General features: G+C 42.4%; 3 protein-coding genes across 3 annotated transcripts in view; 1 reads left to right on the top strand and 2 right to left on the bottom strand.

The window, feature by feature from the left end:
• Positions 1–52964: 52964 nt before the first annotated feature.
• On the bottom strand, positions 52965–216176 carry LOC145413442 (WD repeat-containing protein 17-like). The gene is made up of 25 exons (XM_080283132.1): positions 215971–216176; positions 195394–195513; positions 195029–195152; positions 188777–188883; positions 185108–185218; positions 180595–180785; positions 176372–176629; positions 175514–175806; positions 175149–175262; positions 167395–167608; positions 166544–166729; positions 157155–157433; positions 149568–149717; positions 138327–138460; positions 135335–135463; positions 134671–134891; positions 126305–126405; positions 114180–114406; positions 113838–113915; positions 113634–113774; positions 99548–99761; positions 86477–86696; positions 80953–81024; positions 68143–68290; positions 52965–53084 (listed from the first exon to the last, which is right to left on the bottom strand). The coding sequence occupies exons 1-25, from the start codon at positions 216174–216176 to the stop codon at positions 52965–52967; spliced, it is 4158 nt and encodes a 1385-aa protein (XP_080139258.1).
• A 36666-nt stretch (positions 216177–252842) lies between these two features.
• On the bottom strand, positions 252843–272366 carry LOC145413408 (beta-1,4-glucuronyltransferase 1-like). Its single transcript, XM_080283095.1, has 7 exons — positions 272289–272366; positions 268207–268344; positions 267291–267509; positions 259173–259316; positions 258711–259112; positions 255601–255774; positions 252843–253037 (listed from the first exon to the last, which is right to left on the bottom strand). Exons 1-7 carry the CDS (start codon positions 272364–272366, stop codon positions 252843–252845), a joined length of 1350 nt encoding a protein of 449 aa, XP_080139221.1.
• A 7101-nt stretch (positions 272367–279467) lies between these two features.
• Positions 279468–286116, top strand: part of LOC145413519 (uncharacterized) — an 18622-nt gene continuing 11973 nt past the window's right edge. The window contains exons 1-5 of the mRNA XM_080283214.1: positions 279468–279593; positions 280269–280434; positions 282740–282893; positions 284257–284328; positions 285949–286020. Coding sequence (XP_080139340.1) covers positions 279468–279593; positions 280269–280434; positions 282740–282893; positions 284257–284328; positions 285949–286020 — 590 coding nt within the window. The remainder of the gene's footprint in view (positions 279594–280268; positions 280435–282739; positions 282894–284256; positions 284329–285948; positions 286021–286116) is intronic.

The following is a 286116-nucleotide window of genomic DNA, read 5'->3' as shown; positions in this document are numbered from 1 at the left end:
ATAGCACTTATCCGAGACGCGTAAATGTTAATCTCATCATTCATTGATACTGATGTTAGAGTACGTTAACAGAATAATACAGCAGACGACGCAAGAAATGTAAGAGAAAGGTTGTGAATGAAACAGACCTAACTGTTTTTTCCAATGTGGGTGAGAGCAGAGATAAAAATTATGTAGGTGAAGTAATATAAATGTAGTGTTGTCCATTTCACTAGGCACGTGAGGAGTCTGCAGGATAACAGTGAAGGGTGAGAGGTATGAACGTTGAAGGTAGAGTTAGAGGAAAGGGAAGAAAAGATGGTTTGAGAATGTGGAAAGTATGGAGGATGGCAACTGCTGGCTAAGTGTGAGAGGGGTGAGTGTTGAGGGTAGAGCTGAAAAGAAGGGGTAGATTGAGATGGCTTAGAAAAGTGGAGAGGATGGAGGATGAAAAAGTGGATGCAGAGGGTGAGATGTGTGAACGCTGAGTTGAGAGTGAGTTGAGAGACTGAAAAAGACCTGGGATGGTCATAATGTGACCTCAAGTAGAAAGGATAGAACAGAAAAGCTGCTGGAGATCAAGCAGCATGGAGAGTTGCCATTAGATGATCTTGTCCTATGTATGCAAGCATCTTGGAGCCTTTTTAAATGAACGAATGAAGGAAATGCTAGTTTTCCCTCTTCTTCTGAATCATGCTTCATCCCAATTCCCATCCATTGGTGGGTAAAGAGGCTGAGAAGATCTAGACAGAACTACTCATCTTACTGTTATCTCTATTCTTGCTTCCTGCACCTTGCCTCACCCCATCATTAGGTGGAAAAGATTGGGATGAAGGAAAATTAAGATTCATGAGATAGTTCACTTAAGCATTAGCTTGAATAGGGAAGTAGCATTATACCAATTAAGAATAGGCTACATGCGTTGGTTATTATGCAGGTTTTGGTGTCTGAGAAAAACATGTTTATTAGAGCCCCTAACTCAGCTGTGGGTTAATGCTTATCGGCACGTGGATCTGGGAGACTTTAAGCTGATATTACCTACTACAGTCCACCATCCTCCTTTTGCGGGACAGATACATACCTGTGTGGCAATAATATTGACTGCTACTCCTTGAGATGGATGATGGGTTAGATATACCTTTGTTATGCACACATCAGCATAAAATTTCACTAGTGTTGAGGTAGCACTGTAGGTATGGTTTGAGTTGTAAGGCATAATTGTACTTCAGGGGAGTTGGAGGGGAGAGGCAGCTTGACAGCAAAGGAGGCCACCCCTGCTGGGATGATGCCTGGTGGTAGACTTTCACAAGTGTCACCAGGACCACCAGCACCACTGATATGGGAAAGCAACTCAGCTGGATACTGAAATGGTGAGTACTTTTAAATGTGTAGTAGCTACTTGATCATTTAGATACCAGTCTGTTGAAATAACCATTGAGGGGCCCAGTGGAGTGTACTATACATCAAACTGTATAGATTTCTTCCTATCTTGCCACGGTACTGTACTAGCTTTTGCTAATTTCCGGTTGTTTGCAAAACTTTTTTCAATAGGTGCTGGAATGTTAGAATGCATTGAAACCTATACAGTAGTTAAATAGCTTAGAAAGCTAATTTGCGAGAGTATTGCTGAAATTTATATACTCAGACATGCTAAATGGAAACACCAACACCTACAGGAGTTAAATGAGAAGGCTAACAACGATATATCTGGAAAATCTCATTTTCACCCTTCCCTACTTGTATGTTGCATTCTTGATTTTCCTTTATACATTTAATAAGCTTTTGGAGACTTGGAACAGGTTAGATATAGCCATTATTATCCTTCCACTAAAGAAAATAGCTGGTTAAAACCATTGGATATTGGCAGGAGTGACTCAGAACAAGTGACAGGATTCCAGGGTTAAACCAAAGTCAGCTTGAAACTCCTGTATTTTAAAGGAACAGCAGTGTCGTGACTGTAAAGCCTTGTTTTCCACTTGACCGTTATTTTCTGAGCTGCATTTGTAATGTTTTATTGACTCAGATTTTGATTTTATTAATGCTAATTTCAGCTTATTCTCTTTACTATACACCTTTAAAATGGAAGACATACAATTCATTAAACCTGTCAGAGCCATAGGTCCTATGTTGTAAAATGCATGGAGGTAGGAAGAATGAAACCAAAAATAAATCAGAGGCACTAGGGGAACTCCCTTAAGAATACGAACCCATCAGAGTCATAGGTCCTCCCTAAGTTGTAAAAATGTCTGGAGGTAGCCAAAATGAAATAAAAGCAAATAACTAAGAAAGAGGTGCTAAAGGAGCAAAAAAATTAGAAGAATGTTCGAATTCATCGCTCTGCCCATCTGATTTTTGAACTATTGTAGGTGGTTTGCAGGCTTAAATTAACCTTCTGCAGTCCTCCATCCTCCTTTCAGGGAATTGGGAAGGAGTTATAGTTTCTATAATCTGGCAGTGAAGCAGCTCTGTTAGCCTATATCAGGTCCAACACATGGTCTCTGCAGCTCCTCCCTTTTAAGTAGGTTCATAGAAAAATAATTTCCTTCTACCTGTGACTTTTTCCTTCTACCTGTGACTTTTTCCTTCTACCTGTGACTTTTTCCTTCTACCTGTGACTTATTCCTTTTACCTGTGACAATTTTTCCTTCTGCCAGTGACTGTTTTTCCTGCTGTCTGTGACTTATTCCTTTTTCCCTGACTGTTTTTCTTTCTGCCTGTGACTGTTTTTCTTTCTGCCTGTGACTGTTTTTCTTTCTGCCTGTGACTGTTTTTCTTTCTGCCTGTGACTGTTTTTCCTTCTGCCTGTGACTGTTTTTCCTTCTGCCTGTGACTGTTTTTCCTTCTGCCTGTGACTGTTTTTCCTTCTGCCTGTGACTGTTTTTCCTTCTGCCTGTGACTGTTTTTCCTTCTGCCTGCGACTGTTTTTCCCTCTGCCTGCGACTGTTTTTCCCTCTGCCTGCGGTTCTTTTTCCCTCTGCCTGCGGTTCTTTTTCCCTCTGCCTGCGGTTCTTTTTCCCTCTGCCTGCGGTTCTTTTTCCCTCTGCCTGCGGTTCTTTTTCCCTCTGCCTGCGGTTCTTTTTCCCTCTGCCTCTGGCTGTTTTTCTCTCTGCCTGTGACTGCTTCTCCATCTGCCGGTTACTGTTTCTCCAGCTGCTGTGACTGTTTCCTGCCAGTGACAGTAAACAGTTATATTTGCAGTCCAGGCATATATCTGAGAATGAATCTCACCTTTGATCATTTTTTGTTTGGGAAGGTTTTTACTGTTCTAATTTTTACTGTAATCCAGACTTTAAAATACCTGTCTTTAGGATTACTTCAATATAGATAAATACAGTAGATAGTTTAAGCCCACAGAGAATATAGTGGATTAGCTGATTATTTTTAGGTGTATGAGCACTGTTCACAGATTTGCCCTCCTAAAAAAAAAAAAAAAAAAAAAAATGTATTATGTCATCGTAGTTTTCTAGTGGGTTAAGGTGCTCCCATTGGCTGATGTTTGACATTGTTAGGTGGGTGTGTTTGCTGCTGTATTTAGTGTAGATGCCTGGTGATCTAGTGGGTTGTGGTGGTCCAGCTAGATGTGCTTTGGAATATTAGGTCTTTTCAGCTGCCATGAAGCTCAGGTGTAGAAGTGGTACAGCAGTTTCATTTTTTTCCTCTAAGAAAAATTTAAATATCTGGTCTTGGAGAGCTCTGAGCGATTTTCTTATAAGATACAAAGTTTCTCGGCATAACATTTTGTTGACATAATATGTCAGATGTTGGCTCAACTGACACAACAGCTGACTATTCGGTGATTTTCAATTTTGGCCATAAGGAGGCATTTAGGCGACTTAAGTACAGAGTTGCTCAGCCTGAAAAATCTGAGTTGATTTGACGTCAGCTGTTGTCAGCCATTATTTAGCAGCTTTCAATTCTGGCCATAAGGAGACATTTTAATGAAACAATTTCACACTTTATGAGTTTCGAAGAGAAACTGTAACAAATTGGCTGCAGTACTTTTGATGCAGGCCCATGAAGATAGTCTCCTCCTGTTTTGTTTTGGAATTAAAACTTATGATTGTTTAGATGATCCAGTTGGCAGGTGTTTGAATGTTGTGTGTTAGTGTGTGTTTAGACTGAGTGTGTTTAGGTGCCTGGTGGATTTAGTGGGTTTGACTGGTGCTTGGCGGTTCTGTGGGTTTGGATGTCTCAAGCCTCAGTAACCACAGCTTAGTATTTTAGTTTTGGGGATGGTTTAGTTTCATCAAATGAAAACGAACCAGCTAATGCCTTTCTATATTTACAGGAGGCAAGTTGACTGCTAACAGGATGGTTGAAGATGGTATCAAGACAGCAAGATCAACCCAGCTATGTAAAGGAAAATGCCTGACATTACAAGAAGTTTGGTAATGTTAAAACTGCATCTCTCCTTTTGCTTTAACTTGGCCTAAAATTACCATGCTCGTCAAGAAGTGATGTGGGAAGGGTTTAACTTTGACCCAAAATTACCATCTTTGAATCTTAAGCATTTAGCTATGGCAGTAGACTAAAAATAGTGATGCTAGTCACAAGAAAGTGCTGTGGAAAAGATGTAAAGCCATTGCTGTCTTTATTTTCTGTATTCAACTAAGTGAAATGAGCTGTTAAAGGATAAATATTCGCCAAGTTAAAGTGAAAAAACTAGTGTATACAGAAAGGCCTCGTTTATGTACTAGTCGCAAAGAAGTGCTATGGAAACTTAGTGAAAAAACTATAGTTGTATATACAAAAAGTACCCATTTACCTTCTGCCTTTCCCCCCCCCCCCCGAAGTAGTTCACTTTTGTCCCCAGGCTCGTTTATATGCTAGTCATGAGGTGCCGAATTTTGTCCCCAGGCTTACCCTGGCATGAACATGATGATCTGCAGGTTGAATTATTATTTTTTTGTGTCCGACTCTGGGCAGAGGCTTCACAGCCTGCTTCACAGGCCCAGTAGTCCCACATACCATATACCTCTATATGTCACCACTTCGGCGCTAACACATACCGTCCATATTGAATACATGCTAGGGCTGTCTCACACAGGACTGGAGTATTGTTATTAGAGGGGGTATGTTTACGACATATCGGCGGGTCTTCTCGTTCTGGTAGATCAGTAAAGTATGATTTTATGATATTCAAATCCTTAAACTGTTCCCTGCCCCAGCGGGGTGTTGAATCTGAGTCCGGTAGGACTGCAGGCCACCTCTCTACCGATTGAGCCACTGCCTCCTCCAATTTGCCCCTCACCTGTGGTCCACTATTATCTTTTGGGAGAATAGGGAGGTATATGACTAGTAACCAGAGAGACTCATGAAAGCAACCCTCTCCAGTGCCTATGAAGCGGGATAATATGATTAGTAACGAAGGAGTCTCTGTAGTCCACCATAATCCTTAGGGAGGATGAGGGAACCAAGGGGTGTTTTGTTTAATGAGATTGTGAATTAAAGGACTAGTTGTTGTTGATCAACCCCAGTCTCTGTCCAAGCAGACAACAGGCAACAGACCCTTGAAGGGCCACCCCAAGCAGTGAACCATGTTTCCCATGCGGCTGACAGCACCCTGCAACAGCGAGGTGCAGGGAAAAGTGTGGAGGTTTGGTTCATGGATGGATGCTGCATTTGCGTCTCCCCATCCAGTTAACAGGGGCACCATAGCAGGCTCCACATCACCCCCTTGTCTGGTTATATGGTTACCACCCAGCACTGTAAATGGTTTCCTGGGCTGCAGGATATCATTAGGTTTGTTGCTGTGTAGAACTACCTGAAGTGGAAAGAAGAGAAATAAGTGACAGGAAGGAAAAGGAGAAGCAGGAAGAAAGGGGGGGTGGGGAAGACAGACAGAATGATAGGTATGAAGGAAGAAGTAGGCAGCATTACAAATGAATGCCTGATGGTTGCCACCACCTACCACCTGAGGTACTAGTAAGCAAGGAGACATGAAAGCAACGGTTTCCTGTGCTAGTCACATTGATATAACTAGTAACGAAGGAGACTGTGCCACCTCATGAAGGCAACCGTCTCCATTGGTTATGTTGCATCATTATAGCATGTTTTCAAATCTGACAGATCCCTATTATATTCCTTTTTTCTCAGATGGTGGCAGTGTGTAGTCAAATTGGAGGATAAATGTGACTAGTAAATAGAAGTGATAGCTAGGGGTGATGGCGGTACTGTCAAAGTGGAGGGAGAGTGTCCGTGTGTGGTTTGCTGTATTTGTGATAAGTGGGTGCATGAGAGATGCAGTGGTACTAGAGGTAGACTGAAAAACGCTGATTTGGTGTGTGTGGTGTCAGGGAGAGCATGCAGAGATTGTCATGCATAAAAGGATTGATCTTGCTAGTGAGTTTTTGAGTGTGTGGAGTTTTGGTATCTGAGGGACAGTTTATGTGCTGGAGATGGGGCTGAGGTTAACCCTGTGACTAGGGTAAGGAGTGGCTGGAGTTAACTCTGTGACTAGGGTAAGGAGTGGCTGGGGTTAACTCTGTGACTAGGGTAAGGAGTGGCTGGGGTTAACTCTCTGACTATGGTAAGGAATGGCTGGGTTTAACTCTGTGACTAGGGTAAAGAGTGGCTGGAGGAAGTTCAAAGAACTGTTTCCTCTCTTGACATTGAGAGGGTTTTCCCTCAGTGCTAATTGCTAAGGGATCTTTGTATGTGGCATGCCTTAGGGGTGTAATGCCGTATGGTGGTGAGATGTGGGTAATGAAGGAAGAGGATATTCGTATGCTCAAACACACGAAATGATGTGTGTGTGTGGTGCTTCCTTCAGTGACAGGCCTTTGGGGGGGAGGCTAACGACTGCGATTGAAGAGCTTAAAGGAAGGATGGGACTGCAATCTATTTGGTGTTGTGATGAGGAGGGGTACATAAGGATGGTTTGGGCATGTGGAGAACATTGAGAATGGCAGTTGAGTGTGGAGGGTGTGGGTGCGAATGTTGAGGGTAGAGTTGTGAGAGGCAGACTAAAAAAGACATGGGATGAAGTCATAGAATGAGACCTCAGGGATACGGGACTGAACAGGGAAACTGCCAGAGATCGAGTAGCATGGAGAGTTGCCATTAGGTGATCAAGGCTGACGCATGGATGCATGTTGGGGTCTTGGTAAGCGATACAAAACTAAGTAACCAAGGAGAGTAATTCTTACCTCATAACTAAGGATCATCAAACAATGCAACCCCTCCTCTCCCCCAATTATTTTTGGCCCATTTGTCAGTTGAAGTGTTCCTATAAAGCTTAATCAGGGTAAAAAAAGAAATCATTACCAGTTGTATGGAGGAAATAATGTTAGTTTAGACGATATCTGTGGCTAAACGAGGACATCTGTATATGCAATGTCTGTGTTTGTGGATGTGGGAACATCTCTTGGGCATTCAGTCAGGCAGACTCTGATTTTTCAGCAGTTATTCACTAGTAGATTTTGGATATTCCGGCCCTAATGATCCCACATCCATTACTTGTATATTTGTATGTGCTGAGCATAAAATATTCTTTATTCCAATAAATCATTGTTGTATATAAATGTATCAATATTTCATCTAGTGCAGTACACCATTTTTCGGCTTTAAGTATAAAAAACAGCTTGACTTTGACAAGGAAGTCGTAGAATTTCTGATATTTTGGAGGTAGTAATATTTATTGTACTTTACAAAATCTTAAATCAGTCGTTCTGCCAGCGAGTGAAGTATTTTTGCAACTCTTAATCCAAATACGAAACATATAACCCGAGATCTGCGGCTTTAAAAATAATAATAATAATCCCGATGCAGAAAGAAAATTACTTGAAACTTATCGAAATTTAGCTTAGTGGCATATAGTGGTGCAGCGTGCCAGTTTTTATTCCCTCGTGACTACAACTGTTTCATGTTTCTCATATCTATCGCCGGGGGATTGCGAGTTCGAGCCTCGCCCGGGCTGCCGTTCCGGGAGGGGTAGCTCCCTCCTGTAACCCTAGCGGGGCTATATAGTCCAATACAGGGCTTAGCTCGGGGGAACTCCATTTCTCTCATTTCATTTCTATCGCTACGTCGTTGGTCACTGCTCCTCTGAACTGTGCTTGCATCCCTCCACCATACAGTGGGTGCGTAGCACCCGTCTAGCAGCAAACTCTCGAACCTTTTCTGTCCAACTGTCTAATGAGAGTTAAGCATTACTCCTGGTCCTTCATGCATGCAACAGGTAAATTCTGGAACTGCCTTTCTCTTTATTTCCTAGTGCCTATGACCCTCCAGTATTTTTAACGCTTTGTGCGCAGGCATCTCTAAATTAATGGATCTTTAATTTGGCTCTTAACTTTTTTTTGTTGGAGGGAAAAATCTCAGGCTTTCTAACATTTGGATCCTTCTTGCTTGCATTAAAAAATATTTTCTTTAATGTAAATTGTTCTTGGAACAACTTTGCCTAAAAATTAGCTGCTGTAGTCTTCATGTATCCAGTTGCATGGATATGAAATGGCTGGGTAGGCTTGGAACAGCATAATGATTTTATATATACTTTATTAGTTGCCTACTTGCACCGAACCATGAGCAATAAATTTAATCTTCAGCCCATCTCGGTTAAGATGTGTGTTTATTATATGATCAAGAAATTAATCAGTGGTGTAAAGTGTAGGAGGCTGTTTATAGGGTGTAAAGGTGACCGTTTTTTTTTTTTTTTTTTTTTTTTTTTAATGGGAATAAGTCTTAAAGGCGAGAAATGTTACTTAACTTGTAATAACTTTTGGCCATATACATTATCACTGGAGTGAAGGTGTTTTTTTAAGGAAAATCTGTTATTAGTAGATATGTTATGCCTGCATTCCACACCTTTAGTCTATCCAGATATAGGTAATTCTGTTGTCTTTCGCACCCAAAATTAGAACTGGGAGACTGAGGATGATATGGAGGGATGGAATGTCGATGGAAAGTCAGAATTAAGTAGGAGAGTATGAGCGAGGTGGAGGGGGAGACCGAGGATGAGATGGGGGGGATGTTGTTGAGGCATAGGAGAGAGTATGGTGTTTGTTGGTGGAGATGGAGAGTGAGAGTAACTAGGAGTGTATGCAAGGACTGAGGTGATGAGGGATGAGAGGGGGAGAAACTGAGGGATGGAGTGGAGAGCAGGAGATTAACTAGGAGAGTGTATGTGAGTAAGATAAAGGGATGGAGTGGAGAGGTATATGAGAGACGAAGGTGTAAGTCGGGGTAATGGAGAGTGACAAACTAATTAGGAGAGTGTATGTGAGGGAGGTTGGGGGAGGCTGGAGATGGCTGAGGATGAGCTGAAAGGATGGAATGAAGAGTTGTATGAGAGGGGGGAGTGTAAGTTGAAGCAATGGACAGTGAGACTGAAAGTGTATGTGATTGAGGTGAAGGGGAGAGGGGGAGACCGAGGATGAAATGGAGGGGCGTAGTGGGGGGGATTATCAGAATGGGGTGTATGTTCGAGGGAGGGCAGCAAAACTGCAGGGGACACGAAGGCAATTCGTACCTCTACAGGATTAATGGATCTGGGAATAGGTAGATATCTATAACTTGTACCCACCTTCACATTTTTGGTTATGTTAATATGGCCTTGAGTTACATATCTTCAAAGACTTATTTGTTTGCTGAGATTCCGCTCAGAACACTAACTTGGCCTAAAATTTTAACATTTCCAGCCTCGATTACGAGTTGTAATAGTCTTAAAACATGATGCTAGTCACAAACACTGTGGAAAAGATTTTGAGCCATTGCATTGTCATTGTATGGCTCGTTATGTGACAAATCGGAAACAATGAAAAATTGGGCCAAGTTACGGTGAAGAGTACAAAATTGTTAGGTTCCATGCAATGTGATTTTGTTGATGGATATTCAACATGCATCACAACGAGTGCATGTTTAGTATCTTTGAACCCCTTCAGTACTGTGATGTATTTTATAAGTTTAATAATACTACATTCCCGATAATTTTATTAAGGTTTATTCTTGCTGCTCCCAGACTATTTTATTCAGCTTAGAAAGGATTTATCGTACCATCCCTACCCTCCTCTCGTGGCTCTGGCCTACCCTGCATGCTTGATATACCCATCTGTGCCCTCCCATATGCAATGTCCTGCCCTACTTAGTAAGCAGTCACCCCCTTGCTATACCCACACATGCCCTCCCATATCTGTCATGTCCTACCTTATGCCCCTCCAGTATGTCATCCCTTTGTTATACCCATTCAAGCCCTCCCCAACCCCTCCAGTATGAGATGTCACCCCTTTCAGCTGAGTAAAATCGTGTGGTTTCAGCAGGCATAAAATGTCCTTGTACTGAAGAGGTTACTGTCCCTACTTAGTCCTCTGATGTGCCATTTTGACTATTGTAACTTGTGTACGAAACTATTTTGTATTGATCCTTAACATGCATTAATGCAAACACAGGCTGCATGGTTGCACAGAGTGTTTAGCAATGCATATTAACAAAGCCCTTCTCATCCTTTGTTGATTGCCATGTTTACTTGTATAGCTCTGCTCGGCTTATAGCTGGGTAGAGCAATACAAGACATGGCATATACAAAGTGATGAGCAGGGCACGGTCTTGGAAGCATCTTGGGGAAGGGTGCAGAACCTATCTCGATAAATGGGCCACGAAAATACGGACTGGCAACCCTCACACCGGGTTACCAGTCCGTATTTCTCTGGCCCATTTATCGAGATAGTTTTTTTTTTTTGACCTCCACCTCCACCACTCTTGCGTACATCTTGTGGAAATAAAACCAATGGATTATTACAATGTCTTTAATATATGCCTTTTCTTTACATTTTTTTTTATATATATATTAAAATGTGGACTTTGAAAAATATCAAAGAGAATAATACCAAGACATATATGAATAGTACGAAGGAGACATCACTTCATACTAGCCATATATGTCTTGGTATTATTCTCTTTGATATTTTTTCGAAGTCCACATTTTGTACACATTATGAAAGAGATCACACAGAGAAGCCAATTGATGATAAAAATTATAGTGAAAATTTTTTAGACTTAGAAAAATTTTCGACTTTGTGGAGATACCTCGGAACATAGAAAATCTTTCTTGGAACTTTATCAACTTATAAAAATACTGAGATGAACATGACATTAGTAAGATATCAGCTTCAGAACACATGATACAGGACTTATGAATAGGCAAGAGCTGAACATAAACATAAATTCACAGGAAATATAGTATAGAGATACAATAAATGAAATATATAATAAAGGCTAAACAAATTAAATAGCAAAGGAGGGAAGAAGAGAGCAGACGAAGAGAGCAGACGAAAAGAGCAGCAGACGAGAGCTGGGCAGGAGGAGGACAGCACTGCAGATAGAGGTATGTCAGAGGAAGGGCAGGGCAAGAATAACAGAACATAGCTGAGATGGCAGGGCAGGACAGAGTATTGCAAGAGCAGCAGAACATTGCAAAGATAGCAGGGCATGACATAGCAAGGCACGAACAGCAGAACATAGCAAAGATGGCAGGGCAGGGCAGGGCAGGGCAGGACAGGACAGAGTATGGCAAGAATAGCAGAACATAAGAGAGATGAGAACATAGCAGAGATGAGAGGGCAGGACAGGGTATGGCGAGAACAGCAGAACATAGCAGAGATGACAGGACAGGAAAGGACAGGACAGAACAAGGCAAGAATGGCAGGGCAAAGTAAGTGTGCAAGGGAGGGTATGACTAGGTAGAGCAAGGGTGCAGGGAAAATATGAGATGGCATGACAGGGACGGCAGGAATAGCACGGCATAGTATGGGTGCAGGGGAGGCCATGGCTGCGTATTGCAAGGGTGCTGGGGAAGTTATGGCTATGTATCACAAGGGTTCAGGGAAGGTTATGGTAGGGCACAGTAAATGTGCAGGGGAAGGAGAGGGGAGGGGAGGACAGTGCAAGGGTGCAGGGGAAGGAGAGGGGAGGGGAGGACAGTGCAAGGGTGCAGGGCAGGTAAGAAAAGAAAGGACACGGTTGGCAGAGCAGCGATGGGAGGACAGGACAGGGATGTCAGGAATAGCAGGGCAGGGGGGACGTGGCAAAGCATAGCAAGGATGCAAGGCAGGGTATGACTGTATTGCAATGGTGCAAGGGAGGGCATGGCTGTGTATTGCAAGGGTGTAGGGGAGAATATGACTGTACTGCAAGGTTGCAGAGAAGGGCATGGCTGTGTATTGCAAGGGTGGAGGGCAGGAAGGGGTTCACAGGATAGGACAGGGCAGGGATGACGGGACAGGAACAGGAATGGTAGGACAGGACAGGGATGACTGGAGAGGGATGGAATGACGGGAGAGGGATGAAATGACAGGACAGGGATGACAGGACAGGGATGGCAGGACAGGGATGGCAGGACAGGGATGGCAGGACAGGAATGGTGGGACAGGAATGGCAGGGCAGGAATAGCGGGACAGGGATGACAGGACAAGGATGGCAGGACAGGAATAGCGGGACAGGGATGACAGGACAGGACAGGACAGGTTAGGGATGGCAGGAATAGCAGGGCAGGGGAGACATGCCAGGGCATAGGAAGGGTGCAAGGGAGGGCATAGCTCTATATTGCAAAGGTGCAGGGGAGGGCATGGTTGTGTATTGCAAGGGTACAGGAGAGGGCATGGCTGTGTATTGCAAGGGTATAGGAGAGGGCATGGCTGTGTATTGCAAGGGTGCAGGGGAGGGCATGGTTGTGTATTGCAAGGGTGCAGGGGAGGGCATGGTTGTGTATTGCAAGGGTGCAGGGGAGGGCATGGTTGTGTATTGCAAGGGTGCAGGGGAGGGCATGGCTGTGTATTGCAAGGGTGCAGGGGAGGGCATGGCTGTGTATTGCAAGGGTGCAGGGGAGGAGTAGACAGTGCAAGGGTGCAAGGCAGGTAAGTGATGGCAGGACAGGGATGGCAGGAATAGCAGGAGACACCCGGCAGGGCATAGCAAGGGTGGGTTGCAGGGTGGTGGTGGTGGTGGTGGTGGTAGGATGGGTTGCTGGGTGGTAGTGGTGGTGGTGGTAGGGTGGGTTGCTGGGTGGTAGTGGTGGTGGTGGCAGGGTGGGTTGCTGGGTGGTAGTGGTGGAGGTGGTAGGGTGGGTTGCTGGGTGGTAGTGGTGGTGGTGGTGGTAAGCTGGGTTGCTGGGTGGTAGTGGTAGTGGTGGTGGTAGGGTGGGTTGCTGGGTGGTGGTGGTGGGGGTAGGGTAGGTTGCTGGGTGGTAGTGGTGGTGGTGGTGGTGGTGGTGGTGGCAGGGTGGGTTGCTGGGTGGTAGTGGTGGTGGTAGGGTGGGTTGTTGGGTGTTAGTGGTGGTGGTGGTAGGGTGGGTTGCTGGGTGGTAGTGGTGGTGGTGGTAGGGTGGGTTGCTCGGTGGTAGTGGTGGTGGTAGTGGTGGTGGTGGTGGTAGGTGGTAGTGGTGGTAGTGGTAGGGTGGGTTGCTGGGTGGTAGTGGTGGTAGTGGTAGGGTGGGTTGTTGGGTGGTAGTGGTAGGGTGGGTTGCTGGGTGGTAGTGGTGGTGGTAGGGTGGGTTGTTGGGTGGTAGTGGTAGGGTGGGTTGCTGGGTGGTAGTGGTGGTGGTGGCAGGTTGGGTTGCTGGGTGGTAGTGGTGGTGGTGGTGGAGGTTGGGTGGGTTGCTGGGTGGTGGTAGTGGTGGTGGAGGTAGGGTGGGTTGCTGGGTGGTAGTGGTGGAGGTGGTAGGATGGGTTGCTGGGTGGTGGTGGTGGTGTTAAGGTGGGTTGCTGGGTGGTAGTGGTGGTGGTGGAGGTAGGGTGGGTTGCTGGGTGGTAGTGGTGGAGGTGGTGGTACGGTGGGTTGCTGGGTGGTATTGGTGGTGGTGGCAGGGTGGGTTGCTGGGTGGTAGTGGTGGTGGTGGTAGGGTGGGCTGCTGGGTGGTAGTGGTGGTGGTGGTGGTAGGGTGGGTTGCTGGGTGGTGGTAGTGGTGGTGGTGGTGGTGGTGGTGGTAGGGTGGGTTGCTGGGTGGTAGTGGTGGTGGTGGTGGTAGGGGGGTTGCTGGGTGGTAGTGGTGGTGGTGGTAGGGTGGGTTGCAGAGTGGTGGTATGGTGGGTTGCAAAGTGATGGTAGTAGGGGGGGTTGCAAAGTGATGGTAGTAGGGTGGGTTGCAAAGTGATGGTAGTAGTGTGGGTTGCAGAGTGGTGGTAGGGTGGGTTGCAAAGTGATGGTAGTAGGGTGGGTTGCAAGGTGGTGGTGGTGGTTGAGAGGTTGGATGGGTGGTGAGGTGAGGAGGTGGAGGAGGAAGGAAGAGACTAGGAAGTGGAAGGAAGAGAAGAGGAAGTGGAAGGAAGACAAGAGGAAGAGGAAGGAAGAGGAAGAGGAAGGAAGAGAAAAGGAAGGAAGAGAAGACAAAGGAGGAGGAGGAGAAGAGGAGGAGGCAGATGGAGGGATGAAGCCTAATACAATACTTAGTCAAATAATAATAATAATAATAATAATAATAATAATAATAATTTATTTGCAAACCCCTATCAGTAATTCCTCATTTAAGGTACTTTCACTAAGCACAGTTTCTCTATTAATTTGTCAGTCAAAAATAAACTTTTCACATAATATACTTCTTAATCTCAAAAGTGTGCCGTGAAAGATCAAGGTTAATTAATCTAAAAATATTAATTTAAATTTAACACTAATACGTATCTTGATACATACTGTAGTTTGTCTTCCACATGATCCTTAAATGCACAAGAAAAAGTCCCTCTTGCTGGGACCTAAACCTAACTTCACGCAATGTTCACCTATCAGCAATTTACGGGAATATATATCAATTATTAAATGAGGAATTACTTTTTGCTGGCATTATACACAATTTATACATATTCAGTTTGTAATAATGTGGAAAATGTGCCATTAGATCTCAGATGATGTGTTTAAATATATTTCATTCCTATGAATATATATACTGAGCTGCTGAAATAAACTTGAAATTAAGAGTGTAGGGTGGGTCTGTAGAAGTGCTTCAGTATTTTCGTATTGCTCATTAATCATTTGTAAAGGATCCAAACTGCTTTTTTTTTTTTTTTTTTTTTTTTTTTTTACGTGTCCGACTCTGGCCATAGGCTTCACAGCCTGATTTCAAGGCCCAGTAGTCCTCCTACGTACCACACACCTCTACATGTCACCACTTCGGCGCTAACACCCACCGTCCATATTGAATACATGCTAGGGCTGTCTCATACAGGACTGGTGTATTGGTATTAGCTGGGGTATTTTTACGACATGTCGGCGGGCCTTCTGGTAGATCAGTAAAGTATGATTTTATGAAATTCAAATCCTTAAACTGTTCCCTGCCCCAGCGGGATTTGAACCCGGGTCCGTCAGGACTGCAGGCCAACTCTCTACCGATTGAGCCACCGCCTGCATGGCCTTGGTCACCTAATGGCTGCTTGATCTCTGGCAGCCTCCCTATTCAGTTTCTTATCCCTGAGGTCACACATTATGACCTCATCCCAGGTCTTTGTCAGTCTGCCTCTTGCAGCCCTGTCCCTGATTCTCACCTTCCGCACCCAACTGTTATAAACATATGGTGCTAGGCAGAACCCTTCATGTGGTGGCACTGATATAACCAGGCCATGTCCAGTGATCAAGTGAAAAGGGCCAGATGCTCACTCACTGACCATTTAAACTCCTGGAATCCTGACTACCTCACATTTTTCTCTATATAAGTGATTCGTACTTATCAACTTCATGACTTTCCCATTTGAGACCAACACCAATGCAATACCAGCTGGTGTTCTCAATGCCAAAGATCCCTCATGCCTAACACACGGACACAAGACAACCAAGGGACTCTCTAGCCAGAAAAACACAAACACGTAACCATCATAAGCAACATCACACCCACCAAGACCTACACACACGCTTATGAGGCTGCCTTCTTCCCCCAGCCTCAATATATACCTCTTCATAATAAGTCAGTTTGTTTCTCTCAGACAGAACTGGACAAATCCCATGAAACATACTGAAACTTAGCTTCGAGACAGGAATGAGTCTCCTTGGTTACTAGTTAAACTGACCCTGCAGTCTGGCTCCACTTTGTCGGAGGAAAATAAATGCATTATGGCCATACAAACCGCCAAGGAAGTTGTATTAGAGCTCACACTTGACCTCTGACCCAAATTAATTAAAAAGTGCCTTAATCCAAATTCAGTGTGTGACTATTTTTGTGTGTGTTTTATTTTGCCCCCCACCCCTTTTTATTACATTTTTCTTCTATAAATTTTTAATCCTGTACATACTCACTACCCAGCCACTACGGCCATTCAAAGCCTACAACACTACATGCACTACTTCAACAACATCCTTCTTCCTCCTCTATCCAACACTACTCTTCCCTCTTCCTCCTCTACCCTACACTACACTTCCCTCTTCCACCTCTACCCAACACTACACGTCCCTCTTCCTCCCTTACCCAACAATACAATACATTTCCCTCTTCCTCCTCTACCCAACACTGCACCTAACACAATTTTTTCCCTTATCTAAACGACCTCCATCCTAAAGGGACTGTTGTAAAAAGCATATTTTTTTCCTACTGTAGACCAGCTAAAACAAGTATCTGTTCATACAACATGAGATTTTTTTTTTCTATGCAAGGCAGAAGGAAATGAAGGCCAGAGGCCCACATGCTTGTTCCCTCCAAGAAAAAAGTAAAAAAACAGACAGCCAAATTCAAGATCAGTTCATTTTGAGATGCCTGGACACACTGCCTTAAAAATGGATATTTTGGGTGGCAATTTCTGGGGCATCAAGCTTTTAATATTGCAAACAGCTTAATGATATTATTCACAATAATATTATTTACAATGACAAACTTGTGAAAACATGATGACCATTTCAGTTGTGGCTTATATCTTCCAATAAATAGTAACCACTGTCTCTAAACAGTATAAATTTGTGTGTGTGTGTGTGTGTGTGTGTGTGTGTGTGTGTGTGTGTGTGTGTGTGTGTGTGTGTGTGTGTGTGTGTGTGTGTGTGTGTGTGTGTGTGTGTGTGTGTGTGTGTGTGTGTGTGTGTGTGTGCGTGCGTGCGTGCGTGCGTGCGTGCGTGCGTGCGTGCGTGCGTGCGTGCGTGCGTGCGTGTGTGTGTGTGCGTGTGTGTGTGTGCGTGTGTGTGTGTGTGTGTGTGTGTGTGTGTGTGTGTGTGTGTGTGTGTGTGTGTGTACAATTACTTCTTGTATTGATATGACATCCTAAATAAGTGTAAATACCATGAAATGTGATATTGCCACAAGCTAGCCCTGGCAGAGCTCATAACCTTTATTGGGACGTTTTGTGAATCAGATTCCTGAATAACAAATCTGCTCTTATGATTCAATTATTACGTGGTATGCAGTGTCAAGGCATTTTGTATGCACTAAATCTTGGGCATTCAGTGTCAAGGTAATTTCTATGCATTAACTCCAGGACTATATAAATCCATTCTGTCACTTTTTATTACTCTTCCTTCCTTGCTTTAGGTGGCTTTACACTGAGTGACAAGCCTAATGGTTTCTTGTACGCCAGGAAACCATTTACAATGTTGGATAGTAACCACATAACCAACCCATACGTGTTCCCTGCATGTCAGCAAGTTCTTGGCGGAGGGTTAGTGCCCCTCCCAGTAAAGTAACCGACTCAAAGACAAACGACCACCCCTTATGGGATTATGCCATCTGGCTATGGATAGATTATATAAGCCAAATATTAGCTGTGGTAACTGTCTGCCTATTCTGAGAGACAGTAATAGAATGTAACACTGTTCTTATATGATAACACTAAAGAGAGGTGGGTGAGAGCATGTAAATCAACCCTCCTGACATATCACTCATTACACTAAGAATGTTGGGAACACTGACACCCTCCTGCACAGATACTTTTTTTAGCTACTGTGTATAGTCACTACCCAGCAACTACACCCATTCAAAATGTACCCTAGTGCTTCAAAAACATCTGTTCTCATCCTACACCCAACGCTAATTTTCTCAAAGATATGTTTGATACATCTTTCCATCCACCCGTCCATCCATCATCTAATCTTGTGTTGCCCCATGAGGAGCGTAGAAGCCCGGGGCTAGGCAACTTGGCCCTGACATTTAAGATGAGAGTGACCAGCCTCACTCATGCCTGAGTGGCATTATGTGAGCAATAAACCCCAACTACCCCTTGGATATAACCCTGCACTGGGTCAATCCGATTGGAGTGCCTTATTTGCCTACTAAACCACCAGGCGCCATAATATGGTTATATGGTTACCACCCAGCGTAGTAAATGGTTTCCTGGTGTACAGGAAACCATCTGCCTTGTCCCACAGTGTAGTCATCTGTAGACAGAAGGAAGAGGAAAAAAAGACAGAAGAGGAAGGATGGAAAGACGGAAGGAAGAGAGGAAAGGGATGTCACCCCAGAGCAGCACTACATCATGTGAGTGGATGGTGAGTGCCCCCACCTACCACCATACAGTTATAAAATTTTTAACACCTGAAGATGACATTACTAAAGCACATTTCCCAACGTTATTACAGATAAGAATATAAATGTAAAAAAAAACATTACAATTCAACACATACGTAACTATAGTCAGTTTGTTTTCATCTGACAAAACCAGGCAACGTTTATAATTTCAGTACTCATGGGTGTATACAAATCAATAAGTCTTTGTGATGAGGTAGTGATGAGTCTCCTCGGTTACTAGTCAAATTAAATCTCCAGTCTGACGGCACTTGGCCATAATCCACGCTAAGAGGTTATGAATCTCTGTCTGATGAAACCAAACTGACTATATATAGAGTAAATCAACAGAAATAAAAAGGACACCAAAAACGTACCCACATCAATATATAAATAAAAGTACAGTCGGCCACATGAAAGAAAAAAAACGTATTTACACCGTATTAACAACAAATATTCGTATATTTGAAGGGAAAAATCTCAATTCATTAATTTCTGATATAAATGAAGGAGATTAAATGAGGATGTTTAATGAAGGGAATCAACTCAAAATAATTATCTTGGATATAAATGAAGGGGCACAGCTCAAGATGCTAATTAATCTTTGACATAAATGAACATTAACTAAGGATGCTTGTAGTTTTTAATTTCTCGGTGCTATTAGGGTCAGTACTTTTTTTTTTTATGCAGTGGAGGAGAAACTGAGAGCTGCAAGAAAAAGTTAACAAGAGACAAATTCAAGCTTTGTTACTTCTGAAATTCCTGCACAGATTGCATTCGAAAGATGGGAGGTCATAGGCATGGGGAAATACAGAGGGAGGAAGACAATTTCATGGCTGACCTGTTGCCAATGGAAATCTTCCAAATAAAGGCTACAGGTACATATTATTTCAGCATATCTTTTCCTGTAGCAGACTGTGTAGTAAATCACTATGACAGGACAATAATTAAAATGCAAGAATAACACACATGAAAATAGGTGTAAAACTAACACAAACAATATCAATACTTCTGGAAGGATAGTATGTGCAAAACACCCATTTTTATTGTTGGGTAAAAAAGCACTATGGCTATTTGCGAAGTCCTTTTATATGCCACATTTATCAATGATCTTTTGGGCTGATAATGCATGCTGTTGTGGTGGTCCCAGGCTCATATTAACTACTCCTAAGAATCACAGTCAGTGCTAGAGAAACTAAATATTGGAATTTAATGAAAGAAGGAGGCAATATGAGCTTTCAGATAAGAGTTAAGCTCCAAAATTATCCTAACAACACAGATTATCCTCTGATAATCTTTTTCAGACATGTTTGTGCATCTTTCGGCAGTCTACTTTGGAAAATGACATGCATATATTCTTAGCAAAATTTCTCAGCTCTTTTAGCAACATCTCATTCAAGAAGCTAGATGATCAGCACACACAGATAAGCTACAAACAACTGACACTGTTTTACTTAGTCAGGGAGCAAGTAATGTATCGGCAAAAATGCTGAAATTGACCTTATATTGGTTCGGAGAAGTGGTTTGGTTACAGCACTACTACAGAGGAATACAGGACCACAGCAACAGCAGCCCACAATTTACTAAACCATAATACAGGGCTGCCCATATGTATCTGGTGGCGCTGGCTCAGTCTGCGGGTATGGGAAATGCAGGTATTTTGACGACTTTTAGAAACTCCTATTCAACTGGGGATTAAATTACCATCTTTCCTTTGTAAATGTTAGTTGACACAATAATGAAGTATGATTCTAGTCACGAAGAAGTGACATGGAAAGGATGTTGGACCACAGTTCTATCTTATTCTGGTAGTGAGGTATGGGAAATGAATCTCCATAAAGACAAATCTATCAAGTCTCCGTGTGTCATGTCTGTGTGTGTCATGCCTGTGTCATATCTTATGTTTTTGTGTGTCATGTCTCGTTGTGTCATGTTTCTGTGTGTCATGTTTCAGTGTGTCGTGTCTCTGTGGTTGTTCAATTTGTATATGGATGGAGTTATAAGAGAGATAATAGGTAGGGGAATGAATATATTGTCTAATGAGAGAGGGTAAGGTGTAGAAACTTCCTGAACTGTTGCTTGCCGATGATACTATATTGTAAGGATGAATGTGAATTACAAGGCTTGGTGAATGAGTTTGGGGATGTACGTAGGAAACGGAATCTAAAAGAGAATGTATATATGAGTAAAGTTATGATCTTTGAGGGAAATGAAGTTACAGCATACACTGTGAGATTGCATGGTGAGGAAACAGAGAATGAGAATCCATATAATTATGTAGTGTGATGAGTAAGGATGCAAGGAAGTGCTTGAAAGGGTACAGCAAGGTAGAAAAGTTGCTGGATCATTGAAAGCTGTGATAAGGAGTAAGGATGTGATAATGGAAGTGATGTGAGAGCTGTGGAGACAGACAGACAAATGAGGAAGAAAATTGTTTTTAAGAAAAATACTTTGTGATGGTTTGGCCATGTAGAGAGGATGGAGAATGAGAGACTGGCTAGAAATGTATGTGAGCGAGATGGAGGAGGAAACCAACGATGAGATGGAAGGAAGAAGTGGAGAAATATATGAGGGAGGGGGTGGAAGTGAGCATGGAAAATAAGCTTGAATCCTGTTGGAAGGACACAAGGCAAGAGGAAGAGCAGTGGAAATAAAATGAGGAGTGTGTGGAGTATTATGGACAGACAGACAGACAAATGAGGAAGTAAAGATGCATTGTGGTGCTACCTATATTATATGATATACTTTGAGATAGTTTGGCCATGTAGAGAGGATGGTGAATGAGAGACTGACTAGAAGAATGTACGTGAGTGAAGTGGAGGTGAAGGGGAGGAGGAGAAACCATGGCTGAGATGGAAGAATGGAGTGGGGAGATAAGAGGGAAGGGGGTGAGTTGGAGAGAGGGCAGTCAAATGGCAGATGACAGTGCGACGTGGTGTTAATATGTTTGTGGTCCCCCCTTATCGGATTGAGATGTCTGGCATTACATAGATAAGTCAGAGGAGGGTAAAAATTTCTGCTTACTAAAAGGAGTGAACTTTAAGTAATTACTGGAGGCAAATGTAAGAGGAGATACTTTATTACTTGATGAAAAATAATGCAAACAACGGATGCAAACAAGTAATCACTATAAGGTATGAATGGGTTATGGGAAAAAGAAAACGATGCAGGGTAGAGATGGTACTGCTGACTGAACCATTCACCACATCAATCATCATTATCAAAATCAATATAATAATTATCATTCATCATGATTAAAATCAACATTGCAATCATCATCATCATCATCATCATCACCCTAACCTCTTCTTCCCATCTATGGATGGGGTAAGGTATGGCTCCAAAAGCAAGGACACGAACACATGGAATCAGACATGTTATACATGAACAACCCTGTATTTTTTAGCATCTGTGGCATATAACCAGGAATTACTGTATCTGTCTGTGATGTACAGGCATGTGCAAAACTATGCCAAGAATACTCTGCCAGCACTAACTTGTTTTTCATATTCGTTCTTCCCCAAATGACAAGTGAGTGACATTCCTTCTTTTTACTTGGAACAGGCACCTTCATACGGTAATGATCAGATTCTGAAGCTGTCAGGTTATACTAACAGCCTTCAGTTCCTTTACAATCCCCCTAAATGAGAATGGTATGGCAGACTAAGAAAGAATGGTAACTTTGGTCTGCAGTCCTTGCCACAAAATATTTCAAACAACACTTTCCATTCCTACAGCTGGCAGAGAAGTGTCTACATACTTTTGCCCATGCTCAAGACATGGGTCTTGCTTAACATTTCATAGCCTATGGCAGCGCACGGCTGGCCAGTTGTCTATAACCTTACTCGCTTTACTCGAATCTGGCGCAGATGTCTTTTTTCAAAGCTGACAGCAGGATGTAATGAAACTGGCTATTTGATAAGACTACTGATTAAAGTGGACATCTCGTGACTACACTGAGTGACAAGCCAGGTGGCTTCTTGCTACCCAGGATATAAGTTACTACACTTGCTGGTGACATACAACTAGACAGTCACATTGTGGTGTAAGAAGTTACGGCACTCTAGCTGGATGTGGCCCCATAAGGTATTACATCAGTCAGCAGCTAGTCTCAGGTCTCTTGCAAAAAGGGGAAACAAGAAATTGATGAATGAATGGGTGGCTGTGAATGTGTGGTCCAGCATCTCATAGATGTGAACAAAGTGTGCAGCTTCCAGCTTGCAATAACTACTTAAGGGCGAATGCCCAATCACTGGAGCATTGCGTGGGTTGTAAAAAATAAAGGAACAAAAGAACCGTGATAGCAACCCCCTCAGAAAGCATATGCCACCCCCTTACTGTACGGGCACAACGTGGTTATTAGAAGCAAGGGCTGCATGAATGTTTGGTCATATAATAATCCACCTGTGTGCCACTTATCCTTCCAACATTTGCAGTGAGGACTCCTCTTGTCAAAGATTAGAACTCCACAGCCCCACACCTACCGATGTTGGAACCGATATATATCATGGTACACAATGGTGGGTTGTGTGTGCTGTGAAAGTGATTTACCTACCCACCCCCATTCATTCCCCAATCCCCGGAAACCCCACTAGTAGCAAAGGGACCTAGGACCACGCTACATGACAGTAAAATAGAAACTAATTCAGCAATAAATTTTTAAGGTTAATTTTTATGGTGCAGACCTTTTGCTCATTTAATGTCAGTGTAAAACTTTAATCTTCTCAGTCTGTTTTGGCGCTTATTTATTACATGCGTACGGTACCAGTACTTAGCGTTCTAACTTCCACATGGTGGAATCAATAGGGCAGAGGTTTGTAAACAAAACATCGACACTGCAGGGTCAATTGGTGTGGGTGACTGAAACGGAAAATATAGCAACAATATACACGAGTACAGTATGCTAATCCAGTACAATAATCTAAAGTGTTTGAATTGTAACAACTGGCTAAACCACAGGCTATCTGTTCACTGTGCATCAATTACAATACAAACACCATCTTAATAATCAGTCAGTAATCATATGCATAATTCACTGGGGTGTCTTTTGGGTGGCTTAGAAGGCTTGCTAAGAAATCATGTTAGGAAATCACCACAGCCACAAAGAAGACAAGCCACTTTCACTGAACCAACACCAGACATTGTTCAACTGAGAGAAATGCTGTACTAGCAGTCAAAGGCATCAAAAATAATATGAGGAACCTTTCTATCACAATATTTTTGCAGTATATCCTTCTAGCTAAGACTCATTGCAACCTGTCTACTATCTATGTGTATCTGTGTAATGTTTAGCTATCTGTGTGCTTGTCCGTCTATCTATCAACTTGAAGTAATGCTGAGCTGAGGCAATAGCTTAGCAAGGAGACATGCTAATCATGAAGTAGTGCAATGGAAAGGTTTCAAAATGATCAGCTACTGGTATATTTGGGGAATTTACTTACTGTACTCTTGTTACTCTAACCTGGTATAAAATAAGCATCTCAGCAATAGTTTAACAAGTAGAATATCGATGCTAGTCATGAAAAAGTACAATGGGATGGGTGCAGACCTGTAGTATTGTGTTATTCTACCAATGAGCTACATGAAAAAAGCTGGTGAATGGACAAATCCTGGTCCATGTTTAGTTGCAAGACCTACAATAACTGAGCATAGACTAACATAAATAAGTTAAAAATAAAGATCATTATTATCCTTAGACCCCCAAGAATTACTCTCAGTTGCATAAAACCATCTGGTGTTAGTTGGAATAAAGACAGTTGCTCTCCCACTTACGAACATCTGAGCTATGAATTATTGTTGTTGACAAAATTAAAGACTTACCAGTCTGAGATTTCATTAGGCTTTGTGATTGCCAGCCTGATGGTGCCAGGGACTGACTCCTGGCACTGCATCATCCTATCATATCACCATCATCATCGTCGTCATTATCATCGTCGTTGATAACTAAGTAAAATCAATATCTAGATTAAGTTACCTGGCTTTGTATACCCTAATGGTGGAATAATCTTGTTGTGGAGCTGAGCACTGCCACCAATTGTAATTATTATCATTATTAGACATAAACATAATCTTCATCAGTCCTAACTCCTTTTCCCACCCAAGGATGGGGTGAGGAATTCTCTTTAAAATTTTGTAAGTAGGGGAGCAACTCTTATACTCTGTCCACCTCAACTTGACTTAAAAGTGCTTTGGAAAGGATGTAGAGCCACGGTATTGATATCCTTGTTTTACTCTGTTTTCGGGATCAGGCTGCCAAAGGACAGAACTCTCCGTCAAGTCAAGGTGGACGAACCAAAATTTTCTAACTCACATTTTAGATGGGTGGTTGTAGCTGTAGTTGTTGTAGTTGTAGTAGTGGTAGTTGAGGTGTAGAGAGTAAAAGATGATGGATAGCCTAAGGGAACCTCTTCAGGGCTGTCAGAATTATTTCCCCAAAGGTAAGAGGCCACTGTGTAGTGAGAGTCAAAACTGGACCAGCTGCAGCATCACCAGCACGGCAGCAGCGGCGGCACCCTCAACACAGCAGCAGCAGAGGCACCCCCAGCACGGCAGCAGCAGAGGCATCCCCAGCACGGCAGCACCCCCAACACAGCAGCAGCGGCAGCACGCCAAGCATGGCAACAGCAATGGCACCCCGACACACCAGCAGCATCTCTAGCACAGCAGCAGCAGCAACCATAGCACCATCAGCGGCAGGAACAGCTTTACAGCAGGACAGCAGCACAAATAACACAGGTGGACCCTGAAAATACGGCAAGATTTTAGGAGACATTCTCAGGTCTGTTGATAATTTAACCCTCTGTCTGTGGAGGGGTTCAATACACATCTTTATAATCAACCCCAATAGGAACGGTGCTGGAGTGGCATTAATAGTATGGGGAGGGGGGGGGGAAGTCAGCCTGATTATATTAATATTTCTCAATCCCATCCCTATCCCCCAGCAGAAGAATGGTGGACTACAGAAGGGTAACTCAGTCTGCAGTCCACTGGGATAATGTTTCTGATAAGCCTGGGGTTTCAACTACTAAAACTACTATACTCCATTTCATCAAGTCAGGCACCATCAGTGATCTCCTCAACACCTGTAACATTGATAAAGGTCCTCAGAACTGGATATACCTTTTTGTATTGCCTTTATATATTGGTTCTCAAGGTAAAACGTAGAAGTTTACCAAGTGCAGAGGATTTACATCAACTTTACAGGCATTGAGGACATCACTGGTGGTGCCAAACTTGATGAAATGGAGTATAGTACACAAGACCTGAGATGAACTGATCCATCCTATATCATTTTTCTGGTTCAACTCCTTTGTTATAGTTCCTCAAGTACAGTACTTCCCTATTCCCACAAAGGAAGATGGTGCACTACAAAAGATGGGTAACTTTGTCTGCTGTCTGCCGAGTTTCCATTTCAGGGGCCACAAGAAGCATTATAGCTTGGGGAAAAGTGGCAAATCTACTTCATACGGAGAAAAGGAACTTTAATAGTCTTCTATCTATCTATCAATCTATCTACCCACCTATCAGTAGTAGTAGTAGTAGTAGTAGTAGTAGTAATAATAATAATAATAATAATAATAATAATAATAATAAATTAATAATTATAATAATAATAATAATAATCATAATAATAATAATCATACTCATAATCATAATAATAATAATAATAATAATAATAATAATAATAATAATAATAATAATCTATCTATCTATCTATTGCCGGACGCCATAATCCCGTAAGGGGTGGCCATTTGACTCTGAGTTAGTTGTTTTACGGGGAGGGGCACTAACCCTCCACCAGCCCACTTGTTGACACGTAGGGAGCACGTATGGTTTGGTTATATGGTTACCACCCAGCGTTGTAAATGGTTTCCTGGCTTACAGGAAACCATTTGGCTTTTCACTCAATGTAAAACCACCTGTAAAGGAAAGAAAAGCAATAAGAAGTGACAGGAAAGATGAGAGAAATAGGAAGAGAGGAGGGCAGGTACAGAAAAAGAATGATAAAGGCTAAGGAAGGAGTAGGCAGCACTACATCAAGTGAGTGGATGATGGTCGCCACCACCTAATACAAATGATTATAATAATAATAATAATAATAATAATAATAATAATAATAATAATCCTCATCTTCATCTTCATCATCCAATCCTACGTTGCCCCATGAGGAGCGTAGGAGCCCGGGGCTAGGCAAGTTGGTCCTGACATTTAAGCTGAAAGTGACCAGCCTCACTCATCCCTGAGTGGCATTACGTGAGCAACAAACCCCAACCATCCCTTAGATATAAACCTTCACTGGCTCAATGCGATTCGAGCGCCGTAATGATCCACTAAACCACCAGGCGCCAAAATTTGGTTATATGGTTACCACCCAGCGTAGTAAATGGTTTCCTGGTGTACAGGAAACCATTTGGCTTGTCACTCAGTGTAGAGCAGCGTTTCTTAACCTTTTCCGACCTCAGCACCCCCCTTGTAATAAGGCCTCAGTCCAGCACCCCTCTACATCTGGTTACTGGGACTGCAGTTGCTACACTACTGCAGGGTTAAAGTGAAGTACTGCCTGACAGTTTATTTTATACTCTCAAAAAAAAAAAAAAAAAAAAAAAAAAAAAAAACAAGGATGCCAATACTAAGCAAATCCAGTAAGAAAAAATATAATGCAGCACTTTCCAGCACCCCCTAAAATTGATTTCAGCACCCCCTGGGGGTGCTAGCACCCCAGGTTAAGAAACGCTGGTGTAGAGTCATCCACAAGCAGAAGGAAGAGGAAAGAATGAAGGAAAGACGGAAGAGGGAATGTAAAGTCACCCTTAGGCAGAAGGACGAGGAAAGAATGAAGGAAATAAAAGACAGAAGAGGATGGAAGAAAAGACGGATGGAGGAGAGGAAAGGGCAGACACCCGAGAACAGCACTACATCAAGTGAGTGGATGGTGAGCACCCCCACCTACCACAGTAATAATAATAATAATAATAATAATAATAATAATAATAATAATAACAATAATAATGTATTTTGTCTAAACCCTGACAGTCTTAATCCCACAGGGGAAGGGTGATGTCATGAACGAAATAATGGTCTCAAAGTTGTCCTGTCCTCTGCCATCATGTTGCCCTCCTCCCAGATCACATTATGTATTTATCTATCTGTCTATAGCCTCATGCAACAATATACAAAAAGGATAAAAATCAGCACAGAGACAACCATCCGCGATATCATTTTTTGGCTTACGAGGTGTTTCAGCACCACTTCCCAGGCAACTTAATTGTGTATTACTTCACAGTGTGTCTTGCACAATATTTACATCATTTTTAAGGTACAGGGGAGGCGGAGACTTTATAAACGGCAAGAACAAACAATAAACGGTATGAACGAAGGACACGAAGGCGAAGGCACGTCTTCATATGGTAACTATGATATAACTATGCATCTCCACTATTCATTTACAGACACATTCCTCATCTACCTCCCTATCCCCTAATGGAGGAAGGTGAATGGCATGAAGGAAGCACTTTCAGCCGGTAGAATGACAATATTACAACAATGCAATATTTAAGTAACTCTTCATGGCTAACATTGTTCTTGTTTTAACCTTTTGTTACAACTGAGCACTAAATAGAAGCTAGGGTGTATTGGAAAACAGGGCTGTAGATAGATTTAATGCCTTCACAAAGATGAGTCTCTCCTAATATGAATAAAACAGTCTGGTGGTAACAAATATAAACTATATGACCATCAGAAGGTCCCATACTACAGATCACTTATGCAGAATAGAAGCTGTTATACCCCTCCCCAAAAAAGGAAAAAAAAATCCTGCACCTTTTCTCCACCCTTTTATAATGAGGTAAGGCTTAAAGCTGGGAGAGAGAGAGAGAGAGAGAGAGAGAGAGAGAGAGAGAGAGAGAGAGAGAGAGAGAGAGAGAGAGAGAGAGAGAGATACAGAGAGAGAGATACAGAGACAGAGACAGACAGACAGACAGACAGACAGACAGAGACAGACAGACAGACAGACAGACAGACAGACAGACAGAAAATCAGAGAGATTTATTTCTAATATCACGGAAGGTTTTACTCAGCTTAGGGAAATTCTCTGGTTAATAAAAGCTACATTCAACCCCTCCTATTCCAAGTCTATCATGATGGGAATAAAATCGTCTATGAACGGAAAGGCATAAGGATGAATGAATGTGTGTATGTGTGCATGTATCCATGTTTGTGTATATGTACATGTGTATTTATGTGTTCAGTTATGTGTGCATTCATCTGTATATGGAGACGTCCATAAGCGTATGACTGTGTGTAGGTATAGGCTATGTGTGCATGCTTATGTGCATTTGGGTGTGTGTATGTATGTAAGTACCGTACACACTGATGTGCATACAAAATCTATATTCATATATGTATGTGTATGCTGCGAGCAGATATGCGAGTCAGCATTAATGCGTGTCTATCTACGAGTGTTTTATGTCTGTGCATATGTATGTATGAATGCGAGCATGTGTATATGAGAATGTGGATAAGAATGTGCATGTGTGTGTAGTTATATGTGAAGGTACATTTGTCTGTATGCATGTAGCTATGCACATATGTACAGTATGCGTGTTTGCATATTGGTATATAATTGTGTATGAATGTATGTTTGTGTATCAAAATATGTATGCAGGCATATCAGTGTGGATGGATGTTTGCATGTCGGTACATGCATGTATGCATGTGCTGTTATGTATGGGCATATATATACATATGCATGTGTGCTAGCATGTGCGTCTGTTCATGCAAGCACATTTGCATGCGTGATTGTGTGTCAGTGTCTGCGTGTGTGCATGTATGTTTGTGAGTTCATATGTAAGTGTGTGTGTGTTTGAAAATACTTTAGACAGTATGTTAAGGAAAATCTATGTTTACAATGTGTGTTCTTTGCTAAAAGGTAGGTTAGTTATATGCTTAAACGGCAAAGTGTGCCATTGAAATATATTAAAAAATCAAATCCTCTCAAAATTAAGCAAAAACTAGGTCGACCCGCAGTACAAAATATCTGCATGTAGAATCAAGTAGAATAATCTTACTTCTGAGTGGTGGTGGTAGTGGGGGGGTTGCGATGGTTCGGGTGGTTATAGTGGTTGTTCCAACTTCTGTTGTCTTCTGTGCACCTGTCTTGTCTTTTGTCATCAACTCTTCAGGTTCAATTCAATCTGGAAAAATAAAATAAAATAAATACAGTCTCTTCAGACAGCTAATAGGAACAGAATATTCTCCATTATAACCGTCCCAGCAAAATTTTGGGAAGTGTAAACGTGCTGCTGCTTTAAGAATTTATCATTACTAACACTATTTCACTGAAGTGGGGAAGACCCAGAAATAACAATGATACCAATAATGATGATGACTAGGATGGTGGTGGTGATTAAGGAAGGGGTGATTATGGAGATGGTCACGGTGATCATGGGATGGTGGAGGTGGTGGTGGTGGTGGTGGTGATTAATGGTGGTGGTGATGGCCTTTAGTGGTGGTGGTGATGGCCATTAGCGGCGGTGGTGGTGGGGTGGTGAGATGGTGGTGATGGCCATTAATGGCGGTGTTGGTGGGTTGGTGAGATGGTGGTGATAGCCATTGGTGGTGGTGGTGGTGGTGGTGGTCGTAGTGGTGATTGCGGTGGTACTGCAACTGCTGTTTTCTTCTGTCCCGTCTCCTCCTGTCTTTGTCTTGTCTTCTCCTCACTTCTTCCTTACAGCTACCCTGGTCAAAGCTTATCTGAAAAAGAACGTGAAATAAGTAACGGAATAATAATAATAGCAGTACGGTAGTATAAACAGCAATAATAACAGCAATAGCAACAGTGCACTAGGAAAAGTATATGGTAGGATACTTATTGACAGTTTGGGAAATAACAGAGGGAGGATTTAGGAAGGGAAGCGGTTGTGTGGATCAGATATTCCTCCTCAGCTCTTTAGTGGGAAAGTTTCTAGAGAAGGGAAAGAAGTTGTATGGGGCCTTCATAGATTTGGAGAAAGCATGTGACAGAGTGGATGGACAAGGAATGTGGAAAATATTAAGAATATGTGGAGTAAATGGGAAGCTGTGGAATGCCGTGAAGAGTATGCCTGAGGGTGCTAAGGCTGCAGTGCGTGTGGATGGTGAACTGAGTGAATTTTCTATCTGAATGTTGGATTAAACCAGGGATGTGTCATGTCTCCAAGGCTGTTCAATCTGTATATGGTTGGGGTTATAAAAGAGATACAAGGGAGGGCAGTGGATGCTGGAGCGGCCCTAATGAAAGAGGGCAGTGGATGGTGCAGCGGCCATAACGAGAGGGCAACATTTGAAAACTTCCTGTACTGTTGTTTGTAAATGATACTGTATTGTTAACTGAAGAAGAGGGGGAACTGCAAAGCTCGGTCAATGAGCTTGGGAGAGTGTGTAAGAAACACAATCTACAGGTAAGTGTAGGGAAGAGTAAAGTTACGGTTTTCGGGAGAAATGAAGTCACTGAATGTACGTACAGTGAGGTTGGATGATGAAGAAACGGAAAATGTGAGTGCATTCAAGTACTTGGGCAGTGTGATGAGTAAGATGGAAATCTGGAGGATGATGTGCTTGAAAGGGTACAATAGGGAAGAAAGGTTGCTGGTTCTTTGAAAGAAGTGATAAGAAACAGGGAAATGAGCATATGGAAGTAAAAAAAGTCGATGCATGACAGCATTGTGATACCAACTCTGACGTATGAAGCGAAGCTTGGATCTCGGAAGGACACAGCTCGAGTGTGAGCAGTGGAAATGAGTTATCTGAGAGGAGAATGTAAGGTTAAATGGAGAGACAGACAGACAAATGAGGAAGTGAAGGAACGTTGTGGTGTGGATGTGGATGACAGAAAGCGTTAGGAGAAATACGGTAAGATGGTTGGCTATGTGGAAAGGACGGACAGTGAGGGTCTGACGAGATGAGTGTATGTGAGTGAGGTGGAGGGGGGGGAGGGGAAAAGGGAGGCCGAAGATGAAATGGAGAGATGGAGTGGAGAGGTATATGAGAAGGGTGTGTGAGCTGGGGGAAGGGCTGCGAAATGGTGGGGATAGGGTGACATGGAAACGATTTGTTTGTGGCCACCCTGAGTGATGGAGGCGTCTGGCACCAAAGAGGTAACAATAAGAAGAGTAATAATAGCAGTATTAAGCAATAATAATGAAATAGGAGTATAATTAACAGGAAAAAGGGTAACAATAGTAATTCAATTCCAATTAATTAAGTTTGTTTTCTGTATTCTTCTGACTATTGTATTTTCATGGTCGTATTGTTATCATGTTGCGTATGTCTCACCAACGTTTGTAATGGTGGATTTACTATAACTTACTCGAATCCTGGTTAAGTTAGGTTAAATTGAAAGGTTAGGTTAGGTTAGGTTAAGATGTAAGGTTGGCAAGAAGTATTAAAAGGCAACCAGGACTTACTATGGAAGTGTCCGCGAGAAACAGTTGATACAGTGGGAGAAGCATGACTATAAACAGTAGGGAAAGAAATGTAACGAGAAACGTTCCTTACAACTCCAAAAATAACCAGAAAAATATAAAAGACTCAGAAAGATCTGATTTGGTAAGGTGTTACTTCTGCTCACAGTAAAACTTACGTTTACCAGAGAATCGTAATCATTGCAATACAGTAGCAACAGCAGTAATACCGGTAGTAATTACGGTATTAGCAAAAGTAATCCACAGTAATCATAGTCATCATAGTAATAACAGCAATGAAAGCAACAATATCATATTCTCTAAGGAACACTCCGAACACCCGCACTAGCGGCCGAATATTTAATTCTGCCCAATGTCCTTGGCCTTCGACAGATTACAACATAGTGACTGTTTTCACAATAAATCGCAAAGAAAATACTGCTACGAAGCCTCCAATGCCACCTAACTTAGAATGACCACTTTGAAACTATCAAACCACCATGCCCAACCACAAGCTTGTCTGGTGGTTAATACTTGGACAGCACACTAACCCAGTAAGATAACTCTCACCGGAGTGTTCTAAGTTAAATTAATAAATCTTTATTTTCTTAACAAGTACTTTACCTATAATGATGAAAAATATCCCAGAAAAGCAATCAGCACTCCTTCCCCCACAGCACGGGTACAGTTCAAACTAACTCACATTACACCTATCCTCCTGGCTTCACATTACACCCATATTAGCTCACACGCATATTAACTTATTCTAAATTAGGATACTACGAGTTTTTATACATATTAAATACCGTTAATGAAGAAAAAATCCCAGAGAAGCCGTCCTCAACAACCACCTCGCACAGCTCGACCTATACTGAACGTCAAATCTGACGTCATCAAAAATTTGCCGTGCTTCTCGGATGCCTCTCTGTTCAAAGCGGTTCAAAGAAAGATAAATAAACATAACACCCACCTGGCAACACAACCAGCCGATGAAAGAACACAGGGAATTAAAAGAAAACGTGAGGTTATGATGGAACGTGAGCTTCAGAGAACGTAAGAGAGTTAATTTAGACAGACGAGAGCATACTAAAGAGAACGTTAGTTTAAAAGAGAACATGAGCCTGTTAGAGAACATGACTTAGGAGACAGACAAATAAGCAAGTAAATGAGCGTTGTGGTGTTAATGTGGATGTGGGTTTACTTGGAGAGACAGACAAATGAAGTAAAAGAGCGTTGTGGTGTTGATGTGGATGTGCTCGGATGTGTCAAGCGAAATACTTATACTGTACTTTAAGATGGTTTGGCCATATGGAGAGGATGGGAAATTGTAGACTGGAGAGTGTAACCTATGTGATTATGGTAGAGGGCGGACAGGGGGAGGGGCAGAGTGCATACCTCTGCCAACAACTATATATATATATATATATATATATATATATATATATATATATATATATATATATATATATATATATATGTGTGTGTGTGTGTGTGTGTGTGAAATACCCATCCCAGCGGGAGACCACGGAAGGGGTGGCGCAACACCCACTCCATGGAGGAACCACGGACAGGGTGTCGCAACACCCACCACAGGGAGGCGCATAGGGCGCGCGAAGGGCCCAGTCAAAACAAGCCCATGTCCCCCATTACCTTGTGCACCTCTTCCCCTCAACGGAACCAGACTCGAGAAAGCAGCCCCGGCAGACTACTCTCCAGCCGGGCTGGCACTCACCAGGTTCGGGGTGGGACTTGTAGCATTACAGTCCCAGGTAGCACCGCGACATCGGCCACTGTCCGTGTCGGGGAGAAGTCGGCCACCGTATGCTTCTCAGCTACTACCCCCTGCAGGACTGTGGTGACGACCACTGTCCACACCGGGGAGAGATCGGCCACCGTACGTCTCTCTCCTGTGACCCCGGAGATGGGCAGAACAGCAGCGATGGCCACCATCTGAGCTGGGGAAGGATCGGCCACCGTCCTTCCTTCATCTACCACCTCCCCAGGGAGCAGGATTGTGGTGACAGCCACTGTCTGCACCGGGGAAGGGCCGGCGACCATGTGCCCTTCACCTGCTGTCCCAGGGGTTAGTAGAACTGATGCTACAGCCACTGTCCGCACTGGGGAGGGATCAGCCACCATACATCCCAAGTCTGCTGCCCCTATGACTACCCTCATGAGGACGTTCTTTGCTTGCGTCGCCACCAATCCGGAGGCCAAGTGGGACACCTTTCTCTCTCTCCCCACAGAGGCAGTTCCCCGGTGGAGTTGGAGCTGGAGATCTGGCTAAGCCCTGTGGTGAGTCTGGGGATCCGTGCCCTGCAGCCAGAGCCCCAATGATGCCCCTAGCTGTCGGGCTCTGGGACGAAGGGATGCCGCAGGCAGCCCCTGACAGTGACTGGACCTGAGTGAGACCGCAGCCCCCAGTCACCCAGGGGCACCCCCAGGAATCCGGGGAGTGACCTCCCCAGACCCATCGGCAAGCAGTCCTCCTCCAGGAGGGGGTGCAAGCAAGAGTGCCTGCTCTCCCTGTCTGGCCCCAGTCCCCAGGGCCACCCTCCCCACTGAGGCCCTGCTAGGGAAGGGCCTCCCTCCATGCTGCCCAGCAGCCCACTCTGGACTGCCTGGTCCCTGGCAGTGGTCCCGTGCCTCCTGCGGGAAGATACACCTGATGAGACCCCTCCCACACCTGGACGACACCTGTGAGCAGCCCAAGTCTACAGCAGCCCGAACCAGAGTCCACCTGTCTTATTGTGACTTTTACCTGTACAGTGCATTGTATTGATATTGTGTTCAGTATTGTGTTGTGACTAAGGCAATATGCATGTAAGGTTGGTTGACCCGAGTTTTTATGCCCTGTTCCTCTAGTTGCATGCCATAGAACCGGTCTTGAACGGGAACCCAGCCCAGTCACTCGTGTTCAGAGGACAAGAAGTTGACCCTTGAACTCGTAGCATAACACTGGTGGTTAGCAACGAGGAACATAAGGTAAAGTTTAACAAAATGGTGGCCAAACCACACATGCAATTGCCAAAGTTTGACCCCAAACAATACAATATTAACACATACCTGTCCATGGTTAAGCCATTAGTAGACATAGGATTCGATCATGACAGGGAGAAGATAGCAGTTACCCTGCCACACATGGGCAAAGCAGTGTCAAGTATTGCCACCAAGATCGTCCCGGAGCTTACATGGGCGCAATTCACCCAAATTGTGATTCAGGTAGTCACGCCATCCTTGGGGAAAGTCATAGTTCTGTCACAGCTAGACACCCTCACCTACAACGGAAACCTTGACGACACACTCATCCAGGCCAGGTGACTCATCACCGCCGCTTACCTGGAGACCGAAGCAGCCACCTGGGAACAGCATATATTAAATACACTGTTGAGGATCCTCCCCAGCACCATAAGGGAACACTTTACGGTATATGACCCAATGGGAGACCTCGACAAAGATGTCCAGCTAGTGCAACGTCTCTTAGCCGCCCGCTCCACCCCACAGCACATCGGCACAGTCAGTAAATTTCCCACCCAGGGGGCATCACCACACCACAAACCATGGATGCCCTTCACCCACGTAAGCCCTTCAGCAACACCCACCGTACCCAGGGCACACCCTACCAAGAGGCGCCCCAACCCGAAGGAGAATACAAATGTTATCCCTATCAACCCGCGGGAATTCTCTGCCTGCAGCCACAGATGCCCCATCCGCGACATCTGTGAGCAGCTAAAGGCTGCCTGGCGCAAAACAATCACCCAAGGGCACTGCAAAGTCTCCTCACTCAGTGATGAGCACCGAGGACAATGCCTCATCCACCGACTACACCGACCCTGGGGAAGTGGAGCCCAAAGAGGAAGACACTCCACTAACAGCTGGATTTTTAGGACCACCCCCACACCTTCCCACGGTGGTGGGGGCCATCTCACAGAAATACTGCCCCCCAGTCTACAACAAGATAAGACTGAATGGGGTAAAAGCGAGGCTACTGGTCGACACGGAAGCGGCCAGATCCTGTCTCTACAGCTACTTACACCCCCGCCACATCTCGGCTTTTGGGCTGCAGCTCACCTCGTAGACATGGGGGATGGCCCCCCTGCCAATACATGGGGAAACCTGGGCCCTATGTGCTGATACCCACCAGCAAGCATCTACCAAACACGAATTCATCATCTTTGACTCGACCTGCCATGCCTATGATGACTACTTGGGACTGGACCTTTTGCGGAAGATGCACAAAAGCATCATCTGCCACAAACGTCTCCATTTTCAGAAGCCTTCAGACCCCCCGTCCCAGCTGCTCTGCACGTGCACACCCCCTCCCCCTCCCTCACCCTACCACCCTCCCACCATGTCCCCCCCGTCCCGACCCCCCCCCCCGCCCATCCCACTCCGCCGCACCCCACCTTCCCCGCAACCATTGCTTCCACCCTGACCATTCCCCCCCAGCATGAGGCCTGGCTCCACCTGAACAGACCTACTGGAACTTCCACCCTGTTCCCTCCTAGCCTACCACCTGGGGCCTTCTTCTCCTGTCTACTGTCACCCACCTTCTTCCCCCCTCCACCTCAGAGCAGTGTGCATCACCAACCTCTCCACCACCCCCTCACCCTCCACAGAGGATTAGTGGTTGGAGAAATGGAGGAGGCCGAGCCTTGTGAAAACTCCCCCCTCTTCCCCTGCCACCCTACCCCCCCCACCTGAACATCTCTCACCTCACCAAGCTGACAGGCTCCAACACCTCCTCCTGGACTTCCAAGACCTATTTTCGTCAGGACCAACAGACATCGGCCACACCACGTGCCTGAGGCATGAAATCCACACCACAGGACCACCTATTCGCCAACCATCAAGGCGGAAAATCCCCAAACAACAGGCTGAAGAAGACCGGCAGGTCCAGGAAATTCTCGATGCTGGCGTCATCTCCCTATCCACCAGCCCATGGTCCTTGCCAGTCGTCCTGGTCAAAAGAAAGACGACACCATGCACCTCTGTGTGGACTACAGATGACCAAATGATGTGACCACCAAGGACACCACCCCTCTACCCAAGATAGATGACTCCCTTGACTCCTTATGTGGGGCATCCTGGTTCTCGACCTTAGACTTACAATCGGGATATTGGCAAGTCCCCATACACCCTGAGGACCGAGGAAAGACAGCCTTTTCCACCAGTAATGGTAAACACTACAAGTTCAGTGTTCTCCCATTCGGACTTTGCAATGCCCCCACCACGTTTTCCCAACTAATGGAGTCAGTCCTCAGTGGCCTCACCTGGGAAATCTGAAAATTTCCCAGGTGAGGTTTTGTGAAGGATATAGAGTAATGAAATCTAGTGATAAATGGGCAGATATGGGTGTGATCAGATGATGTACATAGTATACAAAAGAGAATGGATAAAGAATGGATAATGAAAAGTGCATCTGTACATTGTTAATTTTGAAGAAGGTAGGTGCAATTGGCCCAAAATGTGGATTGATAAGGTAAACTAAAATATGAGAAATTAAAGTAAGGAAATTGAGAAAACTAAGGAATGGACAAGGTTCTGATTCAAATTGTATCAGATCAAGGGTTTTGGTACCCAAGAAATCTAACAATGTACAGTAGCTGATGGAATCTCTCTATCCCTTGCGTGAAATGCATGTGGATTTATAAGGAAAGAAAAATATGTGAAGACAGTGATGCTTGCAAGGTGCAGCCTCCATTTTGAAGGCTTGAGTGATGCGTGGATGTACTGTATATGCTAACTGATAGTTCTCCTGCTGTTATGTTTCACCTGTCTTTACTGCTGAACCCTACCTCATCCTGTCTTTTAGGTGAGACTTAAGAATGATGACACTGATAATGATTTCACATAAATTTTTTAGAGGAATTCTTCAGACATTTATAACACAATGTTTAAAATTTATATTTTATTTTTAAATAACAAATATTACATAGCCAATCATGTGCAGGTGACTCATCCTAACAATTAAACAAGCAGTCCAATATGATGCTGAGCAGCTTCTTGGAAGTAATAAATACAAAATTACAATGCTCTCATTCATTTTGCACGCCATTCTCGTGAAATCAGATCTCCCACTGGAGTGAGTGGTGACAATCACTCTCATTTCACAAGTAATTCCTCAATCCTCATGTAATCTAAATAAAATTAGTTAGCTACATGTAAAAATACCTTTTGATAAGATTTTTCATCATTCTGGTGCAACCACAGGTACTGTGTATAAGTGAATGTCTTTGCTAGCAGAGCTACCAAATATTTCATATTCAGTTTGGCCATGTGGAGAGGATGGAGGGTGAAAGACTGACAAAGAGAGTGTATGTGAGTGAGGTGGAGGGTGGAAGAGGTAGGGGGAGACCGAGGATGAGATGGAGGGATGGAGTGGAGAGGTATATGAGAGAGGGGGGTGTGAGTTGGAAGCAGGGCAGTGAAATGGCGGGGGACAGGGCGACTTGGAGGCGATTTGTTTGTGGCCACCCCAAACGGGATTGAGGCGTCTGGCAATAGATAGATAGATAGTTTAATTAAATATTAAACTGAAAAAATATGAAAAATAAAACAATATTTGATAAACAAGCCTTCATCTTATCAACTGAATATCCCCACTTTTGTATTTTTTTTTCCTCTTATGGTTAGAATTATGTTTGTGGGCTGATTTAAGCCAACAGTGGCCACACATAGTAGAAATAACAGGCTAATTTTAGACTACCTGGTACCCTTTCCTCCCCCTCCCAAATATACTCGGTATGTTATGTTACCTGTTAATTACACCTTACAAATCTGCCCTTGGCAAGATTTCTGGGTACTTATTACATGCAAAATGTACAAGAGCACTGTTTATACATTATAAGACAGATAAGCTGGAGGGTTTTGTCAAGGTGAACCCTACAAGGCACTGGATGGACTTTCAACCATAATTTTTTTTTTCTCTCTCTCTCTGACATTTTTCCAGCAGCGCTGCTGTTTTCTACTGAGGAAATATACAAGACATAAAGGAAAAAATTTGCCTTAGGCCCTTTTTTTAACTCATTCATTATTCAATGGCTATTAAAATTAGGGCTGCCATATCTGAGCACCAAAAAAGACAACACTCCATAGAATGGGAAAGGGGAAGGGGGAAGGGGTAGTAGTAGTAGTAGTAGTAGTAGTAGTAGTAGTAGTAGTAGTAGTAGTAGTAGTAGTAGTAGTAGTAGTAGTAGTAGCAGTAGTAGTAGTAGCAGTAGTAGTAGTAGTAGTAGTAGTAGTAGTAGTAGTAGTAGTAGTGGTGGTGGTGGTGGTGGTGGTGGTGGTGGTGGTGGTGGTGGTGGTGGTGGTGGTGGTGGTAGCAGTACTAGCAACAGCAATTGTAGCCCCAGGTTCACCTGAATGTAAACACAGCAGACTGCAGGCTGAAGTATCTTCCCTCCTGCAGTCTTCCATATTCCTTTCAGAGGACAGGGAGTGACCTGCTCACCCTTGTAGGGAGGATGTGGGGAAGTTGCACTAAAGCAACAAGACAAAATTCAGAACAAAGGTATTAGAATTATTAATAGCCCTGCTATTATACATAACCTACCTCCCCTACAAGTAAGAAGGAATGTTCCCTCCCTTGCATTATTTTAAAGATAATTTTATGGCAAATGCTCAGATGAAGTTGCATCCATTGTGCCACCTCTCCATGCCTTCCCCCTGTGTTACACAGGCATCTGGTAGCACTCATCACTGGAATGTCACACTGCCATATTGCATAACTTCTGCCTATCAGAAATCTGTTATTCCTCGAACTGCATCTCTTTGGAACTTGCTACCCCAGAGTTGTTTCCCTTTAAACTTCGATCTACAACTGTTCCATCCCAACTGTTACAGATTTTTGTATGAATGGAGGACACCAGTAACCTGGTGTATGAAATATGATCATATCTTTTAATTCAATTGTTTTTCCTTCCTCTGTTGTAAAAAAAAAAAAAAAAAAAAAAAAAAAAAAAAAAAAATCCATCATCCAATCCTATGTTGCCCCATGAGAAGCGTAGGAGCCCGGGGCTAGGCAAGTTGGTCCTGACATTTAAAATGAGGAAAACAAAAAGTATCGGAGCTTCCCCCCTTAGTCATATTGGTGTCACTAGGTAAAGGTCTCTCTCAACAGCAACAGAGAGGAAGTGAAACTAAATGCTAACTTATCTGGATTGTTGTAATGGCTGTATGCTATGCATTAAATATAATCTTCATTGTGCATCTGAAAAACTGTTGTAGCTTCAGTCACTGGCTTAATTATTTAAATTTCATTCTGGTGGAGCCAGGGGAGGTAGCTACTGGTCCAATATAAAAACTGCTCAGCAAGCTATAATATTCCTAGACTAGACAAACATGCAACTCCAAATCTTTCTCTTTCACAAAAATAATATGAATGTTTTATTCCTGTCCATTTAGCACAGAAAACTATGGGGAAATATAACAAAATGCCAAACACTTGTAAAAAGTTCCTCACAGACAGAGATGAAAGGACCAAAAAGGAGGACAGGTCCAGGAAAATATGAACATATGATGGTCCTAATTTTACTGTAATACTGATCTTTAAAAAATTATAATCTGGGTTATCCTTTGGGTGATCATAATAAAACAAAATCCTTCGCTGTGACTAGCTCTCCTAAGTCAAAAAAACCATCACAGCTGCTATACACTTGGCAGAGCAAAATCATGAGAGGAAAGTGTTAAAAAATGCTACAAAACTGTCTAGTCTCATTTTTGCAGAAAGCCAGTTTACCAAAAATTCCTTTCTATAGAATAAAAGTGACCAAAATATAAAATTCTGCACTGTTTTATCATAAGTAAAATTTGGTAATAAATCTGTAAAAAAAAAAAAAAAAAAAAAAAAAAAAAAATCTCTCAAGTAGAATACTGATGATTCTGTCCTGTCACAGTCATATACAAGTTTCATAATTCCTTGTGACCTCTACTGTATATATCAAGAATTTGTTATGATAAAATAGTAATCTCCATGAAAACAACTGTTACTTTTGATGAAGAAGAAGTTCCTGCTGATGGCATTAATGCAATCTATGATGTATCATCTATTATGTTCTTGAAATGATTCATCTTTTTCTATTTTAAAAATAATAAACAAGCACTTGTAGTAATGTTCTCCATAAAAACTCAATTTTACTGCATACTGCCTCATCAACAGCATAATGTTTCCCTCTCTGTTACATTACTTTAACTTAACATGTTTGCCTAACCTCTAATTACCAGCTGATGATATATATTTCACTTTTGCTAACACCAGCCAATTTTACTTGCTCAAGGAAAACTTCCTGGCATCCAAGTATCAAAAGCTACCTCAGTTAATCTCAAAACAGTTACTGATGACCTGATTAACACCATACAATTTTATTTACTTAAAAAAATGCCTGACACTGAAGGGTTAATTATTAATACAGTAATCTGATCACTGAACAACAGCATTCTTTGGTTGTTATATGTGAAAATTATAGCAAAATAAATAAATAAATAAATAATAAAAAATAAATAAAAAATAAATCTAAAAACAGCATTAAATAAAATATTACTAATTTCAATGACAGCTGAACACTAGAAATAAAAATCTAGTACTAAATAAAATATGACTACTTGTTCAACGAGAACTGAACGCTAGAAATAAAATCTACATGAGACACAATCATCCTGGTAAAAACATATATACCTAAAATACGAGTGTGGTATTAAATGTAAAGTAGAACAGTTATAACTAGTACCTTGTGTTTCCTTTTACGGGAATATATCAGACCAGTAATGTATAAAATTAAATACAAACATAATCTACTGTGCAAACCTACTGTATTACTGTATGGCCTTAATATAGCACTAATTCTTGGTACAATACTCATCAAGCCGTGCTAAATCTGTTGTATTTGGGAAGTAGCATACAGTACTTAAAAACTATTTAACAATTATAACTATCATGAGGTCTAAAGAACACAGCATTTCAAGGACACAAAAGTTATTACTTCAGACAACCCCTACGGTGCAGTGGCTACCTAAGGAACCCTAGGCCCTCTTATTAGCACTATAATACCACAGGAGATACTTCCTGTCTTAACACACTGCATTACTCAATGGTCCTTTTGTAAAATCTACTTCAAGTTAAGAGTGTTAGGTGCTTTCTAATATTGGCTTTATTCTACACTTGGCTGTGGCAGCTAATTAAAAGCCATTATTAAAAATACTAGTGCCTGTACACCACATACATACAGTACTGCTGTACTGTACAGTATTAGTACCAGTGTCTACATATGCATAAACTCAGGACTGGTATCTCTCCTAAAATATCTGTTCAAATGTAATGGCAAAATTCATGAGAATTTTTCTTGCAATTACCTAGTAATACTAGACATGTCACAGACAGTTTGTGAGCAGGTAGGTGTGCATATAATGGGTGAAAGTACTGTAGGCTGGCAGTGGCAAGAAGGTAAAGTCTATTCAAAGTCAGAAATACTCTCAGCCAGGATTCACTCTAGAACACCTGCCAGTACTACCTCACTGTAACTCCATCACCTTTAACTGTGGTATATAACTACAGCCCACTGCAAATTACAATTATAGTTACAGGTCATGGTGAGGGATTATAGGCAGGTGTGGAAGCGTGTGAGTCAGCAGAGTGTAATACTACTTTGAAACAGACCACAGGCAGGTGTAAGTGAGTGGGTAGGCGATGGAAGTTTTTTGCAAAGTGAGGAGTCAGTGGTGTGAATGAGTGACAGTAATAGAAAAGGCAGCTACTCTTTTACTCAGCATTTAGAATTATTAACCTACCAGTTATTAAGGCCTGCATTTCCACTGTAAGATACATATATTCCTGGAGAACTTGTTTATGTAACTGAAGTAAAACCTCACTACATAGGATTACAGTACCTGGGGGAAGACTCAGTCTGATCAAAGGTTACACAGGAATTTCTCTGATTTAAAAAAAAAAAAAAAAAAAAAAAAAAAAAAAAGTCCAAATGTCATCATCTGAGTTTGAGGTACTATAATAAACAGCAGGCAACAATATACATAATAATATGATGATGAACACAGTGTTATAGTAGAAAATGCTGTAATTAAATTTAAACTTTGATCACCGAAAAAGCAGTTAAGCACTGGTTACATCATAGTTATTTCATTTGCATTAAACTGAGTGTATTGTAAAAGGCAGGTTCAAAATGTCTACTGTGTCTGACAGAAGCACAAGTCCAATATAGTGAAGTTTTACTGTACATGGTTCTTCAGTTACAGGGAATTCTTATCTACTCTCTGTTTGCTGTTTGACAATATAGTGGTACACATTTAGCACATAACATAATGATGTGGTTACATGGTATATGTGAAGCTCTTACATAAATACAGAACCTGAGTATATGTACAAAACACTTTCAGTGGATAAACATTCATTCATTCATTCATCATCTAGTCCAGTGTTGCCCCATGAGGAGCACAGGAGCCCAGGGCTAGGCAAGCTGGTCCTGACATTTAAGATGAAAGCGACCAGCCTCACTCATCCCTAAATAGTATTACGTGAGCAATAAACCCCAACCACTCCTTGGATACAAACCTGCACCAGCTCAATCTGACTAGAGTGCTTTAATTACCCACTAAACTGCCAGGCGTGATAATCTGGTTATATGGTTACTACCTAGCATGGTAAATGGTTTCCTGGTGTACAGGAAACCATTTGGCTTGTCACTCAGTGTAAAGTCACCCATATACAGAAGGAAAAGGCAAGAATGAAAGAAAGGAAGAAAGACATAAGAAAGACATAACAGGAAGGAAAGAAGGAAGGAGGGAGGAGAGGAAAGGGCAGGTACACGAGAGCAGCATTATATCGTGTGAGTGGATGGTGAGTGTCCCCACCTACCACTACACCTTGTAACTATTTGCAGCAATATAGTTTACTTCTAATATCACTCAGAGTTGGTTCAATCCATATGTCTCTCTGTTCTATAATCAGTTCCCAATTATTCAACTGTGCAGTATTACTGGTATTTTTAAATTTCTTTTTTACACTAAACCTCCCACAATTTGACACTCCAAACTGTGTGTGTGTGTGTGTGTGTGTGTGTGTGTGTGTGTGTGTGTGTGTGTGTGTGTGTGTGTGTGTGTGTGTGTGTGTGTGTGTGTGTGTGTGTGTGTGTGTGTGTGTGTGTGTGTGTGTGTGTGTGTGTGTGTGTGTGTGTGTGTGTGTGTGTGTGTGTGTGTGTGTGTGTGTGTGTGTGTGTGTGTGTGTGTGTGTGTGTGTGTGTGTGTGTGTGTGTGTGTGTGTGTGTGTGTGTGTGTGTGTGTGTGTGTGTGTGTGTGTGTGTGTGTGTGTGTGTGTGTGTGTGTGTGTGTGTGTGTGTGTGTGTGTGTGTGTGTGTGTGTGTGTGTGTGTGTGTGTGTGTGTGTGTGTGTGTGTGTGTGTGTGTGTGTGTGTGTGTGTGTGTGTGTGTGTGTGTGTGTGTGTGTGTGTGTGTGTGTGTGTGTGTGTGTGTGTGTGTGTGTGTGTGTGTGTGTGTGTGTGTGTGTGTGTGTGTGTGTGTGTGTGTGTGTGTGTGTGTGTGTGTGTGTGTGTGTGTGTGTGTGTGTGTGTGTGTGTGTGTGTGTGTGTGTGTGTGTGTGTGTGTGTGTGTGTGTGTGTGTGTGTGTGTGTGTGTGTGTGTGTGTGTGTGTGTGTGTGTGTGTGTGTGTGTGTGTGTGTGTGTGTGTGTGTGTGTGTGTGTGTGTGTGTGTGTGTGTGTGTGTGTGTGTGTGATTTACCTATTTGTATTTACCTATTTGTAGTATACAGGAATTGAGCAATGCTCGTGTTGTCCTGTCTCCATATCCACATTTATCAAGTCTACCTTTACACACATGAATGTTTTTCTCATGCACCACCTCTTTGTCTAAGTCGTTCCAAATATTTAAGAATATACCTAATTGTGATATACACGGAATGTACTATGCTCGTGGGTTTCCGTCGCTGTTTCTCAATAAGTCGAATTTAACTTTAAACTCGTTTATGTTTTTAGACTGGACGATCTCTTTGTCCAGGCTATTCCATAAGTCTATACTTCTGTAAGGAAAGCTATATTTCTTGATATCCTTCAAACAGCTTGACTTTTTCAATTTCATTCCATGTCCTCTTGTTGCTCTCTTATCCCATACAAACAGATCTTCTTTGTCAATTTTATCTACTCCCACCATGGTCCTGAACACCGCAATCATGTCTCCCCTCTTTCTCCTTTCCTCTAACGAAGGCAAATCCAGTTTTTCCAGCCTCTCTCTGTATGACAGGTCTGTCAGACTGGGGACCATCTTGGTTGCTGTTCTTTGTATTCTCTCAATCTTGTTTATATCTTTCTTTTTGTGTGGGGACCACACTACCGCTGCATATTCTAACCTGGGGCGGATCATGGCCACTATCAATTTTTTCATCATTTCCTCATCCATATAATGAAATGCTACTCTTATGTTAGTCAAGAGCTTATAAGTCTCTCCAACTATCTTGTTAATGTGCTTTTCTGGTGACAAACTATCTTGGACCAGCACTCCCAAATCTTTCTCTTCTCTCCTTTTTGTGATTAATTCATTACCCAAAAAATAATTCAGTGATGGTCTCCTGGTACTTTTACCCATTTCCAATATTTTACATTTCTTTACATTAAATTTCATTTCCCACGTCCGGCTCCAATTGTGTATCCTATCCAAATCCTCCTGCAGTATTTTACAATCCTCCTCAACCTCTATCTTCCTCAAGATCTTTACATCATCAGCAAACAGACTCGCATAACTGCTCACTCCATCTACCATATCATTTACATAAATCAGGAACATTACTGGCGCCAACACTGAGCCTTGAGGGACTCCACTTGTTACTTCCCTCCATCCAGACATCTTTTCCTTTATTACTGTCCTCATTTGTCTGTCTCTCAAAAAGTCTCTCATCCATTCCAGAAGTTTCCCCTTTAGTCCTCCTATATACTGTATTCTAGTTTCCACATTAGTCTCTTATGAGGTACCTTGTCAAAGGCCTTCTCTAAGTCTAAGTACACACAATCCACCCAACCATCTCTCTCCTGTACCACATCAATCGCTCTTGAGTAAAAGCTCAACAAGTTTGAAACACATGACCTTCCACTTCTGAATCCAAACTGACATTCAGCCAAAATATTCATCTCTTCCAGATATTTTATCCATCTGTCTTTCAGGATTCTCTCACACAATTTTGCGACCATGCTGGTTAGAGACACTGGTCTATAATTCAGGGGTTCTTCCCTGTTTCCTCCCTTGTAAATTGGTACCACATTTGCCCTCTTCCATTCTTTTGGCACTTTACCCTCTTCCAGTGAGCATACAATTAAGCTGTGAATTTTATCCGCCAGTTGTTCTCTGCATTCCTTCAGTACCCAATTAGAAATTCCATCAGGTCCTGGGGCTTTCCTTACATCTTGAGTTTCCAGTAATTTATACACTTCCTGCACCTCCACTTTTATATCTTTCATCACCGGAACATTTCTAATCACTCCCTCCCCTTCCACAAGCTCCTTTTCTTTAGTGAAAACTGACTGGAAACGTTTGTTCATTATTTCTGCTTGCATTGCCGCATCATTAAAGACCTCTCCATCTACTTTCAGCTTGGTGATTCCTTCCTTTTGTTTCAGTTTGCCATTAACAAATCTATAAAACAGTTTGGGTTCATCCTTGCATTTGTCAATTATACCTTTTTCAAAATTCCTTTCTTCTTCCCTACGTATTCTTGTGTATTCGTTTCTTGTTCTTTTATATTCTTCCTTTGTTCTGTCGTTACCTCTCTTTCTCCAATTGTTCCACGCCTTATCTCTCTCTTTTTTGGCTATCATACACCTTCTATTAAACCACTCCTTTTTCCTGTTTTCTTTCCCTCTTACTCTTGGTACAAATTTTTCCACTCCCAAATTATAGAGGTCTAGAAAGATATCCCACTTCCTCTGTATCTCTCTTGTTTCTCTGAATTTTCTCCAATCCGCATTTTCAAAAAAGTTTCTCAATCCTGTAAAATTTGCTTTGCCAAAGTTGTATCTTCCCTGTCTATGAAGCTCGTCTCTTGGCTCGACGTTTCCTATTAACATCTGGAACTCAATGACCACGTGATCACCCAAGTGAGCATGGAAGTGAAAAAGTTACTACATGACAGTATTGTGATACCAACTCTAACGTATGGAAGTGAAGCTTGGACGTTGTTGGAAGGACACAAGTCAAGAGTGAGAGCAGTGGAAATGAGTTATTTAAGAGGAGCCTGTGGAGTCACATTGAGAGACAGGCTGACAAATGAGGATATAAAGGAGCATTGTGGTGTGGATGTGGATGTGATGGGAAGCGTTAGGATGAACACACTGAGGTGGTGTGTGTGTGTGTGTGTGTGTGTGTGTGTGTGTGTGTGTGTGTGTGTGTGTGTGTGTGTGTGTGTGTGTGTGTGTGTGTGTGTGTGTGTGTGTGTGTGTGTGTGTGTGTGTGTGTGTGTGTGTGTGTGTGTGTGTGTGTGTGTGTGTGTGTGTGTGTGTGTGTGTGTGTGTGTGTGTGTGTGTGTGTGTGTGTGTGTGTGTGTGTGTGTGTGTGTGTGTGTGTGTGTGTGTGTGTGTGTGTGTGTGTGTGTGTGTGTGTGTGTGTGTGTGTGTGTGTGTGTGTGTGTGTGTGTGTGTGTGTGTGTGTGTGTGTGTGTGTGTGTGTGTGTGTGTGTGTGTGTGTGTGTGTGTGTGTGTGTGTGTGTGTGTGTGTGTGTGTGTGTGTGTGTGTGTGTGTGTGTGTGTGTGTGTGTGTGTGTGTGTGTGTGTGTGTGTGTGTGTGTGTGTGTGTGTGTGTGTGTGTGTGTGTGTGTGTGTGTGTGTGTGTGTGTGTGTGTGTGTGTGTGTGTGTGTGTGTGTGTGTGTGTGTGTGTGTGTGTGTGTGTGTGTGTGTGTGTGTGTGTGTGTGTGTGTGTGTGTGTGTGTGTGTGTGTGTGTGTGTGTGTGTGTGTTCATTATTAATACTGTAATATTACTGTAATATAATACTCTAATCATTAGCCCAGACAGGCTGTTAAGAGGTAAAGTTAGATATTAAATGACAGCTGCATAATAGGTGTCCTGATAAAAAAAAAAAACACACACTGGAAACTTCATTAAAGAAATATAAAGGATTTTCAGATGGGTCAATGGAGTGGATTGCACAGTAATTTATGGGGGTACTTGTATAAACAGGATCATATGTGATCTGGAAAGCATCTACTGTATGTCATACTTTCAGATGCCAAAGCACCTGTAGAACCCGGGCTGTCTGTTAATCGCTCATTATGGATTTTTAGAAACAAGGTGCTCAACTCATTCAGCAGTCCTGATGCTACTGGACCTAGTACACCATACTTATTAAAATCAGGTTTACTATCTTATTTTCAATAGTACTACTTAAACAGAGATCAACAATGAGTAATATGCAGTAATTTGGCGAAACTTGTCATTTAAAATAGGCTGAATCTCAAATGTCTTAAATTACGGGAGGCTGAGTGTAGGACAAACAAATTTACTCTAAACTAACAACATAGATCTAAATTAGGAACTGGAGCAGAACCAGCTGAATTTACTCCTGCTCAGACTGAACATTTAAGGACAACAGTTGGAATGGCACTCATGTACTTCATGCAAGTTTGAATCCCCAAGAAGTAGCTGAAAGCATTTCGATCATGTAATGCTACTAGGGGCACGGGCCCATCATGCACCTTTTAATGTTCTGAATTACAATAATCCGACCATGGGTCCCTAGCCCTTTGGCTGATGTAAAATGGGAATATGGAACTTACTTCAATTTTTTTTTTTTTTCCCAATACATACCATCTACTACTATTGTACCATTGTAAGGCCTTATAATGCATAGATGATCTAGTGTCACAAGAGGGACTATGCTTCAGCCCCCTTGATACTACTGTACAGTCAAGGGTCAAACATTCACCTATATTAAGTTGTGTCTACTTCATACTCAAGACATGTCCATCAGTTTCTTCCCTGATACATCATATCGAAAAGTATCACCTATGGATGCAGACACACAGCAAGTCTCTCTCAGCTTATAAGTATTAGCTAGAGCTAGCAAAGTACTAAACAGAAGAGCTAAAATATCAGATGAATTTTTGTCCCTAACTGTACTAAGGATTGTCAAAAGTGCAAGTATGAACACACAAGCTGAAGAACAAACCCCTGCTCTATTTTCACACGTTATTAAACCACTGGGATTCCTCTAAATAAACCACTGGGATTCCTCTAAGCCGAATGAAAGTGACTAGTGCCGGCCTGAATAAAATACCTAAGTAGATCCAACAGTAAGATTAATCAAGTAAGTTTTAACATTCTGAATGGCAGGAAATCTCTCAGTTAACAAAATCCTCTGAGGTTTGCCTGGAGAAAATACTCAAGTACATCCACAGCACTGAAAAACTTTCTCTAATGAAACTTCACTTTCATATGCATATACCCTTTCTGAGTCTGATACTAACCAATTGCATGAACTACACCAATGAGAAGAAAAGATGATGGATCTAAAGATACAATGCAAGTAGTCCTTATAGTAAGTCAGGGATATCCAAATTAGCACAACTTTTTCCATATACCTAGTATTGTAACTTGGGTGAAACTGGAAAACTAATTGTACAGCAAGGGTAACAATGGAACTTTAAAGGGTAGTAATTCTTCAATTTACTCTTCATGTACTTGAAAAACAATGAGAAAATGGGCAGTTTAAGAGGAGAGTTTACAGTACTATATCTATGCTACACCTGTATCTCAAATATGCACTTGTCATATTTTACAATTCAGTAGGTGAACTGCAAACTAACCATTACAGTATATACAGTGAATAAAACAGCAACTGACAGTTTAAACATACTTAAGAATTTTTTTTTTTTCTATCACTGCCCATCTACTTCACATAAGGGTGTGGTGGGTGGCTGGAAGTTGGAGGGTCAAACTGGACATACAATGTGGTCAATATGCTATCCCATAAGAAATATACAAGTATACAAGCACCTCTCACTTAACAACAGGGATGAGTTACCCAGAGTCTTAATGTTAATCAATCTGGCATTCACACATAATTATAACATGGGCTCTTAAGTGGGATAATGTATAATGCCAGGGGTCCCAAGGCTGACCAGTGGAAAATACATATACAGTGTACCTACACCAAGTTTAAAGCCAACTTAAAGCTCACAACCAACTAAAACACAATATACTGCCATACTGCCACCATAAACCACTGCAGATGAATATCAATCATAAACCCTAATGAACCAAGACATTTCAGGAAATACATTTTTAATAGTCTGACAGTAAAGATTTACTTTGTGAAACTGCAATCACATTTCTTCCCAGGAATGCTCGTATTTTTAAGCAATTTACAGATTTAAAAACATCAGTCACTTGTATCATATTTTTGTCTGAGTTACTTTGAAAACAAAAACTGGTTACCGTACTGCTAAAAGAAACTGGTGTTGGAAAATTAGCTTCACTGACATGGAGTCAAGAAACAGTTAAGTGATGGGTTCTTGTACAGTATTTGCTTTACCATATTATTTTTCATGAGAAAAGTTACTGTCACTGTTATACTGTGTGTGTGTGTGTGTGTATATATATATATATATATATATAAAATATATACTGTTTAGTTTCATTTAACCCAGATTATATAAGGCTTAAACAAATATCTTCCAAGGCACATATACACAAATTAGTAATGCAGATTACTTTCCATCCCTAAAATGAAGTCTCTGTTATCACCTTACATTTAAGTAATGTCCTTCTTAGTTTAATACTGTAGTAGCTTCATTCCCTTTGGAAAAGGCCTATCATATTCGGGAATAAATAAGGACATATCTAACCCCTCCAGTCAAATAAAAAATCTATCTTAAGCTACTGTATGTAAAACAGTCAAAAGATTGCAAGAATAAAGTTAAAAAAAATAAAAGATCTCCCCAGGTTGATTTGGGAAGGATGGGGGTCTGGGTGGTGGATAAGAGTAGACCGGATGGTCAGGAGTGTGTGACATGGGACACGACAGTAGACACTGGTGGAGGAATACATCCTATGAAGATGGGTGTCATAGTTAGAATGTTGCTGCTGTGGTCCCAGGCTTATCTGGGGATGAATCTAGTGGACTGTTGGTCAAAACTGCCCCCCTCCTCCCTGCAATCTGCAACTAACCACCTCTCTTCACACGACAAGAAATCATTTGAGGGATGATGCATAATCAGTTAGTGGAGCTGCCAAGCAATATTAGTGCCACTACATGAATGTATCCCTCTCCAACACCAGTTAGAATGTTATGCTTTCATTTACTCTGTCTCCATTAATGCTGGTTGTCTCTCTTACCCCTTTCAGTACAGTGATGTCTTTCATATCTTATATTTGTTAGTGACAAACAAAATTATTCACTTTAGTAGAAACCCCTGTGATAAGAAGATTTTAAAAATTACTAATTTTCCCCTTAATTGATATGACATTTTTAAATCACACTATCACCAGACAGTTTAAACCTGATTATGAGACACCCCATAAAGCTGATACAATAATCTTATGTAAATAGTACTTTAACATACTAATCAACTGAACGTACCTACACTAATACAATAAGTAACAGATAAGACAAGTATTTACCTTCTACTTCATGATGCCAGATTACAGAAGAAATATTACCAACTTAATAAGGTTGACACTTAAGGTATAGGTACACTATGGACTCTATATTTGTCCTGATAATATGATCACATTGTTATGTCCGCACAATGTGATACAGTACAAAATGTGACAAAGCACAAGCAAAAAAGTACTGTCCACTGACTCCCCTCAACCTAGTTTTTACATTTTAGAAAGAGTACATTAACTGTACAGAGTTCAGTATTATATCAATTATTTAATTATTTATCTATTTTTGTGAATCAACTTTTCTTGCTATGCAGGTTATCCTTTTAACATATCATTAATATCTATGCCTCTCAACCTCCAATCCAATTTTTATTTTTTAAACGTGGTGAGAGAGATAGGCAGATTGTGCTTAAAATAATAATAATAATAATAATAATAATAATAATAATAATAATAATAATAATAATAATCAGTAAAGTGTGCTCTGTGAGCCCATGACAAGTGAGCACGTGCCATGGTATTACAATTTCCCTCTGAAATAAAATTATAAGTGAAATCTCTGATATTCAGTTGTTAGAGTTGATGCCAAAAAACAGTGTTTTGACAAAAAATCTTTTAAAATTTGATTTCGTAATTGACATGTTCACCGACTAGAGCCAAACACTCTCTTGGAAAACTCGAGATTCCAAGGGGTTCCTACGCCTTTATGTGTGAGTTTTTTGTTGATAATTTAATAAATAAATGTATCACATGCAGAAAGAATTTCAACTCTACATTACATACAGTAGGAGTAAAGTTATTAGCTTCTGCTTAGTTTGACAGTTGGATCAGGCCGGGCTGGGCTGTACATTTCCAAACTTAACTGAAAGTAAACATCGCTCACTCACAATAATAATAATAATAATAATGACTCTGGTCTGAGCAAGTACTGCTGGTTAAAGATGGACTGAGAAACAACTGGGGGACACAGTATTTCGAGGAACAGTATATTGCAAAGAAATCCCCCAGATAAGAAGGCAACCTGCATGCCTACTGTACTTGTGTGCATCAGCTTGTTCAGCTGCTGATGGGTATCAAAGCAAGATAATTTCCTAAATGTTCTATCAAGTTCCCTAACCTTGAGGTTCTTTATCAGGATTTTGTCCCACAATTTCTTTGGTTTGTTTGCAGAAGGTTTCCATTCCATAACTATATGTGCTATGATTCACCTAACTGCTTTCACATGCATTTCTAACTGCCAACATTTCACTACTAGAGTGCACTGACATTATACTCTTCACACATGATGCATGCAGCTTCCTTTGTAAGAGGAGAGTCCCTTCGTTGTCCACACACATATTACAAAAGCAAATGAAGAGATGCACAGGGACATACTAGGATGGCATAAGAAAGAAGGGACCAGGTAGTACAAGCTACAAGGAAGCTGTAAATGCAGGAGAAATAATGAGGTGTGAATGGATAAGCTGAGGGAGAAAATGAGTAATGTAAAATAAAAACACAAAGAAAGTAGGCCTGCGAGATGAAGTTCTCAGTGTAGAACTAAAATGGATTGAGGCGGTGTCCAGTGCCAAGAGGAGAGTATGGGTGAACCTTGGCCCACATGAGGGCATCATTTTGTCCCATTACAGACTCCCCATTCTCCAGGAAGTAACTTGGTCCCTGCAAAGATACACACACAGTCACTATAACACACAAAAACACAATGCATGGCAGGTAAAATGTGATACAAAATCTGAAATGTAGTAGTTTCTGGTGTCATTCCTATTTTATTTCACATTCAGCTGAACCTTGTTTTGTGCAGTTAATGTATCAGTGAAAACTGCCATGTAAACTGAACTGTGCAAATTGTTCCATAAAAAAAAACTGTTATATGAGTATAGCTGATATAAGGATGAAAATCAAAAATTTTTCTATCTATCTATCTATTGCCAGACACCTCAATCCCGTTTGGGGTGGCCACAAACAAATCGCCTTCAAGTCACCCTGTCCCCCGCCATTTCACTCCCCTGCTCCCAACTCACACCCCCCTCTCTCATATACCTCTCCACCCCATCTCTCCATCTCATCCTCGGCCTCCCCCTCCCTCTTTCCCCCTCCACCTCACTCACATACACTCTCTTCGTCAGTCTTTGACCCTCCATCCTCTCCACATGGCCAAACCACCTCAGTGTGTTCCTCATAACGCTTCCTATCACATCCACATCAACACCACAACGCTCCTTTATATCCTCATTCGTCAGCCTGTCTCTCCATGTGACTCCACAGGCTCCTCTTAAATAACTCATTTCCACGGCTCTCACTCTTGACTTGTGTCCTTCCAACAACGTCCAAGCTTCACTTCCGTACGTTAGAGTTGGTATCACAATACTGTCATGCAGTAACTTTTTCACTTCCATGCTCACTTCCCTGTTTCTTATCACTGCTTTCAAAGAACCAGCAACCTTTCTTCCCTGCTGTACCCTTTCAAGCACTTCACCCTCCAAACCTCCATCCTTACTCATCACACTACCCAAGTACTTAAACGTACTCACATTTTCCAATTCCTCACCATCCAACCTCGCTGTACATTCATTGACTTCACCTCTCTCAAAGACCATCACTTTACTCTTCCCTACATTCACCTTTAGATTCCGTTTCTTACACACTCTCTCAAACTCATCCACCAAGCCTTGCAGCTCCCCTTCGTCTTCACTCAACAACACTGTATCATATGCAAACAACAGTACAGGGAGTTTCCAAAATTTTTCCAAAATCCCAATTTTGGGCTTCCTGATAAATGTACTTCCACCAAACACATTCATAAAAACACACTGATACTGTAGATAATGAAGTGACTGTTGTTTTGGGAAGAGGGTATCTGAGGCTAAAGGGTAAGAACATAGGCGCAGGACTAGAAAAATGTGTCTTTTCAGGCAACAGCTGATTTTTCAGGGCAGAACATTGTGTTGGTGTACTGAAAACTTTAAAAGGAATTATAGTTAAAGCTATTCAAATAATTGCATTATTAAAAAGATATTCTCCTTAATGTATGAGGTGGCCTGAAAGAACTGTTTTCAAATTGTTCTGATATATATTCATTCCTTACCATCAGTTTTCATGTGAACGCAAATCTGAACACAAGATTTCAAACCATATTAATTTCTTACACATAAATTACTTGGTATTCTTATACATACTCATTTATTCATGTACTATGCACATTTAGTAGTCCTTATCTGGACATCAAGGCAACTTCGAGCATTTCCAGGGCAACCCCTTCCCCCCCTTCCCCAGTGAAATGCCTTCCCATATGCTTATGGGTTAGAGGAAGGAGAATGAGCAGTGCTTCTAACCCCTCATGGGTTGAGGCTAGGCCTCGAAGTCTTCAATGTCACTCCCCCTGGATTTGTCATGGTTAGTTTTGTTTTACTGAGTCTGGTGGTGCGGATGTGCCATGGCAGTGAGACAGAGACGGTGGGACTGGAAGTGGAATCGTAAAAGTGGTGATGCAAGAGTGGTTGCAATGTTCTTTGATTTTCTTAACCAACACTGCTTTTAATTCTGCCGCTATATGGTCAATATCTGTACAAACAGCTTGGAGTCAGTTTATGTTGAGGGTTACATCCACCAATGCTTTCCTGAAGGGTCAGCCATCTCCAACACTCTGCTCAGTTACTGCTGTGTTAGTCTCTCCAATACCGTCTCTGATGCTGATTCTGCCTCCTTGTTTAACCTTAGTGAAAGGTATTTCTCCTCTTCCACCTCCTGTATAATTTTCCAGAATGACATCTTCTGACCACTGTCGAGTAGTCAAACAATGTCATCCCTCATGACGTCAGCAAAACCTTCCCTAGGTATTCCTTGTCCCATCTCTGCTGGTACCCTGACTGCACTGATGATGGGTGTTGTCAGGACAGTGGTGTAAACATGTGGTACTAAATACCACCATCCATGATGGATCACTTCCTTAACTGCACTCCCCCAGAAAAACACTGTTTATTACCACATTCTTCATGTTGTATGTGTCTTAGCATGATGATTCACCCCTTGCTCTGATGGTAGATCAACTTCTATGCTACACCAACCTTCTTTGTCCAACCCAGCCATCTCCATCCTCATGTCAGCAGCACTGCACACTGCCTTGTAAGCTCTCGCATAGTAAAGGTCTTTGAACACTGCAATGTTCTCCTAACTGAATGGCTGCTGCTAACTGGCTGAGTTCCATGGAAAAAAAAAAAAAAATCACTTACTGCTGGGTGACAGCCTCTGAGATTGGTGGGGTGCATAGGGCAGTTGTCTAGGGTTAAAATAACTTTTAAAATATGGTTGTTATCAACACAAAACTTTTCTACACTTTTCACAAAGATGTTATTGAATGCTTAAGCACAACTTTTGCACATGCCCACCCCTTAGAGCTCGCTATCTAGTGATCACCTCCAAGGAGCTGGATGGCTTGGAGGAGCTTATCTTTATTTTTCCTTACATTTCTGATTGTGGACTTGCTCACTGGCATAGGATTAGCTATTGCCACCACTCTAAACTAACCTCACACAACACGCATCTGATAGCATCAACTCTGCAAAACCCACATAATGTACTTTTTCTTACAACAACAGGTATTAGTAAAGCCTTTGATATCATCCCCCAATGCTAATTAATCAACAAAATCTACAGGACCTGAAGCAGTGGCGTTTTCGTTGTGGGTTCAACCCCCAGGGGCTGTCGAAGCAGAAGAGGAGGACAGCATGGGAGCCAAACCACTGCAACTCCCCCCCAGCCCCTCACGGAGCCCAAGAACCTGGAAGTGGCTTTGGTCGTCCGGGCAAGTACCACATCTCTCAACACAACACATACAATAACACTTTTTTCTACACCGAGAAATGACCCCCTGGCAGTCATTTTTTGAAGACTTCTTCTAGCCAGTGACACTGAGAGCAATCCAGGATCCATAAACAAATACATATGTCCAGCATGCTCAAAAGCTATCACTTCAAGGTGACACACAAAGGGTTCAGCTCAGTGCAATTCTTGCAAGAACTGGTCCCATTACACCTGCACAACACTTCATCCAGAGAACATTACACAGATACATGGACCTGCTCCTTATGCTCCTCCCCCCCACCCACTAACCCACCCCACCAGCCCCTCCCCTACTTCCTCCACACCTCCTCAGCCTCTGATCCTTCCCACACCATCCAAACCCCCAACCACTCCCTCCCAATCTAATTCACCCCAACCCTTATCTCTATCACAACCCTCTGATCCTTCCCACACCATCCAAACCCCCAACCACTCCCTCCCAATCTGATTCACCCCAACCCTTATCTCTATCACAACCTTCTCTTACCCCTTCCCCTCCACCCACACCCCCACCTCCCCCCTGTGCTGCTGCACCCAACACATATTGTACACGCAACATTAACATTCTTCAAATAAACATAGATGGCATCCATCCATCCATCCATCATCCAATCCTACATTGCCCCATGAGGAGCGTAGGAGCCCGGGGCGTAGGCAGTTGGTCCCGACATTTAGGATGAGAATGACCAGCCTCACTCATCCCTGAGTAGCAATACATGAGCAATCAACCCCAACCATCCCTTGGATATAAACCTTCACCAGCTCAATCTGACTAGAGCGCAATAATTACCCACTAAACCACCAGGCACCAAAATTTAGTTATATGAGGAGTCTCGTGGACAAGGGGCGAATGCGCCACCCCCATCAAAAATGAGTTATGCATGTTTTCCGATAGATGGAAGCACTGAAAATCTCGTGGTGAAGAGCGTTTTCCGATTCCGACCCATGTGGGTTCAGAATTCTAGGTTCAATCTCCCTTGTTTTGCACACGTGGAGGGGAGGAGGAGGAGGGTGGGGAGGGTCTGTGATTTCAGAGCTGTAGGGGTGAATGTCGGCACGCGCCCAGCCAATGGGCGAGCGGCTCCCTCTGTCAGAGTTAAAGGGCCGCCTCTCAGCCAATCAGACGCGCGCTAGCACCCCCGCTAGTCATCCCGCCAAGCACGTGAATGAAGCCTGGCTTTGTTTACACTCCGATGACGTCCTCAACTACTAACCATTAGGCCCCCCCCCCCTCTTCATCTTGGTGTGCTGTTGGAGTTGTAAATAGTTGGTGAGTATTATAACTTCATTATGTCAATCATTAACAATATAATGGTTATCATACACACAGTAAAACAACCTGTTGCCGATAAGGAGATGAAAATATTTTATTAATAATTATAGGAAAAATATTAATTATGGGAATTTTTGGCTGAAAATTTCACAGTATCTTAGTTTCATTTACATCTAATACAGGAATGAATTTCAAGTTGATTGAACAATAATTACTATATGCTGAAAAAACACCATCGCGTGTTTTACTGTGTGTGTGTGTGTGTGTGTGTGTGTGCGTGTGTGTGTGTGTGTTTTCATTTTTTCCTGCAGTATAAATTTGCCTCTTCCAGAGGATTCTAATGATATATAATAACATGCTATTCTATAATATTCTATGTCTGCCACCTATTCCTGAACTTTAAACGCTCATAACAAAAAAGAAAAAAAAATGGCGCATTCGCCCCTTGTCCACGAGACGCCTCATATGGTTACCACCCAGCACAGTAAATGGTTTCCTGGTGTACAGGAAACCATTTGGCTTGTCACTCAGTGTAGAGTCACCCACAGGCAGAAGGAAGAGGAAAGAATGAAGGAAAGACAGAAGTGGAGTGTAAAGGCACCTGTAGGCAGAAAGATGAGGAAAGAATGAAGGAAAGAAAGACAGAAGAGGTTGGAAGGAAAGAAGGATGGAGGAGAGGAAAGGGCAGACACCCGACAGCAGCACTACATCGAGTGAGTGGATGGTGAGCGCCCCCACCTACCACTAATTAAACACCAAAAAATAAGAACTCACACAATTCATCAAACATCAAAACATACACATTACCATCTTGCAAGAAACAAAACTACACAGAACACAAAAAACACCTACATTTCATAATTTCACCATCATTTGACAATACTGGGCCGATGGTGGTGGCGGTGGACTCATCACCCTGGTACACCAATCCATCAAATTTTCATATACTAGTGCACACACAAAATCACTTCTCCCCCCACATGACACTACAACAGAAATACAACCAATTAAAATAAGCACTGGTAACAAACCACATACTGTATAACAATCGCCAACACATACATTCCTCCCCAATTAGCTCCCACACTACCACACAATTACTCTCCTCAAATACACCACATCACTAACATACCCAACATCATCCTGGGTGGTGATTTCAATGCCAAGGTGTCAGCCTGGCATGTCAACAACCCTGATACGGACAGAGAGCTGGTACTAATCCCAAACAGATAATCTTTTCATCCTCAACATTCCCCATCAACATACCCATATCCCACATCAAGCCCTCTTCCTCCCAACATCCCAAGACATCACCTTTTGCTCCCCAAATCTCGCCCCCACAACATCCTGGAGAGTGGTCAAAACCCTTGGCTCTGACCACCTCCCAATCATCATCACTACCAAAACCAGAATCACCCCACCTGGCCACAGACACACATACACTAATTATAGGAGAGCCAACCTGGAGGCTTTCACAACTGAATCAGAACAACACTTTGAAACATTAAACAGTACATCCATTACATCCACTGCTGTGCACACTTTCAATACAATTACTCAAAATGCAGACAAAAGACACATCCCTAGAGGCAATAGAAAGAGAGATGACCCCAACTTCACACCAGAAATTCAGGGCCTCATCAGTCAATGCGACACACTACAACACTCCCCAATATCCCATACACAAGACACCATACAACAAATACAAGAACACAACACTCAAATAAACAATAAAATATCGGAACAGCAAACACTAAACTGTAATAATTATCTCCAAACACTTGATCACAAAACAAACACCAGCAAACTCTACAAAACACTAAAACAGCATCACACTCTCCAACAGCAACACTACACAAGCACATGCTGCCATCACAACAACAGACACCATACCCTCAAACAAACAACAAGCAAACACTCTCATCAATCACTTTTCACACGTCAGCCATCTAAACCACCATCACGACGACCGACGTGTCATTCGATGCAAGAGACATTTCCCAACAGAGCCAGACTTCGCACCTTTCACTTATAACCAGACAAAGCACATCATTAGCAACCTTAAGCACTCATCTGCCTGTGACCAGAGAACATAAGCAACATACACCTTAAACACTTTGGACCACAAGACATACAAGCACTCACCAACATATCAAACTACAGCTACAAACACAATACCCAACATCCGGAAGCATGGTAGTATCATCATTATTCCCAAACCCAACAAAAATCCCATGTTACCTTCCTCCCGTCACCCTATCACCCTCCTCTGCACCCCCTCCAAAATCATGGAACGACTGGCATTACAATTGGTTATGTCTCACATCCCCCTAGCCTCATCACAACATGGTTTTAGGCCACTACACTCCAAAAACACTCTTCTTACAGACCTTACACAGAGAGTTTTTGATGGCTTCAATTTAGCTGGGCCACCACACAGAACTTTCTTTGTCACACTAGACATTAGCAAAGCTTTTGATGCCATCCCCTGCCACAACCTCACAAACAAAATATTCAACATAAACATGCACAATAACACAAAAAGATGTCTGGCAAACTATTTGGCAGGCAGATGTGCACGTATAACATTTGATGGTCAGTCACTGAACATCAGAAACTTCACAAATGGTATCCCCCTAGGATCTGTTTTGTTCCTTACTTTCTTTAACCTATACAGGTATGACATACCCACACCTCACACATCACAATTACACATAGCTTCCTATGTGGATGACATAACACTGACATGTACACACCAAAATGTAAACACAGCTGCACACATCCTCCAACCTTATAACAACACACTACACAAATGGTTCACCACAAACAGATTCAAAACAGCCGTAGCCAAATCTACAGTGACCCTTCTCACAAACTAGACAGCAGAACAAAGTCACATTCCACATCTCACCATAAACAACACTCCCTTATCACACACACACACACACACACACACACAAAATCCTTGGTGTAACATACAATGCATTAATGTCATTTAAACAACATATCGCAAACATTAAAAATAAATTGCTGCCAAGACCCAGCTTCTTAAGGTCACTTGCCCATACAACTTTTGGACACAACAAAGAAACCACCACCACAGTATACAAACATATATATACATTCAGTGTTGAATTATGCAAGGCCTTCTTGGGCTTCTAACTTCACTAAAACACACTACAACATTCTACAGACCATACAGAACTTGGCCCTAAAAATAATCACAGGCTGCACGGCTACTACATCCACAGACCATCTACACCAAGAAACCAAAGTCCTCAAAATCAAGGATCATCTAGATATGACAAGCACAAAAATTCTTGCCGCAGCCTCCACAAACCCACACCATCCATTACACTACATGGCTGCACATCCACACACACCAAGGAACATTAAAAAAACACCCAGGACACGATATCATACACAAATATTGTCACCTCTCCCCTCTTCCACGCCTCAAACCAGCTTCCAGAAGCATATCCATGCTCAAATCACTCGCCGCTCCATTCAGTCACTTAAAGACAACACACAGCTGCATGCATGACCTCCTGATATCCACCCTTCTGAGTTCTATCTCCCTTGTGAGGACAGGGTCCACCTGGCCAGGCTGAGATGTGGGCATCATCCAGCTCTCTTGTGTTATCGGATAAGGCTGGATGACTCCGTTGCTGAAACCTGTCCAGGATGCAACACAGCACCCCATCCAATTAAGCACATTATGGAAGACTGCATTGCGCACAATCATCTGTGCCAACAACACAACATACACTTCTTGAGAGCTCTGTGGGAAAGCCCAGTCTTGGCCGTGGCCTTCCTTAGGGACTTAGGGCTGTTCGGCCAGACTGCCTAGGGAACAACTAATACTACTACTATCACAAAATGTACAGCACAGACATGGAGAATAACACCAAATGCAGGCTTGCTGATTACTTTTTGGGTAGATAAGCAGGCGCTATGCTGCAGGGTAAATCATCACGAATATAAGATTTTCCTAATGGAGTTCCACACAACTCTTGTTCTTTCACATACATTCTTCAGTCTAAACATGCATGACATTCTCATACCTTAGCTGCCCACAAATACTGCCTCATATGCAGATCACATTACCATAACATTCTCACACCTTATCACAGATACAGCCTGCACACCTCAACAAGACTATCTCAGCTCACTTCAAGCATGGATCAAGGAGGACAAGCTGCCAACTGCTTCACCCAAATCTATCATCACACTCATCATCATCAGCATGCATGAGTATGGGTACTTCCCTAACATCACACTTAATAATATACTGTACCTGTGTTGTGCCACACAGACCCTTCACTAAGATCCTAGGAGTGATGTACGATGATATACTCACTTCAAGGACCACATACAAGACATCAAGAGGTGGTGCACCCCACTCTCAATGCACTCACAGCACTTACAGGGACAGATCTTTTTTTTTTTTTTGAGGGGGGGGGGGGGGACTCTTCCTATATGCCTCTTCAACATGGACCCCAATCCTATCTAACATCCCCTGTAACACCTTGCAAACCATACACAACAATGCCCTATGCATTATCACTGACTGCACCAAAACCATTCCCACAGCTCGTTATGCTTTGAAACTAAAGTGCTCCCTGTTAAAAGCATCTTGATATGAGAGGCACACACTTCTAAATGGCTGCCTGTGCTAATGCACAACCCCTGTCAATATTTGATGAACCTCACAACACAACTAATCACCACACAAACATTACCATCCCCCCACCAGACATTCCAAAGCTGATGATACACCTTCATACAGGTGTATTTATTTCATGCACAGGCCAATATAAACCTCAATCAGGATAACGCACTGCAAGCCGCACTCCAGACACTAACCGATCAGAGATATCCTCAAATAGAGCTGATTGTGTATACCAAACCAGGCATAGATCAAGACATCACCCAACCCTCCTGAGTTACCAGCTTAGATTCAGGACAAGTGGACCCACAAATGACAAGTGTGCCACTTGTGGAACAGGCCCACACAACATAACACACATTATTCAGCACTACACAGCACATGCCACACTAAGGTACAGAGACAACATCAGCAGTATAAGGAATCTATGGGAGGACCCAACAGCAGCAGTTGCGTACCTCCATTAAATGGATCTGTTTGTCCACATGGACTGGGGTTAAACAAGAACCATCATTCATTCATTAGCAACAAGCCTTTGTAAAATTTCATGCTTCTTTTCCAAATTTAAGAGCAATCTTATAGCTTTAATACCAAACAATGGGGATATTTGGTCTTTGGCTGCCATGATTTCACTGGTATTAAGCTGCCTCACAAACATGGAGGGTTGTTTACATGGGATTTGACTGTGAGTGCAATGGTCGGACAGTGTGGGTGAATGATGCAGAGAATACTAGGTATAAATGCACAAAGACCATGACATCAGTGCTGCGTCACCATCACATCATCGCAAGGGTATTCTGAATTTCAGCAGGCAAACTGAATGTCGGTCAGCTATTTTGCCATACAAAATATGTTGGTCGTCATGCCAATCAGGCTTGGGTAGAGGCTGATAATGTCACATAAAACATGTCTTATGCAAAAAGAGGGCACACAAAATAAGGACAACAATTACGTTAAGACTATTTGCTTTAGGTAAAACCAAGGGCAGGATATGTCATGAATGGAAGTGGAATATACAGGAGAGATGCCTCAAAATGAAGAAGCTAAAAGGGCCCTGTATCTATTAAACACAAACGAGAAAAATTTAACAAGAACTGAGGTGTAACATGTATGAAGAGACAATGACTGGGAACCAATAAAAAAGTGTATATTTTTAAGGACAAAAAAGTACATGTTCTACCTCTGACAGAGTATAATACTATACCACGGTTTGCATGTAAAGCCATAAGCAGGAGTTTGCCAACAACCTCCTGTCAACATTGTGTCCTGCCTTCCTGATTTCTTATTCTTCCTAAAGACAGAGTGTATCCTCCCTTCTTATACATTTTTGTTGTGTGCTTCATATTGCTAGTTTCATTTTATTTCATTTATAAAGGCTCCAGGATGATTGCATAATTTGACCCTGGTCACCTAATGGAGCCTTTCCACACTGCTTGATCTCTGCCAGTCTCCCTCTTCAGTTGCTTATCCCTAAGGTCACTCTCTTTGACCTCATCCCACGTCTTTTTTGGTCTACCTCTCTCAACTCTACTCTCGACATTCACACCTCCCGCCTTCCACATCCATTTGTCATCTTCTGTTCTCTCAACATGCCCAAACCACCTCAATCTAGCCCTCCTCATCTCAGTACTAATACATTCAAGTTCCATCCTTCCTCTCAACTCTTCAGTTGTAGTTCTAGCCCCCCCCCTGGGTCTCTTATTCAAGGATGCACTACATATCGATCTAATTGTCATTTCTGTATGCATGAGCTTAGAAATATCCTCTTCCTTTACTGCCTAGGTCTCATTACCATACAGCAAAACATTTCTAATACACGCTGCATACAAGGAGCCTTTGCATGGAAGGAAAGCCCTCTCAATGTCAGGAGAGGCAACAACACCCTGAACTTCCGTCAACCACACCTTACCCTAGACACACAGCTAGCTCCAACCCCACTTCAAGTACATAACATGTTCCACAAATAGCAAAACTCCTCCATACATTCAAGAGACTCTCCAGCAAGATCAGTCATCTCTCACCTATCAATCTCTACACACTCTCCCCAGTACACCATACACATGACATCAGCATTAATTTGCAGCCTACCTCTAATACCACTACATCTCTTATGTACTCGCTTATCATGAATATTACACAAGATGGAGTTACTTCCCACACCCCTATGGCAAACTACACAAGGCCATACTCCCTCTGCTTTCACAGTACTGCTACCAGTCCTATATATCATTATTTTTGTTTCAGTAGCAATTCCTCTCAAACTCTTGTACCCCACTCCATCTCCGAACCCATTGCTATCACATAAAATAGTTCAGGTAAAATTTTCCACTGCCACAAGGGAAAACTTCTCCTAATGGCTGTACATAATTCAAAATAATTTCCTGTTATATTTCCTGATGGTTAATGCAACAATAAACCTAAATATATCCTATTTAAAGCTTGACAATGCCTTGCTATTTTCATTTTCTTTTATGAACAGATAGGATCTTTATGCTTATTTATGATACCTTTACTCCACTATTATACAAAACTGAACCCAATTCACACTATTTAAATTTTAAGACGACCATCAACAATGATTGTGTGTGCGTATGCACCAACGCAAGATTGTGCAAGCAGAGTGAAAGAAGAGTTTTGGGCAAATGCAGAAGCTTGCATGGAAAACTTTGAGGGGAATGAGAAAGTGTTTTTGACTGAAGATATGAATGGAGAAATAGGGAATGTGAAGGTGGATGGAGTGGTTGGTGAGTGGGGTGTGCCTGCACAAGTGGATGAGACTGGCTGTGCTCTGGTGAACATTTGTGCTGGGAGGGAGCTGGTGATGGTCAATACCCTTTTTAGGCCCAGAATGATCCACAGGTATATATGGCGAGTGATGAGAAGGGTGGGTGGTGAAATGAATGAATGGAAAGTACCGGGTAATGAAAGAATGTGTGTGTGTGGATGACTGAATGAGAAGGCAAGTAATGGATGCAAGAGCATACAGAGGCTGGGGGAGTGGACTTTCTGACCACCACTTAGTGGGGCTGAAAGTCAAAGTTCAAGTGCAGTGGAGGAATAGGGGGGAAGGACAGGAGGAAGTAATCCACACAAGAAGGGTAGAAAGGTTGCAAGAGGATGGGAAAAAAAAAAGGCAGAATATATGACAGAAGTGGAAGAGCGATTGGTGAAATATGATTTGGAGCAGATGGGGAGGTGGAAGGTGTGTGAAAGATTTTCACAGAAGAAATCTGTGCAGCATGTGAGGTAGTGTGTGGGATGAAGAGAAGAGAGAAGGGAGTGCAAGGAACAGCATGGTGGCATGATGAGGTAAGGCAAGCTGTGGCACAAAAGAAGAGTGCATATAGTGACTGGATGGGAAGCAGAGGCATGGAGGAAGTTGAAAGATGGAAGTGAGAGTTATATGTAGACAGGAAGAGAGTGGTGAAAATATTAGTAAGAGAGAGTAAGAAGAGAGTGGATGAGGAATTTGGAAGGAATTTGAGTATAAATTGGAAGGATGACAAGAAAATGTTCTGGAAGGAGGTAAAGAGAGCTGGACAGGATGATAAACAAGTTAGTAAGGGGGGTAAAGATAAAAATGGCAAACTGATTGTGGAGAAGGGAGAAAAAGTGAGCAGATGGAGAGAACACTTTAAAGAACTTTTAAACATCCAGAATGAAAGTAATGTGAAAATAAGAGGCTGGGGAATGGCTGGGAGAAGGAAGATGGTGAGAAGGAAGGAAGTGATCAGTAGGTTGGAAGTAAACTGTGGAAGCATGAAGAAAGTCAAAATGGGGAAAGCCCCAGGAATTGATGGAGTGTGTGGTGAAATGCTGAAGTGTGGGGGAGAGATAATAGTAGAATGGATATGGAAGATGTGCAGATTGGCCTGGGAGGAAGGTAGTCCCAGAGGATTGGAAATCAGGTATAATTACTCCCCTGTACAATGGAAAAAGGGAAAAAGAAGTGTGTGGTAATCATAAGGGCATCTGTATTCTTAATGTAATTGGCAAATCATATGGTAGGATACTTAATGACAGAGTCCGGGAAATAACAGAGGAATTAGTTGGAGAAGAACAGGGAGGTTTTAGGAAGGGAAGTGGATGTGTATATCAGATATTCATCCCTAGGTCTTTAGTGAAAAGGTTTCTAGAGAAGGGAAAGTTGTATGAGGACTTCATGAATTTGTTGAAAGCATATGACAGAGAGGATAGACAAGGAATGTGGAAAACATTACGAATATATGGAGTAGATGGGAAGTTGCTGAATGCCGTGAAGAGTATGTATGAGGGCGCTAAGGCTGTAGTTTGTGCAGATAGTGAACTAAGTGAATTTTTCTATTTGAATGTTGGATTGAAACAGGGCTGTGTCATGTCTCCATGGCTGTTCAGTCTGCATATGGATGGGGTTGTAAATGAGATACAAGGTACAGCAATGGATGTTGGAGTGACCCTAATGAGAGAGGGCAGTGTTTGGAAACTTCCTGTATTTTTGTTTGCAGATGATACTGTATTGTTAAATGACGAGGTAAGGGAACTGCAAGGTTTGTTATATTAGTTTGGGAGAGTGCGTAAGAAACAGAATCTAATGGCAAATGCATGGAAGAGTGATGTTACGGTCTTCAAGAGAATGTCACTGAATGTACAGTGAGGTTGGATGATGAGGAAATGGAAAATGTGAGTGCATTCAAGTACTTGGATGGTGTGATGAGTAAGGATGGAAGTCTGGAGGATGAAGTGCTTGAAAGGGTACAACAAGGAAGAAAGGTTGTTGGTTCTTTGAAAGCAGAGATAAGAAATAGTGAAGTGAGCATGGAAGTAAAAAGAAACACTGCATGATAGTACTGTGATACCAACTCTAATATATGGTAGTGAGGCTTGGACCTTGTTGGCAGGACACAAGTCAAGAGTGAGAGCAGTGGAAATGAGTCATTTGAAAGGAGCATGTGGAGTTGCATGGGGAGAGACTGGCAAATGAGGAAGTGAAGATGCATTAAGGTGTGGATGTGGATGTGATAGAAAGCGTTAGAAGAAATACACTGAGGTGATCTGACCATGTGGAGAGGATGGAAAGTGAGAGACTAATGAGAAGAGTGTATGTGAGTGAGGTGGAGGGGGGGGGAGAGAGAGGAGGAGGCGGATGAGATGGAGGGATGGAGTGGAGAGGTATATGAGAGAGGGGTGCGTGAGCTGGGGGGATGGCAGCAATATGGCGGAAGACTGGGTGACATGGAGGTGAATTATCTGTGCCACCCCTTACAGGAGTAACCCCTTACCCGAAGGGATGGCTGGACCGTATCGTGCCCCTCCCACAGGGATAGCAGGAAATCTAGACAATACACGATAAATTAGCTACTTTCAGGTCATGGAAGTATCACTTAGCCTTTTCCCTTTTCTTTTGTATATTTTTTAGTACGAGAATAGGTCATAAGGGACATTTCAGTGCGTAATGAACAGGGAAAATTAGCAACCAAGTGCATGTGGGGTGTTGCCAGGTGATAAATTGGCTACTTCATGACCAATGGCAGTATCAATTAGCCTTTTCCCTTTTTTTTATATATTTTTTAGTATGACGGTAGGGCATAGGGCATATTTCAATGGAAAAAGTGAATGGAAAAAACTGGCCAGGAGTTGCATTGCGCGGCCAGGCTGCAGCTAGGCGGGGATGGGGGTAAGGGAGGGGAGGCAAACACAGAAAAATGGTTAAATTGGTAACACTGGATGCGAGTACTAATGGTATTAGCAACACTGCCTATAGCTACACACTGGCAGTACTGATACATGATAGTTACAAGACCGCACTTGAAAGCCCGGGTGATTAAAAAAATCCCTGGATCACAGAAGTGATGCCCCGTGGTATGGTACTTATGTAACGAGCGTCACGGTAGTGATGACCCACAGGTATGGGGTAAGGCATCTGGTAACAGACAAGTAGATCATCTTCACAAACCTACCTTGATAATCTTATTTGTGATACAGCATGTCTGTGAATCAGAATGACGAGGAAGATGTGAGCCACTGACACATGTAACCCCCCTGTCACACCATGCCCATGCTGATGCATGCGAGGTTACACCCCAGTCAGTTTCACCACGCTCCCACCTGAAAAATGGTAGAAAGGATAAAAATATGGTCGAGGAACAGCTTTGTTCTTCTAACATAAGATTTAAACTGCATACTCAAACCCTATGGAGAATATACATAAATATACTGGCCTCATCAGACTTAGTGCCTGATCTGGTGGAAACAAGAACAAAATAAAATGAACATCACAATGATTCAAAGAGCTGAGACTAGGAAGTGACAATGTCCCATGGGGCTATATACAGTATGGAGGTTGAAGGTTACTGGCAACAAAGTCACTTTGCTTTTTTCTAGCTTCCTGGAGTCAGTATCCCTCCTTGCCTATGCCTTTCAAGGTGAGAGATATGTTCCCAAGCCTCCACTTAGCCAAGATGGTTGGCTTTAAACTCTTTAAATCCAGTGATATATTTCACTGACAGTCTTGCAATCTGCAGGCCATTTCAATGCTTTTAGGAGATATCTTGTAGTAAAGGGATAAATAATTTTTTTCTAACCTCTCTAGGTTAAAACATTTCTCTAAAGCAGACTAAAGCAGTATGAAAATAACACAAATAAATTAAATATATATCATCACACTGTAGGGATTTCGTAAGATGGACTCGCTTTCTGTGGCTGCTTCCAGGGGGTGACTGGAGATAAAGATGTGGGTTCCTGACTCACTAAAAACCTGGTATGAGATACACGAATAAACTTACAATCAACTCCCATTCGTAACTTCATTTTTTTTTTTTTTTTTTGAAGAAGGACAATGAGCGTAAAAACTTAACAGTATTTAATTTCTTCTGGTAAGATAAATCCTGGTAATGAGATATACACAGTAGTCCCTCATCTATCTGGATGCTCAGTATCCGGATGTGTTCATTATCCAGATGTTGGACCTTGGCTGTATTAAACCATTGTCTGCATATACAGTACATCCCCACAGTACGCGAGTTCTGAGTACACGATCCCCCTTGTATGCAAGGACCTATCTTTTTTTTTTTTTTTAAGTGTATTTTTTATTAGTACGCGAACTGAACTCCTTGCAAGCGAGACAGGCAGCGAAGAGTGGCCCAAATCCGGGGTTACCCTGAGTATGCAACATTGCCCCCCCTAAGCAGCGATAACAGGTAAAGGTGTATCTATCTATCTATCTATTGCCAGACACCATAAGCCCGTAAGGGATGGCCATTTGACTTTGAGTTATTCGTTTTACGGGGAGAGGCACTAACCCTCCACCAACCCACCTGCTGACACGTAGGGCAAGTATGGGTTACCACCCAGCGTTGTAAATAGTTTCTTGGCTTATAGGAAACCATTTGGCTTGTCACTCAATGTAAAGCTACCTGTGAAGGAAAGAAGAGCAATAAGAAGTGACAGGAAAGACGGGAGATATAGGAAGAGAGGAGGGCAGGCACAGAAAAAGAATGATAAAGGCTAAGGAAGAAGTAGGCAGCACTACATCAAGTGAGTGGATGATGGTCGCCACCACCTACCACCAATGATTTACCTTGTAAACCCATAATCTTGTAGGTTTACTTTATCTTAGGTAAAATGTCTTAGATAGTTTCCTTGTATAGTACAATACTTAGGTCTGAAAGGCGTCTCAAGGGTTGCCCATGAAGGGGGGTGCCGCCCATTGGTAATTTTTCTCATAAGTTTACCGTATGTATTCACAGTACGCAAATTCCTAGTATGCGACGTCCACTGCCGCCCATGTAGGCGTGTACTAGGGGGATGTACTGTACTTGCTATTATCTGGACATAAAAGTCCCTGAGAACTTTGGCTGGCCAGCCGACATGTTCAAACATTTGGTATCGTGGCCGCTGGGCTCGAGCCATGAGCGGGAAGTAGTCCGAAACCCACAACCAGAGCTAAAATGTCTGTCTGCTCCTAGACTGAATGGTCAAAGCCACATGCTCGTCCGATCACTCCCAACAAACCTCCAGCACCTGAGTAATACAACTGTAACCCACAAGCAGTGCCAAAACGTCCGTATGCATCCCCACCAAATGTCCAATGTCACGCGGCCACCGGGTTAAGTCTTTCCCAACCTCAGCCACCATCGAACACAGACCACAAGCCATGTGTACATGTTTGGTGAGAGCAGCCGTCCGCCTCTCTACCGAACATCGAAAGTCCCCCGGTCACCATGAGTTGCGTTTCCACATGGCCACTCGGCGTCTAACAGACTGTAAGGTACGAGTAAATGTATGGTAAAATCACCCGTCTGCCTACTGACAGAAGGGGGAGAATCCTGCCCACAGCCTCGCTTCTCCCCCCCTCCCATCCTTTCTTCATACCCTCCCAGCTCCCCCCTCACTCTCTCAGTCCCTACCCTCCTCTGTGATGATAACACTGACTCATGAGTTTTGAAAGTTTTTTACAACTTATTTGACTACCATTGGTAGTATCAAAATTTCGCAAAATCCATAAGAACGCTCATGAAACTCTGCGTCTAGACATATGCTTATCTCTTGGAAGGTGCTGGCAAAATTTTGCACTAGGATGGGGGAAAGTTATTTGATGGTAAGTTTTACTCCTGAACACTTTATTCTCATTGCATTTCTGTATTTTTACTTATCAGTTTTATGTGTTTTTATTAGCTTATCTTACAGTATAAACACCAGGAAAGATGATGGTATACCATTTATATCAATATAACCAATTTCTGGTGGCATATTGGCTGTGGAATTTTTTTTGAGCCCCAGGAGCAATCACTCGTCACAAATAACTGATTTTCAAACCATCTTCAGTTTTTTTTGTGGATTTTTGTTGGTTATGCATTGTTTTCTTGATGTTTAGCATTAATATGGATAATCCTATATGACTTTTGATGTCTCAATATGACAGAATGACTGGAAAACAGTGCCAAAATTAGGAGGGGTAATGTACATACAGTACTGTATGGGTCGGGTGTTTTTTGGTTTTCCATGTTTTTTTCATGGCTTTCTTGGTGTTTGGCATTACTCTGGATATTCCTATGTGTGTTCTGATGTCTAAATATGGCAGACTGACCTGAAATCAGTGCCAAAATTAGAAGGGGTTCTGTACATTCAGTAGTGTATAGGTAGGGTGTTTTTTGGGTTTCAGTGTTTTTTTTTATTTTTTTCATTTGTTGTTGTTGTTGAATATTATATTTGATAATCCTATGTATGATTTGATGTCAAAATATGGGTGAATGATCAGAAAACACTGCCAAAATAAGAAGGGGTACTGTACATACAGTAGTGTACAGGTAGGGTGATTTTTGTTTTCAGTGGTTTTTCTTCTGCAAGGTTTTCTTGGTGTTCATCATTACTTTGATGTCTAAATATGCCTGAATGACCAGAACACACTGCCAAATTAGGCATTGGTACTGTACAAATAGGTTAGGTATAAGTTGCAGGTTGAGTTTAGGTAGGGTCTGGGTATGGTACGGGAATATTGTTCATTATCAGGATGTTGCCACTACCTGGACATGCCTTTGGTTCTATTATGTTCAGATAAATGAGGGATTACTGTATATCTATCAATCTATTAATCATCATCATCAGCTAATCCTGTGTTGCCCCATGAGAGGCATAGGAGCCCGGGGCTAGGCAAGTTGGTCCCTACATTTAACCTGCTGCGTCCCGGCAGATTTTTCACCAATGACCCCCCCAATCCTGGCAGATTTTTGATTTTTTTCTTTCTTTGCTAAAACCTCCACTTTTTATGAGAAACACTGAAAATTCAGAGAGAAAGTGCCCACCTGTGCTTAGAAATGCCCAGTGCAGGATCGAGCCTGGCTCCAGAGAAGACGTTTTCTATGGGAGGGGTAACTATTCCAAACTACTCACAATAGGTAGATATTTATTTATTTGGTATGAATTTACATGCAGTAAAAGAGTATATTGGTTTTCACACAATAATACAGGCGATATAAGCATTGTTTCACTCACCAAACACATCAACATACCGCACCTTCCTTGGTGACATTACCTCCTCATCACTTCTGATTGTTTCTTCCTCTGTCACCACGTAAACTTTGTCCTCCACATTGTCATCGATTGGGGAATCACTCTCGCCTTGAATTTTGTACCATGGCGCAACATGTCTCTACTGGCCAGGTCACTGGTAACAGGTGAGTTGCCGAGACAATAGCATGGGTGGGGGAAGGTCACACGGGGTAAAGCATTGTCCCCGCCTGGCCTCAGGTAGAGGAAGTTGTCCCGTGTATATATACCAAAAATCGCATATAACTTGAAAAATGCGCAAATGACGGACCTTGCAACTGCAGGGCGTTTATAAATGTCAACGGGAGTCACAGTAACAAAACATTCGGGAGCATATGTACGTCAATGGGACGGGGCGAGTTAAGATAAGAGTGACCAGCCTCACTCATCCCTGAGTGGCATAATGTGGGCAATAAACCCCAAACACCCCTTGGATATAAACCTACACAGACTCAATCCAATTGGGGTGCCTATATTGCCCACTAAACCACCAAGCACCATAATTTGGTTACATGGTTACCACCCAGCATAGTAAATGGTTTCCTGGCGTGCAGGAAACCATTTGGCTTGTCACTCAGTGTAGAGTCACCCAGAGCAGGAGGAAGAAGAAAGAATGAAGGAAAGAAAGACAGAAGAGGGAGTGTAAGGTCACCCACAGGCAGAAGGAAGAGGAAAGAATGAAGGAAAGAAAGACAGAAGAGGAAGAAAGGAAGACAGGAAAAGGCAGACACCCAAAGGAGCACTACATCAAGTGAGTGAATGGTAAGCACCCACACCTACCATAAATAAATAAATAAATAAATATATATATATATATATATATATATATATATATATATATATATGTGTGTGTGTGTGTGTGTGTGTGTGTGTGTGTGTGTGTGTCTGTGTGTGCTGGAGGTGGAGCTGGAGCTAGCTCTGTTGCTAGGGTGAGAAGTGGCTGGAAGAAGTTCAGGGAGCTGTTGCCTCTCCTGACACTGAGAGGACTCTCCGTACATGCTAAAGGGTCTTTGCATGCAGCATGTGTTAGAAGTGTAATGCTGTATGGTAGTGAAACCTGGGCAGTAAAGGAGGAGGATGTTCGCAGGCTCAGACTTACAGAAATGACAATGATTAGGTGGATGTGGAGTGCATCCCTGCGTGCAAGGCCTGGGGGGGCTGGGTTTACAATGGAAGAGTTGATAAGTGGGATGGGACTGGAGTGTATTGGTGTTGTGATGAGGAGAGGTAGATTGAGATGGTTTGGGCATGTGGAGAGGATGGGGGATGATAATTGGGTGCAGAAGGTAAGAAGTGTTAATACTGGGGGTGGGGTTGTGAGGGGTAGACCGAAAAAGACGTGGGATGAGGTTATTAAGTGTGACCTCAGGGTTAAGGGACTCAACAGGGAGGCTGCAATAGATCGTGCAGCATGGAGAGCCGATATTTGGAGACCAAGGCTGACGCATGCAAGCATGTTGGAGCCTTCAAAAACGAAAACTATATATATATATATATATATATATATATATATGTATACACTCACTTCACATAACATGCAAACATTGTTCCTGACAGGTCCAGCTTTATGAAAATTCCGCATTATACAGCCATATGTTTACATGTTAAACGATTTCATGGTACCCAAGCCAGCCCCAGCTTCACCTTTTAGGGCAGGGGTCGGCAACCTCTGGCCCGCGGGACAGATCCGGCCCGCAGAGTCCGAACTCATGGCCCGTCACCCTGCCTGATATTTATATAACAATCCGGCCCGCAACAGCCTAGCCAACTAAATGAGTAAGTCGGCACCTCCGTGACCTCGTCCTCCCTTCTGACAAATTTCTAAATTACACTGAGCATGTAAAACGCATCGTTGCTATGTTTGGCAGCACTCACTGTTGTGAGCAACTCTTTTAATAAATGAAATATACAAAGTCTCGCATTCGCTCCAAGCTAAGTTACCGCCACCTCAATAAAATTCTGCTCTTGTCTACCTCATCAATCGATCCAGACATTGAATCACTTCTCCATGGCAAAACAGCACCAACCATCCCACTAATTTGCATGTCTCTTGATAAAACTGTTTTCTGCAGTCACTGATTTGCATGTTTTTCAATAAATTTCTAGTAATCTAGTCACTGGCTTGCTTGCTTTTCTACAAAATTTTTGTATATTGTCACAAATTGTTTTCTGCAGTCACTGATTTGCATGTATTTCGATAAATTTCTTGTAATCTAGTCACTGGTTTGCCTGCTTTTCTATATATTTTTTTTGTATATTGTCACAAACTGTTTTCGGCAGTCAATGATTTGCATGTTTTTCAATAAATTTCTTGTAATCTAGTCACTGGTTTGCCTGCTTTTCTATATTTTTTTTTTTGTATATTTTCACAAACTGTTTTCGGCAGTCAATGATTTGCATGTTTTTCAATAAATTTCTTGTAATCTAGTCACTGGTTTGCCTGCTTTTCTATTAAATTTTTGTACACTGTCACTTTTGGGTTCTCTTTGGCACTCCGGCCCACAGGCTACTCCTAGAAGCTTTCTCTGGCCCTCGCACTGAAAAGGTTGCCAACCCCTGTTTTAGGGCAATTTTTTGGGATTTTCCCAGGACATTTACCTACCTATAAATGACTTCAGTACATACAAACACTGGAGGATTCCTCACCTTGAACTGAAGAGTTTGTGGGCCTCCTGGGGGGAGGGGGAGTGGGATTCCAAGGCAGGGCAGGACTACTACTGGTCCCCAGCATAGTCATCTGGCCAAGCCAGCTGCACAAAGTCCTTCGTACATTTATAGAGCCAATTGGAACTCCTTCCCTCTCACGTCGGTTGCAGTTCATGATCAGGTACTTTTCCATCATAACAAGTGCTGTGTCAGACAAAGAGTTGACTTGTTGACTTGGCACTTTTTGGCAATGGCACAATTACGTTCTCCCCTCTCCTTCCGCTTGACCACGTCAAGCTTCTGTTCCAGGGTCAAACTCTTCTGCCGTCTCGCTGACTCACAGTAGGGTGGCATGGTTAGGGTGGGTCAGGTGGCCAAAAAAAAAAAAGCAAAGTTAACACATGGCACGTGTGGAGGCAGAGCGGGAAGAGGGCTGACTGGAGTGGCACAGGATTGCTCAGCAGACCATGAAGACACCCTGTGCAGACACATGACGTGCATATGTCACGGGCAGATGCAACGCGTGTTATGACAAAATCTGCCCACATTTTGTCTGTTTTTTACCGTGTTTTGACCAGTTGTCTCGCATAATGACTAAATATTCCATAATTTTTGGCCTCAGGCTGCGTTTTCACTATCGTAGCAGCGTAGTACGTTCTTTTAAGAAATGGGCAATTTCTCCACCTGTGTAATGTTTGTCAAAATCGCGTTTTGATCATATCTTGGACTCAGAAAAAAGAAAAAGGCCTTGTTATGACTAATTTCGTGCTCTCTGATCACGCGTTATGGAAGCAGCGACTGTATATATATATATATATATATATATACAGGCATACCTCAGTTTAACGATGTACAGTAATCCCTCCACAATCTGATGTAATAGAACCAAAGACATGTCTGGAAAGTGGTCCTGTCCGCATAGTGGGCCCCAGCCTCCTGGACTTGTACTTATGGACCCTAACTCAGAAAAACACCTATACAACTCCCCCTGGACATGCATAGCACCTATTTAAGACCCAAATCACACCAATAAGGGACATAAAAGACTTAAATAAATGCAAAAGAACCATAAAATGAGGTTTTGGAGGTGAATTTATACAATATTAAACATTCTGGGTACTTACAACAAGTCCCTGGCTCCTGGACCGGAAGTTATGGGCCCTAACCTAGCCTAACTCAGAAAAACACCTCCTTACTGCACATGCATAGCACCTAAGACCCTATTCACACCAATAAGGGACATAAAAGAGTGAAATGAGGTGTTAAACATAAGTATGGAAAAGACAGTACAATATGAAACATTCTGGGTACTTACAGCAAGTCCCTGGCCATCTCGATGAATAACCCACCTCCTCTCAGACTCTGACAGTAAAAAGGAGTTCCTGAAGCACCTGTGGTACACTGTACATGAAGTCTTGCACTGAACTTAGTCATTTGCACTCAGAATTCCATTCTCTTAACACTGCGCACTCTAATCTTACTTGCGTTCCATTGTACCTTAATGAAATAAGTGTTGCACTCTGCACTTCAAGTCTTTGCACTCATAAATCCATTTTCTAAACATAACACACTCTAGAGTATTTGCGCTACGTTGAAAGTCTATAAAATCAGTGTCTTTGCACTCAGAATTCTAATTTCTTAACACTATGCATTGTTTTTTTTTCACTGCACAACACTGTAAATTCCTGTGTGGTCTGGTGGAGAAGTTCTTGCCGTTTAATCACTGTCAGAGTCTGAGAGTAGCTGATGCAGGTGACCTAGGGGTGCGTCGCTGGGTCGTGGTGATGGAGTACCCACTGCAGACGACTCTGAAGAGAGGCGCAAACTCACGTCGAGTGGTGACTCCACCGTGCCTGATGTGCTGGGCTGTGGCTCAGAGGATGAGGGTCTGTCTTGGGGAGGCAATGAAGTGGAGCTAGGGCGGGGCACAGCGGGGGTCACGGGTCTGAAAAAGCTGTCAATGGTTGATTGACGCAAGGAACGATGATTTTGATGATCAATGATGCACTGCCTGAAAGCGCGCACGTCCTTCACAAGTCCCAAGGGCCACATCTCCCTGTCACAGTCCGGGTGTTCCAGGTAGTTGAGAACGAACTATACGTGTTCCTGGAGTGCGCTCAGCTTGGGGGTGGCTGGAGTAGTGTCACGCTGAGAGGAGTCCGCATCATCGTCGCCGTCCTCGTCGGAATCTTCAAGCTGGGTACTGAGACCTGCAACTGAAGATGCGATCTCGATATCAGACATGGTCTGATACCCAGGATCGTCCTCATCGTCATCCAACCACTCACGCACTTCGTCCACATCAACATTGTCCCCATGCGCACGTAGACATGCATGGAAGTCATCCACGTCAAAACCTAGGAAATCGTGCTCCACATCCATTCCGAGAAGCAGACGAGACCAACCATTTTCTAGAGTCTTGACAGGGACTTCCTTCCATGCACTGGCCCAGCTGTAAATGGCAGACTTGATGTTGTAGCGACGAAGGTTTTCCAAAGTCTGCTGGCCTTGCGTGTCCCGTCCCTCCCTGCGTTCGTCCTCGTCCTCGAGAACAACCATCACCTCGTCCAGGAACGTCCTTCTGTACAGCCTCTTCGTTGCCATGATCATTCCTTGGTCCGTTGGTTGGATGAGAGCAGTCGTATTAGGTGGCAGAAACATGCATCTAATGCGCCCATTCTCAGCCACCAAGTCCTTGTCGCATGGGTGAGCAGGTGCATTGTCGAGGAGAAGGAGGGCCTTTACCTGGTCGCGTGGGATTCCCAGTTTCTCCATCTGGTAATGGATGACCTCCTTGACAAAATGGCGGTGGAACCAGTCTTTGAAGATCTGGGCAGTGAACTATGCCTTCAAAGAATGGTACCAAACAACAGGAAGGACATCCATCACCCCACGAAGACACCGAGGCTACTTTGCACGGCGAACAATAACGGGTTTAAGCCAGTGCATGCCGTTGGCATTGGCACAACACAAAGCAGAAATCCGTTGCTTGGAGAGCTTGCGGCCAGGTACATGCTTCTCCGTCTCCTCTGCTAGAGTGTTCGTAGGCAATGAGCGATTGAATAAACCAGTTTTGTCAGTGTTGTAGACTTGGCCGAGAGTGAGGCCCCCCCTGTCGATCAAGCGCTTCACCTTGTGTCGAAACTCCTCTACTCCAACCTCGTTGGCGTCCAAAGCTTCGCCATGAGACTTACGGTTGGTAAGGCCATGTCGTAACTTGAATGCGAAGAGCCAACCCTCGGATGCCTTGAAGTCTAGGGTGTCATGAAGCCTTGCGAACTTCTCAGCAGCAGCCTTCAGCTCCGTGCCGCGCACCAGCACACCAGCAGCATGTTTTTGTTGATACCAAATCAACGTGGAGCGGTCGACTTCAGCATACTTGGGAGTAAACGTCATCTTCCTCTCCACGTTGCATTTGCTTTTCAACGAGAAGTCAGCCGTGTACTGCATGAGTTTGTCGCGGGATCTCTTAATATCAAACAAAGTAGATCGGGTCAGGTTGAATTCACGAAGGATGCGTGAGGAAGACCATCCCGCATCCACCTTGTCCAATATCTCCCTCTTCTTCTCCAGAGTCAAAACCACTCTCTTCCTCTTCTCAGGCGGCGGGGCCATCATCACACACACTAATAAGAGGTGTGAGAGCAGCAGGAGAGCCTGCAACAGGTAAGGCACCACCACAAAAGCGAGCACGTGGGCGGCCATGATCATGAGCGTGCACTCACAACATGAGACGGGCGGTAAGTGGGGAGGATCCAGGGGCGCTCTAGCGGACGGCGGCGGAACGACGCACCAAAACACAGCTGGCCCGTGCCGTGCGCGCCAAGTTCAAATTGCGGGAGGAAAAAAGTTGGATTTTTTTCTAATTTTTTGCGGTTTTGGGCCCATTTTGGGAATATTGGATCCCGAGACCAAAATATCCGGTAAGTGGGGATGTCCGGAAAGTGGGCGTCCAGATAGTACGGGGATTACTCTAATTGGTTAGGTAAAACTCCATTGTTAGGCGGGGTATTGTAAATCAGGGTACTTCTAACATGTAACGCAATGTGGAGCATTTACCAGCCTTGGGTTTCCCCCCAAACCAAGCCCAAAACCCACCCAAATGAGCCCAGAAACAAGTTTAAAGCCAATCAAAATGGCCTAACAGCTGTCAAGGAAGCTAACTTAAGCCTAACACCTTAAATAACTCACTAAAACCAACAAATAAAATCTGAAAATCATCAAATAATTATGTCTGGAAAAAATCAAGCTTAGTAAACTGTACCCCAAAATGACAATGTTCACCTCACCTATGGCTAAAATACATTAATCTAAGTCTAAAAACAGTTTATAAATCAACCTAAACACAAAATGTTTGGCTAAAATATAATCAAAATTGGTAAAAAAATAATAAAAACCCATTGTTAAACCGGGGTTTGGCATCATTAGGCGGGGTATGGTAGTATTTCTACCCCCATCATTAAGCTGGGGTATTGGATCTAGGGGTATTGTATATCGAGATTGTGGTAGGTGGGGGTGCTCACCATCCACTCACTTGATGTAGAGCTGCTTTAGGTGTCAGTCCTTTTCTCCCTTCCTTCATCTTCTGTCTTTCTTTCCTTCATTCTTTCCTCGTCCTTCTGCCTGTTGATGACTCTTCAGTGTGTGACAAACCAAATGGATTTCTGTACACCAGAGAACCATTTACTATGCTGGGTGGTAACCATATAACCAAATTTTGGTGCTTGGTGGTTTAGTGGATAATTACAGCGCTCCAATTGGATTGAGCTGGTGAAGGATTATATCCAAGGGGTGGTTGGGGTTAGCTGCTCACGTACTGCCACTCAGGGATGAGTGAAGCTGGTCACTCTTATCTCAAATGTCGGGACCAACTTGCCTCGCCCCAGGCTCCTACACTCCTCATGGGGCAATGTAGACTTGGATGATGGATGGATGGATGTGTATATATATAGGCTCAATCCTCGTAAACCACGGCAATTTGGGTCTGGACCACTGCCGTGGTTTACAAAATCCGCGGTTTAGAAATAATAACTCTTATGTGAAAAATTAATTAGGGTCTGGACTTTGGCCAACCACCCCCCAAAGCACCCTACCTACACCTATCTAGGCACCATCAAACACAAACATACAAATTTAGGAATATTCAGTGAATGTATTTAATAGAAATAAGCAATGTTAAGGGATCTCACCTTAATCCTATGACGATATTGCTTAAATGAATTTAGTGGGGTGGTGTTGGGAAGAACTTAGAACCTCTCAGCATGAGGTGGGGGTGCTCCCTCATGCTGTTCTCCCTTCTCCAGCTCCTCAGCCTCCCTCAGGAAGCCCTCAAACTCTGCCTCAGAGATGACTGATGCTTGATGATGATGGTTGTTGGGTCATGGTTATCAAATTGAATGCTGCAGTTTACGATTCTCCTCAGAAAAAGCCCACTTCGGTGCCTAGATCCGCGATTTTCGTGACTTAACAGTGGTTTAAGGGTGCCGGCAGTCTGACAGCCACTTTGCCGCGGTTTACGAGGATTGAGTGTATATATATACTGTATATATATATATATAAATTTGCAAAACACAGACAGACGAGCTGAGAAACTTTCTTTCTCTCTTGTGTTCCTGCAAATGATAATCTGAGATGCAAATGGGAGTTAGACATATACACAGTTAATCCTTCTTTTCATTCTGTCTTCCTCATTTACTCCCACTCACGTATACACTCACAGTCCCTCATTAACCCTCAATAACTTATATTCGCTCCCAAATTGTTATACATTCTTTTACTCCTACTCGCTCCCTTTCTCAGTATCACTCACTCTCTCACACTCATCAGTAGTAGTAGTGGTGATGTACCGGTATGTTTAAGGGGGGGTCAGAAGGTGATGGTTCACTGTAAGTGCATTTTTTCTGAGTCTTAACCTTATTAAATAAAGGGGTGGGGTTATTCTCTTAGTCTCAGCTATGGTTTCCTTGTGCATATAGGTTTATTTTGAATCTCAGCCCTAAACTTCCAGTTTTCTACTTGATGGCTTAACTCTTCACAGAATAAGAAAATACGTGAAAAAATTACCGGTAATCACTTACTTTGCCCTGGCTGTAGCTACGTGGTCCACTAAAAATTCATAGCCAGCTGGTCGATGTTTCTCCAGGATGTAACTGCAAAGGCACCAAGTGGTTTGCATCAGGTATGCAGTGACAATCAGTGATCATATACATTACAGGATTAGAGCTTAAAATTTTGTTTTTTTATAATTTACACTGTAGGGGTGGCATGGTCAATCAATTACCACCATCCCATATACAATACACAGTACATATTACACAGTTGGGCCTCACTAAATGTTACACTGCTACAATGATAGAGAGGAAGCGCTACCCTGCCTCTATGAGCAATTACAAAAATCACTATAGCAATCATTTTGATCCTGCATGAAGCCTCACTGGTCAATGTATGATAGCTATTTCGAAAAGCACTATGGCAATCGTTATGATTCCATACGAAGTCTCACTGGTCAATGTATGATAGCTATTGCGAAAAGAACTATGGCAATCGTTATGATTCCGTACGAAGTCTCACTGGATGATGTACGATAGCCATTATCACTTTACATGATGACCAACATGCAAGATTACAGTCATTTGTTTGTTCCAAGATGGTCTTTGAACTAGGTCACTTTGGTGTGTTAATGTCAATGATGGAGCATAGTGTGGTGATGGAGTTCAAGCAGCAACGGAAATCAAAAACTACCAGTTCAGGGGGGTTAGAAATCTGTTTTAAGGCTATTTAGAGTGGGCGGCCATTGACCAAAAACCTATCCCTGTTAAACCCATGTTATGATCGTCTTGCTGTATGATAAATTGCTGTGATGGGTGACTTTTCACTAGATGTAACCCCATCATACAGTGAGGCAGTGAGGCCTGACTCTGTGTGTGTGTGTGTGTGTGTGTGTGTTACAAAATCTATCTATCTATCTATCTACCTATCTATCTATCTATTGCCAAATGCCTTAATCCTGTAAGGGGTGGTCACAAACAAATCGCCTCCATGTCACCCTGTCCCCCGTTATTTCATTCCCCTGCTCCGGTTCACATCCCCCTCTCTCATATACCTCTCCACTCCATCCCTCCATCTCATCCTTGGCCTCCCCCTCCCTCTCCCCCCTCCACCTCACTCACATACACTCTTCATCAGTCTCTCACTCTCCATCCTCTCCACATGGCCAAATCCCCTAAATGTGTTTCTCCTAACGTTTCCGATCACATCTACATCCACACCACAACATTCCTTCACTTCCTCATTTGTCAGTCTGTCTCTCCATGTGACTCCACATTCTCCTCTCAAATAACTCATTTCCACTGCTCTCACTCTTGACTTTTGTCCCTCCAGCAAGGTCCAAGCTTCACTTCCATACATGGAAGATGGTATCACAGTACTGTACTGTCATGTAGTAACTTTTTCACTTCCATGCTCACTTCCTTGTTTCTTATCACTGTTTTCAAGGAACCAGCAACCTTGCTTTCTTGTTGTACCCTTTAAAGCATTTTGCCCTCTAAAAGAACTTCCATCCTTACTCATCACACTACCCAAGTACTTAAATGCACTCACATTTTCCATTTCCTCCTCATCCAACCTCACTGCACATTCACTGACTTCACTTCTCTCCAAGACAATAACTTTACTCTTCTCTACATTCACTTTTAGATTCCATTTCTTACACACTCTCCCAAACTCATCCACCAAGCCTTCCAGCTCCCTTTCATCTTCACTTAACAACATAGTATCATCTGCAAACAACAGTACAGGGAGTTTCCAAACATTGCCCTCTCTCACTAGGGCTGCTCCAACATCCACTACCCTACCTTGTATCTCTTTTATAACCCCATCCATATACAGATTGAACAACCATGGAGACATGACACATCTTTGTTTCCATCCAACCTTCAAATAGAAAAATTCACTCATTTCACTATCCACATGCACTGCAACCTTAGCACCCTCATATAAACTCTTCACAGCCTTCAACAACTTCCCATCAATTTTTTTTTTTTTTTTTTAACGTGTCCGACTCGGCACAGGCTTCACAGCCTGCTCACAAGGCCCAGTAGTTCTCCATTCCATACACCTCCACATGTCACCACTTCAGCGCTAACACCCACCGTCCATACTGAATACATGCTAGGGCTGTCTCATACAGGACTGGTGAATTGGTATTAGTGAGGGTATTTTTACGACATGTTGGCCAGTCTTCTGGTAGATCAGTAAAGTCTGATTTTATGAAATTTATATCCTTAAACTGTTCCCTGCCCCAGTGGAGATTTGAACCTGGGTCCGGTAGGACTGCAAGCCACCTCTCTACCAATTGAGCCACCACTACTCCATGTATTATTAATACTTTCCACAATCCTTGTCTATGCACACCCTGTCATTTTTGCTTTCTCCGAATCCATGAAGGCTGCATACAACTTTTTTCCCTTCTCTAGAAACTTTTCCACCAAAGATCTAAGAATAAACACCTAATCTACACAACCTCTTCCATTCCTTAAACCTCCCTGTTCTTCCTAAACTAATTCATCTGTTATTTCCCTAACTCTGACAATAAGTATCCTACCACATACTTTTCCTAATACACTAAGAAGACAAATGCCCCTATGATTACCACACACTTCTTTTTCCCCTTTTCCTTTGTACAAGGGAATAATTATACCTGACTTCCAATCCTCCGGGAGTCTACCTTCCTCCCAGGCCAATCTGCACATCTTCCACATCCATTCTATTACTATCTCTCCTCCATGCTTCAGCATTTCACAACACACTCCATCAATTCCTGGGGCTTTCCCCATTTTAACTTTCTTCATTGCTTCCACAACTTCCATCCTACTGATTTCTTCCTCTCTTCTCACATCCCTCCTTCTCCCAGCCATTCCCCAGCCACTTATACTTGCATTCCTTAATTCTCTATGTTCAACAATTCCTTAAAGTGTTCTCTCCATCTGCTCACTTTTTCTCCCTTCTCCACTAGTAATCTACTATTTTCATCCTTCACTCCCCAACTAACTTCTTTGGCACCCTGTCTAACTCTCTTTACCTCTTTCCTGAACATTTTCTTATATTCCCTCCACTTTACACTCAAATCCCTTCCAAATTCCTCATCCACTCTCTTCTTACTCTCTCTTACTAATCTTTTCACCTCTCTCTTCCTCTCTACATATAACTCTCTCTTCCATCTCTCAACTTCTTCCACGTCCCTGTTTTTTATCCACTCACTATATGCTTTCTTCTTTTGTGCCACAGCCTCTCTCACCTTTTCATTCCACCATGCTGTTCCCTGCACCCCCTTTCGTCTTCTCTTCACCCCACACACCACCTCCCATGCTGCACAGATTTCTTCTGTGAATATCTTGCACACACCTTCCACGCCCTCCATCTGCTCCAGTCCATATTTCCCCAATCGCTTCTCCACTTCCCTCTCATATTCTGCCTTTTTTCCATCCTCTTGTAACCTTTCCACCCTCCTTGCATATACTACTTCCTGTTCTTCCATTCGTCTATTTCTCCATTTCATTTGGACTTTGATTCTGACCACCACTTGGTGGTGGTCAAAAAGTCCACTTTCCTAACCTCTATATACTCCTGCATCCATTACACACCTTCTCATCCTTTCATCCACACACATATTATCAATCATTGACTTCCGTTCATTCAGTTCACCACCCACCCTTCTCATCACTTGCCACATACATCTATGGATCATTTTGTCCCTGAAGAGGGTATTGGCTATCACCAACCCCCTCCTGGCACAAATGTCCACTAACGCACTGCCATTCTTATCCATCTCTCCAGGCACACCACACTCACCAACTACTCCAACCACCTTCACATTCTCTACTTTTCCATTCATATCTCCAATCAAATACACTCTCTCATTCCCTTCAAACTTTTTCACGCACGCTTCCACATTTGTCCAAAACTCTTCTCTCACTCTGCTTGCATGATCTTGCGGTGGTGCATACATGCACACAATCGCCTACATTTGTAGTCCAACTTTCAATCTTATCCATGTAATCCTTGAGCAATCTGATCCATACTCTCTTAAATTCTCCTTCCATCTGTTACTCACAATACACACTCCTTCTTTTGCCCTCCCACTCTTGCCTACTCCCATGCATATACCCCATCCATACTCCCATTCTCTCACAATCTCACCTCTCCATTTAGTTTCAGTTAATCCACATACATCCACTTTCGCACCCTCAAACACCTGGACAATCTGTCTTTCTTTCACCTCATCATTTGCACCCCTTACATTCCATGTAGCTATCCGTACCATGTCCTTTGTTCAGTCTTTAGTTGTCACCTTTTGGTAAGTCCTGGTCCGAGGCTTCTTGTTTGTATTTTTAGTCAGATGTTTTCTGGGGAGGGGTACTAACCCTCCGCTAACCCACTTGTTACCATGTAGGGAACATGTGTTGGTTGGTTATAAGGTTACCACCCAGCATTGTAAATGCTTTTCTGCTTTACAGGAAATCATTACAAAATGAAATGCATAAAATGTATTATTAAAACAAATATTTTAGTCAGTAAAAATAAAAAAAATTCAGGATAAAAAAAAAATCACAAAATACACTGTACCTATGAAAGATATTTTAGAATTTTACATAGATTATGAGATCATCATCATCATCTGACATCTTCCCACCTAAAGGTGGAGTGAGGTAGCATCCAGAAAGAAGGAAAAGAGAAATCATAACAGAGGTAAAACTATTAACATGCCAAACAAAATGGGCAAAACATTCAGTCACAATTCAAGCTCCCTGAATCCTGGCTCTATTATAAAAGCCTAACCATCTGCACATATTTTATATATACATTTTTTCTTTATAGATGTCCTTCCAATCGCCTTGTGACAATACCACACAGACCTAATCATCTGCACATTTTTTAAAAAATATTCTTCTTTACAGATGAGCTTCCCATTACCTGCTAGACAAAGTCTGTCAATTATAAAATTGAGAATGGGGTGCTAAACCACTGTCATATGCTCCTCTGCATATATCTGTAAATCGTCCATGCTACACGATCCTCTGTCATCTCCAAGCCTCATCAACTTTCACTCATTTACTGTATATGGTCACCTACTTCTTGGCTTACCCTGCCTTATCCAATCTTCAGACTTATTAACATACACCATACTCACTATCCTATTTATATCTTTTCTCTTCATATGGCCATACTATATAAGCACTCTTTCTTCATCCCTTTTGTCAGCAAACTTCCTTAATTTACATCAGTCAAAAATCACATTACGTCATAAGCTACTCACTCTATGCACTCCACACACATTCCTCAATATCCCCATTGCATCTGATCTTATTAGTGACTTTTCAATAACCCATTTCAACTGCTTTTGCACTTGTCTATATATTCTCATGCCATCACCATTTCTAATGCCTGAATGGTGATGCACCTCAAAGCCACTTGCTGGGATGCATCTGAAATTCCCTCACAAAAACAGAAAAATGTATTTTTTGGCTATGTAAAAAGTAGCTAATTCTTGGTGTTCTATAATGTTTACTTACAAATACCGTACTGTATTAAATATCTTCCTACCTGGCATGGCTGAAAAGATGGGGAACAATGGTCTTGTAGCCTAACACTGCTGCTCTCACTCCTCCAAGATAAGCAGACAAAGCAAGAAGACCACCCTGCTCATCCCCCCGTATAGTCCAGCGTCCTACTCCACCCCTCCCTGGCAACAGTGGAAGTGCTTGCACCAGCCGCAACACTAGCCACACCTCAGGTCGGTCTAGGTTCTCTCCCATGATCTGGTCTATGGGTGGGAGCATAAAGAAAATATTTCACACCAATTCTGGTGTACATTAATGCAAACAATAGACATTTTGATAATTCAACCAAATACAAATTAATTTGGAGTTTCTGTCTTACAGTTACCTAATACCGTATCCTTATGATGCAGCTGGTATCAAGAGCCAACTGATTTTCCCACCAAAAACATATTTCCATAACCCAGTATGATCGCATACTTTCTTCCATGTCAATCCTATATGGGTTATATAACCCACAGAAGGTTATTAATGTATTTCAGCAAAATAACAAAAAAGTCAGAAAGTGTAAGTGAGGCTGAATGGTCCAGAAATGAACACTGCTGCCCTCAAGTAACTAGGTAGTGTTATGAGCAGGGATGAAGTGTGAGAAGGGTACAGCTGGGAAGGAGGGTTGCAGGTGTAGTACACTGAGGGAGGTGGCAAGGCATGGGAAATTGAGCATTAGAAGTAAAGAGGTTGTTGCAAATCAGTATCATGATCCCCACACTAGTATATGGAAGTGAAGCTTGGATTCTGATGGAAGGACACAAGTTCAGAGTGAAAGGATTGGAAATGAGTTACCTGTGAGAAGCATGTGAGATGCAGACAAATAAGGAAGTTTGGGAGAGCTGGGGTGTTGATGCTAATGTGCTGGAAAGTGTTAGGAGTATCCTGAGATAGTCTGGACATATGGAGCAAATGAAGATTAAGAGATTGATTAGAAAAAAGTATGTGGATGAGGTGGAAGGAGTGAAGGGGGGGGGGAGAGGGAGACCAAGGATGAGGTGAAGGAGCTATGCAGAGATGTAAATGAATTAAAGTAGTGTGAAACTCAAGGAGGAAATGCTGATGGTAGAGGAGAGGATGATGTGGAGACAATCTGTTCATGGGGACTAAGGCATCTGGTTACTGATACAAAGATGGATTGTAATCATCACTCTGATCCTTACTACCACCTAATGGTGGCAGGTGGTTGTGACCATCATCCTCTCACTTGATGTAGTGCTGCCTACTTTCACCACCTTTTCTGTGTCTGCCCTCCTCCCCTTTCATTTCTCCTATCCTTCCAGTTACATACCATTACACTACTTACTACTTCAGGTGACTCTACACTAACTGACAAGCCTACTGGTTTTCCATAACCCAGGAAACCATTTACAACACTGGGTGGTAACCATACGGCCAAATAATGGGGGTGATGTGGAGCCTACTATGGTGCCCCTGTTAACTGGGTGGAGATGCAAATGTGGCAACCACCCAGAAAGTAAATCTCCACACTCTTCCCTGTGCCTTGGTGGCAAGGAGCTGGTTTGTTTCATGGGATTGCCCAACAGGGGCAGGTGCTTGCCTGTGGCTGACAGGTATGCTTGGCCAGATCAACCAGGGTTGATCAAGAACAATAACAGCTCCCACCTATATGAGGGATGAAGCAGAATCCAGAAACAAGGAATGAGAAAGTACAAAAGTGGGAGAATGATCAACAGCATGCCTAATGAATGGGCAATACAGTCATTCACAAATGATTCAAATCCACAGACTCCTGGCTCCACCTCACAAGCACAACAATCTGTACGTACTGTGCATTTTTTTTTTTCTGTATAGATGCACTGCACATACACCTGTCAGTCACTGCATTATTAAGGATGAAAAAAAAAAAGTGCCAAACCACTGTCATCTATACTTTATCCAACCAGGAAAATCCCTTCTTAATTCCTTAACTTGCTCAAATTCAATACCCTCCTTTCTCATGCATTCCCTTACCATATCCATGCACCTTCTTCCTGGTCTACCACACTTCATCCTACCTTCAAACTCATGAATATACATAGGCAACTTCCAGTGTCTGAACAACCAACATCTGAACTTTTACTTACCCAAATTGCCATTTTTCATGGACCAAAATCTTTTATCCACATTAACATTCCATGTTATCTGAATTCTCAAAACACACACACACACACACACACACACACACACACACACGTGTCCTTGTTGACTCACGGGTAGAAAACGCCTTATTGGCAGCGAAGAAGAGGCCAGCCTATATGCAAATATGTGAAGTGAGCGCATGAGTGGTGGTCCCATCTGATGTTAGTGAAAAAACCAGAGGATTAGGTCAAATGAATGCACACAACACAGTGGAAGTTTAAATTTTTTGTTTGGTTAAACAATGGCGGAAGGAAATTCTCCGATGTTTACATCCAGTGAATCTGAATTCACAGGTTTTTCCGATGACCAGAATACTGAAAGTATCAAACTAAATCAAACAAGAGTAGCAGGCATAGAGAAAATGGCTGAGAAGAATGGCAAGCAGTTGAAAAAGATATGGTTAGTAATTAAAGAGCTTCAAACTGAGTCTGACAAAGCTTGTGTACACAGTGATGAAAAAGAGAGAGAAATATCAAAATTCAAAGTGAGTAATGATTCAGCCTCAAATGAAACAGAACAGTTAAAAAGCGAAAATATAAAGTTGGAGGAAGAAAGGGATAGCATGAAAAGAACTCGAAGGGTATGAATAAAAAAAACAAAGATGCAAGATGACCACATTAAGAAAATCAAGGATGAGCATAATGGGTGGACGAAAATTCAGGAAGAATGGAAAATAAATCTAAAGGAGATTATAGAACAACAGAGAAAAGAAAACCAGGAAAAGGTAGAGAAGGAAGTGGTTTGGGTACTAAAAAGTAAAGAATCATTTGTCATAGATGCAACAGACAGGGAAAAATACAGTACATGATTATCTTGGGTTTGAAAAAAAAAAACAAAAAAAAAAGTCAGTGAGGTCAGAAAGAGAAAAGGAAGAACTGAGAAGGGCAAAGGAAATAGTGTCAATAGTTACTGAAGGAAATGACGAGGCCCAAGAGGAGGCGTTTAGGATGCGAAAACATGTGGAGGGAGGGGCAAGGCCACTAAAAGTAAAATTTCAATCCCAGGTCATGGTAAATGAATTAATCAACAAGACTTGGAAATCACCAGATAAGGAGGGATTCAAAAATATCTGGATAAGGAAAAATGCAAATAAGGGAGAGAGAGCTAAAATAAAGGAACTTGTTAAGGACCCCAAGGAAAAATACCCAGAGAATGGAGGAAAAGAAGACAGAGTTCTATTGGAGAGTTATGGACCAAAAATTGAGGAAGTGGTACCAAAGAGAGAAGGAGAGAGACAGACAGAATAAAAAACAACACAAAAATATTGAAAATGGCCTACACTAATGTTGATGGTCTAATCTCAGCAAGGCTAGAAACAGATGATTTCTTGTGGGTAAATGAGCAAGATATTATGTGCTTTGTAGAGACCAAGCTAAGAGAGAATACTGAAATCCAAATGGGAGATGGGAAATACAAACTATGGAGAAGAGACAGAAAAGAAAAAAAACGGAGGAGGAGTGATGATAGTGAAGAATAGCCTAAACGTGGATAGTGTGGAACTGGGAGAAGGTATGGCTGAAGTGATAAATGTGATATTAGAAACCAGAGGGAAAGGCAAGAGGGACATCACAGTAGCATATGTCCCTCCCAAGACAAGGGAGCGGAGTCATGAGGAATATCAGATATTGTCGGACATGGTTAGATCTATCTATCTATCTATAGCCCGACGCCTTAATCCCAGAGAGGGTGGCCGCAGACAAAACGCCTCCAAGTCATTCTGTCATTCACCATTTGACCACCCTCCCCCCAACTCACCCCCACCTCCCTCATATACCTCTCAAATCCATCCCTCCACCTCATCCTCGGTCTACCCCTCCCTCTCCCTCCCTCCACCTCATCCTCGGTCTACCCCTCCCTCTCCCTCCCTCCACCTCACCTACATACACCCTCTTAGTCAGTCTTTCATTCTCCATTCTCTCCACATGTTCAAACCACCTCAGTGTATTTCTCCTAATCTTCTCAACCACATCCACATCCACCCCACAACGCTCCTTCACTTCTTCATTCGTCATCCTGTCCCTCCATGTCACTCCACATGCTCCTCTCAAGTAACTCATTTCCACTGCTCTCACTCTTGACTTGTTCCCCTCTTGCAACGTCCACACCTCGCTTCCATACGTCAGGGTAGGGTTAGATACATACAGAAAATAACTGAGAAAAGCAACAACATAATCCTGATGGGTGACTTTAATTGTAAAGAGGTAAACTGGGAGGAGTGGGATTAAAGAAGTAGTGAAGATTCATGGGGCAGTATACTGTTAAATAACGGCATGGATAATGTAATGATCCAGTGGGTCAAAGAAGAGACAAGATTTAGAGGTGATGACACACCAACACGCTTAGATTTAATTCTAACCAAAGAACTTGACACAACTGAATCTCTGAAATATCTGTGTCCTATACAAAAAAGTGATCATGTAATGATAGAGTTCCAAACGACAGAAGGAAACGGGGAGACAAGAGATGAGCTATACAGGCATGGAAGATACAACTCTGGGAAAGCAAACTTTACAGGATTGAGAAAATTTTTTGAAGAAGCAGACAGGCGAGAATTCAGGGAAGTGAGAGAGATACGGAAGAAGTGGGATATCTTTCTAGCCAAAAGTTAGTGGGAAATAGAACTGAGGAAATGACTGGTTCAACAACAGGTGTATGATAGCATGGAACAAATGGAGAATGAGACACAATGATAGAACAGAGGAAGAATATACAGAACTTGAAATGAATATACAAGAATATGTAGAGAAGAAGAAAGAAACTTTGAAAAAAGTATAACTGACAAATGTAAGGAAGAACCTAAACTGTTTTACAGGTCAGTAAATGACAAACTGAAACAAAAGGAAGGAATCAATAAGCTGAAAGTGGAAAGAAATATCTATACAGATGTGGTTATGCAAGCTGAAATAAGGTGCAAATGATTCCAATCAGTCTTCACCAGAGAAAGTGATTTTGTGGAGGAGGATGGCATGACTAGAAATGTAGTGTTAAAAGATGTAAAAGTTCAAGTGCACGAAGTGTACAAATTACTGGAAACTCAAGATGTAAGGAAGGCTTTAGGACCAGATGGGATCTCTAATTAGATACTAAGGGAATGCAGAGAACAACTGGTGGATAAGATTCACGGTTTAATTGTGTGTTCTCTGGAAAAAGGGATAGTGCCTCGGGAATGGAAAAGGGCCAATGTGGTACCAATTTATAAGGGAGGGAACAAGAAAGAAACCCTGAATTATAATCCAGTGTCCCTGATCAGCATGGTGTCAAAATTGTGTGAGATAATCCTGAAAGACAGATGGATAAAATATCTGGAGGAGGTGGACATTTTGGCAGAAAGTCGGTTTGGATTCAGAAGTGGAAGGTTGTGTGTTTCCAACTTGTTGAGCTTCTACTCAAGGGCGATTGACGTGCTGCTGCAGAGGGATAGTTGGGTGGATTGTGTGTATTTAGATCTGGAGAAAGCCTTGACATGGTACCTCACAAGATGCTAATGTGGAAACTGGAACACATAAGAGGATTGAAGGGGAATCTCTTGGAGTGGATGAGAGACCTCTTGAGAGACAGGCAAATGAGGATGGTAATAAAGGACAGGATGTCTGGATGGAGGGAAGTAACAAGTGGAGTCTTACAAGGCTCATTGCTAACGCCCGTAATGGTCCTGATTAATGTAAACGACATGGTAGATCGAATGAACAGTTATGCAAATCTGTTTGCTGATGATGCAAAGATCATAAGGAGAGTACAAGTTGAAGAAGACTGTACAATGCTGCAGGAGGACCTGGATAGGATTCATGATTGGAGTCGGATATGGGAAATGAAATTCAACGCAAAAAAATGTAAAATATTGGAAGTGGGTAAAAGTTCCAAGAGACCATCAATGAATTATTTGAGGGGTAATGAACCAATCGCAAAAGTGAGAGAAGAGGAGGACTTGGGAGTGCTGGTCCAGGATAATTTGTCACCTGAAAAACACATTAACAAGATAGAAAGATGTGTAATCTCTTGACTACCATAAGAGTAGCAATTTCGTTACATGGATAAGGAGATGATGAAAAAATTGATAATGGCCATGATCCACCCCAGGCTGGAATATGCAGCAGAAGTGTGGTCTCCACATAAAAAGAGAGATATAAACAAGATCGACAGAATACAAAGAACAGCAACTAAGATGGCCCCTAGCCTGGCAGATCTGTCATACAGGGAAAGGTGTATGAAAGATATTTAAATTATACACACTGCTAGACAAACAACTGCCCAGCCAACCCCTTAAAAAGTGAGCCTGTATTGTATTTTTTGCATCAAATCCTTTATGCAACTCTGTACTCATGAGTATCTGGGAATAACCCTCCATGGGCACTTGCAATAACACAATATAACCCATGTGCTACTGTGCTATCTGAATCCTACTGCAGGTGCTGCACTTCTTTAAGTGTGCAATTATGACTGATTATTATGGACATGAAGGGAGGACTAAATTCACATGATAACCCTGTACAGTATGGCCAAAGGATATAATCGCACATAAACCTGGTGTTATTGACTGTTATCTGAATTCTGTTGCAGGTGTTGTGCTTCAGTATGTAATTATGACTGGATGTGTACCTGGGAGTGACTACTGTAAAGTCACACATGAATATCCCTCTATGGTCTTCTGACATAACCCCCCAAAATCAATGTTACTGAGCGTTATCCCAATTCAACTGCAAGTGCTGAGCTGCTTGAAGTGTGAAATGATTATACTGTAACTGGATACAGACTTGGGGGGGGAGGGGTGACTAAAGTTACACATGAGTAAACCTCTATGGTGACCTGCCATTACACCATTTAACCTAGGATATATCCTCATTGATATCCAAAAAATTGTTATCCAAACAAATTTTACTTAACCTAACCCCTTTTGATAAGTGAGTTGCCTCAGGGTTTGCCTTTGCCAGCTCCATCTTCTCACACAATATCCCAAAGAATTTACCACACACTAGCTCTTGTTTTTTTGAAGGGTTCAGCAAATGTCTGCTAAGGCCACAGGTTCCCAACATATGTCATACAACACATTTTCCCTTGCAAGGTTTTGTTTCTGTCCCCCCAGCCAACCAGCCTGCCCCTTGCTCACCTCCACTTCACTCTTTCACCATACCCACCTCATTGCTCTACCACTCTTCCCTATGGAAGCACAGGGAAGCAGCAAACTTTCCTCTGCAAGGCTTGTTTTCCACCTGTCCATCCAGCCAGCTTGCTCCATGCTCACCCCCAGCCTGTACCCTTTCCCACATCATTCTTTATGCAATCCTTTTGTGTCTCATCACCAAATGACTGTGTGTGTTGTATCTCACCTGCAAAATGTTTCCTGCACACTTCCACTTGCACCACCATTATCCATTCTCACTCTTGCTTCTGTCACTGTACAATGACTTTCTCAATCCTGTTCTGTGACAGCTACTCCTGCACAACATGGTACCTTACTGTTTAGTGTTGCAGTACACTGAATGACTGTATGCCATGGGTCCAAAGAGAGCAGCTACCTCTGATGCCTTCAGAACTCTGAAGTGCCAGAGGAAGGTGATGACCACAGAGGAGATGATGAGAAGTGTCGAATGAGCATGTTAACGGAATGTCATATGCAGCAAGTGGCAACAAACCCCATATGACTGAAAGCATGGCGTATACATTAAGGAAAAAACAAAAGAAGGCTACATGGCATGCTGTGCATACTAGTGCACCTCTCAATGATAAAAATGGTATGGTGTTGACAGATCCAGCCATGATTCTGACAGAGAATGGGCTCTGTCTATTTGAGAGAATAATAAGGCTCTTTACGAACTGCTTAGGACCCTAACCCTGATGCTCCCAGCATCAACGCATCCCCAAGCCCTCCTGTCAGTCTTGAATTCTCTGTCAGTACGGGCTAGTTTGAGAAGTTCAAGAAACAGTTCTCTCTCAGGAACATTAGGATGACAGGGCAGTTTGCTTCAGCTGACTATGAGGTAGCAGCACAGTTCCCTAATGAGCTGAAGATTATAGAAGAGAAGAGATACAGACCAGATCAGGTGTGGAACAACCTGACACAGTGAATATTCATCACACAAGAGGAATAAAGGGCATCAGGCTTTACGACCACACAGGACTGCTACACTCTGCTGCTGTGTGGAAACACGACAGGACATACAGTACAGCCTGGTTTCACTTATGAGTCAAACAACCCCCAAGCACAGAATTCCATGAACAAGAACCTCTTCCCCGTGTACTGGATGTTTAACCCAAGGATTGTGCAACTGCCGGTACCTTTTTTTAATCCCACCCGGTGATGCAAAAAAAAAAAAAAAAAAAAAAGTTTTTGTTTATAATAAACTTGAAGATAAACATCCAGGGCATCATCTGATGAAAAAATCTCTCTCTCTCTCTCTCTCTCCGTCTCTGCGTAGCGCCATGCATAAGTTTGTGTAAGGGTGTACTGAAAAATTATTATTATTATTTTTTAGTTTTTGTTTATTATAAACTTAAAGATAAACATCCAGGGCATCATCTGGTGAAAAAAAAAAAATTCTCTCTCTCCATCTTTGCATAATGCCACGCATAAGTTTGTGAAGGGGTGGAGTAGTTAGCACAGCCTGAGCTGTGGCTCGCAACGCAACGCTACCCAGCCCGAGCTGTGGCTCACAATCCACGGGTTAATAAGAAAGTGTGGATCGCTAGCACACTGCTTCTCAACTGGTTCTACCACAGCTTTCTGCCAGGGGAAGAGCAGTACCTGCAGGAGTTGAAGACTGAGTTTAAGGTCCTGCTGATCCAGGACAGTGTGCTAGGACAACAAGAGTCCCTAGCATTCACACATAAGAAGGTGGAGGTGGTGATTTTTGCCTCTGAATACCACATTACTCATCCGGCCAATGGACCAAAGAGTGGACCGAGAATTTAAGGCCTGTCACACCAAGATCGCAATGTCTTGTCTTCACACAGCCATGGATGATGATCACACCCTGTGAGTGAGAGGGTTATGGAGGTAATTCACCAATGTAGACTGCTTGACTGTGGTAATGGAAGCTCTGGAGACCATGAAACCCCAAAATGTGAATGAATGATGGCAAGCTGCTGTGGCATGAATGTGCATGCAACTTATGTGTTATTTCACTTGACAACATCATTACTGCCACAATGATGAGAATGTGGCTCTAGTATGAGATGCAAATGGCAAACACTTCATGAACATAAAGGAGGATGAAGTACTGAGACAGGCTTGTTCTGAGGGAACCGCAACTTATACAGGAAAAATAATATCAGTATCGCAATGAACAACATTTTTATTATGTCCAGACGTTTCAACATATTTATCTATGTCATCTTCAGTGGATCTAAAAAGATAAAAATGACCTGTAAGGTAATTAAATGCCTAAAAGAACTATTTGAGCTTGAGCTCATCATACTTATATAAAAATGTAAAAAAACATACTGTTAAACTACAGGGGTGACTTAGCTGCACGATATATTCAGAGGAACAGCAGACTGACAATTGTTTAGGTCCAGTTTTTGTTTATAAATATGAATGGATTCTAGTACTCTTAGATTCTTTCCGGTACATCCAAAGAATTTCTGTATAACAGACACATGTACCAGTAAGAATCTAAGAACACTAGAATCCATTCATATTTATAAATGAAAACTGGTGCTAAACAACTGTCAGCTTGCTGTCCCTCTGAATATATTGTGCAGCTAAGTTCCCCCCGTAATTTAACACTACGTTTGTTTACTTTCTTATATAAGTACGATGAGCTCAAGCTCAAATAGTTCTTTTAGGCATTTAATTACCTTACAAGTAACTTTTATCTTTTCAGATCCACTGAAGATGACACACATGAATATGTCGAAACATCTGGACACAATAAAAATGTTGTTAGTTGCAACACTGGTATTACTTTTCCTGTGGACGATGAAGTTTTGGAGCTCGCTGAAAGCTTTGAGGAGAACCTGAGAGATAGTGGAGATTGTTTGCTCAACTGCAGCTCCTGAAACTGAAGATGAAGAGGGTGCAGAAGAGGCTAAAGGCAACAAGGGCACAATCATGACCTTGGACCACTGAGGGGAATTATAGGAAACTCTCAATTATCCGCTGCTGTATTATCCAGCTTATGTCCAACAAGGACATGTCCTTGCTCTTGTCATTTTCAACATCTATCTCACTGCAGTCAACTTTTTAGTCACCAAGAAATAAACCCTGATGATGGAATAAAAATCCAGTTCCACGCAGATGGTGACTTATTTAATCTCTGATGTCTTCAAGCACAATCAAGGACTGAAATGGCTCATTTCCTTCAGCTACAATACACTGATGACTGTGCTGTCCTTGTACATACCATGTAGGCCTACAATGGAGTCTCACCATCATCTGCAACATATATCACGCAATGCGACTTCGAATAAACGTTAAATAAAACAGAATAATATCTTGGGAACACAACCAAGCAGAGCCTCTCGCATTTCAGATAGATGGCGAAAATGTAAAACAGGTGAAGAATTTTTCCTACCTTGGAATTGTGCTCACAGATAAACATAAAACTGATGCAAAAATCCTTGCACGAATCAACCACGTATCAGCCTGTTTTGGACACCTCAGATCCAGAGTCTTTGTAAACACTATCTTGAGAATCAGATGAAGGTATCAGTATATCCTGTACAGCGGTATGTCTTTCCACTGTCTTACACGATGATGAATCTTGGACTACTGATCAGCTTTACATCAAAAAGCTCACCATTTCACATCTAATGCTTACAGTGCATCCTACAGCTCACATGGGAAGATAAAGTACCTTACTCACAAATTCTCCAGTGGGCAAAGTCTACCGGCACAGAAACCATGCTGCCTAAAAAACAGCTGAGTTGGTTCGGACATGTGGTTTGCATGCCTGAGCACTGCTTAGGTTCTGTGTGGCAACTACCTGCAGCACATCGCAACCCAGGGGAACAAACGAAGAGATATAAAGACCATATAAGGAACACTCTGAAGAAATGCAACATCATACCAAAAGATCTTGAAATCATTGCCTTGGACAGAAAACAATGGTAAGCCCACTGCCACAAAGGAACCGTTTATCTCGATGAAGCTCGAACACTGGCCAGAGATGGGAGCGTAGACAATGGAGGCACAACCAAAACAGAATACTTCCAGCAAACCCAGACTTGACATACCGACTTTGTGGCAAAGTTTGTGGATCCAGGATTGGTCTGCACTGTCACACACATTGGCATCAAAGACAATGAGAAACACACCATCCTACTGAGCATAGCAACAGAACAACTATGAGTAAGCACAGTAAACTCGAAATTATCCGTCATTGCAATATCTGGTCCAACACAACATCTGGTGCTACTGGTTTGGCTCTATTACAGCACTATCCGACAAAATTATGCAATATCCGGCGCTGAGACAAGATGTAACTGGCAGTTCTATGTAACATCCAGCGTCGAGGTGTATCAACTGGCTCATAAACAGTAGCTAACTGGCACTGTGTTACTGTATTGTATCATTACTTTATTGTAGTTCATGCGTAATTTTCATCTTTTTCTCGAGGTAAAGTTTTTAAGATAGAGGGGCAAGATGGACAGTAATGCATTATCTAGCTTGACGCCGAATACTGAGCTGATGGGGGGTACTATGCAACATCTAGTGTTTTGCTTTATTCATATTTAGCAGAGGGCTTGATTAAATTATGCCAGATATTTGAGAGTTTACTGCATGTCAATAAGTGTGTGTGTGTGTGTGTGTGTGTGTGTGTGTGTGTGTGTGTGCGTGCACACGAGTGCCTGAGTATCTGTATGTGAGTGCATGAGTGTGCATGCATACATGTGTGTCTGTTACCAGTTGATGAAATGTAAACAGACCATTTAACATAATTTTTGCTGTTTACACAGGACCATTGTTTCTTTTTTCGGCAAAATCCTACAAAAACACCATGTTTTGTTTATTCTAAGTGAGGTGAGTGTGCATCTATGTGGTCTGACAATGGAACTTTGGAGGGGATGGCCATGGACAGGGGTTGACTTCAGAGATTTTCTAACACATACTGTTTTGTTCCATGCTTATTGAGGTTGCAAGGGATCATTTTCCCCACACAAAACATATTTAGCACACATTGGATATGTGCAAACTGAGGGTTTACTGTGTACAAAAACTCACTTAACAAGCAGATATCATAAATGTTACTACTTGTAACACCGGAACCCACCTGTACTAGCTTTTTTTGTGTCATATCACCAATATTCACTGTCCGTATTCATATTGCTATGATTTACAGCAGTTTAAGAACACAAAGAATAAAAATATAATGATGAAAAATTACATCAAGGGAGGAGAAAAAAAAAAATTATTCTCCCCCCCTTTGGACATGTGGCAGGTAGTCACACACCACATGGTAAGCTGATCAGCATCCCCACAGTGCTGCCAAGAATACTGGTTTCATTTGCATCACTGCACATACCAATGCTTGTATAGACCAAAGTGACTCCACCCTACTGACAATAAACCTCAAACGTCCTTCACACAATAACCATTATATGTCACATCTGGCTGGAATGCGTCAACCCCCCAGACACCAAGTATCCAACTGGGGTTCCTAGAATATAGGAAATCATCCAGTTTTATTGCGTTCCAGTTATTCTATAATGTTATTACAGTAGTGTTATGCAATGGTCATCTGTGTAACTGTAACTGTAACTGCTGTGTTAGATATAAACTGCTTTAATGACTATGAACAATACTATAACAATAATGTGGAAATTCAGAGTGGCCATAATACAAACTATAGTCTGAATATGGGCTACTTCTTTTAAATTCAAAGCTGGATTCCTTGGATGGTAAATACAGAAAGGGTAGTCTATATCCAAGTGTCTTTCCTGAAAAAGCAAGAAGAGATGGATCATGGTCACCCTATCCACAAGCTCTTACCTTGCAAATACTCTAGTGCAGTGGTAAGTCCTTTGTTTGATTGTGATGAAAGGAGCAGATAGAGGATTTTGTTGAGCACAGAACCACTTTGTCCAAGGTCTGCACACTCAGGAGGCGATGGAAAGCCAGCATATGCATAAAGAGCCTCCCGTTCCTCATGAGATCCCAGATATGAGAGGATCACCTCCACTTTTAAAACCCTCTGATTCATACCCTGGGAAGTATTCAGAGAAAAAAATTTCATGCTTTATATATTTATATATTATGTGTGTGTGTGTGTATGTATATATATATATATATATATATATATATATATATATATATATCCATCCATTATCATCAACTCCTATGTCACCCCATGAGATGTGCAGAAGCCCGGGGCTAGGCAAGTTGGTCCTGACATTTAAGATGAGAATGACCAGCCACACACATTACGTGAGCAATAAACTCCAACCATCTCTTGGATATAAACTCACACAGGCTCAATCTGGCTGGAGCGCCTTAATTACCCACTAAACCACCAGGCGCTATAATTTGGTAATATGATTACCATCCAGCATAGTAAATGGTTTCCTGGTGTACACGAAACCATTTGGATTGTCTCTCAGTGTAGAGTCACCCACAAGCAGAAGGAAGAGAAAAGAATGAAGGAAAGAGAGACAGAAGAGGAAGTGTAAAGTCACCCGCAGGCATGAGAATGAGGAAAGAATGAAGGAAAAAAAAGACAGAAGAGGAAGGAAGGATGAGGGGAAAGGGAAGACACCCAAAGCAGCACTACACTCAGTGAGTGGATAGTAGGTGCCCCCACCTACCACATATGTATATATATACATATATAATAGATAGGTAGATAGAGAGATAGACAGATAGATATAGACAGATATATATAGATAGATACATGGAGCATCTGTGGTACAGTGGTAGAGTGTGCGTTTCGTACACGGGTGAACCAGGGTTTGCATCCTGCCAAGGTAATAAACTTTGGGAGTGTTCACCCGGCCAAGTACTGCATTGGCGGACACAATGGGTGATGTGGTTGAACCAATGTTGCTTACTATAAAGTATGCTTGCACCCAGTCGGCTTGCACGGGCCAATTACACTTGGTTCACAAACTACACACACATCCAAAGCCACTCCAACACTACAATTACACTTACAAGCACTTCTCACCCTACATACAATCTCTACCAGACAGCCTAAGCCACTTGGTAGAGATACATTGGCTGTATCGTCCCAACTTCGGTCTGGACAGGCCAGTCCTGCAGTGGATACTCAAACGGCTGATGATGATGATGATGATGATGATGATGATATATATATATACACATGTAGATACGGTATATATTTTTAAAAGCTTTACTCCGTGTCCCTTTTTTTCAATAAGGACTAAGGTGTTGTCCCTTGGTAGAAGACTTTGGCTTTGGGGCGTGAAGCACCTTATGACCGGATGCCCTTCCAGACGTCTACCAGTGACCCTTGGGTGGACTCGAACCTCTGACCCTTCAGTCGGAGCGGATCGCTCTAACCCACTGAGCCACAGCTGATATATATATATATATACAGTATATATACCGGTATATATACATAAAACTATAAGACTGTTAGAGTTATTAATTTTTGACTTACTCTATGATACAGTATACAGCAGTTCCCCATTATTTGCAGGAATCTGGGAATGCTAACTCTCATACAATGCATATTTCCATACATACAGTATGAAAACCTTCTTTTAAAGACCCCTTACAGCTGTAATTTAACATGTGACTTCCAAAAAATTATATGTATTGCTCCAGAACATCACCTGATATTAGAATCTACATGATTAAAGTGTATTTGTAGATTACTTACCAACACAGGTTGTTAAATGATCCCAAAATAAACCTAAAACTACTGCAGAGTGAGATGGATTATTAGTCCACAACAGTAAATCCATGAATAATGAGGGACTACTGTACAGTACTATTAGACATACCCAGTGTGGGCAAGAAGGGAGTACAAAAAATTTCCTGACAGATATCTATCACTATTACTACTATCATCACTACAAGTCATCACTAGTACCAGCATTACCACAATCACCATTGCCCCTCAACAATACAACATTGGAGTGTTCTCAATAACACACTGAGTTTTGTGCATACACATTTGTGAGGCAAAAAGTTGTCAGCCCATTTTAACAAGATGGTTCAGTCTGGTCTGGATATATTATATAGTTTTTTGGGTGTGCTGATCTGCAATCAGGAACCTAAAGCTATGCAGGTTAGTAAGCTACTTCTGAGAGGCAATTGTAACTAGTAGCTTTTAAAGATTAATAGCACTTACTGTAACTGCTCAGTAGTCCAGTACATAATTGGTTCTCTTGAAATTCATTTTGCTACTTTCTTCCCTCCCATCTTCAGGTTGTTTAGTCTTGGGAAAGCTGTTCAAAGACTGCACGTACAAATCCAAACAGCATAGTTTGATACATTATCCAGAAGTTCCCTTACTTAGCAGGTAATTTATCATACTGACAGCGCCTTTACTGAGGTATTATTGAACTCCGTACTAATCTTTCTTAATCTTACTATCTAGTTCTCTAGCAGTGACATGCAGGAACACACACACACACACACACACACACACACACACACACACACACACACACACACACACACACACAAACACACACACACAAAATCAGTATTAGTATTGTAAGATGAGATTCCAGAACCACAACAGGAAAAAGATAATAACTGAGAAGAATAAAATACTGCAGCTGATATGGGACTAGGATGACAGGAAGGCATTGGGACCAGATGGCATGGCTGGGTGGATCCTAAAAGAATGTGCAGATCAAATGATGAGGTCTGTATACGACATTATGAAGTAATCTCTAGAAAATGGTAAATTACCCATTGACAGGAAAAGAGGATGCATAGTGCCAATTTTAAAGGAAGGGGACAGAGAAGATGCACTTAATTCTAGACCTGTATCCCTCACTAGTGTTGTTGGCAAAATTCATAATAATGTCATCTGAAAAAGTTGGATTGTATTTTTAGAGGAACATGAAGTGAATGTCAATGTAATCTGGCTTCGAGGAGGGGGGGGAAGGGAAGTACCTGTGTTGCTAACTTACTGAGTTTCTATAGTCAAATGATTGATATTGAGTTTCTATAGTCAAGTGGTAGATGTTAAACAAGAGAGAAAAGGCTGGGTGGATAGTGTCTACCTGAACTTCAGGAAGACGTATGATGGGGTGCCACAGAAAAGACTGTTGTGGAAGTTAACAACTACTGGAAGGGTATGCAGAAAGTGGATGGAAAGTTCTTTGGTAGGAAGAGAAATGAGAACAGTTATAAGAGATAAAGGTTCTCAATGGAGAAATGTGACTAGTGGAGTACCCCAGGGTTCTATGTTGGCTCCAATTATGTTTCTGATATATGTAAATGCCCTGTCAGAAGAGATGAATAGTTACATGAATATGCTGAAGATGATGCTAAAATTATCTATCTATTGCCAGATGCCTTAATCCAGCCTGGGGTGGCCACAAACAAATCACCTCCACGTTGCCCTGTCCCTCACCACTTCACTGCCCTCCCCGAGCTCACATCCCCCTTCCTCATATACCTCTCCATTCCATCTCTCCACCTCATCCTTGGTCTCCCTCTCCCTCTCCCCTTGCACTGACTCACTCACATATATTCTCCTCATTAGTCTCATGCTCTCCATCCTCTACACATTGCCAAACCACCTCAATGTATTTCTCCTAATACTTTCTATCACATCCACATCCACACCACAATGCTCCTTCACTTCCTCATTTGCCAGTCTGTCTCTCCATGTAATTCCACATGCTCCTCTCAAACAATTCATTTCCACTGCTCTCACTCAACTTGTGTCCTTCCAACAAGGTACAAGCTTCACTTCCATACATTAAGGTTGGTATCACAATACTGTACAGTAAAAGTCTTCCAATTTGGCCACCAATAATCTGTAAATCTCAATTTCCAAAGTTTTCAAAGCGAAATTTTTTGAATTTTTCTAGTCTTCTTTTGAATTTTTCTAGGCTTTATCTAAGGATTTATCTGGCTTGGACTTGCTTTAGGACTTGAATGTACTTGCCTCCAACTATTCATCTACATTTCCATGCATTTCCGGTGAGTAAAACAATAAACCCATATCATTTCAAGTGTTTGTTTAATGATCATGTACACTCACGATCACTAATTTCTGCTCAGGGGTGCCCCCATCGTACCCCTATATACCCAGGGAAGACAGGAGGGGGGATGAAACAAGCTCCACCTGCCTCTATCCCAGCTCCCAAGTCTCCCCCATACCCCTACCCCACCCAACCCCCCACTTGTCATTCTTAACTGGCAGTTACATCTCATGCTAACCTTATACTTTATACTGTACTCATTATCACATTACCATTACACAAACATAAAACACTAGGATATGTATAAAATATATAACTATGAAAGCATTGCAGCAAGGAATTAATGCACTATAACGTTGACAGTAAAACAAAAACGTTAACAACGGCCATTCCAGGCCTCATGCATTGCGTGTATGCATGTCTGTGTCTGCATGTTTGGGAGTGTCGATGTGTGTGTGTGTGTGTGTGTGTGTGTGTGTGTGTGTGTTTGTAAAGCAGTGCACTCAACACATGAGGTCTGGGATGGCTATTGTTAGCGTTTTGCTCTACTGTCAAGGTCATATTGCATTGATTTCTTTGCTGCAGCGTGTTGATAGTTATATTATATACTTTTTACATTATCCTAGTGTTCCATGTTTGTATTAGTAGTGGGATCAAGAGTGTTAAGCATGAAATCAGCCTGAGATGTAACTGCCAGTTAAGAGTGATGGGTGGGGGGCATTGGGTAGGGATATGGGGGAGGGTTAGGAGCTAAGGTAGAGGCAGGTTAAGCTCATTTCATCCCCCCCTCCCCTTTTCCCTGGGTATACAGGGGTAGGAAGGGGGCACCCCTGGGCAGAAATTAGTGATTGTGTATACATATTTCTAATGTTTTCAGAGGTCTCTCCCAAAAGCCTGAAAAAAACAATAGTCCGAAAGACCCTTGGTCCCCTGCCATTCGGATTACAGGACTCTTACTGTACTATCATGCAGCGACTTTTTTACTTCCATGCTCACTTCCTTCTTTCTTATCACTCCCTTCAAAGAACCAGCAACCTTTCTTCCCTGTTGTACCCTTTCAAGCACCTCACCCTCCAAACTTCCATCCTTACTTATCACACTACCCAAGCGCTTAAATGCACTCACATTTTTCATTTGCTACATCCAACCTAACTGTACATTCAGTAATTTTCTTTTAGATTCTGTTTCTTACACACTCTCCCAAACTCATTCACCAAGCCTGCAGTTCCCCTTTGTCTTCACTTAACAATACAATATCATCTGCAAACAACAGTACAGGAAGTTTCCAAATGCTGCCCTCTCTCATTAGGGCATCTACTGCCCTACCTTGTACACCCATATTCCAATTTCTGGCAGTAATGTGTACCAGTGGGAGTGTTCAGTCAGAGAGTATGTCGGATATCGATGCACTTTTCTCCATAAGTTACTGAAGAAAAGCCAGAGATGTGTTCCAGGCAGAAACACAAACTCCCATATAGCTTAATCAATCGAGACTGACACATAAACACCATAGGTAATGTTGTTATCCTCATAAACAATACTATTGCTAAAAAATGAGACATCAAACATCAGATGCAGGAAGGTGAGGTGGGTGGGACCTGTTGTGTGAGATGTTTCTGGGCAACTGACAGGCAGGCAGCTGACAGCACACTAAGCTGGGGTGGGGGAGGGCAGAGGAATAGGGAGGGAGACAAGCAGGGGTGGGGGAGGGTGGGGGATTGGAGGGAGATAAACTAAAGTGGGGGAGGGTGAGGGACTGGAGGGAGATAAACTATAGTGGGGGAGGGTGGGGGGACAGGGAGGGATACATGCAGGGGGGGAGGGCAGGGGGATGGGGAGGGAGACAAGAAAGCCAAACAGCCATACTACCCCACCCCCGCCCAGTCTCACTCAATGACTCACTCTCACTGACTCTCTCTCTCACTCACTCTCACTCACTCTCTCACTCACTCTCTCACTCACTGACTCACACTCACTTACTGATGCACTCACTCACTACTCATTCACTCTCTCTCTCTCTCTCTCTCTCTCACACACACACACACACACACACACACACACACACACACACACACACACACACACAATGACTTCTTGAGGGTTCATGAACCTGATGTTCTATGCTTTGTAGACATTAAGTTAAGAGAGGATGTTGATGTCCATATGGAGGATGGTAAATACAAACTGGGGAGAAGAGACAGAAAAGAAAAAACGGGAGGAGTGATGATAGCAGTGAAGAACAACATAAATGCAGATACTGTGGAAATGGGAGAGGGTAGGGCTGAAGTGATTAATATGAAACTAGAAACTGGAGAGAATGGTGGGAGAGATACGGCAGTAGCGTATGTTCCCCCCAAGACAAAAGCATGGAATGATGATGATTACCAGGAGATGTTGTCAGACATGGCTAATTATTTACAGAAAGTGATTGAGAAAAGCAACAATATAATTTTAATGGGGGACTTTAATTGCAAAGAGGTGAACTGGGAGGAGTGGAACTCGGGAGGCAGTGAAGATTCGTGGGGCACTATATTGTTAAATATAACAATGAACAATGTGATGACGCAGTGGGTCAAAGAAGAGACAAGATTCCGAGGTGAGAACACACCAGCAAGATTAGATTTACTGCTAACCAAAGAACCTGATGTAACAGAATCTTTGAAATATCTCTGTCCTATAGGAAACAATGATCATGTGGTCAATGAGTTCCAGATGCTAATAGGGAACGCGGTGCCAAGAGACGAGTTTTATAGACAGGGATGATACAACTTTGGGAAAGCAAACTTTACAGGATTGAGAAAATTTTTTGAAAATACAGATTGGAGAAAATTCAGAGAAACAGGAGAGATACAGAGGAAGTGGGAAACCTTTCTAGGCCTTTATAATTCGGGAGTGGAAAAATATGTGCCAAGAATAAGAGGGAAAGAAAACAGGAAAAAGGAGTGGTTTAATAGAAGGTGTATGATAGCAAAAAAAAGAGAGGGACATGGCGTGGAACAACTGGAGGAAGAGAGGTAATAACAGAACAAAGGAAGAATATAAAAGAACTAGAAATGAATATACAAGAATACGTAGAGAGGAAGAAAGGAACTTTGAAAAAGGTAAAATAGACAAATGTAAGGATGAACCCAAACTGTTTTACAGATTTGTCAATGGCAAAGTGAAACAAAAGGATGGAATCACCAAACTGAAAGTAGATGGAGAGGTCTATAAAGATGCGGCAATGCAAGCTGAAATAATAGACAAACGTTTCCAGTCAATTTTCACTAATGACGGTAAGTTTGTGGAAGGGGGGGGTAGTGACTAGAAATGTAGTGATGAAAGACATAAAAGTGAAAGTACAGGAAGTGTATAAATTACTGGAAACTCACAATGTAAGGAAAGGCCCAGGACCAGATGGAATCTCTAATTGGGTACTGAAAGAATGAAGAGAACAACTGGCGGATAAGATTCACGGTTTAATTGTGTGTTCTCTGGAAGAAGGGAAAGTGCCTCAAGAATGGAAAAGGGCAAATGTGGTACCAATTTATAAGGTAGGAAACAAGGAAGAACCCCTGAATTATAGACCAGTGTCCCTATCTAGCATGGTTGCAAAATTGTGCAAGAGAATCCTGAAAGATAGATGGATGAAATATCTGGAAGAGATGAATATTTTGGCTGAAAGTCAGTTCGGATTCAAAAGTGGAAGGTCATGTGATTCGAACTTGTTGAGCTTTTACTCAAGAGCAATTGACGTGCTACAAGAGAGAGACGGTTGGGTGGATTGTGTGTATTTAGATTTGGAAAAGGCCTTCGACAAGGTATCCCATAAGAGACTATTGTGGAAACTAAAGCATATAGGAGGACTGAAGGGAAACCTCCTGGAATGGATGACAGACTTTCTGAGAGACAGACAAATGAGGACAGTAATAAAGGACAAGATGTCTGGATGGAGAGAACAAGTGGAGTCCCCCAGGGCTCTGTGTTGGGGCCAGTAATGTTCCTGATTTACGTCAATGATATGGTAGACAGAGTGAACAGTTATGCAAGTCTGTTTGCTGATGATGCAAAGATCCTGAGGAAGGTAGAGGCAGAGGAGGGCTGTAAAATGCTGCAAGAGGATCTGGACAGGATACAAGATTGGAGCCAGAAGTGGGAAATGAAATTCAATGCAAAGAAATGTAAAATATTGGAAATGGGTAAAAGTACCAAGTCTCCATCACTGAATTATTTGATGGGTAATGAACCTATCATAAAAGCGAGAGAAGAGAAAGATTTGAAACTGATGGTCCAGGATAGTCTGTCTCCTGAAAAACATATTAACAAGACAGTTAGAGAGACATATAAACTCTTGACTAACAAGAGTAGCATTTCATTACATGGATGAGGAGATGAAAAAATTGATAGTGGCCATGATCCGCCCCAGGTCAGATTATGCAGCAGTACTGTGGTCCCTACACAAAAGGAAAGATATAAACAAGATTAAGAGAATACAAAGAACAGCAACTAAGATGGTCCCCAGTCTGGCAGATCTGTTGTACAGAGAGAGGCTGGAAAAGCTGGATTTGCCTTCCTCAGAGGAAAGGAGAGAGAGGGGCGACATGATTGCAGTGTTCAGGACCATGATAGGAGTAGATAAAATTGACAGAGAAGATTTGTTTTTATGGGATAAGAGAGTAACAAGAGGACACGGAATGAAACTGAAGAAGCCAAGCTGCTTGAAGGATATCAAGAAATATAATTTTCCTTATAGATGTATAGACCTGTGGAATAACCTGGACAAAGAGATCGTCCAGTCTAAAAACTTAAATGAGTTTAAAGCAAAATTTGACTTACTGAGAAACAGAAACAGGACCCCACAAGCGTAGCTCATTTCCTGCATATCACAACTAGGTAAATACACACACACACACACACACACACACACACACACACACACACACACACACACACACACACACATACACTTGGGAGACAAGCTGGGGTGGGGGATGGTGGGGGGGACCGGAAGTTGGACAACCGGGGGTGGGGGAGGTCAGGGGGATGGAGACAGAGACATGCCTGGCAGTGCTGGACATTGTGGGGGATGGAGGAGGGATTGGGGGAGAAGAGAGGGAATGGAGGGAGGACAGAGAGTACCGTGTGTAACACCACATTCAGTTCAGACACGCTCATTTCAAACTAGGAAGGGGTGGAGTGTTCGCACTAGCAAATTGATGGCTGTTCGGATTGTGGGAAAATTCCCCCATTTCTTCTGTTTGGTCTAGTGATTCATCAGTTATCGATGCATCGGAAATCAGGGTATGGGTGTATCTCTTTTACAACCCCATCCATATACAGATTGCACAACCACAGAGACATATCCCTGTCTCAATCCAATATTCAGACAGAAAAATTTACTCAGTTCACCATCCACAAGCACGGCAACCTTGGCACCCTCGCACATACTCTTCATAGCATTAAATAGCTTCCTATTTACTCCATATATTCTTAATACTGTATTTTCCACACTCCTTGTCTATTCTCTCTGTCATAATAGGCGCTCCGAGTCAGAGGGGCGACCATGCATCCTGCTTATTTTCGGTAATTAGTTGTTAAACTTTGACATGGCTAATTATACAATGGTAAAATTATACTTAATGCATTTTATTGTTTAGCTTGAAAGTGCTGGCCAAGACTATTAAAATGGAGGTACACATGACATGTTTAAAGTATATTACAGTTTGGTAATTAGATGTAAAAGCAAATAGGCAAAATGCACAGTCGCCCCTCTGGCTCGGAGCGCCTCATATGCTTTCCCGAAATCCATAAAGACTGCATACAACTTCTTTCCCTCCTCTAGAAACTCTTCCACTAAAGACCTAAGGATGAATATCTGATCTACAGAACCTCTTCCCTTCCTAAAACCTCCCTGTTCTTCTCCAACTAATTCCTCTGTTACTTCCCCAACTCTGTCAATAAATATCCTACCACATACTCTTCCTCTTACACTAAAAAGACAAATGCCCCTATGATTACCACATTCTTTTCCCCCTTTTTATTTGTTTCATTCATTCACTCATCATCTAATCCTGTGATGCTCCATGTGGAGCATAGGAGCCTGGGGCTAGGCAAGTTGGTCCTGACATTTAAGATTAGAGTGACCTGCCTCACTCATCCCTGAGTGGCATTACGTGAGCAATAAAACCCAACCACTCCTTGGATATAATCCTGTACAGGCACAATCTGACTGGAGCACCTTAATTACTCACTAAACCACCAGGCACCATAATCTGGTTATATGGTCACCACCCAGCATAGTAAATGGTTTCCTGGTGTACAGGAAACCACTTGGCTTGTTACTCAGTGTAGAGTCATCCATACACAAAGGAAGAGGAAAGAATGAAGGGAAGAAAGACATAAGAAGATGGAAGGAAAGAAGGAAGGATGAAAGGAATGGGCAGTCCCCTGAGAGCAGCTCTATATTGAGTGAGTAAACGGTAAGCTCCCTCACCTACTTTTTATTTGTGCAGGAGAATAATTATACCCGACTTCCAATCCTCCGGGACTCTACCTTCCTCTCAGGTCAATCTTCACATCTGCCATATCCATTCTACTACTGTCTCTCCCCTATGCTTCAGCATTTTACCACACACTTTATCAATTCCTAGGGATTTCCCCATTTTGACTTTCTTCATTCCTTCCACTACTTCCATCCTACTGATCTATTCCTCCCTTCTCACCTCCCTTCATCTCCCACCCACTTATACTCGCATTACTTTCAGTCTATATGTTTAACAGTTCCTTAAAGTGTCCTCTCCATCTGCTCACCTTTTCTTCCTTCTCCTTTATTAATCTACCATTTTCATCTTTCACTCCCCTACTACCTTCTTTATCACCCTGTCTAACTCTCTTTACCTCCTTCCTCAACATTTTCTTACATTCCCTCCAATTTACACTTAAATTCCTTCCACACTCCTCATCAACTCTCTTCTTATTCTCTCTTACTAATCTTTTCACCTCTCTCTTGCTCCCAACAGATAACCCTCTTCCATCTCTCAACTTCCTCCATGTCTCTACTTCCCATCCACTCACTAAATGCTTTCTTCTCTTGTGCCATAGCTGGTCTCATCTCTTTATTCCACAATGCTGTTCCTTGCACCCCCTTTTGTCTTCTCTTCACATCACACACCACCTCACATGCTACAAAGATTTTCTTTGTGAAAATCTTTCACACATCTTCCCCCTCCCCCATCTGCCCCACATCATATTTCCCCATTAGCTCCTCCACTTTCTCTTATATTCTGCCTTTTTTCCATCTTCTTGCAACCCTTCTACCCTTCTTGTATGGACTACTTCCTCAAGTCCTTCCCTCCATCTGTTCACCCATTGGTTTTGTACCTTGACTTTTATCACCACCAAGTGGTGGTCAGAAAGTCCACTCCCACAACCTCTGTTCTTACATCCATTACATACCTTCTCATTCTCTTATCCACACACACGTAATCAATCACTGCCTTCCATTCAATCAGTTCATCACCCACCCTTCTCATCACTCGCTATATATATGTGAGGATCATTTTGGGCCAAGAGAGGGTATTGGCAATCACCAAACCCCTCCCCACACAAATGACCATTAGAGCTCTGCCATTCTCATCCACTTCTGCAGGCACACCCCACTCACCAACTACTCTATCCACCTTCACATTCCCTACTTTTCCATTCATATTTCCAATCAAAAACACTCTCTCATTCCTCTCAAACTTTTCCATGCATGCTTCCACATTTGCCCAGAACTCTTCTTTCACTCTGCTTGCATGTGTTGGCACATACACACACACAACTGCCCACAATTATATTCCTACTTTCAATCTTACCCACACAATCCTTGAACCAACCACTCCATACACTCTTATATTCCCTTTCCTTCTCTTGCACACAACAATACATATACCCCCTTTTGCCCTCTCATTCTCATTATCTTCCACACATATACCCCATCCCTACTCCCACTCTCTCATACTCTCACCTCTCCATGTAGTCTCAGTCGTTCACCTCATCTTTGTTGTTCACCTCAACATTCGCACCCCTTACATTCCAAGTTGCAATTCGTACCATGTCCTTTGTCTGGTCCTTGGTCGCCACCTGTTGGTCTGTCCTAGTTTGAGACATTTTGTTTGTAATTTTAGTTATTTGTTTTCTGGGGAGGGGCACTAACCCTCCGCCAACCCACTTTCTGACATGTGGGGAACTCATGTTGGTTGGTTATAAGGTTACCACCCAGCGTATTAAATGATTTCCTGATTTACAGAAACTCATTTGGCTTGTCACTCAGTGTAGAGTTATCCTGAAATACAGTATCACTACACTGAGTGAGTGGATGATAGACACCCCCACTGACCGTGTTAAATTATGAAAAATAATAAGGATGTTGATAACTGTGATGAATTACAAAAGGATCTGGACAACCAACATAGTTGGAGTCAGATTTGGAAAATGGGCTTCAGTGCAAAAAAGTGCCATATCTTAGACATGAGAAAGAGTGAGAAAAGACCTAGATGGATATATTAATTAAGGCACAGAGATAATCAGGAATGAAAACAAAGGGATGGAATTGGAAGTGACCAGACAGGATAACCCATCACCAGAAATGCATATAAAATGTGTTAATGAGAGGGTGTATGGACTGCTGACAAATATGGGAGTGGCTTTTAGTTACAGGGATGAGATGATGCTGAGAGAGTTGCTAATGTCTATGATAAGACTGAGATTAGAATATGCAGAAGTGATACAGAATCCACATCTGAAAAAACACAATGACAAACTAGAAAAGGTTCAAAGAATGACTACGATGATGATACCCAAGTTGAAAGAGTATTCCTGTGAGGAGAGATTGAAGAAGTTGAATTTACCAAGAGTATGAGAGAGGATATTTGACTATGATGTTCAAAGGTATAAAAGGATTGGAATGGGTGGACAGAGAGAATCTTTTTGTGAGGGATGATAGGAGAACAAGAGGACATGGATTTAATCTGAGAAAAAGATGCCTTAAAGATCCTTTTAAAATTTAGCTTCCCTAGGAGAAGTATAGACATTTGGAACAGCTTATAAGAGTATGTGATGTAAGCAAGGAACATCCATGTGTTTAAAACTAGATTAGATAAAAGCACACATGGAGAAAGGACAATACGAACTCCGCTTAACTCCTGTAAGCTACAACTAGATAAACCTAGGTATGTATGCACACACACACACACACACACACACACACACATACACACAAAATTTTTCTTGACTGCAACATGCAATACACAGCACATGCCACACTAGGATGGAGACACAACATTATGCACTGGCAAATCTATCAGTTTCTTTAACCCATTTGCACCCAGTGTCCTCAGTATAGGACAAAACTGAACATTTTCAAAAGTTAACAAAGAAGGGAACCACAGTGTAGGGACCTAAGAGCTCCGCGACTATGAGCTGATAGACAGAAGGCAGTATGCTTAGTACCCTTCCAGCACAATCTCTCACACGGGAACCCTGGGAGCTAGTGGGTTAACAGGGAACCTATGGGACAACCCCATAGGGGCAGTTGCATACCTGTGGCTGAAAGATCTGCTTAGTCAGACAGACTGGGGTTAAACTACAAAAACAATAAGAAAAACAACATACACATATACAGTATTTCATGACCTCCGTATGCTTTCAATTGCTGATGGATAATTGATACTTTCTAAAAGCCAGTTAAAAAACCAAGTATGCAAATAGAAGGCTTACCAATATCATGAAGGGATGGAACATGAAAGGTGGTACAGTACTTTTCAAAACACACATGAAATTCTTAAAAGATACCAGTTTTCCTTCTTCAGTACTTGATTTCCTCCACGTCCTCCTCCTCCTTTTCCTATGTCTGTCCAGCAGAATCCCATCATGTTATTTCTAACCTCACTACAACAACACAGTGTATTTGTCTATGGATCACAAACCTTAGGTAGCATCTTTGCCAGGTCTACAGCCAGCTCCCAGAGTCCTAGTCTTACTGCACGGTACGTCAAGTAACGAAGTGAGGTTTCCACAACAGACCTAGCCCCACTTGAATCCTGATTGTTATCACTGTCATTACTGCTCTCACCATCACCATCATGGTCTTCCTTGTTTTCATCTTCATTACTTGATGTGACTTTGGAAGCATTTCCATAGCCCAAGAGTTGACCAACAACCACTACCAACTCAAGTTCATGCCCACGTAGCAGCATGGTGAGGGCACCCTGTGAAGAAGAGCCATGTCATTGCAGAAGGAAAGACAATAACATTCAATGAGTATTGAAGATAAGTAGATGAAAATAAAAAAATATACAACAGAAAATGGGCAGATGATAATGGTGAAGTCTGCAACCTCAGAAAAAAAAAAAAAAAGTTCCAAGTACAGTACAATGCAGCTCTAAAATTCTTCAAATGATTCTTGTTTTACTCAGTACCACTCTTTCATACTATACCTATTTATAAAAAAATTTTCCTTCTTCATAACTGACCTGAATATTATCAACAGCCAACAGTGCACATGCTGCCACAATAGGAGACCCATGAAGGAGGTGCCACTGAGCCACCAGCTCAGCACACTCCACTGCTCTGCCTCCCACTACTCCTTCATTGGTCTCTGAGCTGCGTGGAGGCACCTCTGGGGGTGGCCCCTTCAAACTTCTGCTCCGCCCTGTCTTGCTCAGAGCAATACACTCCGAAAATGCCTTGTCCAGGTGACCTGCAAGAGTTTCAGTTCATGTTTGCTTACTTTCCTTAGGAGTAAAAGCTGCAGGAAAGGGAATCAAGCTGGAAGCACAAACAAAAGGATGGGAATTGACAAACGTATCTCAGGAGGATCAATGTTAACAGAAGAAAAAAAAAATCATGTCTTGTAGGATACTTTTGGGGAAAATTTAAGCTGGAGGTTTCAGGGGTGATTATACATACAAACTACCTTTGTTAAATACTGTATGATGGCTACAACAATCCAGCAAATATCACAAACATGGCACCCAATCAGTCATGCACTTAGGTAAATAAATCATCAATACAGTACAGGATTAAAGCTATTATTTTCATGCAGTATGTAAGATTTCATGCTGCATCATAAGATGTACTTGAACTATGGAAATATATACCTGCAGAAGGAGAATGTGGATATTGTTAATATGCAGTTGGTGGTGACATTATGTTAATGTTTCCTATAAATCATTAGAATTCCTTAATTTAAAATTTGCTATTCTCTTAAGCCAACCAACATTGCATTAATAATTACACTTTTGTTTACTTGAAGTTAAAATGGAATGTTATGATATAATAAAATAAAATGCCCTCCTATGTAGGGAATCCTGAGTGAGGTTACTCACTATACTGTATATGCAAAAAGCAGTTACAGTATTATACACTATTAAGCTACAGATAATAATAATTTCTATATTTATGACAAAATATACATGTCATTAAGCAATGATGTGGGTACTTTCCTCTCCCAGTATCATCGTGGAAAAACAGGATCCAAGTACAGTACAGTATCAATTAAAACAGAAAAGTTTCCTCTCCTACTTAACACAGCAACTGATCTAACTACAGTAATCCCTTGATTATCCGATGTAATTGAGCCAAAGGCATATCCGGATTGTGGCTCTGTCCAGATAGTGGACTTCTCCCTTGTCCCCCCTTTGTACATACCCTAACTTTGAAAACCATTTATGTAAAAGGCCACTAAAGTACATTGTACAACACTTATTCCTGGTGTTTTACACTACTCTATCCAGACAAGCAGACCTATAAACCACAGACAAGCAATAATTATGGTCAACCAGGCCCACCAACCACAGGCAAGCGATCACCAAGGCCCTAAAAAAAAAAAAAAAAAAAAAAAAAAAAAAAGCCAGGCGAAACTGTTTGCATGGCCATAATTTCCACCTGGGTGCAAGCAATTTATCCGGAAAAAATGGAAACAAGTGTGAATAATGGTTCTGAACAACTGGATCACAGCATCCAGATAATGGATGGTCTGGATAATGGCCATCTGGATAACTGAGAGTTTACTGCACACTATTTAAGTGTGCAATAATGGTAATGATGAAATATGAAAAATCCTTGTCTGCCCCTTGAAACAAATGATATGTGGGGCCTACAAATCTAGGGAATATCAACCACAAATCATGAAATCCAGGAAATGTAAGGGTAACCATGAAACTCATGAATCATGCATGGTGAGATACTATACACAAAATCTGAGAAACAATTATACTTAAATTATTGTTAAATATGTAGAAAAAAAATCACAATAATCCATTACAGATGCATACTATCACATAAAACCGATGATATAATAAGAATTATTACCAGTATACCTAAATCCAGCAATACTTCCAACAACATGACAACATGGCTAATTAATTCTACCAGGGTGACTGCAAGAAATGTGCTATACCAGTAATGGAAAACCATATGACAGCATTAAATTGCTTCATGCCACTGTCAATGTCACTCTGTTATTTCTTACACCTCTTCCAAACAGAACCCTAAACATCTTCCTAGCCAACAAAATGTAAAACAGTTTACAGTAGTGTTCTCTCTCTCTCTCTCTCTTTCACACACACACACACACACACACACACACACACACACACAATATACACATAACACACAGACAATATAAACAAATCATAACCAGAAGCCATCTCACAATGGGATCTCACCACCTGTGCAGCCAGAAGGTTTTTCCTCGGCATATAATTTTGCACCTCCATTTCAGATTTGATGTAAATTCAAGATGTAAAACACACACAAACAAAGCCAGCCAGTCAACCTCATACCTGAAAACATTACCACTCCACTTACTTTGCAACACTGATGGTAATTGAGCAACCTTATACCTGAAAACATTACCACTCCACTCGCTTTGCAACACTGATGGTAAGTGAGCAGAGTGGTAATGTTTTCAGTTGTGAGGTTGGCTGGCTGGCTTTGATTGTATGTGGGTAAACATGATATCTCATGAATGGCTTGAGCTATCAACGTGAAATTTTCCGGGTATCAAGATACGGCCGAAATCTTGGATGAGTTTCGATAATGGGCTCTCGGGGTCAAGGTCAGGGTCACCAAGGGTCAACTATGGTCCTTCCAATTTATCCAGATCGTTTAGGCGTTGTCCCTCACGGGACTTCCCCTACATGCGACGTTGCCACAGTTTCTACTGGGCCAATTATCGGATTAGAGACAAGGGTTAACCCTCGCTCCCAGCTCTCTCTCTCTCTCTCTCTGCATATAAAATCAACATTCTATGGAGATTTATTTCTATAAAAAGTCAATACAGTTTTATGAATTATTAGAATTTAAGGAAAAGCCTCCTGACTTCGTCTGTCTGTCTCTCTCTGCATATAAAATCTACAGTTTATGGTGATTTATTTCTATAAAAATCTAAATGGTTTTATGAATTATTATAGTTTGTTCTGGTGACTTGTGTAATGCAGGCTTGATTGAAGGAAGAGCAAATTCGTCAGACTGTTACTTCACTCACGTTGGTGGCCTTTGCTGTTCAAGCAACAGCTTTTGAGGGATCAATTATAGGTCCCCTGTTTGCCTTCTCTTCTAAAAAATAATTATTTAAGCTGTAAATAAGTTCTTTTTCTTGACTGTGGAGCAGACGTGGGCGAGTAGTATGGGTAGGAGCTTCCATCTTTGATGGTGGTCAGAGAGGAAATGACCTGCAAATTGACACCTGACCTACCCTCACTGACTCACCTACAAGCGCGACAAAGTTGGAAAGCAACGTTGCGAAGTGTTGAGGTATTTATAAAAAGTCATTGTTATTATTAAAAACAATAGGCATTTTCTTACACTGTATAGCCATATTAGAGAATTTTATATATATATACTGTAAATAAATTTCATTTAAAAGTAGTAAATAGCTGACACGAAACAGAGAGGTGTGTTTTGGTAATGATTCGGCAGCGTCACTCGAAGGGGAACTCCCATGAGGGACAATGCCCATATGATCTGGATAAATTGGAAGGACCATAGTTGACCTTTTGCATCCATTATGATGATCTTGACCTTGACCCTGAGTGCCCATTTTTGAACTCGTCCAAGATTTTGGCCATATCTTGATACCCTGAACGCTTCATGCTGACAGCAATAACTCAAGCTGTTCATGAAATATCTTGTTTACCCACACACAAACAAAGCCAGCCTGCCAACCTCACAACTGAAAACATTATCACTCTGCTCGCTTCGCAATGCGGGTGGTAAATATTATACACAACACACACAAACCACACTCACACAACACAAGCACACTTAAGCCAACTGTACGCCTGCCTAGAGTGACATTCTGCTCAGCTCAAACCATGCCTCACAAGGATTTACTGTGACACTTGTGATGGTGATCATACTTTTCCTTACTGTGCTTTCCAAAACTATACAACAACAGATGGCTCTAACAGAGGTATTAGCATAATGTCATATCCCAGTAATCATAAACATACAACTGTATATAGATTACTTCATTAATACAATGCATGATTTCATTAACATATAAATCAATATGTACTGTACTGTAATATCCATCTGCTCAGACAATGCCATTTCTAACTCTAAATCTCAAAACAGTTACTATCACTGACCAAGCCAAGATATCAAACAGCAAATGAGTTTGCTAAACCAACACTGTGCTACTAAATTACAATGCTGTACTACAAGCCACAAAAGCAAGTGAATGCTAATTATGGCAGCCTAAACATCAGGAAAAACTAATGTGCAGTCAGTGCTCACAAGGACTGGTAACTAGAGTGTTCCAGTGGGATATAGTATGTATGTAAATGTTGCTCACTCCTTCTTTACTCCTTGAAAAGTTGGACACCCAAAGACTACATAAACATTTGCAAAAGCTCTGAAAGATGTACAGTAGTCATACAGAGAATTACAGTGTGCCATTATGATTCAGGTATTAATAGTTGTAATTTATTGACAAATACAGTCAGCTTGCCTATAATGCAGCTAATTCATTAGTAACTTGAACAGCATTGCAGGAATCCACAAATGCTTAGTGGCTCGACAGGGCTGATAAGCACTCGCCCCTCAAGACATAAGCTAACACCAAACTTGATATGGACCTGCTCTGACATACCGGACACACCACAGCAAAATTTCATCTCACTCTGTCCAGCAGTATGACCTGTAGAGCGTTCCCAAAGTCTGGTGAAAAATCAGGCACAAAAATATGCGGAGCTCGTGTGCATCTGACTGCACAGTTATAAGTTACACCATCGTTGTCAGCTCATTGTATCACATCTTTTGCTATATGGCATGTCAAAATCCAAGGGGGACATAAGTGGACAGAAACACACACACACACACACACACACACACACACACACACACACAATGCTTATTCACATGGTATTTTTGATGTTATGAGAGATACAGAGTCTACAGGAAAAATGGCTAATGGTCAGGACCCTCCCCAGAGTCACCCTAAATGAGCCCCCCAAAGCCTGCTCTGACCACCTAAAACTGCATTTAATTGTACCAAAGCAATGGTAAACACAATAACAAACAAACTATATGTAACACGAAGTGTGGCAGTAGACCACACCATTACCCATACCATCACCAAGACTACCATCCCTAATCATCATCTAAATTATACCATCACCCAAACCACACCATCATCCACACCACAGCATCACTTAGATCATCACCCACAGTACACCATCACCCAGACAACACCGTAACCCTACATGATCACCCATGCCATCACCCCACATTATCATCTGCATCACACCATCACCCTACACCAGTGAGCCTCTGAGTGGCCACATGGCCTGGGCTGCGGGAGATCCATCCATCCAGTGATGGATAATGCCATATTTGAGCCAGCAGTCAATGCTGTGTGGGATATAACCGCACTGCGGAAACTCTGGGAACCTGAACAAGTGCCTACTGTGTTGCATATGATCAGTGGTATGGGAGACAGCATTACAGGTAAGCTGACTGTAGTAATTAACCCATTACCAAATAATACACCACACAAGTTTTTTCTCATCCTGTTGTGTATTTAACAATCTATTAGGTACTTAGCTTCCATTACCAAACAACTATGTATTCTGCTTTGAATACATTATAAATAATAACATAACATCTACCTCATTATTTATTTCTAGAGACTCATTCAATCATTTCACATAGCTTTAGGGAACATTATTATATCTCAGGAGCCAAATGAAGTTACCCCACCAGCTAAATACAAGCAAACATAAAACACAGTCTTGTATTGGTGGTCCCCCTCATGTTTTTTTAAATACACTTAGGTCAATGAATCACATCATTTCTGTACTGTATGTGTTACAGCGATGTATAACAGTGTAACATTTTCATAAATCATCAAAATTCCACACTACATACTAACACTGCACTGACACCAACACAGTATAATAACGTGAACTGTTTCTTTCAAACATTATCAGTTAAAAACTTATATCCCAAGTGTGTGAAATAATTATTATACACTGTATACTGTATATGAGTATATATATTATTATAGTACAGGTGTACCTCGATATATGATACGCCTAGATGTAATACCCCGGCTTAGCAATGGGAGCAGAAATACCACCATACCCTGCCTAACGATGGCCGAACCCCCAGTTAACGATGGGTTTTGATGTTTTTGACCAATTTTGATGGTATTTTTGACAAACTGTGTTTAAGTTGATTTATAAACTATCTTTAGACTTAGATTAATGTGTTTTAGTCACAGGTGGGGTGAGCATTGTCATTTTGTGGTACCGTTTACTAAGTCTGATTTTTTCGAGACTTATATTTCACGATTTTCAGATTTTATTTGTTGGTTTTAGTGAGTTATTTACAGGTAAGTGTCTTCGGTTAGCTTGTTTTACAGCTGTTGGGCCATTTAGATTGGTTTTAACCCCTAAAAGACGGGCATCAGAATGTTTTGACATACACTCAGGACAGGCATAATTGGTGGGTGCGATATGGTGGGGGATTTGTGGCGGGGAGGTGTGGGGGCATAGGGATTGTGGGGGGTGTGGGGATAGGAACTGGGTGCTTGGGGGAGGTGGGAGGTGGGGGTGGGGGTGGGGGGTGATGGTTGGGGGTGGTAAGTGGGGGGTGGGGAGGAGGGTGGGGGGAAAAGGGTGGGGGTGATGGTGGAGGTTGGAGGGGTGGGGTTGTTTGGGGGGTGTGGAGTTGGGAGGTGGAGGAGGGTAGGGGGTTGGGGGTGCTGGGGATAGCGGGTGGGCAACTGAGGGTGGGGGATAGGGGGTGGTGGGTGGTGGGGTGATGGTGGTAGGGGAATGGTGGGGGGAGTGGTTGGGCATTGGGTGTTGTGGGGGATGGGGATGGGGTTGGGGAGGGTAGGGGTGGTGGGAGGGTGGGAATTAGGGATGGTAGGGGGCAGTTGAGGGTATTGGGGGAATGGTGGGGGGAATTGGGGGGTGATGGGGGTTTGGGGGTTGGGTGGTGGGGGGTGGTGGGGGAAATGCAGGGATCGGGATGGGGGGTGGCGAGTGGTGTGTGGGTGTGGTGGTAGGGGGGTGGGGTGGGTGGGATGGGTTTGGGAGGGTGGGGGGGGCATGACAGCATATGCAGACACCCGTCTTTTTGGCCCTATTATCCTTGGGCAGCATAATGCGGACACCCGTCTTTTTGGCCCTAATGCCCTCGGACAGCATATGCAGACACCAGTCTTTTAGGGGTTAAACTTGTTTTTGGACTCATTTGGGTGGGTTTAGGACTTGGTTGGGGGGGGGGGAACCCAAGGCTAAAAAACGCATCAATATACTTTAAATGTTAAATGTACCCCGAGATACGATACCCCGCTTAACGATGAGTTTTTACTTAACCAACTGCATCGTTAAACCGGGGTATACCTGTATATACTTGTGTGTGAAGCCACAAACTGTGGATTCCAAGGGCTTGAATGATGAGTGAATGGAAGCATGGCTCAATGAATTCGGCAAACTTGGGCTTTCTGGACATTGCTACTCCTCACCCTGCCGTAGGGTGGGAAAGAAGGTACGGATTATATATATATATAAAACAAGTCCCCGGAGTTGTTTCCCCCCAAACTTCAACCTACAGCTGTTCAAGTCCAACTGTTACAGATATTTTATGAATGGAGGACACCAGTAATCTGGTGTATGGATTATTTTTTTTAATTGTTTTTCCTTCCTCTGTTCAGTTATACAGATATGGAGAGAGATATATATATATATATATATATATATATATATATATATATATATATATATATATATATATATATATATATATATATATATATATATATATATATATATATATATATATATATATATATATATATATATATATATATATATATATATATATATATATATATATATATATATATAGTATATATATATTAATCCGAATCGAAGGGGACCAAGAGTTTTTCAGACTACTGGATTTTTCAGACTTTTGGGAGGGCCCTCTGAAAACATTAGAAATATGTATATGATCATGAAATAAACTATCTATCTATCTATCTATTGCCAGACACCTCAATCCCGTTTGGGGTGGCCACAAACAAATCGCCTCCAAGTCGCCCTGTCCCCCGCCATTTCACTGCCCTGCTCCCAACTCACACCCCCCTCTCTCATATACCTCTCCACCCCATCCCTCCATCTCATCCTCGGCCTCCCCCTCCCTCTTCCCCCCTCCACCTCACTCACATACACTCTCTTCACCAGTCTTTCACACTTAAATGATAAAAAGTTATTGTTTTAATCAAATACATAAAGTGTAGATGAATAGTTGCAGGCAGGTACACCCAAGTCCAAGGGCAAGTCCGAGCCAGATAAGCCTTAGATAAAGCCCAGAAAAATTGGACAAATCCCAGAAAACTTCAAAAAAAGTCCCCCCAAACTGGAAAAATTTCATCTTGAATTCGGAGTATTGGGATTTTAAGATTATTGGTGGCCGGATTAGAGGACTTTCCCTGTATATATACATATACATATATATATATATATATATATATATATATATATTTTTTATGCAAGGCAGAAGGAACCAAAGGCCATGAGCCCGCAGTAACAGTTCCCTCTAAGAGAAAAACAAAATACAATAGAGAGCCTAATTCAAGATCCGATCATTTTGAGATGCCTGGACACAATACGTTTGAAAGACTGGAGATCATAGGCAGCAGGAAATACAGACAGAGGGAGACAGTTCCAGAGCTGACCTGTTGCATAAATGAAAGACTGGGAGTAACGGTTAACTCTTGCATTAGAGAGCTGGACAGAAAAGGGATGAGAGTTTGCTGCCAGGCCCGTCGTAGAGGTGGAGGAATGCAAGCAGACAGTTCAGAGGAGCAGTGACCATTAAAGTAGCGACAGAAAAGAGATATTCATTTTTAAAGGCTCCAACATGCTTGCATGTGTCGGCCTTGGTCACCTAATGGCGGCTCTCCATGCTGCACGATCCATTCCAGCCTCCCTGTTCAGTCCCTTAACCCTGAGGTCACACTTAATGACCTCGTCCCATGTCTTTCTCGGTCTACCCCTCATAACCCCACCTCCAATATTAACACTTCTCACCTTCCTCACCCAATTATCATCTCCCATCCTGTCCACATGTCCAAACCATCTCAATCTACCTCTCCCCATCACAACACCAATACACTCCAACCCATCCTACCTCTCAACTCTTCCATCGAAAACCCAGCCCCTCCAGGCCTTGGACGCAGGGACGCACCGCACATCCACCTAATCATTATCATTTCTGTACGTCTGAGCCGGAGAAAATCTTCCTCCTTCACTGCCCAGGTCTCACTACCATACAGCATTACACTCCTAACACATGCTGCATACAAAGACCCCTTAGCACATAGGTAGAGTCCTCTCAATGTCAGGAGAGGCAAGAGCTCCCTGAACTTCTTCCAACCACTTCTCACCCTAGCCACAGAGCTAGCTCCAGCCCCACCTCCAGCACACAACATGTTTCCCAAATAACAAAAATCTTCCATACAATCAAGAGATTCACCAGCAAGTTCAATCCTTTCACGTCTGACAATCTCCACCTGCTCACCCCGACACGCTATACACATAAAATCAGCATTATCTCACAGTCTACCTCTGATACCACTACATCTCTTATGCACCCATTTATCACACACACCGCACAAGATGGAATTACTTCCCATGCCCTTGTGGCAAACTGCACATGGCCACTCTCCCTTGTCTCTGACAGTACTGTATATATATATATATATATATATATATATATACACAGTCAAGTCATCTATGGTGCGGACTTCTATGGCATGGTTTTCTCTGACACGGCAAGGTGCCAGACCCCCCAAAACGAACCACACGCATAAACTACCTATGGTGCGGGCTCGGCAAGGTTTGAAATGCGTGGGCAAATTCCCCTGACAGCATGTTCCCCTGTTTGTAAACAAAGAAGCTGACAACCACTTCAACTCCATACTACAAATGCTCCAACTGTGGACTTTTTTCTCTCTTACGAGAAGGTTAAACTTCACCAAGTTCATTGTGTTATGTAATGAAACATTAAAGATTCTTTGGGTATTGTGACTAGTTTACAGGTTTGTACGTAAAACTGCTATGAATGGTTAAGTGACGAAGCACCTATCTCTGAGCTAAGATGAAGTATAATGCCTCCCATCAACATCATCACGTTTATAAGAATGATTTTTGTGTTAAATGTGAGTTTTGTTGACACTTGAGCATACAAACTTTATCAAATAAATTTCTTCAATCAGTGCTTGACCAGGCAGCCTCAGCCATCTTTACTGTTTTGGTCGGTTAGCTCATCTGTGTCTACTTGGCCGAGCTTTCTTTCGCTTGATCTGCAGCGCATGGTATTGCCCAAGTAGACACAAGGCTGATCACCCTCCCGTTTTTTGTGCCTATTGTTACGTGTAATACATGCACTGATTGACTGCTTGATTGCATGCGTGTGTAAAGTGGGGAAAAATGGGGAAAAGTGGAGTGAAAAGGGGGACTTTGGGTGATTGTCCAGAACCAAATTCCATTTTTCCCATAGGTTTAGTTATTTATATGGCATGGTTTTCTATGGCACGGGCTCGGTCCAGAACCAATTAGCCGCACCTTAGGCGACTTGACTGTATATATACACACACATAAATCTGTTAGTGAATGAGTGGTTCAACAAATATCACAGACAAAGGTTAAGCCTAAGAGGGCAACTGCATGAAAACAAAATATAATACAGTATTAGCAGCAGTTCTTAACTTTAATCCACTTCTAAAGAGTCTGCACACCACACACATTTTCATTCTGAGCCCTGCATGACACCCATGGATTACCAAAGGTGCAAATGTTACATATAGGTACTGAGATTTTGATGGTAAACAGCAGAGAAACACTGACAAATAGATACATGGACTTAAAGATGAGTTTCACTCTTATAAGGTGAAACCTTAATGAAACTAGATGGCCATCTTCATGCAGTCTGAAACTGTTAGACTTCTATTCACATGATCTCAAAGAAATTTCCTTACTAATGAAAGGTTCTTCAATAATGTAACCATCTCTAGGAACAACACAGAAATCATGATCTTTATTCAAGAATGCTCACAATGCAGCAGATTCACCAACTGTTCTCAAAGGACTATGCTCATGAATGCAACTCAGTTTCAGCCACCAGAACCTAGTCTTCTGCCAAGAGATATATGAGTCAGAGAATGTCCCAGTGTTCTTCAGGATATTCAAGCTTTTTGTTATTATGGATATGGTAACTGTAAATTGTTCCGGCTAAGAACAAATGATTCTGTTCAGCTGAGGTAACCCAGCATTTGAAGGTTTATGAAAGGATATCTATTACAGTATTTTCATTCTTATCAACTCACCCTTGTTGTTTATTCAGACTAACACCAGACGATCTGGTTCATTTAAGATATGATTCTAGCAGTCATTGAGTTCATAGGAAGATTTAATGGACCTATGCTTTGGGGCCATAATCAAGCTAAAAACAGTCATACATCACTGCAGGAGGAAAATCCTGTTCAGTTGCTTCCCTCTGAATGGTCCAACCTTCACATCATCATTTTATTGACCCAAAGAGTTCCATATTCTTTTGCAGCTCCAACACAAAGAAATCCTGGATCAGCTGCTATGGCCAGGAGCTATCAGTCTGCTCAAAATAAAATGTAGCTCTCTCCTTAGCTACTGGTACCACAGCAAAGATGCTCCCTAAATATGTTTTGAAGGCAAATTTCAGGATAAACAGATTAAATGCTCCTATGGGTGCTATGCAGAGCTCTCAGCAGAAGAGACAATTTATTACAAGAACTTCAGATGCAACAGTATTTTCTAGTCACTTTCTGATATACTTTCCTCAAGATTCTGGTGGCATGCAGTTGCATGGAAATATAAATACTAGGCTAATGGTAATACTAATACTGTACAGGCAAAATGAGGAATATGCAGGAAAAGCAGGCAAAACATGGGTAACTGGGCTTGGAGTGGAAGGGACAAGTGTAGGTCACATCTCATAGTGTGTTACAGCATTCCAGTGCAAAAGTGTCAACAACTGTGTTTCTTCTTGCACAGCTTATTGGGGAAAAAAAAAATACAGCGACTGGTTCCTGCCCTACCTCGGCCAATGTGAAAATTGATGAGCTTATCTGCATCACGAGTGGCCAAGAGGTACGGCACGCACGCTTCGTTATCATCACTCAAAAGCTGCTCGGCATGCCTTAGGTTTCAGGGTTCAAGGAGGGAAGAGGTTAAGGTTCAACAAGAAGGAAAAAGATTAGCAGGATCCACAAAGATACAAGAGAAAAAGTAGAGAAGGGATGAGGTGACACTGAAAGCATGTACAAATACAGTACAGTATAAGAAAAACTCGTAGAGGGTAAATATACAGAAAAAACATTATCATTTTACAGCTAAGCTACTGTAGGATGGCTGAAAAAGATATATTTCATAAAAGCAGCACACAAATACCAGTGACAGTCACAACAGTAAAAACATACAACTCTTAAAGACATGTCAAAATCCTACTATACTTTTGCTTTCACAGTAAATATCTTAAAACAAGCAACAGAAAACATACCAGTAAGTACTACCAATGACCTTTACAGTAGAGTTATATAATAGTGCAAATGTTTATTATACATTTGAAACTCTCTCACATTACACCTATCATTACAATAACCCTCTTTATAACGAACTTTATCAAATTTCAGTATTAACAAACTCTTTACACCAATAAAACACTCCCCTCAAGTACTGGAAAAGGTTTGGTATATACAACAGATGCAACTGATCAAGTGACTGGATGACCTAATGATGGCAAGTTACTGTAAGCAGATATGTAGATGATGAAAGTGGATAATGTCAGTAGTGTATAAATCAATATAACAGACTCAGTGGTTTACTGCTGATATGAAACTTGATAGTATTCAAAAGATACTGTACTGTACAGTTGTGTAATGTACTGTGTATATACTGTACTGTACTGTAATTATAAATTTAAGAATGTATCAAATGGACAGTGAACAGGATAGCCAGACATCAAAAGGAAAATTTTAAATATTATTGTTATTTTCCTGTACTGTAATTTATTACATTTACTGACATAAAATCTTTAATGACTAACAATATACTGTATATTTTGGCAGATTGTGCAAGGCCTGAATTATATACATAAAAAAGATATCTTACAGATCATATATAAACATAATGATGTGCAAAATTTCTTACAAATTTCTCTACTGACATGGGTCACTGATGGAATATGGGGCCATCAATCTAGAAGAAGCAAGTGCAGTGTTTATACAGTAAATAATATTTTTCACTACATAAATAGTGTATCACATACAAATACTATCCTATCAAATTCACTATCCTTATGGTCTGAATCTGAGAGCTCTATTTTGTTTATACAGAATTGTCATGGGCGATGAGGTCTCACAGTCCAAACCTAGTGCTTCCCTTTCATCACCAGTGTCCTACAACATATCATCCTCCAAAACATCCACTGAAACAGAGGTACCAGTACTCTGTGCCATGCTTTTAAAGATTTTATTACACATCATATCTTTGCTCCCTGTATAACAGGTGATCAATGAGAGTTCAAAAATTACTGTAGTGTATTGTTGCATTACTGCAAACAAGGTACTGTATATGGAAGAATGATCAAATTATCTATGTATCTATAGCAAAATGCCTTAATCCTGTAAAGGGTGGCCACAAATGAACTGCCTCTTTGTCAGAGAGAAGTTAAGGAGAATATCAGAAGACCTGGTAAGGGACAAACAGAGTCCTTAGGAGTGCTAGGGGATAGACTGATCACATACAGTACAGCAGACTGCAGAATAATTGGAGACAAGAACTGTAAGATATTTAGGGCATTTATGTACCTGGAAAAAGTATACAAAGTCAACAGAGAGAGGTTATGGAAGGTCTTATATATATATATGGCCTGAAAGGAATGCTGCTGAATGTTATTAAAAGGTCTCCCTTTTTATTTTTTATTTATAAATGGTAGTGAAGCCTCCGTAAGGGTAGGTGGGCATCAGTGCTGGAGTCAAACAAAGTTGTGTGATGTCCCCAAGGGGTCTGGTACCCCTATTTTTGTCCTGGTTTGCTAGTTATCAGATGGACTCAAGCTGCATGATGATGTGAAATGTGTAGGTGTGGATGGTTATGCCTAAGACACGTAGTCAGGATTTCAGAGGCTTGAATGCTGAGTGAATAAGAGTGGCCCATTTAACATGGTATGTTGTGACAGTTTTCCCTTTATTACTTTTTTCTTGCTCTCTGGATCCTACCTCTCCCCATCACTGGGTAGGGCAAGAGGTCAGGATGATGATGGTGATTTTACTTTCACTTTCTCCCTTGCTTTGATCATGAAATTACATAGCACATCATGTGACACATCATCTAAGTCAAGGCTGACTGGCAGTTGTGACATCTTTGTATATAAACCTAAAGTGACCTACTTTATCATATCATTACCACTGCCAACAATAGGCAACATATGGTATTTACCTTATTATCAGTATATGCCCCTCTGATTACACAATTCCAAATATTTACTAATAATAACTGAACATTCAAAGTACAGTAATATAATTTAATGAATTAACTTACTACTGTTTGGTGTTTTGGTGGTCACTGGTTTCAAGTTCATTACATGTAATGTGATTGTTTGGGGAGTTGTCTTGTCTTATATGGTACCACAATGAGAACTAAAACCATGAAATTTTGACTGAAATTTGGGCTTTGTTGTATCTGAAGGCCACCTAATCTGCCATAATATACAACAGTATTCACAGATCCATGCATTAAGCATACAATATTGATATGTAAAATACTGCTTTGGGTCCAGATAAAATTAAAACAATATGTGAATAAGAACTCACTATTTCCCCCCATTAGTTCGTTATACAGAAGGGTACTATATCATTATGCATTAATGTTCTTCAATACTTGATACATCTCAGATTTACATTACTGCATGCAACCCTGAAAAAAAGTTGTTCAGTGCTGCACCACTGTAAGTTAAGTCTGTACAGTATTAACAAACTTTGTTAACTTCTGATGTTTATTATGTAACTTGCTATGCAGTTACATACCATGAATTTAATATAGTTATCGTGATCAGGAAGCATTAGGTAGGAGCTTACAATTCTTAACATGGCACAATATGTATCAAACCCTTTCAGCCTAAAGGGTTTCCCCTGAGTTAAAGGGGAAAAAAAAAAAAGTCTGGTGTCTGTCAGAAAGAAATGAATAAAGCATTAGGCTGAATGGTTTCAAGGCAACTCAATCTAACCTCTTCAACCTGAGGGTTCTAAACTGAACTAGACTGCCTGCCATGAGCCACAAAAAACAAATAAAGACAAACTAATATGTTTCAAGCATAAAAATTCCCTCAATGACATTAGTTACTGTACAGTAATTCAGACTACAATGGTCCCATACCTAGACATAGTGTACAAACATTTTATGAAAATGAGTGAAGCATTAGGAGCTGATTTTTCTGTCAGCAATGATCAGATGACATCATGGAAACAATTCCATGATGTACCATTATCTTGACAATAATATGTCATGGAAACTTCTAAGCTATATGTGCTCTCACGATACAGATCGTGGATTTATCATAACAGACCCATGACAGTGATACCATTAAGCCATTTGGGATTATATACACATACACCCACTCTACCAATATTTTACCTTTAAGCCTGGCAAGCAGGTACATTCAGTCTAATCTTTTTACCTTTAATCCTGACAAACAAGTATGCGCATTCTATTTTTTTTTATCCTTAGGCCCAACAACCAAGTACAGTATACTGTATTCCACATTGACTAAATTACAGTTGAAACTTTGAGAGTTCTGACTTTACTTCACATCATGCAGTTTCCATTATTAAATTAGTTATCATTTATAAAGGCTCCAACTTGCTTGCACATGTCAGCACTGGTCACCTAATGGTGATTTGCCATGTTGCTTGATTTCTGGAAGTCTCCCGATTCAGTCCCTAATCCCTGGGGTCACACTCCATAACCTTGTCCCAAGTCATTTTCAGGCTGCCTCCCGCAACCTACCCTTGATATTTACATTTCTCAACTTCTGCATCCAACTGTCATCTCCCATCCTCCTAACATGTCCAAACCATCTCAATTTAGCCCTCCTCATCACAACACCAATACATTTTAAGTCCCATCCTTACTCTCAACTCTTAAATCACAGCCCTTGCCCCCTCAGGCCTTGCACTCAAGGGCACACTACTCATCCATCTAATCATTGTCATTTTTGTTAGTTTGAATCTATGAATATCCTCTTCCTATACTGCCCAAGTCTCACTACCATACAGCATTACACTCCAAACAGATGGCACAAACAAAGATCCCTTACACAGACGGCAAGCCTTCTCCACGTTAGGAGAGGTAACAGCTCCCTGAACTTCCTTCAACCACTCATTACCCTAGCCCAACCTCCACCATATAACATATCCCCCAAATAACAAAACTCCTCCACACACTCGAGAGACTCCAGCAATATCAAGCCTTTCACACCTGACAATCTCCACACACATGAAATCAGCATTAGTTCTCCACCTACCTCTAAAACCACATCTCTTATCCATTCACTTATCACAAACACTGTACAAGATGGAGTTAAATCCCACAACCTTGTGGCAAACTGCACATGGCTATATTCCATCTGGTTTGACAATACTGTACCACCACAAGCCCTAGATATCATCACTTACTTTATCCGGATTTACTCTCAAACCCTTGTACCCCATTCCATCTCCCCACTTCCTAAATCTTTCCTCCACTTCCCTTTAATACTATGCAGTTAACACCAAGTCATCAGCATGGAACATCTCCCATGGGAGTCCATTTCTAAAGTCACATGAGACAGCTTCAAGCACCATGACAGGCAACAAGACTGACCCCTGATGCATGCCAATATTCATGGAAAACTTGTAACTCAAATCTCCATCCACTCTTAACTGGATGTGAGCACCCACATTCATAGCCATGACTACTCAAACCAGACATTCCTCAATCCCAAGCTTTCTAGTTGCCCAATTCACCAACTCCTTAGGGACTCTGCCAAAAGCCTTCTTCAGATCAACAAAAACAAAGTACAGCATCCTTTTCATTCCAATATATTTTCCCTGAAACTGTCGGACAATGAATATGGCATAAATGGTCCCTATGCCTGGCATAAGCCCATACTGCATCTCACCCGTATTCACTCTCTCCCTTATCATATCTTCTTGACTCTCTCCATTACAATCATTATCTGGTCCAAAAGTTTCACGCCTCTACAATATTCTGCTTCAAGGGCATCACCCTTACCCTTATAAACATTTACAGTTACACTCTTTAGCCAGTCATCTGGGACAACACACTCATATAATTGAATTTATCATATCTGTAACTAAACCCACTCCCATATCTCCTGAAGCTTTCAGTATTTTGGCAGCCAACTCAGACACACCTGCCACCTTCCCCAACCACATCCTGCCTATTGCCCTGCTCACAACAGCAGCATCAATCAAAAGCCGAGGGCCAAACACTGGATCTCCTGACTTCAAACCTTCCCTGTTCCAGTCAAACTCCTCATTCAGCAGACAGTTATAATGCTCTCTCCAGGCATCTTTAATATTCTCAATGTCCACCACTATCTTTCTTCATCACTCTTCACACACTGCTCATCACTCTTCACACACTGTTCCCCTATGATATCTCTGTTTTCCCTCTTCATTTGATTTGCCACCTTAATCACCACATTCTTTCGGCACTACAGTTTTAGGTTATCCAGTAAAAGTCTCTGAGACTCACATTTTGCCCTGTATACCTCTTTTTTAGCCCTATGCTTGGCAGCCAAGTACACCTCTCAGTTACCATCTCTTTTCCTTTCTCAGGAAAAGTCTTCTTTTCCCCTAATTGCCACCTCTACTCCCTCATCCCACCACAATGTTACTTTATGTCTTGGAGGGCCCCTTGTCCACCCACACACTGAATCAATAACTCTAAAGAGATTGTTCTTAAGAGCTTTGTACTGTTTATTAACACTTCTTTCAACGGTTCCATATTTAGCCACCACTCTATTAAATTTGCTACCGGAAGCATCCCTTACTGATTGGTTTTTCAAATTTCATATTTTTCTCCTGGGTGCATAGATCCTCTTCTTCACCACCCACTCTTTCAGCACCATGTCACACATGTTATTTGTGCTGCTGCACACACTCTTTGCTCCCTATAACACTAACATCCTTCATCAACCTCCTATCAGTCCTCCTGACCATGAAATAGTCAACATGGCTACTATTACCCCCAAGCTCATATGCAATCAGCCAACTCTCTCATTTCCTAAAATCCATGTTGCACTCAATCATGTCCACTGCCTCCCTAAACATGAGCATCCTTTTCCTGTCTGCTTTTCTTGTACCAAATGCGCATCCTCCATGCATCCCTTCATTTCCTCAAGTGGCTTCACCCACATGATCATTCAAATCCCCATCCACAACTACAATCTCAACATCCCCCATACCACAAACCACATGTATCCCACAGTCATCCCAGAATCTATCTCTGTCTTAATCATCCATGCCAACCTGTGAAGCATAAGCCAAAGTAACTGAAAGCATGAGTTTACGAAACAATATTTTCACTGCATAATCCTTTCATTTACTCCCATTACATTCATGACCCATTACACCAATTTCTCCTCAACCAGCACACCCACAGTACCATGTTCATCTATGCTTCCCTGCCAAAATAGCTCATACCTACAATCCCTCCCAGCAATCATCCCAGCTGGCCCTCCTCTCCCGTACACACCTAATATCCATCTCCCTCCTAATCAGTCTCCACCACTTCCCTCACTCTACCCCTCAAACTAACTACATTTTGCAATGCCACTCTGAACCCCTTAGGTGATTTGAAATCCAAAGGCTGGCTTTTAATGTTTTTGCTTTTTATTTTTGCCATGCTGGGTAAATGAAGGGGAAGATGGACCACAGGTCCCACCCACCTGCACAGTCCCAAGTCCAGGTAAGGGACTTGGGACCAATAGCCCACCAGCCATGGTAAGTGGCTGTGGCAATGGCCTTGGGGCAACTGCCAGGACAGCTACAAGGAAGCCCTCCAAGCATACCTTGGCACTGTAACTGCCCTGGCATTATGCACCCACTAACAGGGCAGCCCCCTGGGATGCTACTCCCAGGTTTGGACCCCTCTCCTCTCTACAGGGCAGAAGCAGCAGTCTCGGAACCACAATGTCCTGGATCCTTTAGCGCAGATCTGAGCCCCATCCCATCCCAGTCCCAAAACTGTGCTGTAACCTGAACCCACTTTCTATCATACAGATGCTGATGATAAGCGATATTTCCTCTTGTGATATACAAATATATTTTCCATTTTTTAAATTTTGTGCAAACAACAAAAAAAAGAGAAAAAATTATATATAAAAAGGAATAGCTAATATAAATTTAAGAGTATCTTATTCTGGCCAATAACTGACACTTTTTTGGAACTGGCAGTAAACTTAAATATGACCCCAAAGGGTGAAGCAAATGTCTAAAATTTTCCAGAACATGAAAGCAACGTATGGGCTGTAAGTGAAACTTAATAATGTCATAATTTCAGACATTTTAAATCCACCATTCCTTCTTTCTTCCTATTCTGAGATGGTTTCATTCTTTTTGAATGATACAGGTAGCTATACAGTTCCTGGGACATGAGACTAGTCAACCCACATCTCTGGACACTTAGAATGGATGAAAATGAAAAAAGATAACTGAAGTCGATATCATTTTATAGGATATCATTTCAATATATATATATATATATATATATATATATATATATATATATATAAAGTATATATATATATATCTATCTATCTATCTATCTATCTATATATCTATCTATCTATCTATATATATATATATATATATATATATACAGAATATATATTGTTGTGGCTCCAGGCTCACATGAACATGTGCCCCTTCTCCTGCAGTCCACCATCTTCCTACCAGGGACAGAAAGGCATTTGTATAACTGGGCAGCAGAGACAACCAGTTATGTAAGTGCCACCACACAAACCTGTCCCTCTCCAGCACAAAGTTATATATACTGTAAACAGTACTGTATTGTATTAGATGTTATGCAGATACCATAAAAAAAGTATTAGCCTACTCAAGAACATAATTAGACTGAACAGACCAGAAGATACCAAATCACTGGGATAAGGTATATTTCAAAATATAGAAAAGTATGAAAAGCAACTTAAAAAAAAAAAAATTACACATTAAGAATACATTAGGAGTGAATGGTTATGTGAAACACAGTGGTATAAAGGAGAGTCAAACTGAGTAAAATCAAGTAAGGAGACAGTCTATGTTAGAGGTTACAAGTGAGTGAAAAAGAATACCAATATTTCATACCTGACAAAAATCTAGTTTTAAAACATCAACAGTACCTGGTCATGAGCTTCCGCCAATAGTCAACTGAAACAGCAGGAGCAAGGGCAAGAGCATGGTCCCACTGGTGCAACCGTGTCATAAGTTCACAGTACTGCTGTAGCGCTCCACACTGCAGATACCACTCACCCACAGCACCTCCCTCACTCACACCTGCACTAGAATACTTGCGCCCACCCAAGCCTTGGCTCCCAACCATTTCTTGTTCTGCTGCTGCTGCCTAAGAATAAAATTAAGTTTTAACATTTCTTACCATGGTGGTTTCATGAAGTCTATAAATCAATGTGATAAATTCTTAATTACTGCCCATCACAATCTAACTGTTACTGACACACCAAAATACCTAATGAGCAACTGACTTTGATACGTGAGGATTAATATAGAATGTTTCATGGCTTTTTGGCCAGGACCAAAAGATTTTTTCTGCACACAGAATGTGCAGAAGATACTAATCACATTACTAGAGATTAACTGTTACCATGGCTACACAGCTAAGATTAACTGTTACCATGGCTACAGAGCTAATTATTATTCAAAAGGATACTGCTGTATATCCTGAACTTTTCACACTGTCATCTCCTGTGCAAAGCATGAACATCATTTTACACTAGATTAGCAAAGCAATGGAAATGTTAAGATTTTTAGCATCTATAATATACAAACCAGTGAGCACTTGATGAGGTGTGAGTGATGCATGATGGACCGCATGTAATTAGGGGAGAGAAGGGAGATATCCGTGTGGCCCTGTAGTACATAAACGAGATCCCAAATATTTCGCACACGCACATCTCCCTGTTGAGTATGAACTGAGTATGAGAAAGCTTCTAAGATAATCTATGCATGCTATTATAATGGTCACTGCTACTATTCATTTACAGTTTGATACAAGCAAACCCTAATTTATGATATCCCGGAATAGTGATGGGGGTAGAAATAACACCCTACCCTGCCTATTGTAGGCCTACCCCTGGTTTTGTGATGGGTTCTGATTTTTATTTACTGATTTTGATGATATTGAGACCAAAATTTTGAGTGTAGGTTGATTTGTGAACTGTATTTAGACTCAGATTAATGTGTTTCAGTCATAGGTGGAGAGAACACTGTCATTTGGGGTACGGATTCTCGCTCATCAGACGAGGTACAAAACAGTGTGGACAACTAAGCGACTCAACAAGGAATATTTCATGTTTGACTACTGAACTGTCATCTAACCTAACATGGAATACATAATAATAATTTTAAATAAACATTAATCATTATGAAAACCTTATAGAGTAAATATTTCATGCACTGAGGAAAACTATGATGCCAATAAATCATGTGTTTACATTCGGGCTGTTCAAGGAAAAACCTTTTGAAAATACAGAGGAATTTCTAAATAAATGTCAAAAAGTAAAAGAGAGGAAAATAGAGAAGCTCAGCATCCAGAACAGTAGCTAAAACGACACAAAGAGGGACCTTTGAACAGGCTATCCTGATCGCATCATAGATCGATAAATCATGTGTTTACATTCGGGCTGTTCAAGGAAAAATGCTTTGAAAATACAAAGGAATTTCCAAATAAATGTTAGAATATAGGTGAGAAGAAAATAAAGGAGTTCAGCAACCAGAACAGTACCATTCATCATCATCATTGCCAGACGCCATGTATCCCAGACGGGGTGACCAATGGCTTAGAGTTAATTGTTTTACAGGGAGAGGCACTAATCCTCCACCAACCCCACTTGACACGTAGGGATGCCAACAGCATCTGGTGTTCCCAAGCGGTCACCCATCCAAGTACTAACCAGACCCAACGTTGCTTAACCAAAAATGACATAAAGAGGGGCCATTAAAATGGTTATCTCGTTTGCATCATTGATCGCATTTCCTGTCAAGAGAAATCCCTGTCAAAACATAAACAATTCTCAATCACAACAGTTTGCATCTTGGACGATTCTGTGTCATTCATACATAATTATTTTGCATAACAGATGTCTATTTAATTGCTGTGGGACTGTCTGATGGTGGGATTGTATACAATGCTGCTGCTTCTTCCCTATCGACTTTGAATACGAGTTGGAGATTGCATGCTCCAGTGACCCTGACTGGGTACAAGTGAGACAGGCACTGGTTTTAGCTTTAGGTTAGCTTCTTTTACAGCTGTTAGGCCATTTAGATTGGCTTTAAACTTTTTTTTGGACTCATTTGGGTGGGTATAGGACTTGGCTGGGGGTGAACCAAAGGCTCAAAAACGCATCCCTATACTTTACACGTTAAATTGACCCCAATATATGATACCCCAACTAGTGATGGGTTTTTACTTAACCAACTGCATCGCTGAAACTGGGGTTTGCCTGTGTATATATATATCTATATCTATCTATCTATCTATCTATATATATGACAGAGTTGTAGAAAGATTACAGAAAAGAGAGGGATGGGTGGACAGTATCTATCTAGATTTCAAGAAAGAATTTGACGGAGTACTGCATAAAAGACTTTTATGGAAACTGTACCATCAAGGAGGAATCCAAGGCATCCTGTACTGTTGGATGCAGGATTTTCTCAAAGAGAAATGAGAACAGAACTATGGGGAAACTACTCATCATGCAGGGAAGTGACCTACAGTGTTCCACAGGGCTCAGTGCTGGCACCAATTATGTTTTTACTATACAGTATATAAATGACATAGGTAGTAACACTGGAAATGGAAGTTATCTAAATATGTTTGCTGACAATGCAAAAATACAAAGGAGAATTACTAACACAGATTCTTGCAGAGAGCTACAAGAAGAATTAAACTTTATGGATGGAGCAATAAATGGCAAATGGAATTCAATGTGGACAAATGTCACGTAATTACATTTGGTAAAAGTTGAAAAAGACCAGACTGGGATTATAAGTTAGGAAATTCAACCCTACATATATCAGAAAAAGACAAGGACCTAGGAGTGATTATTATCAATCACACACTATCTCCGGCTAACCACATCAGCGAGAAGGTATGGAACATGTATACACTGCCTGCTAATAAGAGAAAAGCATTCACATACATAAATGAAAACATGCTGAGAAAGACAATAACATCATTCATCATACCAACCCTGGAGCATGCATCAGTAGCCTGGAACCCTCATCTCAAAAAACACAAAGATAAGATTGAAAATGTACAAAGGGCCGTTACAAGATGGGTACCAAGCTTAAGGGATCTAAGCTACGAAGAAAGACTAGAAAAAGTGAATCTACTAACACTACAGGAGAGAAGAAAAAGAGAAGACATGAACATGCTATATAAGTGCATTTCAGAGAAAGAGAAAAGACATAAATGAGTAGCTATATAACCTATGGGGAAGCATCGGCAAGAGGACGCTGCAAAAAACTACGTAAAAAGAGGGGTGATAAAAATGTAAGGAAATTCAGTTTCCCAAATACAGCAACTGATCAGTGGAATGCACTACTGATGAAATAATGTGTGCCGAAGCAATTCAACAACTTAAGGATACGTATGATAAAAAATGGTTTAATATACGGGACGGTATGAGCCTGACTCATTCCTGTTAAGATACAATTAGATAAGAACACGCGCTGCATGCACGCATGCACGCACGCATGTGTACACACACACACACACACACACATACACACTGAAAACAGAGATGCAGTGAATACCCACACAGAAGAGATCTGCAAAGAGCTTGAGTCTCTTGGTCATGGCATGAGCAGGGTCTGTTCGTGTAAGGGCTGCCTGGAGGTGCTCTGCTCGAAGACCACAAAGCTGCAGTCCACCACTGAAGGTTCGTCGTTCCCCTGGAGTGATTCAGGTCAAAATTATCAATACATGGTGGAAGCTGATTATATAAACTTAAGTAAATGTAAACTGTAAACTCTGGATTATATGTGCTGTGGGAATGGGTGCAAAGAAGAAATTCCCATTCAATAAATGAGATATTGACTAGGTTGGAGATACAGGTATTCTCTACCTCTCCCTCTCTCTCTCTCTCTCTCTCCTTATCTTTGTAGGAGCTTCCAGTAGCCATTGTATTGATCACAATTTTTTTTTTATTTAGCAAACCAGTGCCGTTCTAAGAGATTTCAATGTTCACCACCACCTTTGGCTCTCCTCTCCTTTCACTGATGCACCTGGTGAACAAGTCTACATCTTTTCTATCCTTAATGAAGTAGTGCAGCTTGTTCAGCACCCTACCCATATCCCTGACCACCTTGGAGTTCCAACATACTTGACCTCTTCCTTGCAACTAATCCTTCTGCTTATGATGTTAATCTTTCTTCTCCGTTGGGCTCCTACGATCACAACCTTATTACCTTAACCTGTCCTATCGCTCCAGTATGGCCTGTGGACCCACCAAAGAAACATCGGTTGTGGCACTTTGTAACTGCTGATTGGGAGGCCCTCAGGTGGTACTTCTTTGTTTTTCCCTGGAATGATTATTACTTCCATGGCCGGGAGCAATCTGAGCGTGCCTTGTGCATTATGGAGGTATTCTCTCAGGCACGGGAGCATACATTCCTTTCTCATATCCTCTGACTAATGCAATAAGGCCTTGGTTTAATTACACTTGTTCTAATGCTGTTCACAACAAAGAAAGGGCCTATAAAAGGTACAGGAGCCAATCCACCCATGAATCACATCTTTTTTATGTTTCTGCCCGGAATCATGATAAAGTTTGTTCTTCGCTCTGCTAAAAATACAGTAATTTCATTCGTACTAAATGCTCTCAACTCTCCAACTCAAATTCTTCTCACTCCTTCTGGCACCTTGCCAAAAACCTTTCTAACAACTTTACCTCATCATCCTTCCCTCCTCTTTTCTACTCTGATGGCTCTGTAATAATTTCATCTACTGACAAAGCAGATCTCTTCGCTCAGAGTTTCTCCTCCAATTCCACCTCAATTCCAGCTCAATCCTGCATCATCCTTAAACATAAATGGAGTTTCATTCTCGCAGGATTTATCTTGGAAAGATCATATTACAACTCCTGTACAATCTGCTTTCAAGAGATTATGTGTGCTAAGCCAACTCCATACCTTCTTTACCCCTGTACAGCTGTTGACTTTATACATGGGTTTTAGTCGCCCCTGTGTAGAGTACAACTCTCATGTGTCAGGAGGCTCCCCACATACAGCTCTTCTCAACAAGGTAGAGTCAAAGGTTTTCTGTCTCATTAACACTCCTCCTCTCACTGACTCCCTTCAACCTGTCTCTTCTCTGCATTGTTGCATCTTTATCTCTTTTCTATTGCTATTTCAATGGTAACTGCTCCTCAGAACTGTCTGCTTGCATCCCTCCAACTCTATGACGGGTGCATAGCACCCGCCTAGCAACAAACTCTCATCTCTTTTCTGTCCAACTCTCTAATGAAAGAGTTAACCATTACTCCCAGCCCTTCATTTATGCAACCGCTCAACTCTGGAACTGTCTCCCTCTGTCTGTATTTCCTACTTCGTATGATCTCCAGTCTTTCAAACGCAGCGTGTCCGGGCATCTCGAAATGAACGGACCTTGAATTTGGCTCTCTGTTGTACTGTTTTCATCTTTTTCTTGGAAGGAACAGTTTGCAGGCTCCTGGCCATTGATTCCTTCTTCCTTGCATTAAAAAAAAAAAAAAAGTGCCATTTCCTTGAAATATTTAAAATCAAATAGCACAGAAACAGTAAAATGACTTTTGTCCAGAAACTAAAAGCAACTTGTTGTAGACATAGAAAAGCAGTGTATTGACTTCAAAGGAGTATATGCCAAAATCCACCATGACAGCAACTGCTTCTTTTGTGAGAATGAGGGAAAGTGTATGAAAAAGGTATGAGAGATAAAACAGATGCTAAAAACCCAGAATAAGAAATCAGGAGGCTCAGGATGGAAGATGCTGAAGATCAGAAGGTGGTTGACAAACTAAAGGATGAAATCAGGAGTCTGAAGACTGTAAACTGGACCTTTAAAAAGGTCAGATCCCCACCCACCTCTATAGTGGGAGGCAAGGCAACAAGTTTTCAACACGATACCAGTATCAATGACGGCATGGTACTAGGTTTAGATGAAGAAGATACTGGCTTTGAAGACTGGAAAACAGTAGGCAGAAGGTAGCACACCAAGCTCATGAAACTCAGTCATGGACTGAGTGTCTTAAAACTGATTCAGTGCCCCCACACTGCTAGTAAATGAATCTGCCCCAACCCAGACATCACTGGTGAAGGGAGAAAATCTGAATGACCAAGTGCAAAATGAAAAACGCTAAAAGCTCAGATGCAACAAGGAGTGAAGGCTAAGAAAGATGACAAATTAAACATGAGTAGATTCTGTCTGGTGGATGTCAAAGAAACCCAATCATTTCTGATTGGTGATCCTCAGGTTTGAGGACAGGAATCTCACTCTGGAAAATTCTGCAGGGGTAGCAGGAAGGTCAGAACCTTTCCGAGTGCTAAGACACAGGAAACTGTTAAAGAAGTATAGAAAATCTGAGTAAACAAAAAGGGAACTGCAATACTTGCCCAGGTTAGTGGCAACAGCCTCTTCTTCAGGAACAACAAGGCTGGTGCTACACAGAAGATTACAGATGATGCAATGCTTCTAGCTGATGAGATACAGCCCACGACAGACTGAAGCATGATAACTGTCATTTTGCCAAGGGTGTCTGCTGGTAATTATGCAATCAGTGAAGCAATAAGCATAAATTCCAGGCTAGCTAACTTGTACACCAGGAGAAGGGTGAAATTTGTTGACCCATTTAACAAGTTCTATGGGCAACAAAAATATTAGCTTCATAATAGTGTACATTTAAGTAAGGCTCACTTTGGCAACTTCCTCAATTAGCTCTCTTTGACTTGTTGACATCAAGCCATGATGTGGTGGCAAGTAGTCCAACAGAGATGCAGCAGACATCAACAGATTTCCGTCCAAATGAAAGAAACGGCCTCAGGAAGATACAATTCCTTTCTCGGAAAATACTAGAGGCTCTCCACCATAGTTAAAAGACTCCCGAAGAGATAGAGAAGTGGCTCTCTATCGTGGGAGGACTATGCCTCACTGAAAAATTCTATCTTATGACAGCTGGCAGACTCTGACACCCAGCAAAGCAATTATGCTCCTCAAGTTGGGGAACCACATTTACTGAAAGCTTCCTCTGATGGCAAGCAAGAAACTGGCACAAGAGAGAAAGAAGTATCTCCAGATACACCAGTGCCTCCAAGAAATGGGGACAGATAAGGGGTTCCAAGAAAAGACTGGAGTCCCTTCAGATAGTTTTCTTCGATGATAGTTCAGTTAAAAACAAATTGTGTGAACTCAGGCACTCATGGCTATAGAACATTTCGTTGTTGTGGCTATTAAAGGCATGGATTCATAGTGAGTGTAGAGATTTTGTATAAGAGTTGAAATTTTTAGTTTCATAAAGACCATATTACACAAGTAGAGGGCAGGAATTTAATGTATGTCATTGATAACTTATATCCTGTCAACTGTAAAATTAGGTCAGACCACAAAATGTTTGGTGTGGACCTTCATCTGACCAACACTATACATACAAGTGAGTTCTTGCAAAGAGTCCTCCACATCAGCTCAATGACAAGGATGATGATAATGTACAAAACTCTGAGCAGCTAGTTAGTGTTAAAACTTCTGTAATTCTTGGTGACTTCAACTGTCATGTAAACTGGGATGACAGAACAGCAGATGCTGAAGGTAGGCATCTTGTAGACTTTGCTGATGAAAATTTTTTGTCCCAGTGGGTAAACATACCAACTAGAGACAACAGCATCGTGGATTCTGAGTCCACTATGAAAGTTGAAAGTGCTACCAACTTGTCTGCTGGTGAATCACTGGGAGGTAGTGACCACAACCTGATCAGGTTCTCTCTAAGTATCTATAGTGAAAGATCATCTGGACCTTGTAAAAGAAAACTGGATTCTGCAGGTTTTACAGAGAGTTTCATTAGTGATGAACTAGAGGTCAGTAATGTAAATGCAATGTATAAATCATTTTGAGAGCAATTTTCAGAACAACAGGCGGCATTCATACCCTCTAGGTCCACAAAGTCAAGATCAGTGCAACCAAAATGGTTTAATAATGAAATAGCCACTCCAACAAGAAAGAGAAAGGCAGCATATAAGAGGCTCATAAACAACCAGGACCAGAATGATTTGGACTCCTTCAAGACTGTATGTAGGAGAGTAAAATCTCTGATAAAGTTGGCTAAAAAAAAAATTAAGAAATTGTGGTGACCCTAAAGAGTTCTTCAGCTATGTAAACAGTAGGAAACCTTTCAAAGTAGTACTGGACCATTTAAGGATTAATCAAGTGTAATACAAATATCAGACTTAGGAAAGACATAAACAGACTTAAAAAGAGTTCAAGCTAGAGCAACAAAACTTATTCCATACATCACGATACCAAATCATCAGGATCACCAAAGGGCTCTGTGACCGTTTTCGTAAGAAACTCGTAGACCATGATGTCAGCTCATTGAAGTGTTTAAAATACTGAATGAGTTTGACAGTCCTGATCACAGAAAGCTGTTTAGTCTCAACACACTCATCATGCAGCCATAATTGGAAGCTAGGGCTGAAAGATTTAACACCAGCATATGTGAAAACTTTTCAACATACAAGATCTGCTCCATCTGGAACGGACTCCCCATGGATGTTGTTAACAGTATTACAATTCAGCAGTTTAAGAGAAACCTCAATAGGATCTTACGCATACTAGAATCACTGCAAATTGGATATGCATTCAAATACAAAATATTTCCTCAACATGGACCAAAAGGTCATTGAGATCATAACTTTTCCTTGAAATTCCTTGTAACTCTCTCTCTCTCTCTCTCTCTCTCTCATACACACATGCAATAACTCTATGAACACTGCCATCTATACTCCACCCACTGATGCCATCACAGGAACATAAAAGGTAACCAAGAGACCTCCTCAGTGGACATCAATCTGAGCCAAACTCAGCATGCCAACTACCACAGACCCTAGTTTTGCATTCTTTTTTTCTTTTGAACAGAACATATTTATCAATGCACAATCATCCTCTACTCCAACATGTTTTACATGGTGACCAACACATACTGTACGGAAAATGGATGACTGACATTCAGTTCTTTCCCAATGATATTCAATATACAGTACCCGCCTCTGATGGATCCGAGGAGTGATTAAGGGCTTTGAGGCTTAGCTTCAGCCCCCAAGGCATTAGGGGTGAGTTAAAACTCAACTTATTGGTATGCTGAAATTTCACTTACTGGCCACTTATTAACATTATATTCTTGTTTATTCACTACTTCTTATGCCTAAGGATAATCAGTGTGCTTTAATGCATACACAGTACATTTTTCATATGGGCCCAAGGAGGGATTTCGGAAAAATGGGGGCACCCATCATCCACTCACTCAATGTTAAGATGCCTTAGGGTCTCTATACTGAATGACAAGCCTAATGGTGTCCTGTTCCCAGGAAACCATTTACAGTACTATGCTCAGTGGTAACCATATAACTGGGGTCTTTGGCTGGGTTAGTGTCCCCCAGATTCCCCTATCTAAAATCACTTAATCATGGCAAATGTTTCAGACAGCCTCGGAGGGCCCGATACCTGTCCAGGGCCCCAACCAAATGGGTAGATTCACATGGCCATGTGGAATGTGAGCGGAGTGAATGAGGAGAGCAAGAGGGTGAAGGTGGTTGAATGTATTCATGAGTGTGAGATATGCCGTGATGGAACTGTGTGAAATAAAGATGAAAGGATGTGAAGTGGACTGGGAGGGTGTGATATGTGTAAGACCGGACATGAATGGGCGAGGAACTTGAATGGAAGGAGTTGCTCTGTTGATGAATGAGGTGTAGCAGAGTGGAATGAGAGATTACAAATGTGTCAGCTTGAGATGTATGTATATCAAATTCAATTCTGAGAAGGTGAAAGTGGCTGTGATTGTAGCATATGCACCGTGTGATGACAGGAGTGAGAGAGAGAAAGCCAGGTTTTGGGACGAGTTGGTTGAAGCAGTGGGAGAAATGCCCTAAAGCTATAACGTGATTGTAATGGGCGATATGAATGGAAAAGTAGGCACTGGTCCTGAGGATGACATAATGGGTTGTAATGGAGCACAAGAGGAAGAAGATAATGGGAAGCGACTGAAGGATCTGTGTCAGGAAAGGAGGTTGTGCATTTGTAACTCGTATTTCAAACACAAAGATGCACATAAATATTCATGGTATAGAGGGAACAGGGATTATGTTGAAAGGAGCCTGACAGACTATGTGCTCGTAGAGAGATTGATGCTGGGAATGGTTGCTGACAGGAGGGACATGAGAGGATGATGTGGAGGTCTGTCAGATCATATGATATTGGTATGCAAGATCAAGCTGAGGGGAGTGAGGTGGACGAAGAGAAAGAGGAACAGTCAGAGAGAAAACCTGAAAGCCGAGAAGCTAAGGATCAAAGAAATGGCAGATGAATACAGGACCAAAGTAGGGGAGGAATTAAAATCAATGAAATGGAATGAAATGGATCTGGACAGCTTGTGGAATGCTTACAGGAAATGCTTAGTTAGGAATCCTAAAGTGGTGTGTGGTGTGCCAAAAGCAAAAACAAAGAAGAAAGGCATGGTGGAATGAAGAGGTTAAGAAAGCAGTGGTGGAAAAGAGGAAGAAGTGGCTAGAGTGGTTACAGGACAGGGGTTCAAATGAAATAATAACTGAATATAATGAGAAAAAAAAGTACTGCACATTACTCTGAAGACAGGAAGTTATTCCGGGAAGAGATGCAGAAATGCAGACGTGACAGCGGAAAGAAATGTGAAAATGTGAAGGATGTAAGTGGTAGATTTTTAACCCATGGGGACGAAGTAAGGACCAGATAAAAAGAATATTTGAATGCCTGATGAATGGAAATAGTGAGAGCAATGCGACTGTAAACATGACTGGTTATGGGGTGTACAGAAAAGGAATGCAGTGCCAGGAAACGTGACACTCATAGAGGCGAAGAACGTTGTGAAGCGGCTGAAAAATGTGAAAACAGCTGGGGTTGATGAGGTGTATGCAGAGATGATTAAGTGTTGTGGAGAGAGCAGAATGAAGTGCTTGCTGGAGATATATAAGATGGCATGGATGAGTGAAATTATGCCACCAAAGTAGAAAAAGGCTGTGATTGTATCCCAGTACAAAAATAAAGGTGAGTCAAGTGAGTGCAAGAATTATCGTGTCATAAATTTATTGAGTGTGGTTGCGAAGGTATATGAAAGAATTATTATAGTGAAAGTAAGAGAGATATCAGTAGTCCTAGTGAGTGATGAACAGGGTGGATTTAGGAGTGTCAGAGGATGTATGGATCAAATACTTGCAGTGGGACAGATAGTGGAGAAGGATTGTGAGAAGGACTATAAAGTGTTTATGGCATTCATGGATATGGAAAAAGCATACATCAAGGTAGACAGAGAAGGATTGTGGAAGGTTTTGCGCATGTATGATGTAGATGGTAAGCTGCTGGGTGCTGTCAAGAGTTTTTATGATGGTAGTGAAGCATGTGTAGTGGTAAATGGGCATCTAAGTGAATGGTTCATGGTCAGAGTGGGCATGCGACGAGGTTGTGTGATGTCCCCATGGTTGTTCAATATATGTATGGATAGGGTGACGAGAAAAGTGACAACACGAGTAACGGAGAGAGGGATGATGTTGGTAATGAATGGTGATGGATGGAATATCTCAAATTTGTTGTATGCTAATGATGCAGTACTACTTGCAAATACCAGACTAGAACTTGGTAGACTAGTGCAGAATCTTGCTGATGTCTGTGAATGTCGTGCCTTGAAAGTAAATGTAGAAAAGAGTAAAGTGATGGTTATTGAGAAAAAAAAGGTGACTCCCAGTGTGATGTTACACTGAATGGACAGAGACTGGAACTGGGGAGAGAGTTCAAATACCTGGGTACAGTGATAGAAAAGAGAGGAAAATGTGCAAAAGAAGTGGAAAGTAGAGTGACACAAGGAAGGAATGTAGCTGGTGCTATGAAGGACTTGATAAGAAACAAAGGCTTGAGTGTTGCAGCTACACAGGGCTTATATGAAGGAGTGTTAGTGCCAACTTTAACATATGGATGCGAGACAATGGTGTGGCATGAAAATGGAAGTCAAGAGTTACAGCAGTGGAGATGGGACTGCTGAGGAACGTATGTGGAGTACAGAGAGTGGATAGGATACAAAATAATGTGATTCATGAAAGACGCAGAGTGAGGAAGTCTGTGGACACCAAAATTGAAGAGAGTGTACTGAGATGGTATGGTCCTGTGGAAAGAATGGATAACAATAAAGTGGTGAAAAAAGTATATCTGAGTGAATCTGAAGGAGGGAAGAGGCGAGGTAGGCTAAGAAGGTGGAGGGGTATGATGAATGAGTGTGTGGTAACCATATAACCAACCCATAAGTGTTCCCTATGTGTCAACAAGTGGGTTTATAGAGGGTTAGTGCCCTTCCCCGTAAAACAACTAACTCGAAGAGAAATGGCCACCCTTTATGGAATTATGGTATCTGGCTACAGGTAGGTAGGTAGTGTATGAAGATGAGAGTTATGGAAGTCGGTGAGGCCAGGGTACTGACAAAAGATCGAGCTGGCTGAATGTGGTGAGAAGGAATGCATGATCAGGGATTTGGCACCTCTTTTTAATGTGACAGTATCCAGATTGACTCTATCAGATACGTTTATGTGAAGCTACAAATTGTGGTGAATGTTTTTGGTGCATCAGATAGAGCCACAATTCCAGGGGCTTGAATGATGAGTGAATGGAAACATGGCCCATTGGACTGGGCAAACTTGGGCTGTCTGGACTTTGCTCCTCCGCACTCTGCCCTAGGGTGGGAAAGGAGGTCTGGATGATGACGATGATGATGATAATGATGATTTTCTTTAAAAAGCTGGGCAGAAAACAATGGTACTTATGGAATGATTTGGGAGGTTTAATTTCACAGTAAGACAGTAATTTCTCATAATACACTGATTATTTCAAAATGTGGGTCTACCGTATAGTCATGACTCACTATATGATGGGATTACACCAAGTGAAAACCTATCATATAATTAGTTATTGTATAATGAGACTGATATAACATGGGTTCTATGGGGATAGGAAAAGGGCCCTTGACCATTAAAACTAAAATCCAAATAAAAGTTTACCCATTAAAGATGGATTTCAAACACAAAAAGTTATCACGTCAATAAAAATTGCACACTGCACTACTTATTATGCACTTGCAGTTATCTGGGAACAGCAATGGTGTTTCAATGGCTTTTCAGGCACAAAATGCAATGAAATGCAGACGATCATAGCAAATGTGAACACTTGGCTCCATCGGCTGACTGGGATGCACCATTAACAGCTGACTAGGAGGCTGTGTATGCACGGTATACAAGATTTCCAAGGCACAAGTTTCAGTTTTTCACGCACAAAAAGTTATCACCTAACTTAATATCCCACACAGCACTATCTGTTAAGCACTTGCACTGTTATCTGGCAATAGCAATGCTGTTTCATACAGAAAATGGAATGGAATGCAGATGATCACAGCAAATGTAAACACCGGAAGGCCAACTGGGCTCAATCAACAGACTGGGAGGCACCAATCTAGCAAATCTGCAATCATTTCGCCACCATTATTCCGAAAAAGGGTCTAACTTTTTGTTCATTGTTATAGTGATTTATCACATAGTGAACAATCATACAATGAGACCTTACTGTACAGGATCTCCAATTGCTGCATGTAAAAGTTTAATTTAAAATGTCTGTTAAGGTTTGAAGTTTGGTTACAACCATCCATCCTTAAGCTCAATGTCAACTATGTAGGTGACAGTAATAAAAAAAGAATAAATATGGTTGGGGAGGTTAAAAGGGGTAAATATATGTATGTCTGAAGACTGCATTGTATCCTCCTCCATTATCACCACCATCACCATCATCAAAAACTTCACTCAAAATCAACATCATCATCACCATTATCATCACCCCCAACACTATGGTGGTAGTGGCAACAGTGGTAATGGCTGTCAATGGATGTATGGTCAAATTCTCCAGACACTCTGTTGGTTGCTCTACATTTGCTTTTCTCTTTTCACATTTCTGATTTCTACCCATCCCATTCAGCAGTGGGTATGTGCATACTTTGACACCAGATGTAATTAATAAAAAGTAACTGACAATGGAAGAGGTACCATTTGTTAACTCAGATGCTTCCCTGCAGTGCAATAATGCATTTATAAAAGACATAAATTTCCAACACACTGTACTTATGGCATTCCTACTGCTGGCAACAACTTAGACATTATATGAAGAGGACTGCCAAATTTTTTATGAATATATTCAGTACAATATTTTTTTTTTTTCACTAGTTCATTTACTAAGGTTCGAACATACTTGCATGTGTCAGCCTTGATCAGCTAATGGTTGCTCTCCAGGCTGCTTGATCTCTCGCAGCCTCTCTATTCAGTCCCTTTTCTCTGAGGTCACATTCTATGACCTTGTCCCAAATCTATTTTGGTCTGCCTCTCACAGTTCTACCCACAATGCTCATATCTCTCACCCTCCACATCCAGTTGCCACCATTCATCCTCTCCACACGTTCAAACCATCTCAATCCACCCCTTCTCATCAAAACACTAATATATTCAAGTTCCATCCTTCATTCATAATCCAAACTCCCCCCACAGGCTTGTCATTTAAGTATGCACTAGGCATCCACCTAATCATTCTTATCTCTGTATGTTTGAGCCTATGAATGTTATACTTAAACCTTTATTATCATATCCAATGGATTATATTACATTAAATAATAAATCAATGGCCATACTTTTTTTTTTTTTTTACATCATACTGTATTCACAATTTGTTTCCCATAAAAATAAAAGACTTGGTTCCACTTACCATTCCTCTCTATAATGTCTTCTATTGGCTTCCCAGCAAGAACCTTAAGCTGAAGAGGGGCCACAAAGGATGCCAGGGACCACAGCCGTAGTGTGGAATCCCGTGAACAAGATGCTAGCAGGAATGGACGCACTGGATGGATGCTCAGCCCTGGATCACAACACATCATTAATGCATTGGTATACAGTATAATACACTGACAACTATTTCTTTAACTTATTATTATCTATTAGTCATTTTACAAAGATATGGCCCATTCATAGTGATTTTTTTCTCTCTGATATAGTTCTCCAATACTTGAAAGGACATGCTTATGAAATTACTTCAGTTTACAGTCAGTATCAAAGATAAGAGAAAGTTTTCTGACCTCAAAGATGGTCAATGCAACAAGTTCAGCACTGAACAAATGTTCCCATAAATGCCTCATGGATGAAAAAACTAAATAACAATGTTCAAACCAGATATAACCAGAAGAAATGAGCTTCACTGGAGATGACAGTATGTCTAACTAGTGCTTACAATTCTCCCTCATTCATTTTTTTGACATGTGGTATATCCACTTTCTTCTTCCCTTCAATCTACTTTCTACAAAGGTACCGGCCCACTGTTAGCTTTTTTCATGAACATTGTTTAGGCCCTTTGCAGGATGTTCTTTGGCGCAGTGCTGGTGTCAATGATCTGCTCCTTGCATGTGGTGGTTCTTAGTTCCACTTTGTCTCTTCTTTGATATAATCATGTAGTAATCTTGGAGCTCTGGTATATCTCCCCCCATAATTCTGCTCTCAAGCAGTTGTTGAAAAGAAAAAAAAGTTTCAACTAGTAATCACTTTACTCAAATCTGTTTTGAAATCCTCTCTCCCTTTCCCATGTGATGCATGAACTTGTAAAGCTCATATGTGTTATGTGTTTGTGCCTCTCACCTAGGCCATCATCATCACTTTCAGTTTTATGTCTCTTTACCACGCAGCATGGGTCACACAGGATATAAAAAGCACTCTTCCACCTTCCTAGGTTCCTCAATAGCTCTCTAGTTCTTCCACCTTCCTAGGTTCCTCAATAGCTCTCTAGTAATACCTCTAGTACTAAGATAAGCATGCACCACCTCATCCCATACTGTCCTCAGTCTACCTCTCAATCAACAGCCCAATACCTCTATAATTCTACACCTCTTCACCTGACTTCCCTGGTCCATCCTCTCAACATGTCTAAACCTCCTCAACCAATTTTCTACTTATTTCCTGATGTTTTTTTTATTTCAAGCCACCTTTTTAACTCTAGGAGAACACTGCTTTCTCTTATCAATTTGTTCTTGAGGACAGTTGCAATACATTTCTTGCATCAAGAATTTGCTTTCTGAATGTGACGGACCACCTTCCAAAAGCCAACCTACAGTAGCATTAATAAAGTGAAGGAATGGAATACACAGTGCCAGCCAGGCATACTGCTCACCCACTTAAGATGCCGAGGACCCAGTGGGTTTCACGCATATATCATTAACCCCGTCATTACCACTTTCACACATTATGATACAATTTTTGTGTCATAATAATTACTTCTCAAAGATGCAGGGTGATGGACTCAAGCCATGCGAAATATTTATTAAGCTGGAATACAGAAGCAATTTGTCACAAAAATTACAACAAGTAGTTGCATTTTGATACATATCACATCATGGAACTCAGAAAAAACTATTTTGAATGAAAAAAGTTCTGATGAGATTACATGTTAGGTATTACAGGAATGTGCATTAGTGCTAAGTAAGGTAAATTATCTGAGATCTGGAAGAAAGCAAACATTGCTCCCCTTTTTAAGAAAGGAAACAGACCAAATATACTTAACTATCGACCGGTATCACTAACCAGTGTTGTAAGATATTAGAGAAGCTGAAACGGAAAATTTGGGAAAATCACCTGGAAAAACACAATATGATAAAGGAAAAACAATTCGGTTTTAGAAAGGGAAAATCATGTGTTACTAATCTATTACGCTACTACGATAAAGTTGCGGAAACACCACAGAAAAGAGATGGCAGGGTAGACAACATCTATTTGGATTTCAAGAAGGCATTTGACAGAGTACCACACCAAAGACTTTTCTGGAAACTGTACCATCAAGGAGGAACCCAAAGTAATCTGTACTGTTGGATGAAAGATTTTGTCAAAAAATAAAAAAAGGGGAAATGAGAACAGAACTAAGGAGAAATTACTCATCATGGAGAGAAGTGACAAGTGGAGTTCCACAGCGCTAAACACTGGCATCAAGTATGTTATTATAGTCTCACCAATCTAAAACCAAGGTTTGGGTGGAGTCCAGCCGGGGATTTCCTGGCGTACAGCGTTGCCTTCTTTCCTATACTCTGATTGGGTAGTGGCTGACCTGACACCGTTAGAGCTCGCCGCTCACATCTCGCCACCTGGCCTGGCATGACTTCACCCACTTCTGTGTGTGTGTGTGTGTGTGTGTGTGTGTGTGTGTGTGTGTGTTTTGTGTGTGTGTAAAGACAAACTAATTTAAGTTATAAATATAATTTAAGTTATATATATAACAAAGTGAACAGTGGAAGCACGTGACAGAAGCTTAATCTCCCTCCAATGGATTAACTCCCAGTATGGGCCTGGATGTTGCCGCTCGTGAGTGTTTTAACTTGTTTATTTCTATTAAGAAAATAGCGTATGTTCTACTGATTCCTTCAAATTATATTATAAACGTAATTGTTACATTACTTACCCAACTTAGAACTACCGTGAAAGTCGGTAAAAGTAACCACATTTTTTTCAGCACCACTGTAAAATATGTATGCCACGTTTCTTTATTGATGTACAAAAGCCATATGCATTACAAGTTTACCTTCCTTTGATATACTAGAATACTTACGTTTATATTGTACTAGTATGTGTGTACCTATCTGTGATGCCTATTACATATATAACAGAATCTACTCATCGCTCGTTTAGGAAGTATGGCATGGCTGCACCCAGCGCCAGACCCCACCCAAACCTTGGTTTTAGATTGGTGAGACTATAGTATATATAAATGACACAGACAGCAACATTAGAAATGGAAGCTATCTAAACATGTTTGCTGACAATGCAAAAATACAAAGGAAAATTACAAACACAGACTCTTCCATAGAGCTACAAGAAGAATTAAATAAGCTACATGAGTGGAGTAGTAGATGGCAAGTGGAATTCAATGTGGACAAATGTCACACAGTAAAGTTTAGTAAAAGTGAAAAAAAGACCAGACTGGGATTATAAGTTAGGAAGTTAACCCAACACACATCAGAAAAGGAGGATTTATGAGTGATTATCAATAACCAACTATCACCGGCTGACCACATAAATGAAAAAGTTAGGAACATGTAGCATACAAACTGTTTGCTAATATGAGAGTAGCATTCACATAAATAAATGAAGACATGCTGAGGAAAAATAATGTCATTCATTAGACCAACTCTGAAGTATGCAACTGTAACCTGGAATCCACATATAAAAAAACACATGGATAATACTGAAAAGGTACAAAGGGCTGTTACAAGATGGGCTCCAAACTTAAGGGATCTAAGCTATGAAGAAAGACTAGAAAAATTAAACCTACCAACATTACAAGAAAGAAGGAAAAGGGGAGACATGATTATGTTATATAAATGCATCACAGTCTATCTATCTATCTATCTATTGCCAGACGCCTCAATCCCGTTCGGGGTGGCCACAAACAAATCGCCTCCACGTCGCCCTGTCCCTCGCCATTTCACTGCCCTGCTCCCAACTCACACCTCCCTCTCTCATACACCTCTCCATCCTATCCCTCCATCTCATCCTCGGCCTCCCCCTCCCTCTCCCCCCCTCTACCCCACTCACATACAGTACACTCTCTTCATCAGTCTTTCACCCTCCACCCTCTCCACATGGTCAAACCACCTCAGTGTATTCCTCCTAATGCTTCCTATCACATCCACATCCACACCACAATGCTCCTTTATATCCTCATTTGTCAGCCTGTCTCTCCATGTGACTCCACAGGCTCCTCTTGATTAACTCATTTCCACTGCTCTCACTCTTGACTTGTGCCCTTCCAACAACGTCCAAGTTTCACTTCCATACATTAGAGTTGGTATCACAATACTGTCATGTAGTAACTTTTTCACTTCCATGCTCACTTCCCTGTTTCTTATCACTGCTTTCAAGGAACCAGCAACCTTTCTTCCCTGTTGTACCCTTTCAAGCACTTCACCCTCCAAACATCCAACCTTACTCATCACACTACCCAAGTACTTAAATATACAGTACTCACATTTTCCAATTCCTCACCATCCAACCTCGCTGTACATTCACTGACCACCTCTCTCAAAGACCATCACTTTACTCTTCCCTTCATTCACCTTTAAATTTCGTTTCTTACACACTCTCCCAAACTCATCCACCAAGCCTTGCAGCTCCCCCTCGTCTTCTCTCAACAACACGGTATCATCTGCAAACAAGAGTACAGGGAGTTTCCAAACATTACCCTCTCTCACCAGGGCCACTCTAACATCCACTACCCTACATTGTACTCTTTTATTACCCCATCCATGTGCAGATTGAACAACCATGGAGACATGATACATCCCTGTTTCAACCCAACCTTCAAAGAGAAAAATTCACTCAGTTCACCATCCACATGCACTGCAGCCCTAGCACCATCATACATACTCTTCACAGCATTCAACAACTTCCCATCTACTCCATATATTCTTAATACTTTCCACAATCCTTGTCTATCCACCCAGTCATATGCTTTCTCCAAATGCATGAAAGCCGCATACAACTTCTTTCCCTCCTCTAGAAACTTTTCCACTAAAGATCTAAGAATGAATATCTGATCTACACAACCTCTTCCCTTCCTAAAGCCTCTCTGTTCTTCAACTAATTCTTCTGTTATTTCCCTAACTCTGTCAATCAGTATCTTACCATACACTTTTCCTATGATACTAAGAAGACAGATGCCCCTATGATTACCACACACTTCTTTTTCTCCTTTTCCTTTGTACAAGGGAATAATTATACCTGACTTCCAATCCTCTGGAACTCTACCTTCCTCCCAGGCCAATCTGCACATCTTCCACATCCACTCTACAATTATTTCTCCCTCATGCTTCAGCATTTCACCACACACTCCATCAATTCCTGGGTCTTTCCCCAATTTAACTTTCTTCATTGCTTCCACAACTTCTATCCCACTGATTTCTTCCCGTCTTCTCACCTCCCTCCTTCTCCCAGCCATTCCCCAGCCACTTATACTTGCATCACTTCCATCCTCTATGTTCAACAATTCCTTAAAGTGTTCTCTCCATCTGCTCACTTTTTCTCCCTTCTCCACTAGTAATCTACCATTTTTATCTTTCACTCCCCTGCTAACTTCACTTCCACCCTGTCTTACTCTCTTCACCACTTTCCAGAACATTTTCTTACAGTCCCTCCACTTTACACTCAAATTCCTTCCAAATTCCTCATCTACTCTCTTCTTACTCTCTCTTACTAATCTTTTTACCTCTCTCTTTCTTTCTACATATAACTCTCTCTTCCGCCTCTCAACTTCTTCCACGCCCCTATTTCTCATCCATTCATTGTATGTGTGTGTGTGTGTGTGTGTGTGTGTGTGTGTGTGTGTGTGTGTGTGTGTGCATCACAGGAAAAGAGAATATAGACCTAAATGAGCATAACTATAACCTATGGGAAAGCAACATCATGAGGTCACTGCAAAAGACTGTACAAAAAGAGATTAACTGATCAGTGGAATGCACTACTAAATGAAATGGTGTGTGTCAAAAACTATTTATAAACTTAAAGTATGATAAAAATGGCTCAATACAGGACAATATGAGCTTGACTCATTCCTGTAAAAAAACAATTAGGTAAGAACAAACACACACACACACACACACACACACACACACACACACACACACACACACACAAACGGAGACAGGACAACACGAGCATTGCTCAATTCCTGTATACTACAAATAGGTAAATACAAATAGGTAAATACACAGAAAGAAATCCTTGAGTCAAGGTAAACTACCTGATATTTGGAAAAAAGCAAATATTGTCCCCTTATTCAAGAAAGGAAATAGACAAAATCCACTCAACTACCGACCAGTATCACTGACCAGTGTTGTAAGCAAGGAATTAGAAAAGCTTATAAGAAAAGCTTGGGTAAATCATCTAGAAGAACACAGTATGATAACAGAAAGACAGTTTGGTTTCAGAAAAGGAAAATCATTGTGTTACTAATCTGTTGAGCTACTATGACAGAGTAACAAACACAATACAGGAAAGGGAAGGATGGGTGGACAGTATCTATTTAGATTTCAAGAAAGCTTTTGACACAGTACCACACCAAAGACTTTTATGGAAACTGTGCCATCAAGGAGGAATTCGAGGCAAACTGTTTTGTTGGATGCAAGACTTTCTCATAAAAAGAGAAATGAGAACAGTACTAAGAGGAAACTACTCATCATGGAAAGAAGTGACTAGTGGAGTACCACAGGGTTCAGTGCTGGAACCAATCATGCTTTTAGTGTATATAAATGATATAAACAGTAACACTGGAAATGAGAGCTATCTGAATATGTTTGCAGATGATGCAAAAATACAAAGGAGAATTACTAACACAGACTCTTGTAAAGACCTACAAGAAGAATTAAATAAACTTCATGAATGGAGTAGTACATGGCAAATGGAATTTAATGTGGACAAGTGTCATGTAATCAAGTTTGGTAAAAGTGGAAAAAGTCCTGATTGGGATTATAAGTTAGGAAATAAAACCCTGTACACATCAGAAAGAGAGAAAGACCTAGGTGTGATCATCAATAACAGACTATCTCCGGCTGACCACATCAGCGAGAAGGTACAGAACATGTATACACTGCTTGCAAATATGAGAATAGCATTCACATACATAAATGAAGACATGCTAAGAAGGATAATAACATCATTCATTAGACCAACCCTGGAATATGCATCAGTAGTCTGGAGTCCTCATCTCAAAAGGCACATAGATAAGATTGAAAAAGTTCAAAGGGCCGCTACAAGATGGATACCAAGCTTAAGGGACCTAAGCTACGAAGAAAGACTAAATAAACTGAATCTACCAACACTACAGGAGCAAAGGAAAAGAGGTGACATGATAATGCTATATAAGTGCATATCAGGGCAGGAGAAAATAGACATAAATGATTACTTAACATATGGAGAAGCATCAGCAAGAGGACACTGCAAAAAACTGCATAAGAAGAGAGGTGATAAAGACGTAAGGAAATTCAGTTTCCCAAACAGAGCAATTGATCAATGGAATGCACTACCGAATGAAATAGCATGTGCCAAAACAATTAACAAATTTAAGGATATCTACGATAAATATGGTTTAAGACACGGGACAGTACGAGCTTGACTCATTCCTGTAAAGATACAATTAGGTAAGAACAATTAGGTAGGTAAGAACAGGTCATCCTCAATTTACATTTCTGGGTTCATGTCCAGAAGAACCTGGGGAAACAACAATAAAAACAACTGCTATAATGTTAGCTAAACAAAGGCATCTTACCATAAACATCTGCACCATGATCCAACACAACATCAAGGCAGACAGCACGGCGAGCATCCCAGACTCTCATGGTGCGGTCCCAGGATCCAGAAATAAGGAGAAATGGCAACTCTGGGCACCAGGCCAGCCCACGAACATTATCCGAGTGACCCACAAGTACTGCCAAGCACTGCGCCCGAGAGTATGACCAGATACGAACTGAAGAATCATCACTCCCACTGCACAAAATATCTTCATAGACTGGATTCCACTTGACTCGAAACACTTTCTTCATGTGTGCTGGCAACAGATGTAAAGATGAGGTGAGAAAAAATACAGTATTATCCCTTTATTCAACTTTTGAGATGGGTCTGGCTAACCACAAAGAAAAAAATGAAGAAAAATCAGCTACCCCAAAAAAGACTGATAAAATCATAGCATGGCAAAACAATGAAAAAGTAGGGCCAAAGATCATAATGTGACCTTCCAGAAGGCTCCTGGGGCTAAGAGTGAGTGAGAATAGTGGCACTGAGTTAGCTACAGAACATGATGAAAAGCTTTTTTTAACCTCATACATGCATTCATTTCCATGCTGTCTGACTCTCTTTGTGTTTGCAACCTGCAAAAATGCACAGAAATACTTTCCATAACATGTATTTCTTGAAAAGTCGTATGTTATTCACTGTGTTTCATTATCATCATCAGCATCATTTTGATCCTTTTCCCATCTAATGATGTGAAGAGATAGGATCCAGAAAAAAAAAAAGGGGGGGGGGGCGACTACCAACAGTATGCCTCGCAAAGTGGACTAGACAATTGTTCACGCACATCAGTCAGATGGTCTGAATTCTGACTCCTTCTCCCAAACTTAACTATGTGTACATTCTTATTTATTTATTTATTTATTAATTTTTTAATATTTGCTTCACATACACCAGTCAGATAGTATAATACTCTTAATCATCAGGGAAAAAAAAAAAAAAAAAAAAAAAGTGGTGTCAAACTCTTGTCATGTGCTTCTCCATACATATTTTGCCCAAGCAACCAACTCCATTCCCCAACTTCCACACCTCACTTTCTCACACACCCATTTACCTTATCCACCTGCCATCTTCCTGGCCTCCAACCACTTTGAAACTAGCTCACACATATCAGTTTTACCACCCTATTTACATCTGTTCTCTCTCTATATGAATATACAACATATGTCAACTCTCTTCTATCTTATCATTAGTAGACCTCCTTACTCCACATCTTTCACAAATCACAAAATTTCTTATCTAGTAAACTCTAAGCACTCAACAAATACTGTATTGCACAAGCATCCCGTTTCCAGTGCTCTGTTTCAAGACATTTCACACTCACACCATACCAAAGTTTCACACTTTTGCAGCCTTAAGACTAAGACCTCTGTTTTATATCACAACCTATCTTCCTTTCCTGAGCCACTCTACTTTTCACATCCTTTGCACATTTACCTCTCATCTATTACTGCCAAGGTACTAAAACTTCCTCACCAAATCTTTTTCCAAGCACCAGGGAATTACACAAAGAAAATCACACTGAGAGGTGATTATGGAATAATCAACTCAAATTTAAACTGGAATGATCAGATAAACAGCATTATAACTAAACCTAAAAGGTGCATTTAGGTATTATATATATCAATTTTGCTTCACAAAAGAGGCTTAAATTGTATGTATGGTATATTTAGTATGTGTCTGAAGACACTTTACCAGTATGTCACCCAGGTTTAACCAAAGCCCAACAGCTAAAACTAGAAAGAATTAAAACTGATGTTTTAGAATAATTCAAGAAAAAACAGTTTGTTCATTATAAAAATGCTTAAGCCACTTTTAACTCAAAGACACTGTATGATAGACATGGGCTGTTGACCCTTACATTTGGTAAAAGTCTCCTTTCATCAAAAGAACATAGCCATCTACTTCCTTGAAACATTTACAATGTACATGGCAGAAATATAAGGAGAGGTAAACACTTATTGCAAGCAGTAAAAAGTAGAATGTTATGCTACTGAAGCTCAAGTACCCCTTACATCGTAAAGCAGCTAAAGTCTACATAATCAGCCATTATCTTATGCACATTTCTTTAAATACACTATGTTCTGATGTGACTTTTAATAATTTTGCCTTTTTACCTGTAACAATTAAATGCTTACCTCAAATTGTAAACTAGGATATTATGTTATACTACGAAAATATTAGGTAACTTTCTTCGTCAGCTAGCCTATTCTTTTTCATCTTATTTTTTATTATTATTATTATTATTGATGTAGTGCTGCCTACTTCCTTAGCTTTTATCATTCATTTTCTGTGCCTGCCCTCCTCTCTTCCTGTTTCTCCTATCTTTCCTGTCACTTCTTATTCCTTTTCTTTCCTTTACAGGTGGCTTGACATTGAGTGACAAGCCAAATGGTTTCCTGTAAGCCAAGAAACCATTTACGACGCTGGGTGGTAACCATATAACCAAACGATACGTGCTCCTTACGTGTCAACAAGTGGGTTGGTGGAGGGTTGGTGCCCCTCCCTGTAAAACAACTAACTCAGTGTCAAATGGCCACCCTTTGCGGGATTGTGGTGTCTGGCAATAGATAGATAGATAGACTATGTATAAGCTATTCTGACTGGAAAATGTAGATAGATATGGTGGTGTGAGTGTGCTGGATGAGGAGAAATGGGTGGAATGTGTCATGAATGTAATGAGAGTGAATGAAAGTACAGTAATCACTCCAATATCCGACGTAATAGAGCCACAGGTAGGTCCGGATATTGGTTCTGTCCGGATATTGGGCCCCAGCTTATGGACTTGTACTTATGGACCCTAACTCAGAGAAAAACCTATACAACTCCCTCTGGACATGCATAGCATCTATTTAAGACCCAAATCACACCAGTAAGGCACATAAATGACTGAAATAAATGCAAAAGAAACATAAAATGAGGGTTTAGAAGTAGGTTCATACAATAATAAACATTCTGGTGACTGGCTCTTGGACTGGTACTTATGGACCCTAACCTAGCCTAACTCAGAAAAACTCCTTCCTACTGCACATGCATAGCTCCTAACACCCTATTCACACCAATAAAGGACATTAAAGAGTGAAATGAGGTAAGTATAGTATGGAAACAAGTACAGTATGAAACATTCTTATGTCCGGATAGTGGGGATGTTCGGATATTAGGCGTCCGGATATTAGAGTGATTACTGTATTATAGCAGTGAAAATACTGCTTGGTAAATACATGATTTCATTATATTGGTGACTGGTCCATAGGTTGGCTTGGATGATGTGGAAAAAAATTGATTCTGGGATGATATGTGTGGTTGGTGGTATGGGCGATGATGAGACCGTAGTCTTGGGTGGGGATTTAAATGGTCATAAGGGAGAAGCAACTCAAGGATATGATGGAGTACATGGGGGACGTACATATGGTATGAGGAATATGGAAGGGGAAAGGATACTTGAATATGGGAAGTCAATGAACAATGCTGTGCATAACACATTTTAAGAAACGAGAGAGTACACTGATTAAATATGAGTCTGGGGATAACAGTTGCCAAACTGATTACTTCCTGGTCAGGATGAATAAAAGGAGCTTGGTGAAGGATGTTGAAGTCATAAGAGTGAAGAGTGTGTATTACTGATATGTGATATGGTCCTTATGGAATGGGTGGTGAAGAAGAGGACCTATGCGCCCAGGAGGAAAATATGGAATTTGAAAAGCAGTGATAAGAAACAGGGAGGTGAGCATGGAAGTGAAAAAGTTGCTACATGACAGTATTGTGATACCAACTCTAACGTATGGAAGTGAAGCTTGGACGTTGTTGGAAGGACACAAGTCAAGAGTGAGAGCAGTGGAAATGAGTTATTTAAGAGGAGCCTGTGGAGTCACATGGAGAGACAGGCTGACAAATAAGGCTATCAAGGAACATTGTGGTGTGGATGTGGATGTGATAGGAAGAGTTAGGAGGAATACACTGAGGTGGTTTGGTCATGTGGAGAGGATGGAGGGTGAAAGACTGAGGAAGAGAGTGTATGTGAGTGAGGTGGAGGGGGGGAGAGGGAGGGGTAGGCCGAGGATGAGATGGAGGGATGGGGAGGAGAGGTATATGAGAGAGGGGCGTGTGAGTTGGGAGCAGGGCAGTGAAATGGCGGGGGACAGGGCGACGTGGAGGCGATTTGTTTGTGGCCACCCCGAATGGAATTGAGGCATCTGGCAATAGATAGATAGATAGATAGAAAAGTCAAGCAGTAAGTGATGCCTTCTACAGTGAGATGAGTAGAATGGTGGATGATGATAGAAGTGTTGATGAACAGTACAGAGAACTCAAGTATAAACTGATTCAGTGTGTGGATGAACAAAGGGTCCTCCAAGACATAAGGTAACATGGTGGTGGGATGAGGATGTAGAAACACAGTTAAGGAGAAAAGATGACTTTTCTGGGAATGGAAGAGCGGTGGTAACAGATAGAAATACTTGGCTGCAAAGTGCAGGGTTAGAAAGGAGATATACATGGCTGAATCTGAGTTTCAGAGACTTACTGGATAATCTAGATAATGCTGAAAGGAAGAATATAGTATGTAAGGTGACAAATCAGAGGAAGTGTGAAAACAAGGATATCATATGTGAGCAGTGTGTAAAGAATGATGATGGAAAGGTAGTGGAGGACAGTGGAGATATTACAGATGCATGGAGCGGGCATTATAACCAGCTGCTGAATGAGAAGTTTGACTGGAACAGGGAAGGTTTGGAGTCAGCAGATCCAATGTTTGGCCCTTGGTCTTTGAATGATGCCACTACTGTGAGCAGAACAATAAGCAGAATGCAGGTGAGGACGGTGGCAGGTGTGTCTGGGTTGACTCCAGAAATGTTGACGGCCTCAGGAGATACAAGAGGAGAATTTAGTTACCACTTAGTGGTAGGTGGGGGCACTCACCAACCACTCACTCGATGTAATGCTGCTCTAAGGTGACTGCCCTTCCTTCTCTTCCGTCCTTCTTTCCTTCCATCCTCATCAGTCTTTCTTTCCTTCATTCTTTCCTCTTCCTTCTGTCTACAGGTGACTTTACACTGAGTGACAAGCCAAATGGTTTCCTGTGCACCAGGAAACCACTAACTATGCTGGGTGGTAACCAAATAATCAAATTATGGCATCTGGTGCTTAGTGCGTAATTAAGGCATCCAATCGGACTGAGCCTGGGCGGGTTTATATCCATGGGATGGTTGGGGTTTACTGCTCAAGTAATACCACTCAGGAATGAGTGAGACTGGTCACTCTCATCTTAAATGTCAGGAGCAACTTGCCAAGCCCTGGGCTCCTACGCTCCTCACAGGGCAACACTGGATCAGATAATGAATGAATGAATTTTATAAATTCAATTATATATGAGTGCACTGTCCCAGATGACTGGCTGAAGACTCTGACTGTACATGTGTATAAGGATAATGGTGATGCCCTGGAAAGAGGAAATTACAGAGGAAATTTCTGTACAAGATAATGAAGGTAATGGAGAGTGTTCAAGAAGGTATGATATAGAGTGAATGATAATGAGATGCAGTGTGAGGTTATTCCAGGCAATGGGACTGCTGATACCATATTTACACTCCGACAGCTTCAGGAAAAATTTACATGAAAGAAGAGGGAGCTGTACTTAGTTTCTGTTGATTTGGAGAAGGCTTTTGACAATGTTCCCCAGGAGGTGGTGAGGTGGGTAATGAGAAAGCCTGGGATCGATGAGTGGCAGGTTGGAGTGGTTATGGCTATGTATGTGGGTGCTTGCACCCAGGTGAGAGTCTACGGAGATTTGACTGATGGGTTTTCCGGGAATGTTGATGAGCATCAGGGGTCAATCATGAGCCCTTTGTTACTTGTCATGGTGCTTGATGCACTTATAAATGACCTCCCATGGAAGATCCTGTATGCTCATGGCTTGGTGTTGATTGCAGAGAATGAAAGAGAGGTGCAGGAAAGATTAATGAAATGCAGAGACAGAATGGGGAACAAGTGTTTGAAAGTAAATGCAGATAAAACAAAAGTGATGGTTTCTGAGACAGGTGGTAGTACTAGCAAAGCAGAGGGAATGTGACCACATGCAATCTGCCATAAGGATGTAGGAAGTAACTCCATCTTGTGCAGTGTTTGTGATAAGTGGGTGCATAAGAGATGTGGCGGTATTAGAGGCAGACTGTGATTAATGCTGATTTCATGTGTGCAGTGTGACGAGCAGAACATTTAAAGACTGTCAGGTGTGAAACAAGTGATCTCGTTGGAGAGCCTCTCAAGTGTGTGGAAGACTTTTGCTATTTGGGAGCCATGTTATGTGCTAGAGGTGGGACTGGAGCAAGCTCTGGGGCTAAAGTAAGGGATGGTGAAGGAAGTTCAGGGAGCTGTTGCCTCTCCTAACATGTGTTAGGAGAGTAATACTGTATGGCAGTGAGATTTAGTCAGTAAAGGAAGAGGATACTTATAGGCTCAAATGTACAGAAATGACAATGTGTAGATGGATGTGTTGTGCATCCTTGAATCTGTGGCCTGGGTGGGCTAGGATTACAAATGGAGAGTTGAGAAGAAGGATGAGACTGGAAATACAGTAAAGGTCCTCCAATCCAGTCACCAATTATCTGAAAATCCCAATACTCCGAAAGTTTCAAGGTGAAATTTTTCTAATTTTTCTAGCCCTTTTTTTAATTTTTCTGGGCTGTATCTAAGGATTTATCTGGTTTGGAGTTGCCCTTGGCCTTGGATGTACATGCCTGTAGCTATTCATCTACACTTCTATGCATTTCTGGTGAGTAAAACAATAACCCATATCATTTTAAGTATTTATTTAATGATCATGTACACTCACAATCACTAATTTCTGCTAATGGGTGCCCCTTTCATACCCCTGTATACCCAGGAAAGATGGGAGGGGGGGACGAAACAAGCCACACTCGCCTCTACCCCAACTCCCAACCCTCCCCCACACCCCTACCCCACCCAACCCCCCACTCGTCATTCTTAACCGGAAGTTATATCTCATGCTAACCTCATACTTTACAATCATGGTCTCATTACTAATATATGAACATAAAACACTAGGATATGTAAAAAGTATATAACTATGAACACACTCCAGCAAGAAATTAATGCTTTTTAACATTGACAGTAAAACAAAAACGATAACAATGGTCATCCCACGCCTCATGTGTTGGGTGCTTGCGTGTGCTTGCATGCATGCGTGTCTGTGTCTGCGTGTGTCCATGTGTGTGTGTGTGTGTGTGTGTGTGTGTGTGTGTGTGTGTGTGTGTGTGTGTGTGTGTGTGTGTGTGTGTGTGTGTGTGTGTGTGTGAGTGTGTGTGTGCAAAGCAGTGCACCCAACACACGAGGCCTGGGGGGCCTGTTGTTAACGTTCATTTTACTGTCAACATCATAATGCATTAATTTCTTGCTGCAGCATGTTGATAGTTATATTATATACTTTTAACATATCCTAGTGTTCTACGTTTGTATTAGTACTGTCACCAAGAACGTTATGCATGAAATCAGCTTGAGATGTAACTGCCAGTTAAGAATGATGGGTGGGGAGGGAGAGGGGGAGGGGTAGAGGTATGGGGGAGAGTTGGGGGGAGGGGTAGTGGCGGGTGGAGCTTGTTTTGTCCCCCCCTCCCCTCTTCCCTGGGTATGCAGAGGTAGGAAGGGGGCACCCCTTGGCAGAAATTAAAAATTGTGAGTGTACATATTTCTTCTTTTCAGAGTTCCCTCCCAACAGTCCAAAAAAAACAATAGTCCGATAGACCCTCGGTCCCCCTGCCATTCGGATTACTGGACTTTTACTGTAATTGATGTTGTTATGAGTAGGGGTACTCTTACATGGTTTGGACATACTGAGAGGAGGGAGAAGGACAATTCAGTGTGGAAGGTGAGAAGTGTGAACTTCGGGGATAGGGTTGCGAGAGGCGACTGAAAAAGACCTGGGACGAGGTCATAGAGCAGGGCTATACAAGTACTTTAGGAGCAGGGACAGATTATGAAACTCAGATTGATAGAAGGGCCATATATTTATTTTAGTTCCATTTTTTGCTCTATCTAAACATGTATACATAGAACAAAACAAAAAATTCATATATAATTTGCTTTTACATTTCCTGCAAAGCACAAAAAAGAAAAAGAAAAATGCAAAATTTTCTGTTTTATGTTTATCTGTTTATTTGTGTTCTTCCAAGTCTGTCAAAGGGCCAATGAAAAGTGACTCAAGGTCGAATTTGGCCCACGGGCCACCAGTTGAATAGCCCTGTCATAGAGTGTCACCTCAGATAAAGGACTGAATACGGAGGCTGCCAGAGATTGAGCAGCATGGACAGCCACCATTAAGTGACCAAGGCCAACACATGCAAGCATGCTGCAGGCTTTATAAACGATACAATATGATGCAAGGGGAAGAGAAGATGATCAGACTACTCTGAAAAATTTATGAATGGGGTAGACAAGAGCAAAGTAGTTAAAATGATTGGATATCTGATGCAAAAAGATGAGATAAAGTACATCAGAATGTAAAAATGACAGAAATGAAAGAATGCTATATGACAGCTGAAGAACAAGAAGGCAACCAGAATTGATGAAGTATATGATCCATACATCCATTACCCAATCCTTCATTACTTCAATAACAAAATAGCAGCCCATACAGTGAAGGCATGAGAGACCAGTTGCTAACTTCTAAGCAGCATTACATGTGCAATAAACCTGAAGCATCCCTTGAATTTAGACCCTTATGGGTAACAGCTGGTTGGAGCTCCCTCACTCACTAGACCATCAGACATCTATCTGTTGGCTCTCTGGTTACCATTCAATGTGATACAGTACATGGTTTCCCGGAGAACAGGAAACTAGCTGGTTTGTCACTTATGTAGAGCCACCTGAGGACAGCACTCAACTGAGTGATTAGATGGTGGAAGCACCCAACTACTATACTGCAATATTCCCAAATGCTTCAGAGGGGTCAGATGGATTCAGATCCATACTCCCCTACACTGCAATAACACTCATAGCTCCTGTGCAGACATTCACTGCCTCCCTCCAACAGTGGTGGGCAGACTGAGCTGGTTGACATATACTGTATATCAAACTGATAAAGTGAGGTATTGAGAGTACAATGAACTTTTCACAGGAAATAAGTCAGGAAGTCAGAATGAGTGCAGTGTACCAATGGAAAGGAAAAATGATGTTACTGCATTTTTGTACAAATATATCCATCATAGCTATCTTGCAAAACTAAAAATAAAGTACTGTACTGGATTAAAATCTTTACCTTTAAGCTCAGTGACTGGATCCTTCTTATTCCTGGTATAAATATATCCAACACAGCTGTCCCTATCAAAACTAACACTAGAGTATTAAAATCTTTACCTTTAAGCTCAGTGATTGGATCCTTCTTATTCCTGGTAACACTGAAGATTCTAATACGCCCATCCTCACATCCAGTGGCCAACATGTCTGCATCCCGCCAGTCACAGCCATAAACAGGCCCAGGATGACGGTAATCTTGGAGCAGTGTGCCACTAACCTGGTGTACATAACAGTAGCCACACTCACCTGAGGGAATATATCACATAATCAATTCTTGCAATTTGTAACACAATCTCCAGAATAATAATAATTCAAGTGACTTACTATTCTAGCTTTATTTAATGGATTATTTGGATTAGGAGTTTTATGAGATTAGGAAATCCAGGCTATAAAAATCCTAGAGCATTTAAGCTCGAGCATAAAACCAGGTGAACATATCTTAAGATATGGCAATGTGTATACAGCATATTGTACTATAGACACAGTGCAAAAATTAACAGGTTATTACATTCATCATTATCATGAAACATACTATAATACACCACATAATTAAACAAATACAGTGCTCTGATGAGAAGCCTACGTGTGGTGACGCTGTCCACCCTGGGTGAGCAACTGTGGTGTCTACCTGGGAGGCAAACCTCCCATCTGGCCATGGGAAGGACCCTGGTGAAGTGCTGTCTACTACAAGAGGGTGATGAATTCCTAAACAATGTATGTAATGTACTGTACCTGTAAGAAGCTCCCACAGAAGCAGTTGCTTACCTGTGACTGACAGGCCTAATTTCACTCTACAGACTATCAGGTTCATGTACTGATAAAACTGGGCCAAAATAATGTGTAAATAAATAGAAAATATTACACTTATGTAATGCACTGCTAAAAAAGAAAAAGTTCATGGCTCCACATACCTGCAGAAGCTATCCTCCTGGCATCTTTTTGGTTCCAAGCCACACAAAACACTTTCTTTTCTTTATGTGCAGTGAATTCTTGTAGTATCTTGTGCTTGCCTATATCCCAGATAAATACAACTCCTCCAGATGTGCCAGCGGCAATGCAGTTGAGATCCGCTGGTGCCCATGACAGAGAGTAGATGATGGTGCCCATGTTAGGAAGTGTATCAACCTGAGCATGAGTTGTTAAATATTGTACTTAGGACTGAATAATTTCAATGGTTCATCACTTGAATGATAATTAAAATGCATGACAAAAGCACAGATTATTTACAAATTTGATGGATGTGAACAGTGCAATGGAGGCTGTAATAATGTACTGTAAATGGAAATGCAAGCGAGGAAAATGAATGGTGGAGGTCCAGTCAGATACACCCCTGCAAAACTGTATGTGTGTGTGTGTATGTGTGTGTGTATTTACCTAGCTGTATTTACCTAGTTGTGGTATATAGGAAATGAGGTAAGCTCGTAGGGTCCTGTCTCCGTTTCTCAATAAGTCAAATTTTGCTTTGAACTCATTTACGTTTCTAGACTGGATGATCTCCTTGTCCAGGCTATTCCACAGGTCTAGGCATCTACTGTATATGGAAAACTATATTTCTTGATATCCTGCAAGCAACTTGGCTTTTTCAGTTTCATTCTGAGTTCTCTTGTTACTATCCCATCCCGTACAAACAGATAATCTCTGTCAATTTTTTCTACTCCCAGCATGGCCCTAAATACTGCAATCGTGTCACCCCACTCTCTCCTTCCTTCAATGGTACGCAGCTCTTGCTTTTTCAGCCATTCCTTGTACAACAGATCTACCAGGCTTGGGACCATCCTGGCAGCTGTTCTTTGTATTCTCTTGATCTTGTTTATATCTTTCTTTTTATGTGAGGAACACTCTACTGCCGCATATTCCAACCTGGGGCGGATCATGGCCACTATCAATTTTTTCACCACCTCCTCATCCATGTAACGAAATGCTACTCTTATGTTAGTCAAGAGATTACACATTTCTCTATCTTGTTAATGTGTTTTTCAGCTGACAAATTATCCTCAACCAGCACTCCCAAGACCTTCTCTTCTTGCATTTGTGACTGGTTCATTACCCATCAAGTAATTCAGTCATGGTCTCTTGGTACTTTTACCCATTTCCAATATTTTACATTTTTTTTGCATTGAATATCATTTCCCACATCCGGCTCCAATCATGAGTCCTATCCAGGTCCTCCTGCAGCATTTTACAGACTTCTTCAACTTGTACTCTCCTCAAGATCTTTGCATCATCAGCAAACAGGCTTGCATAACTGTTCATTCCATCTACCAAATTGTTTACGTAAATCTGGAACATTACGGGCGCTATCACCAAGCCCTGTGGGATTCTGCTTACTTCCCTCCACCTAGACTACCTGTCCTTTATTACTGTCCTCATTTGTCTGTCTCTCAAAAAGTCTCTCATGCACTCCAAGAGGTTCCCCTTCAGTCCTCCTATGTGTTCCAATTTCCACATTAGTCACTTGTGGGGTACCTTGTCAAAGGCTTTCTCCAGGTCTAAATACACGCAGTCCACCCAGCTATCTCTCTGCTGTAGCATGTCAATCACCCTTGAGTAGAAGCTCAACAAGTTGGAAACACACGCTCTTCCACTTCTGAATCCAAACTGACTTTCTGCCAGAATGTCCATCTCCTCCAGATATTTTATCCATTTGTCTTTCAGGATTCTCTCGCACAATTTTGCAACCATGCTGGTCTGGGACACTGGTCTATACTTCAGGGGTTCTTTCTTGTTCCCTCCCTTATAAATTGTTACCACACTGGTCCTTTTCCATTCCTGAGACACTTCCCCTTCTTCCAGAGAACACACAATTAAACCGTGAATCTTATCCACTAGTTGTTCTCCGCATTCCTTTAGTATCCAATTAGAGATCCCGTCTGCTCCTGGGCCTTCCTCAGATCTTGAGTTTCCAGTAATCTGTACACTTCTTGAACTTGAACTTTTACATCTTTTAACATTACATCTCTAGTCACTCCCAGACAAAATCACTTTCTCTAGTGAAGACTGATTGGAAGCATTTGTTCATCATTTCAGCTTGCATAACTGCATCTTTCTTTACATTTCCTTCTACTTTCAATATACTGATTCCTTCCTTTTGTTTCAATTTGCCATTAACAAACCTGTAAAACAATTTAGGTTCTTCCTTACACTAGTCAACTACAGTAATCCCTCCAAGATCTGACGTAATAGAGCCAAAGGCATGTCCGGGACTTGGGAAAAATGCCCCTGGACATGTACTTATAGACCCCAACCCAACCTAACTTTGAAAGCCACCTAAATAACTCTCTACTGGACATGCACAGCACCTATTAAGACCCTATACACATGAATAAGGGACAGAAACCATTAAATAATAGAAATGGAACCAGAGAATGAGAAATTAGAAGTGAGTATGGAAAATATTTAGCAGTGTACAGGGCACTTACAACACGTCTGTGACTGTCACGAAGACTGACCCACCTCCTCTATGGCTATGACATTGGTGAAGGTGCAATTGATGCACATACAATAATCCAATATTGCACTGCACTTAATCCTTTGCACTGTGAATTAATTGTTTAACACTGCACATTCTGTTCTTACTTGCGCCACGAGTTGCAACATGCCAGTGTTGGACTCTGCACTTCATCCTTTGCACTCTGAATTCTATTTTCTTAACACTGCACAACACCGTAAATTCCCATGTGGTCTAGTGGCAACGTATTTGGTCCTATCATTGTTTTTTACCACGAGGGTTGTCCCTACACAGCTGCGCCCATTATCTTTCTCCACTCTTTCCTAAACCACCCAGAGTAAAAAAAAAACTCCATACAGGAATAAACATTAAGAACATAAGAAAGAGGGAGTACTGTACATTCATAAATATGATATTTTTATTTATAAGTATATTATTATGTACTGAGTTTGTTCATTTCAAATATTTGTTGTTTTGCATGCACAATTCAGCAAGATATGAGGTGTTCTCGTGGTGAATACATGGATGTAAACCCTTCCCTTCCCTTAACATTAACTCCTTCATTCGAGGAGCTAATCTTTGGTCGTATCAAATCTTGGCCTAGAAGGTTCAGCCTATACACACACAGAAGCAGCACCCACTGTCTTGAAACAGACTAAAAACAGCATCTGTCTTCTCTTTTTCAACATGAATTAGACTACCTATCTATCTATCTATTCTATCTATAGCCCGACGCCCTAATCCCGCAAAGGGTAGCCACAGACAAAACGCCTCCAAGTCACTCTGTCACCCACCATTTGACTCCCCTCCCCCCAACTCACCCCTCCCTCCCTCATATACTATGGGTAGTCTAATATTATTATTAGACTACCCATAGTAAAAAAAAAAAAAAAAATACAGGAATAAACATTAATCTATCCATCCATCCATCATCCAATCTTATGTTACCCCAAGAGGAGCGTAAGAGCCCAGGGCTAGGCAAATTGGTATAGAAAAAAGAAAAACAGGACGGAAAACATTCATAATTATGATACTCCTAAGTACACATACAGTAATCCCTCAATTATCTGACATAATACAGCCAAAGGCATATCTGGATACAGGCAATGTCTGGATATGGAGCAATATCTTCTACTGTACCCATACCCTACCTATACCCAACCTAATACCTATACAGTACCCCTCCTATTTTGGCAGTGTTTTGCGGTTCTTTGTCTCTTTTTAGACATCGAAACACACACTGAAATATGCAATAAAATCCTAAACACTAAGAAAACAATGCACAAAAAAAATATCAATATACACAACCCTACCAATATGTACAGTACCCCTCCTAATTTTGGCTGTGTTCTCTAGCCTTTCGGCTCTTTTTTGACATCAAAACACTCACTGCATTATGCAATATAATCCTAAGCAATAAGAAAGCCTGCATAAACAACAACAACAACAAAACTCTACCTATATGCACAGTACCCCTCCTAATTTTGGCAGTGTTCTCTGGTCTTTCTGCCATATTTAGACATCAAAACACACATAGGAATATCCAAAATAACGCTAAACACTAAGAATGCAATGCATTAAATTAAGAAAAAAAAAAAGAACTATATGTACAGCACCCCTCCTAATTTTGGCAGAGTTCTCCAGTCTTTGGCTTCTGCAATGCACACACACACACACACACACACACACACACACACACACACACACACACACACACACACACACACATGCACACACATACACACACACACACACACAAAATCCATGGCCAAATATGCCACCAGAAATTGGTAATATTGGTATAAATTGTATACCATCATCTTCGCTGGTGTTTATACTATAAGCTAATAAAAACACAAAAACTGATAAGTAAAGGTACAGAAATGCAGTGAAAATATAATCTGTTCAAGAGTAAAAAATGTCTTCAAATCTCAACCCCACTGGGGGAGATCTGGACTTATTTTTTTTTTATTAGCAATAGGCCATGCCAGGACACATAACCTGGGTCCTTCAGATTCCCTGTGCAGTCTCTGGTTCTCCTGGAATCACTGGGAGACTCTGAGGCTGGAATAATAATAATTAGTTACATATTTTTATTGTTTAGCCAAAACATGGAAGCTATGCCATGTGGTAAGATATGTGTAATATAAACAAGATCTGAAGACCCTAAGGTAACTTCTTGCGTAACATCAACGAAGGATCTGACAAAGGTGCAGACGAACACATATGTCTGCAACAATATCTTACAATGACCTTGACCCCATTGGAGAGATTTTGATTTTTTTTTATCAGCAATGGCCCATGCCAGGACACATAATCTAGGCCCTTCAGATTCCTTGTGCAATCTCCGGTTCTCCTGGAATCGTTGTGAGATTCTGAGGCAAGAATAATAATAAACAGAACTCTGTAACTGTCCTATGGACAGTCACTAGTCTCCATCAACTGTTTCTTAATGACTCTGACCCCACTGGGGAGATTTGGAATTTTTTTCTATCAGCAATGGACCACGCCAGGACACATAACCTGGGCCGTTCAGATTCCTTATGCAGTCTCTGGTTCTCATGGAATCGTTGCGAAAATCTGAGGCCGGAATAATAATAATTTTAGTTATGTATTCTTACTGTGTAGCCACAATAAGGAAGCTTTGCCATGTGGTGAGGTATGTTAATGTAAACAAGATCTGAAGATCCTAAGGTAACTTCTTGTGTAACATCAACAAGGGAGACAAAGGTGTCTGCTACTGTTTCTTACAATGACCTTGACCCCACTGAGAAGATTGGATTTTTTTCTCTCTATTAGCAATGGCCCATGCCAAGACACATAACCTCAGCCCTTCAGATTCCTTACGCAGTTTCTGGTTCTTCTGGAATCACTGAGAGACTCTGAGGTGAGAATAATAATAACTAGAGCTCTGTAAATGTCCTATGGACAGTCATCAGTCTCCACCTACTGTTTCCTAGTGACTCTGACCCCACTGGAGAGATATGATTTTTTTTTTTTCTATTAGCAATAGTCCACACCAGGACACATAACCTGGGCTGTTCAGATTTCTTGCGCAGTCTCCGGGTTATCCTGGAATTGTTGGGAGACTCAGAGGCCGAAATAACAATTAGTAATGTATTTTTACTGTGTAGCCACAATTAGGAAGCTTTGCCATGTGGTAATGTATGTGTAATAAAAACAAGATCTGAAGACCCTAAGGTAACTTCTTGTGTAAAATCAACAAGGGATCTGACAAAGGTGTTGAAGAACACATGTGTCTGTTACTGTTTCTTACAATGACCTTGACCATACTGGAGAGATTTGGATTTTTTTTCTATCAGCAATGGCCCATGCCAGGACACATCAGTGGGCCCTTCAGATTCCTCACACAGTCTCTGGTTCTCCTGGAATCGTTGCGAGACTCTGAGGCTGGAATAATAATAATACCGGCAAAAACAATAGTCTCCACCTATGTAACAGGCGAAGACTAATAATGTGAAGGATGTCGTCATGAGTGATGGCAGCAAAACCTTCCCTGGCACTTGCTGGGCCACTTCTGCTGCCTGGCACAGCATATCTATGACTGGTGTTGCCAACTCAGTAGGGGTAAACAGGAGGAAGTAGCTTCTGCCACCCGTGGTGAATAACCTCTTTGGTAATGTTGTTTCAGATGTCAATGTTTTTTTTTTAATTACATCCTTTTTATTAAATGCCTTCCAAAACTGCTTTACTGTCATTTGCTTGAGGGTTTGTTGCCAGAGGTATTGGTGAATCACCATCAAAGCCTGCCCAGTTCTCAGATGCTACTACTGCCACCTCCATCTCCCAGTCAGTCACCTCTCTCAGCTTCACAGGTGCATGTACAGTCAACTCCTTGAAGGTTGCAATGACCTGGTCAAGTGGTTGAACAACAACAGTGGTGTTGGTTGCTGGAAAACAACTTCAATGGCTGGCCGATGGCCGATGAGACACCGAGTGACCATGACAACTGTCCATAACCAAGACCACTGTAAAAGAGAGATTTATCCCTCTCCAGTGCTCTCGGTTGTGGGGACAAAAATCTTATTGAATCACTCTGGCACACATGATGATGTCACCCACCCCCTGAATAATGCATCCATTGAACACCCAACTGCTCCACAATTACATGCTACAATGCTCTCAGCCATGTGAACTTATGAACTACCAAAGGCTTTACTTTAGACCTAGCTATAGTGTTACAGGCAAAAGGCACACTTTGGAGGCCTTGTACCCATATGCTGCATTTTCCTCCTCCAACAAGAGGTGGGAAGGGGAAGGTGTTTCCAAAAAAGACCAGTTTTGTCCATACTGAACACCTGACCTAATTTGTTACCACCATCCTCTACCTCCTTCCTGTCCATGAAGGAGTTCTTTAACCTAACAGAATCTTGTAAACCAGCTATTGTCAGCTGAGAAGGGTGGAGGATTTTCAGACTGCATCACTTCAGCAACTTTTCCACATACAGTGTTTCAACAGCCTTTCGGCAAATAATATTACTGTCCACTGCCATATTCACTTTCCTCTGATTTTAGACAAACTATAAAAGCACTTTCTCTGTTTTCATTATCACATCAATTCTCACACAAGAAAGCCTTCCTGTACTGTCCTTAACTCTCAGTTGAACTGGCTGCTCGATCCCTTCACAGAACGTTTGAGCTGTGCGCACTGCTGACTCGTCTATGCTGAAGTGCTTTGGTGTGTTGATCAAGAACTCCTTGCGTCAAGCTGATGGAGAATCTCCCATTTCCTCTAGACACAAGAGCATAGGTGAGGCTTCTTACTAGCACCATTGGCAGGCATGGCAGATGACTGGAGAGTCACAACACAACAAAAAGCACTGAGACTGCTACACAGAACTAAGATCACATTTTAATGCGAACAGGGAAGCCAGGGATCAAGGCTGGCAAGTAGAGACAATGGAACGGAAGAGAGGGAGAGGGTGAGGGAGGAGGGTGCAGACTGATTCTGTTTGGTGGCTATGTTGGAAGACATCACTGCTCGGAACCTTCAAATGTTGCCATGGATGGGGTCCGACTTGTGGAAGTTTCCCATGCAAACTTTTTTTTTTTTTTTTTTTTTAAAGCTGGACCAGGTCAGGATTTACCTTTCTGTGCAAAACGTATTTAGTTCAAATTGGTCTCGAGTTAACTGCAGGACTACTATACTACTGAAATGGTAAACAACACTACAAACAGATAAACATCAATACTCACAGCCTCCAAGGTATCAATGCGCCAGATTTTGATAGATCCATCAAATGATCCAGTGGCCAACAAGTCACTATCCTCTGGCTTGAAGCTGCAGTCAAATATTGTTTCTATATGTCCCTGTAATACATCATTATGGTCTAAGATATATACCGTACTTAAATTTTTTACTCAAATACTGTACATATAACATACTTCTAAAGTCAACAACAAAAAGCCTGATTAGAGAAGTGCTGTATTTGCCAATGAATATCACAAATACTGGTTTTGTTAACATATGCTGTAACTGTGTATTTTCTTAACATAAACTGTAACTGTGTATAGCTACCTTGGTATACCTACGGTATTTGCTCCTTCCCTTTGTTACTCACATGTTCTCTGTTAAATATCCACTGTTTCCTCCTGAGATGATATAGCCCAACACCACCATCCTTGAAAAGAGTTGCAATGGCCACTCTGGGTACCACCATGCCACCTCCACTCTTGCGTTCCATGTCATGTCCCTTATGTTCTCCTGCCAAGGTATTTGAGTCCTGGTGGGTCTGGCTCAGGGTTTCAACTCGCGTGGCGCAAATCACATGGAATCCAGTGTCCTTCAAGACATGGTTTTCAACTGGGGTTGGTTTGTTGACGGTCCATACTCGCAGTATCCCTTTCTCTGCATCTGAAAATGCAAACTGTCTTCGTATCTCTGCTACATCTTTTTAAAAGGTTAACTAATGCTGATCAGAATAACTCACCTAAGAATTAACTCAGGTATAAACATGACAATTTTCATGTATGTTATGCATACCAGTCACTACTGAGCTACTTCAGACGGCACATTTATTAACCAACTCAGCCACTATTTGTCTCCATTTTAATGCCACAATTCCCCCTCAGTCTCTTTCTGTCCCCATATTTTCTTCTATTATTCCCTTCTTTATTCTTCTACATTCTTCATCATTTCTCCAGTATCCCTTTCTTTATGTACCCGTATTCTGTTAGGAATGGAAGCAGTGGATTCCCAAAACTATTCATTTCTATATATCTGTCACCACAAGTTGCATGTGCAATGATCAGAGCTGAATTCAACAACTCATACATACATCTTCAAATGTTGCATAATGATCACTCACTGCTTTCTGTCATTCAACATTAATGAACAAATTAACTCTCTCTTTACATCATGGAAGATTGATCATAAATGACTTTACACTATAACCTAAAATTCACTTGAAGAAATGTACCTCCCGTGACAAAGATTCCAGGAGCATCTGGAAGCCAGGCAAGGGTTCCCACACTTGCTGACATGGGCAGGATATATTTAGTGACTACTCGCATACTGTTGACATCTACCAACCACAGGGCCCCACTTCGGTATGCTACCAGAAAATAGTCTGGTGAGCAAGTGTCCCATTCCAATGCAACCAATCTGGGTCCCTCACTCTCATCATTCACTACACCGCCACCCTCAGGGAAGGCCGAATATCGTGGTTTCCCAATGTCTGCAAGAGAGAGGGCAGTGATTAAATGCAATAATAGTGGACTAATCAACACTCATACATATCTTTATCACAGTCTTCACAGCACTAGCTACCATTCTTCCTTGTGCCATTGTACTTTCCATTTTATTTGAATATCTATCTTTTCTATTACCACACTGAGGTACCTAAAATCCCTCACAAAGTCAGGACTCCCTTCATACAGTAGCACATCACACTGAATTACTTTTTATTTCAACAATTATCCCTTTTCTCTTACCAATATTTACCATCAGAGTACAAAACATACAAACATTCACAAAACTGAATGAGTCTATAATATCCTGCTCATTATTAGCACGCAATACTGCATCACCTGAATACATCACATCTGAGTTAATCCACCCTTCACCATCATTTATGAACCCTACCTCTCTAACCAGTGGTCGGTGGTGGCAATCATCATAGACTCACTTGATATAGTGCTACCTACGTCTTCCTTTGACTTTATTTATATATATATATTTTTTTGTGTGTCTGCCCTCTTTTCTTCCTATGTTCTCCACCCTTCCTGTCACTTTTTAATACTCTTCATTCCACATCAGATGACTCTACACTGTGTGACAAGCTTAACAGTTTCTCGTAACACGCAAAACTATTTATAACACTGGGTGGTAACCATATGGCCAAATAACATGATGATGTGGAACCTACTATGATGACCCTATTAACTGGGTTGAAATATGCAAATGTAACATCCACCCACAAACCAAACCTTAACACTGTTCCCCATGCCTCACCACAGTCAGGCACTGTCTGCCACAAGAGAACACTGACTCACTGCATGAGATGACTCTGCAGGGGTAGATGCTTGCTTGCAGTTGATAGGTCTGCTCAGCTACACAGACAAGGGTTACTCAACAGCAGCAGCAGCAAGAGCAGCAACAACAACAACCTCTCTAACCACAACATGAGTTTCAACCTCTCTCATAATCCCATCCACATTCAGTATATGATGAATAGCCATGGGCAAATCATACATCCTTGTCCTTCTCTCTAGCACTTATATTAATCCAGTGACTTAGACATCCACCAACTCCTTCACAAGCTTCACCACTACCACCACCACCACCACCACTGGGCCACTTACTTAGACATCGACCTATGCTTTGCCACTACCCCTGCCCCTGCCGCAGTCCCCATTGCCACCACCATCATCCCATAATTTTTCCTAACCACTGATGGTGCAGGGTAGTGTCTGGAGGGTAAGAAAAAATACGACAGAGGGAGAACTGAACGACTTCATGCCCAACTAAAAGAGCAAAGAACTCTCATTCACCATTCAAAACCCTGAAATCTGACCCTTTCACAGGCATAACTTTCCACATCTATTGGTATGTGATGCACATTAATTATCAGCTAGAAAAAGCCTGATGATTATCACATTACTGGGTAAAAACAGAAGTACCAGACCCTTGTCATATGCTCCTCTGTGAAAAATTCTTCCATCCAGATCAATCCTCTGTCAGTTTTCAAGCTTCATCAACCTTCCTATCTCACTTTCTTGCTCTCATTTATCATATCTATCCACCTACTTCTTGGCCTACTATATCTCCTCCTCCCTTCAAATGTCAAAAACCACTTAGCTATACCCTTTTCACCACACTTTCACATTAATTTTCTCCATATGAACATACTACTAATATCATACAATCTCTTTATAGTAATCAATGGCTTTCCATCCACAATAAACAAACAGTACATAAAATATTTTATAATGCTTCCCTATGCACCTTGTCATAAGCTCTTTCCCACGACCATTAATGCCATAAACATCTTATACTCCTCATCCATGTATCCTCTACCACTCCTGTTCATCTCTCACCACATATTTATATATATCCCTTAACTTCTTTATGCTGTAATGATTATTCAATTCTCCTCTCATACAATGTTCAGCATGGAGATAGGTGATGGTGATCATCATCCACTCACCTGATGTAGTGCTGCTTACTTTTCCCTTCACCTTTATCATTCTTTTTCTGTGTCTGCCATCCTCTCTTCCTATTTTTCCCATCCTTCCTGTTATTTTCTATTACTCTTCTTTCTACTTCAGGTGGCTCTGGACTGAATGACAAGCCTACTGATTTCCTGTAACCCAGGAAACCATTTACAACGCTGGTTGGTAACATTATAACCAAATAATGGGACGATGTGGAGCTTGTTATGGTGCCACTGTTGTTTGGGTAGAGACATAAATGCAGAAACTGGGAACCAAACCTCAACGCTCTTCCCTGTGCCTCACTATGGTGAGTTGCTGTGTGCTGCAGTGAACTGCATAGGATGGCCCTGCAGAGTGTTTGTTGACCTGCAGTTGGTGGGCCCGCTTGACCAGACAGACTGGGGTTATTAACAACAACAGCAGCAACAATGTTCAGCAGACTCTCACCATGATACTTCTGCACCCACTCTGACTGCCTTTACTTTTGCACAAAGGCACAATCACCAGTTTCTTTCACTCCACTGGTACAAAGCCATCCATCCAAGCTGTTTTGCATATTTCCAATAAACTTTTCATTCCATTTGCTCCAATACATTAATTTTTGCATATTCCTTATCAACACCTCCTGCCCTTCTTCAACTTCTTCATGACATTGTTCCCTTCTAATGTTATTCTTTGCACTACATTTATTTTCTCTGTGTACTGTACACCAAAATAAATCATGTTTACCACCACTACACTCCTCAGTACACCACAAAAACCAGTCATGGTCACCATATCTGCTCTCATCATTTCATTCATCAGCCTTTCAAAACAAGATGTTTTTTTTTTTCTCTTTGCTCCTTACTTTGTTTCCAGTGGTTAGTATTCTTTCCCTTTCATCCCTCACATTCTCACACTTTTTCCACTCTCTCATCTACATTTCTGCACCTCTTACCAAATCACTTCCCACTATCAGAGTAATTTATATATATTTCTAGATGTGGGAATAACTTTGGGAGTGAGCCTGTCCTTCAGTCACTTGTCTGTTCATTCAACCATTTACTATGGCTCCAACATTGGTGCATGTGTCAGCCTGGGTCACTTAATGGTAGTTCTCCATGCTGCATGGTTTCTAGTAGCCTCTGTTCAGTCCCTTATCCCAAAGGCTACACTCTATGACCTCATCCCAGGTTTTCTTCAGTCTGTCTCTTGCAACTCTATCCTCAACGTTCACACCAATCTGTCTCTTGCAACTCCATCCTCAACATTCACACACCACTCGCCCTCACTAAGAATTTTTGGAAATGAGGTGCTCCACTTCTACAGACTTTAACATTGCCTCATACTGGAGCTCTATGATCCTGCATCTACCTAAAACTTTTGTACTTGTTCTTTTTATATCATCAACTACCTCTTTACTAACTCATTCACCTACTTCCCTCCTCCTTTCTTTTCAACCCCTTTCTTGCATCCACTCTGGCCAATTCAAATCCCCAAACTATTCTCTGCCACAGCCCATATCTATCCTGCAATCTTTCCTATAGCAGTCTGGTCTACTTCTTGACCACCACATCCTCTACCCTGCAATAGTGACTTTCCCATACCTTACACTACCTCTAGTTAAGTACTTTTCTCTAAGCATATGAATTTCTTGAAAAAAAAAAAAAAAAAACAGTCTTGATTCTATATAAATATCCCAATACTTCCACAAAGGCCCTCCTGTTCTCTTGTGACACCCACAATTACAGATACATGACATATTCTCCATCATTTCTACTTATTCCTTCAATCCAATGACACATCTACTAGTTCATTCTTGCTATCTTCGGACAAGCTTTATTCAACTTAAGAGCAACTTTGAAGTGGAAGGTTTAGGTAAAGACTTCACTAAATCCTTCATTACTAAAGGTTTTTCTTAAGCTGACTAAAATTGTCTGGAAGTTGGAAAAAAAATAAATAAATAAATAGTTTATCAGATTAACGAGGTCAAGCAGCTTTAACTGACCTTCACGGTAGACTGTAATCTTGCCATCATGGTGACCTATGACTAGCCTGCCTGGGACACTTGGGTGCCAGCGGTATGTGACAATGGGTTGGGTGTAGCCATAGTCCTCCCTGAAGGCATATGGCTCACTATTGTCTGCATAGTCCCAGAGCTGCAATGGCCCATGCTGCGTGCAGAATGAGAGTAGGTCTCTGGTTGGGGAAGAGGAAAAGAAGTAAGCAAAATATACATGTTTTTAATAATTCAGCACTCTCATCTTAATTGTCAGGACCAACTTGCCTAGCCCCGGACTCCTATGCTCCTCTTGGGGCAACATAGGACTGGATGATGGATGGATTACATCAATTCATTCGCTGTATTGCAATAATGCATCAAACGCTAATGAAACAGTATCATTACGATTCTTTACCTTCGCAGCACAAGTGACTTCTATCACTGTTTTCATACCTGAATGGGACTTCTTTCTAGATGCCATGAAGGCACATTATTAAGTGCATTATTATACCAGGTGCTGGCAATACTAGTGACATATATGCCATTGTCCCTAGTTCCTAGTTCAGTGAATATACATGTTCAGGCAGGTTCCCATCATCACTCCATGATTCAATAAGGGCATACCTGGAGTGCAAACCAGTCAAAATTCACCCATGAAGCAGTCAGCTTAGAGGAGGTGTTCCCTTGTGGAGCTGAGCAACTAGACTTGTTTGTCTCTGGCTGCCCAGGACCCTCCCTCTGTCTTTTCAGACAATAAGTGACCATCTTTTGTATGATGTATTCATCAAGTAACACACTTACCAGCCAATTATTATCAAAGAACTGGCTTATCTGTCTCCCAGCTTCCTCAGTAGCTGGCAAACCTAAATCAAAATGCTGTAAACTTAGAGGCTTTGTTTACATGCACAGGTAGGTGGAAAAATTGGTTGAATTGCTTGCAAGCACCTCCCTCTTTCTAGTTTAACAAAAAACCCACTTTTTATTTGATGTGTTCATATGTCAAACATTTATCAGTCAACTGAAATGAGCAATTTGACTTACATCATTCATCTCTGTCATGTAAGGCATCAGTCCAGCTATGTTTGTTGAAGTGTACAGATACATCAGTCAAGCTTCTTATTTCTTAAACATTTTAACGTGCCACAGAAACACTACATGTGCTCTTTGTTTTTATCAGTCAAAATGAATGGCAGAGAATACAGAAGTAACAGTGAAATGCCAGGGGCTGGTGTTATCACTTACATGTATTATTTTCAGAAAAAAAAAAAAAATCCATTCCTAATTATGCAATTTCTTATCATTTGGTAGCATTTAAAAAAAAAAAAATCTTACTCCATTCCTAACTGTCCAATTTGACTAAAAATTTACATACAACATGCCATACATGCTGGCATTCATTCTGCCAAATTATGTTAAAATCGGTCTGGAAGTTTAGTCACCCATATTTGGAGGGTGGGAAGGGAGGGGGAGGTTGTAAGTGATAAGTAACTGATTTCGTTGTTACAAATGTAGGTTACTGATGTTAGTGAATGGGATTTTTTTTTTTTTTTTTTTTTTTTTTGACAAGTTCTGGATTAATGCTATCTTTCATTTTCAAGATACAAACTCTTAAATTTTGAAACTATGTTATCTTAAAACTTACATTTTGGATATACACCCCTTCAATTGCTGGGTCCTCATATGCTCTTCCTGTCATTCACAAATAAAGTAATTAAAAGTGAGTGCCCATACATAGGCATATCTCCTTAGTGTCCATCTCAACATGCTCAGTACAGTCATGTCTTAGTGCCTTCGTATGTCATAGGGATGTATCTTAGTGAAAACTTATCACATATCAATTTATTCTACAATGAGGCTAATTTAACATAAGTTCAATGGGGATACAATGGAGATCAAGAGCCACGTAAGCTAAAATCTCAAAATACATTTCTGCCACATGCCTGAAATACGACTTTGACCAGTCCGAGCCGTCACCAAAGGTCCCCCTACCCCCCCAGGCTAGGGGACAGCTGAAGGGCCTGGACAATCAGTCCAGGTCCTCAGGAGGAGGTGAGGAGAGATGGGGAGGGTAAAGCAGTGAGGCTGAGGGAGAGTGTAGTGGTGAGGCCAAGGGGGAGCACAGTGGTGAGGCCAAGGGCAAGCGTAATGGTGAGGCTGAACGACAGCATGGAGGTGTGGCAGTGGGGAAGTGTGGGGGCGTGGCGGTGGGGAAGTGTGGGGGCGTGGCGGTGGGGAAGTGTGGGGGCGTGGCGGTGGGGAAGTGTGGGGGCGCGGCAGTGGGGGAGCATGGCGGTGTGGTGATGAGGGAATGTAGGGGTGTGCCAAGCCATGATGAAGATGAGACAGAAAAGACGGGCAAGTGAGGCAGGATGTAGCATTTGCACCCCACTTGCTGATGACCTTGCATCTTCCTCAGTGCTGGAGGCTGTTGCAAGGAGGAAGAAGGAGGTGATGGTGGTCTGCAGTGATGCCTTTTTTGCAGTCACCTCAAGCGTTGCTCGATGCCTCGTGAGAGAGGTCGAGTATTTCACAGTAGATGCTCTCCACTGTTGGGAACCCTGTGAAGGAGTGAACACACTCTGGCCCTACTTTCCTCCAGATGACATACAGCGTGCTTGACTGTACCTCTTTCCATGGCACTGTAATACTGTAGATGAGTATTTTATATTTCTTCCATAACCGGCACAAGGCGTCAGTCTCCCCTGAGTCACTCACCCTCATAATTTGCTCCATGGTGCAGCAGAAATAGTGGGCATTAAGGGTGGCAATGATACCTTGGTCCATGGGCTAAAGTAATGATATGCAGGGAGGCAGGTACACCACCTTGATACTGTCCATCAAGTCCTCCATGCCAACAAAATGGCTTGGGGTACTGCCTACCAGGAGCAGGAAGCAGTAGGCCAGATTGCTCTGGCTGGCATAGTCATGCAGACAGGGGGACAGGTAACCTGCTATGTATGATCAGCAGTGTGTGGAGATAAGCCAAGCCCTGGGCTTATGCTTCTAAATAACCCCTAGGTTCTTAATATACCTTGACAAAGCCCAGGGGTTCTCCCAATTATATATGAGCATGGGTTTCAGCTTAAGGTCCCTCACTGCATTCACACCAAGGAGGAGGGTAAGAAGATCCAAAGTAGCTTTAAAACCTGGAGCATGTCATTTTCCCTCACTAATATAGGACTTACAGAAGGCCCGTCTTGTCCAAGTTCAAGACCTGTTTTGGAAAGTATCCCCCTTCCTTGATGATTGCCATTAGCATGGTTGGGAAGACCTCAGCTGTCACATGGTCAGCATTACCAACCTTCCCGTGCAAGGTCATGTGTCTAATGCCAGCACAGGCTGGAAACTGCTTGAACCACCCTATGCCTGCCTTGAACTCCTCTGCCTCCATTCCTCTCTTTTCCTTAGGAGCCTTCCACAGATCAAAAGCCTTGATGTACATGAAGCTATGATGCAGAGGCTGCTTTGCTCTGTTAAGTTCATTAACCCACAGTTCTAGGAGACATTCTATCTCCTCCATAATGGGCTCCCTAGTTTTTCTTAAGTGCTTAGTCTGGGTAGGGACATTTTGCATCACCACTAGGACAGTCTCAGAAAATTTAATCATGGTCAAGACCATAGACTGGGGCAGCTTGTGGACCCTGGTGATCTTGCTTGCCTCTGACCTTTATGATGTTCAAATATGTCCAATTTCATATCAAGGGAATGGCTACATCTTACCCTTTTAGGTTTGCCCTCAGCACCAACAGCAGCAACACTCTTTCCACTAGGGGTACCACCAGACATGATTTCCAAGTCACAAGTTTCAGTATTGTATTTCACACACAGGAAGTTATCACTCCTCTTAATATTGCACACTGGACTATTCATTGCACCCCTGCACTGTTATTTGGCAACAGCGATGGTGTTTCAATGGCCTTGGATGTGTGAGATGGTTCTGTAATACAGAACAGGGAATGCACAGGAGATGATCACAGCTGCAGGACATGAGAGGAAGTGGATGAGCAAGATGGAGACATGAAAGGGGTGGCATGAAGGAGGCTGCAAGTATAGAAGCCTAAGATGGGGGTTCTGTGCATGTAAACACTAGGCAGCTGTCTTGAGTCAAACATCTGACTCAGCTTGATTGCGGCACCATACACAGCCAACACAATTATAGTATAAACAAATTTCGCCATAGCTATATCAAAGCTGGGTATAACTTCTAACTCACCGTTTGATCAATTTAACACATACCAAATCATCATACTGTATACTAAGGCGTGTCTGTAGCATGTACTGTACTATCGGCACCTAAATACAAGTGGAGTAAAGATGTTTGATTTCTACGTAATCTCCAAAGCAGCCCTTAAATGATTATCTCCAGTTAACTCGAGGCTAGAATGTGATATAGTGCAAAAATGATAATAACATTATTGTTAAGAAGCTCTGAGAACTGATATGTAGTACAAAATGACAACATGTGATGCTTAGTCATTTATTTGCTAGTATTAAGTCACTAAAGCACATTAATTCAAACCTGTGCCCAGTGCACCATGCGACCACCGTTGGGACTCGGCAGATGCTGATTGCATACAGGACAGACTGTCTGCTTACACTCCACACACATACCCGCTGGTCAAGGGATGCACTGGAAGCAAAGTTTTATTATTTTTTTGACGCACTCACAAGGGGCAACTAAATACAGTTGGTGATCCTAGTGTATCACTCACTCACTGAATCCCTGTACCATTTTGAAGGATTAGGTTCAGACCTTATGGAGAATGTTTAGGGGTGAGGGGTATTGATGCTGTGTCTGGTGTACATCTGAGGCATGTCTGGAGTGTGTCTATGGAGCCTGTGACATGTAGTCGACGGCATACCTGCATCAAACCAAAAGAGCCACAAATATGATACAAAGGAGCAGGTCAGGGCAATGGGCAGTTAGCTGTATTACGACAGCCTGTGAGCCAGAAGGTGTCATTAAAGTGCTTAGCCAGTAAATACTGTAATTATCTTTCTCCTTACAATACTGTAGAGATGGGTATGACAATCAATGGTGTCCTTTGTCTTTTTTCTACCAATGTGTTCTCTACCCACATACATTATCAGTTAGGTAAGATCCAGCTATGAAAAAAAATAAAATAAAATAAATAAAATGCACCATTCAACCACTCAATTACCATTCAGGATCTATCTCAAGATCAAAATAATTCAAACAAACATCTGCTTAATAGGAATAGTGGGATTGGGTACTTTCCACTGACTACCAAGTAAAAAAAGAAAAAGGGAGGGGGGTGCAACACTTGTCATGTCCATATTCATGCATTTTTCTTCCACCTATTTTCTATCCCTCAGCAGTACTTTAGTTTTCTCAGCTCTCATCCCATGTCTTTACACATATTCCATTATCAGACTGTGTTCCATTTTGACCTTCCATGTCTTTCCCTATCCCCAAACTCCGATATTCAAATCCTTTCACCAATATTTTCATATCCATTCTTTCTAAAGGACTATATGCAGTGGCTGAGTAGTCAGTGTTGTTGATTGTGAACCTGCTGGCTCTTTAGTGCCAGGGTTCAAATCCTGGTGCTGGCAGCTGGCAGCTTAAGGCCAGTCTCTTCTCAGATGGGATCAAATACACCATAGACTCAAGTGGGGATGGCATCAAAGGCTTTACTACTATCTACTGCTGTAAGAAGAGTGGATTCTGAAGGTGTTGCCGGGATGATGCCAGCCTGTTGTCTGAGATTAGTCAGTAATGTGCTTGTAGGATGTAGTGATCGAAATCCGTGTTTTGAAGGAGCAAGGGAGATGTGAGGAGTGACTTTGTTGAGAATGAGGCATTCACTTATTTTGGATGATGTGCTAAGTAGTGTTATGGGTCAGTATGAAGAGAGTGTTGGGTCTGTTTGGTTTAAGTACAGCAGAGTGATGAATGTTCCATGTTTCCAAATACTGTACTGGGAATGCTACAGTCTGTGTAGGAGTAGTTGCAGATATTTGTGAGGGCCTAGATGCCTCGTAGTTCAAAATGTTTCAGATGTAGGTTGCTGATGCCATCTAGCCCTGTGCTTGTAGTGTTCTTTATTTTCTTGATTACATTATATAGTGGTAGGTGGGGGCACTCACCATCCACTCACTTGATGTAGTGCTGGTCTCGGGTGACTGCCTTTTCCTCTCTTCCTTCCTTCTTTCCTTCATTCCTCTTCTGTCTTTCTTTCCTTCATTCATATCTCTTCCTTCCGTGTACGGGTGACGCTACGCTAAGTAACAGGCCAAATGGTTTCCTGTACACCAGGAAACCATTTACTACGCAGGGTGGTAACGATATAACCAAACTATGGCACCTAGTGGTTTAGTGGGTAATTAAAGCGCTCCAATCGGATTGACCCTGTGCAGGTTTATATCCAAGGGGCGATTGGGATTTAATGCTCACGTAATGCCACTCAGGGATAATTGAGGCTGGTCACTCTAATCTTAAATATCAGGACCAACTTGCCTCGCCCTGCACTCCTACGCTCCTAAGGGGGAAACACTGGATTAGATGATGATGATGATGATGATTACATTATATGTCTGTTCTTGAGTAACGGGTTGTATTGTGATCGAGTGGAAAGGGCTGCCTATGCTGACAGGGTTGTATTTGTGTTGATATAAGCTACTTATGTTTGCGCTGTGGTTTACGAGTATGTCTGTTCTTTGTAGGAAGGAATGTGTTGGGTGTCGGAGGTAATGGCAGCATGGGTTTTGGAGGTGCATGTTTGTAATTTTGTGATACTGTCAAAAATTTTGTAGAGCCAAGAGGGGTGTGTGGAGTGACTAAATGTTGTCACAAAGGTTTTCCAGTTTTCCATTTTCTTTGTACTGTACTAATTTTGTTAACCTCATGTAATTCTTGGAGTTTTGTGATGGTGTATTGTACGTGTGGGTGAGGTGAGTTGTGTTTAAGTCCATTCTGTTGTCATATAAGGCGGGCAATCTCTGGTGTAAAGTCTGGGTTGTAATGTCTTCTGTTGCCTCATGGAATGTGGTGATTGTCTGCATTCAGCATGATGTTGAACTTTGTAATAGGCCTGTTAATGCTGGTGATGGGTGTGCAGTTTAGTGTGCTGATGTGTTGTTCTGTTTCTTCTGTGAATTCCATCCATTCTACTTCCTTGTAGCTTGTACAGTATATGTGAGGCATGACAGCTCTGGTTTGGATTTCTTTCTGTGAAGTTAAGGCTAGAGAGATGATCTGTAGTGAGTTTGGGTTCCATTGACAGCGTGGTGTTGAGTGCAAGCACTGGCAACAGAGTGGGATGTCTGAGGAGGAGGGTGAGTGGTTTGTGTGCTGTGAGATATGAGTTTATAGTGATGTGTCACTCAGAATGTACATGTTGATATGTGAAGCAATGCCGAGGCATCAGTGATAGTTTTGATTGTGTTCACACCTGGCAATGTTTTTAGCTTTAAAGTCCCAGCAATGATGGAGTTAGGTGTGTCTGTGTTAGGGGAAGGAGCTGAGAGTTGCACTGCACTGGTACTGCATGGGAGATGTTGGGGGAAATGTACAGTAAATGTTAAAATGTTGATTTCTTGTTTGAGACCAGATCTGACACTGAGTGACTATTTCTAATGTTGTGCCATTCTGAAGAAGCGACTGTGTTGTTTGTGTTGTGTCTTAGTAGAGGACTACCTGGTGAATGTATATAATGAAGCTTCCTACTTGGCCCACAGCTCTGTCTGAGTGAATGTGTGACTAGTGTCCGATTTGGGGGCTCTGTTGTCTTTGTGTCAGTTTTGTTTCTTGTAGGAGTGCTCTGTGTATGTGATAGCTATGAAGGAATTGTATTTCTCATGTTTTTTGTGGAGACCATCAACATTTAACTGTACAGTAATATGTTTATCTGTGTTCACAGTGGTGTGCATTTGGTGACTGTCTGCATTATAGGTATGGTGCTTGTGTGCAGGGACAGAGTGATGTCTGTGGTTGTTGAAGGGGGTGGGGAGAGTTGTATTTTGTGTGACAGGAGGAGTAATTGTGGATGTGTTGCACCTGTCATATACCCTGTGCATGAAGTGCACTGAACAGACCCATGTATGTCTTGCACTTGTGATGTGTAGGGAGCAAACAAGGCACATGTATCATATACAATACTGTTTTTCTAGAACAGTGAGTAACCAGAGGACACTCACCTGATACATGAAATCTACAAAAACTTACCTGGCAAGCAGATCATCATTACAAGGGTGCCAGTGAAGGCAAGTGATGGTTTTTCGATGGTCAGCCAGGATACTGAACAACTGCCATTCACTGCTCCCTGCTTCTGCCTGGAACAATGATGTTTCCAGTTACCGTCTACACTTTATTTTCTTGCTCAATTTGATATGTAATGTGATGTGCAAATATAGAAAGAAAATAATAATAATAATAAGACTACCCATTATCTGTGAGCCAGGTAGACTGTAATAATACTGTACGATAACACAATCTATGAAATACTTGACTATTATGTATCCATCCTGGATGACTCCCAGTGCTGGTTGAGTGACATGTGTACTCAAGTTGTGACTCTAAACAACTGTTATTAATAATTTTTCCTTCTACAATCAATATCTTCTGAGATTTCAATTTTCGACACAGACAGACACACAGAGATACATTTCGTACAAAAATAATGACCACTGACTTCGTCTATCTGGCTCAATAATAATAACAATAATAATATAATAATGATAATAATAATAATAAGAACAATAATCTATCTATCTATTGCCAGACGCCTCAATCCTGTTCGGGGTGGCCACAAACAAATCGCCTCCACGTCGCCCTGTCCCCCGCCATTTCACTGCCCCACTCCCAACTCACCCCCCCCCCTCTCTCATATACCTCTCCACCCCATCCCTCCATCTCATCCTCAGCCTCCCCCTCCCTCTTCCCTCCTCCACCTCACTCACATACACTCTCTTCGTCAGTCTTTCACCCTCCATCCTCTCCACATGGCCAAACCACCTCAGTGTGTTCCTCATAACGCTTCCTATCACATCCACATCCACACCACAACGCTCCTTTATATCCTCATTCGTCAGCCTGTCTCTCCACATGACTCCACAGGCTCCTCTTAAATAACTCATTTCCACTGCTCTCACTCTTGACTTGTGTCCTTCCAGCAACGTCCAAGCTTCACTTCCATACATTAGAGTTGGTATCACAATACTGTCATGTAGTAACTTTTTCACTTCCATGCTCACTTCCCTGCTTCTTATCACTGCTTTCAGGGAACCAGCAATCTTTCTTCCCTGCTGTACCCTTTCAAGCACTTCACCCTCCAAACCTCCATCCTTACTCATCACACTACCCAAGTACTTAAACGTACTCACATTTTCCAATTCCTCACCATTCACCCTCGCTGTACATTCACTGACTTCACCTCTCTCAAAGACCATAACTTTACTCTTCCCTTCATTCACCTTTAGATTCCATTTCTTACACACTCTCCCAAACTCATCCACCAAGCCTTGCAGCTCTCCTTCGTCTTCACTCAACAACACAGTATCATCTGCAAACAACAGTACAGGGAGTTTCCAAACACTACCCTCTCTCACCAGAGCCACTCCAACATCCACTACCCTACCTTGTATCTCTTTTATTACCACATCCATGTACAGATTGAACAACCATGGAGACATCACACATCCCTGTTTCATCCCAACCTTCAAAGAGAAAAATTCACTCAGTTCACCATCCACATGCACTGCAGCCTTAGAACCATCATACATACTCTTCACAGCATTCAACAACTTCCCATCTACTCCATATATTCTTAACACTTTCCACAATCCTTGTCTATCCATCCTGTCATATGTTTTCTTCAAATCCATGAGAGCCGCATACAACTTCTTTCCCTTCTCTAGAAACTTTTCCACTAAAGATCTAAGAATGAATATCTGATCTAAACAACCTCTTCCCTTCCTAAAGCCTCCCTGTTCTTCTCCAACTAATTCCTCTGTTCTTTCTCTAACTCTGTCAATAAGTATCCTACCATACACTTTTCCTATTATACTAAGAAGACAAATGGCCCTATGATTACCACACACTTCTTTTTCCCCTTTTCCTTTGTACAAGGGAATAAGTATACCTGACTTCCAATCCTCCAGGACTCTACCTTCCTCCCAGGCCATCTGCACATTTTCCACATTCATTCTACTACTATCTCTCCCCCATGCTTCAGCATTTCACCACACACTCCATCAATTCCTGGGGCTTTCCCAAATTTAACTTTCTTCATTGCTTCCACAACTTCTATCCTACTGATTTCTTCCTGTCTTCTCACCTCCCTCCTTCTCCCAGCCATTCCCCTCCCACTTATACTTGCATTACTTCCATCCTCTATGTTGAACAATTCTTAAAAGTGTTCTCTCCATCTGCTCACTTTTTCTCCCTTTTCCACTAGTAATCTACCATTTTTATCTTTCACTCCCCTGCTAACTTCACTTCCACCCTGTCTTACTCTTTTCACCTCTTTCCAGAACATTTTCTTACAGTACCTCTCTGTAAAACAATTAACTCCAAGCCCTTGGCCACCCCGTTTGGGATACATGACGTCTGGCAATGAATGAATGAAATGAACCTCCATTCTACACTCAAGTCCTGCCAAATTCCTCATCCGCTCTCTTCTTACTCTCTCTTACTATAATAATAATAATAATCCATCCATCCTACGTTGCCCCACGAGGAGCGTAGGAGCCCGGGGGTAGACAAGTTGGTCCTGGCATTTAAGATGAGAGTGACTAGCCTCACTCATCCCTGAGTGGCATTACGTGAGCAATCAACCCCAACCACCCCTTGGATATAAACCTTCACTGGCTCAATCCGATTGGAGCACCGTCATTACCCATTAAACCACCAGGCGCCAAAATTTGGTTATATGGTTACCACCCAGCGTAGTAAATAGTTTCCTGGTGTACAAAAAACCATTTGGCTTGTCACTCAGTGTAGAGTCACTGAGTGACAAGCCAAATGGTTTCCTGTACACCAGGAAACCATTTACTACGCTGAGTGGTAATTATAGTAATAATAATAATAATAATAATAATAATAACAACAATAATAATAATCTTAAATGTCAGGACCATCTTGCCTAGCTCCGGGCTCCTCTACGCTGTTCATGGGGCAACATAAGTTTTGGATGAAGGGTGGATGTATGGATAACGATGATGATAATGATGATAATAATAATAATAATAATAATAATAATAATAATAATAATAATAATGACAACAATAATAATAATAATAATAATAATAATAATAATAATAACAAAAATAATAATAATAATAACAATAATAATAATAATAATAATAATAATAATAATAATACAGTAATAATAATCTATCTATTCATTGCCAGACGCCTTAATCCCCTAAGGGGTGGCCACAAACAAATCGCCTCCATGTCACCCTGCCATTTCACTGCCCTGCTCCCAGCTCACACCCACTTCTCTCATATAGTTCTCCACTCCATCCCTCCATCTCATCCTTGGCCTCCCCCTTCCTCTCCCCCCTCCACCTCACTGACATACACTCTCCTTATCAGTCTCTCACTCTCCATCCTCTCCACATGGCCAAACCTCCTCAGTGTGTTTCTTCTAATGCTTTCTATCGTTAGTGTAATAATAACACTAGTGTAATACTAATGATAACCACAATCTATCTATCCATAGCCAGACACCATAATCCTATAAATTGTGGAATTTTGACTCCAAGTTAGTTATTTTATGGGAAGGGGCACTAACCTCCATCAACCAACTTGCTGACATGTAGGGAATGGTTTAGTGGGTAATTATTGCGCTCCAATCGGACTGAGCCGGTGAAGGTTTATATCCAAGGAATGGTTGGGGTTGATTGCTCATGTAATGCCACTCAGGGATGAGTGAGGCTCGTCACTCTCATCTTAAATGTCGGGACCAACTGCCTAGCTCCGGGCTCCTAGCTCTTCATGGGGCAATGTAGGATTGGATAATGGATGGATGGATGGTAGGTGGGGGCACTCACCATCCACTCGCTCGACATAGTGCTGCTCTTGGGTGTCTGCCCTTTCCTCTCCTCCATCCTTCTTTCCGTCCATCCTCTTCTGTCTTTCTTTCCTTCATTCTTTTCTCATCCTTCTGCCTACGGGCAACTTTACACTCCCTCTTCTGTCTTTCTTTCCTTCATTCCTTCCTCTTCGTTCTGCCTGTGGGTGACTCTACACTGAGTGACAAGCAAATGGTTTCCTGTACACCAGGAAACCATTTACTATGCTGGGTGGTAACCATATAACCAAATTTTGGCGCCTGGTGGTTTAGTGGGTAATTACAGCGCTCCAATGGGATTGAGCCGGTGAAGGTTTATATCCAAGGGATGGTTGGGGTTTATTGCTCACATAATACCACTCAGGGATGAGTGAGGCTGGTCACTCTCATCTTAAATGTCAGGACCAACTTGTCTAGCCCCAGGCTCCTACACTCCTCACGGGGCAACGTAGGATTGGATGATGGATGGATGGATAATGATAATAATAATAATAATAATAATAATAATAATAATGATAATAATCTATCTATCTATCTATTGCCAGACGTCTTAATCCTGTAAGGGATGACCACAAACAAATTGCCTCCATGTCGATCCGTCCCCCGCCATTTCAATGCCCTGCTCCCAGCTCACACCCCCCTCTCTCATATACCTCTCCACTCCATCCTTCCATCTCATCATATGCCTCCCCCTCCCTCTCCCCCCCTCCACCTCAATCATATACACTCATCCTCATCAGTCTCTCACTCTCCATCCTCTCCACATGGCCTAACCACCTCAAATGTACTTCTCCTAATGCTTCCTATCACATCCACATCCACACCACAATGCTCCTTCACTTCCTCATTTGTCAGTCTGTCTCTCCATATGACTCCACATGCTCCTCTCAAATAACTAATTTCCACTGTTCTCACACTTGACTTCTGTCCCTCCACCAAAGTCCATGCTTTACTTCCATAGGTTAGAGTTGGTATCACATGCACTCTATGTAATTTGAACGGATAGATGAACTCTCCCCATAATCAATAAGCACAGCAAAAAAAATCAATATGGGGGAAAATTCCAGAAACTGGCCCCCAGAACGTGGACAGCTAGGTGCCAACATTCAAAAGTTCCGTGTGGTGAAATACCAGTACGTCAATACAGCTGCCAAACATGGTTGCTGCAAATGCATACTCTGCATCCTCTTCCCTCTCCCTCTCTGTTTCAGCTACCTGATATTAACCCTTTGTCCATTCATGTGAATATACTGAGTAAGCCACATCATGCATTACCCTGACAGTGCTAATTGATGGGCAATGGCTCTAGCCTGTTCTACACTTGCTAAGAGTGGAGGTGCAAACAGGTCTCAGCGGGTTCCCATGTTGGCAGGATGAAAAAATAAGATACTAAGAAAGCTCAGTGCCAAAGAGGGGGAGGTGGTGGCTCAATTGGTAGAGAGGTGACCTGCAGACCTACTGGACCCTGGTTCAAACTCTTGCTGGGGTAGGGAACAAATGAAGGATTTGAATTTCATAAAATCAGACTTTAGTGATCTACCAGAAAACCTGCCGACATGTTGTAAAAATACCCCAGTTAATACCAGTACACCAGTCCTGTATGAGACAGCCCTAGCATGTATTCAATATGAACGGTGAGTGTTGTTGCCAAAGTGGTGACCCGCAGAGGTGTATGATATGTAGAAGGACTACTGGGCCTTGGGATCAGGCTGTGAAGCCTATGAAAAAAAAAAAAAAAAAGACATTGCTAAGAAGTATGGCATTAATGAGGCCACAGTTCACACCATGAATATGAACAGAGACAAAATCAAATGAGCTGTGAAACTAGCAGGTTGGGAGGAAGAAAGTGGGGAGGTGCCTCTGAGGGTTTTGAGGCCTACTCTCAGCCCTTGAGGGGGTTACAGGCACTGCTCATTTCCCCTCATCTAGTCCCTCAGCCTTGGATAGCCCCTTCCCCAGCACCCAAGCACCATTCTATCCCCTGTCACATTAAGTAATCACCACTTATATACCATTTTTTACACTCTAATTGATCCTTCTTTACAACCAGTGATGTTCCTTGAGGTTGTATGTTTGCTATAGTGAATGTTAGGTATGATTAGGTGGGGGTGGGGGGGCAATATTTTTCAAGAGGGCTAAAAGGGGGACTTTGGGAAAATTTGGGGGCTGCATCATACCAATTAGTAATATGACACTGGTTTCAATGGTACCATATGTGCAGTTGATATACAAGGTAAAATTCAGTGATACATTAGCCATGTAAGTGGAGAGGTTACTGTGGCTGTGAGTTGAATATGGTGTCTCCTGCTGTGAGATGTATTATTAAATGTGGTAAACTATGAATCAAAGAAGAGGGCATAAAAAAAAATAAAAAAATAAAAAAAAAAGTTAAATGAACATACCTCATACACATATATAGCAAGAGTGGCAGCATAGGCAAGGCGGCGAGTGTGAGCAGTGCAGATATCCTGGTGCCATGGTTGTGCCCCTGCAGCCAGCAATGCCAGCTGCTGCAACATCCCTCCTCTAAAAAAAATATCAGGTACAGTAATAGGAAAAATCTCTTTTTGCTTTGTACTATGCACAGAACTAACTGGTATTTGGAAAAAATTACTACTTTACAGCCAAGAGTACATGAACATAGTACAACAGAGCTGAAGCATGGTTTAATTTTATTCTCTCAGTATGATCACAAGGTAACAAGGAAATTTACAAAGAAAGAAAGAAAGAAACATACAAAGGAACTACAATTACAAAGCCAGCTGACCTTACAGGTGAGACTGAAGTGTGTACAGAATGCCTCAGTCCTCCACCCACCAGACATTGGCTGCTGGCACTACCCACATAGTTGGCATTGCTTTGAACATTCCAGGCACAACTGTTGTCACTGAAATTACATGAAATAATATAGTACCAATGACAATGCTTTAAATAGCTTCATGCTATTATAATGTGATGCAAACAGTTTGCAAATGTGCTTGAAAAACAAAGGATAGACATTTGAATGAGTTGCAGTTTATGAAAAGAAATTTGATCAATGCTCAAAAAAAAATCAACAAAAACATTACTGGTAAATATCGTATGACTTCTGCAATAATGTTCTGTGCTTTACACTGGTCCCTCGAGTAACACGTAATTCTTTAGCATGGAAATGAGTAGTGTGGCCAGAAAAACTGTGGACTCTCTCAAGAATGATATGGTCAATCCAGGGATAATGCTGAGACCTGCTAAGTCACACTCGGCTTGAGGCAAGTTGGGTGTAGTCAAGTGTTTTGTGTGTGTGTGTGTGTGTGTGTGTGTGTGTGTGTGTGTGTGTGTGTGTGTGTGTGTGTGTGTGTGTGTGTGTGTGTGTGTGTGTGTGTGTGTGTTGTCAAAGAGTTTAGGGTACTTTATTGTAAAACATGCCTGTTAAGGGGGAAAAAAAAGATGCCTATGGCTGACTGGACAGAATGTATTAAGCCTTTATAATGATTTTCCAATATTTAAATAGCAAAATTTCTGGAAGTGAACAAATGTGTCAGTATGAATGAACCACCAATATGAATTACCTCTGCTAATCGAGGGCACCCTGTAAAATAATGTAATCTGAAGTGTTTCAGGAATCTCAGTGTTTCAATAATACTGAGAGCCCAGACATGCTCTAATAAGGACTTCTAGCTTTATCCACTAAACCACATGCATATTACGCATCATACACAATTTGTCCAAAAATAATTATCATGGTTACAAATAATAAGAGATTCTGATTCCCCCAGGGAGATGACCTTACATGTTCCTAACAACAGCTGCTTTACTGGCAGCAACTAATCAAGATGCCCTGAACCAACCCCTGGCTTACCATTATACATTTCTGCAACCTTCCTACTGTTTCTTTAATTTTTCTATCACTGAAACACTGCCTCTCCTTTTTTAAGTACTACATTCTCTTTATTTCCACAGATTTAACTGTTTGAGGTAACTGAGGGCAACCCTCTTTCTGTTTCCTTCTGCTTTCTCTATACTTGATTTCTAGTCAGGGGAAGCTGCTCTGTATTTGTGCATTGTTATTACTGTACTGTTATTGCTGCTGTTCAGTCCAAGCTAATCTGGACAGGCCACATCAACTGGTTGCTCCCAGAGATCTTTTGCTACGGTTACACTGAAAGATTATCTGTGCCGTAACACTGTGTTGTGGTGTGGGGGCTGCAATGCTGTGCGGGCACAGTAGACTGCTCGTGAGGTGCATTTAGTTTGGCAGTAAAGTAGGATAGTGTGATGGCCATATCGCAGTCTGGCTAGGTGTACTTGTGTCTCTTGGTAGCAAGGTTTCTGAGCAGTGGATTCTGGTGGTATTTCCTGATGGATGCTGCTTGGCTGAAGTCTGGGATGGCTGTGGTGTGTGTGGTATTTGTAAAATAGTGTTGGATGGATGGGGAGGGATGTTACTAAAGCACTCTGTGCAGTGTTAACTGCTTTTTTTTTTTCTTTGTGGTTGGAGGTAATGCAATATCGATTTTAAAAATTATGATGAATCTTGAGCTATTGCAATAAATTATGTGCCTCTTGTATACACAGGCTTCTTGACTACAAGTATTTTTTTGTTTCTTGATGTAGGTGACCAATATTTGTGGTCTTCATGTATCTTATCATTTTATTCTTAAGGTTTTGTTATTAATTTTTAAAGCTTCTTTGAGTTTGTGACTGTTAACTCATGAACTGTGACATACAGTATCACTCCAAAGGACAAAGCTCTGACTGCAACGTACCTCAGTGTTGACCAATTAAAATTAAATGTCCCATGTGTTTTGATCTCTGATTATATAAAGCATATTTTAATTCACTTTTCTTAAAAAACAGTTAACTTCAGGAAAGTACTGTGGCAAAACTATGGCACATGATAATACACACACACACACACACACACACACACACACACACACACACACACACACACACACACACAGTGATACCTTGGATTTTGTGCACAACTGGTATCAAACGTGGCACATAACAATGGAATTGTGTGCTAATGAAAGCACAAAACCTATGGGATTTATCCTAATTGGGAGAGCTGGAGTTCCTGTTTCACTAGCCATCAGAATATCCTGACCATCCCCCTTGCTGACCTTTTTCAGCGTGATACTGACATGGAGAATAGGGCAGCATACTCTTCCAAACACTTTTCTCTATCTCATGCACTTTACATACCACACAATGTACCCCACTATGTCGAAGGGGTTGACACCAACAAGAGTATGCCTAGTTGCAGACCCAAAGGGAGGTGCGGAGCGGTCTTCGCCATCACAGTTTTGGGGGGACCAAAATGGGATGTGACTCGGATCTTTGCCAGAGCATACAGGGCATTGCAGTTCCCAGGCTGCCATTTCTGCCCAACAGAAAGGACCCCAAACCTGGGAGTAGCACCCCATGAGGATGTCCTATCAATGGGTGTATAATGGCAAAGTAGTTATGATGCCAAGGTGTGCCTGGAAGGTGTCCCTGCAGCTGTCCTGGCAGGGTGCCCCAAGGTCACTGCCACAGCCACTGGCCATGGCTGGTGGGCTATGAGTCCCACATCCCATGCCTGGACTTGTGACTGTGCGGATGGGAGGAGCCTGTGGTCTGTTTCCTCCTTTATTTTACCCTAATATGATAAAAATGAGAGATAGAAGTAGCAGTCCTGTTAAAAAATAAAATCACTCAAAATGTTCAGAGTGGCATCGTGAAATGTGAGTGGTGTGAAGGGTAGAGCAGGGGAAGCAGTGGAGACGATGAGTAGGAGGCAGGTGGATGTCAGATGCGTACAGGAAGTCAGGTATTGGGGAGAATCCGCTAGAATGACTGCTGGGAGGGACCGTGGGTATAAGTTATTTTGGCAGGGAAGGGTAGATGGATACAGTGGTGTGGGTGTGCTGGTTGAGGAGAAATGGGTGAAATGTGTCAGGAATGTAATGAGAATGAATGAGTGGGTTATAGCAGTGGAAACTGTTTGGTAAACTCATTATTTCAGTTATATCAGTGCAAAATTCACGGGCTGGCTTGGATGATGAGATTGTTGTTTTGGGAGGGAACTTAAATGGTCATATGGGTGAAGAGGCTCAAGGATATGAAAGGATACATGGGGATACACATATGGTACAAGGAATGTGGAATGGGAAAGGATAGGCTTCTTGAATTCGGGAGGGCAATGAATATGAGTGTGTGCAACACATGCATTAAGAAAAGAGAGAGTAGGTTGATTACATATGAGTCTGGGGGACACACTAGCCAGACTGATTATTTTCCTGGTCAGGAGGGCTGACAGGAGGTGATGAGGGATGTTAAAGTTACAGGGCACAAAGAGTATGTGCAGCAACACAAGTTACTGATTTGTGATATGGTGCTTAAGGAGTGGGTGGTATAGAAGAAGACTTCCGCACCAAGGAGGAAAATATGAAAGTTCAAAAATTAAGCAGTATGTGATGCCTTCTACAGCAAGATGAGTAGAGCTGTGGCTGAATAGGGAGCTGCTGACAAAAGCGTTAATGAACAGTACAAAGCTCTCACAAACAATCTCCTGAAAGATACTGATTCAGTGAAAGGGGCCCTCCAAGACATAAGGTAACATGGTGGTGGGATGAGGGTTTAGAAGCTGCAGTCATGGAGAAGAGACTTTTCCAGGAATAAGGAAGGGGTGGTAATGGCAAGGAACACTTGGCTGCTGAGTGTAGGACTAGAAAGGAGATATACAGGGCTAAATCTGAGTCTCAGAAACTTTTACTGGATAACCTAAATAACAGTGAAAGGAAGAACATGGTATAGAAGGTGACAATTCGGATGAGGAGGGAAGACTGGGATATCATGGGTGAGCAGTATGTGTGAAGAATGATGAAGGAAAGGTAGTGGTGGACAGCAAAGATATTAAATATGCCTGAAGAGCATTGTAACCAGTTGCTATATGAGGAGTTTGACTGGAACAGGGAAGGTCTGGAGTCAGCAGAACCAGTGTTTGGCCCTTGGCATTTAATTGATGCTGCTAATGTGAGCAGGACAATAGGCAGAATGCAGATAGAGAAGGTGGTGGGTGTGTTTGGGTTGACTGCTGAAATGCTGAGGGCCTCAGGAGATACAGTGGGCTAGCACAGTACGCATGTGGATGGGGGGTCCACAACCTCATGTACTGCGAATACATAACCTTATGGGAAAAATAACATATGGGTGGGACCCCCTCAAACCTTGATATTTTTTTAACCTTAGAGACATAACAAAGGGAAAAATTTAAAGACATACTACAGATATAGCTAAAATAAAAAAAATATGGTCAATCACTTAAAAAACACTTGACGACAGGCCTGATGGACTTAAATACCATAGGTTCCAAGGCACGGCAACACACTTAGAGTGTCCCAGTCATACCAGCCGCTGCACCACCCACAGCACCAACACTTTCCTCCTCATAACTAGACTCCTCTTGAGCACCTGCTCCATGAGCTTCTAACTCAGTCACTTCAGCCAAAAACCCCTCAAAGTTCAATACTGACACAACTGACATTGCATCCTCTTCTTTCTTGACAGGAACTGGATCAGACGATATAGCTGGTTCCTCACTTTCATTTTCTTGAGGTTGCCGTGTGTAACTTGTTATGAGCGTCTGGTTCCTCCTGTTAATTTCTTGCCTGTGCCTGTCTGTGCAGAAGTGGAAGACTTTGTCGATACTAATGAGAACCTCCTCCATTCCTTCAGTTCTTCTTTGAGCTTATCCACTGCCGCAAGGATCTTGCTTATCCTTGACACAGACAGTTCTATGCTGCCCTCCATCACACTATGCTCCTCTACTTGACTCTGCCTGGTCTCGGGCTTAGCGTTAGCCTCGTCTACCCAATGCAACACTTCCTGGTGAGGCTGTTTCTCGGTAGCAGTGTGTGCCTCTCGTGTCTGCCAACGTTACGTCCACGAAACCTGTTACAGCTTGTGTCGCTGTCAGTGTGGCTGCCTCATCCTCCACCAGTGGTTGAGTGGCTGTCCCGTGGTTAGTGTATAAGTGAGGCACGAGTAGATGCCACGCATGGTTCACTGACGTCACGATGGGCATGTCGTGTTGGGGGGGAGTGATCACGAAGTCTGTAAAAATAGCGGTTTTGGGCCACTCTTTGCCTTTGCCTTGCATATTGTAGGCTAAACTTGCACCTTCAAAGTTTTATGGTTATGATTTTGGTCACTCATGTGCTATGCGATTCGTGCACTGTGATCATGTGTACTGTGCAAGCCCACTATATAGGAGTGTGTTTAGCTACTGGCTTGATAAATACGATTATAAATGAATGTGTTGTCACAGATGACTGGCTGAAGGGTGTGACTATAAATGTGCACAAAGGGAAGGGTGATGTCCTGGAAAGAGGAAATTATAAAGGCATAAATTTTTTCGATCAGACAATAAAGGAAATTGAAAAAGTTGTAGAAGCTATGATTAGGGAAAAAGTGAGTACTGATGAGATGCAGTTTGGGTTTATGCCAGGCAAAGAGACCACTGGTGCCATATTCAACGTCCAACAGCTTCAGGAAAAACATATAGGAAAGAAAAGGGAGCTGAACTTTGTGTTTGTTGATACAGAAAAGGACATTGATAGAGAGTCCCTTGGGAGGTGGTAAGTAGGCAGTGAGAAAGCTTGGGATGATGAGTGGCTTGTTAGAGTGGTCACAGCTATATATGTGAGTGCTTGCACCCAAAAATGAGTGAATGGAGGTTTGTGTTATGAGTTTTCCGTGAATATTGGCATGCATCAGGGGTCAGTCTTGACTCTTGAGCTCCTTATTGTAGTAGTAGTAGTAGTTGTTCCCTAGGCAGTCCGGCCGAATAGCCCCGAGTCCCTTAGGAAGGCCATGGCCAAGACCGAGCTTTCCCACAGAGCTCTCAAAGAGTGTATGTTGTGTTGTTGGCGTAGGTGATTGTGTGCAATGCAGTCCTCCATAATGTGCTTAATAGTATGGGGTGCTGTGTTGCATCCTGGACAGGCATCAGCGACGGAGTCATCCAGCCTCTTCTGGTAGCTTAAGAGGGCTGGATGGTGCTCACATCTCAGCCTGGCCAGGTGGACCCTGTCCTCACGAGGAAGATAGGATTCAGAAGGGTGGATGTCAGGAGGCCGTGCATGCAGCTGTGTGTTGTCTTTAAGTGACTGAATGGAGCGGCGAGTGATCTGAGTGTGGATATGCTTCTGGAAGCTGGTCTGAGGTGGGCGAGGGGGGAGAGATGACAGTATTTGTGTATGGTATTGTGTGCTGGGTGTTGTTTTGATGTTCCTTGGCGTGGGTGGATGTGCTGCCATGTACTGTAGTGGATGTTGTAGGTTTGTGGAGGCTGCAGCAAGAAACTGGGTGCCTCTCATGTCTAGGTGATCCTTGACTTTGAGAACTTTGGTTTCTTGATGTACGGGGTCTGTGGGTGTGGTAGCTGTGCAGCCTGTGATTATTTTTAGGGCCTAGTTCTGTATGGTCTGTAGAGTGTTGTAGTATGTTTTGGTGAGGTTAGAAGCCCAGGCAGGGCATGCATAATTCATCACTGAATGTATGTATAGTTTGTATACTGTGGTGGTGGTTTCTTTGTTGTGTCCAAATGTTGTATGGGGAAGTGACCTCAAGGCATGGAGTCTTGGTGTTATTTTATTTTTAATGTTTGTGACGTGTTGTTTAAATGACACTGATGTATTGTATGTTACACCAAGGATTCTGTGTGTGTGTGTGTGTGTGTGTGTGTGTGTGTGTGTGTGTGTGTGTGTGTGTGTGTGTGTGTGTGTGTGTGTGTGTGTGTGTGTGTGTGTGTGTGTGTGTGTGTGTGTGTGTGTGTGTGTGTGTGGTAGGGGAGTGTTGTTTATGGTGAGGTGTGGGATGTGACTGTGTTCTGCTATCCAGTTTGTGAGAAGAGTCACTGTAGATTTGGCTGGGGCTATTTTGAGCCTGTTTGTGGTGAACCATTCGTGTAGTGTGTTGAGGTAAGGTTGAATGATGTGTGAAGCTGTGTTTGCATTTTGGTACGTACATGTAAGTGTTATATAATCTGCATAGGAAGCTATGTGTATCTGTGGTGTGTGGGGTGTGGGTACATCGTGCATGTATAGGTTAAAGAGTGTAGGAGACAAAACAGATCCTTGGGGGACGCCATTTGTGAAGTTTCTGATGTTAGAAGACTGACCGGCAAATGTTATGCATCTGCCTGCTAGGTAGTTTGCCAGCCATCTTTTTGTGTTATTGTGCATGTTTGTGTTGAGTATTTTGTTTGTGAGGTTGTGGTACGGGGATGGCATCAAAAGCTTTGTTAATGTCTAGTGTGATTAGGATTGTTCTGTGTGGTGGCCTAGCTGAATTCATGCCATCAAAAACTCTCTGTGTAAGGTCTGTAAGAAGGGTGTTTGTGGAGTGTAGCGGCCTAAAGCCATGCTGTGATTGGGCTAGGGGAATGTGAGGTGTGACTAGTTGTAGTATCAGTCATTCAGTGACTTTAGAGGGGGTGCAGAGGAGTGTGATGGGGCGATGTCAGGAGGGTAACTTGGGGTCTTTGTTGGGTTTAGGGATAGTGATGATACTGCCATGCTTCCAGATGTTGGGTATTATGTTGTGTGAGTAGCTATAGTTTGATATGTTGGTGAGTGCTTGTAGGCCTTGTGGTCCTAGGTGTTTAAGGTGAATGTTGCTTATGTTGTCTGGTCCACAGGCAGATGAGTGCTTGAGGCTGTTAATGATGTGCTTCGTCTGGTTGTAAGTGAAAGGTGCGTAGTCTGGGTCTGTGGGGAACTGTCTCTTACATCGGATGAAGCGTCGGTTTTCGGGATGGGGGTTTAGATGGCTGACTTGTGAAAAGTGATTGATGAGAGTGTTTGCTTGTTGTTTGTTTGAGGGTATGGTGTCTGTTGTTGTGATGGCAGCGTGTGATTGTGTGGTGTTGCTGTTGGAAAGTGTGATGCTGTTTAGTGTTTTGTAGAGTTTGCTGATGTTTGTTTTGTGGTCAAGTGTTTAAAGGTAATTTTTCCAGTTTAGTGTTTGCTGTTCTGATATTTTATTGTTTATTTGAGTGTTGAGTTCTTGTATTTGTTGTACGGTGTCTTGTGTATGGGGTGTTGGGGAGTGTCGCAGTGTGTCCCGTTGTCTGATGAGGCCTTGAATTTCTGGTGTGAAGTTGGGGTTGTGTCTCTTTCTGTTGCCTCTAGGGATGTGTCTTTTGTCTGCGTTTTGTATAATTGTATTGAAAGTGTGCACAGCGGTGTTGATGTTTGATGGGTGTAATGTTTAGTGTTTCAAGATGTTGTTCTGTTTCACTTACAAAGGCCTCCCAGTTGGCTCTCTTATAATTAGTGTGTGTGTGTTTGTGGCCAGCTGGGGTGATTCTGGTTTTGGTAGTGATGATGATTGGGAGGTTATCAGAACCTAGGGTTTTGACCACTCTCCATGATGTAGTGGGGGCGAGGTTTGGGGAGCAGAAGGTGATATCTGGAGATGATGGGAGGAAGAGGGCTTGGTGTGGGATATGGGTATGTTGGTCTAGACTGTTTAGTATGAAAAGGTGATCTGTCTGGGATTGTAGTACCAGCCCTCTGTCTGTGTCAGGGTTGTTGACATGCCAGGCCGACGACTTGGCATTGAAATCACCACCCAGGATGATGTTGGGTATGTTAGTGATGTGGTGTATCTGTGGAGAGTAATTGTGTGGTACTGTGGGGGATGAATGGGGGGGAATGTATGTGTTAGCGATTGTTATGTGTGATTTGTTGCCTATGCGTATTTTAAATGATTGTATTTCTGTTGTGGTGTCACATGCGGGGAGAAGTGACTTTGTGTGTGCACTGGTATCTGCAAAGTTGATGGATTTGTGTACCAGGGTGATGAGTCCACCGCCACCGCCGTCGGCCCGGTCTTGTCGAATGGTGGTGAAGTTATGAAATGTCGGTGTTTTCTGTGATCTGTGTAGTTTCATTTCTTGTAAGATGGCAATGTGTGTGTTCTGTTGTTTGATGAATTGTGTGAGATCATGTTTTTTGGTGTTTATGCCATCTATGTTTAACTGAAGGATGTTTATGTTGTGTGTGCAATGTGTGTTGGCTGCTGCAGCACGGGGGGGAGGTGATGTGGGTGGAGGGGAAGGGGTAGGAGGAGGTTGTGATGGAGGTAAGGGTTGAGGTGGATTAGAATAGGTTGGAATGGGAGGAGTTGGGGGACTGGATGGTGTGGGAAGGATCGGTGGGTTTGGCTGTGGAGGTGTGAAGGAAGTAGGAGTAGGATTGGAAGGGGGGTTGATGGGTGGGGGGAAGGAGCATAAGGAGCAGGTCCAGGTGTTTGTGTAATGTTTTCTGGATGCAAGTGTTGTGCAGGTGTAATGGGTCCAGTTCTTGCAGGAATTGCACTGAACTGAACCCTTTGTCTGTCGGCTCGACGTGATAGGTTTTGAGCATGTTGGACATATGTATTTGTTGGTGGGTCCTGGATTGCTCTCAATGTCCCCGGCTAGAAGAAGTCGTCGAGAAATGACAGCCGGGGAGTCATTTCTCGGTGTAGAAAAAACGGTGTTGTTGTGTGTGTTGTGTTGGGAGATGTGGTACTTGCACGGGCAACCAAAGCCACTCCCAGGTACTCGAGTCCCGTGAGGGGCCGGGGGGGTCTGCGGTGGTTTGGCCTCCATGCTGTTCTCTTCTCTTCGACAGCCTCTGGGGGGTAGACCCACGACGAAGATGCCACCGCTCCAGGTCTGCCCCTTATTGTTTGTCATGGTGCTTGAAACTCTCTCATGTGACTTCAGAAATGGACTCCCATGGGAGATGTATGCTGATTACTTGGTGTTGATTGCAAAAAATTGAAAGGGAGGTGGAGGAGAGATAATGGAGAGATGGAATGGGGGCATGAGGGTTTGAAAGTAAATGTGGATAAAACAAAAGTGATGATATCTAGGGCTGGTGGTTGTACTGTCAAAGCAGATGGAGTATGATCATGTGCAGTTTGCCACAAGGTGTGGGAAGCAACACCATCTTTGAAATGTTTATGGTAAGTTGGTGCATAAGAGATGTAGTACTATTAGATATAGAATATGAAATAATGTTGATTTCATGTGTGGAGTGTGTCCGGAAGAGCATGTAGAGACCGTCAGATGTGAACAGAGTGATCTTGCTGGAGAGTTTCTTGAGTGTGTGGGGGAGTTCTCTTATTTAAGGGATATGCTATGTGCTGGTGAGGCTGGAGTTAAGTCTGGCTAAGGTAAGGAATGGTTAGAAAAGTTAAAGGAACTGCCATCTCTCCTAACTCTGAGAGAACTCTCCATCTGTGCTAAGGGTTCTTTGTATGCAGCATGTGTTAGGAGTGTAATGCTGTATGGTAGTGAGACCTGGGCAGTACGTAAAAGATTAGGATATTCCTTGGCTCAGACAAAATGACAATGATTAGATGGATGTGTAGCGCTTCCTTGAATGCGAGGCTTGGGGGGGGCTAGCTTTGTGACTGTAGAGTTAAGTGGAAGGATGGAACTGGAATGTATTGGTCTTGTGATGAGGAGGGGTCGATTGAGATGGTTTGGGCATTATGAAAGGGTGAAGGATGCCAAATGGGTACAGAATGTGAGCAGTGTGAATGTCGGGGGAAGGGTTGCAGAAGGCAGACCAAAAATGACCTGAGATGAAGTCATAGAGTGTGACCTCAGCAATATGGAGCTGAATAGCGAGGGTCCCAGAGATCAAACAGGAAATTGTCAATCTTAGCTAGTATTACTCCCAGACTTTCATGATTTAAATGTAATCAACCTACTCTCTCTTTTCCAAAAATAGCTATGTGTTGCACACAATTATTTTCACTCTCAAAATTAGAGTATCCCTAAATTCAAGTATCAATCTATCTATCTATACAAAATAAACTCTCAATTATTCGGCATACAGAGGCTAAGGGGGAGGCAAAAGGTGATGTACTGATGGACTGTGATGCAGCACCCTCCAAGCCCACCCAAAGGGGTCTAACCCCCGGTAAAACCCTATACCGGTACTGCATAGCTGTTCAGGTATAGAGAAACACCCATAAACACTGTAATAAGCATGATACAATGTCACTGTGCTGTACAGAGTTGTGCCAGAGTATATACCCATGGGGAAAAAGGGGGTTGGTGTCTGACCACCTCCAGTTTATACCTATTACATTATGTAAAGCAATTTCAAACAGGAATATTGTATAGTTACATCTAAAACACACATACAGTAAGCCCTCCATGCTTACCTGGTATGTGCTCATACAAAAAACAGTTTCAGTAGTTGCTTATTAAACTTGGGGTACCATGCACACCGCTCCTGAGTATGTAGCAATATGTCTTTCTACTATAAAACCTCGCACTGCCAGAACATGACATAATCCATCTCTCTTCTCTCTCTCTCAGTATTATTTTCCCAGTATTCCTCTTCCTCTTTTCTCATTTCCTCTTTTTTTTCTTTCCTCCTCCTGTTCCTTCTCTCTTTCTCACACACTCATTTTCAGGTCACATCCAAAGGTTATGAAAGAAAGCAATAGAAGAATAAAATAAAATAAAATAAAGGGGGAAGTAAAGCAAGCTACATCCCCCACCCTATCCCATCATTTATCAGATGAAGTTTACATAACCCCATCATGAAAATCTGACCCTTGTGAGCCTGATGGAAGAATGATGGTTGTAACAAATAACAATCATCATTAAGAACTACACTTGCAACTGTAGGTATAAATAAAATTTCAGTACAGTACCTTGAACATATCCAGTTACGTAAAGTCTTAGACACAAACATGGAAGACAAAAAGAAGATATGGTTGATGACTTCCTTGCAGGCAGACAGTTTCAGGTACTTTACTAAAACCAAATGTTTCAGATTCAGATACTTTCCAGTGCCATACCACAAAGCCTCCTTTCACCCTAACTTTTTACTCATTTCTTCCACAATCTGCCAACCCCTCCTACTTCACTAACAGGGCTGTCCTATGCCAGCAACCTTGCAATAGCTTTACAGCATTCAAAACTTGACAAACAGAAGGCAACCCTAACAGTACTTACACTCACTAGAAAACTGATTAAAAAAAATTAAGTGACTGCTTCAACATAAAAAAAAAAAAAAAAAAGTATTAAAAAAAAAAATCACTCCTGACAGACATGAATCTCTGACAGATATTCTCTCTCTCTCTCTCTCATCCTATTCTTAGACCTTTATTATGTACTTATGTACAATACAAGCATATGACTGTCATTATTTAAACAAACTTTTGCTTCACCTATATTTTCTCTATACAGTCACCGTTCACATAATATGCAAATATTGTACCTGGAAGGTCCCGCTTTATGAAAATTCTGCGTTACAGGGCCATATGTTTACATGTTAATGCGTTTCATAGTACCCAAGCCAGCCCAAAGTTCACCCTTTAGGGCAATTTTCAGGGATTTTTCCCATGACATTTACCTACCTAATAATGACTTCATTACATACAAACACTGTAGGATTCTTCAACTTGAGTGGAAAAGGTTAGGGGCTTGCTGGGGGGAGATGGAGTGGGATTCCAAGGCAGGGGAGGACTCCTACTGGTCCCCAGCATGGTCTTCTTGCCGTACTGGTTCCATAGAGTCCTCATTTGAGGAAGAAGGTAAATCCTGTACATCCACAATCCTCTGTACTCTTTTCAATTCCTTTCTATTCTTAAACTTGCCAAATCAACCACTCAACACCTTAAATCTGCCTGGGGGTCAGGACAGCTCACAGCAGGCTGCAGCATACAGGTGGCAGGCTGTCCTCATGTTAATGGAATAGATTGGAACTCCTTCCCTTTTCTTTTGGTTCAAGTACAGGACCAGGAACCTCTCCATCATTACAAGTGCAGGGCCAGACACTCGAATCCTCTGGTCCATGGGAGATCCCCAATAGGCCTGCATGGTCTTTATAATGGTGTCCTTCTTCCCCAGGACTGTACAAATAGTTGACTCGTTGATCTGATACACCTTGGTGATGGCGCAATTACGTTCTCCTCTCTCCTTCCACTTGATGACATCAAGCTTCTGCTCCTGGGTCAGCCTCTTCTGACGTCTCGCCGGGTCACGGTGTGGCGGCATGTTTGGGCTGGGTCAGTGGGGGGGGGGGGGAACAAAAAAACAAACAGGGGGGGGGGGGACAAACATGACACACAGCATGTGTGCAGGTAAAGCACGGGGAAGGGGTTGGCTCAACTGGGGTAGGAATGCACAGTGGACTGTGACAACACCCCACACAGACACATGACAGCCATACGTCATAGGCTGATGCAGTCAATGCTATGACTATTGCTGTCCACGTTATGTCTATTCCCACAGTGTTATGACCCTATTTTTTCGCGTAATGACAGTTTAAACCATAATTTGTGGCCACTGGCTGCATAATCTCTATCGTCACAGTGTAGTACAGTTTTCAAAAAATGGGCAGCTTCCTCCACCTGTGTTATACCTATTATTTTTGCATTCTGACCATTTTTTTGGCCTCAAAATTTGCCTTCTGTGTTATGTGAGTTTCGCGTATTGTAATTGCACTTTGTGCGAGCGGTGACTGTACTATGGTAGTTTATTCTTACAGTTTCCGGTAGTTCATGCTGTAGATATGAACAGTCATTCATGAATAAACCTGCTTTAGGATATGAAAGTTATATTTCTTTTGCTGGTCACATTAGGGTATCCACTAATCAATCATAAGGGACACCTTCATGGAGGTGAAGTTGTAAACTGAACATAAAAGAGGAGGGTAGAAGAAAAAGAAGTGAGGAAAAGAGAGAAGGAATAAAAAAGACTGAGGTAGATGACAGCATAAGAGAAGAGGAAATTAACAGAGCAGTGACAAGAAGAGGGGAAAGAGATGTATCTACAGTATAGCATATACAGTAACTAAATGACTAGATGCAGCTGTAGGCATCCATATTATGAGAGCTGTCAGAATGCAGAAACATTGATAACTGACAAAATCAAGAGGAAAGACATTTCATTAGACCTCTTGGGAGGGGTTTTTCCAACGTCAGGCCTAAGCACTATATCTTAAATCTCCAGTTCATATCATATCTTCATAAAGGCTCTGACACGCTTGCATGCATCAGCTCTGGTCACCTAATGGCAGCCCTCCAAACTATTCAATCTCTGGCAGCCTCCCTAGTCAGTCCCTCATCCTTGAGGTCACACTCTATGACGTCCCACGTCTTTTTTGGTCTGCCTCTCACAACCATACTCCCACATTCACACTTCTCACTTTCCGCACCCAACTGTCATCCTCCATCCTCTCATAACACTAAAGCCATCTCAATCCATTTACAAAGTCTAATATCTCCACCTCTCAACTCAGTACAGTCATCTCCATAAATCAAGATCTATCTACAATCAGTGAATGGGGACAAAACAACCTTGTCTCTTTTAATGCTAGTAAAACTAAATATACACAGTTTACTAATAGATAGATATTGCCAGATTCGTACATTACCTTCAGTGCTACTAATATTCCCATCTCCAAAAGTACTGAAATTCTTGCGTCTCACTTAACAGTGCCCTCAGCTGGACGTCTCATGTCAGATCACTTGCTAAAACCGCCTCAAAGAAACTTGGATTATTGTACAGAGCTCCATAACTTCTTCGCCGATGAGCAGTTAGCTATAATTTATAAGAGTCATGTGCGCTCTCAGCTTGAATATTGCTCACCCTTATGGAATGGTTGTGGAGAGGTTGCATTAAGACAACTAGACAAAATTCAGAACAAAGCTGTTAGAATCATTAACAACCCTGCCATTACATATAAACTACCTCCCCTGCAAGTAAGAAGGAATGTTGCCTCCCTTGCATTATTTTACAGATATTTTTTTGGCAAATGCTCAGACGAAGTTGCATCCATGGTGCCACCTCTCCATGCCTTACCTCGTGCTACATGGGCATCTGGTAGCGCTCATGACTGGAATGTCACTCAGTCATATTGCAGAACTTCTGCCTATCAGAATTCTTTCATTTCCCGAACTGCATCTCTCTGGAACACGCTTCCCTAGAGTTGTTTCCCTCCAAATTTCAACCCACAGCTGTTCAAGTCTAGCTGTTATAGATATTTTATGAACAGAGGACACCAGTAATCTGGTGTATGGATTATTTTTTTTTTTTTTCACTCATTTGTTTTTCCTTCCTCCGTTCTGTTATTTATAAAAAAAAAAAAAAAAATCTACCCCTCCTCACCACAACATGAATACACTCCAGTCTCATCCTTCCTCTCAACTCTTCAATCACAAACCTAGCTCCCCCAGGTCTCGTATTCAAGGATGCACTACACATCCATCTAGTCATTGTCATTTCTGTATCTTTGAGCCTACGAATATCCTCTTCCTTTACTGCCCAAGTCTCATTACCCTGCAGCATTACACTCCTGAATACATACCATATACAACGATCCCTTAGCACGATGAAGGAGCCCTCTGCTTGTCAGGAAAGGCAACAACTCCCTCCAGTTCTCCCAGCCACTCTTTACCCTGGCCACAGAACTAGTTCCAGCCCCAGCTCCAGCACATAACATGTCCCATAAATAACAAAACTCTTCCACACAAACTCAAGAGACTCACCACCAAGATCAATCCATTCATGCCTGAAAATCTCTCTATATCCTCTCCCCGACACACTGAACACACGAAATCAGCATTATCTCGCAGTCCACCCCTAATATCATTATATCTCTTGAGCATTCATTTGTCACACAAGATGGAGTTATTTCCCACACCCTTGTGGTAAACTGCACATGGCCACACTCCATCTGCTTTGACAGTACCACCACCAGCCCTAGATATCATCACTTTTGTTTTATCCGCATTTATTCTCAAATCCTCATGCCCCATTCCATCTCTTCATTTCTTAAATCTTTCCTCCGCCTCTCTTTCATTCCTTGCAATCAACACCAAGACATCAGCATATTTCTGAAGTCATTTGAGAGAACTTCAAACACTATGACAAACAATAAGGGGCTCAAGACTGACCCCTGATACACACCAACATTCAATGAAAACTCATCACTCTAATCTCCCATCACTCTCACCTGGGCACGAGCACCCACATACACAGTCATACCTGTTAAATGTTCTGACCAGTCACTCTTCAATCCTAAGCTTTCTCATTACCTACTTCACCACCTCCCTAGGGACTCTGGTAAGTACGGCTCCAGTAACTGCAAAAATACCTGTGGCTGTTGTCAGAGTGGCTTCAAACCCTAACTCTGATGCCTCCTATTAGCACAGGCAGACAGGAGAAAAGGACAAAAAGCAAACAAACAAACAAACAAAATTAATAAAACTTGGTGAGAGGCTTGTGTTGGCAAAAGCACTGTGCAAGGTAGAAAGGTATGCACAAGTGAGGGCAAACCAGAGTACCTGTATAGGTCTAGCATGAAGAAACAATATCATACTGCACTTAATACCAGCTTTCATTACCTATCTAAACTGTGTCCTGAGGGCCTTCCAGGCTGTTTAAGTTTTCAGTTATAAAACAACATCATTGCCATTTTTTTTTTTTTTTTTTTTATTACATGGACCTTCTTTGGAGGTACCCTGTGGAAGAGGCTTTCAACCACCTTAAAACATGACCCAGGCAATTTAAATGTTGACAGCAGAATCTTCCCAGACTCAGACAGATGAGGAAAGGGTGCACTGCTTCTTGCCTCCAACTACCTGTATTTTTGCTGCACTTTATTCTGGATACTGACAGACAATTTTACTGTGCTCAAGAGAAGCCTTGGGCACTCAAATGTTCATAATTTTTATGACCTACCTCGACAAAGCAGCCTTACACAGTACAGTACTATATTTCCTTTTCTCCATGAGTTACACTGCTTACATCTCTTTTAGCATTATATTTCCATGTTTCTTAACTTGCCAGAAATGTTAGTACTGTAAATTTCTGACACCCTTGCCTAAATGCAGATTACATGTCTTAACACCAATGCAGTTATCACTGAAATGCCATGCCATGTTTCCCCTTGATGGCTGCTATTTATGCCTTATTATTATAACCTCCTACTCTGCCACTCTGAGTTTTGCCTTGTTAAAATTAGGGGGCCAAAAGTGTAAATCAATGTAGTCCAAAGGAAAACAGCCAGCTAGGTTTTCATATTTTGGTTGTACATTACCTCTGCCCAACACAGTACTTGATTACATTTTCCTTTAATCACTATAATTATTGCCTACCCGAAGTATGGCAAGGCAATATAATTTTAGTCAGTGTGTGTGTGTGTGTGTGTGTGTGTGTGTGTGTGTGTGTGTGTGTGTGTGTGTGTGTGTGTGTGTGTGTGTGTGTGTTCCCAAAATATCTTGAAAAGTTACAGATGAATTTTCACGAAACCATCAGTAAATAGTAACTATGTGGATGCGCAGAAGCCAATTATTTTTGTGTGAGGATTTGATAAAAGATGATTGGATGTTGGCCACCATAAATTTTTCAATATGGTTAGCTTTTTGCAAAACACGGTGGCTGAATTCTGTGGTTTTGCAAATTTTCTTCAAATTTGTTTGTAGGTAACTTGTACTTTATTCAACAACATATTTTGGCTGTTGATTAGCATTCGGCCCCCAAATGCTTTTATTTCATTATACAGGTTATTATATGTATGCATATCTATATATCTACTGTATATATATACTGTATCTATATCTATATCTATCTATCTATATATACAGTATATATATATATATATATATATATATATACCTGTATATATATTGCAAGATGCCTTAATCCCGTAAGGGGTGGCCACAAACAAATCGTCTCCATGTCGCCCTGTCCCCTGTCATCTCACTGCCCTACTCCCAGCTCACATCCCCCTCTCTCATATATATACGTATATACAGGTATATTATGGTTTATTTAACGATGCAGTGGGTTACGTAAAAACCCATCGTTAGGCGAGGTATCGCATCACGGGTAGATTTATCAAGTAAAGTAACAGGGATGCGATTCATAGCCTTGGGTTTTCCCCTTAACCAAATCCTAAACCCACCCAAATTAGTCCAAAAACAAGTTTCTAGCTAACTTAAACCCCCAAATAACTTTAAAACAAGCTAAACTAAGCCTAAAAGCAGTTTATAACTCACCTAAACCCAAAAATAAAATTTAAAAATCGTCAAATATAAGTCTGGAAAAAATCAAACTTAGTAAACTGTACCCCAAAATGACAATGTTCACCTCACCTATGACTAAAACACATTAATCTAAGTCTAAAGACAGTCTATAAATCAACCTAAACATAAAATTTAAGTATAAAATATCATCAAAATCGTTAAAAAAAAAATAAAAACCCATCGTTAAACCTGGGTAGGCCATTGTTAGGTGGGGTATGGTGGTATTTCTACCCCCATCTCTCTACCAGGGTATCGCATCTAGGGGTATCATATTTCGGGGTAGACCTGTACAGTATATATATATATATATATACAGTAAAAGCTCAATTAACCAGAATGCATGGGGATTCTTCCATTCCAGATATGGAATTTTCTGGATAATCGAATGTTACTCTTAGAAATTTTCTGGGAGGTCAAACAAATGAAATAGTACCAAATTTGGGACTTTATTTCATAAAGTACATTAGTCAGTATTAGATACAGTACAGGTACACTCACGCTCACTAATATCTGATCAGGGGTGCCCCCTTCCTACCTTAGAATACCTAGGGAAGAGGGGAAGGGGGGACGAAACGAGCTCCACCCGCCACTACCCCAGCTCCCAACCATCCCCCATACCCCTACCCAACCCCCTACCCCACCCATCATTCTTAACCAGAAGTTACATCTCCAGCTGATTTCGTGCTTAACATTCATGGTCCCATTACTAATACAAACAAAGAGCATTGGCATATGTTAAAAGAATATAACTATCAACGTGTTGCAGCAAGAAATTAATGCATTATGAAGTTAACAGTAAAACAAAAACGTTAACAATGGCCACCTCAGGCCTCCTGTGTTGGGTGCACTGCTTTGCAAACACACACACACACACACACACACACACACACACACACACACACACACACACACACACTGAAAAACACAGACATAAACACACCCAAACACACAGGCACAGACACAGACGCATGCGACAACCAACGCATTAGGCCTGGGATAGCCATTGTTAAGGTTTTTTATTTATTGTCAACGTTATAATGCATTAATTTCTTGCTGCAGCATGTTCATAGTCATATTATATACTTTTTACATATCCTAGTGTTTTATAATTGTGTATTAGTAACGTGACTATGAATGTTAAGTATGAGGTTAGCTTGAAATGTAACTCCCAGTTAAGAATGGTGAGTGGGGGGCTGGGAGGGGTAGGGGTATGGGAGAGAGTTGGGAGCTGGGGTAGAGGTGGGTGGAGCTCATTTCGTCCCCCCTTCCCATCTTCCCTGGGTATATGGGTGTACGAAAGAGGCACCTCTGAGCAGAAATTAGTGATCGTGAGTGTGCACTACAATACACACAAAAAGACAGCAAGAGAAAATGTATAGGACTGAACACAAACCAGCAAACATTCCCAAAAATTATTTAAAGACAAATTTAGCATATGTTACGGGCCAAAATAATTGTGAAAACTTAGCTGCATACACTACTTTATCCTGTACTGTACAGAACTAATCAAGATTTTATTGGGGGACGACCGGTATCTGGAATATTTTCGACCCCATATATACCGGATCGAATTTGCGTTCCGGTTATATGGATGTGCCGATGCAACGGATGCCAGTTAATCGAGCTTTTACTGTATATATATAAAACAGAAGCATGTGTGAAGAAACCCCTGAGAAAAGAGTGAAAAAACGGAGACTCTTGCTGGCACCACGGCTTAAGACATGGAAATCTGGCACAAGGCACTCTTTTCAAAGAGCAGATATGCAACTGACAAGTTTGAAGGATGAGCATCAAAGCTCAGGATTCTTGATAAGAAGTAATGCAAGTATTCCTCAGCTCTCCAAGTCTGATGATATCTCCAATCATCACTTCTAATGCTTGTGTAACACTGCAAATAGCTCCAAGCCACTTCCCAAGATGTCTCCAAAAGTACAGACTATACTGTAAGTGAAAAGCATGTTGTTCTTACATATGGTTTCAAAAGGAAAAACTTACAGAATCACTGAAAAAGAGCAAAATTTATACATAATTAAATACAAGCACATCAAACTTTGGGTAGAAAAGTGACAATACAAGTAAAGATGTCCAAGTCTCTGGACCTATTTGGCATCTAGATCATCAGAGACCTACTGTACTTAACAAGTTTATCATTAAGCTTGTACTTTTTACATTACTTTTATAGGAATGAGATAAAGGTCTGATTTGCATGGCCATACTAATTACCATACAGCTTCCAACATACTAGACCCATACCACCATCACTTACAGAGCATGGGTAGCTGGGAGAGTGGCCAACTCGAGACTTGGTGTAGCAAAACCTTCACTCTGCAAACTGACTTCTCGACTGAGGTGAAGGCAGCCTGAGCATTCTGAATCAGTGGTGGACCAGGAACTCTCACTCAACAGTACATCCTCCACTTGCTCCACGTAGGTGTGAATCCCATCATATGACTTCTTTTTCCAACGAGACATATCGGTATTTCACAGCTGGCTGTGTCTCTCAGGAAGTCTACTTTCAGTTTGCCTCTTTATAACTGCACAGAGTTTCCCTCTTATTGTAATGTTTCATTCCAGAGGGATAAATCCATTGCATTCCTCACAGAACAACAAAAGCAATACCGGTACCGATTTTAGCAAGTATTATTCAACACTACCTAGTACAGGTAAGAGAAAATATCTACTGGTTATTCAGAAATATACATAAAAAAGTATTACTCTAAAACACTACTAATAAATTGTCTTACATGTTTATAGTGCATATACACTACACTAAAGTACAACAGATGAATTATGCTGATAGGCATGTAAGAATTAATTGAAATAAAATTTCCTGCCTGATTAAGATAACTACCAGTAGGCCTACGTGTCTACACTACATCTGCCTTGGACAATTCACAATGTCAGGGTTGGCACCAAAGTGGGTGACCCGGTTTTGCCCACCTGGGTTTTTTCAATAAAACCCACTTGAAAAAAAACTTCATTTTACCCACTTTACTGTTTCTCAAAACAGTGTATTTAATCACATACACTCACTGTAACATAAATGAATGTAAGCATGGATAACTGTGCTTAAGGTTGAACTGTAGTTTGAATTAAAGGTAAATTTCCTCAGGCAATTATCCGGTGAATGTAAACTTTATATCCAACATCAGCTAATTTTGTAACCTTTTAGGAGTGCCTGTAAGTTTGTTTTTGATAAATACATTTTTTTCTTAGTAAGGATTAGGGTAAATTTGTTATATAATCAGTACTTTTGTGGTAAGTGGGGATGCTCACCATCCACTCACTCGATGTAGTGCTGCTCTCGGGTGTCTGCCCTTTCCTCTCCTCCATCTCTCTTTCCTTCCATCCTCTTCTGTCTTTTTTTCCTTCAGTCTTTCCTCATCCTTCTGCCTATGGGTAACTTTACCGTCCCTCTTCCATCTTTCTTTCCTCTTTCTTCTGCCTGTGGGTGACTGTACACTGAGTGACAAGCCAAATAGTTTCCTGTACACCAGGAAACCATTTACTACGCTGGGTGGTAATCATATAACCAAATTTTGGCGCCTGGTTGTGTAGTGGGTAATTATTGCGCTCCAGTCGGATTGAGCCGGTGAAGGTTTATATCCAAGGGGTGGTTGGGACATATTGCTCATGCAATGCCACTCAGGGATGAGTAAGACGGGTCACTCTCATCTTACATGTCAGGACAAACTGCCTAGTCCCGGGCTCTTACACTCCTCATGGGGCAACGTAGGATTGGATGATGGATGGATGGATGGATGGATGGATGAGTACTTAAGTTAGGTTAGGCCTATTCTAGGTCAGGTTGTCTCATATTATTACCAAATCTCAATCATCTAAAGAAATTTATTATCAACACTGCTACTTTTTTTTTCCATCCTTCCATCCATCATCCAATCCTACATTGCCCCATGAGGAGCATAGCAGCCCGGGGTAGGCAGTTGGTCCCGACATCTAAGATGAGAGTGACCAGCCTCACTCATCCCTGAGTGGCATTACATGAGCAATCAGCCGCAACCATCCCTTGGATATAAACATTCACCAGCTCAATCTGATTGGAGCGCAATAATTACCCACTAAACCACCAGGCGCCAAAATTTCGTTATATGGTTACCACCCAGCGTAGTAAATGGTTTCCTGGTGTACAGGAAACCATTTGGCTCGTCACTCAGTGTAGAGTCACCCACAGGAAGAAGGAAGAGGAATGAATGAAGGAATGAAAGACAGAAGAAGAAGTGTAAAGTTGCCTGTAGGCAGAAGGATGAGGAAAGAATGAAGGAAAGGAAGACAGAAGAGGATGGAAGGAAAGAAGGATGGAGGAGAGGAAAGGGCAGACACCCGACACACTATACATTGAGTGAGTGGATGGTCAGCGTCCCCACCTACCACCACCCAGGTCTATTTGATAGATTTAGATTTGTTACCCCAAAGCTATTACATTAAGATGATGCGTACATTCACTTATGGAAGTGATTTTTCACTTGTATGAAGAATGGGAAATGTAGCCTGAGTGTAAAATTACCAAAGAAAGTTGTAGCAGCAAAGGAAATGAGTCCTCCTACCACTGTGTTGTAGCAGCAAAGGAAATGAGTCCTTTTCCTACTACTGTGCAGTATGCACTGATCTCACAAGGTGTGCTCCAAAGGTTGAAACATGTTTTACAGTGTAGCAAGGCAGCCCAAGGCCAACAGACAAATAAGTCAAAATATGATCATCCCACTCATTCAACTCAGTGTAAAATTATAATTTAAATGAGCTGTCCATAATTAGGTATAAACATTATTATTTTATTTGTTGTATGATAAGCTTTGAAAAAACTTACTTTTGCATATTTTGGGGGGGTTATTTTGTAAAAAAAAAAAAAAAAAAAAAAAAAAAAAAAAAAAAAACCCAGGTGGGTTGGGAATTTTCAAGTAAAATGGGTTTCTTGCCAACCCTTGGAAGCATGCTACTCTTTTCATTCACCTCTCTCCATAATTAAGACATCATACCTTGATACAGTTCAAGGCACCCTTCAGTAGGTCATCAGACTACAAGATTAGGTAGTCATCAAACCCAACTACTGCAAACAAACAATCACCATGAGTACCCATAAAGCAAAAAATGTGCATATATATTAAACAGTTAATGAAAAGTGAGCACAGAAGGATGATTGCATCCTGCCACTTCCACTTAAACCAAAAGCTGACATTATTTTCAACATAATCTTCCACCTTATGCTCGGTGATGCTGACTGGTCATAACTAAATTACTGTATAGCTAGCTACCAGTGCTTCTGTTCACAGGTACAGACAAATCTGAGGCTTGAAAACTCAAAAACTGTCACACACAGTGTTACATTCAATAACATCAAACAGATGCTAATACAGTGTACTGGGGGAGAAAGTAATCATTAATGTTCAATGTTCAAGGTACATACCAGTACTGGTATTATGCTCCCCTCTCAGAGGATTATTATTTTTTTTTTTAATGCAAGGAAGTAGGAACCATAGCCCAGGAGCCTACAAACCGTTCCTTCTGAGAAAAAAGCAAAAGTAGTACAAAAGAAAGCCAAATTCAAGATCCGTTCATTTTGAGATGCCTAGACACACTGCGTTCGAAAGACTGGAGATCACAGGAAGTAGGAAATACAGACAGAAGGAGACAGTTCCAGAGTTGACCTGGTGCATAAATGAAGAACTGGGAGTAAAGGTTAACTCTTGCATTTGAGAGCTGGACAGAAAAGAGATGAGAGTTTGTTGCCAGACGGATGCTAAGCACCCGTCGTAGAGGTGGAGGGATGCAAGCAGACAGTTCAGAGGAGCAGTGATCACTGAAGTAGCAACAGAAAGGAGATAGGATGCAACAGTGTGGAGAAGAGACAAAGGTTGAAGGAAGCCAGTAAGAAGAGGAGAGTCAATGAGACGAAAAGCCTTTGACTCCACCCTATTGAGAAGAGCTGTATGGTGGGAGCCTCCCCTCCACATAAGAATTGTATTCTACACAAGGGCGAATAAAACCCATGTATAAAGTCAACAACTGTGCAGGGGTAAAGAAGGTACAGAGTCGGCTTAGCACTCCTAATCTCTCAGAAGCAGATTTTACAAAAGATGTAATATGATCTTTCCAAGATATGTCCACAGAGAAAGAAACCCCAAGTATAGTTATGGATGATGCAGGATTAAGCTGGATATTATTAAACATTAGTGGGTACTCCTGTGGATGATTCTGTCGGGTTGATAGGTGTAAGAACTGAGTCTTTGATGCATTAAAAACAACAAGATTATTTATATCCCAGTCAGAGATACAAGCCAAGTCAGACATTAGCTGTGCCATAGCATCATCCCTTGTTTGTTGAAGTAACTGCTGAGATAGACATTGTGCGAACCGTGTGGGAAGGTGAAGGGTGGAATCATCAGCGTATGAGTGAACAGGGTTGGATGTACACCTTAGATGGTCACTGATGAATAAGAGGAAGAGGGATGGTGACAGGACAGAGCCCTGAGGAACACCACTGTTGATAAATCTAGGAAAAGAATGGTGGCTGTCTACAACAGAAGCTACAGAACAGTGTTTCTTAAAGTGTGGTCCGTGGACCCCCAGGGGTCCATGGAATGTTCTAAGGGGTTCGCAGGCTAATTTGAGTACCAGATAAAACATATAATAGTATCTGGAAAAAATTTAACAACTCTTTAGAATTCAGTGATATTTGTGCTTAGGGAAATCTGTACTGGCTGCTGCCTGGCCGCGGTCCCGCCACATGCCATGGATATAGCCTACAAACACCTTTAAACTCAAGGGGTAGGGTAGGAGGAAAGTCTACTCATAAATAAGGGTTTGCCACATGATTAGTTTTAATAAAAGGGGACTGCTGCACGAGAACCACTGCTACAGAGCAACCTGAAAGGAAGCTATAGATGAAGGTACAGATAGAAGGACAGAAATCATAAGAAGGCAGTTTGGAAATTAAAAATTCATGCCAGACTCGACTGAAAGCCTTTGAGATGTCAAGTGCAAAGGCAATGCTTTCGCCAAAGTCCCAAAAGGAGGATAAGCAGGAGTCTGAAAGGTAGGTGAGAAGATCGGCAGTGGAGCGTCCCTGATGGAACCCATACTGATGACCAGAAAGAAGGTTATGATAGGAAAGATGTTTTAAAATTTTCCTGTTAAGAATAGACTTGAAAACTTTTGAGATACAGGATGTTAAAGCAATAGGGTGATAGTCTGAGGGTTGAGAATGGTCACCCTTCTTTGGGACTGGCTGAATGAGAGCAAACTTCTAGCAACTAGAAAAGGTACAAGCTGACAGACAAAGGCAAAAGAGGTTACCTAGGCAGGGTGTATGCACAGAAGCACAGTTATTGAGGACAACAGGAGGGACCCCCATCAGGCCCATATGCTTTGTTAGAATTGAGGCCAGTGATGGCAGAAAATACATCAGCTGAAGAAATTTTAATGTCAGCCATGAGGAAGTCAGAGGGAAAAGTGATGGAGGAACAGCACTGGAATCGTCTAAGGTGGAACTGGAGGAGAAAGTCTGAGCAAAGAGATCTGCTTTATCATCATCATAATCATCCAGACCTCCTTTCCCACCTATGGGCAGGGTGAAGAGATCTACTTTATCAGTAGAAGAAATAGCTACAGAGCCATCAGAGTAGAAAAGAGGAAGGAAGGATGATGAGGTAACGTTGCGAGAAAGATTTTTGGCAAGGTGCCAGAAGGAGTGGGCAGAATTTGAGTTGGAGAGTTGAGAGCATTTAGTATGGATGAGATTATTTTTAGTAGAGCGAAGAACAGACTTAACACGAATCCAGGCAGAAACATAAAAAAGATGTGATTCAGGGGTAGGCTGGCTCTGGTACCTTTTATAGGTCCTCTCCCTGTTGTGGACAGCATTAGAACAAGTGTGATTAAACCATGGCTTTCTTGCATTAGTCAATGGATATGAGAAAGGAATGTGTGCTTCCATGCTTGAGAGAATGACCTCCATAATATGAAAGGGACACTCAGATGGCTCCTGGCCATGGAAGCAATAATCATTCCAGGGAATATCAAAGAAGTACTGCCTGAGGGCCTTCCAATCAGCAGCTCCAAAGTGCCATAACTGACATTTCTTTGGAGGGTCCAGAGGCCATGCCGGAGCGATAGGACAGGTTAAAGTAATAATGTTGTGATCGGAGAAGCCCAACAGAAAAGAAAGATTAAGTATAAGCAGAATCATTAGTTGTAAGGAAGAGATCAAGTATGTTGGAACTCTCTCCAAGATGGTCAGGGATACAGGTAGGGTGCTGTACAAGCTGCACTAGGTTATTAAGGGTAAAAATAGGCTTGTTCAGCAGGTGGATTAGTGAAAAGAGAGGAGAACCAAAGGTGGTGGTGAACACTGAAATCTCCTAGAATGGAGACTTCAGAGAAAGGAGAAACAGATAGAATCTGTTCCATTGTAGAAGTAAGATAGTCGAAGAATTTTTCGTAGTCAGTATAATTAGGAGATACCCAGTAAGTAAACAGCACAGATATATTTAGTCAGAGAATGACAGGAAAGCCGAAGCCAGAGAGTAGAGAATTCAGAAGAATCATGTTCAGGAACACGAGAGCAAGATAAGTCATTGCATACATATACACAACAGCCACCTTTGGCTTTGAAATGAGTATAAAGTAAGAGTATACAGAAAAGGGTTTGCTATCAGTTGCCTCAGATAGCTGAGTCTCAGTGAAGATGAGAAGGTGAGGTTTACAGGAGAAGTGGTGCTCAACAGAAAGAAATTTAGAGGAAGGACCCGAATGTTGCAGAAATGAAGAAGACGTGAGTCAGACTATGGTTCCAGGCAGCTCGTTAAGCCATCACTGGGAGAGGGGCGGATGGTGGGTGAATTTATGGTCCCCCTCCCCAGGGACTCCAAGGCATGGTTACTGGATGCCATTTTTCATTTTTCATTTTGAAAAGGAAGTGTAGTGTGTAATGTGCATGTAGTTTGGTTTTGACAGTTGGAGAATCTTGTGCTGGAAAGCATGCTGGCCTACTCTCTGTGTTACTGAAACACCGAGAAAGTTCAGCAAAGAGGAATGGTCAGGAACTAGTCCCAAGGGCTGATGAAATGGCAGCTCCAGCTCTCCGTCATCAGCTTTCCATCCACCTTGGGAATACTGCCCTGCTCGACTGGTGCTACAGTCTACTCCACTTGGGATTGTATTTAGTAAGACAAAATGCATGACATAAAAGATACAGCTACCAAAGGATTTTAAGAATACATTTATATTCATATTCAGCAATCAGTGACTATGTCAGCAAGGTTGGAAAAATACATGAGACTTAGGGCTGCCAGTGTAAGAAAGAGAAACTTAAGACATTTACCAAACACAGCCCCTGGACAACATCCAAGTTACAGTCCTCCCTCATTTTCATGCTTACAGGTAGGATCTAAGTTCAAAAAATATCTCTAATCCAGAAACTTTATTCAGTAGTCAATAGTTTAGTTACCTAGATATCAAAACTTAGTACGTCTTTGATAATGAGGTCTATCTAGAAAAAAAAAAAAAAAAAAAAAACATTATTATGGTACATTATTCAAAACCTGAAGCATGCCTGTAAATGCATAGCTGGAAGGACTGTAGGACTACACAGCACCTGACATTTGGGCATGGAAGTAGCAGGACTGTATACTATGTCATTTAATTTCCCACCAGTTCCATCTTTAAATGGTGAATTATGGTACATATTTCTCTCACTACACAAACCTTAAGATTAACTTACATTTGACTACAACTAGGTTAGGTAAGGAAAGGGTCAAGAAAAGGTTATGCCAAGCTAGGAACAAATTATGGTAAGTCAAGTTAGGTAAGGTATTTTTCCTGCTCTTCAAAGCTCTCCCCACTTTAGCAGGAACTTCAAATTGATGGATACTGGGGATTATTTTTCATGTTAACTGTTATGTGTCAAGAAAACAAAGTTCTATCTATCTATCTATAGCCCGACGCCCTAATCCCGCAAAGGGTGGCTGCAGACAAAACGCCTCCAAGTCACTCTGTCACCCACCATTTGACTCCCCTCCCCCCAACTCACCCCCCCCTCCCTCATATACAAAGTTCATTCATTCATTCACTGCCAGACGCCATGTATCCCAGACGGGGTGGCCAAGGGCTTAGAGTTAATTGTTTTACAGGGAGGGGCACTAATCCTCCACCAACCCCACTTGACACGTAGGGATGCCAACAGCATCTGGTGTTCCCAGGCGGTCACCCATCCAAGTACTAACCAGACCCAACGTTCCTTTAAGATAATAAAATTTTGTGTCACTCTAGCAGATGAAGGCATTCTAAAGAATTAACTTTAAATGTTTCATACACAGTACTGTAGTGGTCTCAGATATATTCAGTGCTATTCTGATTGTCTGGTTAAAGAAGTTTTGAAAAAATGCTGACACCTGTTTTAATATTGAAGTTGCATTTTTGCTGGGAAAAATGTCAAAATACTCTCAATAATCTTGATAACACACACTGACTATAGTGCTAATATCCATTTTTATGCGCACCAAGACACAATATGATATTCACTCTTCAAAATTAGTCAGGATTAGCCAATGCTGCTGTTGAAGTATTCTGACTGGTCTTGAGTATTACTGACTTGCCTTTATTGTAGACACACAAAGAATATCAGCTTACTAGATGAAGCACACCCTCCCAGGGTGATGTAAATAGTTCAGTGGATGCTGGTCTAATGTATGGATGGTAGAGTTTAGACAGAACATGAAGTGAAATAATTATATGATCACACAAGTGGCAGATTTCTTGCTCTGGGGACACTCTCTATTCAAATTTGATGTTAAAATGGATCAAAACTTATTTTGAATTACAATTCTACAGAAACTGTGGCTCCAGTAGCCTACTTAAAAATAGTACCGATAAAAGTTTACCGAGCACCACAGACTGAACTACAAAATAACGACTTATGGTAGATGCACATTATGAACTCTGGAACTAATGATGTAAAATCCACAGACTCCACATTAACCAAAGCCAAATCCTTGCAAAATTAAGTTTACAAAATGGTGAACTTCCATGCTATAACTCCACCTTGTAAAATTATGCACTTCATTCAAAGGTTACAAAAATAAAATGTAATCTAGCTAACCAGTGATATCTTATAATCAGTTCAGGCTCTGAATTACACCAACAAAAGAAACTTGCGTCTTCACAATGGATTAAGAATGACTAAAGAACTTACGCAGTAAGCTCTTCAATAAATTATTGTGGACGAAACGTTGATGCTAAAGATAATATAATTTACTCTGCACTTACTATTAACGATACCCAACTACCAGGAGGTAGCGTGATTGACGGACTGGAGGTGTTAGACAGTGAAAATATACCACAGGTAGCAGAAAATTGACGTATGCATTATTACCTCTCCTTTCTTGCGTCCACTACGTGCGGCCCTACTGTTTACACTATGTGGTCACCATGGCAACCACAAGCTTGACATAAAGTTTCATTTATATTTGAAGAAAAAATAATAATAATAATGAATAAACAAAAACAAAGACCAAAGTAAGCACTTCAAGGCGTGTAAGTAGTTCTGGCTCTTGAAACCCTTATCAGATTAGCTTATTGATTTGCAGGAGGAGTAGATGGAAATTATAGTGTTATTTGTTTGCCTTACAAAATAAAACAGGATATAAAATCAATAGAAAAGTCAACACCATAAATTATTTTGAACGTATATAATATCGCATTCATATTAAATAATTCTATACACAACCCCTTTAATAATTATCGGGAGAGCCACGAGAGCGAGTAAGGTAAATGTTATCGCTAAAAACGTGGCGACTCAGATGAGATCTAATACAAGTACTATATATAATATTCTTAGCAAATGCAATAGTTAAATGTGACTGATTGAAATGTTTACAGAGTACTGTACATATTTATGTATTCATCAATCAAGTGTATGCAGAGCAATATCAGGTGTGACAGATGCTCTGTGCAGAAAGGGACTCAAATTAAGATGCTCAGTGGTTTCCTGAGGACATAGAATAGAAGGTTTCTGTTATGCTACGTGGGGGCACGGTGGCTCAGTGGTAGAGCATCGGAGTCGTGATCGGGGGATTGCGAGTTCGAGCCTCGCTCGGGACTGCCGTGCCGGGAGTCGTAGCGCGCTCCTGTAACCAAGCAGGGGTATATGGCCATTGTTGCCTAGCTCGGGGATTAAATCCCTTTTCATTGTGCTACGTACTCAAGGTTCAACCTCTTGCTCCCGGAGTACGAGGAACTGATCTAGGGTTCTTTTCAGGACTGGGTCTATAGCATGCAACCTGAGGAACAGGGCTCAAAAACACAGGCCAACCAATCTTACACGTATATTGTCGTACAAACATACAGTATTGGGCACAATACAAATGGGCAGATTATACACACTATATTGGACACAGAGGACAAGAGTTGTGACTACAGGCGACAGGGCAGCTGTAGGTGTTGCCCAGGTGTGGGAGGGGTCCCGTCAGTTGAATTCTTCGAGAGTTTCCCTGCACCTAATTAGCTGGGCGTGTGTGTTTGGGACTGGTGTAGCCATTGCAAGGACTGGTGGTCGGTAATGATGGTGACGTGGGTACCCGACAGATAGGCTCGGAAGTGGTCTAAGGCCCAGATGATGCCTAGGCATTCTTGTTTGGTGGTGCGTAGTTTTTCTCTGCCTGGTTGAGGGTACGACTGGCACAGGCGATGATGTGTTCTCGTCCCTCTTGGACCTGGGCAAGGACGGCGCCGATCGTCACTAGGGATACGTCAGTGTACAGGGGAAAGGGCTGGGTGTAGTTGGGGAATGCGACATTCGGGACAGTGATGAGCTTGGCTTTGAGGATGTGAAAAGCTGTAATGCGATCGTCTGTCCAGGTGAAAGGTTCGCCCTTTTTCGTCATGTCGTGGAGGGGTTTCATGATGTTGGCGAACCCTTTCACAAAGCGCTGGTAGTAGGATGTGAGCCTGATAAAGGCGCGGACTTCGTGGACATCTCATAGTAGGAGAAGGTCTGCGATAGCATGAAGTTTGTCGGGGTCGGGTGCTATGCCTTCCTTGGAGATGACGTGTCCTAGGAAGGAGACGGAACGTTCAGCCAGGACGCATTTCGATGGCCTGAGCTTAAGCCCTGCCTGTCGGATTCGGGTGAAGACTTGTTTGAGGCGCTGGAGGTGTCAGCCCATGTCCGGCTGAAGATGATGACGTCATCAAGGTATGCCAGGCAGATTTCCCAGGTGAGGCCACTGAGAACTGACTCCATCAGCTGGAGTGGTGGACGTTGAATTCATACTGCTGCCCATTGTTGGTCGAGAAAGCTGTTTTCCACCAGTCCTCCGGGTATACAGGGACTTGCCAGTATCCTGATTGGAGATCCAAGGTGGAAAACCAGGATGCTCCATACAAGGAGTCGAGGGAGTCGTCTATCCTGGGTAAGAGAGTGGCATCCTTTATGGTCACGTCGTTCAGTCGTCGGTAATCCACACAGAAGCGCATGGTGTCGTCTTTCTTTTTAACTAAGACGACTGGAGATGACCAAGGGCTGGTGGATGGGGATATAATGCCGGCATCAAGCATTTCCTGGACCTGCCGGTCTTCCTCAGCTCGTTGCTTGGGGTTTTTCCTTCGAGATGGCTGGTGAATAGGTGGCCCTGTGGTATGGATTTAATGTACCAGGTACATGGTGTGGCTGATGTCCACCGGTCCTGACAGGCTGTCAGCCTGATCTGGTGAGATGTGTTCTGGTAGGGGGGGGAAGGGTGGCAGGGGAGGAGGGGGGGTGCGCACGGTTCAGCGTCTTCCATTTCACTGACCACTAATCCTTTGGGGACAGTGAGAGGGGTGGTGGAGATGTTGGCGATGTGCACTGCCCTGAGGTGGGGGGGAGGAAGGTGGGGAATAGTAGACAGGAGGAGATGGTTCCAGATGGCAGGTTCGGAGAGATTAGGATGGAGGTTCCGGTGGGCATGTTCAGGTGGAGCCAGGCCTTGTGCTGGGGTGGGATAGTAAGGGAGGAGGCAATGGTAGCAGGGAAAGTGGTGTGTGGAGGAGCAAGAAGGGTAGGGACAATAGGGGGTAAGATAGAGGACATGGCGGGAGGGAATGCAGGAAGAGAGAGAAGGTGTGGGTGTGCACGTGCAGTGTGGCTGGGAGGGGTGGGGTCTGGAGACTTCTGGAAATGGAGGCATCGCTTGTGACAGTCGATGTTGGTGCGTAACTTCTGCAGGAGGTCCAGCCCTAAGTAGCCATCTTAAGTACGGCAGGTCGAGTCGAAGATGATGAATTGGTGCTGGGCTGATGCTTTCTGATGAGTATCGGCATGCAAGGCCCGGGTTTCTCCATGTATAGGCAGGGGGCCAGCCCCGCATCTATGAGGTAAGCTGAGGTGGGGAGAAGCAGGCCCATAGCTGAGGCTGGGTGGGCGTAGAAATGACTGTAGAGGCAGTATCTGGCCACTCCCGTGTCAACCAGTAGCCTTGCTTTCACCCCGTTCAGTCTCATCTCGTCGTAGACTGAGGACGATATTTTTGTGTGGTGGCCCCTGCCACTGTGGGGAGGTGTGGGGGTGGTCCTAAAAATTCAGCTGTTGTGGGGCGTCTTCTTCTTCAAGCTCTACTTCCCCAGGATTGGCGTAGTTGGCGGATGGTGCATTGTCCTCGGCACACTCATCTTCTATGGAGGAGACCTTGTGGCGCCCTAGGGTAGTTGGTCTGCACCGGGCAGCTTTCAGTTGTTCATGTATGTCGTGAATAGGGCACTGGTGACTACAGGTGGAGAATTCCTATGGGTTAATGGAGATGAGGTTAATAATTGGTATTCTCCTTAGGGGTGGGGCGCCTCTTGGTGGGGAGTGCCCTGGGCATAGTGGGTGGTGTTGAAGGAACTGTGTGGATGGGAGGGCGTCTATAGTTTGGGGTGTGGAGCCTTTTGAGTTGGGACTGCTTACTGCGCTGATGTATTGTGGGGTGGTGCAAGCAGCGAGAAGACTCCTGACCAGCTGGATATCCCTGTCAAGGTCTTCCGCTGGGTCATAGATTGTAAAATGTTCTCTTATGGTGCTGGGGAGGATCCTCAACAGGGTGTTGAAGATGTACTGTTCCTGGGTGGCCGTGTTGGCCTCCGGGTAAACAGTGGTGACGAGTTGCCTGGCCTGGTTAAGCGTGTCATCCAGGTTGCGGTCTTAGGTGCAGGTGTCGAGCTGGAATAAAGTGACGACTTTCCCTAGTGATGGCGTGACTGCTTGAGTCATGATTTGTGTGAACTGCACCCATGTCAGCTCCAGGGCGATCTTCGTGGACATGCTGGAGACTGCTTTTCCCAGGTGGGGTAGAGTTACTGCTATCTTCTCCCTGTCACGGTTGAATCCGATGTCCAATAGTGGTTTAATCATGCACATGTACGTGTCCATGTCGCACTGTTCGGGATCGAATTTTGGCAATTGTACGTGTGATTTGGCCGCCATTTTGTTAGATTTTCCCTTTCGTTCCTCATTGCTCTCTGACCATCGCTAGCCACCAGTGTTATGTTACGTATTCAAGGCTCAACCTCTTGCTCCCAGAGCACGAGGAACTGATCTGGGGTTCTTTTCAAGACCAGGTCTAGAGCATGCAACCAGAGGAACAGGGTTCAAAAGCACAGGCCAACCAATCTTACACGTATATTGTCATACAAACATACAGTACTGGGCATAAAACAAATGGGCAGATTATACACACTATAGTGGACACAGAGGACAAGAGTTGTGACTACAGGTGACAGAGCAGCTGTAGGTGTTGCCCAGGTGTGGGAGGGGTCCTGTCAGGTGTGCACTGTCTGAAGGGACACGGGACCACTGTCATAGGCCGGATTGTCCAGTGTGGGCTGTGGGGCGGCATAGAGGGAGGCCTTTCCCTGGAGGGGCCTCGGTGAGTGTGTTGGCCCTCGGGACTGGGGCCGAACAGCGCAAGCAGCACGCTGCCTTGCACCTACCCTTGGTGGAGGATGGCTCACTGGCTGGTCTGGGAAGGTTTTAGCTGCGAGTCCTGGGGGCATCCCTTGGTGGCTGGGGGCTGTGGCCTCGCCTTTTTCGAAAGGCCATCAGGTGCTGCCTGTGGCGTCTCTTTCTCTGGGAGTCCAGCAGCGACAGGTGACGTAGGGGTGCTGGCTGCAGTGAGTGTATCCCCAGGCTCACTATGAGGTCACTCGAGACCTTCTCCAGTTGCGACTTCGCTGGGGAGCTAGCTCCACCCCTTTGGGGTGTGGGGAGAGCAAGAGGGGAGTCCCACTCGGCCTCTGGGGGAGTGAGGCAAGCAAGGGGCGTTGCCCTCAGTGGGCGTCGCAGGGGTAACAGATGAGGGAAGTACAGTGGACGTTCCCTCCCCAGTGGGCACGGTGGGTGCTGCTGTGGTTCCACTAGACCATGAGACTGCAGGTGAGAGGAGGACAGTGGCCGTCCTCTCCCTGGCGAGCACAGTGGACATCCCTGTGGTCCTGCTCCCTGTGGGGGCCGAGATAAGGGAAGTACAGTGGACATTCCATCCCCGACGGGCATCACTGAGTGCCACCACGGTTCTGCCTTGCCCTGGGAACGCAGGTGAGAGGAGTGCGATGGCCGTCCTCTCCCCAGTGAGCTCGTTGGGTGTCGCCGCGGTCCTGCTTCCTGTGGGAGCTGCAGATGAGGGCAGTACAGTACAGTGGATATTCCCTCCCCGATGGGCATGGTGGGCATAGCCATGGTTCTTCCTTGCCCTGGGACTACAGGTGAGAGGAGTGCTGGGGCCGTCATCTCCCCGGCAGGCACAGTGGGCGTCGCTGCAGTCCTGTTCCCGGTCCTGCTCCCAGCAGGGGCTGCAGGTGAGGGAAGTACGGTGGATGTTCCCTCTCTGATGAGCATGTTGGGCGTTGTCGCGGTCCTGCTTGGGACTGTACAGTAGGTGAGGGAAATATGGTGGATGTGCCCTCCCCGATGAGTGCAGTGGTGGTTGTCGCAGTCATGCAGGGGGTAGGGAGAGGAGTACAGTGGCCGTCCTCTCCCTGACAAGCACGGTGGGCATCGTCACGGTCTTACTTGGGACTGTGGTTACACGAGTCCCACCCCAATCCTGGCGAGTGCTGGTCTGGGTAGAGAATAGTGCAGCAGGGGGGGGCATACCTCCCGCAGGCTCTGTTGAGGGGAAGAGGGGTGCATGGTGGCGGGGGACGTATGCCTATCTTGCTCGGGCCCTTTCCACGCCTCCCTGTGGTCTCCCCTCTGTGCTGATATTTCAGTTTCCACAGAAATAAAAAAAAAAATGCTAGGAGCAGCTCGAAATGAATATGTATTTGTCAATTTGTCAATTGGTAAGGGTTCCATTCAGTTAGTGTGAAAGTAATTTGTGGCAGTAACAAAAAAAAAAAAACTAATACCAATACCTGCAAGATACCCCGCCAGAAATTTGTATAAGGCGTTCGTTATACTAGGGTATTTCTAGTCTAGTGGAGTTCTTCTAAACAGGGAGAGCACCAAAGTGTGATTCAGCACATCTTAAGTGTTATGCAGTGTCTTCTGCGCCCAACTCCTTGGGCTCAGATACGGGCACGGGCCTTGGGTTCTTTTATTCTGGACCGGGCTTGAGCATGCAGACAAATACGGGCTAACCAGTTCCACACATATATTACTAAAATGCAGCAGGACATCAAAACAGACCGCAACGATCCACCAGAAGGAGCCCACGGAGGAGTGTACACGGCGCGAATGAGCTCCGGGCGGAAACGGCCTAAATCCACCCGGACCGCGCGCCCCTATGACATGGAACTTGCTTGCTGCCACCATAGCAGGAATACAAGATGACCTGCCAGGCGAGCTGCCCACAGATCAGACCGGGGTGGAACTGTTTCTCCAGTTCCTAATAGCACCCCTGAGATGGCCAATAGCCGCTCACCCTCCTACAGGAGACGGCCTGAAGCTGCTCCGGAGGCCAATCAGGAGACGGCCGGAAGCCGCTCTGAAGGTGCCCCCGGAGAGTTGGCCTGTAGCCGCTCTACCCTCCTGCAAGAGGTGGCCGGTAGCCGCACTGAAGGTGTCCCGAGACAGCCATGACCAGTAGCCGGGCCCTACAGCCAGAGAAGGCCTGAAGCCGCTCCTTTGTCAGGTGCTGAACCCGGTCCACCTACCCACGATTTGGAGGGAGCCCCCAGCCCGGGGGAGTATTGGAGAGGCCCTGTGACCACCACCAGGCTCTTCTCCCTATAGCCAGTGAAGACGCCCCTGACAGACCCCGACGCCGGCCAACACCGAAGCTCACTCCTGACGGCGTCCCCGACCTTCAGGGACCGCAGCCTCCTGACCGACCCTCAGACTCCCGGGCGGGACCTCCCTGCACTCAGACGCTGGAGATCCTCATCCTCCACCAGGCGCCTGACTCAGAAGTGCAGGCAACTGTTTGGCCATAGCCCAGAGGGCCAGACTCCCACCCCGAGCCCAGAAGCCTCGGGCCCCTATATCCCCAGCAGCCCCAGACGAGAGAGGATGCCCCTATGCGCTGTCCCCCACCCCCAGGACCTAGCCACCCCTGGCGGATCCCAGCCCCGTCAGTAGGGAGGCTGAGACTCCGCCGCCGCCCCTGGGCCTGACAGTGAGTGGAAGTGAACACACGCAGCATACAGACAGTGTAGGAGTGATAGAGTAAAGTGGGCTGGTGGTTAGAGCATAAAAGAAAGTGGTGGAAAAGATAGTGCAATAGTAGGGCAGTGAAGATCATACATAGGCCCCTGAGTTGAAGTTCCAGTACAGCCAGCTCCACCCAGGTACATAGTACAGTAGCGTAATAGTCATCTGCGGGCCAAGGTACAGCTTATACTCTATACAATAGAGACGGCGCGTTTCGGTAAAACCACGCTTAGGCCCAGTGTAAAATATTAACGCTACACTGGGAAGTCAGACAACCACCACCACCAGCTTAGGGAACACCAACATAAGTGTCTAGCTCAAGTGTCGTTCATCCTAGCCAATCTGGTCCTGTACAGTATCCTGCATGATACTATCATTCCATATCTGCAGCCCAAGAATTATAATTGTCCAGCTTGTTTGTATTAATTGTGACATCTGCTCGTTCCTGTGTAAGATTTAGTAATACACATGTAAGGTGTTGCTTTGAGTTTTTGTATCCTGCCTCTCTCTTATTTGTCTAAGCTCCGATCTAGAAAAAGAACCCAGCTATTCACTAGGTGCTCTAGGGACGGGAGGCCGACCCTAAAACATCTAGCATTACAATTACCTTACAACCAGAGTACAACAGAATTTACACACTAGTGCATGGACAATTCTATATGTGACACAAGTACATTATATGACAGCACTATACACATATATAACATGACCACAGTATAGCACACGACACTACTTATCTATATATCACCAACAACATAACACTAAATACGTCATATAACACAGGCAAGGTATATATTGCACAGGGGAACAACACGATCCGTGATCCAGATATGGTATTTTACACAACACTGAGATATACTACCAGCAAGGTCTATCACACGAGTCTTTTACAGAGATGTATATGTACCAAGGGGACGGATATTCCACAGGACTAAAGACACTGTATATCACCACTCGTATGACACAAGGGTCACAGTACAACATGTAGGGGTCACAGATATTACATAGGGGGTATGGGTATTACCTACGGGGTGGAGGGTCCCACAGGGGCGTGGGGCGGTACTCAAGGGATCACAAATAGGGAACACTACACAAGGGTCTAGTATGAATTAGGACACACAGGGGCACGACACTCTGGACGACCGGGGGGGGGGGGGAAGGGGTTCACACAGGGTCTGTAGCACTGGAAATCGTAGGGGAGTATATCACACTGTAGGCTGGGTTGCTGATGGGCGCTAGGGATGCACCCAAGGCTACGGCACAGGTAGACACAGGTGACGGCCCAGTGTGGGAGGAGGGCCGTCAGGGGTGCGTTCCCGGTACAGGTCTTGTACAGCGTGATCAGGGAACCGAGTCGAGTTGGAGGGTGGCGTGGTGGGCTGCCCTTTCCTGGTGGGGGCCCTGGGGGTGTGATGGCCCTCTGGACTGGGGCCGAACAGGGCTAAGAGGTGCGGCACGGCGCCTGCCCTTGGCCATAATGGGAGTCCCAGGGACGGGTCTAGGCTGGTACTGGCCTGGGGTCTGCTGCAGGGCACCCCTTATCATCCAGGGGCTGTGGTCTCACCAGGAGGAAGAGGCCATCAGGGGTTGACTGTGGGCACTTGCCCTGGGAGAGTTTGTCAGCTGCTGGGGGCGTCGGGGGCTGGGCTGCAGGGACAGGATGCCTAGTCTCGAGGTGGGTCCATCCCAGGTACTTTCTGACGGGGACCCTGTTGGGGAGCAGTCCCCACCCTTCGTAGAGGAGAGGGAGCAGGCGGGGCATCTCACTCAGCCCCTGGAGGAGTGGGCCAAGAAAGAGACGGCGACCTCTTAGAGAGCCTCCGGGGTAGTGGAGGAGGTATGACCAGTGGTCTGTCCCTCAGCCTAGCGGGCCTGCCTGACAGTCCCTGCCGAATCTCCACTCTGGGGCAGAGGAAAGAGGTCCGGAGGACTCTCCTGCCTGGTAGGTCCGGGGGACTCTACCCAGGCTCCCTCCCAGGGTAGTGGTCGAGGGAGATCCAGTGGACACTCCCTCGGGCTGACAGGTGCGGGAGACACTGCTGGGCGACCACTTGTCCCGGGGACAGTAGGAGGGGAAGACCCAGCTGGCCTTCTGGCTTCTGCAACAGGTCTGGTGGACTCAATCACCCTCCTGCTGTCTGCCGCCCTCCTGTCGCTGGGGGGAAGAGTGCAACTGGGTGATGACCGGTGGTCTCTCCCCCGGTGGCAGATCTGGTGGACACTACCACGGGCCCGCCGCCCTCCTGGGGATCGCAGGTGAAGGTTGTCGGAGTGACGGTCCGAGACGCATGCACCCAAAAGTGGATGGCAGAAGGACGAGATCCAGTGGACATTCCTCGTACAGTAGATCAGGTGGATACTACTGTGCCGCTGCTTCCCTGGGGTAAAGTAAGACTGTGAGCTTTGGTGGCTGCTGTCCCTCTTGTGAAGGCAGGTCCGGTGGACACTGTGTCCGAGGGCTTACTTGGGACTGTCAGTGGGCAAGTCCCACCCCGATTCTAGCGAGCGCTATCCCTGCAGAGGGGAATGCAGCAGTACTGAGTACCTATCGTTGGGTCCGCTTGAGAGGAAGAGGGACGCATGGTGGCGAGGGACATAAGATCGTCTGGCCTGGGCCCTCTAGGCGCTCTGCGTACCTCTCCGTCGTTCCTCCATGGGGTGGGTGTTGTGCCACCCCATCTGTGGCTCCTCCTTGGGGTGGGTATTTCATTAAGAGTAGAGGGTGGACACCAGATGGGAAAACAAAAGAATTATTATTGCACAAGCTTCTATATACTGTACAACTTTACATCCAATATCGTGAGGTATATCCATAAGAAACACTGCTTCCATCACCAGATAATTCCGGTGAACAGAATATTATAATGATATGAAGCTTATTTACTTATTCATTTATTTTCATTCTTCTGTGTCTGTCAAAGGGATTTGGCCCACAGGTCGGCACTTAAATAGCCTGAGTAAACACATATGCATAACAATTGTTAACAGACAAACAGCATTTTGTCTGCATGATTAGCTATGCGTGCCACAAAATTTATTGCCACGCTAGCTTATAGTGTATTATATCGTATCAAATCATTTCTCCTGGTACTGACCATCCCTACTGCTAACTGACGCAGCAACTCCTCACCCGCCGCCACTGGTGGCCGGGAATCCTGTTCAAGCTTGATGTTCATGGGTCACACTGTAACCTGTACTAACCGACACCGACCACAACGTGGGAGACTGCGGACAGGATTGCGATTGCGGAAGTACTTCCATAAAGCAATACAGCAAGTCTTGGACAAGTTTGCTACAATCGCAATTCCACAACTGAAATCATGTGCGGACTGCGGAAGTGATTGTGGCGGTTAGTGGATGTGTGTCTTCCCAATATATCTCATGAACGGCTTGAACTATTAATACGAAACCTTCAGGGTATCAAGATATGGCCCGAATCTTGGCCGAGTTCAGAAATGGATACTCGGGGTCATTGTCAAGGTCACCAAAATGGCTGCCAAAGGTCAACTAGTTTTTATCGGCTGCCTTTGGCACCATTATATCTCATAAATGGCTTGAGCTATCAACATGAAACCTTCAGGGTATCAAGATATGGTCAAACTCTTGGACGAGTTTGAAAATGGACACTCGGGGTCAAGGTCAAGGTCACCAAAATGGCTGCCTGAAATACCTGCCGTGGCAACCGAGGGCACCACAACACCCCCAGGAGGCGACTATGGAGGGGATTTTAGGGTGTGCATGCACAGTCCGTGCGATATGGGCATACATCCCATATGGCTGCATGCCCCTATTCCACGGAACGCACCTGGCGCAGATATCTCAGTCTGGGTGCATTACCATCCAGTCGAGCCAGCCCTCGCCAGGATCAGGGTGGAGCTGAAAACCCATCTCTTGGCAGCACCCCAGTGATGGCCTGTAGCCGCACATATCGAGACGGCCTGTAGCTGCTCAAATACAGCGACGGCCTGTAGCTGCACCAATACAGTGACGGCCTGTAGCCGCACCTATAAAGAGACGGCCTGTAGCCGCTCCAAGTGCTGTGTACCCTCCTCCCCTGCAGAACCAGTGACATCCTGCAGCTGCACTTGGGGAGAGAACGGTATGCCCCCTCTCCTTCTGCAGTAGCCTCGAGGAGCACGACACTGGTGACGGCCTGTAGCCGCACCAGTAGTCAGGAGATGGCCTGTAGCCGCTCCTCACCTACATGTCTCTCCTCATACGGGACACCGGCGATGGCCTGTAGCCGTGCCCATGGACAAGTGACGGCCAGCAGCCAGACTCCATCCACAGTCCCGCCAGGAAGTCAGGCCCCAGTGACGGCCAGTAGCCTGTTGCCCAAGGGTCCTCAGCGATGGTCTGTAGCTGCGCCAGGGAGAGACACCTCAAAAGTCTCTCACCCCCTGTGACTTCACAGCGTGAGGGCGACCCTTGCTCAGCCCACCCATCCTGTGGCAGAGTGAGTCGTGCCTCTATCTCTCCAACCTGAGGCAGCCCACAGAAGGAGAACTTCAGCCTAGAGGACTGGTGGAGTGGCCCCGTGTTATCCCCGGGGGTTTATGCCCTCCAGCCAGCGCCAGAGAGAGAGCAGACCCTGACGGACTCCTGCCGAAGGCGATGCCGCAGTCTGACACTGATGATGGTGCAGCAGGAGAGAGACCGCAGGCAACGGACCCTCGATGGCACCCCCAGTACCCCAAGGTGTGACTCTCCCGGTCCCAGGAGACGGCGACATCCTTCCCCAACCCAGCGCAGACAGGAGCACCTGCAGGAGTTATTTAGGCCCAGTCCAAGGGGCCAGACTCCTGTACCTAGCCCCACCAGCGAGGGACCTTTTACTACGCCCAACCCCAGTCCACCACAGGCAACGACACCTCTGCAGGTGGTTCCGTGGCCTCTGGAGATAGAGACGCCAGAGGAGGCCCCACCAACACCTGCGAGTCCCCTGGCCACCTCTTTCCGGCCCAAGCCCTCGACAATCCCCTACCTAACAGTGATTGTAATATAAGAAGAGAATATAGTGCCGAGTAGTGAACAGTGGAAATAGTGAGTGACAAAGACAGTGTTCCCCTCATAAATACCCCGTTCAAGTACACCTGTGTATTCATAACATCAGAAACGCTACTCCACCATTACTTAATGTAAAAGAGGGACACTGACATCTATCCTGTGAGATACATGCAGCCCTATATTAAAACTGTGTATAACCTCGAGCCAAGTATTTACAGTGTCTGTCCTATATCCTCACGACTGTGAGTATCCTGCGAGATACACCTAATACACCTGCCAGTCTTGTCCTGTCTAACACTCCATGACATTGTATAGAGTACTGTGTGACTTGTTTGTACTGTAAGGAAAGACTTAGTAATATACATGTAAGGTAGTTGTCCAGAGTTTTTATACCCTGTTCCCCTTGTGGTGTATCCTAGCTCTGGTCTGGAAAAAAAGAACCCGGCTATAGAATAGGTGTTCCTAGGACGGGAAGCCGTCCCCAAAACACCTAGCATAACACTAACAAAGGTCAACTAGTTTTTATCGGAAGCCTTTAGCACCATTATATCTCATGAACAGCTTGAGCTATCAACATGAAACCTTCAGGGTATCAAGATACGACCAAATTCTTGGACGAGTTTGAAAATGGACACTCGGGGTCAGGGTCAAGGTCACCAAAATGGCTGCGAAAGGTCAACTAGTTTTTATCACCTGAGTTTAGCACTATTATAAGTCACGAATGGCTTGAGGTATCAACACGAAACCATCAGAGTATCAAGATATGGCAAAAATCCTGGGCTTGGCCGACGGCATACTGTATTCTGGCAGGCAATTAGCATTAAGCTCCTGAATGCTTTTCTTTCATTTTTTCTGCATTTTCTCTTAAGCCCTTATGCCCCATACTATCTCTACATTTCCTAAATCTTTCTTCTGCCTCCCTATCATTCTCTGCAATCAACACCAAATCATCAGCATACAACATCTCCCATGGGAGTCAATTTCTGAAGCCATGTGAGAGGGTTTCAAGTACCATGATAAACAACAAGGGGCTCAAAACTGATGCCTGGTGCACACCAACATTCACGGAAAACTCATCACTCAAATCTCCATTCATCCTTACCTGGGTGTCAGCACTCACATACATGGCCATAACCACCCTAACCAGCCACTCCTTGATCCCAAGCTTTCTCATTGCCCACTTCACCACCTCTCTAGGGACTCTGTCAAAGACCTTCTCCAAATCAACAAAAACAAAGTGCAGTTCCCTTTTCTTTCCTATATATTTTTCCCGAAGCTATCAAACAATGAATATGGTATCAGTGGTCCCTTTACCTGACATAAACCCAAACTGCATCTCATCAATATTCACTCTTTCTCTAATCATACCTTCTAGACCTCTCTCCATTTCCGTCAATATCTGCTTCAAAAGCGTTATACCTCTATAATTAATTTCCTCTTTCCGGGGCATCACCCAGCCCATTGTAAGCATTTAGAGTTACACTCTTCAGCCAATCATCTAGGACAACACTCATATACTGTATAATCGTCTTTATCAGGTCAGTGACTAACCTCACTCCTATATCTCCTGAAGCTTTGAACATTTCAGCAGTCAACCCATACACACCTGCTGCCCTCCCCATCTGTGTCCTACCTATTGCCCTGCTCACAATAGCAACGTCAATCAAAGGCCAAGGGCCAAACACTAGATCTGCTGGCTCCAACCATTCCATGTCCCAGTCAAACTCCTTAATTAACAACCAGCTGTAATGGATCTTCTATGTCCCAGTCAAACTCCTTATTCAACAACCAGCTGTAATGGACTCTCCATTCATCATTAATATCCCCACTGTTCACCACTACCCTTCCTTCACCATTCTTCACACACTGCTCACCTATGATATCCCTATTCTCCCCCTTCATCTGATTTGCCACCTTAAATATCATATTCTTCCTTTCCACACGATGTAGGCTATCAGGTAAAAGTCTCTGTGACTCAGACTTCACCTTGTAAACCTCTTTTCTAGCCCTACGCTTGGCAGCCAAGTATTCCCTCTTTGTTACCACCCTTCTTCCATTCCCAGAAAAGCCTTCTTTTCTCCTTAACTGCAGCTTCTACACCCTCATCCCACCTCCAAACTACTTTATGTCTTGGTGGGCCTCTTGTCCATCCACATACTGAATCAGTAACTCTCAAGAGGTTGCTCTTGATGGCTCTGTACTGTTCATTAACACTTATGTCAACATCTTCCTGTTCACCCACCACTCTCCTCATCTCGCTATATAAGGCATCCCTTACTGCTAGGTTTTTCAGCTTCCATATTTTACTTCTACAGTAGGTGCATAGGTTCTCTTTTTCATCACCTGCTCCTTAAGCACCATGTCACATATCAATAACTTGTGTTGCTGCACACACTCCTCGCTCGCTGCAACTTTAACATCCCTCACTAACTTGCTATTAGTCCTCCTGACCAGGAAATACAGTAGTCTACAGTATCTGGCTGCTATTTCCCCCAGACTCATATGTCACCAACTCTCTTCCTAAAGTGCATGTTGCACACAATGATGTTCATTGCCTCTCCAAACTCAAGTATCCTTTCCCCTTAATCATTTCTTGTACCATATGCAAATCCATGTACTCCTTCATATACTTGAGCTGCTTCACCTACATGACCATTTAAGTCCCCTCCCAAAACAACAATCTCATCATCCCTCATGCCACTTACTAAATGTATTAAGTCAGCCCAATATCTATCCTTCTCTTTCTTTTGACTTAATCTTCTACCACAAAAATTAGGGCTCTGTGTGGAAAACCATTCTGTATTAACTAGTAAAAGTGTCTGTAGTTCTGTCACACTCCACGTGGTGCTGTTCAAGGCTGTATCAGTCAGTCCTGGATCTTCAGAGAAACATGGCATCATGCATGTACTACCAGTTAAGATGCTGTCCTGTGACTGGGCCTCACAAGGTCACAGGGCATCTTGCTGTGTGAAATGACTGTAGCAACATTGCATCCGTTTACAATCATAGAGTCTACACATGGATATATACTGTATGCAGTATAGCACAGGGTCCATGCAGTATCTCAGTTTCATGTCATCAGTAACAGGTGTCACCAAAAGTCATTACGTGTAGGAAACATATATTTACAGACAACCATGTTAATGTTATCTCCAAAAATACAAACCCAGTTTGACACGATCTGTAACTCTATATAAACACTGCCTCCTATTATGTACTGGAAATGCATGCTAATGAGAATGGATGAAACATTATTCCATTTGCATCATAGTCACTCTGATACTATGATCCTTTCTCTGATCCTTCTGTTTTCAGCGGTGTGCACATTTTCAAAAAAGTGATTTATCTGTTTTTATACTGCTTGCCCAAAGATAATTAGCCTGGTGGTTAGTTAGGCAGAGGAATTCTCTGCACCAAAGACATAGAGAACAGATAATTAGAACCAGCAGACACCTGTGCCAAAATGTGGGAGTTTTATTGTCCTTGGCAGGAGTGCAGGAAGTAGAAGCTGACTGTGGTAGTCTCCCTCTCTGTGCAGGAAACTTAGCATGTCAGTATATATGCCTGTGTTGCCTGAGACAACATTGTATGGGAGATCCTCTCTTTGGTTCATGTGTAACGTGTGCACATGTGGAGCCAAGGGCCTGCATTCAAATACTGAGCAGTATGGTAATTAATATCGTAAGTGCTGAACAGTCTTTACACAATGATTGCAGTGAAAAATGATTTAGTAATCGTCTGAATGCCTCTACAGTTTGTTAAAAATCAGAATCTGTTCTTGCCCTTCAAACTCAGACAGTACTCCCAGATTCCATCACACATTTCTTAATACTGAATATAAAACATATAGTATTGGTATTTAAAACCACTAATTGTACTTCAACATTTTCATGGAGGAAAAACTGAGGTTAAAATTATACCTTTATGAATGAAAATATTTACTTGAGGAAACTTCAGTCTTAAAGCTCATGAACCAGATAGAATGTGATAATGAAGTACACTACTATTCTTCTCAGTCTCAGAGGTCTTATACTTGGCCAGAGGAAGGTGAAAATCTGTTAGTGAGATCATAAACTTTTGACATGCAGCAAGTCCTTCAGTGTACATTTATTTGTATCAATAAAAAATGCTGTTTAGATATACAGTACAAAGACAACTTAAGAACACCTACAGTGTTACAAATATATACACATAATGTATATATATACTGTATACAGTGGGCTCGCACAGTGCGCGAGAGATTGGGCGGTCCATGACCTTGCGCACTGGAAATTTGCGTAATAGGAATACATAATCTTATGGGAATAATTACATATGGGTGGTACCTGGACATTTTTTGTCCCTTAGAGACATAATAAAGGTCATATGTTTCAGACACTGTACTAAAGCTATAGCTACAATAACAAAAATATGGGTTGTCACCTTAACAACAGTGGACAACAAGCCTGATGACCTTAAATAACAGGGGTTCTGAGGCGCGGCAACACTTACAGCGCCGCACTCCCCACCCCACCTCCCACCGCACCAACACTTCCCTCCACAGACTCCTCTTGATCACCTTCCCCAGGAGCATCAAAGTCACTCACTTCGGCCATAAACCCTTCAAAGTCCAATGCTGACACTTTTGACATTGCATCCTCTTCATCCTCAACAGGAACAGGAGCAGACGATGTCGATGGTTCCGCAATTTCACCAACTTGAGCCTGCTGTGTGTAGCTTGTTATGAGCGTCTGTCTTCTCCTGTTTATTTCTTCCCTGTGCCTGTCTGTGTAGAAATGGAAGAGTTTGTCGATACCAACCAGATGTTCCTCCGTTCTTAGGTTGCTCACTTCCTGTTCCTTCACCTCTTCCTTGAGCTTATCCACGGCAGCAAGGATCTTGCTAATGTTTGACATACACAGCTCAGTCCTGCCTTCCATCACGCTAGGCTGCTCAACTTGACTCTGTCTGGCGTCAGGCTCTGCGTCAGCCTCGTCTATCCATTGCAACACTTCCTCGGGAGGCTGTTCCTCAGTAGCAGTGTGCACTTCTTGTATGTCCGCCAATGTAACGTCCTCGAAACCTGGTACAGCTTGTGCTACTGTCAATGTTGCTGCCTCAGCCTCGGCCAGTGGTTGAATGGCCGTCTCCTGGGTGATGCATAAGTGAGGCACGAGCATTTGCCACGTATGGTTCACCGTTGCAGGTGTAATCTTGTGCCAGGCTTGAAGGAGAAATTCAACTGCGTCCTTCACCGTAAAGTTACGCCAAAATGCCTCAACAGTCATGGCATCTGTGGCAGGTCGGGATACAGGTGCTGGTGGAGATGGAACGGGAGCAGATTGCTCATCAAGGTCTTCGTCGTGATCTTCTTGTAGGGCATGAAGCTCCTCCTGAGTGTCGGTCTTCCTGCGTAGGTAGTCGTACACTTGCTTATGGTAGAAATGCTTCACTGTGGCGATTAGCTCTTGATCCAGTGGCTGCACTAGTGACGTCGTGCAGGGCGGCAGAAATACAACATGACAATCCTTATGAAGATCTTCCAGGTATGGAGGGTGACTTGGCGCGTTATCAAGCACAAGGAGCATCTTAAATGGAATGCCCAGTTCCCGACACTTGGCCCTCGCATCAGGGACACACCGCCTCGTTAACCAGTCTGCCATAATGTTCCCGGTCATCTAACCATTTGTGGACTTGTACCAATACACGCCACTTGCATCCATGTTCGTGAGGTTTTTGTAGCACCTTGGATGTGAAGCTGTGTGTACAACTGGCCTCATCTTGTGGCTCCCAGACAGGTTTACAGCGAACATTACCGTCATCTTACACTTCTGGAGCTTGCGACCAGGGGCTTGTTTCTGTCTTTTAGCGATGTAAGTTGATTTTGGCATGGCCTTGTAATATAACGACGTTTCATCGATGTTGTAGATCTGGTCCTTGGTGTACTGTCCCTCTTCAATAATCGCTTAAAATATCGCAGGATAGTCTCTCGCGGCCAGCTCATCGGCAGAGGCACGTTCACCAGACACTTTCACGTAACGGAGTCCCTTGCGCTTGAGAAAATGGTCCAGCCATCCAACCAATGCCCTGAAAGGTTTTTCCACTTTTAACCTTTGAGATGCAGCCTTGTAAAAGAGCTGGGCTTGGTTCCAAATAAATCTTCCATTGAGTGGAACACCTTCTTTTTCTTTCCGCATTATGAAGGTGGCAAGATAGCGCTCCATTAGTATCATAGCACGATTTCCCACCTGCAAACGGCCGTCTAAGTCAGAGGCACCGTACGTCTATGGCTTCACGGTTCTTCCACACAGTTCTCACTGTAGATTCAGCCAGTCCCAGGGTTCTCCCGATAGCCGTGTTTCCTTGACCCTCCTCCTTCATCTTAATGATCTTTAACTTGGTGGCGTGCGTCAGAAGTTTCTTAACTCTTGGGGTTGGAGCCATGGTGCGGCGAAGAACAGGCAGCACAAAAAACACCACACGTTGTACACAGACAGGTTAGCTGTAGAGAGCGGATCCGCACAGTGCACAAGCCAGGACTGTTATGGCGCGCCTGATCCCTTGTACCCCAAGCTGCGCAGTAGAATGCCTGGGAATTTCTGTGCATCAACGTGACGACACGTGACGTGCTGTGTGAGGGGTGGTCGTGCACTAGTAGAAAATGGCATTTTTGAGCCACTCCTTGCCTCTGCCTCGCGTTCTGTGAGGTAAACTTGCACATTGAAGGGTTTTTGGTTAGGATTTTTGGTCACTCGCGCACAAGGCGAATTGCGCACTGCGATGACGCACACTGTGCGAGCCTACTGTATATATATGTATGTATATATATATATATATATATATATATATATATATATATATATATAGTATATATATACTGTATATATATATATACATTGATACCTATTAATGTTTGTGTTTATACAATATATATACTGTAAAGTCTGTTACACCATCATGCAGACAACAGGGTGAAAAGTACTTCACTAAACTGATGTGCAAAGCAACTGAAGAAAAGATCTGCCACCACTACTCTGGTATAAATCACTGAATGCTAAATGTCACACTGCTGTCTTAAGACATAAACTTCACTGTCATTATTGAGGAATATTTAGGAAAACTTTTCTTGTGGATATCAATATTATCCCTTGGGATGTGGAGAAGGAATGCTATCCTTGTAGGCTACGGTATTCCCTGTGTGTCATAACAGGTAACTACAAAACTCCTCCTCTTTGTATAGGCATGGAGTTATGGCCACCCAACTACACAAAATTAGTGCCCCAGCAGCATACCTTGTCAACAGCAGAATAGCAAGATTATTTAACCGTGAATTCCTTTTTCTTCTGGTTAATCCACAAAGATCCAGAAGCCATAATGTGGATCAGCCCATTGCTACTTCAGTGGTCACTGCTCCTCTGAACTGACTGCTCGCATCCCACCTCCACCACAGCTAGCACGTAGCACCTGTCTAGCAGCAAATTCTCATTCCTTTTCTGTCCAACTCTCTAAGGCATGAGTTAATTGTTACTCTCAGTCCATCATGAGTGTAACAAGTCAACTCTGGAACTCTCTTCTGTCTTCCTCTGTCTGTATTTCCTACTGCCTATGGCCTTCAGTCTTTTAAATGTGGTGTGTCCAGGCATCTCAAAATGAACATACCTGTATACTGAACTTGGTTCCCTGTTATCTTGTACTGATTTTTTTCTTGGAAGGAACAATCTTGCAGGCTTCTAGCCTTTGGTTTCTTCTTTCTTGCATAAAAAATAAGTTGATATGGTAAACTGCGTTATGATGATGATAATGAAAATTCTACCTGTGTGTGTGTGTGTGTGTGTGTGTGTGTGTAATTTTTTTTCATTGGGTCAGTCAGGATCATGTGGTGGTCATCGTGATCATCAGTTTTTTACCTTCCCGGAGGACAGCTGGGAGCTCATAGTGTCCGATCTATGGGCAAAGCTGTGGCCTTTCTCACACGCACACACCCATCTCCTTGCTCAAGGGGGGCAGTAACTACCTGCTTTGTCAGTGAAACTTTTTGAGTCCTGAGCAGGTGCAAACCTCCATCCACCAGATGGCAGGCGAGAGCATTACCACTGAGCCTGCGTGTGTGTGTGTGTGTGTGTGTGTGTGTGTGTGTGTGTGTGTGTGTGTGTGTGTGTGTGTGTGTGTGTGTGTGTGTGTGTGTGTGTGCGTGCGTGCGTGCAGGCATGCGTGCGTACGTGCATGTGTGTGTGTGTGTGTGTGTGTGCGTGCGTGTGTGCAGGCATGCGTGCGTACGTGCATGTGTGTGTGTGTGTGTGTGTGTGTGTGTGTGAATCTACAAAAGAGGTACACAAACAAAATCTTTACATTCTACACTGTGCTGCAAACCTCTGGGATACATCTATCATTTCACATCACAATATATTTTCTTGCAGTTGTTACATAAATTTCTTCATGATGCACTTGTACTCAGCAATTATTATACAGTACAATATTTTTCAGTATACTGTACTGGTTATTTTCTCAGTCAGTATATCCTTCAGTGATTTTATAAAGAAACTTTATCATAAGGTAAAAGTCTTACCTTCAAACTTTTCACTAAATGCTCTCCATCTGAACAAAATTTATGTGAGGAACTATCTTAAAATTTTTCAAGGTGAAAGTATAAAGGAGCCTATAGCTTTTCCTGAGATAAACCATGAAGAATATTTAGAGTCATTCAGTGACTGGTTGGGTGAACATGTTATTTCACTGCAGATGACAGTGGGAATGATGCACCATTTATAATAGTACTCAGGTCCCATCATTCATCATTTATCTTTGGTTCAATAGCATTTAAAATGAAATAATGGAATGGGATAGTAATGTTAATTAGAGGAAAATGGCAGAGATTATGAACCTCATGTCAACTTTTTTTCTGGGAGGTAGGGATGCCAGTAGCCATATGCAAATCTATATTAAAGAGTAGCTTATATTGTCTTTCTGGTAATCCAACCATTTTCATTTGATTTCTTGATAACCTTGTATCCATCCATCCTTCCATCATCCAATCCTACGTTGCCCCATGAGGAGCATAGGAGCCCGGGGCTAGGCAGTTGGTCCTGACATTTAAGATGAGAATATGGTACATAATACAGGTACATCACTGATCTTCTGGAACCCTTGGTTCTAGAGTCTTGCCAGATGAGCAGTTGTGCTGGATTTATGGAGGCCACATAAAGTCACATATAAAAATTCAACAGGGACCAACAGAGGTCACATGTAATAATTCAACAAGAACCAACAGAGGTCACATAAAATAATTCAACAGAAACCAACAGAGGTCATGTACAATAATTCAACAATAAGGTTCTGACCTACTATCATTCAGTGTAATCACACTCATGTTCTAATCTGAGTTCTTTAAGGAACAACTGAGCCTAGTTTGTTATCAAGCTACCTAACAAGTCCACTTCATCACTCCGACGCTGTCGAAACCAATCCATCATTACCTGATCACGCTCAGTGCTCTTACCATCTTTCATAAATTTTCCAATGTTCATTTGCTTCTCTGAATAAGTGTCCACATAAATTTTCAGTATTTTTATCCTTTGCTTCTTTATATCATAAACAACTGATGAATCAGTACTACATGTGCCACAGAACTTCTGCACAGGAATATCACAGTCCAGTTTTTTCAACAGTTCTACCTTATCCTGCTTTACTTTTGTTTTTAACATGATAAAAATTTACTCGATGTAGTGCTGCTCTCGGGTGTCTGCCCTTTCCTCTCTTCCATCCTTCTTTCCTTCCATCCTCTTCTGTCTTTCTTTCCTTCATTCTTCCTTGTCCTTCTGCCTACGGGTGACTTTACACTCCCTCTTCTGTCTTTCTTTCCTTTTCCTTCTGCCTGTGGGTGACTCTACACTTAGTGACAAGCCAAATGGTTTCCTGTACACCAGGAAATCATTTACTATGCTGGGTGGTAACCATATAACCAAATTTTGGCACCTGATAGTTTAGCAGGTAATTATTGCACTCCAGTCGGATTGAAACGGTGAAGGTTTATATCCGAGGGATGGTTGGGGTTGATTGCTCATGTAATGCCACTAGGGATGAGTTAGGCTGGTCACGCTCATCTTAAATGTCGAGACCAACTGCCTAGCCCCAGGCTCCTACGCTCCTCATGGGGCAATGTAGGATTGGATGATGGATGGATGGATGGAAAATTTCCTTCTACATAAAAGCCACCCAAATAGCTCCTAATACACTACTGTGACCAGCCAGGTGAGTGAAAGTATATGTGAAGGTATAGGTAGCCAATGCAGTAGGTCACTGGGTTGTTACATATCAGTTGTCATGGTAATGAAGTGCCTCTTGGGGACTGGCATCCATATGCAAACAACCCCAAAATGTAATAACGCTTTAGGCACTTCGCATGGACTTGTAAAGTGTCTCAACAGATACCAGTGATGGAAATACCCTTCTGATCTGACTGTGGTAGTAATTAAGAATAAACTGATGTAGTAATTAAACTGAACTAAAAGAATGAGAAATGTGATTGGAAGTGTTGTACTCACACGAACAGAAATTAATGGTTGGGAATGGTTAATTGTGAGAATTTCATATTCACAGACAAAACACATTGATAACAATACTGGATCACAAAGTCTGTTAGGAGCAATGTGAGAAAAAAAGTGTTATTTGGTTCACAAATGAGAGTAGCAGAATTGGTGTAAACATTGCTGATTCAGTCTTTCCACTTTTTTTAGGGGTTATTATTTGGATATCAGGCAAAAAAGTGAGTGTAAACTTGTAGACCCTGAACCAGTTATCGTTTATCTCATTTATTGTTTCATTTGGTTACTGTTTTTTTTTGTCATTACGACAGCTTTGCACACCCATTAACCACAACCATGGAGGATTGTCTATTGAAATTGACTGGTGTTTACGCCTGACACCACCAATGACACTTGCACCTTTCTCAAAGGCCATAGCTGGGGTTAAGTGTAAGTAAAATAATCTAACAATCAGACAAAACAAAATACCGAGATAACCACCATGACATGCAGTGTCAGCAATCCATGCGACCACGTGCTGCACTCAACGCTATCTGTAGCCACCAGGTAAACTACTCTGGTGGGCATGGGAATTTCAAATGCCCTCTTGTAATGTTGTCAGGATTAAAAGTGGTACCAGACTATCCAATGCCAGAAAATTGGTGGGGTACCTGTACTAATTTGGCCACCATTTTCATAAATACGGTGACTCTAGACTGCTACATAAATACCTATAAACAAATAACTACAGTACCGTATATCCTTATATCCTAGGAGATTACTGTACTTCCCATTATCTACAGCATATTATACTGCATCACTCATTTTCAAATATTCATGTGACTTAATGTTCTTCTATCCATAGTCAGATATCTTAATCCTGTGGTCCCTTAAGTACAGTGCACTTGGTTATAGCAATTTTCATTACTAATGAAAGATGAAATCTTCACTCCTGGCGATATAGCATATTTTTTCGGCTAAAAACATCGTTACTGTGCACCTGAGCTGGTTTCTACCAACAATGATGGTGAATCTGAGGGATTCAAATATGAGGCCCTACTAGTGAAGTTAATCACAGGTGGTGGATACCACTAACTGTTCACCCCCTAGTCTTGGAATCCCTTACCTCAAGCCCATCTCAGGTCTCTCTGGTACGTTTCTTCCTTACTGTACTCTTTTTGTTCGTATATTTATAATGGCTCCAAAATACATGCATTGCCTTTGGTCACTTTCTGTTAACCTAACCACGTCTGTGTGTGTTTCTGATACTTACCATAATAGTATGTATTCATTTACTAAATTGTTGTAAAAGGGATAATTTGGGCTTGCACTTGGGGTGCCTGGTACCAATTAGGATTAATTCCACAGGTTCTGTGTATTCATCACATGCCACATTTGGTACAATTATGCATGATAACCAGGGAATCATTGTAAATTGCCTCCATGTCACCCAGTCCTCTGCCATTAGGGTGCCCTGCTTCCAACTCACACCATCTTCATTCATGTATCTCTCCACTCCCATCTTTTCACCTGCTCAGTCTCCACCCCCCTCCCCCCACTTTATGCACATACACTCCCCTAGTCAATTTTCCATCCTCCATTCTCTCCACATGACTATACCACCTCAGGGTACTTCCCCTAACACTTTACTTGTGTTTAATACTGTACTAGTAAATGTAAAATGGTACCTATTCATGAAGGCCAAAATCCACAAAATGTCATGTACCTGGAATGAGTCAACAAAGTATCATTAATGCAGCTTAACCCCCTCAATTCAATGACATTATTTTTCTATTGATGCTTGTTACCTCCAGATGATTCCATTCAGTTTAGGATTGACTGTTTGAAGTGCAGGGGTTCCATGTAGCCTGCATTAGCCCCTTATCAAGAGAAGTCCATCATAAGATTAATAAAATCATCTGGTGACATCAAGAATAAAATAAAAAAAGGCTACTTCAAACAGAAGGGGTAAATGTGGGCCACCTGCACCTCACACTCAACTGCTCAACCTGACCATGTGCTGAGATGGACTGGGGGGACTGTCTACATCACATACAAGCAGTTCTCAATATGGGCTCAACTCCAAGTGATAGTGGAAGATTCGTAGCACCTCTTCCTTAGTTACTTATTTTGCATATACAGGTATAACATCAATTTTCTTGCAACCCTGGATCCAAAGCCTTGTCAGACGAAACATTTTGCTGGGCTAATAGAGGCCACATACATCACATATAATAATTCAACAGGGCCCACCACAGGTCACGTATAATAATTCAGCTACACACCTCTGACCCAGTTCTTCAGTGTAATCACACTCATGATCTAATTTAAGTTCTTTTGGAACTGAGCTTGGTTCATTATCATGCTGCCTAGGAAATCCTCTGTATTGCTCTGATGCTGTCAAAACCATTCCTTCATCACTCTATCGTGCTTAGTACTCTTTCATGATTTTTCTAATGTTCATTTGCTTCTTCAAATCAGTGTCTGCATAAAATTTCAGTATTTTTTCCCTTTGCTTCTTTATATAAAATACAGTTGACATACCAATTCCATATGTGTGACACAACTTCTGCATGGGAACACCAAGGTCCAGTTTTTCAACAGTTCTGCCTTCTCCTGCTTTACTTTTTTTTTTTTTTTTTTTTTAGTTCAGTATAATAAATATGTCCTACTACATTAAACTCCCCCAAATAGGTGTTAATGCACCACTGTGACCAGACTGGCGAGTAAAAATGTACGAGAAGATACAGGTGGCCAGTGTGGTAAAAATGGGTAGCTACGTATCAGTTACTATGGCATTATCATGGCGTGACTTATGACTGACTTCCACACTCAAACAACCCCGAAATGCAATAACTTTTATGCACTCCATACTCACAAAGTAACTCAGTAGGTACTGGTAATGGAAATAACCTTTCGATTTGACAGTGACAGTACTTAAGAATAAACTTAAGTGGCGATATATTTAGGATAAACTTAACTTAAAGAACGAGAAATGTAATGATAGATGTCATTTTCACAAGAACAGAAACGAATGGTTAACTGTGAGAAATTCATATTCACAGGCAAAAATGCACTGATAACAATGCTGGCTCACAAAGTTGGGAGAATTATGAGAGAAAAAGGCTGTCTGGTTAACGATTGAGACTAGCAGAATCAGTGTAAACATTAGTGATACAGTCTCTCTGGTCTTATCAGGGGTTATTATTCTGATATTAGGCAAAAAAAAAAAAGTGTGTGTAAACTTGTGGGCCCAGATCCAATTAATATTTATTCTCATTTATTGCTTTATTTGGTGACTGAAAAGTTTTGTCATTGCCGCTGTTTGGTGGACCAATTAACCATGATCAAGGAGGTTAGAATTTACACCCATACTCCAATATCTGGCAGTGCTGTGTACCAGTGGGAGTGTTCGGTCAGTGGGAATGTCGGATATCGATGCAATTTTCCCCATACGATACTGAAAAAAAGCCAGAGATGCATTCCAGACCCAAACCCAAACTCTGATATACCTTACTCAATCAAAAGAGACTGACACAGAAACACCATAAGTAATGTTCTTATCCTCATAAACAATACTATCGGTAAAAAATGGAACATCAAACATCACATGCAAGAGGGTGGGTTGGTGGGACGTGTGGTGTTCAACACCGCTCCAGGGCAACTAAACAGCCAGGCAGGCTGCTGGTTGTGCGCCACTTGGTGTTGGGGGAGGGTGGGGGGAGGGGAGGGAGACAAGCAGGGGTGGGGGAGGGAGACAAGTGGGTGTGGAGGAGGGTGAGGGCACAGGGAAGGAGGCAAGAAACCCAAACAGCCCTACTACCCCCCCCCCCCAGTCACACTCACTCACCCACACTCACTAAGTCACTCTCACTCTCTCACTCACCACTCTACCACTCTCATTCACTCACTCACTCTCACTTACCACTCTCACTCATTCACCACTCACTCACTCACTCACTCACCACTCTCACTCACTCACTCACTCACTCTCACACACACACACACACACACACACACACACACACACACACACACACACACACACACACACACACATACACACACACACACACATGGGAGACTAGTGGGAGTTGGGGGAGGGTGGGGGGATGGAGAGGGAGACAACCAGGGGTGGGGAAAGGGAGGGAGATATGCCTGGCAGTGCTGAGTGTGGTACGGGATGGAGGAGGGAGAGGAGGGGCAGAGTGGAGGGACGGAGGGAGAGGAGGGATGGGGAGGGGGAGGAGAAGAGAGAGTATGGAGGGAGGAAGGGAGGACCGGAGAGCCTTGTTTCATATTCACACCCAGGGTGGGGCGAGGTGTCGGAGTGGAGAGGAAAGGTGTCGGACTAGCGAGGAGAAGGTTTTTTAAACTGTTTAGACTGTGGAAATGTTCCCCTTATTCTTGTGTTCGGTCTAGCGAAGCACTGGTTCTCGATGCACCAGACAATGGGGTATGGGTGTATTGAAGTAGACGGGTGTTTACGCTCAACACCACCACTGACACTTGCATCATTATTAGAAACCACGGCTAGGGTTAACTGAAAAATAAATAAGGTAAGAATCAGACAAAATACATGGATCACCATCAAGACATGCAGCGTAAGTGATCCAAGTGAGCACGTGCTACACTCAACACTATCTGTGGCTGCCCGATAAACTAGCCTGGCACCAGCGGGAATTTCAAATATCGTCTCATAATTATGTCAGAATTAAAAGAGGCACCGGACCATTTGATGCCTGAAAATTGGTGTTGTATCTGTACTATAATACAGTAACATTAATCTGTATGCTATTTACATAATTTTATTATGTAAAGTTTGCATTAATGACATAAAAGGATACTGAGGTGCACTGTGCAGAATAAATCACTAAGGATGTGGTGATATGAAATTTCTAAAGCCATTTTGAGTACAAATCAAAGGGATTAAATTGCCATAAATCCTATCAATGAAAAATAGCAAGTGACCATGACTTGCATTGTTTGCATTTTTTCTTTTCCAAGTATGCCTTAGTAACACCGCCTGGATGACTCTGGGTATTTGGCCTTCAGCTCTACTTTAAACTGCCGGAAGAGAAGTCTGTTGTGTTCCAGTTCTACATCTTTCCTAGGGTGTAGGGAGGCCTGGGTCTTGAAACCTCGGTGTATTAAGAAAGCAGAATCCAAGACAATAAACTTGTATCCAGCCACATGAAGCTCACACACCTGTTGGAGAGTGAGTATTTTTAGCACCAACCTCTTTAATCCAGTGGCCACTGTTTAGTTTTATCCTGCCACTGCCCTATGGTTTCACTGAGTTAAGGGATGATCTCTTGTAATTACGGGGTTTGTAAAGGATGTATCTAATTCCTCCACTCTGAAAAGTCACTCCTAAGCTGAGTAAAAGCATTTGACAGTACCAAGAACAAAGGAAGAAAAACATCCCCAGAGCTGATTTATATTTCTGAACCAGCACTAAAGATGAAGGTGCCTGGGAGGGAAAAAATAAAGTATGCTTTGATACTGTAAAGTAATATCCTGTACTGACTGCATCTATCTATCTATCTATCTATCTACAGTATATATATATATATATATATATATATATATATATATATATGGTACGTAGGTGGGGGCGCCCACCATCCACTCACTCAATGTAGTGCTGCTCTCGGGTGTCTGCCCTGCCCTCTCCTCCATCCTTGTTTCCTTCCAACTTCTTCTGTCTTTTTTTCCTTCATTCTATTCTCTTCCTTCTGCCTACGAGTGACTTTACACTCCCTCTTCTGTCTTTCATTCCTTCATTCTTTCCTCTCCCTTCTGCCTGTTGCTGACTCTACACTGAGTGACAAGCTAAATGGTTTCCTGTACACCAGGAAACCATTTACTATGCTGGGTGGTAACCATATAACCAAATTTTGGCCCCTGGTGGTTTAGTGGGTAATTACTGTGCTCCAGTCGGATTGAACCAGTGAAGGTTTATATCCAAGGGGTGATTGGGGTTTATTGCTCATGTAATGCCACTCAGGGATGAGTAAGGCTGGTCACTCTCATCTTAAATGTCAGGACCAACTGCCTAGCCCCGGGCTTCTACACTCCTCATGGGGCAACGTAGGATTGGATGATGGATGGATGGATGCATATATATATATATATATATATATATATATATATATATATATATATATATATATATATATATATGTATATACATATATATATATATATATATATATATATATATATATATATATATATATATATATATATATATACAGTAAAAGTCCTGTAATCTGAAATGCAGGGGACCAAGGGTTTTTTGGACTATTGATTTTTTGGACTATTGGGAGGGTCCTTTGAAAACATTAGAAATATGTACATGATCTTTAAATAAACACTTAAAATTATATGGGTTTTTGTTTTACTCACTGGAAATGCATAGAAGTGTAGATGAACAGTTGCAGGCAGGTACATCCAAGTCCATGGGCAAGTCCAAGCCAGATAACCCCTTAGATAAAGCCCAGAAAATTTTGAAAAAAGACCAGAAAAATTAAAAAATTTTGTCCTGACAAATTTGGAGTATTGGGATTTTCAAATTACTGGTGGTCAGATTGGTGGACTTTTACTGTACAGTATGTACAGTATATATATATATATACAGTATATATATATATATATATATATATATATATATATATATATATATATATATACATTTTCTGTACTTTTAGAATGTTGTTACTGATCTGGAGATGAACTCGGTTAACTATATGCTGAAGTTGCCCTATTCCTGCTGTCCGCCATTTTCCTTTCATGGGACAGGGAGGGAATTGGGGGATGTTTGTACAACACTGCAAGAAGGCATCCCTCTCCAGCGCCACTTTTACAATACTGTAATTTAAATTTGTAGATATCAAATGCTGTGGTAATCTGTAGTGATGTCACTCAAATCTGGTGCTGTGTCCCATCCATCCTATCCCACATGTGTCACCCTGCACCTTATGCTCCATCAGCTTTGTTTTCTTTACGTGGAAATAAAAAGGAAGAAAAGGTTGAAATCCTGTGGAAAATAATCCTATCAATCTGGTGATTTAGTTGGTGCTGTGTGCATTAATCTGGTGATCTAGCTGATGCTGTGTGCATTAACACATTAACACACTCACAACTGGGACAACTCTAGTATAGTATTACATTCCAGCTACTGCTAGATGATTATATCCAGCTGAGTGAGTCACAGGAACTGTCGTGTTAATATTGGTACCATTAACCTTCTTGTAATCTGGACAACTTGAATACCTTACTTCAGCCAACACCAGATGAATTTACTCTGCTGAGAGTGAGGCATAACAGCCCAAGAGTGTTAATGGTGTTTTTTATTGTGTAAAAGCATATATGATAAATTATGTAAAAATTCTGGTCACCAAATAAAGAGTGATCCTGCAAGATGAGACTGTATCAAGAGAAAGAGCACTATACTATAGTACTTTTCTACACGTGTGTCCAGGGATCTCCAAATGAAGTAAAACTGACTTTGACTCTTCTGTATATTAATCTCTGGGATTTTGTTCCCCCAGCCTTTATCTTTTTTTTCCCATAACACACACAGAAACAGACACAAACAGAAAGAAAGACAGACAGACAGACACACACAAGGGACAGTATGAGCTTGACTCATTCCTGTAAATATACAATTAGGTATGCACACACACACACACACACACACACACACACACACACACACACACACACACACACACACACACACACACACACACACACACACACCAACCTGGCTGATTCTATTAAAGCCGTACTGCCTAAATCGCTCATCATAGAGAGGGACGGAAGCTGGGGCAAGGTAGAAAGGTTCCCAAGGGTCCCTCCACAGAACCTCATACAGCCCTCGTATCCTCCCAATTTCACCTGGTCCCCCTCGCTCCCACACTGAGTAGTCGGTGAATTTCTGTGTTGAAAGAGAGGGGGGGGGGGAATTATTGTAAACAGTGACTTTGTGGATGGAACGTAACTTCGGTAACTGGGAAAACAGAGCACATCTGTAAACATGACTGCTGTATGAACAGACTGTTTGGTAAAACTATCATCTGTGAATATCATTACCTCCCATCTGACACCAAACTCCTGGGAATCAGCCAGAAGAGATGATCATGATAGATATGTCATCAGTTTACTGTCCTTGGATAATTATCTTACTCCTTTCAGTCTTCTCTTTTACTCTTCATACTAATATTAATATACTGTTCCACACTCTTCCTTTAGCAATTCTACCTGTAATTTACTGTTCAAGATTTTCTCTGATGCCCTCTGTATTTATCATCATAATCATCATCATCATATATCATTACCATCCCTATCATCATCATCACCTCTAACATCTTTCTCCCTCCTGGGAACCCCCCAGTGGTGGATAATCATGAGAGAACCATCTCCAAGCTACTTCAGCCTCACATTCCTCTTGCACTTAGTCATTCCTTGTTCTCTCTCTCAGTACATTCACAGCATCTCAATGTATTTTTCTTTATTCATTCAGTAACTTTACATCTCACTTCTATAGTCCTTTCTTTCATAACAAGTTACTTGGGTTCAACTTATGTCCGCATTTATTATAAAAAAAAAATAAATAAATAAAAGTACTGTAATTCCCAAGGCCTGTAATCTACAGAGTTCTTCATCCCTCACTAAAAAATTTTCATTCTTGTGTGAGTGTTGGTAACATACTTTCTTGAAGGGTCCTCTTCCCTTCCAAACTAACCATCTTGTTCTTCCAAACGCAGTACAATACAGTAAACTCTCACTTATCCACTGTCACAATATCCGGCCCAACGCAATATCTGGCACTGCTGGCTCAGCTCTATTAATGCAATATCCGGCAAAATTATGCAATATCTGGCCCCAGAATGGGACGTAACCAGTGGTTCTATGCAATAACCGACATTGAGGTGTATCAGCTGGCTTGTAAATGGTAGCCAACTGGCGCTAAATTATGTATTTTTGTATTTATTGTATTTTATGCTTAATTTTCATCTTTTACTGATGGGAAAGGTTTAGATTTGAGAGTTGAGACAGATAATAAAGCAAAAACCAGCTCAGGGCTGAATACTGAGCTCATGGGGGGGTACTATGCAGTATCTGGAGTTTTGCAATATCCGGCAAAGGGCTTGGCTGAATTATGCTGGATAACAAGAGAGTTTACTGTTTAAGCTTACTGTTAAATTGCCAAAGAGTTAGGTCTGCCTGGGGTCCCATTTTTTCCCCTGGCAAAATATCTCTCCCCAGTTATTACACTATATTTAAAATTCTGCAGCATCTAATATGCTTTTTAATATGGAATATATTCACAATTACTTTTCTCCTACCAACCACTCTAGGCTCTGCAATCACATTTAACAAACACTATATGCAGTTTTGCTGTGTTTATGGAGTGAGTGGGGTGGGGTTTATGATTGGTGAGAAGTGGGAAGACATGGTGCTTCAGTCAAGACGAGAAATGGAGAGAATCATCATCATCATCATCCAATCCTACGTTGCCCCATGAGGAGCGAAGAAGCCCGGGGCTAGGCAAGTTGGTCCTGACATTTAAGATGAGAGTAACTAGCCTCACTCATCCCTGAGTGACATTACATGAGCAATAAACTCCAATCACCCCTTGGATATAAACCTTCATTGGCTCAATCCAATTGGAGTGCCGTGTTACCCACTAAACAACCAGGTGCCAATATTTGGTTATATGGTTACCACCCAGCATAGTAAATGGTTTCTTGGTGTACAGGAAACCATTTGGCTTGTCACTCAGTGTAGAGTCACCGACAGGCAGAAGGAAGAAGAAAGAATGAAGGAAAGGAAGACAGAAAAGGGAGTGTAAAATCACCCGTAGGCAGAAGGATGAGGAAAGAATGAAGGAAAGAAAGACAAGAGAGGATGGAAGGAAAGAAGGATGGAGGAGAGGAAAGGGCAGACAAACGAGGGCAGCACTACATCGAGTGAGTGGATGGTGAGTGCCCCCACCTACCACAGGACTGAGAGAACATTACCATTAACTTCTTGAATCTAGTGATGGCCTGTTGATATTATTCCTGCGATATTCAGACTACCTGATTTAGTTTAGGGGAGATTTTTTTTGCACTGGAGGGGTTAGATATAGCCATCATTACTACAGGTGCCTCCTAAACTGAATGCAAAATTGTCTAGGGATAGCATGATAAATTTTTTTTGAAAAGTTATCCTACTTAGGGGGTTACCTATGAACATCCTGGTTGGTTGTCACATCCTGGCTGTTGCATCAGTAACTTAAACAATGGCTGGGAAAAAATATATTAGGTTGAATGATTCAACACTGAATGATTCCATAAACATTATGTTTAAACAGAGGTTTCAGGGCCCTTCGGTTAATGCCCTTGGTGTTGTGTGGTGTGACATGACTTCCTTAAAGTCTATGAAAGTGAAACACTTCACATTAAAAAATTGTTAGTTACTGATGGATGAACATGGCTGCTCTTAGATATACTCCCACTTAAATTGCAATCTAAGATCATTTTGCCTTGGGACAAATTAGCCAACACAAGGTCTTCTCACTCAGAGAGGATCATGAGACTGTCCAACAAAAATGACTGGCAAACTAAATAAACTTTAAACATTTTACTTTTAACTCCTTGAGGCCAGATGATGTCCTTATAAGTTTTTCTTGCTGCTGTCTGATGATTTTCTTCAGTTCAAGATATGCCTCTCATATTCTAAGGAGTTTATTAAGGTTATACCTAATTCTTCCAATATTAAAAGTCTACCCAGGGCTGAATAAAATCATCAGTGGATGACAAAAATAAAATGAAACAGACAATCCAGGTTTACCAGGTTAAACATATGACCTGGGACAAATTTAAGTACCTGACATTTGAGGCAAAGTTCCTGGTAGAATGGCCTGGCCTGTCCTCGTTCCCTCATAGCAAGAAGCTCCTCTTTATTCACTGGTTCAGTGGCATCCCCTTTTATTTCATATGCTGGAACCACCCACACCGTCTTGCCTCCCTGCTGTCCTCTTTTAACCCCTTCTGATAAGCTTCCATGCCCCTCTTCCTCCTGGACATATGTACAAAAGGCCCTGTGGAGTCCAAGGCTAGGCATCATGTCCACATCCACAACAAATATGAATGGTGTGACAGCTGCCTTCCGGGCTGTATTGCGTAGCAGATTATTGGGGTACTCAACTCCTTGATATTCATAGTTCTTCCACATCTTCCCTTCTTGCTGAATATTGCAGGTAGAATATGAGGCAGGAGTGAGGTCAGGGTCTAAGGCAGCTGCAGGGTGAAATATAGAGGAGGCACGTGGGTCTGTGGTGGGGTGTATATTTGGGGGTGAGCCGAGGGGGTGAACAAGACTGAAAGTGGCATTTTGCCGCACTTCAGGATGGCAGTGACGTAATAGATGTATTGCTCGTACAGCTGCCACCACTTCACTACCCACAGCAAATACAGCTACTGACACTGCTCCCTGAAGAAAATATTCATATTAAAACTTATCATTACCTTTTTTCAGTATCACTATTTTCCAGATCTCTTTTCCCACCCAAGGATGGGATGAAGAAGGGTCCAGAGAGCAAGATAAAGCTTGAAAGAAGGAGAAATGAACCAAAAATCTGCCCAATTAAATGGTCTACACTCTCATTGATTCATCATTTATGCTCTTGGAATTCTGACTACCTCACAGGTATAAACATCCACACTTAAGCACATCACATCACCTATCAACTAGAGTCAGTCTAAAGACTATCACTTCACCATGAAAAACAGGGGTGTCAATCTCTTGCCATACACTCTTCCATACAAAATTCTTCCAACCAGCTCAATTCACTGTCAGTTTCCTAGCTTCATCACCCTTCACACCTCACTTTCTCACACATTCACTTACCATATCTATCCAAATTCTTGGCCTACTATTCCTCCTTCCACCTTCAAACTCTTTCAGATATACCCTTTTCACCATTCTATTCACACACATTCTCTCCAAATGAGCATACCACCTTAGTACACTCATTTTGACTTTAGTGTCCACAAATTTCTTGTCATCTTTCATGAATCACATTACTCATTATCATATCCACTCTCTGCAGTCCAGGCACACTCTACAACAACCCTATGTCCACTGCTCTCACTATAGACTTTTCGTTTACATGCCACACCAATGTCTCGAACCCATATGTTAATCTATCTATCTATCTATTGCCAGACACCTTAATCCCATACAGGGTGACCACAAACAAATCGCCTTCATGTCGCCCTGTCCCCCGCCATGTCACTACCCTGCTCCCAGCTCACACACCCCTCTCTCATATACTGTATCTCTCCACTCCATTCCTCCATCTCATCCTTGGCCTCCCCCTCCCTCACTCCCCCTCCACCTCACTCACATACACTCTCCTCTTCAGTCTCACACTCTCCATCCTCTCCACATGGTCAAACCACCTCAATGTGTTTCTCCTAACGCTTCCTATCACATCCACATCCACACCACAACGTTCCTTCACATCCTCGTTTGTCAGCCTGTCTCTCCATGTCACTCCACAGGCTCCTCTCAAATAACTCATTTCCACCGCTCTCACTCTTGGCTTGTGTCCCTCCAGCAAGGTCCAAGCTTCACTTCCATACGTTAGAGTTGGTATCAAAATACTGTTATGTAGTAACTTTTTCACTTCCAAGATCACTTCCCTGTTTCTTATCACTGCTTTCAAGGAACCAGCAACTTTTCTTCCTTGTTGTACCCTTTCAAGCACTTCACCCTCCAAACTTCCATCCTTACTCATCACATTACCCAAGTAATTAAACATACTCACACTTTCCATTTCCTCCTCATCCACTCTCACTGTACATTCACTGGCTTCACTTCTCTCGAAGAACATAACTTGACTCTTCTCTACATTCACTTTAGGTTGTTTCTTACACACTCTCCCAAACTCATCCACCAAGCCTTGCACCTTCCCTTCGTCTTCACTTAACAACACAGTATCATCTGCAAATAATAGTACAGGGAGTTTCCAAACACTGCCCTCTCTCATTAGGGCCACTCCAGCATCCACTGCCCTACCTTGTATCTCTTTTATAACCCCATCCATGTACAGACTGAACAATCATGGAGACATGACACATCCCTGTTTCAACCCAACCTTCAAATAGAAAAATTCACTCAGTTCAATATCCACATGCACTGCAGTCTTAGCACCCTCATACATACTCTTCACAGCATTCAACAACTTCCCATCTACTCCATATATTCTTAATACTTTCCACAATCCTTGTCTATCCACCCTGTCATATGCTCTCTCCAAGTCCATGAAGGCTGCATACAACTTCTTTCCCTTCTCTAGAAACTTTTCCACTAAAGACCTAAGAATGAATGTCTGATCTACACAACCTCTTCCCTTCCTAACACCTCCCTGATCTTGTCCAACTAATTCCTCTGTTATTTCCCTAACTCTGTCAATAAGTATCCTACCATATACTTTGCCTATTACACTAAGAAGACAAATGCCCACACACTTCTTTTTCCCCTTTTCCTTTGTACAAGGGAATAATTACACCTGACTTCCAATCCTCCAGGACTTTACTTTCCTCCCAGGCCAATCTGCACATCTTCCACATCCATTCTACTACTATCTCTCCCCCATGCTTCAGCATTTCACCACACACTCCGATTCCTGGGTCTTTCCCCATTCTGACTTTCTTCATTGCTTCCACAACTTCCATCCTACTGATTTCTTCCTGTCTTCTCACCTCCCTCCTTCTCCCAGTTATTCCCCAGCCACTTATACTTGCATTACTTTCATTCTCTTTGTTAACAATTCCCAGTGTTCTCTCCATCTGCTCACTTTTTCTCCCTTCTCCACTAGTAACCTACCATTTTTATCTTTCACTCCCGTACTAACTTCATTGCCACCCTAACTCTCTTTACCTCTTTCCAGAACATTTTCTTACAGTCCCTCCACTTTACATTCAAATTCCTTCCAAATTCCTCATCCTCTCTCTTTTTACTCTCTCTCTTACTAATCTTTTCACCTCTCTCATCCTTTCTACATATAACTCTCTCTTCCGTATCTCAACTTCTTCCATGCCCCTATTTCTCATCCATCCATTATATGCTTTCTTCTTTTGTGCCACAGCCTGTCTCACCTCTTCATTCCACCACGCTGTTCTTTGCACCCCCTTTTGTCTTCTCTTCACCCCACACACCACCTCACATGCTGCACATATTTCTCCCGTGAATATCTTGCACACCCCTTCCACATCCCCCAACTGCTCCAATCCATATTTCCTCCACTTCTCTCTTATAGTCCGCCTTTTTCTCATCCTCTTGTACACTTCCACTCTCCTTACATCTACTCCTTCCTCCCATCCTTCCCTTCTTCAATTTCTCCATTTTACTTGGACCTTGATTCTGACCACCACTTGGCCTGCCCCAATCTCTATATGCTCTTGCATCCATTACACACTTTCGCAACTTTTCATCCACACACACATAATCAATCATTGCCTTCCTTTCATTCAGTTCACCACCCACCCTTCTCATCACTCGCCATGTATACCTGTGGATCATTTTGTGCATGAAGAGGGTATTGGCTATCACCAACCTGCTCCTGGCACAAATGTCCACTAAAGCAGTGCCATGCTCATCTATCTCAGCAAGCACATCCCACTCACAAACTACTCCAACCACCTCCACATTCCCTACTTTACCATTAATATCACCAATCGAAAACACTCTTTCATTCCTTTCAAAACTTTTCCATGCACACTTCCACATTTGTCCAGAACTCTTCTCTCACTCTGCTTGCATGAGCTTGCACTGGTGCATACACGCACACAATCGCCCACATTTGTAGTCCAACTTTCAATCTTACCCACACAATCCCAGAACCAACTGATCCATACTCTCTTATATTCTCATTCCATCTGTTACTCACAATAATACACACTCCTTCTCTTGCCCTCTCATTCTCACCTACTCCCACACATACACCCCATCCACACTCCCATTCTCTCACACTCTCTCCTCTCTATTTACTTTCAGTTAATCCGCATACATCCACTTTCGCACCCTGAAGTACCTAGACAATCTCTCTCTCTCACCTCATCATTTGCACCCTTTACATTCCATGTCGCCATCCGTATCATGTCCTTTGTTCAGTCCTTAGTCGTCATCTTTTAGTCAGTCCTGGTCTTAGGCTTCTTGTTCATATTTTTAGTTAGTTGTTTTCCAGGGAGGAGCACTAACCCTCTGCCAACCCACTTGCTGTCGTGTAGGGAACATGTGTCGGTTGGTTATAAGGTTAACACCCAGCGCTGCAAATGCTTTCCTGGTTTACAGGAAATCATTTAGCTTGCCACTCAATGTACAGCTACCCTAAAAACAGAGTACCACTACACTAAGTGGGTGGATGATGGGCATCCCCAAGTACCACCTTGATGTGGGCATTAAAACTCCCTTCATGCAAACCTTTTGCAACAGCCACTGTCAGACCTTTACTTCATATCAAGGTCTTCATATCACTAAACACTTTCCTTCCCTGTGTTACAGTACTCTACTTTTTGCTCCCTTTGCACATTTACCTTTTCCTCTATAACTGTATCTGGGTACTTAAGTCCCTCACAAATTCCGAGTCTCTAATAATGCACTATCACATCACACTATGAATCATCCTCTGTCTCAACATCCATCACTCTGCTCTTGCTCACATTTACTTTCAAAGGCTGACACTCACAGATACCCACAAAATTCTGCTCCAATCTACCAAAGTCTTGTCTACTTTCTGCAAGCAACACAGCATCATCTGCATACACTGTGTTTGAGATACTTCATCCTTCACCATTCATTATCAACACCAATGCCCTCTCCTATCTCACTCGATATCAAACACACATTTTCTTAATTTCTACAAAATTGTACAGAATGGAGATACAGAATCTGATGAATGCTGTTGATAATGACATGTGTGAAAACCATTTGGCAATTTTAAAAACCTACAAAACTTCACCCTCAAAAGCTTCAAACTTTTAGCATAACACAGTTTTATGTATTATTGTTGCTTCTAAGGGAACCCTATTTAACAAACTGACAGAAAAGGATAAACTTATGAAATGACTAGATAAGTTACATGGGTTCAAGAATTAAAACTAGTAACTATGCAAACCACTGACAATTGCTTTGTGGCATTTTTATATTTTGGCACCTCGGTAGTTACTGAATGCAGCAGCTCATATGGTCTTCCTCTTCCAACATAACCCCCAACTTCACTTTCAAAGATATCCTAATCACAAACAGTGATCCTTTTTCTTTACTGACTGCATCTCAAATTTAACACTTGTAAGGGCTAAAATCCCCTTACAGACCACACTGAAGTTCAGCGGACTCCAATGGGGGCAATTTTCAATCACTGGTGGGGAAGTAACCAGTTTTGGAACCATTAATATCATACTAGGTTAATCATTGCAAAGATTTCATAAAAGAACTATAACAATGTGACCTTTCATCTAAGGATGTTATGTTCAACCACAATAAAATTCTTAATTTACTTATTATGTGACACTACATACATTTTGATGGGTTAAAATTTGGTAAGGTTAGGGGTATGAGGAGGCTATGTAGTTGAGTTCAAAAGTAAATACAGTGATCCCTCCAATATCCAATGTAATAGAGCCAAAGGCATGTCCGGATAGTGATCCTGTCCGGATATTGGGCCCCAGCCTCCTGGACTTATACTTATGGACCCTAACTCAGAAAAACACCTATACAATTCCCTCTGGACATGCATTGCACCTATTTAAGACCCAAATCACACAATAAGGGACATAAAAGACTGAAATAAATGCAAAAGAACCATAAAATGAGGTTTTAGAGGTGAGTTTATACAATATTAAACATTCTGGGTACTTACAAGCCCCTGGCTCCAGGACTGGCTTGAACCACCAGTTTGCAGTCCACAGTCAATCCTTTGCACTCTAAATTCTAATTTCTTAACACTGCACAACACTGTAAATTCCCGTGCGTTCTAGTGGCGAGGTATTGCAGAGTATTCACTGTTTATTCACAAAAAACGAGCACCTGTGGCTCGCATTGCTATAAGCATCTGCTCTCAATTGGAGTTAGGCTGTGACTGTTGATGATGGCGGGGTAACAGAGTTGCCAGATCGCAACGGCCACATTACCAAACTTCTCAATTTTCATTACCATTTTTAACTTTCATTACCAAATTTGTAGAGCTAGCATCTATTCTTCACTAATTATATACACAAGTGGAATACATGTAATCACTCTTCTTATAATTAACAGCATGATGATTATTGTCACGCTATATAGGCTACCAAATTAATCAAACAATCCACCATCTCCATCCTGTGTATCATTATACATCTGATTCATTACCAAACGAATTTTTCATTACCAAATTGGCCCACATTTGGTAATGAAAAATACCAAATGGTAACCCTGACAGGGGAGGGGGGAGGGGGGAGGAAGGAAGGGGTGAAGGGACCATGGTGTAACAGCTGTTCGGCGCCAAGCGGCAATTTCAAATTACGGGTGGGAAAAGAGTCAGCTTCTTTTCTAATTTTTTGCAGTTTTTGGCCCATTTTGGGAATATTGGATCCCGGGACGAAAATGTCCAGTTACTGGGGATGTCCGGAAAATGGGCGTCCGGATATTGTAAAAAAAAAAGTCCGTTGGGTGGCTTGCTGGCCTCTCTGTTCATGTACAGGTAATAGACCATAACCCACATGCTGAGCTAAAATGGCTGTCTGGGTCCCTACCGAATGGCAAAAACCATCTGGCTGCCAGGATAACTTGTGGCATACCGCCAGCATTTGAGTAATATGGACCGCAATTCACAAGCTGATGAAAATGCCTGTCTGTCTCCCCACCGAATGGCAAAAGTCATCTGGCAGCCAGGATCACTGGTAATGTACTGCCAGCAAGTGAATAATACTGACCACATCCCACATGCGGACGAAAGCGCCTGTCTGTCTCCCCACCAAATGGTCAAAGTCGTCCGACCAGCCTCGCTTCTCCTCCCCCAATTCCACCTGCGTCCCCTTCCATGCTCCTCGCTGCCAGGGCCCAGGCTTATCTCTCTCCCCTCCCTGTCCTCCCCCACTATCCAGCCAACTACCATCCACCAGTGAGTTTTTAGAATTTATGTCAATTTATTGGTTAAATCAAAATTCCGAAAACACCAAGAGAAAGCTCATGAAATACTGCATCTAGACATATGCTTCGCTCTCACAAGATGTAGGCAAAATTTTGCGCTAGAATGTTGGGAAATTATTTGAAGGTATTTTTTACACTTGATTAACCTTACTTTCACCATGTTTCTGTACTTTTACTCATTAGTTTTGTGTGTTTTTTTTAGCTTTTCGTAAAGTACAAACACCAGCAAAGATGTTGGTATACTATTTATACCAATATAACCAATTTCTGGAGGCATATTTGGCTGTGGATTATTTTTTATTTATTATTTATTTTTGTGCCACGGAAGCAGCCATAACTCAGTATTCCTGAAACTTAACTACTTTTGTAACTGTCTTAAGTGATTTTTTTGTGTGGATTTTTGTTGTTTATGCATTCCTTTCTAAGTGTCTAGCATTACAATGGATATTCCCATGTGTGTTTTGATGTCTACATAGCCGAAAGAACGAAGAAGACTGCCACAATTATGAGGGGTACTGTACATTATAGGTAGGGTATTTGTGGATTTTTTTTTGTTTATGCACTGTTTTCTTAGTGTCTTGCATTACACTGGATACTCCCATGTGAGTTTTGATGTCTAAATACAGATGAAAGACTGGAGAACAGTGCCAAAATTAGGAGGGGTACTGTACATACAGTATAGGTAGTATATATATATATATATATATATATATATATATATATATTTTTAATGCATTATTGTCTTAGTGTCTGGCATTACTGTACTTCGAATATTCCTATGTGTGTTTTGTTTAAATATGGCAGAAAGACTGGAGAACACTGTCAAAATTAGGTGGGATATTGTGCATATAAATAGAGTTTTTGTGTTTTTTGTTGTTGTTTATGAAGTGTTTTCTTTGTGTTCGGGATTATATTGCATGTTACAATGCATGTTTTGATGTCTAAAAAGAGCCAGAAGACCACAGAACACTGCCAAAATTAGGATGGATGCTGTAGATACCACAGGTAGTAGCATGGGTATACGTAGTGTAAGGGTAAAATAGAGAATATTGCTCCATATCCGAACACTGCCTGTATCTGGATATGCCTTTGGCTCTATTTTGTTGGATAATCAAGGGATTACTTATCCTTTTTATATATATATATATATATATATATATATATATATATATATATACAGTATGTCAAGACCTATGATTCGTGAGTTTCATGGACAATGTCCAGAACCAATTAGAAACTTAGGTAATCACTGTACTGGTACCTCCCTCTCACCTGCCAGTTCTTGACAAGAGATGGTATTTTGTGCAGGTGCTGCAGTGAGCACTGTGTCACTAATGTAACACCTTCTCCTGGGTGCTTATGTCCTCTCATTCCAGTTTTCTGTTCCCAAACTCCTCGAACAGCGCCCACAGCCACACGATAACCCCCAGATCCATCCAGCACCCCCCATCGTGCTATACGGGTCAGGGTTAACTGATGGTCATCTGACACCTGGTAACACATTAACACACAGTACTGAACTGCAAGCTGCTAGTTACTGCATATAATCAAGTGTCTTAACAAGCTGTAACAATATTAAGATACAGTACTAATATTTCTCTGAGGACTCTTTTAAAGTCTAATAGAGGATAAAGAACTGAAAAATATGAGAAACATTGTGAACTCCATCACATCTAAAGAGTTTCGTTGATGAATTGTCCTTCCTGCATGCAGAACTCAGATATATAATGCTATTTGCCTCCTAAAGTATCTCAACACATCTGCACTCAACAGACCTCATTTGTGCTCTGCAGCTCACCTTTTTTTTTTTTTTTTTTTTTTTAACGGACCTTTAATTGTAGTGCTGGAAAGTGATGCCTCTGCATAGCTGCACCACTACCTGGTTACACAAATGTTCCTCAACTCCCTCCCTTTTCCTCAAAATGAGGATGGTACACTGCAGAAGGGCAATTTAAGCCTGTGATTCACTCAGTTCAGATTCAGATGAGTCTAGGACCATAACAACAACCTATACCTAAACTGCATACTGTATTATGGTAAATCTACTTACTGTATTATTTCCTTCCAAACACTAATATTTGTTTCCCTGCACTAAAACATGTAATATCTTTATGCAAAGTGGAATACAGTCCAATTCAGTCCAATTCAATGTGCATTTTTTTTTTTTTAATTCATAACCTACACTTACCTTTTGTCCAACATAAAGGTCATGCCTCCTATGTAACTGTGAGGGTTGGTGTTGCTTTTCAACTTCCCCCATCCGTGCCCTCTCTCCAGTGACCACTTCCCTCTGTTTCAGCTGCCATGTCAGCACTAAATTTGTCACCTAAAACACAAGGAATGTTAGTGACATTTAAAGCAAGAGTAACTACGCTTTACATCAACATAATTTATGATAACTACTCCTATTTCTTCCACGAACTTAAAAACAGTGGGAGAATCACCAAGCAACTCTGTCTTTAACTCTAGACTAAGTCTTTCGATGATAAATTTTAAAAATTAATATTTTTACCACATGTAGGCCTATATAGCAATTCCGAATACTGTACTGTATCATACTGGAGTGGGTCTTTCACTGGATATTTGTTATGTTTCATAGATTACCACAGATACCGGGTATTTTTAAAATTACACCTGTTCTTGCATCTTTCCTGTCACTTCTTATTACTTTTCTTTCCTTTACAGGTGGCTTTACATTGAGTGACTAGCCAAATGGTTTCCTGTATGCCAAGAAAGCATTTACAACGCTAGGTGGTAACCATATAACCAAACCATACGTGTTCCCTACATGTCAACAAGTGGGTTGGTGGAAGGTTAGTGCCGCTCCCCATAAAACAAATAACTCAAAGTCAAATGGCCACCCTTATGGGATTGTGGCATCTGGCAATAGATAGATAGATAGACAGAAATATGTATCTATCTATCTATCTATTGCCAGATGCCATAATCCTGTAAGGGGTGACCATTTGACTCCGAGTTATTTGTTTTACAGGGAGGGGCACTAACCCTCCACCAACTCACTTGTTGACACGTAGGGAGCACGTATGGTTTGGTTATATGCTTACCACCCAGCGTTGTAAATGGTTTCTTGGTTTAAAAAACTTGTTATATCATTCATACTGTCACTCTGACAAAGGTACCGCCAGGAGCCAAACCTGCCACCAAACTCTTCTAATGCACATCTTACTATTGGTGTAATTTAAAATTCCTTACCAGTATGTTAAGTTTGGATAATTTTGGTTGATTAAGTTAGGATAGGTTCAGTTAGATTAGATTAGGTCAGGTTAGATTAGGGAAGATTGGCCTGACTAGGTTTAGTAAGTTAGGACTGAAATTGGGGTTTGGCCTAACAGGTGTGCATGGGCTTTCAAGGTTTGGTTAAGTGACAATCCTAAGCTGTTAAAATCATGGGGGGGTCTGGGGGCAAAGCCCCACAGTTAGATTAAGCTTGGTTAGAATACATTAGATTAGGGTGGATCATTAGGTTTCCTAAAGCCCTGAGTGTTTGATGCACAGACACAATCCATTGGTGAGATCACTGGTAAGCAATGTGCCCAGTTGGCGAGACTGTCCGTAAACAACACGCCCAGTCGCGGAGACTGTCAGTAAACACGATACTGCGGGTGAACTGGCCGCGTCCTTAAATACCTAAATATAGGTATATCCTGTTTTTCCTAGCCACTTTTTGTAGTCTAAGATAAATAAGTAATTGTATTGCTTACTGTACTAAAATTACTTTCCTGAAGATCATGAGATTGTATGAAGACAGTTAGAACCGCTGTGCCTGTACGATAAAGTTCGGGAATTTTTTCATTTCCCACATCCCTCTCATTTATGTTTTACAACAGCAGGTGTCTCCATCATCAAAACAACACCTTAGCATCATACATACAAGTATACATCAATATACGATGCCTCTAGATGCGATACCCCAACTTAACGATGGGGTTAAAATAACACCATACCCTGCCTAATGATGGCCAAACCCCGGTTTAATGATGGGTTTTGAATTGTTTTTTCCCCAATTTTGATTATATTTTTGACTAATATTGTATGTTTAGGTTGATTTATAAACTGTTTTTAGAATAAGATTAATGTGTTTTAGCCATAGGTGGGGTGAACATTGTCGATTTGGGTTCAGTTTACTAAGCTTGATTTTTTCCAGACTTATATTTGATGATTTTCAGATTTTATTTGTTGGTTTTAGTGAGTTATTTACAGGTGTTAGGCTTAGTTAGCTTCTTTTACAGCAATTAGGTCTTTTAGATTGGTTTTAAACTTGTTTTTGGACTCATTTGGGTGGGTTAAAGACTTGGTTGGGAGGGAAACAACAGGCTCAAAAATGCATTCCTATACTTTACACGTTAAATCTACCCTGAGATACGATACCCCACCTAACAATGGGTTTTTATTTAACCAAATGCATCATTAAACTGGGGTATACCTGTATTAACATGTAACAGAGGCCTGTAGTCTGTAAAATCTATCTACAGCCACAGGCTTTAATGCCTTAAGGAGTGGCCAGAAACAAAATGCCTCCATGTTCCCAGGACCCCTGCCATTTTGCTGCGTTCCCTCCTACTTACACACTCCTCTCTCATATACCTCTCTACTCCATCCTTTCACCTCATCCTTGGTCTTTCCCTCCCTCTCCCCTCCTTTCCACCTCACTTACATACAGTACTCTCCCCTAGTTAGTCTCTCACTCTCCTTCCTCTCCACACAGCTAAACTACCTCGATGTATTTCTCCTGATGCTTTCTATCACATCCACATCAACAACAATATGCTCTTCGCTTCTTCATTTACCAGTCTGTCTCTCCATGTAACTCCACATGCTCCTCTCAAATACCTTATTTCCACTATTCTCATTCTTGACTTATGCCCTTCCAACAAGGTCCAAGCTTCACTTCCATACATTGGAGCAGAGATCACAATACTGTTGTGCAGTGACTTTTTTACTTTCATGCTCACTTCTATATTTCTTATCACTGCCGAAAATTTTAATGACCCAGCAACCTTCTTCCCTGCTGTACCCTTTCAAGCACTTCATCCTCCAAACTTCCATCACTACTCATCACACTAATAAAGTACTTAAATGCACTCACATTTACCACTTCCTTACTATCCAGCCTCACTGTACTATACGTTCAGTGACTTCATTTCTAGTGGTAGGTGGTGGCGACCATCATCCACTCATTTGATGTAGTGCTGCCTACTTCTTCCTTAGCCTTTATCATTCTTTTTCTGTGCCTGCCCTCCTCTCTTCCTATTTCTCCCATCTCTCCTGTCACTTCTTACTGCTTTTCTTTCCGTTACAGGTGGCTTTACATTGAGTGACAAGCCAAATGGTTTCCTGTAAGCCGAGAAACCATTTACAACGCTGGGTGGTAACCATTTAACCAAACCATATGTGCTCCCTATGTGTCAACAAGTGGGTTGGTGGAAGGTTAGTGCCCATCCCTGTAAAACAAATAACTCAGAGTCAAATGGCCACCCCTTACGGGATTATGGCGTCTGGCAATAGACAGATAGATAGACTTCATTTCTCTCGAAGACCACAACTTTACTCTTCCTTACATTCACATTTAGACTATGTTTCCTGCATACTCTCCCAAATTCATTGACCAAACCATGCAGTTCGTCTTCATTTGGCAATACAGTGTCATCCGCAAACAACAGAACAAGAGGTTTCCAAACACTGCCATGTCTCATTAGGGCCGCTCCAACATCCACTGCCCTACCTTGTGTCTCTTTTATAACTCCATTCATATACAAACTGAACAACCATGGAGACTTGACACATCCCTGTTTCAGTACAACAGTTAGACAGAAAAATTAATTCATTCACCATCCACATGCATTTCAGCCCTAGCACCCTCACACATACTCTTCACAGCAATCAACAACTTCCCATTTACACCAAATATTTTTAACATATTCCATATTCCTTGTCCATCCACTCTGCCATATGCTTTTTCCAAATCCATGGAGGTGGGATACAACTTCTTTCCCTTCTTTAGAAACTTTTCCACTGAACACCTTAAGATGAATATCTGATCTATACAACCTCTTTCCTTCCTGAAACCACCCTGTTCTTCTCCAATTAATTCCTCTGATACTTCCATAACTCTGTCAATACGTATTCTACCACATACTTTTCCTATTACGCTAGGAAGACAAATGCTCCTGTGATTACCACGCACTTCTTTTTCCCCCTGTTCCTTTTCTGTAAAACCTAACCATTAAAATATGCTAGTTCAAAATTTACCTGGAGGACAGAAGCCACTGCTGCAAGAATGGCCACAGAGCGCCAGGACACAATGCCTGCCACACACCTGGGAAACATGGTGCAAGAGGCATGGTGGGGTCAGAGCACACAACAGATCACTGCCACCACACTCTGGTAAAGAAGGAAAATCAGTATGGTAGTTACCTAGGTTGTTTCCCTCAACACAAAACCTTCATATAACATCACTGTGAAACAGAAGTGTTCCTAATCTGCATCAAAAAAATACATCAAATCAAGGTTCAATGACTTTATTAACATATTCATGACTTAACAAACATTACTGTTAATTTGAAATTACTTAAGTACTGCACTAGTACCTTTTAATGGTAGGTGGTGGTGATCATTATCCAATCATTTGATGAAGTGCAGCCTACTCCCTTCCTACTACTCTCATTCCTTCCTGTCACTTTTTATTACTCTTCTTTCCACCTTTGGTCGATCTACACTTAGTGACAAACCTAATAGTTTCCTGTAACCCAGGAAATCACTTATAATGCTGGGTGGTAATCAAATAACTAGATCATGGGGTAAGGTGGAGCCTACTATGGTGCCCCTGTTAACTAGGTGGAAAGATGCAAATGTGGCATCCACCCAGGAACCAATCCTTCACACTTTTCCCTTTGTCGCGCTGTAGCAAGGTGCTGTCAACCATATGGGAACACTGGTTTACTGCACAGGACGGCCCTGTAGAGGCAGTTGCTTGTCTGTGGGTGATGGATCTGCTTGGCCAGACAGACTGGAGTTGCTCAGCAACAACAACCAGTACCCTTTTTTGTGGAAAAGAACTTTGAGTGTCCATATTCTTAATACCGGTATGTTTCTGATGATGAATTACTGGTATTACAGATCTTACTTAGCACTGTGTCCCAGTAAGCTATCTGCATTAACAGATAACATGCTATATTTTATAGTTAAAAAAAAAAAAAATGACATTAGTATCAGAAGGAAATAATTTTAACTCTTATGGTTGTGGTTCTTCTTACAGCTAATGACTGAAGTCTAGCAGCTGCACGAATACCATAAAAGCATTGTAATCATAACTACCGAAGACATTCAGCCAAAGAAATAAACCTTAAAACTGGCCTGAATGCATGAACAAATCGCCTCATTATAGAATTATAGACTGGCATGAGAGAAGGAGGGGGGGGGGGCAATATGCTCACAAGAAGACTGTGCACAGTATTTTTCACTGTGGAATGCATGGCTGCAGTAATGACATGAAATGTCAGTTTATATGTTTAACAATGAAAGTTTCTTTAGCTATACTTGTACTGTACTATATAGTACCGGTATGTGGTACAACATGGTAGCTAGCCAATGTTCTTAACTGGAAGTAACCACCATCAGCTGACGTACAGTATGGTAATTATGTTAATATATACAGCTGTTACACAGGCTGCTTGGTAATGTCATTTATAATATTGCCAACAAGGACAAGTAACCACCAGCTTATTAGAAAATTATGTTTATAGACATGCACAAATAACTGTTGAGTGCTTAGAAAGCTAATTTCTCACTACCACCAGGGCCACTACCAGCTACCGATAACTGAAGATATATTACTCCCCTGATATAATGGAAAGATAATTTTACTCTATCTACAGCCATACGCCATAATCCTGTAAAGGGTGGCCATTTGTCTTTGAGTCAGGCTAGCTGTTTTACAGATAGGGGCACTAACTCTCTGCAAACCCACTTGTTCATTTCTGGGAAACATTCCATCATCCCATGGTTAAAAACTATCTTGGCAGTCCCCCAAATGGTGACTGAGGGTTTGGATTTTACTCTGGATAATGATGTCTAGACAATTTTACGTACCGTACAGAGCAATCCCTAAAATTTCTATTTATTTATCTATTGCCAGACACCTCAATCATGTAAGGGGTGGCCACAAACAAATCACCTCCCTGTCACCCTGTCCAAAGCCATTTCACTGCCCAAATTTAAATTCCAGATTTCCAAAAATACCAGTATTCCTATGTTCCTATGTTCTGGTCATTGCTACTCCTCACCTGGCCCTAGGATGAGAAAGGAGATCCAGATGATGATGATGATGATGATGATAACCAGTATTCCAAAAGAATTTTGAAAGTATCAGTTAACTGAAAAAAAAAATAATAATAATAAATGAAGTTCATATTTTCATTCATTCATTCATTGCCAGACGCCATGTATCCCACACGGGGTGGCCAAGGGCTTAGAGTTAATTGTTTTACAGGGAGGGGCACTAATCCTCCACCAACCCCACTTGACACGTAGGGATGCCAACAGCATCTGGTGTTCCCAGGCGGTCACCCATCCAAGTACTAACCAGACCCAACGTTGAGTTCATATTTACCACTGAAAAATTCTTGATTTAATTTCCAGGATCATTGTTATATTGGAAAAGTGCCACAGAAGCCTACAGTAACTCAAGCTAGCCCATGCAAGACTCATTTAATCACAAGATCGATTTCATAATTTTTTGTTCCAAAAAAAAAAAAAAAGAAAAAAAAAAAAAATGTCAATGTTGACTGACGAGTTTTCACACCTAAACTTTCAAAACCACAACTGTGGGATACAGTAATAAATCTGAGCCCTGGCACATGAAACTGATTGAGGGAAAGCCAGTTAGGTGGGTGTCTATATATGTGACTCATGGTAATGATACAGTTCGTTTTCCAAAAGCCTCTTGATCCCAACCATTTCGGATTATGGTTGCTTACCTTAGTGATACCGGTAATTAAATGGCTAGGGAGCTAAGGCTCAAAGGGACTGCCTCTTCTCAGCGATGCTTTCATATAGAGGTCATACCTGTTCTTGAAAGCATTAACACTTGGGCTATTCACTACATGTTCAGGCAGACTATTCCATTTGTTTACAGTTCTTGCATTAAACAAATTGTTGCGTTTGGTAGTTCTGTGTCTTGGTTTGACTAGTTTGAGACTGCGGCCTCTTGTACCTATCTATGGTCTATTCAGGGCTAGCTGGAAAATTGGTCTGGGTTGGTACTGTCAAAACCTTTCAAGATCTTAAAAACTTCAATTAGATCTCCTCTTGTCCTTCTTTCTTCCAAACTTGTGAGTCCCAGCCTGAAAATTCTTGTCTCATACGGCAAATCTCTGAGCTCTGGTACCACCTTTGTAGACTGACTCTAGATCTTCTCCAGCTTCTCAATGTCTCTCTTGATCTATGGAGACCATGCTTGTACTCAATCAATGGCCTTACCAACCCCGATATACTGCCAAGAACATGTTTGGGTCCATGTAGCTAGATGTGTTTCTTATCATACCCAGCAATGAGTTTGCCTTTGCGGCAATGTTTATGATGTGTGCACTTGGTTTTATACTGGGTGTGATTATTACACCAAAGTCCTCCTGTTCTATGGACGATGGGTCAGTGTCCCCCACAGAATATTCAAATCCAGGGTTGCTCCTGCCGATGTGCTGTACTACCTCCCTTCATCCAAGTGTTATTTTCCGCTACAAAGATATTGTCTGTGATGAACAAACTCAAGCAGTTTCTATTTATTCTTGCTTATAGCTGGACGACTCCGCAAGTTTTAGATTTATTTACTGATTTGGCAACCAATTAAAACATTATGTAAGTACATGTTTTAGTCAGGTGACAAAAATAATTGATCAGCCAAACACAATACTTACAATTACGTACCTTTTGATGAAAATTTAGAAGCAACATGACATTTCAAGGGCCAGTGGCGTCGTCTTTATTTACATTCAGGGTTCGTGGTGCGGAGTTGTTATGATGAATCCGGATAGGAGACTGCATATACGATTCCAAACAAATTGTTGTACATAGTGAATCGCTGATTTTCTATCAGATGCATAATATCGGTTGATATTAGACAAAATAAAAGTTTGTAGCGTATTACATCCAATGAAATGATGATGAGCTAGTTATCAATAAACAGTACAGTATAATTGTTGTACTATAATATAGGACTTTCCAAGTCCAGTGGGGTTCATCTAAGCAGGGAGGAACACCAGCGCAGAACTCGAGACACCTTAAGAGTACAGGGTAAACACAGGAACTCTAGACGGCAAGGCGAAATATTTATTATTACACAAGCCTTTACACACAGTTTTGCATCTGAGATAGTGAGATCTATCTGGAGGAAATGGTCAAGTAGGGCGAATGGGAATTGGGGAGTGGGAGATCTGGAGGGAGATGTCCCGGACTCGCCGCTGGGGAATTCTCTGGACAAAGATGGGGGTCGAGGTTTAATTCTACGTCTGTATGGGTGTTGTAGTGTAGTGTGGCGAATTAGTGGTGATAAGGCTAAGGGGGAGATAGGCTACGACCCTGGTTCCGGAAAAGTGGAGGCCCGACGTCTGGCTCTTTGTCTCTCTTCTGGCGATAGGGTTGTGATTTGTGTCCAGAGTGGGTCTAGCGGTGAAGTTAGAAGGGACCCGAGACAGTCGGGACAACAAGTTAATGTCACCAAGCCCAGGATCCCTTTTCCAGGGGTAGGAGAATACTTTCTATCTGTGGGAGGGAGGGAAGTGTATGTGCTGAGGGGTGGGACTTGCTACAGCTTCAGGGTACGTTGGGGAAGCCTGCCTGACTCCGGGGGAAGTGCGTGGTCTGGAACGCCTTCTGTGTTGCCAAGCCTCCTCTAGCAAGGTCGGAGGTGCTGCATCTAGCAAGCACATTAGAAAACTGGAACTCCTGCGTTGCCAAGCCGCTGCTAGCAAGCCCGGTTGTGCTGCCTCTAGCAAGGTCGGGGGTGCTGCATCTACCAAGCAGATTAGAACACTGGAACTCCTTCTGCGTTGCCAAGCCGCTTCTAACAAGCCCGATTGTCCTGCCTCTAGCAGGCACTATGTTGACGAGCCCTCGCCGCTACTGGTGCTGGTGGCTCGATCGGCGATATGGGCGATGTGGCGGTTTTGGACTACGGGGATTTCCGGTTGCGGGGTGAGCCGGCTCCCTGTGTCCTCCTTGGACAGACACTTGTGTCCCCGCTACTCGGGTGTGGCTGCAGTATTTTGTCCTGCCCCCTTTTTAGCCAAGACTGCAGTAGATATTTCAACTTGTCGTGTTGGGGTCCCGGGTATTTTAATAATACAGTAATTAGAAATAACTGAGAGAGTGCATATACCTCAGCCAACACCAATAAAAATTGTGATTTACTGCCGCACTTCCTCTTTCCTATCAGACGAATGGTTTTACTGTCTCACACAGTCTTCTCTGTACTAGTCTCAGAGAACGCATACCTCCCCAGTCTCCAATGAAATTTATGATTTATTCATGCATCTGGATCCGAATCCTTTACTGTAACGCTGTTGAGAAACTTATATCTCGGCAACCACAGGGCTGATCACTGTGTGGTTTGCACCATATATGATATCCCAGTTCTTTAAGATTTGTTTTTGACACGTTTCGTCGCACCCAGGCTGTGTGCGTGGCACGTGACACGCGCCAAGTGCAGCATGTCGAAAATCTTCAAAAGAGGGCCACAGGCCAGACAGTTTGTTAAGGCCTCGCTCGTACCTCGCCGACAGAGACGTTTTACTGGTATAAATACCGTATATACAGTATTTTATCCTTGTTTTGCTTTTACTCGTGTACAGTGGCAGTGGTTTCTGTCGTTACGCTGCCATGTTCATTTTAATGTTATTAATCAGTCAGTTAACCAATCAACCAATCAATCCATCAACCCACCTTGAGTGTTGGTGGGAGCGGGAGGGCAGGCCTAGGAACCTGAAAACCACTGCCCACTCGAGGAAATGGCTAACTCACGTCAATTGCCACCAGTCATCAGTTGTACGGGCAACAAATGAAGCGGCGAGAGTCCTGCCTTGGTTTACATTTTGAAATATACCGTAGGGTCGTATTCCTAGCGCCTGGAAATCCTTCTGTGGTTTAAAATTTACCCTTTCACCATGATGATGTCCTGGGACTGCATATTTCCTGCCTCCAGACAATTTTACTTAGCTCAGGACAGACCTCGTATTACCTGTGTTACACATTTTTATTTATTTCTCTTATTATTATTAGTATCATCAACAATTTTTTAAAAGGACACCGCGCAAGTAATGAAAATAAAATGTATGATGGAATCTAGGATTTTAAGGAAAATATCTTCTTGTTGATTATGTACTGCAACATTGCATTTCGCAGTGCCATCTGGATGTTAAGATTGTCATCAAGAATTCTATGCTCTGTAAATTCAGCCCCCCCCCCTCTCTCTCTCTCTCTCTCTCTTCATTTTCACCCCGTCACTTGTCATTGGCAGCCTGATTAAACAATTAACACGCATCCTGTCACGTCCTTTAGCTTCCATCTCCGTCAGTTGTGCCCTTCTCTTCCCACCCGCAGGTCCTCAAGTTTCCATCTTGGCTACTGACGTTACAGTATTGGAGGTAACGTATGTAGCCTACTACCCTATGCACAGTTTGAACACACATCATTACATCTAGCATTTACATGTAATTTCTGTACACCTACGTCCTCCTGTGTTACTTCAGGTCACAATATTCCTTATGGTATTTACCCTACAAATAATATCTGTCCACATTCTCCTGCGCTATTTCAACCCACAAGGATTCTTCTATTGTTTAGCTTGTGAGTAATCCCTGTACACGTTCTCTTGCACTTTTTCAATATACAGTACTTTCTCCCAACAATTTTAGTACAACTTCAAAAGACATAAAATATTCTAATGGTCTAACCCTTTAGGCTCAGATACGTCGTCTAGTTAACGCCAGACGTCTAAAGGGTTAAGCAGTGGATTGTGGTTTTGAAGAACGACAGAAATCTCGGGCGATGAAAGAAATTGTTTGGTTATTTGATTTTTTCAACAACTTTTTTTTTTACTGCCTTTTCACCGGTCTCTTTTCGGTTTTTAGACTGGTTAAACCCCCCTTGAATCCGCTGACTTGATATCTGTTTTACTCTTGCTATGTTCAGACGATTCTTATTCAGCGAACGATAAACTTTTTGAGCTGAAGAAATTATATACAGCCTTCAATAGCCATTTCACCAGTAGAAGTATGCCCCTAAGTAGATTAAAATCGTCTGGAGGTAGAAAGAATAAAGCAAAAATCACACCATCGGAGTGAAGGAACTATAGACTGAAAGCAATTTAAGTCTGCCTTTTCCACCAGAGTTTAAAGTCTCCCTTCCTGACCGCTTCTAACCAACAAGATACTGAAGATGCCACCACCTCGCCCCGCCTTCCCTCGGCCAGCCGTGTGTGTGCTGGTGGTCGTGGCGTGCGTCGGGCTGGTTTGTGTCTCTGCCAACGAGGACGGGGGGCTCTGTGGTCTCAACGGGTGCCAGGTGCCGTGCTTACAAACTATACCAAACTTAAGTTGTGTATAAGACATATAAAAAATGTTAAAACTTGGTAAAAGAATCTCTCTCTCTCTCTCTCTCTCTCTCTCTCTCTCTCTCTCTCTCTGTCTCATTTTGTTGAATGGAAATACATTAAATACAAGGTGGTCCGTTCTGTATATATCGCCCTCCAGTCTTGTGTACTGCAGGGATGGTTGTCTCCTTTTGTGAGGAGTGAAGATATTTTGGACGTTTCATGGAATCTGCAATCTATTGCAAGCAATGGACGTAAAAAGCAGACACTATAATGGCACGAAAAGTGTCAGAGGAAGAAAAAATGATACAAGGTCGACCCCGATAACGCTGACTGAGTAGTTTGAGCAATAAACGGGCCACCTCATTAATGTATGTATGGATCAATCTCTATCTATCTATATAGGTGAAACTGCTAAGCCCTGTAAAATTCCCAAAGAAATTCTTGCTAAAAGTAAGCTAAAAATGTCGGAATGAAGTTAAAATTGCTAAAGCAGTAAAAAAAAAAAAAAAAAAAAAAAACTCAGTCTGGACATAAATATGTTTATATCCAGCTAAAACCGCCAAAAACTTGCTATTCGCAAGATAAAGTTGCTAAATGAAAATAAATATCCCTAGGTTGCTAAAATGGACATCGTATTACCACAGGCTATCGACCTAGCCAAGCGGTACACAGACCTCACCATGGCTAAGATGATGCACACGATAAAACCCGAGGCGCTGGAGGAAGTGTTTGAGAACATGGCCAAGCTGGAGATTCTGGCCAGGGAGGTGCAGGACCTTCAAAGGGACACCAAGAGCCTTTTCCAACCAGGTGAGGAAAGATGAGATGAAAGGAGAGAGGAGAGGATGGGAAAGGAGAGGAGATAAGAGAACAGACGAGGAGAGGGGAGAAGTTGTGAAGAAAGGAAGGAACAGAAGATGGTGGGACAGATTAGAAAAGGTAAGAGGAGAGTGGGGTATAGAGAGGTTTTGGAAGAAGGGTGGAAGAATGGGAGAGGATAGATGGATGCTAGTAGATAAATATCTAGAAGGTGCTGGAAGAGGAGAGGAATAGGATGGAAGCGGAGAAACTGGAATAAAAGGAAGTGGAAGGGGATATTATTTTGGAGTGACCTCATACGATCAGACCCGGGCGCCGGAAGAAGTGTCTGAGAATACGGCCTCGCTAGAGATTCTGGTTGGAGATCCCCCGTCTTCTGAGGGACTCAGGAAAAACACGAAGGAGAACGAGAGGCGGGGTCAGGAACTGCAGTTATTGGTTTACTCTTTGTCTGTAGCTTTGTTCTTTTAATTCAGTATCTGACGGAAAGTGTCACTTAGGGCCATATTCTTGAGTGCCTTAGGAGGCTCTCTTGTCCTGTAACGTACTGTATTCGTACACTGGATTAGAAGGAACTGATTAACATTTTTTTTTTTAAATCATGATCCGGTCATTACTTTTTCCGTAACCCAGTGTTGTGGGCTCAGGACTCCTCCTAGATGCAAGCTCCCCTTGCGCCACTGTGCGAAGACGCTGGAGGAGGGGGAGGCTGATTATAATGTTTAACCTAAATAACCCAGTTGATTGAATATAATTAAAATCTGGCGGCGCCTAAATAACCCAAGCTAAACTTTCCGGCCAAACCTAATCTGATCTAATCTAACCCAGTCTAACCTAACCTAAGCTTGGGATACAAAACTGAAATGAGATAGAACACAGTGGTCACTGGCAACTACCAGATAGCTTACATGTACAGTGCAGAATAACAGTCATGGAGAGAGATACCTTCTCGTGGTGGCACCTATATAACCTATAGCCTCTGCCGCCCTGTTGTACAAACATCCTTCAACTCCCTCCCTATCCCCCTGCAAAATGATGGACTGCAGAACGGGCAATTTCAGCTTGCAGTCCACCGGGTTCACGTTCAGATGAGCCTGGGGTTGCAAATACTGCAAAATAACATCTCATATATTATAGTTTTTATCCATCCATCCATCCATCATCCAGTCCTACGTTGCCCCATGAGGAGCGTAGGATTCCGGGGCTAGGAAATCTGGTCCTGGCATTTAAGATGAGAGTGACCAGCCTCACTCATCCCTGACTGGCATTACATGAGCAATAAACCCCAACCATCCCTTGGATATAAACCTTCACCGGCTCAATTCGATTGGAGCACCTTTATTACCCACTAAACCACCAGGTTACCACCCAGCGTAGTAAATGGTTTCCTGGTGTACAGGAAACTATTTGGCTTGTCACTCAGTGTAGAGTCACCCACAGGAAGAGGAAAGAATGAAGGAAAGAAAGACACAAGAAGGAGTGTAGTCACCCGTAGGCAGAAGAAAGAGGAAAGAATGAAGGAAAAAAAGACTGAAGAGGATGGATGGAAAGAAGGATGGAGGAGGGGAAAGGGCAGACACCTGAGAGCAGCACTACATCAAGTGAGTGGATGGTGAGCGCCCCCACCTACCACAATGTAGTTTTTAAAATCTTTTAATTTTGTATTTTTGCGTTATTGTCTTATTCAGGAGGCCTTATTGACGCTTGGAATGATCTTCATACTTGAGAATGCTTTCCTTTCCCCCCATCCATATGACATAAATTTCGCTTCCCTGTCAAGTCGGAGTGGCGATGTAGGCAGTCGTGTTCTTTCGCTTAGTGAAGTAGTATTAGCGAGTCACGTTCTATAGGCAAAGTTTGGGATAGGATATGTTTGGAACTTAACTAATACAGATCGCTCTACTTCACGGTGAGGAAGAACATGGCCTCCTGGATTCACTGAACCAATACGCAGGCCTCGTCCCCTTATAATATATCTTATTGGGTGGTGTAAGTAAAACATTTTAAAATAAGAATAACTTTCCAAGTACAGTATCAGTAAGGTATCCTAAGTGTAGTGATAACACAAAGCAAAATCTATAAGCCAACTAAAACTTCCTCTCAGTCCCCTCTCCCTCCTCAGTGTGGTCAGTGTACCATGAACATCAGCGCAGGTCCATGTCTGTTGAGTGGAAAATTGACAGTAAAGATAAATTATTTGTTTAAATTCCTTTCAAGCAGTCGATAGGCATAATTCTAAACCTTACTCTTCTTCCTACAGCTACAGTAAAACTCCCTCTCCTCTCTCCTCTCCCAGTGTGGCCGGTGAACCATGGCCCGCAGCGGTGGTCCATGTGTGCTGAGGGGCCATGTACCTGCACCTTGGAGACGCGGTTCGTGTCATGCTGGCGTCTGCAGCTGCTTGACCACGTACCGCGCAAACAGCAGATACCCAGCGATACCAGGAGCTTGTGAGTCAGGGAGAGTGAGAGAAAATGAGATAGGGAGTGGAAGTTAGAAGGAAATGAGAGAGTGTGTGAGAAAGAGCAGCAGATACGCTCCGATACCAGGAGCTTGTGGGTCGGTGAGAATGAGACTGGGAGTTAGAGAGAGAGAGAGAGAGAGAGAGAGAGAGAGAGAGAGAGAGAGAGAGAGAGAGAGAGAGAGAGAGAGAGAGAGGTTGGTCGAAGAACGAGAGAAAAGATACACTGTACTGATTCAGTCCAACTTCCTTTCTATTGTGAGAGACTAAGTAAGAGGAGGAAGAGAGAGAGAGGGAGGGAGGAAGGGAGAGACGGGGGGAGCGAGGGAGGGAGAAAGAGTGAGAGGAAGGGGGTAAGAGAAGAAAATAGAGGGTGGATGGAAAGAGGAAGGGAGGGTTGGAGGGATGGAGAGAAGGAGGGAGGGAGGGAGGAACAGAGAAGAGGAAGGATAGATGGAGAAAGTGCGAAGGAAGAAAGAGGGAAGAAAAGAGAAGAATGGAGTGAAGGAGTAAGGAAGAGAAGGAAGGGAGGGAGGGAGAGGATGCCGAGGGAGGAGTGAGGGGATATAGAGAAAAAGAGGAAGAAGGGGGTGGAGACCTTTGAGGAAACGGGAGGTAGAGAGGGAGGATAAGTAGAGGGAGGAAGGGAGGGAGAGACAAAGTTGAGAGAAGGGATAGAAGTAGAAGCAGGAAGGCATGGAGGGAGATGAGACCATGGAGTGAAGGCGGATGGGGCTGGAAAGAGATGTAGAGATAGAATGAAAACAGAAGACGGGAGGGGATGAACAAAGAGAGGGAGGCAGGGAGGAGCAGAGGAGAGGGAGGGAGGGAGGGAGAGACAGAGAAGGAGAGTGAGGCAGGGAGCGACAGAGGAAAAGATGAATAAGATTTGTCGGCAAAGAGAAAAATGGGGAAGGAAGAAGGAATGACAGATTTCGGCACTAAGACTCGACATTTCTTCCTCGTCCTAAAACTTAATTCCTCACCATATACTTCTCCCTCCGTCTCCTTCCTCTGCGCCAAAGCATCTCAGTAGTGGTTTTCTTCTTAGCGAGTCATGCTATACTGAAAGGAATAATGCTGTGTTTTCTACTCTTTGTTTGGGGAGGAAAAAACAACGGTGGTTAATTAAAACGGAGTCTTTTGAAGAGCTCCCTTCTTCATAATACGGCATATGCTACATTCATTTTAGACCACACACGCTTCTCTTTCCACTATAGTCTCTCTCTCTGTCTGTTGGTCTGTGTCTGTGTGTCTGCCTGTCTGTGCACCTACCACCTTTGAACATCCTCCTCCCTCCAGCTCCCCCCCCCCTCTCTCTCATATCCATCCACCTCTCTCGTGTGTTTCAGGGACTTAGGTATGAACAGATTGCGGTATCTGCACAAGGACTCATTCCAGAAGCTTACCGAACTCGTCGAACTGTGAGTACTCTTATTATTTTTATTATTATTATTATTATTATTATTATTATCATTACTATTATTATACTACATCTGTTATTGGAATCTTCATCGTCATTGTCAGCATCTTCATTATTGGTATAAATTTCATTATCATCGTCATCATCATTATTATCTTTACCATGCGTATTTTATCACTGTTATTCTATTCATCTTTATCATCATCATTATCCTTACCCTTATTTAAATATTACTCATACAAATGTGTTAAGATCAGAAAAGCACAAATGAAGGAGAATTATTATCAGAGTGCCCAGCGGAAATGGCTCATATATCCAGTTACTTCCCTATTTCCCCTCTCCTCTCCTCCCCCTCTTCCTTCTCCTCCTTCTCCTCCTCCTCCTCATCATCATCATCATCATCATCCTCTTCCTTCTCCTCTTTCTCCCCACCATCATCATCATCATCATCATCATCGCAAATCATTCTTATGTTATGTAGTCAATTGTATATGGTGGGATTAATAGGATACAGAAAATGGATGTCAGTGGGTATATCGAATTGAAAGGTCTCTGTAATTTCTGGATATTGTAAAGATGAAGACAATATTAAAATCGCACATGAAAATACACTAAAAAGTAGCTGTAAGGAGGGATATTGATAGTTTTGTCTTATTTCTATTGATTTTCGTACTTCTTAAGACTAATTTTTCTTTCACATCTCTACTCCTCCATCCCCTCAATCCATACTCCTATATTCCATGCCCATCTCTTCCTCTTCCCTCTTCTCCCCGTCCTTCCTGTCCCTCTCCCCTTGCTCTCCTTCTCTTCACTTTCCCCTCTTGCTATTCCCCTCCTTTCTTCTCTCCATAATCCCCAAACCATCGTCTTCCCTCCCCTCTCCCCCTTTCTCTCCTTCTTCTTTCCTCTCCCCCTCCCATCTTCCCACTTGCTTTCCCCCCACCTTCCACCTTTCCCTTCCCTTCCTCCTAATGCCCCCCCTCCCATTCTTCTCTCATTAATCACCGAACCTTCTTCCTCCCCTTTCTCTTCCCTCTCCTCCCTTCCTCTTTCCTCTCCCCCCTTTCTCTCCTTCCTCTTTCCTCTCCCCCTTCCACCTTCCCTCTTACTCTTCTCCCAAATTCCTCCTCTTCCTTCCCTTCCTCCTAATACTCCCCCTTCCTTGTTCGTCTCATTGATCACCAAACGTTCACCCTTACTTTTCTCCTCCCTCTCCTCCCTTTCTCTTTCCTCTCCTCCCTTCCTCTTTCCTCTCCTCCCTTCCTCTTCCCTCTCCTCCCTTCCTCTTTCCTCTCCTCCCTTCCTCTTCCCTCTCCTCCCTTCCTCTTTCCTCTCCTCCCTTCCTCTTCCCTCTCCTTCCCTCCATTCCTATTTCATCTCCTCCCCAATTCCTTTTCTTTCTCCTCCCCTTTCTTTTCCATCACCTCCTCTTTCTCTTCACTTTTCTTCTTTTTCTCTTCACTTTCTTCCTCCTCCCCCTCTTCCCCCTCCACTTGCATATGTTCTTCCTCCCTCTCCTCCCTTTCTATTCTCCTTCCTCCTCCCTTTTCTCCCTACGTCTACCTTTTTTCCCTCCTCCTCCCTCTCCTCCCTCCTTTCTCTCGCCCACCCTCCTCCACAGCGACCTGAACGACAACGCACTAGAGCTGCTCCCCAACAGCATCTTCTACGATCTGGAGAACCTTAGACACTTGTAAGTATACTCACCTCTCTCTCTCTCTCTCTCTCTCTCTCTCTCTCTCTCTCTCTCTCTCAATGTATATGGTATCTTGTTTAAATGGAATGCTGA

Source organism: Coenobita brevimanus, chromosome 96, assembly GCF_032717465.1.
Source record: "Coenobita brevimanus isolate Jiangsu-jjx chromosome 96, ASM3271746v2, whole genome shotgun sequence".
In the NCBI taxonomy this organism is placed as follows: Eukaryota; Metazoa; Arthropoda; class Malacostraca; order Decapoda; family Coenobitidae; genus Coenobita; species Coenobita brevimanus.
Note: the sequence above shows the minus strand (reverse complement) of the source record. Positions and strands in the feature narration are given on the sequence as shown.

Excerpts from the sequence above, each read along its gene's own strand:
- LOC145413442 (XM_080283132.1), bottom strand. The coding sequence starts at position 216,176 with ATGTCTCGTTGGAAAAAGAAGTCATATGATGGGATTCACACCTACGTG. Across the intron at positions 138,461-149,567 it reads AGACATTATAGAGAGGAATG|GGGAACGACGAACCTTCAGT; the intron begins GTAAGTGGAACC and ends GAATCACTCCAG. Across the intron at positions 81,025-86,476 it reads CATCTTTTCAGCCATGCCAG|TTACATCCTGGAGAAACATC; the intron begins GTAGGAAGATAT and ends GTGCCTTTGCAG.
- LOC145413408 (XM_080283095.1), bottom strand. The coding sequence starts at position 272,366 with ATGTTTCCCAGGTGTGTGGCAGGCATTGTGTCCTGGCGCTCTGTGGCC. Across the intron at positions 259,113-259,172 it reads CCCTCGGCTCACCCCCAAAT|CCTGACCTCACTCCTGCCTC; the intron begins ATACACCCCACC and ends GCTGCCTTAGAC. Across the intron at positions 253,038-255,600 it reads GCTTTAATAGAATCAGCCAG|GTGTGTGAGCTTCATGTGGC; the intron begins GTTGGTGTGTGT and ends ACTCTCCAACAG.